Source organism: Panthera uncia, chromosome C2 (assembly GCF_023721935.1).
Source record: "Panthera uncia isolate 11264 chromosome C2, Puncia_PCG_1.0, whole genome shotgun sequence".
NCBI classification, from domain to species: domain Eukaryota; kingdom Metazoa; phylum Chordata; class Mammalia; order Carnivora; family Felidae; genus Panthera; species Panthera uncia.
Window position 1 is genome coordinate 107,036,854 of NC_064810.1, and position 288,358 is coordinate 107,325,211.

A 288,358-nucleotide genomic window follows, 5' to 3' on the forward strand; every position below is an offset into this window, starting at 1 on the left:
CAGAGAAAGCATTTGACAAAATACAGCATCCTTTCTTGATAAAAACGCTCAAGAAAGTAGGGATAGAAGGAGCATACCTCGAGATCATAAAAGCCATATATGAAAGACCCAATGCTAATATCCCCAGTGGGGAAAAACTGAGAGCTTTCCCCCTAAGGTCAGGAACAAGACAGGGATGTCCACTCTTGCCACTGTTATTAAACATAGGATTGGAAGTCTTAGCCTCTGCAATCAGACAACACAAAGAAATAAAAGCCATCCAGATTGGCCAGGAGGAGGTCAAGCTTTCACTCTTCGCAGATGACATGATACTGTATATGGAAAACCCAAAAGATTCCACCAAAAAACTGCTAGAATTGATTCATGAATCAGCAAATTACAGGATATAAAATCAATGTACAGAAATCGGTTGCGTTCTTATACACCAACAATGAAGCAACAGAAAGAGAAATCAAGGAATCAATCCCATTTACAGCTGCACAAAAACCCATAAAATACCTAGGAATAAATCTTAGCAAAGAGGTGAAAAATCTATATGCTGAAGACTATAGAAAGCTTATGAAAGAAACTGAAGAAGACACAAAAAAAATGGAAAAAGATTCCATGCTCCTGGATAGGCAGAACAAATATTGTTAAAATGTCGATTCTACCCAAAGCAATTTACATATTCAATGCAGTCCCTATCAAAATAACACCAGCATTCTTCACAGAGCTAGAACAAATAATCCTAAAATTTGTATGGAACCAGAAAAGACCCCGAATAGCCAAAGCAATCTTGAAAAAGAAAACCAAAGCAGGAGGCATCACAATCCCAGACTTCAAGCTATACTACAAAGCTGTAATCGTTAAGACAGTATGGTACTGGCACAAGAACAGACACTCAGATCAATGGAACAGAATAAAGAACCCAGAAATGGACCCACAAACGTATGGGCAGCTAACCTTTGACAAAGCAGGAAAGAATATCCAATGGAATAAAGACAGTCTCTTCAGCAAGTGGTGCTGGGAAAACTGGACAGTGACATGCAGAAGAATGAACCTGGACCACCTTCTTACACCATACACAAAAATAAACTCAAAATGGATGGAAAGACCTCAATGTAAGACAGGAAGCCATCAAAATCCTCGAGGAGAAAGCAGGCAAAAACCTCTTTGATCTTGCCCACAGCAACTTCTTACTCAACACGTCTCCAGAGGCAAGGGAAACAAAAAAAAAAAAAAAAAAAAAATGAACTACTGGGACCTCATCAAAATAAAAAGCTTCTGCACAGTGAAGGAAACAATCAGCAAAACCAAAAGGCAACCGACAGAATGGGAGAATATATTTGCAAACGACATATCAGATAAAGTGTTAGTATCCAAAATCTATAAAGAGCTTATCAAACTCAACACCCAAAAAACAAATAATCCAGTGAAGAAATGAGCAAAAGACATGAATAGATACTTCTCCAAAGAAGACAATCAGATGGCCAATCAACACATGAAAAAATGCTCAACATCACTCATCATCAGGGAAATACAAATCAAAACCACAATGAGATACCACCTCACACCAGTCAGAATGGCTAACATTAACAACTCAGGCAATAACAGATGTTGGCAAGGATGCAGAGAAAGAGGATCTCTTTTCCATTGTTGGTGGCAATGCAAGCTGGTGCAGCCACTCTGGAAAACAGTAAGGAGGTTCCTCAAAAAACTAAAAATAAAACTACCCTATGGCCCAACAATGGCACTACTAGGTATTTATTCAAGGGATACAGGTGTGCTGTTTTGAAGGGACACATGCACCCCCCATGTTTATAGCAGCACTATCAACAATAACCAAAGTATGGAAAGAGCCCAAATGTCCATCGATGGATGAATGGATAAAGAAAAGGTGGTATATATATACAATGGAGTATTACTTGGCTATCAAAAAGAATGAAATCTTGCCATTTGCAACTACGTGGATGGAACTGGAGGGTATTATGCTAAGTGAAGTTAGTCAGAGAAAGACAAAAATCATATGACTTCACTCATATGAGAACTGTAAGAGACAAAACAGATGAATGTAAGGGAAGGGAAACAAAAATAATATAAAAACAGGGAGGGGGACAAAACAGAAGAGACTCATAAATATGGAGAACAAACTGAGGGTTCTGGGAGGGGTTCTGGGAGGGGGGATGGGCTAAATGGGTAAGGGGCATTAAGGAATCTACTCCTGAAATCATTGTTGCACTATGTGCTAACTAATTTCAATGTAAATTTTAAAAAATAAAATAAAATAAATAAATCACTGAGTTTATGCAAAAAAAAGAGAAGCTAGAAATGTATATTTTTTATGGTATTAACTAATTCAAATCTTTAACACTTTTGGAACCAAACAAAACATGTTTGTGGGCTGGCTGTCAGTTTGAAATTTCTGATTTACAACTCTGATTTTAGGCCTTACCTGAGTATCTTCTTCATTGACCGGGGTTATTGTCTTTTTATATTCATTCCATATAACTGAGATTGCAACAGAAGTCGAGTTGAGCGATAAATAATATGGAGATTCAAATGCAAACACCACAATATAAGATGCACTAGTTATAATAATAGTAACATTAAATAATGTGCATGATATTACATTCGTTAATGATGAGTTCAGTCCCTCACTATATCACCTTTGGTAAGTGACTAACCTCTATTTCAATTTCCTCATTTGTAAAATAGGGATATATTAGTATTTACCTCAAAAAATTGTGAGGACTAAATGAGATAATGCATATAAAATAACTTGATGAATTAATGACATATGAGGTTATGAGCGGGATCTAAAACAGCACCCCTCTTCACTCTCTGAGATTTAAACCAGTTGAAATATAATAAAGCTATTCCATGGAGAACTAAATATCATCACTATCAATGGTAAAGGCTAGGTTGCAAGTCACATTAATTGGACTAACGAAATGGGCTTGCTAACTATGTCCCATTCCTGGCCTTGAAACAATCTATCTGAGAGAAATTTTGCTTTCAGAGGAACAGACATTTAACCCAGAGTACTAACTGCCCTTGGTCCAGATGCAAAGGAAAAAGAGGCTTAGTGTCTTTGTTCACTCCCACTTTTGGTATTAGGTCTGTCTAACTGAGAAACAGTAACCAATGGCTGTCAACTAATGGTAAATGCTCCCCTCCAAGAAGAGTCAAGGGTAAAACAAGAAGCCTGGGATATTGAGGGGAAATCCTCCTCAAGGAAAAAAGGAAAGGAATAGGGAAGAAGCAATTTCCCTAAGAATTAGTAAGTTCTCAATAAGTGGCATCTATCATAATCACCATTAATTTTCAGTGTGATAGCCTTTTAGATAAATTACAAGATAAGCCTTGCCAAAATGTAATCAATGTATCCCCAAGCAGGAATTCTGCAAACTTCGTTCTTTAGAATCTAAAAGAAAAGCTGGGAAAAATGGATCCAGGATCAAATAATTTTGGAAAAATGTGCATTAAAGAAGAAATGGATTTCTCCATCACAGGACATCTTAGAGTTTTTAATATGCTAATTAGCACTTGACATGATGATAAATACATATAATGAATGCCTCTATCTCATACTTATTTGTATTAGGACACTTTTCTTCTAGCATGTTCATCAACATCCTAGGAACAATGCTCTGTGGATGATGGTTAGGGAAATGCTAATTTGGATTAATTTTAGGGGTGCCTGGGTGGCTCAGTCGGTTAAGCGTCCAACTTCAGCCCAAGGTCATGATCTTGTGGTTCGTGAGTTCGAGCCTAGTATCGGGTTCTGTGCTGACAGCTCAGAGCCTGGAGCCTGCTTCAGATTCTGTGTCTCCTCTCTCTACCCACCCCCGACTTGTGCCCTCTCTCTCTCTCTCAAAAATAAATAAACGTTAAAAAAATATATTAATTTAAATCAACCAATTTTCCAAATACTTAGGAAAAACACTATTACATATCATATACATCAACTTACTACAAACTTACACCAACCCCCCCCCAAAAAAACAAAAAAAACCCTGAAAACAAAAATAAACACATGGAAATCAAAGTACACTTTATTAAATTCTCCTGCCTTTAAAAATGTGTGTGTGTGTGTGTGTGTGTGTGTTTTGACCCAGAAATTCAAATAAAAGCAGTTAATTCTCTCTTAGACAAAGGCAAAGATTTATTTTTTTGTTCAATTTGGGTACCAGTAGCCTTTGTCATTACCAGCTAGGCTCTCCTTACTGGACAGAGCTGGTTTCTGCATAGGGGGCATGATGTACAATGTTGGGAAGAAGGGAGGATTTCAATTTAGGGTCCCATTAAATTTAGGTTTCTAATTAAAGCAAAAGATTCTTTAAAAACAAACAAAAAACAAACAACAAAACTAGTTTGAGCTGCCAATTTATTGCTTTCTTCCTAACGTTTTCTTTATAATAACTAAACAAAATGGAAGCCATATGCTTTCAATTCCTTTATAATTCTTCTTCCAAATGCAGTGTAAAAATTATCCGTTCAAACATTAACTTCTAAATGGTCCTGGTTTTATTTAACCAGTTTATTCCAGCTTTGAACTTGGCAGGTATAGAGGTCTAACCAGTTTTTAAAACTATGGACGAACTGTTCTTGCAGTTTCTTTGTATGACACCATGTTTCATTCAGCCTTGGTGTTCTCTTTAATAAGAAATACAGCAACTAATATTTACAGAGTGTGTGCCAAGAACATTATTTCATGTGATGTTCACAAACATCTTCTAAAGTAGATGCGATTATTTTGCCCATTTCACAGATGGGGACTGGGGTTTATAGAGAGGCTTAACAGTTCCCGAGGCCACCTAGTTTATACAAAGCAGTGGTTTGATGGGAACTCAGGCTGTGTGCGCTTCGTTCTGTCCCTGAACCACATGTCCAGTCTAAGAGTACTTGGAGATACAGTTCTTAAAACCCATCTGGTTCTTCAAGATCTTTACAGAGTCATAAATTTGTATGAATCCAAACATGCTTTGTTTACTGTTTACATGAATGAGTCTATATTTGGTAACTCCCAGGGCGCTCTCAATAATTTAAAAACCACAATGTTCAAACTGTTCTGGGAGGAAGAGATTAATAGGAACAAAGAGTTAGCTGATGCCGTTTAATTGGGCAAGCATGAGAGGCTGAATAAAAAAGAGAAAGACTGGTTCAATTATGGATGGGATGCTACATGGATGAGAATGTAGTTGTATTCTTGAAGCTTTAAGCGGAAATGGATGGGTTGCATGGCAAAAATCCATGCCATCTAGGAACATCAAAGGATTGTAAAAGTTGCAAAGGATACTTTACAACTGAGGCCATGGTGAAATAAAAGCAGCAGAGAAGCTAAAGGCTCAGGTATCTGAAAACTGTTTTCAAAATATCTACCACAGATTAAGGTATATTGTACATGGGCACCTTTGCAGATGTGCCAGGATTTATACTTTATCTGATTTGAATTCTGAGAGGGTACATGATCATGGATGAGGATAAATCACCTCATCAAATGCAGAAAGGTTCCTTCTTTCATTTAGATAGGTTGGAGTTTTGTTTTTTCTTCTCTTTGTTGTTGCAGCTTGAGAAATGTTCTGTCATGTGAAACAGATTATGCTCTGTGAAATCATCTGAAAGAATATTAAAGCCACATTGTGGCTTTGCATGGCATGCTACTTCCTTTGGGGTATGGGAGGGAAGTGTAGTTCATGGTCTTACTAATCAAATACTCCAAGGTGAGCACCAAATTTGATCTTTCAGGAAGAAGATCCTTGAACCTTTACCAAAGCTACTATATGAGATACATACATGCCTGAAATGGAGTTCCTTCCTCCACAGACACACAGTCGCATGGAGTATCCCACATACACATCAAGTATCTATCATATGAAAGAGGACTGTGGCAAAAGCTCCAATGGGGAAATGACACTTGGTAGAACCCGGAGTAGGCAGGTTGACCTGAGGATATTAGAGAAGATGTCGCAGAGGAAGAGTCATTTGAGTTTGTGTGAAAGGATAAGCAAGATTTTGACTAGAGACAAGTAGGAGGCAGCAATTTCAAGCTTAAAAGTAGCTTCAATCAACAAGGAGGAGTGGGATTTGCAGGTAGTTAAAGGTTGCATCTTCAGTTAAAGGGTGCAGATCTAATTGAAAGACAAAACAGAAAACAGACACATTTATTTCAGATTCAGTCTGTGGATTGCCAGTTTTCAACCTTTGGGTTAAAAGATCAAAGGGCTCACAGTCAACAAACCCCATCCACCACTCAGAGCTTCAACTCAGCTTTTTTATTGTCTTTTTCTTAAAAGGTGAACAGATAATCAGGTACCTGAGAAAACTTAGCATAAAAGACAAAGGCTAAAAAACACACACAAAATGGACAATTTGAGGAAACCCAAAACTATGCATAAACATGAGAACATCGAAAGGAGAATTACCATTACTCTTCTTAGAGAGGTAAGAAAACATATTGCATCTCTGAACCATGAGCAAGATGCTATTATAATTAAAAAACCCAACTCTTAGAAATCACAAAATACTATAGCCAGACATAAGAAAAAAAATAAGAGTAAAGTTATAAAGTAGAGAAAAGATCCTATAAAGCAGACTGTATTCATTTCCTAGGGCTGCTATAACAAAATATCAGAGTCTGGGTGGCTTAAACAAAGGAAATTTATTTTCTCACACTTCTGGAGTCTGGAGGTTGAAGATCAAGATGTCACTAGGATTGGTTTCTTCTGAGGCTTCCTTCTTCTCCTTGTAGATAACCATTTTCATGTTCACATGGCATTCTCTCCCTGGGTGTGCCTGTATCCAAATTTCCTTTTCTTAAAAGTACCAGTCACATTGGATTAAAGCCCACTCTAATGACCTCATTTTAACTTAATTATCTCTTTAAAGACTCTGTATCTAAATACAGTCACATTCTGAGGTACTGGCAGATAGAACTTCAACATTTTAATGTTTGGGAAACACGATCCAGCATATAACATAGACCAAAAAGGATTAGAAATGGAAAACTGGGAGAAAAAGTAAAGAATGGTAGAAAACTAGGAGAAAAGATCCAATATCTGAAAAATATGAGCTCCAGAGTAAGAGAACAGATAAACAAAGAGGAGAATAAGTCATTAATGAAGAAATTTAACAAAAATTTCCAGAATTTTAAGACCCAAGTTGCAAGATTAAAAAGCACTTTATAGGGGAGCCTGGATGGCTCAGTTGGTTAAGTGTCTGACTTTGGATCAGGTCATGATCTCATGGTTCATGGGTTCGAGCCCCATGTGGGGTCTGTGCTGGCAGCCCAGAGCCTGAAGCCTGCTCTTGATTCTGTGTCTTCCTCTCTTTCTGCCCTTCCTCCGCTCACACTCTGTCTCTCTCTCTCTCTCAAAAATAAACATTAAAAATTTTTTTAAAGTGCTTTATAGCAAGAAAATGGATGAAAATAGGCCCGCATCAAGACAATTATAAAAAAATTTTCAAATACCGAAGGCAAAGGGAAGTCCCTATAAAAATGTAGTGGGAAAAGCACAGGTAATATATGAAAGACTAGGAATCAGAACACTTTCAGACTTCTCAAAAGCCAACACTGAGAGCTAGAAGATAGTGGATCAGTGCCTTCAACAATTTGGAGAAAAACAATATTTTCCAGTATGAATTCTATATTCGGCAAGTTATAAATTGAATGGATGGCAGAATATAAGTATGTTCAGAAAAGTAGTCTCAAAATTCTTCTTTTAAATACTCTTTCTCAGAGCTTCTGGAGGATGTGTGCCACCAAAATTGGAAAGCAAACAAAGAAAACTACAGATAGAGTAGTTGTTCTCATTCTTGGCTACTCACTGAAATCAACTGGAATGCTTTAAGAAATACTGCTTTTTGGGTCCCACCTCCAAAAGTTCTGTGTAATTGGCCTTGGATGAGGCCCAGGCATCAGGATTTCTTAAAGTTCCCCCAGATTATTTTTATGTATATTCAAGGTAGACATAGAAGAAACGAGACAGGAAGGGAATCCCCATGGTGATACAGAAGGAATTCTGAAACAAAAGGTCTATAATGAGAATAGAGTGCAAGTCATTTATGATGGAGCAAGTAGGAAAACCTCAAAAGAAATTTCTTCAAATAGACAAAATTGAAATAAGACAGACTGCAAAGTATAGAGAAGAGACTTGGACAACTGATGGAGAGTTTTGTGTTGAGCCAACACTAAGTACATAGGAAACCAAACAAATATAAAAACTAGAAAATTATTAATCCCGCCAACACTCACACAAAAATTCAGGTAAGGAAAACTTATCAGAGCCTACTACATGGCTTGGTCATGGAAAGAACCTACATGAACGCTGAATATTGGGAAGGAAGGGCAGAGGAAGTCTACAGGTGTGCAATGGTATGTGTGTGTGTGTGTGTGTGTGTGTGTGCATGCACAAGAGTTGTGTTTACCTTTTCTATGGTAAGAAATCAAGATTTAATGGTTAAAAATAAAATATCAATGAACAGCCATACAAGTGTGGTATTTAGAAAGCCAAAATCTTGAAAGTTTTGCTTCTGGAGAGTGTGAAGTAGGTTGGAAGGCTAGGGGATTGTTTTTTCTCATAAAAAGTTTTGTAAAACTGGGGCGCCTGGGTGGCTCAGTCAGTTAAGCGTCCGACTTCGGCTCAGGTCATGATCTCACAGTCTGTGGGTTCAAGCCCTGCATCGGGCTCTGTGCTGACAGCTCAGAGCCTGGAGCCTGTTTCAGATTCTGTGTCTCCCTCTTTCTCTGACCTTCCCCTGTTCACGCTCTCTCTCTGTCTCAAAAATAAATAAATGTTAAAAAAATTTTTTTTTAAAAGTTTTGTAAAACTATTTCACTCCTTAAACCATTTACATTTTTAATTTTATTAAAGTAAAAATTAAAATATACAAACAGTATAAGAACAAAAAAAGATGAGATATACTACTGAGGGATGACAGAGACAAACATGAGAACAGACAGGCTAGATCATGCCTTGACTTAATCATTGGTGTTAGGAATATCAACCAGATCCTTCTACAGAGACCTCTTGGAGTTGAGATACCAATATGGAAGACTTATTTTAGGATGAAAGAGGGGAATCTTTCAGGGAATAGATATGTTCTAGATTTCCTTTTAAGGTCAGAGGATTTTATCAGAGAATATAGCTATCTAAGGACACTAAAGAACTCAGCATTTAATCACCCAACTATTTATTCAACAAACATTTATGGACCAATGGCACTACCCTGGATATTAGATATAATTGGGAAAGGTGAATAATCCCCCTTTGGACATCAATTTAGCAGAGGAATAAAGTGATAAAAAAAACAGGGTAGTAGATTCTGTGATGGAAGATATGGTGCTATGGACATATTTAAGAAGTTCATATAAAGACAGCTAAAAAGGAAATTATTCAGAGGGGTAGGTCAAGTAGCAGCTTATGAACTCTGATAAGAATTGCGTACTTTTTTTTTTAATCCTCAGACCTTATTCATCTTATAGCTGAAAGTGTGTACCTTTTTGATTGATTGATTGATTTTTTAAATCAATCTCTTCCCTTTTCTCCCCACCCATAGCTCCTGGCAACCACTTTTCTATACTCCGTTTCTATGAATTTGACTTTTAATTTATATTCCATATATAAGGGAAACCATGGAGTATTTTCTTTTTCTGCCTGACTTATTTCATGTAGCATAATACCTTCAAGACCTATCCACATTGCCAGAAGCCTCAGGATTTCCTTCGTCCTTGTGACTAAATAATATCCAATTGTATATGTGTACCACATTTTTATTCATTCATCCATTGATGGGCACTTAGGTTGTTTTTGTTTCTTATAGACTTTATCCAAAGAGAAGCATGGAGAAATTAAGAGTTATACACAGAACTGCTATTTATAGAATAGATTAGAAAGGACAAGGATGAATAAAGAAAGGCTCTTGCTGCAACCATGTAACAAAGTCTTAAACTAGGGAAGAGTAAGAGGAATGGTGAGCAGATAAAGGACATATTGGAAGACAAAATCCATGGAACTTAGGACTTCATGACTGATTGAATGTGGGCAGTAAGGGAAAGGAGGAAAGGTACAATGTGGTACAATGTGGGTACAGCAATATGAACGACAGCACCATTCTCAAAGATATGAAGAGGGGCAGATTCCAAGGGAAAGTCTTTAGTTCCATTTTGAGCATACTGAGTTTCATATATAATAGCCAAGCGAAAATGTATGCTTCAGTTTATGTGATTAGACCTTTAGAGAGAGAACTGTACAGGTGATATAAAGCTGAGAGTCTTAGATGATAATTGGAAGCATGTATGCAGGAAAGGTTGTGAAAGGAAGGTATAGAGAGTAAGAAGAAAAGACACTGGTAGAACCATGAGGATCACTACTATTTGAAAAATAGAAGATTAGGTGGCTGGAAAAAAAAAACTGGAAAGAAGTAGCCCAATAGATAAGAAGAAAACTAGAAGACCAAGTATTAAGAAGGAAGGATCCAATTAGGAAGGATGAAGAAAATACAGAAGAATGGGAATAATTAATAGAACAATGTACTTGAGGGAATGAGAAGTGAGCTTCAGATAGAAGAGGAGGCAAGCTAGCTTCCCCAATTCAATGGGAGAGAAGAAGAAAAGGATAGATGCAAATACATGTAAGCTTTCATTTAAGATGGCAGTAAGTAGACTTGAGTCCAAATCTGCTTGATCCTTTCTCATCTTGGAAGTAGGAACCAGGGCATTTGCTGAGAGTGAAAGGGAATAGTAAGTTTGGAAATCTGAGGAAAATAGGGAATGCTTGACGTTCCCTTTGTGGAAAATGAGAAATAAAGCCTATTAAGAAAATGTCAGAGAATTCCAGGTACCTATGATGGCTCCAGTGCTGTTGGGAACTATGTCATATCTGTGTTGCATGATTTTCTCCAGCAGCCTAAATCTAGCATTTAAATCTACCAGACCTCACAACATGCTGCCTTTAATTTCTTTGGTGTTCTCAACCCACACGGTTACTTCAGAAGCATTCATCATTTCTATCCCTCGCCTTGCTGTAAAAATTCCTGTCCCCTTCCGCAGCCAAGCTGGGGCAGAGGTGGGCATGTTTACCCAGTATTCACCTGAGGGATTTCTTATTATAGATGGATAGGGAAGCTCTGATAACTCTAAAAATAATGAGTGGCTACATTTCATTCTAGTTGATGAGTATACATAGAAGAAAGTTTTGAAATTTGGTAATGATAACTGAGACCATCTATGACAATAAGACTATAGACAACCTAAGTCAACATGATTTTGTTGTTTACTCCAGAAAAGCTTTGCCTTGCAAACAAATAAACCAATAATAGAAACCAATATATAACTTTACTATTTGCTTCAGAAAATTCCTACAAATTATTAATTGGAGATAGCCCTATCTGCTCAGTGGGGCAAACTTACTTACAAACAGCTGTTTATATATCAAGGCTTACTTCAAGACCCTTGCCTTGTTGGGTTCACTGATTCTAAACCACTGTGTCACAAAATTTGCTGAATCCTAGTCTGTTCCCTATCTTGAAAGATATGTCTTAAACCATTTGACCTCAGACCCCAAAAGCCCTATATGTATCCCATTTCTTACTTCCCATTATTAAGATTCTGTTCATATTTTGGGGTGTTCAAATAGGGAAAATTTAGAGATATAGCAGAAAACAAATAATTGAAATTTAGAACTTTTCAGCACTTCTTAGCTATAAAATCTGTCCCCCAAGGACCGGGTCAAACTATTTTCAATTCTCCAAACTTGCATCTACTCCTCTTTTGTGGATGTCTCATTACAGAAGTTCCCCCCATGTAAACAATCTTCCAGCTGAATCCATTGTTGCCCATCTTCACCTCCCACAAAAACTCGATTACCAACACCTGTTAATTCTACCTCATAAATAGCTCCCAAGTTCATGTGCTCTTTACCATCACCACAGCCACACTCTCATTCAGCTCACTTTGGCCTCTGCAACAGTGTCCTGGTCCTCTTCTAGTGCTTCCTGCCATTTCTACAGGATGGGACCCACAGTACTCTGATATCAAGGGAGAAGTTTGCTTACGGTTTGAGAAAATTGGGTAGAGATTCTGACTATCTCAGTTTCCTCCTACATGCTCCCAAGACTGAAAAGATTAATATTTTGCTTTGGACAGAACAATTCTGAGCAATGAAACTGAATCATTAATAAAAAAAACCTCCTGACAAACAAAACTCCAGGATGAGATGGCTTCCCAGGGGAATTCTACCAAACATTTAAAGAACAGTTAATACCTATTCTTCTCAAACTATTCAAAAAAATAGAAGAGAAAGGAAAACTTCCAAATTAATTCTATGAGGCCAGCATTACCCTGATACCAAACCCAGAGACGGACATGACAAAAAAAGCGAACTACAGGTCTATATCTCTGATGAATATAGATGCAAAAATTCTCAACAAACTACTAGCAAGCTGAATCCAACAACACATTAAGAAAATAATTCAACCATTATCAAGTGGGATTTATTTCTAGCATGCAGGGGTGGTTCAATATTTGCAAACCAATCAAAATGTTATATCCTATAAGAGAAAAGATTAAAACTATTTGATCAACAGATGCAGAAAAAGCATTTGGCAAAATACAACATCCATTCATGCTAAAAAAAAAGTCAACAAAGCAGAGTCAGAGGGGACATACCTCAACATAATAAAGGCAATATATGAAAAACCCACAGCTAACATCATACTCAATTGTGAAGAACAGAACTTTTTGTTTAAGGTCAGGAACAAGACAAGGATGTCCACTGTCACCACTTTTATTCAATATAGTACTGGAAGTCCTAGTCATGGCAATCAGACAAGAAAAAGGAATAAAAGGCATCCAAATTGGTAGGGAAGAAGTAAAACTCTCACTATTTGCAGATGATATGACATTATATATAGAAAACCCTAAAGACTCCACCAAGAAACTACTAGAAATGATACATGAATTCAGTAAGGTCACAGGATACAAAATCAATATACAGAAATCTGTAGCATTTCTATACACTAATAATGAAGTAGCAGAAAGAAATTAAGATAACAATCCCATTTACAATTGCACTAAAAATAATAAAATAGCTAGGAATACACTTAACCAAGAAAGAGAAAGACTTGTACTCTGAAAACTATAAAACATCAATGAAAGAAATTGAAGATGACACAAATGGAAAGATATTCTGTACTCATGAATTAGAAAAATTAATATTGTTGAAAATATCCACACTTTAACAAAGCCATCTACAGATTTAATGCAATCCCTATCTACATACCAATAGCATTTTTCCCATAGAACTGGAATTAATAATTCTAAAATTTGTCTGGAACCACAAAAGTCCCCAAATAGTCAAAGCAATCTCGAAAAAGAACAAAACTGGAGGTGTCACAAACCCAGATTTCAAAAATATACTACAGAGCTGTAAGAACCAAAACAGTATGGTACTGGCACATAGATCAATGAAACAAAATATCAAGCCCAGAAATGAACCCATGATTATATGGTCAATTAATCTTTGACAAAGGAGGAAGGAATATTCAATGGGAAAAAAAGATATTCTCTTCAAGTGGTGGGAAAACTGGACAGCTACATACTAAAGAATTAAACTGGACCACTTTCTTACACCATACACAAAAATAAATTCAAAATAGATTTAGGACCTAACTGTGAGAGCTGAAACCATAAAAATCCTAGAAAAGAACACAGGCAGTAATTTCTCTGATATTGGCTGTAGTAACATTTTTCTAGATGTATCTCCTAAGGCAAAGGAAACAAAAGCAAAAATAAACTATTGGGATTAAATCAAAATAAAAAGCTTCTGCACAGCAAAGTAAACAATCAACAAAACTATAACAATAAACAATATACTGAATGGAAGAAGATATTTACAAACAACATACCCAATAAAGAGTTAGCATCCAAAATACATAAAGAACTTATACAACTCAAGACTGAAGAAACCAAATAATCCAATTAAAAAATGGACCGAAGATATGAACAGACATTTCTTTAAAGAAGACATCCAGATAGCCAACTGACACATGAAAAGATGCTCAACATCAATCATCATTAGGGAAATGCAAATCAAAACTACCATGAGATACCCCTGCACAGCTATCAGAATAACTAAAATCAAAAACACAAAAAACAACAAGTGTTGGTGAGATTGTGGAGAATAAAGGAACACTGTGGGTAGGAATGCAAACTGATGCAGCCACAGTAGTAGACAGTATGGAAGTTCCTCAAAAAATTGCAAGTAAAACTACCATATGATCCAGTAATTCTACCATTGGGTGTTAACCCAAAGAACACAAAAACACTAATTCAAAAGGATACAAGCACCCCTATGTTTATTGCAGCATTATTTACAATAGCCAAATTATGGAAACAGCTCAAATGTCCATTGATAGATGAATAGATAACGAAGATGTGGCATATATACACAATGGAATATTACTCAGCCATAGAAAAGGATGAAATCTTGCCATTTACAACAACATGGATGGAGCTAGAGAGTATAATGAAAAGTGAAATGAGCCAGTCAGAAAAAGCCAAATACCATATGATTTCACTTACATGTGTAATTTAAGAAACAAAAACAAACAAGCAAAGGAAAAAAGAGACAAACGACAAAGCAGACTCTTAACTGTGTAACAGAACAAACTGATGGTTAGTTACCAGGAGGGGAGATGGATGTGGGGGATGGGCAAAATAGGTGAAGGAGATTAAGACTAAACTCATCATGATGAGCACTGGGTAATGTATGGAATTACTGAATTACTATTGTACACCTGAAACTAATATAACACTGTATGTTAACTAACCGGAATTAAAATTTTAAAAAGCTCAATATTTTGATGCATGCACAGATGTGGATGGTGTGTCTGTTCTAACACACTGCATAGGAATCTTGGCACTAAATTCTTCTCAGTATATTAGCATTTGAAGCATTTATTCATCTTGTATCACCAATTTTTAGTCATCTGTCTCTCACATAGTGAATACCTAACATGTGTTGTCGAATTGGCACAAACTAATTTCTGGAGCTGACATCTTGAAACACAGATTACTGGGGGCGCCTGGGTGGCTCAGTCGGTTAAGCGTCTGACTTCGGCTCAGGTCATGATCGTGCAATCTGTGGGTTTGAGCCCCGCGTCGGGCTCTGTGCTGACAGCTCAGAGCCTGGAGCCTGTTTCAGATTCTGTGTCTCCCTCTCTCTGACCCTCCCCCGTTCATGCTCTGTCTCTCTCTGTCTCAAAAATAAATAAAATGTTAAAAAAAAAATTAAAAAAAAAAAAGAAACACAGATTACTCATGTCATGAAGAGCAAAACCTTTTGGGGAGCCAAGATAAAGCCTTACTTCCACAAACCGTCTTTCAAGATCCTCTCTCTCCCTCACAAGGCACCTTTGCAATCTGACCTGGAATTCTACTAGTGAGTTACATGGGATTTCATTTCAGGCTTCTGGACTCTACTCTGCATTCTTACATTTTTGTATCCTTTCTCGTGTAATACCCTCAACTCAGCATGCCCTTCATCTCATTTTTGGCTTGAGGAAATTTGCTGATTCTTTAAAACCCAACTAAATGTCACCTCCTCATGTAAGTCTTCTCTAAATGACTGTGTCCTTTTTATGTTTTTCGAAAGTACTTCATTAATAGTCTGTAGTGGAGATTTAAAAAAAATCCAGTTAACAGCTGACAGTATTCTTCTTAGGGAAGAAGATGCCTTTGTGTAGGATAAGGTCTTGACAATGCCCAAATAGGTAAAAGGAGAGCAAAAGATCTGGAAAAAAAAATAAATAAGTAGCCCAACCTCTGTGTGTGAGAAACGGGTAGGAAATGGCTGAGTAACATGGTGGAGTAATCTAAAGGGTTAGGATAGGGACTTTGGTATTCTATTTTAGGTTGTTATATCACTATATGGTATTTCTAAAGATTTCAGTGAAGTATGCCACATGTTTAAAAGCCTCATGAATGTTGGTTTTATTTTATTTTATTTATTTTGGGGAGGCACAATTGGTTTGAAAGTGGTAGAAATAAAGGTACACTCACAAGATAGAGTAAAAAATAAGACAGCAGAGCAGAATGTGGAAATTGAAGGTGTTACGAGTTACAGGACAAAAATGGGGATTTAAGTCAGTCTTCTCTGTATCTCAAGGGACAGCAAAGCCTTGGCTGGGTTTCACCTCAATTATAGCAGTTATCATAGTGCATTTTAGATTATAGATGATTATAGGTGGTAGGTATTTTCCCTGGGGGGCAGGATCCCATTGAAACATGGATGCCTCGGCTGCAATCATGGATACGAAATGGGACTGAGACAATTCATAGAAGAAGGGGAGTTCTAGGCAGAAAAGCAATGTGTGTCTGTGACAAGCAATAATTTTCTTCATGTAACTCAGCATAATTGTTAATTTCACCTACTGGACTCTTAATCCTGTGTTGTACATTGTACTGCTGTTTGAGAGATCTTACTAGGTAGAGTAAATTTCTTGTGGTAACTACATTTCTATGCACTCCCTTTGCACCAAATGCAAGTTTAGAATCAAGCTGAAGTGTGCATTTTATGAGGGCAGAGATTGTATCTGTTCTGTTTACCACTGAATCCAAGCACAGTGCCTGGCTCACTCTGTAAGCAGAATAAATATTTGTTAAAATAATGAAAAAATTAATAGTTGCTCTGTAAACTTTTAACCAGTTTCTTGAATGATGCATTCTAATGATCTGGAAGTGGAAGAAATGTGGTGACTGGCAGCTGAAGAGAAATAAGGCATAGAAAAATACAGAATGTGCTGATCTATATAACCTATTTTTAAGGTTGCTTTTTCTTTTCTTGGTGCCAATTAACCTCATATGATACACAATTGAAGCATGGTTATCTAAAATCTGTGTTTGATGATTTTCCAATTAATTCGCAAATGAATTTCCATGTTTGCCAGCAAATTGAATTGGGTCCACTAAAATGCAATCTTGCTTTCTGGGTTTTTTGAATTCTATTCCCTTTTCACTTTAAAGCAAACTAGAAATGCATATGAAAGTATGGCCTGAGTTGGGTTGCTGGAGACTACTCCGAAATGTTCTAGGAAAAGGTAACTATGAAGTGTATCCTTGCCTGTTGCTGTTCATTCCCCAGGTTTTCAAAATCCTAACCTGCCTGCTACTTAGCTGAAATTTGTGACTGAGTTTCAATGGTTAAATATCCTCCAGTTTCTGGGCACTATCAATTTCCTCTGGGAATTGAAAACACGTTTGTCAATTTCACATGCACGAATCTTGCAGAAATACAGTTCTAGGAGGCACTGAAATTACTTACCAGACTAAAAGCTTTTTTTTTTTTTTTTTTTTTTTTGTGAGCAATTAACGTAATTAAAATACTTGGTTACATCTGATGGCCTCATTTTCTGAATACTGTAAGGATCAGAGTAGAATAAATACATTTGATACATATCGATCAAATATTGCAGTACTTTTGCCCTCTGAATTTTTATTTGATTTTTTTGAATAATTGTGTGTTATATAATTTGCAGCTGTTCTCTTGTTGCCCTATATACTCTTAGTGATTACTGTCTTAGTTTCCTGGGACATGCATAAAAAGTACCACAGTAGTGTAGCTTAAGCAACAGAAATTTATTCTTTCACAGTTTTGGAGGCTAGAAGTCCAAAATCAAGATTAAGCTTAGTTACTTCTGAGAATGCGCTCCATGCCTCTCTCCTGGCTTCTGGTGGATTACTGACAAATGTTGGTGTTCCTGCCTCATAGGGGCCTCACCAGCATCTCTGCCTTCATCTTCGTGTGGCTTTCTCCTTGTGTGTGTGTTTGCTCTTGGTGTCCAAATTTCCCTTCTAAGGACACCATCCATATTGGATTAGGGCCCACCCTAATAAACCCATCTTAACTTGATCATCAGCAAAGGCCCTATTTCCAAATGAGGTCCCATTCACAGGCACTATGGGTTAGGGCTTCAATATCTTTGGGAGACACAGTTCGGCCCATCATGGTGGCATAACACTGTCAGTGATGGCTGTAAGGGAGGATGAATAAGAAACTGAAATTTCTTTGAAGCATTGAGCTGGGCCCTGAAGGGGCCAAGTGCAAGGCTTGGTGGGGAGAGACAGAACACTTCACAAGCTATGAGAATAGAGATTCACTGTGATTCCTTTGATTACTGTCTAATACCTGAACCAAACACAAATGGAAGGGTTTTTTGGAAAGAGATAAATAGTCAAAAAAAAGGGCTGGATTTCAGTCCTGGCTCTGCCATTTTTCCAGCTCAGTAATCCCGTATAAGCAAACCAACTTCTGCAAGCCTCTCTTTCCTTGTTTGTAGATGGAAGATCTAATAGCTTGAGGGTTAAGTGAGACACTCTATGTAAAGTACCCAGAACTGTACCTAAAATTTAGCAGAGCTCAAAAATAGGTCTTTCCTTCTCCTTACTCCTTTTTCAATGCTCTTTTCCTCTATCCTTGAGGTCCTAAAATTGCTCATACTAGTGGCTTTCAATAAGTGAAAATTTTGGAGCATCATATTGCAACTTTTTAAGAAAAGTGAACGAAGGATGAAGCGGCATATGCATTGCAAAAACTGAAGGATTTTGAACTCTTCTGTCTCCCATTCTGACTCATGGGTTAAGCATTAGGGTTAAGACATATAGTTTCAGCAGTTCTTTTAAAATGCTTTCCTTGGGGTGCCTAGGTGGCTCAGTTGGTTGAGTTTACAAACTTGATTTTAGCTCAGGTCATGATCTCACGATCATGTTGGACTCGGAGCAGAGTGTGGAGCCTGCATAAGATTCTCTCTCTCTCTCTCTCTCTCTCTCTGTCTCTCCCGCTGCCCCTCTCCCTCACTCAAGTTCTTTCTCTCTCTCTCTCTCTCTCTCAAATTGAAAAAAAAATAACTTTTCTGTCTACTGGGAGATTGTCATACGAACACATTAGCATCTAATAACTCTTGAGGGGGCTATTTATCAGATGAGCCAGCAGGGGCTTGAGGGAATGGGATAAGATCAGGTGGGTTTGTTATATCTAAAAGGATGAGAGCCATTTACCTGGTATTTACTAAGTTCCTCCCCGGTGCCAGGAATTGTGACTGAGCCAGGTGTCTGCCTTCAGAAAACTTGCCTTTTTCTCCCATGGGAAGCCTGTGTTTCTGGAAGCGTCTGCCATGCATGGTCTGTATGTGAGGGCTGGCTGTAGGGAGGGTACTGAGGAAAGTTATGGGTGAGAAGGGTAAGCCTCCAAGAATTTAACTTATGCCTCAGAACATTCCTGATGGAAGGGAAACAAAGACCCAAGAAACAATGTCTTATCAAGGAAATGAGTAGAGAACTTTGAATCTAGTTACAATGGGCCTCATTCAACAATAAGAAAGAAAGCATGGGCTTCCCTTGGGCTCTGTTTCTTATTGTTCACAGTTAGGTACCATTCCCCTTATTTAGTCACGTGGAGACTTCTCAAGTTTCAATGACATGCAATGTTAGATTTTAGACATCATCTATCCAACTCCCTCAATTTAGAAGAAAAATTGAAGTGGGGTGCCTGGGTGGCTCAGTTGATTGAGCATCTGACTCTTGATTTCAGCTCAGGTCATGATCTCATGGTTTGTGAGTTCAAGCCCTGCATCGGGCTTCTCACTGGCAGTGTGGAGCCTGCTTGGGATTCTCTCTCTTTCCCTCTCTCCTATTTCTCTCTCTCTCTCTCTCTCAAAATAAATAAACTTTAAAAAAAATAGAGGAGAAATTGAAGCATTTAGAGACTAGGTCGCTTGCCCAAGGTCACAGCCTCCTTCGTGACTGGTTTCCTTACCTCCAGTTCTGCTCCCTTTCCTTTTGGAGTTGTTAACAAGACACAGCAATAATTTTAATTTGTATTCATTTTGAAGTTCTAATTGTCAATTTCTCTTTTGATATGCATAAATGGGACACGGATTTTCTGCTTTGTTTTCCCTCACTTCTATCAAAATTGAGTTGTTGGTTGGTGCCCAGATGCTCTGTTGTTTAAGCTTGGATTATTTGAAATAGAATTCATTACCTTGGGAAACTAGAATTTTTTTCATCTCCTTGCAGTGATCCTTCTTTTTTTTCTGTAAAGAGTCATCTTGACATGGTTTATTACCATGTCTTCCAACCATTCCTCTAGCTATTCTTACCATTTGATTTTGATTTTCATTAATGACCAGGTGTTAGGCAGCTGCTCTGCTCATTTTGGGTTCATCCTAATTTTCGAGTTCCTTCTTTATTAGCCTGGACTGTTTTGTATAGGCTATCTTTAATGGCTTGGCCCAGTTTCAAATTACAAAATAGGTTTTAATTAGTTAGATTCCTGCCAAAGCCAGTTGATTTCAGAATGAGGCATGGTTTTAAAATATTTTTCACTATTTTTCACTACTGGCCTTACATGACAACTTTATTTGTAATCTTGGATTTAAAAAGAAGTTATCTCATAATGATCAAGGCTGGGAATGCCAAATAATTCTAAATTTGTTTTTCGTGGTGCATAAGACACAGACATTTAAACAAAAGAATTATTATGTTAGTTTTATATTTCCTAATGAAGCTAGTATCTTACAGGAATTTATTGCAGACAGATCTAGTTTTATTAGTTCCAAGAAAGAAATAGTCTCTGTCTTTCCTCAGTAGAACCAAGTAATAAATAACCTTATTAGCTACCAGGTCAACCTATGGTGATAGACATTTTGGAAATCTATGTTGCCACAAATGTTGTTTTATTTTGACTGTTGCATAACATATTGGCAAGTCTATTAAAAATTTCTTGGGTTGACAAAGTCTTCACTGGCCCAGTTTATCTGCACTGACCCCTACATGACTTATCAAGGAAGACCTGGAATCCTAAGACGTGAGAAGTATAGGTTGGTACTTGCCTGGCTGGGCTGAGTCTGGCTTAATGGGCCAGGTGTTTTCCTCCTCTCTACTCAGGGTCAAAGGAACTTTGGGCATAAAGTCCTTTGGAAGAAGTGCTGTTCTTTTCACAAATACCTCAGTAGTGTCTATGTCTGGATTGCCCTTCTGGGTAATAGAGCAGATACATATACTTTAGCAACAATTCTCTGTAGGGAGCTAATGGAAGACAGTGTGATATACTGATTGAGTGATCTCCCTAACTTTTTGTAGAAAGGGTTCAACCCACTGAATTTCTTTGGATCAGAGACCAATTAGTTTGGCAACCCATGTAATTTTTAAGGTATTGAATTCCCATTTACTTGTACCTCAACTAGTGTAAATAGTGTTTCCACATAAAACTAAATCTCTAGACCCATTTAAATATGCCTAACTTGTTCCCACAATCACATTCTGAGAACACTAAAGAACCATCAAGTCTGCTGACCAATGTTGCTTGAATAGCTCTTGGCCTCCTCATCATGTTAGGTTACCCTTATCTACCAATCCTATTCCAGCTTCTTTGGTTTCCCAAGTGAGTGTAGTGACATGTATGGTCACTATGTTTAAACAATAGAGTGTTTTAATATATGTTCCATTCCATAGGATCTTTGTACGATGGAACTCACAGAGCCACACTGAAATTTCTTTTGTGAGAATTTGGAGAATGATTCTTTGGAAGACCAATACTCTATCAATACAACGTTAAGGTCAATAAAATATTTTAGGCTTGAAAAATGTTTTTGGGTCCAAAATATGAAACTCATGTAAACTCACATAAATTATATTTCATGTGAAATCTAAGTATATTTCAATATGTTTGATATGAAGTAGGGTAGAGCTTCTAAAAGTAAGAATATTCAAAGTCTAGGAAGCTTTTAAAATGCCTTGGTTTTGTCCCTGCATGGCTCCCACAGCCCAGTGGAAGCTAATGGGCCAGTGCCCCATCCCCGGCCATTCCCACAGTCTCACCAAAGCCAGTGGGTGTGTGCAGCTTACACAGGAAGATGCCCCTTGTGTGCCTGACTCTGGTGGCTGGTAGAATGGTGTTTCTGGGCCTCATGTGTCTGAAATAATCAGAGATACAGTTCTGGGCAGGCTACCATCTCCAGAGCACTGGGTAGACAGCAAATGGAAACACACCTCAGTTTTCCTGTGAAAAAGGCCTACTTACTTGTCCCGGAGCTTGAGCCTGAGAGGCAGACATCAGGTTTGTCACACATATGGAGCTCTGGAGGTATTCCTAAGGAACATAGGCCAGGAGACATCGTCTTTGCTGTCCCTTGGCCTCACTGCAGTTTGTCAGTACTTCTCAGAAAGGAGAGGAACCCGAATTTTTGCAACTGTGTCCAAGGGGCCACCTTCAGATCACCTGGTCTGGAGGCCAGCAGGATTTATGATCAATTAATGTGATAAACTACATTAACAAAATGAAGATTAAAATCATATGATCATTTCAACAGATGTAGAGAAATTACTTGACAAGATTCAACATTCATTTATGATAAAAACTCACAACAAAGTGGGTGTTGATAGAAAGTACCTCAACATATTACAAAGGCCATATGTGATAAACCCACTACTAACATCATACTCAACAGTGAAAACCTGAAAGCTTTTCCTTTATGATCAGGAATAAGACAAGAATGCTCACTCTTTCCACTTCTGTTTGACACAGTGTGGAAGTCCTAGCCACAGAAATGAAGCAGGAAAAGGAAATAAAAGCCATCAAAATTGGAAAGGAGGAAATAAAAGTCACTATTTGCAGATGATATGATTTTATATTTAGAAAACTCGGGATCTGAATGGACATTTTTTTCAGAAAAGACATACAAATAGCCAATAAGTACATGAAAAGACACTCAACATCACTAATCATCAGGGAAATGCAAATCAAAACCATATTGAGATATTACCTCACACCTGTTAGAATGGCTATTGTAAAAAAAAAACACAAGAAATTACAAGTGTTGATGTGTGGAGAAAAGGGAACCCTCATGCATTGTTGGTGAGAATGTAAATTGCTGCAGCCCTGTGGAAAACAGTATGGGGGTTCCTCAAAACAATTAAAAAGAAAAACAAAACAAAACAAAAAAAAAACCCAAAACAATTAAAAAGAGAACTAGCATATGATCTAGCAATTCCACCTCCGTGTATTTATAAAAAAAGAAAAGAAAGAAGGGAAGAAAGAAAGAAAGAAAGAAAGAAATATTAATTCAAAAAAATATATATGCACCCCTATATTTATTGCAGGTCTTATTTACAATAGCCAAGCTATGGAAACAACCTAAATGTCCATCAACGGATGAGTGGATAAAGAAGATGTGGTATATGTGTATAAAACAGAATACTATTCAGCCATAAAAAGAATGAAATCTTGCCATTTGAGACAAAATGGTGGTATTCTGCCGAGGGAAATAATATTCTACAGAGAAAGACGAATACCATGTGATTTCACTTAAATATGGAACAAATAAAAAATAAACAAATAAAATAAATAAAAATAACAAATAAAAATAAATAAATAAAAATAAGTAATAAATCAATAACAAATAATAAACAAATAAAAAATAAAACTCATAGATGTAGAGAACTGGTGGTTTCCAGAGGGGAATGGGGTGGAGGGATGGGCAAAATGGGTGAAAGGGAGCAAGAGAAAATATATTTTAACCTCTTAACATTTTTTTTGGAGAGAGAGAGGACAGAGAGAGAGAAGAGAGAGAGGGAGAGAACAAGCTAGGAAGGGGCAGAGAGAGAGGGAGAGAGAGAATCTTAAGCAGGCTCCATGCCCAGTGTGGAGCCCGATGCTGGGCTCGATCTCACGACAATGAGATCATGACCTGAGCCAAATTAAGAGTTGGATGCTTAACTGAGCCACCCAGGTGCCCCTAACCTCTTACCTTTTATAAAATTAGGGCCAATATTGTAGAATAGGGACCATTCTGAGTCCTTTATACTTCATGGCATATTTCACAGAACTGTGGAAGATTGGGAGTTTCAGGGGACAACAGATCATAACTGATACATTTAGGGCTGTTGCTTTCCAAAGCAGTCAAAATGGCTGCTGCAGAAGTGACTGTGAATGCCATGACTCATGAATGACAATGAGTCTTTTTCAGACTCCTTTCTCAGTCTTGTGACTAGTTCTGGTCAACAAAGTGTGAGTGAAAATTGTGGCTCTCACTTTTACGCCTGGGTGTTCTGTGTGATTTCTCCAAGATCTCTGTGTTCTCCCCAATCCATCTGGTGGGAAGTGAAGAATTCCAATATGGTGCGTAAAAATGCTAGAAGGAGCCAGATAACAGTGATGGGTCAAAGAACACCTAGGGAAACTGTCCAGCTCTATTGGATTATTTTACTATAATTCCCTTTTGTCATATAAATTCTGAATAGGATTGGCTTCCATACTATCATATGGTTTGTAGCATATACAATCTAAAGTTTAAGTCCACAGTTATTCTTCTCGATAGTAATTAATCTCACATTGGCTGTGTGATCCTGAGATTGTATCATATAGTTTCTCTGGTCATTCATATATGATATTTAAGCTTTTGTTTCTTCCTTCCAGAGACGGATGACTTTATAATGACTCCTTGTATTTGTTAGCACACAGATTGAGCTGCTGTAACAGTCTCCCGTCCTCCTCATAAAACAAGCTCAGACTCAAACAAGATAGAAGTTTATTTCTTTCTCATTCAGTAGTTCAGAATAGGCCCAGAGTGAGCTTTCCCAGGGACCCAGAGTCTATCTATCTTGTAACTTTACCATCCCACATCGAAACTAGCTCCTCAGCACATTTGTATGCTCCGGGATGTACTATGGAATGCAAGTAATATCCTTAAATAATATGATCCAGAAGTTGTACCCTCTGCTTCTGTTCACATTCTATTTGCTGAAACTTAATTATGTGTCCAACCACCCCTGGTTGGAAAATATAGTTTCTAGCTGAGTAGCCATGTGCTCACAAAACTCAAGAAATTCTGTTATAAAAAGGAAAAAAAAAAAGGACAGTGGCCACAGGGGCACAGCTGTTTTTACCTGACTAACCACTTTGGGACATTTGGCTACATTTCAGTATCAGAAGGGATCTATTTGGCATATCCTATACTAGTCGATAGTAAACCTCCTTGCAGAGGAAAAGCATTGCCTCCCCTTGAAATAATAATGAATACATTTATTATCATACAGCAATCTTACATTTTTCTATTAAGGAACTAATCCATGGAAAATGCACTTTCCTGCAATATATTTAAAGTGCCATTTTGTGAGCCTGTATTTACACTAGGATTTAGGAAGTCCAAAATAATTTCTACCAACCAATTAGAATGGGTGCCAGTTGGGAACACAGGGCACACTCATATAGGTGCCTACCAGCTGAGTATCAGCCCTGTCTAGGGGTGGGTTATGCTCAACAAGAATTTGTTTACAGTGAACTGAGGAACCTAATGGAAGATAATTATCCTAAGGGAAGTGAGAATTGAGATTTAAGTTTGGTTCAGCAAAAACTAAACAAAACAAACGAGCAAAGGAAGAAAAAAGAGAGAGAAAGAAAAAAGAAACAGACTCTTCACTATAGAAAACAAATTGGTTATCAGAGGGGAGGGGGGCGGGGATGGGTGAAATAGTTGATGGGGATTGAGGATCACATTTGTGAAAAGTACAAGTGATAATTATGGAAATGTTGAATTACTATATTGTACACCTGAAACTAATATAACACTGTATGTTATAGTATAGTACACTGGAATTTTTTTTTAAAAAGTTTGGGTTAGGAGAAAGGAGATTCTGAGCTCAGTACATTGTCACCGAGAATGTGGCCACTTGTCTTTTTTTTTTTTTTTTAAATCTTAACACTTTTTTATTTTTGAGAGAGAGAGAGAGTGAGTGGGGGAGGTGCAGAGAGAGAGGGAGACACAGAATCTGAAGCAGGTTCCAGGCTCCACACTGTCAACACAGAGCCCAGTGTGGGGCTTGAACTCACAAACTGTGAGATCATGTGAGATCATCACCTGAGCTGAGGTCAGACACTTAACTGACTGAGCCACCCAGGAGCCCCAGCCACTAGTACTAATTTGAACTTAGGTCAAGAGGTATGCAATAACAAGGCACATAAAAGCAATACACACACACACACACACACACACACACACATGTATTCTATATTATATAGCACCATATATTCTATAATTATAGCATGCGATATATATATTATATATTACATATTATATTAGAATATTATTATATATTAGATAATCATAGCATGTTTTATATATATATATATATATATATATATATCCCCTCTTTAAAAATAAAAATCTTTGTGGGATATGGAACACAAGGTGTCAATAACATGGTAGCTGATGCAATGGAAAGATTCTACACTGGAATCTTTGGCAGTAATAAGAGACAGAGCCCACAGGTCAGATGACAGCGTCCTCAGTGTCTGGCATTGGCACTCTGAGAGCTGTGTCACGGGGCATAGGTGGCTGCGGCTCTCCCTTTCGTGGGGATTAGCAGCGGTAGCGCCCTTTGTGAGCGCTGGAGCACAGCTACCGCATTCGGAATTGGCACTAATAAGGAACATCTTTGCAGAAAACTGGAGCCAAAGAGGAATGAATTCTTGAGTGGTCAAGAGTACTGAACTTGGTGTGACATGGGACATGTATGTGGTCCCCAAAGGACTCTCAGAAATATCTGGGAGGAAGTTGAGAAGGTCGGGAATTTGTTCCTACATAATGAATGGCAGTTAAGACAAAGTGAAACTGTTTGGTGACGTTTATTGTGACGCTTTCTCTACCATCTCTCCCTGCTTTATGAATAGTTTAATGTTCTTGATCTACTGTATCTACTGCTTGTGGCCTTATCTAATAGAGCTAGCTCCAGGCCTTCCTGCCTCACTGCCCTTGGACTTTGTCATTGATTTGCCCTGATTTCCATAGGAAGGAGCAGCTCCAACACAGCACACTTTCTTTTTTTTAACTTTTATTGTTAAAATACTTTTTTATTATTAAATTTTAATTCCAAGTTAGTTACCATATAGTGTAATAATGATTTCAGGGGTAGAATTTGGTGATCATCACTTTTCATTTTTACTTTAGAGAGAGAGAGCATGTGAGTAGGGGAGAGGGGTAAGGGGAGAGAGAGAATCTAAAGTAGGCTTTACACTTAGCGTGGAGCCTGATGTGGGGCTCCATCCCATGATCTTGGGACCATCACCTGAGCTGAAATCAAGAGTTGGACACTCAACTGACTGAGCCACCCCGGTACCCTGCATATTCTATTCAGGGAACAGGTGATCCTGAGGCTAAAATTACGTAAAATATCCTTTCCCCTCTTCTATTCAACTGTTTCTTTTGTGTTGCCTTGACCTCCTTCTGAGTACCATTTGCAGCTTCTGATTCAAGGCTCGACAACAGAATCAGAACCACACTTCTAAAAAAGTCTCCCTTGTTTTTGCCTTTTGCCACAATTTTCTATTCTAATTATGTCTGCTTATCATTAGTCTTGCCTCTGAACTTTAACCTGTTAATTTTAATCTAGCAAAATGTCTTACCAGAGGAAAGGATATAAAAGTCACTTTATTAAATGACTCAAAAAAAATGGTTGGAGACTATCTTAGTTGGAATATATTGAAAATATTTTGACAGGTGTGTTTGGTGGTAGAATTAAATACAATGACATAAACTCGGCTCATGGTCTCCAAACAGAAAAAGAATTGGAGTGCTACAAAGTACCAGATGCTGTACCCAGCCCAAAAGGTACAGTAGTGAAGAAAACAGGCATGAATTCTTGTGCTGTTTACTAGCTGTCTGGTTTCATGTTAGTACAATCCCCTCTCTCGGCAAAAAATCAGGCTTTAAATTTCAAAGGCACTTAGAGCATTTAAACTTTTTGAATTGGAATTCTAGATTCCCATAATTTTGGCCCCAAACTACTTTGAGAAGTGAACTTGCTTCTGGTTAATTTTAGACAACTCCACTGGCTCTGTGAAGAACTGTCCCAGCTACCAACTTTGACTCAGGTCGTTCTCTTGTCTTGAAATTCCTGTCTTGTTATTTTTCCTTTAAAAATCTTTAAACCTAGTCAGTCCATATTTAAAACCTAGCTTAATAATGCATCTTACTAAAGTCTTTGCAAATGATTGCAACTGGATGTAGTCCTCTCATTTGAACTCCCTTATCATTTCCATAACTAAATCCCATATCATAATTATTCTGACTTAACTCCCTTGAATTGGCATTAACTCACGTGTTGCCATTGTGTGAATTGGAGAAAGGCATCCCTTTCTCAAGACACTTTACATTCATCTATTGGAAAATTGTGAGTTTGTAGAATAAGAAAATTATAGCCATCTGTGGGAAAAGTTACAAATACACAAATCAGTTATATCTAAGACATACAAGAAGCCCCCTAGATTGTGTCACTTTTGATGGCCACCCTGGTTTCACTTATTAGGTTGCGAGTTGCCCTTGGTTATGCCAGTGGTGTGCTGGTAAATGTTGAACAGTTGGCTCTCTGGGAAAAAGCAATCAACCAAGCCATCAGCCAACCAGCCAACCCTGATGCGTAGTGTTGGTTGATCTCAAGCTTCCAAAATGACATCAACTAGCTCACAAAACTCATAAAAATTTAAAAATCAGCTCTCATCAGCTGTCAATAGCTGGCTCCAGCATATCACAGGCTGGGCTTTGTTCACTCATTTTTCCATCTATAGAGCTCAGTAAGAGTTGAAGAAGTCCTGAACGATGTACGTATGGAGCTTACAGGTGTTATACATTGAAAAATCAGGAATATTCTTGGTGTTGCACCAAGGACAGCATGCACTTGCCAGTGTGACTATCTCCTCTTTATTTCTAATGTTGCAGGGCAATATGTCTTTTTTATGACATACTCTTGAGGCTGAAGTGCAGAAGTTCCTGAGAACACAGCAATTTATTAGCTTGCCCTAAGGTAAAAATAATACCTATAAATAACTTTTCAGTAAAATGCAATATGCCAAGTGCAGTAAAATCTCAAGGCTGCTTTATGATTAGTATTTCCATGGTCCTGGGTTTCTATTTTCTCACAGCTTTGCTTAAACAATTTATATTTTAGCTACTTTAGTGGATAAAGCCATAAATATTTTCCTGACATATTAGTGCTTAGACAGGGAAGGCCCTGTTGCTGGTTAATTAGTTTGCATGCTGAGATGAAAGGTGGGTGATCGGTAAGGCTTGTTAAGTGTCACATACCTAACCTTGGCTAAGATGAATTATGTTTATTTTATAAAGACCAATGTTTTAGTCTTCGTGTGAGTGAGTCAGTTACAACTTTGTATTAGTTGAGAATAATGAAAATTCATATCTAGTTATCTCAAATTGATGTCATACCATATACTTCACTACCTAATAACAGGTAAGTGAAGAAGAGTAAATATTCTTTGATATTAAAACAGTTGCATATATTTTGCCATCAGAATATCTGAACTTAGCATAATTTTCAAAACGTTTAAATAATTCTGAAGTATTGTGCAATGACTATTAATATCACGTATATTCTATAGCTTCCTTAGCAAATTACCACAAACTTAGTGGTTTAAAAGAGCATGAATCTATTATTTTACAATTTGGTAGGTCAGAAATCTGATAGAGGTCGCCTTGGGCCAAAAAAAAAAAAAAAAAAAAAAAGGTATCAGCAGGACTGTGTTCCTTCTGGAAGCTCTAGGGGAGAATCTGTCCTCCTTTGGTTTTCCCAGCTTCTAGAAGCCAGCTGCATCCCTTGGTTTGTTACCCTCCTCCTCTGCCCTCAAAGTCAGCCACAGCTGACTCTCACATGGAACTCTCATACGGTTTCACTCTCTGCTGTCCCCGTTTTCATTTTTAAGAACCTTTGTGGTTATGTTGAGCCTGCCTGGATAACCCAGGATAATTTCACCTTCTGAAGGTCAGGTCAGCAGCAACCTTAATTCCTCTTGCAACTTTTTTTTTTTTTTTAAATTTTTTTTTTCAACGTTTCTTATTTATTTTTGGGACAGAGAGAGACAGAGCATGAACGGGGGAGGGGCAGAGAGAGAGGGAGACACAGAATCGGAAACAGGCTCCAGGCTCCGAGCCATCAGCCCAGAGCCTGACGCGGGGCTCGAACTCACGGACCGCGAGACCGTGACCTGGCCGAAGTCGGACGCTCAACCGACTGCGCCACCCAGGCGCCCCTCCTCTTGCAACTTTTAATTCCCCTTTGCCCAAAACCCTAATATATTCACAGGTTCTGGGAATTAGTATGTGGACATACATAAAAATTTATATTTTTATACTTACTTCTGAGCAAACTATGTTTCAAAGGAGTTAAATAGCTTCCCCAAGGTGTCTGGGTTGATGCCATTTTCTAAGCAAAGTGAAGATAACTTGCCTAAATTGTTTCCCCACAAATTATGGTCTCATTCAAATCTTCAATTTTGTTTAGAGTGTTCTTGCTTTTGCTCTTTACTTTTGAAGTAATCCTCTGCTACTTAAAGGATCGCAGGTTTTGTGCCTTTTCTGTTTCAAGAATGTCTAGTGCAGAAAGTGATTTAAAAAGGGATCAAGTAAACGATTCACCTAGAGCAACATGAAAGACAACACGGTAAAAAGAAAAAACGAAATTCTAGTCTTTTAGCCAAAACCCCTCATGTTTTTAAAGACCCACAGGCTTAATTAGTGTCAAGGAAAAGTCAGAGGTAAGCATCAAAGTATTTAAATATCAACTCCGTTGAAAATACAATTTGCTGGCGACTGGTACAGTATCCTTCCCTGAGAGGTGCTTGTGATTATGACCATTTTGAAGAGGAGGAAATTGAGGCTTAGAGGAGCCAAATGCTTCCCATGTAGCCATTTGGCTGGTCTTTGCTTTGACCCTGTGTATCCCTGGGTCTATCTGGCTCTCTCTCGATTCAGATTTTTTCCATAACACTGTGCCCTAGTTCCTCTGCACGATGATATCTTTCGTCATCTCCAAGGAGTTTGGTTTGCAAAATATTCCATCTGCCTGCCTTCTGGTTTTGAAAACGCTTTGATCTTAACTCTGATTTTAATTCTCAGACAATGGAAATGCAAAGAAATAGTCATTTGTTAAGAGTAGTGATTTAGCAACAGGACTGGAATAAGAGCAGAATTCAAAATTCCCAGGAGATCTAGGATGAGTAACATCCTCATCATACAACTTCTAGCAAATGCAAGAAATAAACAGGACGTCTTTCTATGTGGAATGATGATGAACAAACTTCGAGGATAGCGTCAGATATCTGGACAAATAAGGGAAGGTTTTCTTCCAAAAAATGTTTACGAAACATGTCAAAAAGCCAACAGTGAATAATGAAGGACTGTGTCAGTTTTAGAGTGCAGACTCCCCTTTGCTGTGTCTTCCATTGCTACATAGAGTAACTGTGGACTTCTTACTCTTTTGTTGACTAATTTTAACCTTCTCCAATATATTTCCTTGCCTCCTTCTGCAATTGTCAAGATCCTAACCATACGATCAAGTGCAACTTCAGTGTTGGTTCTTCCAGAATGCCTGGCATCCTGGGAGGGAAAAGTTTTCTGAGTTCTCAAATTTTGCTTTCTCGTATCTCTTGGCACATCACACATTCAGCTGCATTTATTTGTGTGCATTTTGATGTCTTTACTATATTAAAAGGCCAGCTGTCTTCATTTATTTTTATCTTCTAGTGGGCCCAGTAAAAGACTGTCTTCTAATAGGCCTTTTTATGTGTGATACAGTGCATCACACATAAAAGGTGCCTGATGTTTCATCAATGAATAAGCGAATGGATGTAGTGGACAAGTGTAGTGTCAGCCAAAGACTGTTACTTTGTCTCATTTTTCTTTTCTAGCTCCTTTGATTGTTGCTTCTAATACAGTACCTTCAGCATAGCAGATGTTCTATAAGTGTCTACGGACATGACTTCAAAATACTTAATGTTCTCTTAAAAATCACAATGGCTTATATAAAGTCATAAAAGTAATTGGAAAAGATATTATTTTCATTAATTTTCCTTAAAGGAGTATTTTGGGAATTATTAGCTACAAATGAGTTTATCTTGATAGATTAAAATGAATTTTACAGTGATGTAGAGAGTTTTGATAGTAAATTTATGTAGATTTTGGACTTCAGCATACCTTGGCCTTATCATTTACTACATGTGTGAATTTGGGCAAATTAGTTAACCTTTGTGAAACTCAAATTCACCATCTATAAAACAGGACTAGAACATTACCTCACAGGTTAGTTATATTAAGTGGAAACTGTATACAAACAGCCTATATTATATGTCTGGCTCACAATAAATAATAGGTATTGTTTCTCTTCCTCACCCTCTTTTATTATTTTCACTTTTCTTAAATATTAAATCTAACTAATATGCATGCATGTCTTCATTTTGATTACACAAAATTAAAGTCAACATATTCAAAATTTAATATGCATAATATAATACAAACCTAGATGTTTTATAAAGCATTTAAGAAGCATCTTGTATTACTAGTGTTTTGGACATGTTTATTTTTCTTTCTCTCTTAGGAATGGTCCTTTTTTTCTTTTGGAAAGCTATCCTTCTCTGAGGGTAGGGTTAGGGGATCAATGATGATAATTTCTACAACCACACCATTTCCCCATGCCCTATCCACTGGGATAGACATGTTTCCAAAATAGGCTTTTTCTCTAGGATTTTCATTGGGTTTTCTCTAAGATGTTAAGTGTGGACTGTAGTTAGATGTTGTCCTTCCCCTGGGAAGGAAGCAGAGGATCTTTGAGCCTGGGCAGAGTTGACCATCACGCTTTCTTCTGGAGAAAGGCAGTCTGCAACAATGAGGTAGACACATGGAAAGAAGGCCTAGTCATTCATGTCCCACATTTGGTACTGTGGATCAATAAAGTCTCTAGTTTTGGCTAAACTAGCATGAGTGTGATCTTCACATTTACAACCAAAGTCATAAGTAAACACGTATGAGCAGGGAGTTACCTGGATTCATTGTATCCTTTTGCCTCCTCCCTGTTCTACAGCTAAATTCTAGTATCTGAGCCCCCAGGTACACCATGGTGCCTACCTGGTGGAGTATTTAGGTCTGATCACTGTATAATTTACAAACTACTGTTTCAGTCAAATGTTGTAACCTTAACCTTGGCCAGGATTTGGCAAATGTTAGGATTTTGTATGAGCGGAGACCAGGTGGGAGAGAGTGGCAAGATCAGTCAACCCTTAGTATTTTTAGGGAGAAAAAAGAACAAAAAAACCTCTCAAACACATGCGCTGTTCTCACTGAATCACCTTGAACACAGTCAGTGGAAGGTCCTTTAAATTCCCCTGCTCTGTGTGAAGCAGTGTGTGTCAAAACCACCTAGGGAAGCAGATCTGGCCCGTGGTGGGAGAAGGGGGCTCCTGACCAAAATCCATTTCACTGGATTCCTTGGGTCTAAGTGGTATGAGCTACTAAACTGAATAGCTTCTTAAGTAAATGAACACAGCTTAAATTCATAGGGGTTATTAGGTTTCTTTTGGGGGATCAATTTTCTCCTCATTCCTCTTCCTTCCATCTTTTCTCCCTTACTTACTTCCCCCTCTCTTCCAAATAACATTTTTTAGATGGCTTTAAAGTGTAATGTTGTCACCTTTTAGAGACATTTAAAATGCAGAGGGCAAAAGGAAGTAAGAATCACCTGTAATACTACCACTCAGAGATATTCCCTCTTAATTTGGGGCATACATTCTTCCAACTCCTTTTCTATGCAACGATATTTTAACATAATTGAAATCATGATACATACTTAATTCCATCCTCTTCTGATTTTCTTTGAACAAATCTAAACATTTTCTGCTATTTCTTTTTTTCTCCCTATTGCTTTGATTCTAAAGGTAAAGCTGCCATGAACACCTTAGCATTGCATCTTTGATGCCATATTTCAGGAGACATAGAGCATTGATAGCATGCATGTTGGAAGACTTACACCAAGGTAATTGACAATCCAGATATTGTACTTGACCCCATTTTTGTCTTCCTGCATACAGAGTGGACTTTTAGGATGCATTATAATTGGAAATGACCAGATCAGAGATGACACCAAGTGCATTTATAGGAGTAGAATCAGATGTTAACATGCCTGATACCTGAAAAAATTGTTGTTAGTTTCTGGGTGGAAAGGAAATTCAGAAATATAAAACTTAGTCACAATTGCTAGACTTCCAGTCTTCCTACGCTGTTCAAGCCGAGAGCCCATCATTATTTCTGGCAAAAGTCAGTGCTCATTTGTCTGTCAGGCTTCTCTTGCACAACCTAGAGGTTCTGCTTTGTCAAACAACAAAACAGAAGCACAGTAGTTTGGCTATAAAGTTGAAAATAACAGTAGTATTTCTCACTGTTTTAGAGGAAATTCCAAATACAAAGGAGTTAAAATTAAGACAACACTGTTAAAGAAAAGAATAGAATGCAATACACATGTGCCATGTGTATTGACACTCGTCCCATGTGGCTCCTCTCTTCACCTGATTAACCAAAAGTCAAATCCTTCAATCCAGGGATGGTGCACAAAGACACTTTTGGTTTCTGCCTAAGTCAATTCCTATGCCATCTGGAAACCTTTGCACTGAATATGTGGAAAGAAATCAGATCAGAAAATGATAGTATCTTTGGAAGAATGGGGTGATATAAATAAGAAGATATTGGTGAAATAGTTTATATCATTCATTGTTAAAAGATCCATTTTGAAGCTGGCAGGAAGTATAAGATTACAGAGATAAAAGCTCTAACATTGGCTTTAACATTTTTCAAGACATAAACGCTGTGGGGGCTTACGTGGGCGTTAGGGAAGACTGGACTAAGAGTAAGAGCAATACTATGAAAAATGTTTATTTTGTATTTTTGACACTGGAACCCATAAAACCTTCTGATTTTCCATCTTTTCCAGGATGGAGTCTCATTTCCAAACTAGCAGTTATCTTCTACTTTGAGAACTCCACCTGTGACAACAGGAATAATAAAGGCTTTCAAGAAAACTACTAAAAGCAGTGTAGACCCTAACTAGATAAAACTTTGGTCTGTGTCCTTTGAACTATAACGTTGTTGACTTGGACTCAGGCATTTACACAAGAGTTTTGAAATTATTTCACCCAGTGGTTCTTAACTGGGGGGATAAATTACAAGCAAAGAAGTACTGGATACATTCTCCTTCTCTTGTTGAGAACTACTGGTAGAATCGAATTTTCTTTTATTTCAGGGGGGAAAAGCAAAGACCCAAGAGAATGGATCAAATGTCCAAAGTCACCTTGTCATTTATGGAAGAATAGGACTAGAAGACTCTTCTCCCAGGATAGCATCCTTTCCACCTTAGAGCCAGAATCCACATGGACACTGAAGCATGAAGGCAGACTCCTTACCAAGGGTGGCTGCTGAGTAATTCTTTGTCCTCATCCCTGAGTTACATTGCCTCCCGACCCTTAATGTCTCAGCTTCTAAACTCTTTCCTTGACCAGGATTCATCCATGGTGAAATTGGATTTACGTTTGAGCTTACCTGATGGAACAACTCCAAGTGATTGGGATTGGTTGACAGAGATCCATACAACTCAACAACAGTGCCATGCAAGATTAAGAACATCCTCATGTGTGAGGGAGGGGAAAGTTTTGGCCTTCTCACTTTGGTGTATCCCTTAGTCCCAGGAAATCTGGTATTTCTAGACACAGGACATCCAGACACTAGAGAGTTGTTCCCCCCTGCCCCATCCGCCCATAAAATTTCACTCAAGTCCTTCCATAGGGATGGGAGTCTGACATTTTAAAGAGTGGGGAATCTAGTGTCTTTTTATAATTTGTACTAGTTACTTTTTGGCTAAGATAGATACTAAGTGATTCAAAGATAGTTGTTCTCTTCAGAACTGGAACCTCCTATTGCTCCAATTACCAATATTACTTAAAAGTGTTTTCAGTTTAGTTTAAAGAAAGATACCCATAAGTATACTTTTAATTGTCCATGATAACAGTGGTAGTGATACAAGAAGAAAAGATAAGGATATCCATGGCTAGTATAAAACTGTATTTTCAATATTTATAATAACTTTAGGAAATATTTGTGGAAATGAGCCCATTAAAATCTCAAGTTAAAAAAGATGGCACCATTGTAACAACCCCAAACTGGAAACTTCTCAAGTGCCTATCAACAATGGAATGGGTGAACTGTAGTATAATCACACAATAGAATATTATTGAGCAATGAGAATGAAAGATCCACAGTCAAATGCAACAATATGGATGAATCTCAAATGTAATGCTGAGTGAAAGAAGCCAGATGCAAAAGAACACATACTAATTAATTAAAACTAATGTATGATATTAAAAGTCAGGACAGTAGCTGTCCTTGGAGGAGCAAAGTGGTGGTTGGAAGAAGGGGCTTCTAAGGCACTAGTAATGTTCTGTTTCTTAAAGGTGCTGGTTACAGGGCTGTCTATGGTAGGAGAAAGTTCACTGAGCTGGGTACACTTAACGTTTTATGAAACTGTTGTGTGTTATATTTCAATAACTTTTTTTTCTTTAAAAAAAGGCCAATGGGCATCTTTCAAGAAGCAAGAAAACCAACACTCATATTTTGAACAGAAATTCCCTCATTTTCATTTTGTTAGGAAAAATAAGGATGTTGGAAGTGTGCCTCTTTTGTAAAATATTAATCAAGTAATGAAATGAACCAAACTAGCCAAAAGGACAGGGAAAGAGAACATGAAAGCCTCAAGAGATGAGTTCCTATCAGGGACGCAACAGTCCCCTCCCAGAACTCTTATGTGAGTTAGGATTTTAGAAGCAGGTCTGTCTGAGGTGGGGAAGCCTCTCATTTATATTCAGAAATGCACTTTCCAAAGCTAGACAGCTAGCACAATAGGCTTAGTGAGTAATGGGCTCACAATTTCAATTTATTATCAAAATATTTCCATCAGACAACAAACCTGAAAAGATAAAGAGATGCAGAGCTATATAGATGCCCTTTTATCAGAGCCACCTCAGGGACAGATTTTATTCTGAAAATCCTGATTGTAAACCACAGGTCTTATGTATCTTTAGACAACTGTCCAATGGCCATTTTTCACCTAGTTTGTGCTTAAAGTTTTTTATCAATATGATTTATAAGTGTAAAAATCTCAAATCTTCATCTGTACATCACTTTACAGATCTTGGTTCGGAACTATCTGTCTGAAACTTCGATATTCAGTGATTACCTATAATAATAATTACTTAGTCATAAATGTAATAATTAAATATAAAAATTATTATTTATACATTACTACAAATATCTTAAAAAGATCAAGTTTTGAGAGGGAGAGAGAACAAGAAATTGCTTAGAAAATTGCAGGGAGCCTTGAGAATTTCAATATCAGTGAAAGCAGGTATAATGAAAAATAGTTTCAGACATTCATTTTCGCCCTAAGAGTAGCTTAAAATACAATGATTTCAGGATGAATAACTGATGATTGGCAAAACTGGTTTAAAATTACATTAAGTCCCACGGCCCCAACATGTATAAGAATTCTTTGGAAGATTTTTGCAGGAGCATAAATGTTACAAATAAAAATAAAAATAAGTAATTAGGCAATGTGTGTTTTAACTCTCATGCCACTGCTGTGCTTTTGGAGCCAACTGTATTCTCCAATCTCTTCTTTCTCCCTTTGATTAGAAATCCCAGTCTACATCAAGTGGTTAACACTGTTTTCAAGAGGTGACATCAAACTGGCAGATCGTATGAGAAACAGAAATGAATGGTAATATCTTTAGACATAAAGTGTTATTTACACAGTGAGAAGTGATTGATTTGATAGACACCAGACCCCACCCCTCCTCTCCATACCTTTTCCAGAATAACCTAACTTCATTTCTAAATGATGCTCTCTCATCTCTGTTAACTACCCCCATGTAATTACAGTGACTTCGGTGGCCCATTTTCTCATGGACAGAGTTTCCCATTTTCATGGTGTTGGTAAGGCTAACCAAAGGCTACGTCGCTTTTTCTGAAGATCACCAAACTCGGCATTTCTTTTCTGGATTCATGTATGAGTTCTTGCGGCAATGATAGGCCTCTGAAAACTCAGGGGAGTTCTGCAAAGTCCCAATAATTCTGTGAAACAAAACAAAGTCACCATCAGCATTTGATACTTATGTCCATACCATATAGGAGAAGCTCTACAGAATTTCTATAGGTGTAGGCCTATTGAGGGAATTTGAAATTTACAGTTTAAGAGAATAATAATTATCATAAAAAAGAAACAGGTAGAATAAACTTGTTATTTGTTAATAGAATTTTTAAGTGAGCAGGTAACAAAGCACAGGAATTAAGAGCACAGATTTGAAGATGGCATGGCTTGAATCCTGGTTATAAGTTGAATCTATTTCGCTTCTCTGTGCTTCACTTTCCTTTTCTATAAATGCATATAATAATAGTACCTGCATCTTAAGGTTGTCAGTAAAGTAAGTAAGATATACACGTTGTAAAATAAATGAATAATACATATTTGGAATTGCAGTTATTATAATAAGAGTTTGGTCAAAAATAAAATCATGAGTGTTCATTATCTTTTGGAAGGGCTCACACAATAACAAGTATAACAGACTAAATAGATATTTGTTGATTTAATAAGGAAGAGAATTATTTTCTTTCTTTCCAAAAGAACTCCATAGATATCAGAAACTGGATTCAGCCTGAGTAACTGGAAAAGCCTGGCAGAAAGTCAATTTCTTCTTATCTCTGACCCCAATGGGCAAAAACAACACTGTCCAACCCACTTTCGGCACCAAGCAACATTTGAGGAGACAGATAGGTCAGTACAGTGATGCAGAGGTGATGTTTTCACGTCAACCCCAAACCAGCTCCTTCCCTTCTCTTCCCACTGGGACCACCCCACCACACCCACCTTGGATTGGGAGGAAGGGCAGGGAGGCAAACAGACTAGGGTGATGGGAAGACCTCAAGCAAGTGACAGGAGAGTATGTTCTAATTACTGAGATTTCCTTACATGGCAGATGTGCTAAGTGTAAATCTTTGCACTCTTATCTCTTCTAACCCATTCTCTAAATCAAATCCCCTAATTCCCTTATTTAAAATCTTCCAGGGGCTTGAATGAAAGTCAACTTCCTTTCTGTGGCTTCCAGTGTTTTGAGGGCTCCAGCTGACCTTCCCGGCTTCCTCATAGTATGTTCGTTCTTCATCCCATTTCTCTCAAACTACACCGACCTACTTTCCATTCATCAAACCAGCCAATTTCTTTCCCTCTTCAGAGCTTTCTGCTCCCACTGACCATAGTCCCTGGAAAGTTTACTCCCCAGTGACTACATGACTCACTCCTTCTCAGCCTTCATGCCTCCACTTAAACACCCCTCCTCAGAGGCTTTCTTCAAATAATGTCCAGATTAGTTCCTTCCACCTGCAGTAGCCCTCTTGATTCACAGTGATTTGTTCTTCTTTACTTCCTGACATAACCCTACACTGTAATGTGAGGGCAAAATACTGTGTATCTCTTGCTCCCTGCTGCCCTCCCCCCAAGCCTAGCACAGTGCTTTGTATATTGTAGGACTCAGGACATACATACCGAATAAATGAGTCTGTTGGCTGGTCACGGTGATTACATGTATACGAGGAATAGGGCATTATAAAGAAAATGTCCTGCTTGGCATTTTTGTTGTTTATTTGCTACAACCAACTAGAGAGAAAGCAAGCATTTGCTTTCCTTATTCCCATTCCAGGAAAGATAACTGAATTTCTGAAAATCTGACTCCCTAATGTGTCAACTATTACCACATCAACTATCTCTCATCCCCAACATCACAACTCCTTTATCCCTTCAGGGAGAATGTAAATCTTTTTGGTTATGTGTGTATTTTTAGTACTCCTAGAAAAGTCCTAAAGATTAATAGGAATCTTCCTGGTATTTGGGGGAGGGCGGGTGGTGATTGAAATGGGGTGGGGGCCAGAGCTGGGGCATTTACATCTATTAGTCCATTTGATATGGAAAAGACTGGCTTCCCAGTGCTGAGAAGGGGCCCAGTAATGTGCCCTCTCCTTTGTGTGAATGGCACAGACATGCCTCTCACTATGAGCAGGGTCCTGAGAGAACCTCTGATAGGATGGGGTGTAATGGGCCCTTGCCCATGACCACCTGAAGGAAATGGAGCCACCTGACTTCAGAGGGAGCCCTTGAACTGCAGGGATATCAGCAGTGACCACAGCAGGCTGGAGATGGAGGCTAATTCCCTAATTTCTAGGTCTTCGGGTTCCTGAACAATCTTAAAAAGGAGTACACTGAAAACTACTGAAATTAAACTTCTTACTTCCTTGCTTAGGGTGGGAGCTTGCGATTGAGTTAATTTGCTATTATAGTAATAATAATAATAATAATAATAATAGTAATAAATGTGTCACTTCTTACATCTAAAAGTTTAAGAACAAATTCACTTGATACTTGGTCAAAAGTGATTATATGCAGGAATAAAAAGATTTTATTTTATTTTTAGTAATCTCTATTCCCAATGTGGGGCTCGAACTCATGACCCCATGATCAAGAGTCACATGTTCTACCGACTGAGCCAGCCAGGTGCTCCAAAGAATAAAAGGATTTTACACATCAGGAATTTGTATTGGTCTTTAGTCTTTTAAGTTTCTGGGCTCATGGACTCTGAGACAGAAAGATGCTTTGATTCATTTAATTCAATCCCGTTTCCACTTTAGGAAGCCCTATATGCTGGCTGAATGACAGTCATCATGGTGGCCCGATTGTTCCTCAAACTGGGGAGGAAGCTCCCTGATGGGCAAGGAAATCATCTGAGAGTCACTGAATGGAAGAGGTGCTCTTTTTTGTTTTCATTTTAGTAAACTTTTTTAATAAAAGGATTGTGTCTTAGATATAATCATATGGGGACAAGTACTTCAGTAAAATGTCCAAACCCATGACTTAATTCTACATTTGTCATAAAAATATTAAGGAAATTAAACACACACACACACACACACACACACACACACACACACCTCAAAAAAGGGAAGTCTTCACAAAGCACCAATGGGAGTTAGCAATGTGGCAACACTCAACCTCAGGCACACTTAGCTCTTCATTTCAATTCCAGCTCTTCTCTTTCCATCCAAAGGCTTCGCTTAGACAATTTGATTCTGAATAATTAGGTCAACAACGTTCCAGGTCTTCACTTACCTTCCTAGCACTCTAATTAATGTCTTATTGTTTACATTAAATCTTTGGATGGAGGACATAAATAATCTATTTCAAAAAGTGGATACATTATTAATCAAATGAATCCTTTCTCTTAAGAGTGGGGTCCTATTTCATTAATATTACATAAAATACTTACCTGAATTTCATGCTACATGAAAACTGTGTGGCATATGTGTTTATAATAACAAAGATAAATGGCTTTTATTAATTATTTCTTAAAGTGATTTACTTGAAAGTTTTATTTTATTATATAAAATATTTTATTGTACTATTGTTGTTTATTGCCTTGGCAAATAATCACTTCTTTTAAAAACATTTAAGATATAGAGAGTTGAACATCAGGTGATCAAGAAGACTACCTCTGCCTGCACTTAACTGGATTTTTGAATTACTGAATGAGCTTTTTGCAATTAATTGGTCTTCTGACAACCCTTTGTTCCTTCTTTTAAATGAATGACTTGGTTACCAGGTTAACTAGCTTCATTCATAAGTAAACTATCCAATCTTTATCATTAACTGTTGTTGATGATTTTGTTAAAGTAAGGTCACCTTGATCAGCTTATGCTCCACTATGGATTGACAAAGAAATAAATGCCAGAATAGATTCCCAGATCCAGTCTGAAGATTAACAAGTGCTAACAGGAATTCTACAAGGTTCACCAAAATCCAAACTAACACTTACAAAATATCAAAACCAATGCTAATATTTAAGGTAAATGGAGGAAACATTAGTATTTCAAAGACGATTTAGCATATGCATACTATATCATAGAATAATAGGGAATAAAATCACCATATTACTTGGAAATGTCTACATAAAACACTAGAAAGACTCTCTTACAAAAAGTGCTAGAAATTAATCTGTGGGGAAAATTTCTTGCTTTATTAGTAGTGTTAGTTCTATAAAGTGCCCTTATATTCTGACTGGAAGACAATTATCCACCAATTTAAGCATCTATTTTAAAATTTTTTCTTAAGTGTTTGTTTTTCAGAGAGAGACAGAGAGACAGAGCATGAGCAGGGGAGTGGCAGGAGGAGAGGGAGACACAGAATCTGAAGCAGGTTCAAGGCTCTGAGCTGTCAGCACAGAGCCCGATGCAGGGCTCAAACTCACAGACTGCAAGATCATGACCTGAGCCAAAGTCGGATGCTTAACTGACTGAGCCACAAAGGGGACCCTAGCAACTTAAGCATCTAAATTAGCACTTTTGCTATTTAAGTAGCATATACATTGGTATCACTTTGTCCCTTTGGACTTCCTTTAAAAAAAGTATCAGACCCTTTTATATTGTTTAGAAGTATTACATCTGAATAACTTTAGAAACACATGTGTATTTTATATAGTAAATATTAGCATAACAACCATTCTGAGTGACTGCAGATGGCTAAGAAAAACTGAATTTCCAAAGAAGTCATTTAAATTTTGAGTTCAATTTCTAGAACCTCATGGGGAAATGTTTTTGTTTTAAATACTAAAGTTTTTAGAAGTTTATGTAAAGTACATAAGACTTTGGTTAGGAAGAATAAGACAATTACAGCTCAGACCTAACAAATTGTTTTATAGATTCAGCTTTATATCAAGTATATTTTGTCTTTTGTTGTTAATACTCTGAATATTTAAGCGTAAGCTTACAAAATCTCCCTCTATTTCAGAAATGTTTCTACACAGCCCACTATGCACAATTTTTCACTAGCAATTCAATTTCTATTAGTTTTTAAGGCTCTTTAAAAAATATGTTTTACTTTGTAGAGCCAGGAAGCAGCTTGTTTCCAAAACTAAATGTAACCTCAACCTTTTGCCAAGGAAATCCCTTTACCTCCAGAGAAAATAATAGTTTCCTTGACAAAGGGTTGGCATTCCATTTACCCTTTTAAAAAAAACAACACATACTTTTCTTGCTATAAATGAAAAATAGTCAAGGAGGCATCTTTTGCACCAGGATAGAGAAAATGAAAGTTACAAATAATTTTACATATTTTATAATAAAATAGTATGTACTTTTATAGAGAGAAAATTTTACATATTTATAATAAAATCCTTTCAGTTTAAAATTGAAGGTAGAACAGTTACATATTTACCTACATATCATTTAACCGGTGATCAGTTACTGACATTCTGAACTATACAGACATAAGAAATGAGCAACAAAGAGCCCTTGACTTTAGTTAATAAAAACTGTTTCAAATTACTCATGGAAATTCTTATTCTGTTTATACCTTTCGTGTCTAAAAATAATTCTAGTACTAATTTTCACACACATATATGTAACAGACACTTCTATATTAACATTAATCTTCAATGGCTCTTATGAGAACTTAATCCTCATTTTATATATTAAGAAATTGATTAAGTAACAGCTTGCAAATGGCAGAATCATGGGTGGAACTCAAGTGTTTCTTACTTCAAAGCTTGCATTTTTTTTTTTTTACCATACAAGTATAAAGATATGCTTTCTGACCTAATCAGAATAAAGGAATGAGATGGCAAAAGGCAGGCAATGTAGTAACAGAAAAGAGAACTAGGAAAGAAACAAACAGAAAAACCCTAATAAAAAGCCAAAATTAAAAGTCAAAAAAAGCACTACTGTATCCCCATCAGTGGCTCCGTATTGTAGGAATAAGTTGCTCCCCACACTAGCTTTTGAGGATTTCAGGAGACTAATAAGCACTAAAATGCCAACTAGTAGTCATAACAATAGTCTGTGTCATTTAAAAACAAAGGCTAGGTTTTGTTGAGGATACTGTGTTAATAAGGCAACAGGGTAGAAAATATTTTAAACAGAGAAATTTTCATCCAGTGGTTAAGATGAAAACAACACTCAAGGGACAAATTGTAGCTATCAAAAGCTTTCAATTTGCAAGCCTCATTCTCTGAGGATGCCAGGTGTATCACGTACTACAATAATACTACTTAAATTCACTTAGGTTTCTACGGACATATGCTTTAGTTCATCGGGATATGGAGGGAAGAACTTTGACCAATTAGATTGTTATCATGGTTAATGTGAGCGTATGAATTGCATTCGTTGTCTTCAGAATTAGATTCCTGTACCTTCACTTCTGAAGACTTCAGTAAGGAAAAAGCAAATTCTAGAAACGAAACAGTTACTTGGGTAAACCATAATGGGAATTAACCTAGTGACTTTTGCTGCTCATTACCTAAAAAAGAAGTTAATTTGAATATTCTACCAAGACTGAATTTACCTTGGATTATAAACATATTGGGCATACAATAAACAGTTGCTGAATGAATGAATTTTGAAAGAACTGTTAAGGCAAATACTAAATGATGGTGATTACAATGATGATACTAGAACAAGCTGAGTAAATTCTTTAATTTGTAAATGTGCTATTTTATTGTTTCATAACTGAATGTAGTTTTTCCCCAGGAGTGAATGATCCGGGCAGTATACTTATGGCTATTTTAGGAAGGGCTTTTAAAACTCAGCCCCTTAATTCTCTCTTTTTCTCAAACTTTTTCTAACCACTCTACAAAATTTTAATTTGTTTTTCAGAGTTCCTGCTTGAGAAGTGTTGTTTATCATTTAGCAGCGATGAAGTGGTATAGTATGTTGGAAGGGGGAGCATTAATAATTTAGTGCTAAACTAGATACACAGGGATCCAGGATTTAACACTGAAACACTGGTTCGAGTGATTCTCTTTCACTGTTGTGATTTCTCTGAGATTTTCTGGTCTCGGAAGGACTTTAGATTTCTTCTAACTCAACCCTCCACTCTACAGCGCATTTTTCTCCAGCATCCTTAATGAGCTGTTCTCTGACTTCCGCTTCAAGGTATCCTCTCCTGGAGCTCTGGGGCTAACTTTATGTTGGACAGCCACTGATTACATCTAATTAAGCCTCTAATTCTAATCAACCTCTAATTAAAGAACATTTCTCTTTATGTTGAATGCAAATCTTTCTTTGGAATGGCTACTCATTGGTGTTACGCTTAAACTTTTCATAGCCTCTTAAAAATGTCTATGCTAGCTTTAAATAGAGCTACTATTCTCAGGCAGCATCTTTGTTGGAATCCATCAAGCACTGAGCATTGGTCATGTATATTCTGAGGATAACAGCAGTCAAGGCTATGCTCATGTAAACATGACATTTATCCTGTTTTGTTCTGGTGATCGTTTGTTCCATGACCCTCAAAAGAAAAAAACAACAACAACTGTATTTCAAAATTTTATAGTCACAGTTAGAAAAAAAAAATTTCCAAATTTAGAAGTAATGGAGTCAATATTGGAGCACCTGACTGCTGTTCAAACCCACGTACCTGAAATTCCCTGGGCTGTGAACATCTGTTTTAATGGAGTTGACAGCATACTCTGGCCTGTAGGTCCCACACCACACCTAGGGATAGGGATAGAAAAAGGAAAGTAGTGTGCTTAGGTTCAGTCAAAGATTATTTGTTTGAGCAGGCCAACTTCCTATTGCAAAAATTAAATTGGAATTCTGCATTCCCCAACCATTTACTCTTCAAATAATTGTTCAGTGATAGGCAACCAGAAACATAATTACCATTAATATGATATGATAGTCTGTTATAAACAATGAAAGTCAGTCAAGTCAAATGCTCTGCCATAACTGATTAAAACAAGAAAACTCAGCATGCAATATCTAACTTACTATGAAATTATAACTCAAAATGATTTTCATATCTATCAATCAAAAAAGATACACTACCTGGGCAAAGTTCAAGAAGAATAGTTGTTTGTGATTTAGGTCAAGTCCAGGAAGTAGTTTTTCTTCACCATTCTTTTTAACATAATTTTGATAGGCCTAGGCAGTTAATGAAATAGAAACATGATGTTTATAATTTTGAAATTTATGTATAAATCTATGCAAAAGACCATGTAACCAAGTAACCAAGTAATTAACCTTTTATATCAGGATCGCCATAATAATATATTTACATATAGAAACTTAACAACTATTTCATGGATTAGAAAGAAAACCAGAATTTATTTACAAATGGTCTGAAAATATCAATGATCAATAAATGTCAGTTGAATGAATGGATGACTTAAATAAATGATGAAAAACTTATCTAAATATTGTTCTATAGAGAGATGGATAAGTCCAGTTGTTGGAAGAATGGATTGCCAAGGGAGTTTGTGATGGTTATATTTAGCACAGTTATTACTCTTAGCAAAAAGACTTTCATCAGACTTCGTTTGAATGATTCAGGCCCAAAGTCAAGGCATTCCTTAAGATCTCTTAAAAATTAGTATCCTGTGATTCTAAGCATAAAGATGAGCAGTTATTATGGCCCCCTGGAAGACAAGGGAAAATAGACTGAACCTCAGTTACATTAGGAAGAAGGAATTTAGGTTACTTGAATGTCAGAAAGTGTTCTTAATCCGTAAGGCTTTATGAACACTATTAAAAAATGTAGTTTTTCTCTACTAAATATACTTAAGAGATTTACAACAAACTTTCTGAGATGTGTTACTTCCAATTTAATACAAAGGAAAGTGATCACTCAGATAAGCAGAAGATATATTTGATTTCTTCCTCCTTGCCATTGATATAGATTTACTGAGTATCTCCTTTGAAAAGATGCTAGGAGCATGGGGAAGACTTGATCCTGCTCCCTCCTAGGAAGCTCACAATATAGCAAGGGGACAAGGTACTAGATGCTATGATTTCACATATAATAAAATATTTGCACACTTGTAATTTGCTTCATTATAATAATTCTGTAGTTGTTTTAGGTGAGGATCTTCATGGAAGTACCATCAACCCAGATTTTGACTAGAGTTTTACAGGAATGATTTTTAATCTGTCTGAATATTAGAATAACTGTCGGGGTTTGGGAGTATTAAGAGTGCCAATTCCGTCCACTTCCAGGCAAAATGAAGTGACAAGAACTGGATTTACCTTCCTGCTGAAACAACCAAATGATGGACAAAATATATGGAACAATGGTGCACATTACACTGGACATCAGGCAAAAAGGAGAGTGACCTCTCTGAGATGGTAAACATATAGGATAAGCCCTATAATTGCCCCAGTGTATTGCCTTAAGCATTTGCAGTTTACAACATAGAGAAGAGAAACTCAATCAGAGCTTAAGGGACTGCTTGAGTTGAGAAGGAGCTGAGAGTTCAAGGACACCAAGGACAGAGTCCTGAAGAGGAGAAAGCCACACAGAAGAGGATCTCTAGAGATCAAGTATTCAGCTGAGTATGTGAGTATGCATATGAGCAAACTACCAGAAACTAGGGAAGGAACCATGAAAAAGGATTAGAGATAAAAATGCCTAGTATTCACACAGGACAAAAATGGAAGACCTTGAGTTTCACACAGTAGGGTCTTGCCTCAGCAGTGGAGAATAACTGTCCCTGGACTGAACACTATTTGGTGGGAACCCTAGTCCCACCAAACAAGTTGTAAAAGCAAGATCCAAAAGGATCAAACCATTTCTAAGGAATTTAACTGTGTCCAAGTATAAAGCTCAAAAATATTTGTGCGAAAACAAAATACCTAGTATCCTAAGAGGTAAAATGCACATTGACTGGCATCCAGTCAAAATATTACCAAGCATTCAAAGAAGCAGCAACGTACCACCCCCCACCCACCCCAGATTCTATTGGGATTCATTCTTTTGGAAACTTTGCAGGCAGCTCAATCTCTCAAGTCTCACACTTTGATCATCCATGGTCACTGCCAAGTCACAGGTTCTACCAGTCATCTTTCCCTCACTGCTTACCCTTTCCTGGCCCAACCACTAAGGCCCTCCTACTCCCCTTTAACCCATACATTTCTATAGTGGGAAAATAACCCTACATCTTCATCCATTGCATAGGACATTCCATCTGTGTTGGTTTTAGAGAAGCCTGGTTCTGTCCTGAGGCACCTTGACCCTTGTACCTTCTCAAGTAGACACTGCTCATTGTCTCACATGTGAGCTACCTCAGGGTTAGAAGAGGCATTTAAAACTACCCTCTCTCTTTCTCCTTGTTGATTCCAAGACCAGTATCCCTCTACTCTTTTGTGAAAATCCCTACTTTTTCTTGTGCGCATGGCATCGACTAGATCATCCTTCAACCCATCAAATAATGACATCTTGCATGGAAGGTTTGCAGTTACATCTCCAGCGCTGAGAATAGTAAGGTCCTCAACAAGTATTTGTTGAACGCAAGAATGAATGGAAGGCTAAACGAAGATTCTCAGGGATGCTCCATGGATATACCCCTCTGGATATAATAGTTTGGATGACTACAAGGCCACATGCCACAAGGCCATATCACTTCAGTCCCTCACTGTATCATTGTAACTGGACTGTGGTTGATGCTGATTATGGTTCCTAACTGCTTCACCTGCTGTGAAACGGGGGGTCCCATTTAGTACACTGATCAATGACTGAAATAACCCTTTTTATGAGATACCTTTTCTAAAAAATTATTTCAGAGATTATTTCTTAGAAAAATGTTGCTTCCTCTATGGAACGTGCATGTCTCCTCATTTCTGCTCATATAACATTCCATGTTTCTTCTCCTCAGCTTCTCAGGAGCTTAGACTGGTGTTCAGCTCAATCATAACTGTACTGCCCAATCCCCCTTTTCCCCATGTATTTTCTACTTTCTATTCATTGCTTACTCCCTACATTATATGCACCTTTTGCTAAAGGCTTTACATCAGTGATTAAATATGATAAATATATACGCCAAACATTAAAATGGGAAACAATATTATTACTCACTCTGTATGCTTGGCCAATGCCTCCATTATCAGCAATATTTTCTCCCAGTGTATTAATTCCATTGAGCTGTTAAAAAACAAAAGATGCTTAAAGATTCTTACCTGTATTTGGATTGTTAAGAAGGCATCAATAATGCACTTAAGATGGACTATATCTATTCCTCAAAAAATTGAAAATAGAAATACCATATGATTCAATAATTTCACTATTGGGTATTTACCCAGGGAAAACAAAAACACTAACTTGAAAAGATATATTTATTTACTGTAGCATGACCACAGCCAGGGCACAGAAACAACCGAAGTGTCTATGGATAGGCAAACAGGTAAGGAAGAAGAGACACACACACATGCCCACACACACAGGAATATTACACAGCCATAAAAAAGTATGAGATCATGCCATTTGAGGCAACATGGATGGACCTAGAAGGTATTATGTTGTCGGGCTGAGAAAGACAAATATCATATGACTCCACGCATAAATGGAATCTAAAAAGGATGAATTAAAAAACCAGAACTATAAATACAGAGAACTGATAGTTGCCAGAGGGGAAGGGGACAGGGAGATGGACCAAATGGGTGAAGACCAGAGGGATATTCAGGCTTCCAGTTATAGAATGAGGAAGGCACAGGAATAAAAGGCAGAGCATAAGGAATACAGTCAGTGATACTGTAATAACAATGTCAAGAGACAGATGGTAGCTACACTCGTGGTTAAAGCACAGTGTATAAAATTGTAAAGTCACAAAGTTATATACCTGAAACTAATGTAACATTACATGTCATCTATATTCAAAAAAATAAAACATCATCGTCGTCAACAACAACAACAATAAAAAAGATTGAATATATCTAAAACTTTTCAAGAGAGTGCTGATGACATACATGTTGTCCACCAGCTAGGTCCCAGGAGAAGTTTCCATACTGGTACACCATGCATTGGGATTGGTCTTTAAAATTATTTGCAGACTGTTGAGTCCACCAGTCAACAAGGTCTCCATCCTTATTAAAATTCCTGCCTGTAATATAATGATTTAAGTAAAATGGGAACTCATTACATCAAGAATTACAATAAGGTATGTTTAATCTGAAAGGCAAGGAACAAAATACCACTGTGTGAGAGAACACTACACTGTACAGGTAATGAGAGGAACTGCTCCCTTCCTCATCCTGTGTTGATGAAACCTGGGCTGCCAGGGCCTGCTTTGCTGATGTGCCTTAGTATTAATCCAGGCCTTGCGTCCACTTGGTTCCTGATATCTCAGCCGAGGCCACCAGGTAAGCCAGTCCTGAAATCGTGCCTTGTTTCTCTTGGAGAGTTTTCATGTTGACCAAGACTGTTTAATTTGATATTTTGAAACTTAAAAAGACCATTATTTTTATTCTGCATTCATTTCATATCTCAGACCCTTCATGAGACACACCGTGGACTCAGTTTCCCTCAACTTCAAGCACACAGAAAGAAGTGCCTTCCTCCTGGGGCTTTCCCACTAAATCTAAACACATTGATCTTTCCCTTTTTTGAGCTACAGTGGCATTTATTACATGTCATGTTTTAAGACTTCATTTTATCATCCTTTTAAATAGTTACTTATGATGTAGTGAATAAGAAAAGGGCTACAAAGACAAATTACTTGAACTCACATCCTGATTCCACTAATTCCTAGCAATTCTTTCATGTGCCTTTACTTTTTTCCATTAAAAAAACTGAAATGGTATTAGTACCTACCTGTGAAAATTACTGTATAGTTGAATTAATAGACACTTTCATGAAATAAGACCAAACATTTATCATTGACAAATATCAGTGTCTTCTCAATGTAAATATTTGTGTTATTCAGTCAAGAGTGGAAAGCACACATTGCTTACCTCACTACTAGAAATTTCTGATCTTCCTAAGAACAATTTAAAAGGAATACTAAAAGTATGATTATTAGCCAGTGGTACACGGATGAATAAATATGTTCTTGTATTGATCAAGTATAATAACTCTTAATCAGGTTTATTAGGATCTGTCTCAGCCAAAGGAAAGTGTCCACGGCACTTTACCATTGTCATCGAAGCCATGGGTGATTTCATGTCCTATGACCATGCCGATACCCCCATAGTTCAATGAGTTAGACTGCTGAGCACTGAAGAAGGGGGGCTGCAGGATGCCAGCTGGGAAGACTACAAAGAAAGAAGATGGTTAAAGATTATTGGCATTATTCTGTGATGGCAGGCCTGGGGCTGGCTTTCTGCCTGGTAAGCTATTTTCCAGTATGTCAGTTTCACTTAATTGTATATAAAAATCTTCTGTGATAAAACAAATGTAGGTCTTTTATTATTGATGACAACAGAGAGTTCATCCCAAAGCGGTACTGTAATCTATGATTTATAATCACAATTTACTTTACAAACTCTGCTAAGATTGTTTTTTGCTATAAAGAGTTTAGAGCAAGGGAAAATTATCATCTTCATTCAGAAAGTCTTTTCCCTGCTGCAAATATTTGGGATAAACAGTTATTTAATAACACAAGTATTTCTTTTAATGTCATCTCTAACATTTTATTCATCTACAATAGCTTGTTAAATAAACAGAACTACTCAATGAAAGGCATCCTCCAATCACATTGCCCAATTTTACTTTTAACAAGGTACCTGTGGCTGTTTATTTCCTTATTTTTGGTTGTTGTCCTTCCTTTTCTTATTGCCCTCACCTGCTCTAGACCCTCGACTATCAGTCCTTTGAGAGCATAGATTTGTGGGCCCAGAGATACATTTGTTTATTTGTTGAGTCCATTTGTTTTTTGAGTTCATTATCTTTAGCATCTAAAACTAGCAAGGTGCCTGGAACATAATGGGTGCTTAAGAAATAGGTTGAATAGGTGAATGATCAATGATAAATGAACAAATGAATTTACTAAAGACTTTATTAAATAAATAAATATTTTTTATGTCTACCCTGACATCTGCATTAACTTGCTAGCTTTTTACACTTAGATGTCTCACAAACTTTAAATTTCATGTGTCAAACATCAAACTCATCATTTTCCCTTTTTTTTTTTTTTCAACGTTTTTTATTTATTTTTGGGACAGAGAGAGACAGAGCATGAACGGGGGAGGGGCAGAGAGAGAGGGAGACACAGAATCGGAAACAGGCTCCAGGCTCCGAGCCATCAGCCCAGAGCCTGACGCGGGGCTCGAACTCACTCACGGTCCGCGAGATCGTGACCTGGCTGAAGTCGGACGCTTAACCGACTGCGCCACCCAGGCGCCCCTCATCATTTTCCCTTCTAAACCATCACTCTCTTGACTTTATTTCTGATAATGGCATCTGAAGGGTCCCAATCATCCAACATGAACATTTTATATTTATCTTACATGCTTATTTTATTGTTTAAATATTGGTTTATTTGTTTGTTTGTTTTTACAAAGTCTTATATAGTCTACTTAGGAAAAGACCAGGTCATATACCTTCCTTCCAGAAGCATTTCTTCTGTTTATCTCCTCCTATCAGTCTTATCGCCACCATCCTACTTCATATTATCATTCCTTGTCTTAAGAATTACTTAATTTACATGTGGCACCTGGGTGGCTCAGTTGGCTAAGCATCCAACTTTGGCTCAGGTCATGATCTCATGGTTCGTGAGTCCGAGCCCTGAGTCGGGCTCTGGGCCGACAGCTTAGAGCCTGTAGCCTGCTTGGATGCTGTCTGTCTGTCTGTCTCTCTCTCTGTCCCTCCCCTGATAGTGCTCTGTCTCTCAAAAATAAATAACCATTAAAAAATTTTTAAAAAATTATTTAATTTCCTATGTGATCTTTCCACTTCCTGTCTCACCCAACTATACTCTATCCTAGATCTACTCCACCCTGCAGCCAGACTAAAATGCACCTCTTTGATGGGGGGTGGGGGAAAGGGGAAAGTGGGTGATGGACAGTGAGGAGGGCACTTGCTGGGATGAGCCCTGGGTATTATATGGAAAGCAATCTGACAATAAATCATATTAAAAAAAAAAATCACGCAACTCTGGTCATTATCACTCCCCTGCGAAAAATCCTTGGATGGCTTTGATACTTTCTAACTAAATATAGCATCTTTTTCCTAGCCTTTGCCTCCATGGTCCTCTCCTACTTCATCTTCCTCATGCCCACCCCCTTCCTCATAGTACTCATAACTTAGCAATTTCATCTTACATGTTTTAAAATTCTAGTATCTACTGAGTTACATCCTGTAATAATAATAATAATAATAATAATAGTAATAATAATAAAATCTTTGGTAGCAACACCTATTGCATGCAAAACCCTAGGCGACTGCTATGTGGGATTCTAAGAAAAGTCAAGAGAAGGTCCCGACCTTAAGAAATCTAAGATCTAGTTATACAGAGTAGCAAATGTTGTTTCTTTGTCTTTTGGGTGGGGCAATATGGCATAGCCTTGAATGGATTTCAAGGATAAATATTGGATATTTACAGAGGAGACTTCAAAAATATGCTGGACAATTTAAATGCTCTCCAGATCTTAAAAAAATCTGGAAAGTTGCCATAACATCCAAAATGACAAAATAATTAGAAAATAAATACTTCTGTCCTTGGAGAATTTTGATGAAAGTTATACCTCACATGTAGCTGCCTGAGTTATCAACAGTGCCAAGAAATTATTTTTAGCTTAAAATATTAAAATTATGTGCAGTACGTTATTCACTTAAAGTGAATACTATCTCCCACACTATGTACTTTGATTAAAATCCACCCGTTATATAAAATGCTCTTATGAAATGTGCTATCAAGACTAAACATTAACTGTAAAGATCCTGCTGCTTTAATTGTACCCTGATATGTCATTCTTCAGGCAAGTGATAATATTTTTATGGCTCATATTAAATACTAGTCTTCAAGCTCAGCTTTGCAAATTATGATTTCTTGTTTTACACTATCAGCTAAATCTCAATGATGAGGATTTTCCCCATTAGCCTATCACTATTACCAGTAGACTTCACAACTGTTGATAATAACTAATTGCTTAGTTGTACATTTTTTACATTCATGATTGTCAATTAGTCAATTACATAAGTCACTGGTCCATGAAACAAAAAACTGTGTTTCTCCCTAACTCCCATGCCCTTGCTTCCCTGGTTTATTTTTTTAAGCCTGCGAGCAATTCAATTTTAGAATCTTGTATAAAGCTTGATGACATCAGGTGAAATAAATTTGGGGTGGAAAAAAGCTAAAGATTATTTTTTATGTTAAATGGAATATCAATATGTTTGGAAACATTTGTTCTTAATTTTCAAGCCTGAAAATGAGATTCCTAAGAACAAGTAATATAACTTTAGAAAATTTATTATTTCAATGTCATCATACATTACCCAGGTTGAATACACTAGATAATCCATGGGAGGTTTCTGGAGCTCTATGGAGCAAATGTGTGGGGAATAAGAACCAGTGAATTAAACACTTTCAGTATGCCTTCCTGTCTGGGAAGCTGATTTCTTTTTAAATTGATGGAAACTGGCAGGGGTACATAAGGCAGAATATAGTCTTCCTGTGAGTTAGAACAAAAAGTGTTTGGAATTGAATTAAAAAGAAGAAATTATTAATATGATAACTCCCTAAGTGATAATAAAACAAGTTCTTTTTTACCATAACATAAAAAGGCCAATCCCATGAGAAATTATATGTGATCTAATTTAAGGTATTTGTGTGAGGGTAGGAGGGTCATTTATGAGACACATGCTATTCTATAGCTATTCTAATTCTGTAATGCACAATTCCAAAATCAAAAGTTGTATATCTATGTATGTATACAGATAGACAGACAGACAGACAGACAGACACACACACACACACACACACACACACATTGTATCTAGAAGAAAGATGAAGATCTGGATCTTCAATTATTTTTAGTTAAGACAATCCCCACGTTGAAGATTTAAATGAATTGTCAAAGAAAAAACATACACATGTCAAAGATTTCTTCTTGCATGACACTTTCCTTTCCTCTGAATTGCTGTTATTGTAACACAAGCATATGAAAAGATGTTAACAATTTTTCAGATACTGAATTTCTATCTGATGAATTTATCTTCAGAATCTTTAAAAGGTTTTTTTTATTAAGAATGCTTATTGTAGCCAATTCTTGATTATTCAGAGGATAACTACTTTGTGAAATGTTAGGCCACTTTTGCCTTCTTTTTCCTTTTGCTGTGTGCTTCTTTGGTTAGAGGGTATTAAATTCAAATTGAGAACATTCTCTGGTCTTCTCTGATCAGGGAATCTCTGAAGTAAACCAATTTTGAGCCAGCTCCAGGGATATGAGGTAATTCAGAGCCTAACAAGATCCTGCCTTGACCTAAACTGTAGATCTGCTCTAGAGAGGGGCTGAAGGGATTATCATACCAGAGTGGTTCTACAAAAGGTCTGTATGGGTCTTCTTGTTGGAATGAATCAGCACCAGGTCTGATAGGATCCAGGGTCCTTCCTCAGCTGGATTAAAATAAAGCTGTATCTTTTAGTCTGCTCAAATACAGACTGAAGTCCAGGCTGCCTCATTTTGCCTTGGAATTCCATAAGAGCTCATTATCCTGTTTAAGTCCAAGTCTGTAATGAACTAGATATTATACTGACAGAACTAGTCAATATCAAAAAGAGATCTTCAAAGTGAAGGCTCTCCAGAGAGAAAGGCACTTTTAAGAAAGGACTGAATGGTTTCTAGGAATATATTGAAAAGGGTAGACTGCATGCATTCTTAGTTGATCATTAAACAGACTCTGGTCTGGGTTTAGGTAATCATTGCACTAGCTAGGAAATGTACTAGACTAGACTTTGAACTAATTGATTTTAACCAACTGCATATGACTTACTTATTATTGATATGTTATAAAAAACAAGTCTTGGGGCACCTGGGTGGCTGTTGGTTAAGCATCCGACTTAATTTTACCTCAGGTCATGATCTCATGGTTGTGAGAATGAGCCCTGCATTGGGCTCTACACTGAGCATACAGCCTGCTTGGGATTCTCTCTCTCCCTCTCTCTCTGCCCCTCCCCCACTGGCTCCACTTGCTCCTACAGTCTCTCTCTCTAAATGAATAAATTAATTTAAAAAAACATGCCAAAAAACCCCCCAAAACACACACAACTTTTCTGATTATTTTATATAATTAATTTTCATGTCATATACCAAAATAAATTCCAGATGGCTAATGATTTACTTCAAAAAATAAAGACCATAAACATACCAGAAGAAAATATAGATAATTTCTTAATTTAACTTTTCCTTGGTTTAAAAGCAAGGGGGAAAGGTATAATCGAACAAAATCAGAGTTATAGTTTCTTTTAAATTTTGTTTTTTAACCAATGGTGAAAAATATTGCAGGATTTTCCACATATCTAATCTAATTTGTAACAGAATTCAAGAAAAATGAGGTTTAGGGCATGAGATTTTATTTGAGAATAATGCTGAAAATATTTCCCCTCTTGATTCTCGACCACACTTTGAAATGAAGGGCTAGACTAAGTACACCTGGAGACACTGGCTGTACTGTTTGTTTAGTATACCTCTGATAGTAGTCAATCTGTTGGGTGCCTTTCTACATATTTAAAACCCTTGGGGAAAAAATGGGTCCATTTATGTAATACCTAAGAAAAAGTTTAAAGATCTCAAAGTCTTCCCAGGGAAAAAAATTATATATCTTTGTTCTATTAAGTCATTTAGTTATTCATTATATCTCTCACTCATGTATTCATTTCTACACATATTCCTATAACATTACTATTCATGAACATATTAGTTTTTTTTCTTTTTTGATTAAAAGTAGTTAAGCAAATATAATTTCATATGGTTCAACCTAATATAATTGACTTTTCAACTTTCTGAGACCTTTGGAATCTTCCAGAAAAATGGGTGATAGAGATCAGGACCATCCCCACCAGAGCTAACATACATAATTGCCTGGAGGATGGGATTTCTGCAAAGCTGGTTCATGGAACCTTAAACTTATGCTGATGCTTAGAAAGTCCTAAAGTCAATATAACTTGATGGAGACATGAGAGACATTTAAAAAGCATTCAGAAATAAAATAAAAGTACTTAGACATAAGATAAACCATTTAGCCACAGATGAGAACACTGCAAAAGAAAGAAAACCACTTAATGTAATTTGTACTAACTTAAAATTTGCTATTACAGTGAAAAGAGGTACATGGATGCATTTACTTTTAAGGAGTATATTCAATAAATCAATAACTCGGCCTCTGCTGTGCTTTTATGGGGAGTACTTTAAATTGGTCATGCAATTCACTACAAGTTGGTAACAACAGAGAAATATTAAAGAATTGTTTAGGAATAGACCTTACCTATCTGATTTCTGCCTGAAGAATAAAATGCATTGACTACGGCTGCTCCACTTATCCACCTATGGAAAACATAAGAACTCATTACAAATTATACTATTATCATCTGATTCAATCTACTCAACGCAATAAAAGCATTATTACTATTCCAAGAGGAATCTTAACTTTCTGTTTGAAATATGACCAACAAGTTAAAATTAGTTCACTAGGTAAGACAGCTCATTTGAAAATATTTCTACTTTTTGAAAAATCAGAATATATCCCCGTCTGCAAATCTGTTATTTCACCTGTGTGAATTCATATGTACCTATTCATATGTACCTTTTTGGAAATTGCAATGGATTAACATTATATTGAAATATGCTTACCTTTAGGTTCCTGATACTTGGTAACTATACCAACAATTCTGGAGCAATTGGCAGGATATTGAAGTTTAAGTTGTTAAAACTTCATATTCAAATATATTTACATCTTTTAAATGTTCTAGTTTATTTTGAAACTAAGATATCCCCTTCTCAGGTAGTTAGTTTCAGGTAGTCTGCCTCTGATTACTGCCATTTAAAATTACCTTTTTTAAATGAAGCAATCCAGCTAATTGAGCAAAGGCATATTTTGGTATAATGACTGCAAAGTGAAATCCAGGTGGATCTTAAGTGGATTTGTCTGTCTGTCTATGTATACCATGACTTAGTCTCCATGCAGCATTCAGAGATTTCATAAAGTACAGTTCCTGACTTCAGTTTAGTTGAAGAGATGAAAAAGCAGCATAAATTACCATAAGACTAAATGAGAAAATGGAAAAAAAAAATAGCTCGCAGAATATAATTTGAGGGCAGTATTAAGCTAAAGAACAGGTGACAATGTTCCCATGTCTTTCTGCTCAGATGTTATGAAAATTGCATACCAGTAATCATTGTTGGGGGTGTCTGGGTGGCTCACTCAGTTAAGGGTCCAACTCTTGGTTTTGGCTCAGGTCATGATCTTACAGTTTGTGAGACAGAGCTCCACGCTGGGCTCTGCACTGACAGCACTGAGCCTGCTTGGGGTTCTTTCTCTCTCTCTCTCTCTCTCTCTCTCTTTCTGTGTGTGTGTGTGTGTGTGTGTGTGTGTGTGCGCGCGCGCGCGCGTGTCTCCTTGCCCCTCCCCTGCTTGTGTACGTGCTCTCTCTCTCTCTCTCAAAATAAATAAATAAATAAATAAACATTAAAAAAAAAAACCCCAATAATCATTGTTAGAATACTACTCAGGCTTAAAAAGGAATGAAATCATGCCATTTGTGGCAATATGGATGAACTTAGAGGGTATTATGCTAAGTGAAAGATGTTAGGCAGAGAAAGACAAATACCACATGATTTCACTTATATGTGGAATCTAAAAAAACAAAACAAATGAACAAACAAAAATCGAAAACAGACCCCATAAATACAGAGAATGAACTGCTGATTTCCAGAGGGGAGGGGTGTGGGGGGATGGGCAAAATGGGTGAAGGAGAGTGGGAGGTACAGGCTCCTAGTTATGGAATAAATGTCCCAGGAGGAAAGGTACAGCACAGGGAATATAATCAATGGTATTATAATAGCATTGTATGGTGACAGATAGTAGCTACACTTGTAGTGAGCATAGCATAATACAGAGTTGTTGAATCACTATATTGTACCCTTGAAACTCATGTAACATTGTATGTCAACTATACTTCAGTAAAATAAAAAATAAAATTATTGTTCAGCACTTTTTTGCAACAGGAGTAATATTCTAATCTTAATAAGACTTTTATATATATACATTGTATTTATATATATTATATATACTAGTATATATATGTGTGTATACACACACACACACACACACACACACACACACACACAGTCATTGAATAATAGATAATGCTTAATTTCAGATAACCCCTTAAATGTCAACACACATGTATACACTTAAGACAATCATATATTATTAGCTAACGGTTTCACTGTAGTTATGCCACTTTCAGGGCAATAATTAGCGTGCCAATTATTATCCTACTCATGGAAGGAGTTTACAGTAATTAGTACAATGAGGTTAAATCAGAACTGTTTCCAGACCCTGCTTTGCAAGGTAAGCAGTACAAAGTCAGCTGTCCAAATCAACATTTTAGCTACAATTTCAGTAACTATTGTGGGATGTCAGATGTGAGTTCCTATTTTGATCTCTTAAAAAGAACTGAGCAAAAGCCATATATAACAACTGTCTGATAAATTCTAATTAAGTATGAGTTTTATCTCCAATAACACGACTCAGACATTCATAGAAAACATCGGGAAATTAAAAAAAAATCCAGATAACACTTCTCTGAATTTTTCTTTAGAAAGAAAATAAATTTGAAGATGGAGTGTGTGTGTGGGAGGGGATGGTTGAACAATATTTTTGTAGTTTGATGCCATTTTAAATAGATAAAAACATTTTCAAACAGGATGGTGTGACTGATAGATCAGTTTTTCCTAATTTCATCATAGGTGAGTCATCAGTATTTAAATTTCTTGCAGGTTGAGGATTACAAGCAAATAATTACATTTATTTTAATTAAACTCCACTTGATTCCCACATGATTCTCACATGACTCACAGCAAAAACATTAAATCCAGGGGTGTTAAGACTAAAATCAAGAGATCAGGAACCATACAGAGCAAGTCGATTTTGTTTGTGTGACCAAAAAGGCATTACAAAAGACAATTCTTATGTAAGTAAAAACCATGATCAGGAAAAATGATTTATCAGGATTATGTTTACATATATTCACATAGTTATTCACATAGTTATTACGACTTAGGTTCAAGTGTGGCTCTGAGTTGTGTGGCAGGAGGGGCAAAATGGACAGTGTGCTCTCGCTACTCCTGAGGAGAAACACCATTCCTTATAGTGACTCTTCAGAAAGGTATTTTTCATGTGGTCTCAACATTTTGATAGCACCTATGGCAGTAGACTTTATGCCCAAATAGTTTAAAATTATTCATTTTAATTGTTATAAAATTGATGTAACATGTTTCCAGGTCTCAGTTGTTTTAAGGTTCAGTTTCTCAATTATGAACCGATTTAGTGACGGTATACTCCTCATGGACTTTTATGGGTAATCACAAATCATATGCCAATTTTTTGGTTCTGGACTCAGGCACATGCTACAAATGACAGACCAAAGGTACCAATCCAAAATGTTTTCTTAAAATAAGTAAAGCACAGAGGAAAGGAGCTGGATGTATGCAAATGTTTCAGAGAGCAACAGGTCTCAGAAGGAGGACATAGATGAATGAAGTTTATAGACCCTTCTCATGTTTACTGCTTTGGTAAAAATAAATGTCATACCTTTGTTTTAGTGCTTTCCTGCTGTTCTGTTACATGACTTTGAGGGGTTTATGATTGCATTTTGATTCATGTCTGTAACTTTCCAGGAGGGAGTGCTTTACATATTAAAACGTCCATGGTGAATTATACTTTCAGGAAAATATGGAGCTATTTATGACCACAAAACTCCCAAATAAAATTGGAATTACACACTACAGAGCAGTAGTGTGTAGCGTTTGCCTTTTCTTCCCTGAGAACCTGCACAATGCATCCTTAGACTACCCCTGGGTGATTCAAGATTGAAAAGCACAGGGCATACTGTCCCTGGGAACAACAGGAACTTGAAATACTGAGATTGAATCGTTACACCTTAAATAAAATGATGATAACAGCTACAGGTTCAGCGTCTAACATGTGTGGTCAGTCATGAAATATCTCAGTACGCTGGATGTAAAAAGCTAAATTAGGGCAAAGAAAATATTTTTCAAGTTAAAGGTGACGCAATGGAAACCATAAGTTCATTTGATTTGGACGCAGCCTCAAAGTTTCAGGAAAAGCTTCCATTTATGGAACAGAGACACATTTGATGCTGAATAGCAGCACAGAAAAGAGAAAATGCACAACAGAAGAGAAAAACAAATGGTGGTGATTCTTGCCCTAAAATAATGGATAGTGCAGGTTGACGGTACCTTTAACGTCCAGACGGGAGACCAGATACTAGCAGCTGCCTGGAACAGGTATCAGACCTGAGTGATGAAATCACACCCATTCTTTGATTTTTCTTCCTGCCTCCAATGGTCTGAGTGGGTAGGAGTTTGGGTGTGTGTGGTATTAGCCAAGAATGGGAAAGCAAGAAGGAGGAAAACTTTATTTTTAATTTTGGAGCCATGACTTTGTCAGGTGAACGGATTTTGGTTTGGGGGCATTTGACAGTAGAACAAAGACGGGCCACTCTAAGCCGCACAGACCTCAAAGCTGAACTAACAGTGTGGATGGGAAATATGACTGAAATACCCTTGAGATGGGGACCAGGTGTTTCTCTTCTATCTCTTATTACCCTGAAGAACCCAGGCAGTGATGAAATTAAAGCACAAAGACATCAGTTTTATAGCAGAGACGAAAGGCAGAAGTTGACAGCCTGATCCCGCAGCCTTTGGGATGTAATAAACCCACTGGATTGCAAAAGCACCTGGAATTTAACTCCTCTTTCACCCTCTCATGTGTAACTTTAAAACTTAAAACAACAAAACTGTTAATGCCCCTTTCCCTGAAAGTGTTCCATTTCCCAGCATCTAGTGGTCCCAAAGCAACTCCTTTAAGATCAGCAGTACGAAACAATGGTTTTCTCTATCTTCCTCAAGTCCTTGTGGAAAGGAGAATTCTCATTTTGTAATCCCAATAACCACTGTAACCTTTTACATTTATTAATATTCTTTCATCAAGACTTCAGAGTTTCCTATAGACCTATAGACCTTCATTCAGCCAAACCAATCATACAAGATAGATGACACGTCCAGTTTTCAGGTGTAGAAACTAAGGCACAGCATGCTTTTCTGACCTTCGAATGTACTTAAAAACTAAGCAATACAACAGGGACACGGATATGTAAACTACGGAGAAAGAGGACCCTCTCATCTTCCATCCAAATCCTCTACTTCTGAGCTGTCGATCTGTATTATATAACACATTTCAGTACAAGGATGAATGCCATTTCCTTGCTAAACTCTTTAAAAATGAAAGTGCTCATTTTTATTTACTTATCTTCAATATACAAAACTCAGTTTTATTTACATACACTGGCAATGTCAATCCAAAATGAATTAAGAAAACAATGCCATCTACAATACTACTAAGAACAATAAAACATTTAGGCACAAATTTAACAAAAGAAGGGCAAGATGTGTACGTTGAAAACTCCAAAACACTACTGAAAGAAATTAAAGAGGACTTAAAAACCTAGAAGAGATATGCCACTTTCATGAATCAGAAAACTTAATTTTTTATTGAGGTATAATTAACATATAACATATTAGTTTCAGGTGTACAATATAATGCTTTGATATTTGTATACACTGCAAAATGATCATCACAATGAATCTAATTGCCATCTGTCACAATACAAAGTTATGAAAAACATGTTTTTGTTTTCTCTTTTGGCAGCTTTCAAGTATGCACTACATATTATTGACTGTAATCACCATGTTATATACATTACATCCCCACAATTATTTTATACCTAGAAGTCTGCATCTCTTGATCCCCTTTATATATATCACCCAGCCCCAAACCATCCTCTGCCCTGACAACCACCATTCTGTTCTATGTATCTATGAGTTTTGTTTTTTCATTTGTTTTCTAGATATCACATATAAGGGAAATCATACAGTATTTGTTTTTCTCTGCCTCGTTTCTCTTAGCATTTACCATCAAATTCCATCCATGTTGTCACAAATGGCAATATTTCACCCTTTTTATGGCTGAATAGTATTCCCGTGTGTGTGTGCATGTATGTGTATATGATGTATATGTATAAATATACACACACGTACACACACACACACATGCATACATACATACTGCATCTTCTATCTATTCACTCATCAATGAACACTTAGGTTGTTCCCACATCTTGGCTATTGTAAATAATGCTGCAATAAATATAAGGGTGCATATATCTTTCTAAATTAGTGTTATTATTTTCTTCAAATAAATACCAGGAAGTGGAATTGCTGGGTCATATGGTATACTTCTATTTGTATCTTTAGGAAACTCCATACTGTTTTCCATCGTGGCTGCACCAATTTATATTCCCACCAATAGTGTACAACAGGTCCCCTGCTAAACTTGCCATTTTTTTCTTTTTGGTAATAAACATTCTAACATTGTGAGGTGATATCTCATTGTGATTGCTTTGCATTTCCCTGGTTAGTAACATTGAGCATCATATCATGTGCCTCTTAGTCATCTTTTGTGTCTTCTTTGGAAAAATGATTATTGAGATCCTCTGCTCATTTTTTAATTGGACTGTTTTTTCTTTTTTTTTTTTTTTGCTGATGAGTTGTAGGATACACACACACATATCTATATCTATATATCTATATCTATATCTATATCTGTATCTATAAAGTCTCCAGCTTTTATCTTCTCTCTCAATATTGCTTTGGCTATTTGGGATGTCTTGTGTTTCAATACAAATTTTAGGATTGTTTGTTCTTTTTCTGTGAAAAATGCTACTGGAATTTTGATAGAGATAGCATTAAACCTATAGATTGATTTGGTAATATGGAATATATGGTTTTAATGCTCTTTCATTGGGAACATATTTGTCTGCTTTCTCATTTTGCTTGACTCTTTTCACTTGTTTCTATGTACTAGGCAAAACAACTACCTTTCGAAGTATTGAAGGAGTGCCCTTGTGTAGGAAACTTATCTCTCAACCTTGCCCTAGGTCTTTGCTGTCTCTCAACCTTTGTAGGTATCAAAGCAACCTGATTCATTCTTCATAGATCCCAGTTGTTGAGGGTGTGGCAAGACTTGTCAGTGTTCCAAAGGGAGGAATCTCATTTAGCACCCAGTTTGAGGTTGATTGGAAGCCCCTGAGACAGCAGTTTCTAAAGTACGCAAATACATAGTTTTGAGGGACTGCAATTGTAAACCCTGCTGGCCTCCAGACCACTTGATCTGCAGGTGTCCCTGGTGTATAGTTACAAAAATTGGGGCTTCTGAAGAGTGTATAAGCTCCTTTTTGGGAGGTACTGGGGAGGTGTAGTGACACGCAAAGATGGTATCCCCAGCCTACATTTCCTGAGAGCACCTCCATAGCCTCTAGATCTGTAGCACACCTGAAGTCTGCCCCTTAGACTGAAGCTCCTGGACAAATAAATAGGGCTTTCACACAGAAATACTGGAGGTATGTTTTAGTCTACAGTCTGTGTAGTACTCTGGGGGTGGTTGCCTGCCAAAAACTATCTCTCAGATTGTTACAGTCCTTGGGATCTGGTGGCCTCTTAACACAAGCCCCCTGGCCACCAGAGCCAGGTAATTAAGGAGCATCCCCTGTGTGTCCTGCATATGCTCGTTCACTTCAGCAAGGCAGCAGAATAGCACAGAGCTGAGGCACTCCTACCTATGTTATCAAGGTAGAGAGAGAGAGAGCAAAGTTGGTGTCCACCCATTCCTCTCTCCCCATGGAGTCCCAACAGGCCCATGCCCTTTCGGCAGATGAGTTAGGATTAGCAAATAAATCTCCTTCACATATAACCTAGGCCCTTTTCAAACTGCTGCTTTTGTTCTGGTCCCTGGAGTGACTGGAGGCTGCATGCAAGCCCTTTAAGATAATTATCTCAGTTCTCTCTGTCCTTTTGGGTCTCTTGGATTTGAGTCCCACTGGTTTTCACATGTCTCCATTGCAGGTCCCACAGGTTGCTGTGATGTGGGGAACAAACACCTCAGTCCTCAGAAAGAAGCTCTGGATTTGTGAAATCCCCCCTTCCCAGTTGTGGGTCACTGCACCAGGGATAGTGTTTTTGGCAAGGCCACCAAACTGCCTCTCCCACCCATCTCAATTTAGCCCTTTTACTGTTTGTCATGAAGAAGCTGTTCAGCTAGTTTTCAGGTCTTTATCAGAGGGAATAATTGTTCCATATGTAGCTATAGATTCAGTCCATGGAATGAGGTGAGTTCAGGATCTTCCCAGGCTGCCATTTGGGACTGCCCCTTAGAAAGTGCTCCTTTTAAAATTGTTTCATACTTAGGTCTCCCCCTTACCCTAATACACTTTAGGATGCTGGCCTCTACACTACAACGAAGTCATTTTAGAAGACCGATCGTGACCAGACTATAACAAAAACAGCTACTATTTAATAAGCACCTAAGTTATACGACAGGCACATATACAATATATAACACAACAACCCCATAAGGCAAAAGTAGATGTTATTTTCCTCAGTTTATAAAGGAATCACTGATACTCATATTATGGAGGTTGTCTAAGTTTACACAGTAAGTGGCAGAACAAGAACCTTAACTCAGGGCTGCCCATTCTGTCTAAGTCCCACTTTCCACTGTCCCACCGTCCCTCCCTGACTGCAAATTCTTTCCACTGTTCCATAAAGTGCAATGTTTTTTACCCAAAGATAAAAGCACAGCAGGATAAAAGAGCCTCTTTAAACTATTCATTGATGTTGCAGAAGAGTTGTTAACATAACTGAAGTACTCTGATTACCTGAGAGGTGAGAACCAAGACACCCATTGTGACCTGAAATTGGGAGAATCCACTTCTTCAACAAAATGCAACAGAAATCACTGATGTGATTGATGTGATTTTCTTCCTAGGAGTCATCAGTTGGTGGCATGTCGTTCTAAGTTTGGCAACAAGGCACATTCTTTTTAGTCTTTGAGAAGTTTCTATGTGTATACGCACAAATGTGTGCCCCTTCATTTGTGTGATGTGCCAAATTCAGAGAAATTCCCAAATTGGAAAATATATGGGTGGGTGAATCAGTTCTGTCAGAATTTTCTTTTGATGACTTTTTTCCTGATTTAGAATAATCTTGGGATCTCTCAAGAACTGAAACTTCTTCTATCCTATATAACCCTTAGCAATAACATAACTTACATTATGTCTATTGTCAATCTCATTAGACAGTAACTCCATGGAATCAATGATAGTTCTTTTTTTTAATTATAGTAAGAACATCTGCCAGAAGCTATATCCTCTTAATACACTGTAACACATTGAAAACTGTGTGTACAAAGTTGCACAGAAGATCTCTAGAGGTTATTGATCTTGCTTAATTTAAACTTTACGTCTTTTGACTAATAACTCCCCATCTACTCCTCTCCTCCAGCCCCTGGTAATCACAATTCCATTCTTTGGTTTTATGAATTTGACTATTTTAGAAAAACTCACCTAAGTGGAATCATGCAGTATTTGTCTTTCTCTATCTGGCTTATTTCACTTAGCATAATGTTTTCATGTTCATCCATGTTGTATATTGCAGAATCTCCTACTCTTTAAAAGCTGAATGTATTCCATTGTATGTATGTACCACATTTTCTTTATCCATTTATCGGTCAGTGGAAACAGGTTGTTTCCACATCTATCTGTTCTGAATGGTGCTGCAATGAACAAGGGAGTGCAAATATTCCCTGAAGATATCGATTTCAACTCTTTGGAATATATTTAGAAATGGGTTTCCTGGGTCATATGGTAGTTCTATTTCTAATTTTTTGAGGAACTGCCATACTGTTTTCCATAGCAGCTGCACCATTTTGCATTCCCACCAATGGTGTGCAAGCTCTCCAATTTCTCCACATCCTTTACCAATACTTCTCTCTCTCTCTCTCTCTTTTTTTATAACAGTCATCCTGACAGCAGTGATGTGTTATCTCATTGTGGTTTTTGACTTGCATTTCCCTGACGATTACTAACGCTGAGCATCTTTTCACGTGTCTGTCAGCCATTTGTAAGTCTTCTTTGGAGAAATGTCTATTCAAGCCCTTAACCCATTTTTAAATTGGCTTATTACTTTTTTTGTTACTGAGTTTTAGAGGTCTCTTATATATCTTGTAGATTATCACCTTATCAGAAATATGATTTAACCAACGTTTTCTCCCACTTCATACATTGCTTTTTTATTCTGTTGGTCATTTCCTTTGCTGTGCAGAAGGTTTTTAGTTTAATACTGTCTCACTTGTTTATTTTATGCTTTGTTCTTAATTGTATCTCTAAGACTTAGGGAACATGATAGGTGCTCAATATGTATTTGGGCCTTGGCATATGAATGAGTCCTCCAACCTCCAAGAGAGATGACTCCCCTCCTTGGACTCTGGGAAGGGGGAAGGCACTAGGCCTAGGTGAGGCACTCCTATGCAGGCTATAGAGAGCCATGGCCACCAAGAGCTATGCACCAACTGAAATATCATCCCCTCAAGATGGTAGAGTAGTAGGGGCACCTGGGTGGCTCAGTTGGTTAAGCCTCCGGCTTCGGTTCAGGTCATGTTCTTGCGGTTTGTGAGTTTGAGCCCCGTGTCAGGCTCTGTGCTGACAGCTTGGAGCCTGGAGCCTGTTTCAGATTCTGTGTCTCCCTCTGCCCCTCTCCTGCTCACACTCTCTCAATAATAAATAAACGTTAAAAAAATTAAAAAAAAAATAAAAAGATGGTACACTAGTGTAAAAGTTCTAGAATTCTTTTGCAAAATTCTCTTAGTTTAAAACTTCAACCTTTAAACCATTTAATTCCCTTCTCTACTTCCCATCCCCTCTAAAAAAGCCAAAAACCAAAACCAAACAAACACACAAAAAAAACCCAAAGCCTTCCTTGGGTGCTAATTAAAAAGCAGAAATGTTTTTATCCTTATCATGAAGAGCACTGAGTAATGTATAGAATTGTTGAATCACTAATCTAATGCTGTATGTTAATCATACCAGGAATTGCAATAAAAACTTAATTTTAAAAAAGCAGAAATGTTTTTACTGATCAAATATGTTTTGCTTATAGCCTCCAAAACACAGCGGAAAACCACAAAGCCTGGCAGTTTAATGGGAGCCTAAAAGATGGAAATCTCAAATTTTCAACTCTTACAACAAATGTAGAACACAAGAATTCCATGGCAGTATGTGGGAACCAGAATGATTTGTCCAAATTTAGTCTATCTGTTATTCCATGTTCCTGGCTCAGTAGTGCTTGATGAGCCAAATAATCTTTTTTGTAAATCCTCCCCATACATCTATGCTCATGGAGACTCATTTGTGTCTCAAGTCTCCAGCACTCCACACACACACCCTGGACAGTTCCTACCAACACCACCTCTATACCGTCTCATTTACCCACATTATATTATATTATATTATATTATATTATATTATATTATATTATATATTAGTGGATATATTATATGATATATAATATAATAGCCCTGCATACTATTTTTCTTTTGATAACCAAGCTCACTGATATACGACTTCATTAGAAAGAAGACTGGCTCTAGAAATATCAGTGAAGGGGAAAAATAGAAGGGTTATTTTAGAAAGAAGTGAGCTACTTCCCTACCTCTCTGGAGAGCATGTTCTTTTTCTCTTGAGTCACCTGATGTGTAGAAGCCAAGGAGGAAAACTTCTTGGCTTTTATCAAAACTTCACAGTTAGGCCCACAGAATTTGAATGCTGGAATCTTAAAGATGTTATATAGTCTAAATCAACCTGCTCATTTTATAAATAAGAAAACTACATGACTTTTAAAGGGCCAGGTAGTAAGTGACAGAACTGGGACACTGAAAGAGAGTTAGTGACTCATTGCAGTGGCAAATCCATGGTGTCACTTCACAGGGTACTAACGTCCCTGCTGTTTTTGGTGGTGTTGGCCTTTCAGGAAAAAACACACAGAGCCACAGCTGCTGGCTGCCAGGGATTGCCACCATCCAATGAGCCCAGATTAGAAAAAACAGCAGGCTTGAAGCAATGACAGGGAAGACAGATGAACCAACCATTTTGTTCTGTTTTGTTTCTAGTGAATCTTCTGTTCATGTCAATATTAATTTAAATGCTGACATGTTGCTTCTAGAGAATGTTCTACTAATAAGTAAAGGTTTAATGGTGGTTTTAAAAAAGTGCTGTTCTAGCACTTGTAACAGAACCAAGCAAACTCTGCCTTTTATCAGATTTAACTGTTACTTACTTGCTTCTTTCTTTAGATTGTGAGCTCCTGGGTCCAGGGCCACATTTTATTCATCTATATCCTTTACAGTGTTTATTTAGCACAATGATTTGCACGTTGCAGCTGCTCAATAAAATGCTTATTGAACTGGCTCTTGTCAATATGCCTGTGTTTTTATTTTGAAACACAACAGCAGGAAAGATGAAGCAATGAAATGAATCTTTGTAGTTTTTGATAAGTAACGCCGTGGCTCAGTGGTCATGATTTACAAACAGGGCCACATCACAGTTATATCACAGGAAGTTGTGTCCTGAGAAACTAACAAAATAACATCAAATCTAAAACACAAGAAAAGGAATGTTTTCTGTTGTTATTCTTGTACATTTTTCTTTCTCTTTAGAGGTTTATGTTCTATTGACTCTAAGTGAATAATCATGTTACTGGAAATAAGATCATTACAGATATATATCTAAGTAATTTTGCCAAAGGATATTACATTCTAAGTTTATCACTCTTACTATCTGATAATATGACATATTTGAAATTCTTTACAAACTGGTACCAAAGACCCAGAGAACACAATGTTTGGGATAATTTTGGAAACACTAGGCACTCAGAAACCCCATGAACCAAGCTTTTCAAATTTAAATCCCTGTCCTTTGCAGTAGCTGCCTGCTCAAATGGGCAGAAGGCTCTTTTAGTGAAATGATTAAATCAGGTAGATCACATACAGACTTCCAGGACTTTCTCAATGTTTTGAATCTGTTAAACAGAGAGAGCAGCGGAGAGCTGTTATATAACTTCACTGACCATGATGGTGAAACGCTTGGATGTGACACTCTCTACCTTGGCAGTTGAGTTCACTTCATCAGCATGATCACAAACCACTATTGTATCATTTATTAACCCCAGAAACATTGAGGAAGGGTCTACATTCTGTTCATCAGTGTTCAGGCTCTGGTGACACAAACATCTGGTTTCGGCTTTCAACAAGGACTAGGGCAGGCACAAGGTGAAGAGAAAAATGCAGTGGGGTGCTATGAATAAGGAAGTAATGTTCTAGTTGAGTCCAACAATATATAGGCTTCTGTTAGATGAACAAGGACAGAAAGGGTGATCCACGGTAAGGGATAAGGAGGAAGAAAAGATGGAAGAATGACCTAGAGTTATTCCTATAGCTGGAGGTTTGGGCAATGCTGGGAGGGTGGGCAGGGTGAATCTAAAAGAATTCTGGAGAGCTAATGGGAGGAATGCAGAGCCTTGTACCATGAGATAGGCAATAGGGATATATTGAAAGGTTTTCATCAGGAAATAACACAACTCATTCTGTGTCTTTAAAAAATCTCTAGGGTATTAGTAAGGAGAATGAGCTGAAGGAAAGATGATTGGTGATAAGATGATTGGTGATAAGATTAGGAAAAAATTAGTAACAACTCTGGTGAACAATGAGACATGCCTGAATTTACTCAGTGACCATGGAGATAGTAAGATGGAGATCCCCTAGAAATACCTATATAATCTTTAATTAGCAGCTGGTAGATGTAAACTTTTGGTTTTGAATGGGGATCTGGAGTAGATATTACTATAGATGTCAGAGATGAGAGAAAGAGATCAGTCTAGAATGGTGAGTCCCTGATTTCTGTATTGATAACAATAAGATGAAAGTTGCTGGAAAATATAGGGCAATATGAGGATATGGGGAGAAAGATGATCAAATTTTGTCCCAAATGGAAAATTCTGTGTTTGTAGGGTCTGTGGAACACCTATGTAGAGATGTTTCATGGGTAGCTAGACATGTGGGTTGAAAACAAATCTGGGCCAGGTACAAATATTCAGTGGTCATAATGATGGTAGAAGATGCCAAGAAGCATAGGAGTTTGCCCAGTGAGGGGAAAAACAAACAAACAAACAAACAAACAAACAAACACAGGTCCAGAAGCTTATTACTTGGTTAATTGACTGAATTAATTAAAATTGATTGTTGTCTTGAAAATATAATGCATCTACAATACCCTACAATATAAACCCTACATAATCCATAGTTTTTCCCATCCCTGTCCCATCAATTGTGGGCATGGGCACCCATTTCTCCTGCAAGACCTTAGGAGTGAGGACTTGAGCATCTGAAAATGTAGTTCTCTGAGAGGTAACTACAAACTATGTGAACAAAGCAGAAGCAGTAGATGTGTCTGCCTGAACACACACAGTGAGGATTTGAATTTGGTATACATAAAAAAGGAAGGAGAACATAGTGACTTTATTACTACTACACAATTACAAAATAGGTCTGAAACTTTCACTCCAAGAAACCTCAAAAAAATATAAGGAACTGTCATGACATTGTATCCCACAGTCCTAATGGTTTGACATGATCACTGTCAAAGGTGCTTCCAATATTTTGGAAAACAAAAAATAAATTTTAAACCTAAACTGCCAAATTAAAAGCATCACCCTGTAAAAAGAAAATGACACAAAACTAAACACGAAGAGTATCATTAACCAAAAGGAACTAACACTAACTCAGAGGTTCTCACTTGAAGTTGGGGGGTAGTACTTAAAAAGAATCCAATACCTGGGTCCCCACCCACAGGCAAGTACATCACAGGCAAGGGTAGTGAGATTGGGGCCTCAGTACTATTTCTAGGGCTCCCCAGGTGACTCTCCTGTACAGCCAGAATTTAGAACCCTCGGACTCAGTACACAGGCAGAAGAAGAGAAAGGAAAAGAAACTAGTCTGACATGGCAGAGAAGACCTTAGAAGCCATATTGCACTTATGATGACTATCAGAAGCTCATGGGAAGGACCCAAAATGTTCTGTTGACCTATGCGTGCTACTGAGCAAACATTCATTAAAACAGTGTACACAGCTTTCACTTGTGATTATTGTAAGGGAAAAGGACTCAAGAGAAAAGCAACATATATGATGAAAGGGAATGAAAAATGCAAACTATATTACGAAATAATTGTAGAACTTTGGACTACATTAAGTTCAAAAGAAAACATGAAGCCATAACTCAACAACTATTTTTAAAATTATGAAAAAGTCTTCTGGTGTCATATGGATGCAGGTTATATTAGCTATTTTCAGAAACACTATTTGACAATATTTGTAGATATTTGTAGATATTTCACACAGTACTGACAATTATTAAATGTAAGTATATGCATCTTAAAGAAAAAAATTCAGACTTACAAGAAACTTCTCAGTTTATAAGTTTACCCACTGAATATTCTTTTTGATGACTTTTTTGTGGGTTTCTTGAAATAGGGTTTCACAACCAATTACAACACAAACCATATGCACCCACTCTTCTTCCTTCTTTGCCAGCTAGGACACTAAACGTTCTCTGACATTTGCAGCCCTGTTTTTAGCACCAGACAATACATTTACTGCAGTATAAACCCAGAGGTCAGCAAAGGAAATCAATCTCTCTTTCATGGCACCTGACAGGTTCAAAATGGTGTACAGAGATCGAACGTATTGGCATTTTCACTTAGGAATTTTGTCCAACCTGTACTTAGTTAACTGAGAACAGAACAGCCTGTCATCAAACAGTCTCACATCACTTTGTACACTTCCTGGCACATTTCCCTCCTAGTGGTAGAGTTTATTATATATGTCTTTCTTACCTTCTGCTGTTGTAATGTAATATAATATAATATAATATAATATAATATAATATAATCAAAGTTCACTTGTGATTCTCCCAGTTCCCAATGACACCTGGACTTAGTCAGTGTTCTACAATATTAGTTTAGTAAATGAATAAATGAAAGAATAAATGAATACATGAATAATAAACCAAGCACCTCACTGTCATGTTATTTTGTCGGCTACCACACGGATCAAGTTAGTACATTTCTTTTTTATTCGCTCACTCACTCTTTAACTCAGTTTTAACTGAAAACCTTCCATGTGTTCAGCATGCTGCTGAGCAGTCAAAACGAATAGCCCCTGTTCTCTAGAAGTTAAGAGCCCAGCAAGAAAAAGTCAACATAAGCAGCTCTAGGGCTCTATGTGCACAAACACACAAGTTGATGCATGTTAATATGTTAGACATACTGAGTTAGACACACCCATTTAGTTGAAAAATAAACACTAAGCTGATGTTAACATAAGCACCAATGCCACTGATAAGCAGGGATTAAGAGCATTTGAAGGCAACTCCCATTATCTCTTATTCGGCTGCCACAAGTTTCAGGGGCGTGTCACACAGAGCAGTCTAGAAGGGGATGGAGTTGTGGGATGACTGACCCATAGAAAACAGGTGGGGCTGTGGGCAGGAGATAATTCCGAGTTCCACAAGTGTGGCCTCAGAGAAAACTGGCAGGAGCTCTGGGTTACCTAGGTCAAGGTGTTCTTGAGAAACTTGTCCACAAAGTAGAGGAAAGAGGTAATAATATGAGAGGAAACCAAAGAAATGAGGTAGCCTGAGGCCACCATAATAAAACAAATTTTAATTTTGCTTAAATCTTTGACCCACCTTTAGTATGATATTCTTGGATGCTCGTAGAGGTATTCACTCCATTGAAGGAGAATATGGTACTTTTTTAACATTAACATTGAGTCAGGTTCTTTTTCTTAACCCAACAATGAGAGGGGAAAAGCCCCTTTTCTGAATGAACATATAGGAAACTGGAATATACATACTCATCCTTGTCCACCTTTTCTCGGAGCTTCTTTAGTTGTTTATTCTGGCCAAACTTCAAGTTTTGAATTATGTTCTCAAAGTATTCATCTTCCTTGTAGTTCAACTATATTACATAAAAGGTTTTGGGAAAAATAGTCAAAATTTCTGCTAAAAAACCATAGGGGACATTTTCTTAAATTGTATTAGTTAATAAAGTTAACGGAGAGCATTAAAACTTACCAAAGAAGGATTTAATTCCATTTAGCCTAGTTCTATATAATAGGTCACTGTCGCTCTAACTAAATCGCTACTTTAGTCTATTCTTCTGTAACTAATCGAATGAACCGAGTGTCAGACAAGCTTTCCTATATTGATAGTAACCCTTACATGACAGATAAGAGCACATTCCATTTTAGCACCTACAATGTACCAGGCACTGTTCTCAGCACTTTATATATTACATGTTTTTAATCCTTATAATAATCTTATGAAGATGGGTTGTTATTGCCATTTTAAAGCTGAGGAAACCAAGGCAATTAAGTCACTTGCCCAAGTTAGTGAATGGTGGAGCTGGGATTTGAACCCAAGAAATTCCCTGTGGGTCTATGTTCTTAGCCATCAGACTCCTGCCACAAAGGCCCCCAGGACTCAGATGCTGCAGCCAGCTCATTTACAAGAAATAGTCAAGCTTTTCTACAAATGTAAAGAGAGAAGAGGACACTGTGGCTTGCAAACTCCCATGTTAGACTGGTAATCAATGGATTAGGAATCACTGACATCCCCACTTCTGGACAAGGATCACCTTGTTGTCACCAGGGTCTCAAGGAGTTGCGGGGACCACAAGATTAGCAACAGGATCCTCAGCTGGGTCTTAAATCAATAGTGTAGTGACTTGAATCAATTCTGTTCTCTTTTCATTGTTACATTACCAGAGGGGAATAAAACCGATTCTGGTTTTCAAATGGTAGGTTTTGTTTTGTTTTATTTTTTTTTGAATACAGAGGCATAACCTGGTTTTTATCCAGTGGAGGAATAATAGGAAAGTGAAGGGGAACTGAAGACGTGACTTTCCAGGCCTGGACCAGAGGAGATAAGGAGCCTGAGTGCGGCCTGTTGTTCATCACTTTGATGTCTACCCCTTGATGCTCTTTAAAGGACACCAGATTTTTCCAGTACTGTTCAATGGAATATATGGAGACCAAGATCACAAAAACCAAATATGAACCAGGCCAATGAAACAAAAGGCTAAAACTAAAACACAAGTTCTGGCTTCGGTGGAAAAGGCTTTTATATAACAAGACCTTTGGCCTTAGGCTACTTCACATCATTTCGGGCACCCCACAGCTGCAAATGACATCATCACCAGCCCCAGGTATCATTAGCACAGTCTGCATAGAGACTTACCTCGAGGTATTCATTATTCAGTTTGTTGTCATTTGAAATAATGTCATCAGGATAGCCAATTCTTTCTTTAATTGCTAAGGCCTATGAAAATTAAAATATTGAATATAAGGATAATTCTATAGCTTTCAAATGCAAACATTATATATATATTTTTAAATGCAAACATTATAATTTGCCCATGACTGCCAATTGAATAACCTGTTCCATACTGTTTACAAAAATAGTATCTGACAACACTTAAATAGAGATCTTTGCAATGGCTTCTCCCTGGGGTTGAAAATAAACAAAAACCGGTTCTGAAATTTAGCTTCTAATACCCTATTCTTATAGGCTCCAGCTTTCCCAAGAAAACCAAAATGAAAACTGACAAGTCATTGTTCCTCATGTATTGTACTTCTATGAAATTTTTCTCTGAAAGGCTTTTTTCTTCCATTTCTTAGGAGGGGTAAGTAATAGTGCTTCCATTCTACCAGCTTATAATTGTCTTTCCATTTCACTGATTTGGCTGAGAAAACAGATATGGGCTTATAAGTTTAGTGCTAATGTTCTGAGTATGGAGTCCTGGAGTTTATATGTTCTCTTTTGGTCTCCAAGGCCAGTGTACCTATCTTCCCACAGTTAAATGAATGGCATTATTTAAATGAGTAGAAGACAGGACTTGCCTTGTTGTACTAGCTCATGTTTACCACTTGCTTACTACCCTTGCTAATTTTTATTTTTATTATTTTAAAATTGTTTACTTATTTTTTTATTATTTTATTACTAGTTTACTATTGCAATATCTTTCCATTTTTTATTTCTCTCATTTTTTCAAAGATATTTGACTTTTGATTCTATCATATTACATTGCTCTTAAATATTTTAATTATGCAGGGCGCCTGGGTGGCTCAGTCAGTTGAACGTCCGACTCTTGGTTTCGGCTCAGGTCATGATCTCACAGTTTGTGAGTTTGAGCCCCGCTTCGGGTTCTGTGCTGATGGTGTGGAGCCTGCTTGGGATCCTCTCTCTCCCTCTTTCTGCCCCTCCCCTGCTCACTTTCTCTCTCTTTCAAAATAAATAAATAAAAACCTAAAAAAGTAATTTAATTACACTACAAATCTGTTTCATAAGCACAGGAGTTCTGCAGTGGATCAGACAGGATATGCGTAAGTCTGTTTTAGGCCAAGCCCATTTTCTTGTAGGTTTCCACACCACTGCCCATTACCATCAGCCCCTTCTCAGAGGTTTTTTATTTTCTAGAAGACACTTCCCCAAAGAGTGTCCTAAGGGACACAAACTCTACAGAATTAGGTCTACATAAAAAGGATTTATTGTCAAATACTTTGGGTAAATACTGTGACAAAAACATTAAGCAGGCTTCTTTACTGCAGCTTAAAATTCGGTAATTGTAAGTGTCCAATTGTAAGCATAAGGAATTAATTTGTCTATTTTCTCATTCAATACATATTCAAGCATCTATGATGAGTCAGGTACTTTGTAAGGGGCTAAGAATACAATGCTAGGAAAAACTTTCTCCCCCCAGAGAGCTTACCATAAAGTTCAGTGACAGGCAATGTAATGAGTGTTAGGTATGGTACCTTAAAATCATCTCCTAGAAGCATGTAACCTAGTCTAGCGTGGGATCAGGAAAGTCTTCCTACAGGAAATGTTCCCTAAATTCTTTGACCGTGAGAGTCTTCTTCAGGGAACTACTTGTGGGTTCAGTGGCTTATGATACTGCCTTGGGAAATGATGATCTAGCATAATCCAGCTGTGCTACATCAAATAGACCCAGGTCAAGATAGCTAGAACATGAAAGGAGCAGAGCTGGCCTGAATTTCTGAGGAATTTCTGAGTCAGTGATGAAAAGACAGATATACTTTGGTGCCTAAATTCTAGACCTAACCTATCTCCAGCTTTGAGAAGACTGAAAAAGATAGTCCTTCCACATGATTTAATCCTGGAAAGAACTAGACTGTATCTTGGTTTTTTATTATAGTAGGTTCATAAACTCTTTCTGTATCAGTTTGAAGAATGGTCTGTTCTTCTTGCCATCCCAACTACAGAGGAATTATCAGGTTGCATGTGAATTTTGCTGCCAAAGTATATAGAATTTCCACTGGACATATTCCTTCTAGTTTTATATAGTTATCAAGACAAATGATCGTAGTAAGTTTAAACCTAAGATTTCCTTAGGCATCTGACACCTTTATTCTTTACAAAAATTTTTTTTAACATTTATTCATTTTTTGAGAGAGACAGAGCATGAGTCGGGGAGGACAGAGGGAGACACAGAATCTGAAGCAGGTTCCAGGCTCTGAGCTGTCAGTGCAGAGCCTGACGCCAGGCTTAAACCCATGAACCATGAGATCGTGACCTGAGCCAAAGTCGGACACTTAACCGACTAAGCCACCCAGAAGCCCTGACACCTTTGTTCTTATGCAAGATATGAGAAGTCCCAGTAACAGGTGCACAATGGGGTAGATAAGAATAGCTATAACAAGGCTCCTTCAACATCCCTTTAACTGTAGATCACCATGTAATACTCAAATAATGCATCACCTTACACTTACAGAAGTGTACACTTTTCTCCCTAGGCCATATAAAAGTCTAAATAAGGCATGTTTTCTAAAACTTGAGCTGGAAATCTGCATTAAACATTAAGGGATATTTTTTAGGCTTTAGTAGAGTCCTTTTGCATAAGCTTTATGAAAAGAGGAGAAGTATGAACCATTGATAGTATCTTTCGGTTCTTTACTCGTTCATCTAAGATTTTTCCTTGTTTTCTGAAGACTCCTTAAAAAAAAAAAAAAAGGAAAATTGGAGATCTTTCAAAGGTTTGAACTGAACATGGACAGTAGGAGCTGGATGCAAAGAGATAATAAAAGGTGAAAAATCATAGAAACAAATCTTTATCCACGAAAACTGTTCCTGGAAACATGACATCTTGAAGGAGCTTGCTTAATTTTATGCAATCCTTGAACTTCTTTCTTCTGAACTTCAAGTTGATCTTTGCTTGTAAAGCAATTGTTAGCTAATAGTTAGCTTTGTGTTTCTTTTTACCTTTTCCTCAGCTTTCTTTTTCGTCTCAGCATCCATCCAAGTGAGGTCATCTAAAGTCTGGATAAAAACCTCTCGGATCTGTGTAATCAAATCCTCAACCTAAAATGAAAGGAACAGAAGACAAATTTAGGCCATGAGTTAATTTTCTGTAACACAAATTTTAACAAACAGGGCTTTGAGCTGCCTTTATAGGACTCAATAATATGTTAATGCATGTAAATTTATAGACAAACCATGACCTAAACAAATGGATACATGTGGATAATTATGTTTTCAAAGGAATCTTGCTACTGTTGACCCTAATGGTGAAATAGGTCTTATATATGCATTAATGAAAAAATTATCTTTAGAATGTAATGGCTTCAGGACGCCTGGGTGGCTCAATCTAACTTTGGCTCAGGTCATGATCTCACCATTAGTGAGTTCGAGCCCTGTGTAGAGCTCTGTGCTGACAGCTCGGATTCTGTGTCTCCCTCTCTTTCTGCCCTCCCCCACCCATGCTCTGTCTCTCTTTCTCTCAAAAATAAACATTAAAAAAAAAAGAACATAATGGTTTCCATTATCATAAAAAAACACATAAAATAGTAGCTGTCATCACTGTTAGTAGTTCAATTAAGCATAAAGTAGCATTTTAATAGTTTCTTTCACTTAGCCTTTAAGTTCCATGGTCTTCATTTCAATAACAATGAAAAATGGAGTACTTTTTTAGGTATTTCAAATAAACCCTAAAACCTTACTTTCAAAGTTTTTCAGAAAACTCTAATTCTTGGTCAGTCTTGCCAATAGGAGAATTTACAATTAACTGTATCAACAGAACATGTGAGTGAGTGGGTACTCTGAATACATTGTTTCGGGAAGGGGGACGATTGGTTTTGGACTAGACAACTTTAAGATCAGAAACAGAAGCAGACCTTTTGGGAGAGGGAGGAGGAGAGTGGTTGAGAAATAACCACAAATTGTGATACAGAGATTCTCTGCCAATTAATAAACTTTAGCCCAATTATGAACTATTGTAATTGCCCATTGATGGAAACAATCAACTGATAAGAGTATTGTGCTGAAAACATTACCACATGTTTACTCTCTCCAGCGAATGCAGCTTCCACGTACAGCCTTCCCACAGCATTTTCCATATTCCCATTGACATAGTTTGCACAACGTCTCCACGTTGCTGTTTCTGATGTTGTGCCATAAAGGGCCTAAGGGCGAGAGAAAGGAAATGACATCTGACCACGAGAAGATGGCCAGAGCAAGGTAGAACACATATTTCACAGGGACTCTGTTATTTATGTCCTCTAAATTCTGCTTCTCCTCACAAGGCATGTTGTCCTTGCCCAAGACAAAAACGTAATCCAACTGGAGCATTTACTTACAAATAATCTGAAAACAAGGTATATTTTCGGCAGCACATCCCAGTGGAACTTTGGGCCGTTACAGGTGAATACCCTTGTAGACAGTTTAGAAAACAACAACAAAATGGCCCCCCTTCCACCAAAACCAAAAATATATATATAACAGTTACAACTGCATAAACGTAAACACGAAGTAATGTTCAATTTATGTAACAAGGGAGGTATCTGGTATACAAGAAAACACATTTCAGTTTTTTAATAATTTAGCTGAATTTCCAGTACTTAGAAGAACTGTATGTGAATAAATTTAAGTACTAACGAGGGAATTAACTGAGGTAAGGGAAATCGAGCAAAAGACCATTTTTGCAGGCTTTAATTTCAAAACTTTGTCTACATTTTCTTTCAAAGGGTAAATGCTAGAAATGTCAAATAAACAGTTGTTTCCTTTCCATAACACCAATCAATACGTTTGCCAGAGTTTTTCCTCTTCAATCCCTCCTGCCCTCTCCCCTCACCACAGCACTAATAGGACGATTGTTTAAATAATGCAGGTACAGCCTAGTAAAAAGCCTTAAGGTTGTCTCCAGGTAGCTGTACTCTCAGTGGATTGTCCACATCAATGTAGTCCACCTGTCTGTATGTCTAGTGTGCTACAGGCACCTGAAAATGAAATTTATTCAGATAGATCCCCTTGCAGTTACGTTTAACACAACAAAAAACCAAGCCAGTATTCTCTCACGAACTGCTCAAATAACCAAATGCACCTCCTTCCAGGGCAATTCAATCATGCTGCCAGAGTAGACAATCATGGGATGGCAAAGCCCTTGAAAGCTGGCTTTCCTAGGCAACAGAGCCAAAATATGGGCAAAATAACCCACATTTGGCATTTTGACTCTTGGCAAAGTTCACCACATTCTAGCACATGGCAAGCCTTCATAACCATGTATCTCTTTATGCGTTAAGTCTTAAGAAAAGAGAGATTTTTTCTTCACCTTGCGGAAAGCATTTCTGGACTCCTTGTAGGTTCGGCTGAGGCTGCTTACAAGATCCATTATGAATCGCCAGGACATTAAATTTTGAAGATCTCTGTATAAAAAAACCCACCACCCAGCAACAGAAAAGATGAGGCTGCAAAGCTTCTAAAGAGTGATATTAAATGTAAATTTTGAGGACATAGGCACTCTGACATACCTACCTGGCAGAATATTTGGTAAGAGTGAGCTTAAGTTTGGTTAAATATTCTGGAGCATAAACAACCACCTCTTCTTCATTTGGAATATTAATATTCACAGTTGACATGATTTCATTTGTGAAATTTGACCAGCTGAATGGCTGGAAAAAAGCAAGCATAAAACATTCAGTTTTATTTATTTATGGAGTCAGACATGGTTAGGGTGTCATTTGCATCACTATAGAATTACCACAATGTCCAGTTTATTTGCGTGGGATTTTTCCTCCATTGTTTCAATCAGTTCCTGAATAGAAATTAGTTCTGTAGCATGATTATTTAAAGAGCAGCATTCAACCAACCATTTAAGAGCAAAAGCAAAGCCCTTAAGCATAGAGAATATACAGCTAGAAATTAAGCTCGATGTCATCTTCTTGGTCTAACTCACATTAAAAAAAAAATGAAAAAGAAATTTAGCTTTATAAAATAAAGCTTCCTACATTTATGCAAAAATTTAAATGGGTATAAAGTGTTTATCTTTTAAAGGTGGATATTAAACAATCCATTCAAACACAGTGATACATCTCAGTGGAGATCCTGCTATAAATGAAAGCATACTATTGTAGGAGAGGTACAGTAATGTCACAGATACAACACAAATGGTCCAATGAAGCCAAACAACACATCTGAAACTATCAATATTGGGTCTATAGGCATATGCAATTTTTACACTTTGGAGCTGCTAAGAGATGAAATCTTATCTGTTATTCTCTGAATGGTTATTCAACCACCAGTAGATATAAGAAAAAAACACAGATGTGGAAGTACATAAAAATAAAGATCACTAAGTATGTAGTACTATATACTTTTCTTAATTTCGTTTGGTAGTTCGGACCACTGTTTCAAAACATACTTATTAAAACCCTTAACACTTATTATTTTAAGCAGCTTCATGTGAGAAATTCCTAACAATAGGTCATGCCTTTACAAAGTATCCCCCCTCCCTTTTTTTCCTGTAATTAGTGCCAAAGAGAATTCTATCAGTGAATGTGATGGTTTGTAGATTTTCCCATGGATCTTGCTACTTTTCACAATCATGTGTATGAACTTATACACAAGGATACATGCATAGTCCCCAAAAGAGATTATTATGTACTGGCTAATGAATTACAACTGTTTATAAATGGAATCTATGAGACAGATTTTTCTTCTTATTTCTTGTGTTCTATTTCTCCACTATTGCTCGGAACATCTTGATACATGGCCTTGATGAGAATATGGCAAGTTCCATAAATAAATTATCATTTTTAAGAGTTAAAAAAGAAATCTAGTGGCTTTATTATTTGACTGGCCAAGTCCAATGGCTATACAGTTGTATTTCAGAAGGATTTTCCAGTTTAATGTTTTCCAAACTTTTTGTTACAATAGTCTAATATCATTGCATAGCTGCCTTGAAAGGAATTTTAATTTGAAATTCACTCTAACTAAATATAATACAATGATTTCACATGTTTTTTTTTCCCCCAGTCTTGTCATCAAGTCAAATGGTTGGTGTCCTCTAAATTCATTTTGACATTCAATTTATTTCAAAAAGTAAATAATCACTGAATTTTAACCAACTATATTTCAATGTTATAATTTTAGAAATGGCACAATAACAGAGCACATAAAACTTGGTACTTACCTTCCCATTGATCTCTAGTGAAAAGTTATTTTGGAGCTGGGCTAATGTCATTTTGTTATAAAGAAGCATTGGATCATTCCGATCTTCAGATTTAGTTGTAGCCTATGGATTTAATTTTTGATCATTGTTTTAGAACTAAGAATGATTTAGAAAAATATAACTCTATATGAAGGAAAAAGAAGTATGGAATAGGTACAACATAATTCAAGCTCTATTTTGTATACTTGTTTAATGGTTAAAATAAATTGATATCAAAAAGAGAAGTGAAATTTAGGAGATTTTAAGTATATTTAGTAATAATCATCACTATTTGGCTGCCATGTCGAATATAAAATTCTTCAAAATCTTTTTATACTTTGACAACTGCTGAACCACACAGACAGTGTCCACAGGCCTCTTTCTTTTTAAGGGTCATGGCCAGCTCAGTTGTTGCTGTGGTTGTTTTATATGATAACTTTCTCAAATACAGTCTTCTCCAATGCAGCTCTCAAATACTCTCTCCCACCTCCTCATTGCCACTATCCAGCGTCCCAGGTAAAATCCAGACAGGAAAAACAAAAACAAAAACAAACCAAAAACCATAATGACTTCTGCAAGAATTTAAAGCCAGTAAGAGAGAAAATTCCTAGTGCACACCACAGTCATATGAGGAGAGTGCCAGCACCTTCTATTTTTGTGACTCCTATCCGACCTAATTAGTTTAACACACTATACTCAACAGCATCCAGTTTTATTTACTTGTTTATTTATTTTTCACTCAACCAAAAAAGAAAATCGTAGTAGCAACTCCTCAACTAGTGGTTGAAATTAGCAAAGTCAATTTTAAGTGAGGAGAGACGAAAGGTAGAAGTTTAATATGGGAATTATTTCTCGGTGACAATGGCTCCAATTTCCCCTTTAGGTACTTATTTATTCACTACTTAAAAAATTATTTATTGAACATCTCCTGAATGCAATACATAGCCGGATTCTGTTAGAGATACACAGGTGATTCAAACAAGACTAAGACCTCACCCCAACCTGAATTTAAGAGAGAAGGAAAAACAAAGACACAAATAATTTTGAGGTAAGATACAACTATCACAGAGCTAAGGCTGATCAAAGGACGACATGGTCTGGGAATGGCCAAGTGGTAAAAACCCAGTGCAATAAACTATTCTCCTCTCACCATTCTGTGTCCAGCACAGAATCACATGTAACCCATCCAAATGCCATTCATCCAGCTGCAGCTCCAAGCAAAGTCTGGCTCTGATTAGAGATTTTTGGTCGCATGTAGCTCCAGGAAAGGCTAAAATAGCCCTCAAAGATCTTTAGTCTTCAAGATGCTGAGGGCAGTGGCAAGCACATGGGGATTTAGGAACACGGGTTGTTGTTTGCAATGTCAGACAGAGGTCTGTAGATTCTAGACTGAACCTGACCATGTGTTTAATCAATAACCTTGATACTGCTTAGACAGAATTCACTCCGTGAGACTGCAGACTCTTGTCAGAGCAAAGTCAGACAAGAAAGTGCCAATTCACGCCTGGGTGGCTCAGTCCGTTAAGCGTCCGACTTCAGCTCAGGTCATGATCTCACGGTCCGTGAGTTCGAGCCCTGCGTCGGGCTCTGGGCTGACGGCCCAGAGCCTGGAGCCTGCTTCTGATTCTGTGTCTCCCTCTCTCTCTGACCCTCCCCCGTTCGTGCTCTCTCTCTGTCTCAAAAATAAATAAACATTAAAAAAAAAAATAAAAAAAAAAAGAAAGTGCCAATTCAGACTCCAAGGGTTCATCTGAAACTAGAGGAAACTCAGGAAAACACCCTGTGGACTTTGTTGCTAAACCTTGCCTGTCAGACCCTTTGAGCCAACCTGGTGGTCTGAACTCAGTAACATCACACTGTCATGTGGTCATATTCAGGGACTAGTATTTCTAAGCAAAAGGATAGTCAATCTCTGTGATCACCTTAAACTTTAAAATAAAGCAAAGGAAAACTATACATAGCAATTGCATGTGCCCTGAATCTCAAGGACATTTCAACAAATGACTGCAAATAGGCTTTTGGTATAATCCACTTATAATAAGTAATTAAGTGTATCTAGTTTAATATTTGCCAAACTTAGTATGCCTCCTGGCTATCAGGAACCCAGTTTACTACAAAATTCTACAGTTTCAAAGGTCCTCATAAAGTCAATGATTCATTACTGAGCTATGCATTCTTACCAGTTGGTTACAAAGTTGCACATTTTACCTTTAAAATATGATAGAGAGGAGAAAAGAAAAAAAGAGTGGTGAAAATTTAGTGTATTAAAGAAAATGTGTTTTACATTGGCAATTTCTTTTTCCAATTCCATAACTCTCTTCATTTCCAAAGAAAGTTGGTTTTCATCGATGGGCAGTCCTTTCTCCTTACGGATCAATCTGGCCACAGAAATCATAAAATCCACGTATGCTATACAAGCCTGCAAGAAATAAATAACAATGAACTGTCGGAGAACATTCTAAATATTTAGCATGATGATTTAACTTAAAATTTATTAATTTTTGGTAACACATAAAGCGCAGTAAAACAGATATCATTTTCTAAATCCTAAAAGAAATGACCTGCCCAGGGGCGCCTGGGTGGCTCTGTTGGTGAAGTGTCTGACTTCGGCTCAGGTCATGATCTCAAGGTTCATGAGTTTAAGCCCCACATCAGGCTCTGTGCTGACAGCTTGGAGCCTGGAGCCTGCTTCAGATTCTGTGTTTCCCTTTCTCTCTGCCCCTTCCCCACTTGCGCTCTGTCTCTCAAAAATAAATAAACATTAAAAAAAATTAAAAAAAAAAAAAAAGAAAAAGAAAAAGAAATGACCTGCACAAATTCTTAGAAAGTCATCATGTGTTTGAATTAGAGCAGAACAAAAAAAGTATCATTTGAAGGTACCAAGTAATTTATCACTATTTGATTTGGGAATTCTATAATTTTCTATTCATTATCAAGTTATTTTAAATTGCCTTACTAAGAATGCAGTTGCAAAAACACTTGATAAGCAATAACCTAGCATTTTTTCCTGAATAATAATAAATTCTTTTACTGAATTCCATTCTCAGATTTTCTATGCTTATGTATGTCCTTTTCAAATGTTCTTGAAGAGATGGCCACAAACTCATATAACATTATCAGGACATCTTTAGATCTTTTCTTTGGCCAAGCATTTGTTTTTTGTTTATTTTTGTTGTTTTTGCTGCTGTTGTTGTCTAAGCAGCAAATGAGACTGTGTGCTCATAATTTGGCTCACAATGTAAAATTTCTATATCTGGATATTTGCGCTTTTCTAAGGACTTAAATTCTTTCCATTTTATCTTCACATGCATTTTAACTTTGAGAAGGTAAGCCATAAACTAGTTATATTATCAACCTTTTACAGAATATATAATGCCTTACTCAAATTCAGAGTGGCATCAACACCAGGAAACTGAATACCACTTATGTAGATTTCAACCCATTGCTATTCAGCCATTATTATCCATCAGCAATTAAAATAAATTATGATCCCACCCCATAAAATTTACTCAAAATTCAAGTTCCTAGCACCAGCTTAATGACAAACAGACAACCATGATTAGGGAAGTCATGCCACACAAGTCTGCGGTTAATGGGCACTTCTGTGCTTCTAATACTCATTTGAAGTATTCGAAGGGTAAATACGAAGGGAGGTTATACAGTGCTAAACACTTTGTAGTTTCAAGAGGGTTTAATATCCTTACTTATTGATTATCAGTGAAAGGAGCACACTTATATTCACTGTGAGTACAAAAGGCGCATATGAATTTGTAGTGACTCATTAAGAGGATCAAACATAAAACCTACAGGCAAATAAAAAAATATTTTATCAAGCAAGATGTACAGGTATTATCAATTTGAAAATCAAGAGGACCACTTAAAGTAAGGTTTAGATACTGGCATTCTATGACCTTCACTAAATGCTAAGTAAACAGTTCCCCAGGGAGAGGGTTTCTCTTTTCATGGATACCCCGTGATGCTGGGGTATCCAGCTAGCATCTCTTTTCTTGGAACTGCTACTCAATAGAACAAACTATTTTTTCAGCTGTGAGCCTGTATTAAAAACCTAATCACTAAGGCAACAGGGATAAAAGGATGTTTTTATGTATATTCTCACCAAGTCATTCTTTTCCTATTAAAAGGTAATCAGAATTCTTGTTTCTCTTTGAAGTAAACAAATATGTCTGATTTCACATCTCACGGGACCAACTATTCCAAAGTATAAGCATGCAGCGTTTTGAATTAACCATATTTCTAATCATATAAATTCATCTGCATTCAGCAGGGAATTACTACTGACTATGAAGGAAATGGTAATTTGAATTTTCCAGTATCAGTCTGCTGAGATTCCTTTTGATTTTGTAGGATGCTTTTTTTGGTAATGAGGTAAGAAAGCAGTAACAAGAACACTCTCCTGCCCTTCACTGATGCTGCAAACTGGTTCTACTCCAGTATCTTTATCTTTACAGGTTCATTTAAAGACTCTAGAACTTGGCATAAGGCAAGCACAAGAACTCTGGATGGTGCTTCCAGTCTGCTGAGCTGGTAAGGTTTCCCAGAAAACTGGAAGCATATGATATCACCAATCTCTGGGATTCTTGAATATTTAATACAGCTACATGGAATACACTACCTCCTTTAATGAGCTCCATTACCTGGCAACTACTCCAATGTGACTGATTAAAATGTGTGTCTTAGTATCTTGATTATCTTTCCTGGCTTCCAAATTTATCTAGTAGCTGTCAGAACCCAAGCTTACTCCTGCTGTTAAATCCTTTTTACAAGATGTGATTCTACTCTAAGGTTTTAATATTCTTCCCTGAGATACTTACAGATATGTAATATGCCAAATGATAGTAATTGTCATGATTTGGGGAGAAAGTAATCAACGTATATTTTAACATTTAAATAGTACATTGGCCAGGATATTTTTAAAATTGAAATTCAATTTTTCTTTTTTGTTACTGAAAGAGCAATTAGTTACTAGGACAAGGGTCACAGCCAGTGGTCATAAGGTGGCCTTGTTTAAGCCTTCACACAGTGAATCCTTTATGTGAAAAAGAATCAGGGCGCCTGGGTGGCTCATTCTGTTGAGCATCTGACCTTGGCTCAGGTCTGATCTCACTGTTTGTGAGTTCGAGCCCCACATCAGGCTCTGTGCTGATAGCTCAGAGCCTGGAGCCTGCTTTGGATTCTGTGTCTCCCTCTCTGTCTCTGATCCTCTCCCACTCACACTCTGTGTGTGTCTCTCTCTCAAAAATAAATAAACATCAAAAAACTTTTTTTTTAAAAAAAAGAATCCACCTAAATATCTACAGAGCCCTCCTTTTAAAAATAAAACTTTGTACATCCCAATTCCTATAATAGCAGGTTCAGAGATGATCATTGGTTTCACATGGTTTTATGGTAAAATTCGTAATAATAGCTTTGTGAATTTTTAAATTACATATTATCAATGGGACGATATTTACTAACATCCAAGACCATGAATTGTCACTCTAATTAGAACTATCTTCATTTTGCAGGGCCAAAAAATGGTACTTATAAATTGGCTCTGTTCAGAAATTGGGCTTCTCCTGCTTAGAACAAAGCTGGTATTTGTTGGTTGCCAAAGAGAAAAAGAGCATGACATGCTACTATTGTCCTTCAAAATTTAGCATCTTTGTTTATGAACAACAGCAAGACCCAGGGAGGAACAGATAGCTTTCTAGTTAGATTGGCTGATATTTGGGTACCTGAGGGCAACAACAACCTAAGGATCAGGGTTTCACTTCCAAAGATTCTGTCCTGGGACACCCAGCTCTTACCAATTTTCTGCGTTCCCTTTTCTAGAGGAGTCATGTGGAGATGACTGAGAAGTCATCGAACTGTGCTATTCTTATCTACTGATGCCCAGGGATTTTTTTTTTTTTGAAGTTTTCCTCACTTTTTTTTTTAATTTTATTTTTTATTTTTTAAAATTTACATCCAAATTAGTTAGCATATAGTGAAACATTGATTTCAGGAGTAGATTCCTTAATGCCCCTTACCCATTTAGCCCATCCCCCCTCCCACAAACCCTCCTGTAACCCTCAGTTTGTTCTCCATATTTATGAGTCTCTTCTGTTTTGTCCCCCTCCCTGTTTTTATATTATTTTTGTTTCCCTTCCCTTAGGTTCATCTGTTTTGTCTCTTAAAGTCCTCATATGAGTGAAGTCATATGATATTTGTCTTTCTCTGACTGACTGATTTCACTTAGCATAATACCCTCCAGTTCCATCCACGTAGTTGCAAATGGCAAGATTTCATTCTTTTTGATTACCGAGTAATACTCTATTGTATATATATACCACATCTTCTTTATCCATTCACCCATCAATGGACATTTGGATGCCCAGAGATTTTTAATAATGCTCCACAGAAAGTTTCCTGAAGGAACACACAGGGGACACACCAAGTGGGAAAGACAGGTTTCCCATCAAAAAGGCTTGTTATTTTTTTGACCGCTTAAACATCATTGTCAGGGAGCACGCACCTGTTGCACTAGAGACCTGCTCCCCTGCAGGGGCTGCAGACAGAATTGAGAAAGAGCACCCAGTCTGAGAAGGAGAAACACCAGACTCGAGAGGATCCACTGTAGACCAGCATGGGGACTCTTTGGGGGTTTTCATCAGATTATGAATGAGGAGAACCTAGAGACTGATGTGAGCACTTATTGTGTAACTTCTAAGGCTTATTGCAGATGTTTGAGAAGCTGTATGTAGTTCCTTTTATAAACCACGTTCAATCCATCTCAAAAAATTCTCTTGTCAGTGCCACACATGCCAAGACAAGTCTTGTCATATTCACATATTCTTGTCATATTCACTAAGTCTCAAGTTTAAAAGCTCCTTTACATTTTGTTAAATACAGATGCCTGGACTGGGTACAATCTCCTGACTGTTAGTCACCTGGTGCCCAGAAAGGACAAAATGAGGTCAGCAGTTTCCCTTGCAGAATCTGTTTTATCAAGTCAGCCAAGCAGCGGCCAGAGTGATCTTTTTAAAAACCAAACCAAATTACATCTAAATTCTCCACCGACCCCTATCCCCAGTCACTCACCTTGTATCACCGTTTTGTTTCCTTTATAACACTACTGTCTGCATTTATCTTATTTCCTTATATTATTTACTTGTTTCTTTGCTTTCTATCTCTTGACATCAGAACATGGGTTCTAGGTGAACAGGAACTTTTCTGCCTTGTTTCCTTGGTATATCTGCCACCTAGAAAAATATCTGTCACATAGTAGAAGCTCAATAAATATCTACTGATTTTAAAAAATGAATTTTGGGGCACCTGGTGGCTCAGTCACTTAAGCATCATGATCCACTCAGGTCATGATCTCACAGTTCATGGGTTTGAGCCCCACATCAGGCTCTGCGCTGATGGTGTGGAGCCTGCTTGGGATTCTTTCTTTCTCCCTCTCTCTCTGCCCCTCCCCTGCTCGTGTGCACTCTCTCTCTTGCTCTCTCAAAATAGATAAATAAACTTAAAAAATTAAAAAATAAATTAAAAAATGAAGCTAAATTTTAAGTACATTAAGTAAGTTTCCCTCACTTCCTATGTCATCAGACTTCCATTCTCAGCCCAAGTCTGGAACAGTTTCTCTCTGCTTGTATTTTGGGTAAGTGAGCAAACAAAATCCTCTGTAGGTTTAACTCAATTCCAGCTTGCGCCTGCTCATTGAAAGGATTGCAAACCTCAGCTTTTGTTCCTTCCTTCTTTCCCGGTCTGCATTTTCTCTTATTCAGACACACAGACCCTGGGTCATCTCTTTTTGGCTTCCAACCGTCCTGGCCATGTTCCAAGTCCTCTATCCTCATCCCTCAAACATCTCCATTTTCATGAGCCCTCAGTTTTTCTAAGAGGATTGAATTTGTTCATGATTCTGGACTCCTTCTTCCCTCCTGTGCCCCTATAGCACTATATCCTGTGGCTTCTAATTTCCAATTTCTGCCCCACCTCCTCTGGTTCTCATCTGCTAGACCAGTGGTTTGCTCACTTTTCTTTTAGCCCTGAAATGCTCTGTTCAAATAAATATTTTGTTGATGTGTAAGCAAGTAAAATGAATCATGATGGATTGTCTTGAAGCATGTAGGCAAGAAGGTGTGGCTACACAGAGCCCTGCTATTGACACACACAAAGAGGTCTTAGGTTTGGAAACTGCTACTCTGGCTTATTCTACTTTCTCAGACAAACACGGAGCATAAATAAACATATCTATAACCCAATTATGTTCAAATATTTGGGGTGGCTAACCTACAGATTTCTTTACAAAACAGGACAAGGTAACAATTAGCCTTGATAATCTAGAGGTAATTAAAGGGAAGCTTTGAAAACTGTTCCAATTTATCCTCAAATACAGAGTTGGGAGACTCTTCTGAAGGTGAGTGGCTTCTTAAGAAAATTCATGCCATCATTCCTTTCAGTGACTCAATCAATATACAAGAGCTTTCTCACATAAGGCTGGTTCCAATGAAAAATTATGGATAGGATGATTATCTTTTATGGGTAATGTGTATCTTTCCTATTGTTTTCCTTGCATAGAAACTACACCCTTAGAATGGACAGAATTATTTCAAATCTCAACTTCTGTCCTGTGAGGTAGTAGTGTGTCATTCAAATTAATCAGAGTAGGTTTTATTACTTACAATTAATGTTCTCTTTTCTTTCTTTCTTTCACATTTATTTATTTTTGAGAGACAGAGAGCGACAGAGTGTGAGCAGGGGAGAGGCAGAGAGAGAGGGAGACACAGAATCCAAAGCAGGCTCCAGGCTCCGAGCTGTCCGCACAGAGACCGACACAGGGCTTGAACCCATGAACTGTGAGATCATGACCTGAGCCAAAGTCGGACGCTCAACCGACTGAGCCACCCAGGCGCCCCTACAATTAATGTTCTTAACTGACACATGGATCTTTTAATCTGTGAGTTTAAGCAAGTCATTTTACTTCTTTGGGTCTCTGTTTCCTCATTTGTAAGAGAAGAGTTTGGACTAAATCCTCTAATGTCCCATTTAGCTCTTAAAGTCTGTGCATGAGTAACCTTAATTGTTAAGAAAACATATGAATGTGTCATGTACGAAATATTAGAATATATATCTTTGGTTTCTATTATCATAGGGCATGTTCTCTTCTTTAAGTGAGACAGAAAGTACAGAAAATGAAAAGGAACAGAGGTATTTAAGTTCAGAAAGATAACCAGATGAATATCATATGCATTTCTCAAAATATAACATTTAAAACTGCCAGAATAAAAGCACATAATAAGTTTGAAAAGGAGGAAGGCCTTTTAACAAGAGAAAAATAGGTTTTGTCTTTGAGGAAGGAGGTGAGAGATAGTTCTTGGGAAAAAAAATGCATCATCTATTTTCATTACTTAGTAGTGTAATGACACAAAGCATTTTACTGTTTTGAATGCCATACAATTATCACAACACAAAAATTCCATTTGGAGGGTATCAAAAGCAAACACACATACACACACACACACACACACACACACACACCACAAACACATTTCTATGAAGCAGAATGAGCTTTCATAGTAGGTGCTGTTTCCATTGTTCGTGATAAGTTTAGCTTAGGATTATGAGGAAGACTTCTTGAATGAGCTGGATATCCTCAAAGAGGAGCCAAGAAGGATCTGGGGAAATGGGCTTAGGTAATGATCTGATCAAGATATATGTTTAGGGTCCTTATGATCAAAGAGGGGATGTGACCCTCCCTCATTACCCTGCCCCTGAGGCATAACTGCAGAATCAGACTCCACACTATAGTTTGAAAATCATTGGTTAGAGTGACTGGCAAGGAAGCCAGGCTTCTCTAGTCAAAGATGGAGCCCCTTTCCTGGTAAAATTTGGTGACCTCATGCCAATCCTCAAAATTTCTCTTGGTTATTTCCAATAAAATAATGTGGAATGCAAAAGTATGGGGCCCACTGACTATGTGAATATATCTCAGACAAACTGAAAGTGTAGCAGAGAAAGAAATAGACATTAAAAAGAGGAAGAGGGATACATCGTTTATAGGATGTTTGTAAGATACTTAGGAAATATAGTCCATTAGCCACTGATATTCTAGAGTTCACACTTGCCCCAAAATCAAGGTGAGGAACTAGGAGGGAGCTCTAAGAGATTGGGTGTTTCTACCTTCCTTTTCTTTCCTCTCTTCCCTGCCATCTTCCCCCTCAACTGTTCATCTACTGATTCCATTCATCCCCTGATTCACTTAGTATTCATTTGATAACTAATAAGGGTCAGGAACCAAGCTGGACACTAGAAATGAAGCAAAGAATAAGTGAGACATGCCACTGTTGCCACTAATTCTACACTTTCCTAGGGGGGGAAAGTGACATTAAATAAAAAAGTATCCAGAAATCCATGCGCTATGGGAACATAAAGGTATTTTTGTCTAGTTACAAGTTCCAGGGAAGGCCTTCATGAGGAAATAAAATTTAAACTTAGATTGAAAGGGTGAGGAGAAAAGGAAGAGAGAGAGGGCTGGGCAGGTGGTAGGTATGTGAACAGTACTCCAGGCAAGGGAACAGATATATAAAAGCCTATAAGTGAGAAAATCAATGAAGACCAGTGTTACACTGATACAATGATATTAAGATTTCTTCTAGTTTTATAACTTTTCCACTAGATGTTATTTCATTACTCTATCCTTTTCATCATTTGTTTTTCATGAAACAATACAACACCAAGGAAAAAGTATTGACAGGGGTTAACTTTTTTCAGAGATAGCAAGGTAGTGGGAAAACTAGAATTAACTTTTACTTGAGAGCTGGCTAGGGATACAGAATAGACACTAAGTGAGGGATTACAGGTAGGTGTGGCTGGGAGAGAGTAGCATATATCATGAGGGCAATAAGGAAAAAAATGGAATTTCTTCTGTGTTCACACATATTCTTTGTTCTCCCCCTGACATCCCCCCGCCCCATGCAGTTAATGGATTTGAAAAGAGGGGGAGGGTCCACAAATATTCTAGTAATTATCCATTTCCAGGATGAAAATTAGATTTTATCCCATATGCCAACCCCCCTTCGACTGGTTGCTTGGAGCTGGAGCACTGAGTTGAGAAGTATTCTGGGGCCTGATGTTAGCAGGAAAGGGTACAATTACCAATAGCCCTATTTATGGAAGCGGGGCAAGGCAGCAAGCACGCTGTGTGTTTCCTTGTCTAATCCAGATCACTGAGGAGCACCTAATTTGAACCGGTAACTTCCTGGCTGTAAATGCCAATGCTGCTGGATTTTCCCTATCATTTGCTCATTTAAAGAACCTTCCTAGTATAAAGTCCTACTCTTATGTCTTTGGCATCCAAAATTCCCTTCTTCTGTTTAGTAATAGAGCTTTCCTCCCTGTCAACCACATGTTAAAAGGCACACACATGGCCACCCAGCTTAAGACTACATTTCCCAGAATACTTAGAATTTAGCTGTGGCCACATGGCAATGTTCTAACCAACGGAATGTATATAACTTCTGCATCACTTACACAAAAAGAAATCTTTTTTTTTTTCTTTCCTCGTGGCAGGAAATGTGAACAGAGCATTGGCGAACCAACTCTGACCAAACAGACTAATATAAAACATGAGAAGACTTAATGTTAGAGCAATAAGGTGGTCAAAGAAGCTGTGGTCTCAGCCACTCCCATGGAGCAGTGTTTCCTTCCTCCCCTGACTGCCCGCCTCCTTCTGTATTACAACAGGAGATAGAAATAAGCCTCTCTCTGGTTGGAGCTTCAGTATTTTTAGGTCTCTGTTACCGTAGCTTAGCCAGAACCCAACTGATTTACAAACTCAAGGGCACACAGGGACCAGGAAGTCCATATAACCCAGTAATCATCTAAATGACTGCTCAAGGCTGAAGAACAAGTGCACTATGGAAAGCAGCAGCCACCACGGCCCTGCTCAAAAGCTGCCACCTGGGAACGCAGGCCTAGGGCTTCCAACCCTACTAATTTATCAAGAAATCTAGGTTCGCAGATCTTACAATATCGTTATCTTACAATATTGTTAACAATATTGGCAACTAATCCAAACTTAAAAAACAAAACTGCGGGTTAAACAAAAATGCCTCTGTGTCAGACTCAAGTCTATGATGGCCAGTGTGTGACCTGTTCTAGATTACAAGACAACATTGAATCCAAAACACACAAATACACCATCATCCTAAGAACTGCTTTTTTTGGGGGGGGGGAATAAATTTCCCCCCAAATACACTGACTGCCAGGTAGTCCCTGATATCAGAGACATTAGAGGTCAAAAAAAACCTGACATATTTTTAGGATTGGAAAAATTTAATGTTTTTTAGGACACAATCCTGAATATGAGAAACATTCCAGTTCATGATGATGACAGTGTAACATAATGAGCCAAAATTCCTCAATCACCCTCAACTCTGCAGCAGGAAGTAGCTCATAAAGCCTGTAATAGCTACAGCCCACACAGTTACTAGATGATAATGAACCCAAATATCCCACCTCCATTTGACTGTCTGTGCTACTAGTAGTCGCCTTTTATAACGTATCTTTTTCTTCATTTCAATGTTGTGTAGCTGCTCAAAAAGGCACTTTACAGTGGATTGATTCCATGTTATCTGAACTTAATAATTAGGCAAAATAAATGCTTGGCACAAACATATTTAGCTAATAATTTTCGCTATGAAGTCATTTCAGCCATATCACTACCTTATAACCCATCAGGATCATCAAACATAAACTTACTTCTGAGTTACCCATTGCTGGGTTTGTCTTGTGTTGTGTTTTACATCAATAAGCATAGGCACACAAACATCAGTGTGAGGGCAGTAAGGCTCTGACATAATACAAAGCATTCTAGAATACCCCCCAGTTCTGTGGCGTATGATGCTCCCTGGCTCCCTGACCAATGTTAGAGTCAGAAAGTGGCTGCAAAGCTTTGTCTGAACCCGATGTTCCTTCCTAGGTAGTCCTCTGAAAGTCACATCTGGTGACTGGTTCTGAAAGGGCACTATAGAGTATGATGTGTCTCATTCTCATACTGGACCATTCCCTGAACCTCACTGGCACTGCCCTAGACCGTGATTATCTGTTTTTGTTTGTTTGTTTGTTTGTTTGTTTAAGTAGTCTCCATGCTGGGCGTGTAGCCCAGGATGGGACTTGAAATCACCACCCTGAACTGAGATCAAGACCTGAGCTGAGATCAAGAGTCGGGTGCTTAACCAACTGAGCCACCCGGGCAGTTCCATTTACTTTTTAAATGACTCAATTTATAGAGGAAATGAAACACTTATAATTCACTTTTCAAAATGGGTCATATGACTTAAATAGTAAGAATCAAGACACAAATAAGGAATTTCAAGTTTCCTTATTCCTTAAAAGACTTTCATGGAATGTCTGGGTGGATCAGTCAGTTAAGCATCCAGCTTTGGCTCAGGGCATGATCTTGCAGTTTGTGAGTTCAAGCCCAGCGTTGGGCTCTGTGCTGACACCTTGGAGCCTGGAGCCTGCTTTGGATTCTGTGTCTTCCTCTCTCTCTGCCCCTCCCCCACTCACATTCTTGTCTCTCTCTCAAAAATAAACATTTTAAAAAAAAAGGACTTTTGGGCGCCTGGGTGGCTCAGTAGGTTGAGCGTCCCACTTCAGCTCAGGTCATGATCTCACGGCTTGTGGGTTCAAGCCCCATGTCGGGCTCTGTGCTGACAGCTCGGAGCCTGGAGCCTGCTTCAGATTCTGTGTCTCCCTCTCTCTCTGCCCCTACCCCTCTCACGCTCTGTCTCTGTCTCTGTCTCTCTCTCTCAAAAATAAATAAATGTCAAAAAAAAAATTTTTTTTTAAAAATTAAAAAATAAAAAAAAAGGACTTTGATTCATTCTGCTGAGAGTATGCATTCAGTCCAAGGAAGCTCACTAGTATGTATATTAAGTTTAAATTTGGCCTTAATCTTTTTCAGTATTTATAAGTTTACATCAATTGTTTCTGTAGCTTTCTGTTGTTGTTTGTTTGTTTACCTCTTCGTATATTCCAGTGCATTCATAGTAGTCTCTGGAAGGGAGGCCAAGTCGAGGCTGATCAATCTGTAAAAAATATACCAAGAAGAAAATAAACCATTCAGTTGATGTGGGACAGTTGGAAAAAATACAAGCATGTCTATGTATGAGCAAGAGCCTAGTGTTCTTGCTGTTTATAAGGGTAACAACAGTCAGACAATGAGTGAATACAAATTAGGCACTGGTTTCCATACTACTTGGCAGTTTTACAGTGATGGGTAGTTAGGTAATCTGGAAGAGTATGCTGCAGGTATTTGAGGAAAACCAAAGAAACTTGAATGAAATACACCAGGAAGAATTTTTTAATGCGAAACCAAAGGTGCAGGTGGACAAAAACATGTTAGAATCTAGGACTTGGAAGTTTCTAAATTACACATTTACAGGACATTTGGCTTCCTGAGATTCTAATATGCTCTCCTGGAAGACATTCTCTTCTCCCACCCTTAATGGGGATGAGAAAAAACCAAAAAAGTGGAAACCTCTGTGGTAACTCTACAACTGTTTCTCTAGTGGAAATCTTGCCAGAGATTTTTTTGAGATTCCCTTCCCTGGGGGTGGGGGGTAGGGGAGACTCCTCCTCGGTTCTCTCCTGCTCTGCTCAACACTTGAGCAGACCCAGCTGACAGCAGAGTGTGTGAAAGAGGAAACTAGTCTCTGCTTGAGTGTGTCTGGTCCACTGGACCACCTGGAGAGCCACCTGGACACAGTGCAGCTTTGCGAGATTGCTTCCTATGCACCGCATGATTTGATGGGTATGGGGCAAACTAGGGCATGTATGGGTTAAAGTGAGAAACCCAGCAGCTGTAAAGAGGCCAGGACAATACAAAAGAAACAGAACCCAGAGGATTAGTATGGAAAGAGCCAGAAGGTGTCACCACAGATAGGGCTCTGCCCCCTTTCCAACCTCTCCACTCTCCCTAGGAAATCTCTTCATGGTGATCATGCAGGATGCTGGTACTGAAGAGCCAAAGGAGTGAATTCCAGAAGGGAGAAGGGGGCCCACTGTAGAAGACAGCTGGGTTCAATTCCTTTCATGATTTTAATAAAAATGGCCATAAAGATTTATACAATAGTGACATAAATATGAATCTGTGTCTTGCAACTTTTGGGGTACTTTCTTTTACAAGGAGACCAAAAACAAAGCTCTGTAAATATTTTAGTCCATTCCAAACATACTCATTAAGTATTAATTTCACCTTAGGTGACACCTTAAGTAAACCTAAATGAATGGCTTACATGAGGGGAAAAAAATCTAAAACACTGATTTTAAAAGAACGGTATTTTATTTACCTTCACTGAGAAAAAAGTTCAGATATTCTTTAGTAACAGCCAAAACTGTATTCAAAATCCTTTTCTCAAAAAACAAACAAAAAACCAAAAAAAACCCACTCCCCCACCCCAAAATCCCCCAAATCCCTTTTCTGTGTTCTTTTGGGAAGCAATTGGAAATTTCTGGTTTCCAGATTTGCATTACTAATGTAAACCAAACTATGCTCCTTTCATGAGCATATGGAGAAATCAGGTGCTGTTTCAAATTAGGGGGCCCTTTCATTTCTTTAATTTATTTTATGAAGAAAGCAGTATCAAACCTAAGGTAGCAGAAGGGAGACACGACCACAGCATTAAGAGAATACTTTCAAAATTGGGAATCCAGGTTTCAGGGACAGAGCACAAATTTATTACTATCTTGCTCATGCAATTCAAATGAGAATATGCATTATTTCTAAATACCAACAACAATGTATGCAGAAATTTTATTAACAATTTAAAGCTAACTTGGTTGTCAGCCCACAAACTTACATGAATTATATGGTTCACAGAGTTCTTATCATCAGTGCCAACAAAAAAATTAAGAATGACTTTTTTCCCAAATTTAGAATTCAGCTGTGCAATAGATTTCTCAGCTGTCCAAGAAGGACCTAAAGCAAAGAAAGGTGAAGAATACTTTTAGAAGTTTCGGTGCATTAATGTGATACTATAATAATATAGATTCTATATGGAAATTATATTTTTAAAAAAGAATGAAAATCACCTTACCATAGGTCTGCTCCCAGTTTTCTGTTGCTACGGGCCAATCATATATATCTGGTAGTAGACTGAGTAGAGGTTTTCCGCCTCTGCTATCAATAGCGGCTTTTGGAAACAATGAAAATAAATTCCTTATGAAGTCTTTGCATATTTTGGCACAGTCTTAATGAAATACAAGGAAGAGCACTTACATTCATTTATACAAGATCGGTACAGTGTTTTTGCTTTCTGCACTGCTATTATATCTTCAGTTTTGGGTTCCTGAAGAACATCTGAAATAGAGCATTGAGTACAACCCATCAATACAATTGCTCATTTGCAGCTGTAATTAACATTTGCAGTGCAGGTTCAGAAAAAAAGCTTGCTTTTGTGTATGTATGTTCACTGCCTCCCCATGCTAAAACCCTCCAGGAAAAACTAAACCCCCTACCAGATCATTATTCCTAGTGCAGAACTGGGAGTTGATTTCATTAGCCAAGTTAGATGAAAGTCTTTTTGACTAGATTCTCTTTTTTTGTGAACAACGACATGTACTGCTCTGCCATACATAAGTTCCTGTTTTTTTTAAAATTAAGATTAAAAAGAAATAATAATGCAGAGGAATATGGAATTTAATATGATAGTCTTCTTGATAGCTGGAAATAATTATCTTTGTGTGATTGTACTGTTCATGCTCCAGATGAATTGAATGAATTATTCTACTTGTTTGGATGTTCTAAAATAGCAAAAATTGTTTTTCTACAAAGTAACTTCTAGAAGTGGGGAACAGAAGACGGAAGATAGCAGAAGACTAGACAAGACTTCCTCAACTTCCCAGGAAGAGTATCTTAGCTGGGTTAGAATAAATACCCACCCAGGGATATAAACATCAGTAACATCTTCAACACAGTAATGGCTCAATATCGACATCAACCCAGGGCCAGGGTGGGAAAATATAATGGAGGTGGTGTTTGGTGGCAATCAATTAACTCATTTAAAATTTTTTTTAATGTTTATTTTTGAGAGAGAGAGACAGAGAGTCAGAGCCAGGGGGACAGAGGATCCCAAGCAGATCTGTGCTGACAGCAGTGAGCTGATGTGGGGCTTGAACTCTTGGACCACGAGATCATGACCTGAACTAAAGTCGGAAGCTTAACTAACTAAGCCACCCAGGCACCCCAATTAATTTCTTATTGTGTGAAATGGCATAAAGATGCCATCCTGTAGAGAGGACAGATTTTGTTGGATGTGTACCCACAAATGAAAGCAGGAATGCTGAGATGCCAACATATCCATTTCAGCCTTACCACCCTCAGAGAGACTTGGTGGTGAGCCACAAAACTTGGAGGGATTATCGACTTTAATCTTCTGTGACATTCTCTGTAATGGCTAAGAGTTGTATCTTTAAAAAATGGATATATTAAGAGAGAAATCTTTGATGCATAGACACAAACTCCACTAACCTTTCAAAATGACTTCTAGTTCATCTCTTAAAATGTCAAAGTTACTGTAACGGGAGCTGGTCTCAGGAATGACGTTGCGTTTCAACCAGCCTCCACAGGCATATTTAAAAAAGTCTGTACAAGGCTCAGCAGTGGCATCCATGTTCTGGATCAGTCGAGCAGCTGAAAGACCAGAGAATGAACGAGATCAAATGAAGGGTGTATTTCTTAAGTAGTTTGGAAGGGGGGGAAAGAGGCATGTTATTTCTCCTTTATGATCCAGTCAACTGCACTGATGCTCCTTTTTCTTACTTCTCTAATGGTCAATTGAGGAGGAATGATGACTCTTATCTACGTGTAGTCCTCCCTTCCTTTGTTAGAGTTGGTTAGGTTTATTCCTGACAGGTCTCGGTCTTCCCATCCTACATCCCACCCCCACCTCCAAATAACTGAGGTTCTTGCTAGCTCCTATCTCAGATGACAACAAAGAACACAGGTCTGCCTTACCAGGCCTGAACCTGGGGCTGACACAGGCGGCTCTTCACTCTATTAATTTTAGCGGCTGACTCTACTTTTCAAATTTCTGTGACTTTTGAATGTCTCTGAGATTCTAAGGGAAGTGGGATTGTTCTTTGTTTTTTTAAAGTAATCTCTAAACCTAATGTGAGGCTCAAACTCACGACCCTGAGATCAAGCGTCTCATGCTCCACCGAGGGGAGCCAGCCAGGTGCCCCTGTGGGACTGTTAATGCATTTTATCATTCTACTATTATTACTTCTTGGACCTCGCTCACAATTTTTTTGCAATTCAAATTTGACATCCAATTTGCACTTGTTTATGTAGAGTCTGTCATTACAAAATCGGCTGTAAGCTCATTAGCTTTTCTTATGTCCACTCTTTTATCTTTGAAAAACTACGATGAAAATACAAATGAGCCAACACCGAGTATTTACAACGTGCAAAACCCTGACTGTGCTAGGTGCTGCAGTTGATAGAAGGATGTATAAAATATGAATTACTGCCATTGAGGAGAAGGATATTATGCACAGGAGGCCCAACACCCACAATTCCTACACCTGGAAGAGTGAGAAAACCCTCCCACTGTCCTCCCCACGTTCTTTCTCATCCAAGTTGAACTGTTTTGCAGTAAAAACAAAAGACCAATTGAGAATTCATCTGTATCAAGAGAGTATAAGTTCTCAAATGAGCTTTTGAAAAGACTTCACTTTCTGAGTTAATTAATTAATTTAAAAACTTCAAACAATTGCTGAGCTGTGTGGATTCTTCCAACCTGGAATGGTTAAGTCTGTTTTCCAGCTGAATCTCAAGCCTCCGCCTCTTACCACCCTCTGGATGTGTTTGCCTGGCTGCCACTTCAGGCTCCAAGTCTTTAATGGTGAACTACGGGTCGTCTCCAGACCATAGTCTGGACTCACGCACCTTGGTACACAGCACAACCATCATCATGGCCTCCCGGGTTTGAACTTTGGGTAACGCTCTGTATTTCCCCCTCCCGCTTAGGTTATTGGTAACTCCTTTGCCTCTTTCCTATACTCGCCGTGATGAGTTTACATTTTCACTCCCTTTTGGCTAGAAGTCACCCAACTATTCATCTTGCTAATACCATCTCTCTACTTGTATATATTCCACATATCTTTCACAGATTAAACTTCCCCAAATACACTTTTGCGAGCCACTCTCTCACTGGAATATGGCAGTAGCTTGCCACTGCCCAGGTTAAATTACAAAATTCTTTAATTTGGCCTCTAAATCTTTACTAATCAAAAAAAGTCTCTACCTTCTCTTTCTTTCCTCTCTGTGTTTTTACTCAAACTCTCTGCCCCAACCAGACAGCCTCGCTACATGTGCCACAAACGTTCCTGTGTTTCTCTGCTGGGTGCTGGTGCTTCTCAATTCCTCATCCTACCCTTCTAACTTCTCTTCCTTTTCTTCCCAAATGCTGCTCACCATTCAAGGTTCAGCATGTGGCCCATCTCTTCCCTGAGGCTCCCATGACTCCATACTTTCAGGGAATATTTCTCTCCCTGAACTTTTGAGAGCTCATTGCCTCACTCAGTCCTTAATGCTCATTGTGGACACCTACACCATCTTCCTAACCATTCTGTTGATGAACTTAGCCTCTTTGCATTCCCATCACCTAGCACCTCATAAAAGACAGGCACAAATGGCTGTGTGTGATGACATTACTGAGTTATCTGTGAGTCCTCTTACTCCTTCCTCTGACACACCCCCTCCCCCGCTCCTGCACGTCAGACCAGTTCTCATCTCCTGGCCTCCAGGCCATCCCTTCCTTTCAATGCCCACTGTTTCTGCTCTCTTTCGGGCCCTCCTTCTTTTAGGATCTATCCATGCCCTTTTGCCCAAGTTGTGGCCCCAGGCCTGTGCCCACTGCAATCCACCCTGTGGGTCAACTAGATTAATGTTGCCATAACATTTCAGCATGCCATTTCCATTCCGAGGTTTTCAAAATACTCCATCTGCATTTATAATAAAATCTAGAAAAAATATATAAATATATAGCAACATATCATAAAATCCCCACCTGAAACTAATGTTAACACTTTATGTTAATTTTACATGAGTAAAAAGAAAACAAACAAAATCATAGATGGAATAAATGACTCTGGGAGAAATTTTAAAATAAATACAGACTCCACAGCATATTCTCATTCTGATGCGTCTAGTGAAGCTTCTCTCTCACTACTTCCTCACACATGCCTTCTGCCCCAGTAAAATGGCTGCGTCAGTTTGTGCTGTGAACACCTTACAGTTTTCTGCTTTTGTAACCTTGACTGTGTTGCATCAAGCCCTACTAAAATATCCTTTTTAATATTTTCATATTTAGAGATTTCAGGCATTTTCAAGGCCTCAGTTCAAATCATCCTTCTTCATGAAGGACTGTCCTCGCAAAATCTATATCAGCTGCCATCGTACTCATTTTTTTGTTGTTGGAAAAAACATTACCTCCTCACCTGGACTGTGTAGTTCTGGTAAAGAAGGGAATGTGTTTTCCAGGTCTCTTACAGAGCCCAATGTTGCAGTGAATCAAAATTGGTCAGTAAAAACTCTTAATTTAAAACCTCAGGTAAAGATTAGGAAATTGATTTTAAAAAGATAGAAAAACTAACTCCCTTAAATGCTGAGGGAAATGAAAATATGATGACAGGGGAGGTGAAAATAAAGACCCTAAAACTTGGAGAATTATCACATTTAAAGTGAAAAACCAGAAAACTGGGAGCCTGAAAGAAGAGCTAACCAAAGATGGTCTAAGCACATATTTTTAGCAATTTTATGTACCTTTTGTCTTTTAAAATACTTTTAAGTATTTAAAATGAGCATTGTAAAGGCAACTGGCATTTTGGGAGCACTTCTAGCTTCTTCCCTCCCTGGGGAAATGGAAGGTTTATGCCCCTAACATCACAAGGAGCAAGCAATAAACTCCGAGGGGGAAGAGCAGCGAGCCAGTAATGAGTCAGTAGAATGAACAAGTTTTACTGCCTATTTGGAAACAGCACATACCCTTTTAAACACCTTGAACAAAAAGGAGGAGCAGTGAAGCGGCTCTATGCTCATGAGCACAAATCCACTGCCATGTGAATGCCTCTATACGTCTCACTTCTCCCACAAACAAAAAAGGAGGATCCTTCCCATCTAGGTGGAATTCATCACCTGACACCCGGTTCAACTACCTACATCTGGAAAACAAACCAAAGAAGCAGGATTCAAACAATTTGTGAGGGCTTAGCAGGCAAGAGACAGGAAGAGACAACTTTGCAAACTCTTTCCTGTGCCACTTTTCAAATTTCCTTTGACCAGAGCTCATCTGAGCATGGGCGCTTCCAATCACTTCAAAGAGAGCTTGCTGTCCTGGTGAATATTTTGGGGCCATGGGCCAAGGCAAGTCATGGGCTAGCACTTTTATGCCGGGTCTTTGATCAAGCTTCCTTTAATCTCTTATCGTGGGTTTGATTCTCGTTTTGCACCTTACCATCCGGACCTCTGTGCTGACTTTTCTTTGAAGTCAGCAGTAGACCTGTGGGTAGAAGGCCTGTAGGAAACAGACGCTCAGCTGTCAAACTGGTCGTAATTGTTTTTATATTTTGCGCTTTGTTTTGAATTACTCAACCTCTCCACACAGCCACACCTGGGCTCTTCAGATGTTTCCTTATCTGTGTGTTTCTGACTCCTGAGTAAACAAATGTGGTTTAAAAACAAATAAAATTATTCACCTTAATAAGTAGACATAAAGAATGATGTAGTAAAGGCAAAAGTATTGACACAGAATGATGCTGACCACATGTTCTTAAAGTGAAAGAAACAGTATTTATGCTATTTTTAAAAATCTACATAAAGCACAGAAAGTCTAAAAGACATAGCAGTTACATCTGGTTGGAGGATTATGAGTGTGTTTAATTTTGTATTAGTTGCTTATCTTTATTTTCCAATTTGTATTAGATGAACATGCACTGCTTTTGCAATAAGAAAAAAAGCATTTTTAATTTAAGAAAATAGTCACATAAAGACAAGAAAAGTAATCTTCTATTAATAATGAGCTTATTTCTTATGAATGACAATTCCAAATGTTCGAGGCTGATAATATATGACACACCATTTTTTTTCCTAACTAATCTTCTTGTAACATTCTCCTAACTTGCTTGACTATAGGAAATTTAAAACAAGCTCAACTACCATCCGGGAAGTTATTAATTACTGTATTCATTACCAAGGGTCTATTGTGTGGGAATGGATTAGAAGATGCTGTAGAAGCTGGGAAAATGTTTGGGGTCCTTAAATCAGGCAGACCGGTTTTGAATCCCTGAGCTTCACCACTTTTTACTTGTACAAGATTAAGTAATGTCCCCAAGATCAAGCAGCTAGTAAATGATGGAGCCACAGGCCTTGCACTTAGGCTCCCAGGGTCCCAGGTTCACCACCCTCTTCCCTCGGTATTTTGGATAGACGAGGTGGGGGTATGTGAGAAGCAGCGACTTGCATTCTTTCCCTTTCTTCTTCTTTTTTCCACTTCTTCTCAGTTACCCTCTATTTTGCCCTTGCCCTCTCCCCTCTCTGCCACTCTGTAACCACAGCTTCCCAACTTTATCACCAGCAACAAGTCTCAGGTCAAAGGTAGGAGAAAGTATCAGGGCTTGGAAGGTCTGTGGTGGCCAGGAAGAAGGAAAAAGGTTAACCCCCCCCCCCCCAACAAACAAACAAAACAGATGAATTCCTCACGGCAGGGTAAGTGGACAGGCAAGTGGCATAGAGCCCATTTGTATTCAAGAAGGGCTTTTTTTTTTTTTTTTTAACTTTTTAAACGTTTATTTATTTTTGAGAGAGAGAGGCAGAGTACAAGCTAGGGAGGGGCAGAGAGAGAGGGAGACATAGAATCCAAAGCAGGCTCTAAGCTATGAGCTGTTAGCACAGAGCCCGATGTGGGGCTTGAACCCACGAACCGTGAGATCATGACCTGAGCCAAAGTCAGATGCTTAACTGACTGAGCCATCCAGATGCCCCAACAACCTATACTTCTAAGTGCACTTCAGTCCCTTATAAACCCCTGGCCCCATATTGCAGGAAGCCACACATATATCTCCTGTGTACAGGCCCACTCCTTCCAGGCCTCCTCTCTACTATATTGCCTTTGGCCTCCATAACCTTTTGCCCCATCCATGACCCAGTTCGGTCTGGTGCAGGACCTGTGTGAAAATGCCTTTCTTTCATCTGTCATCGTCTTGGAGGAGTCTCAAAGAGGCTCCTCGTGTCTCCAGGTAAATAGCTGTCTGACATTTTAGCTCCATGCCTCCCTCTCCCAAGAACCACAAGGACTGATAGGCCTGGTTTGGGGGAGACAATAATAGCAAAACCTGCACTCTGTTCTGAATTATTTCTCTCCTCTGATGGGCAAGGCTTTGTTTAAGGGACATTTTTGTTGAGCTTGACTTTCTATTCCTCCAAGAGGAGCTCTCTCTAATCTCAGGAGCCTCTTGGGCCTCTCAGGCAATAGACTGGGGGCATAACTACACCAGTTTTCAGATAGGATTGGACATGAGGAAGCTCCAGCTACACTGGAATTCCACTTCATGTCACCAATGGCTTCCATGCCACACGATCCCCTGCTTTCCAACAATATCAATAGTTTGCTACCTGAAAATAGGACTTTTGGCACTATGCCCAAGAAATATTTCAATGTTTATACATATACATTCCCTAGAGACTAGTCTGGGTGTGTGTGTGCGTGTGTGTATGTGTGTGTGTGTGTGTGTGTGTGTTTTAAAAAGATTTCTGAATGTGTCAAGTGCTCTTGGGGAAATTTTCAGGAAAATAAGGGAAACCTGAAATAAATAGGATTGCCACAAGCAGCAAATCAATAAACTGGATAGCATAAAGCTTTGTGCTGTGGCACTTTTTTGTGGACTTAACATTAGTTAATACTGGTCCCTACTCAGTAGTTCACTGATGCTTTCCCATCAGAATGAATTCATGGGAATTATGAGCATGGTCCATTTTTTTTATTTGATGGAGTTCTAATGTCACAACTAACACTGAATTAGCAAGTACACAGTCATTGACTATTGGGGAAATACAGAGTTAGGTTCTTATTAGCTTCTGACCACAGAGCATTTTCATCAACCGATCAATACATAATCTTGTTTTATATGTTTCTATTTGATTGAAAGACATTTTATTTAATATATATCATTGAGTCATTAATACCGAACTCACAGCCAATAGTGCTACAACTCATGAGGGAACAAAGCTTATCTAACACAGGTGTTTTCTTTGTAAGGCACGATACAGCTTTCTGGTGCTTAGAAATACTAACAGCATTTCAGCACGTTTGGAACCCTTTTTAAATAGGGAAATAACCAACAAAAAAAAAAAACACAAAAAATACGACAAATTTGACACTAAATAGACCAAGGACCCTTGCTTACAGTCCTTGTTAGACCTCAGCCGGACACACATGTGTCGGGTGACTCAGATCTTTCACCAATCTGCTCAGGTCTGCAAATGACCTCAAAAGCACCACATGCATTGATTTTGGGGGTTACAAATAAATTTTGGCCAGCCAGGTGAGTTGGCAAACGGGGAACTCTCAAAGAATTTGGATCAACTATATACTTTCGTCTGTTTTTTCTTTGAGGCTTTTTAACTATCCAGAAGATGTACAAACCAGGCAACAATATTTAGTGGCAATGAATTCAAATAATTTCATCCTCAATTACCAAACTTATATTCTAGTGTCAAAGATTTTGAATAGGTTAGGCATCTATTTACAACATAAGTGCCACACATCTGATTCTGTGAAAAAATTTCTTCCCTGACCGTTCTTACTCTGCACGTAACTAAGTCTTAGGAAATGGTATATAAGCAAAACTGTTTTCAGCCTGTTCTCTCCAAATCAGCCTAAGTCATTGGCTTTTTGACCCCAACCACACAACATTTTCATTTCATTATCTTAAAATCACTATAATCAGCCTAGCTTATGACTGTTCTGGAAGTGTGCAGAAGAGGTCAGAGAAATGTTGGGGTACCTATAAATGCTCTTGTAAAGACCTTAGGACACCCATTTCTGACCCAACCTTCTTTCCTAAATGTGTGCTTTATTAATACCTGATATTACTTACTGGGAAAATTTGACAATTTAAAAATCTCTTTTGACAACATTCTGAAAGTATTGCTGACCTTATTCCCCTGCTGCTACCCTCCTCCCACCATCCCCCAACCAAAATTAAGGCAAAGTCAGAACGTTTTGAAAGAACACAAGGAAAATGCAATGTAATCACAACGGGTCACAAAGGACTCCATTCAAAAGGCAGTAATGTAGAAACTGGATTCTAGAGGACCATTCCTGAAGGGAAAATGACTGAAAATTAGCAAGCACACAGACTAATGCTAATAAAAACCAAATGGTTTTCATTGCAAACATTCTGGATTCTTCCACTTTTAAATGAAATCCTTGTCCCCAAATTGCTTTTGTAATACCTTGGTGAAGGAAAGGTTGCAGGAGTGGGATGGGGAAATATCTGATGCTGAATTTAATCCAGACTGCTAGTTTATCATTTAATCAACCACTCCCTGTCAACCTCTGGTGAAGTTCCAGCTAAGCCAAGGTCAAGTCTTAACACTAGTCTAATTGATCAGCATCAGGAAAAGCCGTCACTATACATTTGTTCAGAAACTGTGGATTTATACAAGTAGGTCTGAGGAAAGCACAGTGGCTTTACTCTATAGAGCTGCAACTCTCCGGAAGGGAGACCTATTATTTCATGTCTTAACTTGAGATGTAGTTAGTATATAAGTATATTTTAGATATGCATGTGATCAATTTACCTTAAATGTATAGACAGAAACACATGTCTGCATGCACGTGCTACAGTTAACCTGGTATCCATTTGCTATCAAATTTACAGATAAACTCACTACCAGATTCACATATAGAATGTAAACTATAGGATTTCACTTGGGTTGAGCCAAAGATGCTTATGTAATAATAATAATAATAATAATAATAATAATAAATAATAATAGCAGCCAATGGTGGACATGTGTCAGGCACGAAGCCCTTACTGTGTGAAAAGTACTGTTTTAAGTTCTTCAAAATTTGTTTTCATTAAACTGTATATGGTAACTACATTTTTGTCCCCATTTTAGAGCTAGAGAAATTGAGGATGGTTGGTAAGCAACAAAGCCAAGGTTTGACTCAAGCAGTGGTGGCCAGAGTCTGAGCTCTTCTGTGATGCTAAGTTGCCTCTTTGCTTTAAATGTTTTTTTCTTATAATTGCTCAACAGAGTAATACATATTACCTCTATTTTAAGGAAATCTAAGCACAGAGTCGTCACATGTCCAAGATGACCAAGATAACTTTAGATAGAGCATTGGCTTAATTTTAGGCTGTTGTTTTTAATACAGTATCATTCTGCCATGACCAAATAACATTAAAGAAATTTTAGAAGCTACACAGAAAGGGGAAGAAAATCCAAATTAAATTAAACAGCAACCAGTTTTTGGGGGGGAGGGCGGTTTTGATGCCAAATTAAGGTTTTGATTGTTCTATAATGTGAGTATAGCTACATGAATTTTTTTTTTTTTATCTCATTTGGCCCTGAATTTTAGAATTTGTTGAGATAATCACAGAAATCTCAAGTCTAATAGACACACAATAATAATTCTCTTTTGGCTCTCCCCAAATTGGTGAAATTCTTATTAGTGAAATTCATTATCTTATAGTCCATTTAAATGAATGGCTCACAGCCAAGAGAGGACAGTCAATAATTTTCCAATAGGGATTCCTCCAAAAATCAAAACCCAAAACATATTCTTTTAATAACCCAAAGCCTTGACACTGTGTTACAGTTAAGTTAAAGTGCCATATGTCTAAAAATAATTTTTCTTTCCAGGTCCAATTTGCATTTTGAATCCTAAAAGATTCTTTGCTAGCAAAAAGCTATTAGAGATTATACTGCAATTTAAATACAATATATCACTTAAAATAAGTTATCAGGGCTGCAGGTTCATTATAATGTTAATGAATAATAATGCTCCTTTTTGAGGAAAGATAGAGAAGGTTACTGAAAGGCTAGGTTGTTCTCTCAGTAACTTCTGTCAGGTAGATTCCAAGATCCCTGGACACTGGTGGATGTCTCTAAAGAGAAAGCAGTGAACTTACATACCCCTGTTTCTCCCACTGAAACATTTTGTTAATTTGGACCACGGTACTGAGCAAGAATGACCAGACACCTTCACTAATATGCAATTACTGAGAATAACTCAAAACATTCTGCCTTTGCATCAATTTTGGTTACGGGGTGGTGCAAAAAGATCACAGCAGGAAGATGAGCTGGGTCATCAGTGCTTTTATAAAACTGATGTTGGAATCATAAGACAGCTCTTTTCTAGTGAGCACTATTCAATCCAGTATGTATAACAAACTAAGCAATTAGTGGACACGAGGTCGTGTTTGGCTCCAAATGTTTATATTTTTTGATGAATAGCTCTTTTATAGTATCAAAAACACAGAGGATTATGCTAAGTCATTTGCCTTTTCCAAAAAAATGTTCTCCTTGTGGGCATGAAAAGACTCCAAAACTTTTCAACTCATTTTGACAAGTATTTTTGAGTATCCCCATGATATTGGACAGTACTCAGAACTGAACACACCAGGCTGAATAAACAGGTATCATCTCTGCTATCGGAGAGCTTGCAGGTTTTCCTCTGAAACGAGACTATTTCTTTCGTAATGCACATAAACTCCTATAATGTCACTGTATCTAGACATGCATGGTTCTCATTTTCAATCACTAAATTTAGCCAGTATTCAGTTGATAAGTAAAGCTCTTATTTTATATGCAACCTGAGATAAGGAGGCACATGCGGTGTTTCCATGTGCCTGTGATTGCACGTGTGAGCTGAGCAGGAATCTGAACGGTCACGTTGTGAATGAAATGACCAGGGATAGGGAACCTGAGGAGATGATGGTTGAAAACCAGCAACACTTAGCTAATTTGGGGCATCCAAGAGAAGGAAAGCACAGGGGCTTCATTAAACAAGAGTGGAAATGGATTATGGAGAAGAGAGAAGCTGGAGTCGAACAAGAAGGGCCAGACTAGTGGTGATTTGGGTCCTAGAGAGCTGGTTATGCTTACCTGAGTAGGAAATTCATTGAAAATTCTCCCTGAAATACCTCCAGAAACGGTTTCCTTGTTGACCTAATTCTAGCTTAGGAGGGTAGAATTAGCAAGGTAAATTAAACAATTGAGAAGACAGTCATTGGCTTTGCCGCTAGCAAAGGAGATGAATCAGACAGAAAAGGGCTCAACTTAGGTTGCTTGACAGAGAAACATAGAACTGAGAAACCTGACTTACGTAAGCAGGACAAAGCCAGAATGAAAACACTTCTTTGCTGCCATATTTGTGGATCAGGTGCCCTGACAAATCACTTTGCCTGAACAACAGTGGTTTTGTGACATCAAGATAAGGACATTGAGGATAAACATAAAACATAAGTGAAAACTTTATTTACTCAACCAATATGTATGGACAATTTACTATGTGCCATGCACCTTGCTAGGTGGTGAAGACAGAAGGATAAATAAGATAGAAAGAGTTGAAACTTTCACTATAGTGGGAAAAACTAGACATTGGACAACTAACTACAAGTGAGATGTAAGTTATGGGTATGTAGGGAATGAAGGAAGAATTAGCTAGGCAAAGGTGGAGAGAAGACCATTTCATTCATTCATTCATTCATTCATTCATTGTTCCACAAATATTTGAGTCAGGTACCAAGCTGTGTTCCAGGTGGAGAAGGTGGGTGATGGCCTTGACAAAAGAGGACTGGAGTGTAAGGGTCTATGGGTGTGAAAACGTAGGCTAACCTCTGAAGAAGGGATGCAGGATGGATAAAGGATGAAAAGCTACGTTCCCAAAGCTTCAGCACCTACATTCCCAAAGCTTTTCCTATCTTTGATTGGTGGAAGCAGACTTGTGGGAACTAATAAGCAGGGGCTTGGCCCTTATCACTCTGTCCAGTGAAGGGGAGGGATATGATCATGGGAAAGAGGATTTACTCCTGCTGAGGCTGCAAGAAACAGCCAGCCTTGTCCTGTAAGTTCTCATCATGAGCATCTCATGGAGACAGCTTTCCCTTTATTTTCTACCTTGATGGCTGGTCACAAAGTTCTCAAGAATCTCTTGGACACATGCCCTGCCAAATGGACTTATGCTTTCACGAGCCCTAGCTTAGATGAGTCTTCTCCATGAATCCAGAGTTCTTGTGGACTACAGATGTTAAGCTGTGGGCTGACCTCCTCTGTAAGTTTCATATATTGTAGCATCATTTGTATGATGATATGGTTAGATGAGAGATGGGGCCTCGGATCATCAATGATGATATATCAGTATGAGACATGCAATTACTGAGAAATAACTCAAAGCATATTTCCAGGTAACCCACAGAATACAGAAGCAATAATAATTATAGGTACACTCTTTACCCAGAACAAGGGATCTACTCTGCACAACCAAGGCCATAATGGTCATTCCAAAAGAATTCTTCCTTCTCAATTAAGTATGTCTTCTCATAGTAAATTATCACCATCTGTTATTTAAAAGCTTTGAAAATCACACATGTGCTCTATCAGCATCTTAAAATATTTTGACACTGGGTTCTTTTTCCTGTTACTATGCTTGAATTAAAAATGACTTTTTGGGGATGCAAACTGTTGCAGTCACTCTGGAAAACAGCATGGAAGGTCCTCAAAAAATTAAAAAAAATTAAAAATAGAACTACCCTACGACCCAGCAATTGCACCACTAGGTATTTATCCAAGGGATACAGGTATGCTATTTTGAAGGGACACATGTACCCCCATGTTTATAGCAGCGCTATCGACAAGAGCCAAAGCATGGAAAGAGCCCAAACGTCCACAGATGGAGAATGGATAAAGAAGATGTGGTATATGCAGTATTACTCGGCAATCAAAAAAGAATGAAATCTTGTCATTTGAAACTACGTGGATGGAACTAGAGGGTATTATGCTAAGCAAAATTAGTCAGAGAAAGACAAATATCATGTGACTTCACTCATATGAGGACTTTAAGATACAAAACAGATGAACATAAGGGAAGGGAAGCAAAAATAATATAAAAACAAGGAGGGGGACAAAACATAAAAGACTCTTAAATATAGAGAACAAACAGAGGGCTGCTGGAGGGGTTGCGGGAGGGGGGATGGGCTAAATGGCTAAGGGGCATTAAGGAATCTACTCCAGAAATCATTGTTGCACTTAATTAAAAAATTAATTAATTTTTAAAACTGACTTTTATGGGCCCTTAACTGAACATGGAAGCTGCTTGAGATTCTCTCACTCTCTTCCTCTGCCCTGCTCCCCTGTTCTCTCTCTCCCTCCTTTTCTGTCTCTAAAATAAAATTAAAAATTAAAAAAAAAAAAGGACTTTTATTGTTCATTTAAAGTCAGGTAGGCAATATCCGAAAAAAAAAATTAACTTTCCACACATAATTAGATTTTCTTGTATTAAATAAACAGGACAAAAAATGGATTCCTCCCTCTTAAGTTTTTAAAATTAACAGGTATGGTAGCTGATGTATGAGAGAAAAAGCAGGATCCTTGGCTTTCTGTGTTGACGTACAAAATTAGTGGCCTGTCCCTCCCTCAGTAAAGGAAGAAACATTTTTGTTCCACGTAAGATGTTTGTCATGTACATAACCTGGGCTCAGGTAAAAGCAGTACGAGCCAGTCCAGTGAGACTGAATCCTATTTTAGATGGACTACAAGTGTCAGCAACAGAGGAAGCTTCCAGCTAAGAGCAATGTCGGGATTGGAACCCACAGGCAGTTCCAACGAAGGAGATGTAACCAGCAGTGTGCTGATCCAAGAAAGTTCTGCAAGGTCTGGCAAAAGGTAATGAGGTTAGGAGCTAAGCTAGGTTTCAGTCCCAGAAGACAGGAAAGGAAAAGTGGAAAGAGTCAGACTCCAGAAGCGGGGAATGAGCCAGAAGTGAGGTCCCAAGGGACAAGGTAGGACCCCACGCAACTGGAGCTGAGGTCAGAGGCAGCTCACCCGTGAGACTCACCAGATTTGGAGCCAGGGCCACTGACCATGACCTTAGTGAGTGCCTGGGCCTGAAATGGGTCTGACTGTACAACAGGGACCCTGTGTGGAACCCAACTAGTTTGTAAACTTTTTAAATCTTCTCATCTCTTTTCTCAGTTTTAATTTTATTATCGCAGTTAAAATACATCATGTCAAGTTTCATAGCAATAATTGCTACTATCTTATATTCTCTTTTAAAAGATTCATATTGGGGCGCCTGGGTGGCTCAGTCGGTTAAGCATCCTACTTGGGCTCAGGTCATGATCTCACAGTCCGTGAGTTCAAGCCCCGCGTCGGGCTCTGTGCTGACCGCTCAGAGCCTGGAGCCTGCTTCGGATTCTGTGTCTCCCTTTCTCTAACCCTCCCCCGTTCATGCTCTATCTCTCTCTGTCTCAAAAATAAATAAACATTAAAAAAATTTTTAAAGATTCATATTTGCATGGATAGGGGTTTAAGAGGACTTTCAAGGCTTCACTTGTGCCATTTCTTCTCAACATGCTTCTCAACATGTATTCTTGCTACAGAATAGTGTATACAGGGCTTTGAGAAATTTTCTGTTCAGTTAATGACTTTTTATATATTGCTTCTTTCACTCGATCCACTCAAATATAATTAAGTTATTTCTCTGAACAAATACAATTATTAATATTTTGCTCCTTGGCAATATCTAAGTTAGTGAAATCATTAATTGTTATATACATATGTTTGGGGATAATGAATTCATCTGGCATCAGACTAGCAGACGTATCAAAACATCCTAATTTCACTCAGCTAATTTCATTATACCAGAAAATTAAGCCCATGGATTTAACAAAAGCTTTCTTTTCTGGGAGTATTTTTAAGTAACTACTGGATCCTCAAGCACATCTTATTATAAGTCTTTAATGATTTGGGAGTCCTTTCAATAAGAATTTCTTTGAAGTTCAGGAAAGCCTTGATTAACAAAAGAAACTTTTTAAAGAGATGGCCTGGGCCATATCCCCCATGTTATAGTTGGCTTGCTTCTTTCTGCTTTAAGCATCAAGCGCTGAGGAACAAACGCACTGAGGGCTATTGGTTGCCTGCTAACTGATTTCAATTTGAGTTCCCAATCATCTGGTCTGTGCTGTGGACCAAATCCCTTTTTTCAGGTTCACAGCTAAGGTCCTACTACTTGTTAGACTCCTGCCGACTGAAGTTTCTAAAAAAGATATTTTGGGGTGCCTGGCTGGCTCAGTCGGTAGAGCATGCTACTCTTGACCTCAGGGTTGTAAGTTTGAGTGTAGAAATCACTTAAGAACAAAATCTTTAAAGAAAATAAATAAAAATAAAAAAATTAATTAATTAAAATTCAAAAAGATATTTTTATTTCTAAAATGTGACAATTCCAAGGCGTCTGGGTGGCTCAGTCAGGTTAGCATCTGACTCTCGATCTTGGCTCAGGTCATGAGCTCATGGTTCGTGAGTTCAAGTCCTATATGTGGCTCTGCGCTGACAGCATGGAGCCTGCTTGGAATTATCTTTCTCCTCTCTCTCTGCCCCTCTCCTGTTCTCTCTCTCTGTCTCTGTCTCTCAAAATAAATAAACTTAAAAAAATAAAAATAAATAAATAAAATGTGACAATTCCACTTTGTTTTTTTTTTTTTTTTTTAATTTTGAAGGAAGATCGTGTCTCTGAGAAACATTTAAACAAACATTTTGTTTTAAGGTAAGAACTCACTGATTCACTATGACTCTTCTACCTAGGCTAGTGAAAAGATAAATAGAATGAATTCATTAGTGATTCCGTCAAATGGAGTTCAACAACAACATGCCAGACGGGTGGTCCTCCACCATTACCTCTTGCTGGTTGCTGTTTACCCACTTGAATTATATAATTACATATGACAGCACGTGAGCCAAAAGCCCTAACCGGCGTGAACTAATTTCTAGCTCTGGTGGCACATCCTAAGACTCTAGAATCTCACTGCTGTCAGCATTTACTTCCATTCGGAAGGGTATCCCCCGCAAACTTTTCTCTGGAGAAGGAATGATAAGGGTGTGGGATGTGAAACAGGAGAGCATTTTAAGTATTTAAGTATTAAATTAAGTATTTCAGTATTAAGCTCTAAGCCTTATAGAGTGCAGCCACCAGCTCTCTGCTTTAATCAGAAAGCCTTCCCCTGAAGCTCCCTGGCCTTCTGGCACTCTGAGACACTGAGAGACAAAACTAGCCTTCTATTATCACTACAGGTAGCATCCAAATCATTTCTCTTCACACTGCTTGTTTAGGCTTCTGCCAGTTGATCATTCCAGCATCAACTACCTTACCTCTTTAACTGTCTGGACATTCTTCACCGTTTATTAAATATTAACGCCTTGCTCAGTCTTCCCTTCCATGAAAGTTCTGCCATCTTCCCAGGTAACATCAGGGACTTTAGGGACCACCTCTGCTACTCTCCAGCTCTAGAATTTCTGAACTTTCTGAACTGTCATGACCTTCACCTCCACTCCACATCAGTACATGCATTTTGATGGTAACATCCTGAGGTTGCCATTACCCAGAACAGTTCTACCTTTGAAATCTTAGACTTGACTAACCTATGTACCGACCTTCTGATCCTTAGAAGGTTTTTCATTTGTTTATTCCCTCTATACCTGCTTTTGAACTTCACTGAGAACTCACCTCACACCTACTCTATTTTCCCTTTGTGTTTATCTTCTATCCAGCCTACATTCTTAGTGCCATCATTTAAACCAACATCTCATCACAGTATTTCATTCCCTTGCTCCCTGCAAATAAGCCTACCCTGAATCTATCCAGCTGCCTTCTTTTCCCCTCCAACTATAGGCTAAGATATTTAGTAGTATATTTTAGGCCCACCTGGGTGGCTCAGTCAGTTAAGAGCCTGACTTTGGCTCAGGTCATGATCTCACAGTTCGTGAGTTCAAGCCCCACATCGGGCCCTCTGCTGTCAGTGCACAGCCTACTTTAGATCCTCTGTACCCTCCCCTCTCTCTGCCCCTGCCCCATTTGTGCTCTCCCTCAAAAATAAACATCAAAAAGTAATATATTTTACACATTGATTCATTGACCGTCTCCTTTTTTATTGTGAGCTTCTTGTGAGCCTGGACTTTGTGTTAAACACTTCTACATCCTCAGCAACCAGTGTAGTGCTCAATATCTGTTGAAGATATTATCAGTGGTGCTGGAAAATCCCAAAACTACCTGGGTTAATGCCATTTCAAATAATGGTCTTAAGCTCCAACAGGGTTATCAATCCTGTGCACAGTCTTTCTGCATACATGGCCCTGGCTGGCCTTCCCTTCCCCTCTATACACTGCCCCTTTCTAGCCTCTGATACTCTCACTTTCTCTGCCAGCTCAGGCCCAGCAGCAGACTTTGCTTCTTACTTCACAGGGGAAACTGAAGTAACTGGATGATAACCAACACATCTTCCTATCCTTCCCAGCTTCCAAACATACTTGTATTCAAGCCATCGTTGCCTCCTCGCCCGGTAAGAGAGGAAGAGGGGGCTCTCCTCTGTCTCGGGAGTCCTACCACCTTTTCCCTGGATATATCCTCTCTTATGTCCCCAGGAACTAGACTTAGCAATTTTCCTACTTTCCACCTGAAACTTCAACTTCTTCCTCTGTGCTCCCATTTCTTATCAACCTCTCAGCTGCAGTAAACTCCAACAATCTTACTTTTTAACATACTCTCTTCCTTATGGTTTGGTGATTTTACACTTCCCTGGTTTTCCATTTACCTCCCTGACTCCTCCCCTTCTATCCCTTTTGGAAGTCTTCATTTCCTTCCTGGGAAATCTCAACCACACCCTCTGTATGCTGACGGTTCCTGAATCCTTTTATCCAACCCTGACTTTGCCACATGGAAGACTTAAGAGTATCTCCAATCTACACTGTCTCGAAAGAGACTTTTCACTGCATGTTAAAATCTATCCATTCTCTCCAACCTGTTACCAGTCAAACCCAGGCAACCATTAGCTCTCATCCCAGATAAGTGGGCAGTAGCCTAGTTTCCTGCCCACAGCCATTCTTTAGTTACAGTTCTGATCAAGTCATGCTTCATTTGAAACTCTTCCTTCCATAACTTCTCTGGGCTATTAGTTAAAAGTAACATCCTGATAACATCCAGGTAACTTTACCATGGTCCACATGATCCAGTGTCTTAGCCCTATAGCTATTCCTTCAGTTCCTCAATATTGTCAAGCTATCCCTCACACTTGGGATGCAGAAATGTTATTCCCTTGTATGTATGGGTAAATCTCTTCCTCCACCTCACCAGGTGTGAGCTACATAGCAGGCAAACCTCTGCTTAAAATCCTTCAGATCCTCCCTATAACGTATTTATTTATTTTCCATAAACGTTAGGAGGAATTACAACCCATGTAGTATATGAACTACCCCAATTAATTTTTCCAATATCATGTCTTGCTAGCCTGGTGCATTTTTCCAGTCATCATGAATCATGTGCAGGTCCTAAACTCAACTCAGCCTTTGCTTGCATGCTGCATCTAGCCTATGCACATGCTGTTCTCTGCTCCACTGGTCTGGCAGTCTCTGACTATTCTTCAGAACTTAGTGGGTGACATTTCCTCTTGATAATGAGTTCCTGGCTCCATCACAGTCACTCGAGCTGCCCATTCCCATGACTTATCTGGTTCAGGTGTTCCTTTCTCAGAGTGCCTACAGCACAGTCTGCTTACTTCTGTCATAGCACTTACCCACACCATATGGTTATTTAGTTTATTGGTCTGTCATGCTGACTGGACTACCACTTTCCTGACGACAGGGGTTATCTGAGTTCATGGTCCTGAGTGTCTAGGACAAGGCTCAGCATTTAGATGGTGCCCACTTAATGTTTTTGGAAAAAAATCAATAAACGAACAGAGGCATGGATAAACAAATGAATGGATGGATGAGGAAAGATGTTGTCTTGTTCTCTGTGAAGACATCCCTGTCCACATTTTTCCAGGGAAATTCAGGAGGACATTCCAGGTTCAACTTCTCCATTACTAGCAGATAAAAAGGCCAGTGCCTCACCCACTCTAACTGAGTTTTCAGTGGGTAGCACAGCCTGAAACTGCAGCTGTTAAAGCAATTATTTGGTTAACATTTATACTTCTTTTTAAAAATGCAAACATCCAGGTAATTCCTATATACCTTAATGTCAACTGATACACTTAAAATGCTTTTCTTCTGACCCCTAACAGAGACCACTCCATTGAAGGAACAAGAACTTTATGTGTCAGGGAGGAGAGATGGTTTGGCATGGGTATATTTTAAAAGCTTCCCAAATTATCCCAATAAGCAGCCATAGCTGAGAATCACTATTCTTCAGCACTTCTCAGACTTTATTGTGCACACTATTCTCCTGGGGACTACACTAAAAATGCAGCTGCAGATTCAATAGGTCTGAGGTGGGGCCTGAGAATTTGCACTTTTGCAAGTTTCCCAGCTGATGCCAATGCTGATGCTGCCAGTCTGTGGGCCACACTTTGAACAGCAAGGATCTAGTTATTCTTATTGCCACAGGTCTCTGGTTTATTTACTTTTGGGGTCAGTGAGTGGCGAGGGAAGGGATAACAGAGAGAGTGTGCGGGCAAGCATGGAGTAACTATGGATTCAAATCAGTGTGCCTGACGGTAAGTTTTGTTCTATAGGAAATGTGGATCTAAGTGCCCATTTCTGATTGTGCAGACTTTAACTTATTTACAGGCGGACCTGTCATACCTTGTGCTATGAAAGAGCACAGAAGTCAAGGAAAATATTAATAAGGGATGACAAATTATAGACTATATAGACTATATTGAACTATATAGAATATATAGACTATATAGAACATTCTCTCTCTCTCTCTCTCCTTCCCTCTCTTTTGACCACGCTTTCATCTTTAAAAATATGTTGACTGCTTTTTGGTTCTCAATAAATAGGCTAAACAGGGCATCTGCAACTTGCATGAAAAAAACACATTAAATGGAATATATCCGTGCATTATACCTACGGTGCATCTCCATGAAGGATGTGTCATGTGAAATGGGCTATCATTATTAGTCTTTGCTGTTTCTCTGTAAAATGAGACACTGTAATTCCAATTTTGTAGATAAGGAAAATAAAATGCAGAAAGCTAAACTGACTTAATTAAGATCACATGCTAACAACACAGGATGTGGCCAAAACTTGTATCTTTGCTCTCCCATGCTAAGTTGGCTTAGTGGAAAAAGGAGCAGTAATCTTTCAAAAGATTGTGCCTTAATTATTCATAACACTTGTATCTCTTTGAAATAAAGCTTACTATTTAACAGTCTTTCTTCTACACATATCTACTGCTGGAATTTGTCTATGTTCTATTCATCCAATTATTAACCTATTGAAATGAATTCAAATTGGCCTTACAGGGATACATAAATTAACTCATATACACTGGATGAGAAAGAAAAAAGAGGATAGGAATAATGCTAATGAATCAAATGGTATACAAAGAGGTCTTATAATTACAAGGTGAAAACAAATTTGACTCTTGACTTACTAGCAGTCAAGGTGAAACAGGACACATTTCACAGAACCCATATGTGAAACCAACACATTTTTTCCAAGAGCAGGATTATTTCCAAAAGCAAACTGCTCTGCGGTAGACCCCATATTCTGACTTTGTTTCAGAAATGGCTGGCCTACCTTGCCCTATGATATCACATGCATCTCTGACACCCTCTGAAAGCTAAACTCCCGGTGCATACAAACAATGTTTCCAATGTCCAATTTTGAATTTTAACTTCCTACTTGATTTTCTGTTTCCATAGACTTTCATCAATATTAGCCTAACACAATCCAATAATCGATACTCAAACTGAGAAGCTTGAGTTATTTAGTGAAGATTTGGTAGACACTTAAAAGGAAATGTAATCATTTTTAATTGCAAAAATGGGATTTAACACTTAATAGCAAGCAGAAGATCAAAATATAATTACTTAGAGGCACCTGGGTGGCTCGGTAGGTTAAGCGTCTGACTTTGGGTCAGGTCATGATCTCACAGTTCGTGGTTTCAAGCCCCGCGTTGGGCTCTGTGCTGACAGCTCAGAGCCTGGAGCCTGCTTCAGATTCTGTGTCTCCCTCTCTCTCTGCCCCTCCCCTGCTCGTGCTCTGTCTCTCTCTCTCTCTCAAAAATAAATAAATTAAAAGCAATGTTAAAAAATATAATGATTTATAGATGGACACTGGAGAGATAAAAAAAGGGATGAGGGTGGTTTTGTTTTGTCTGTCGATGGCTTTATTAAGTTACAATTTGCATACCATAAAATTCAACCAACACTTTTTAATAAATTATCCAGTTGCACAAAACCATCACTGTAATCCAACTTTAGAATGTGTCCATTACCCAAAAGCCTCCCTAGGGCCCATGTGCTGCAATTCCTGCCCCACTCCCAGCCCCAGGCAATAGCTGTTCTGCCTTCTGCCTCTTTAATTTTGCCTTCTCTGAAAATTTCATGTAAGTGGAATTGTATAATATGCACGTTTTCGTGTCTGGTTTATTTCGCTTAACAATGTCTGAGGTTCATGCATACCGTTGCATGTGTCATAGTTTGTTCCTTTTTATTGCTGTGTTGTATTCCCGTTTACAGCTATACCTTATTTTGTTCATTTACCTGTTGATAGACATTTGGGTTGTTTCCATGTTTTGGCTATTATGAATAATACCATAATGAACAACCACAGAGAAATTCTTGTGAGGACATGTGCTTTCATGTCTTTTAGGGAAATACCTAGGTATGAAATTGCTGGTCATATGCAAAGAGTATGTTTAACTTTTTATGAAAATTGCCAAATGCTTTCCCAATTGGTTTTTAGATATTCACCTGGGAAGTACTGAGGTATTTTTCCATTCCCACCAACAATGTTTGATGTCTCCAGTCTCTATATCCTAACACTTGATACTCTTTTTTTTTTTTTTTAGTGTTTATTTATTTATTTTGAGAGAGAGAGAGAGAGAGAGAGAGCCCATGCAAGCAAGTATGAGTGAGCGGGAAAGGGGCAGAGAGTGAGGGAAGAGAATCCCAAACAGGTTCCATGCTGTTAGCATTGAGCCCAATGCGGGGCTCAATCCCACAAACTGTGAGATCATGACCTGAGCTGGTACCAAGAGTTGGATGCCTAATCAACTGAACCACCTGGGCTTGCTTATTTATTTATTTATTTATTTATTTATTACAGCCTTTCTGATGGTCATAAGGTGAGGGTATGTTGAATAGAGAGAATATATCCTGGTTTTCAGTCAGTCAGTCATAGGATAAAAACTAGTTCCTTCCCCCCCCCCCCAACTCTACTGTATCTCCTTTTCTGAACAACCGGAGAGAATGAAATCTTTCAGGATTCAAGGGTTTGGGAACTGTCCCCTTATGAATTTTTAATTCTCTATTTTTCAATTTCCCTTAAATAATCTACTATCAACTTGATCTTCATATTATATCAAAGGCTTATTGGAAAGCACTTGCCACCCCACAGTTTGCTGAGGAACAGAACAAAGCAAGACCCTTGAACTACAGCCATACCTCTCACTCTGCAATGTTAAGTGAGTGTAAAGCCAGAGGCCTCGTCCTAACCAAAGCAGAGTTTATATCCACTCTCCTTTATATATAGGTGATGTTCACAGCTGTGAAACAAACCTTAGGATTCCAAATAAGCTTACCAGGCATTGCTAAATTTCCTTCCCTTTAACCATTTCATTCAACTTATCTATGTTTTCCATACCTTGGCCATGCATTAAGGAAAAAAAATAAAATAATGGTGTACCACTGCTTAAATTCTACCCAGAAGGTAAGAAAAATATGTTACATATGTTTGTTTTTATCACATAATTGATTCCCTTCTTGGAAAGGATTTGATTGACAGATGCTAATTCTGACCGGGGAAATTTTCAAGGAAGTATTGCTACACAATAGTCGGGAGAGGGAGAATGGTGTCGGGAAAGCTGCCCAAAGCAAACTGCCACATGCCACATTTACATGAACAAAGGTGTGTCTCAGCCAGCTTTCTACTAAGATACCTGCTAGCCCGAAGGATTTTTCTCAAACTTAATTACATAATAAAATAGCCTCATCTCCTACTCTGAAAGGTTGCTACACACCCGGTAGCCCTGAAGAGTCAGTCTGCAGTCTTTCTTGTACTTATCTAGTTGTGCCATTTTTCTTCATGGAGGCTTCATGGGGTGTTAACAGGCAAGAAAGGAGAGACCGTGGCCAACAGTGAGAGACCTTTTCCTGTTGCTGCCAGGAAAAGGCCAGTTGGTGCCAAGATACTTCACCTAGGGCATTACCAGAATCTGACCCTTACAAAAATGAGCAGAAATTTGAAGGTTCATACTCTGAATATGAATACATTATCTCATCATGCTGAATATATCTTTCAAGTAAACAGAATGCCTCCTTTCCTTCTATTAATAATTAAGTACTTATCAAAAGTTTGCTTGGTAGGAAAAAAAAAGTTTGCTTGGTGAGTAGAGATTTAAAGGAAAGGAAATGAATAGTTCTGAGAGATTTTATCCAAGGCTTGATGCTCCATGAACCTGTCTCTCGGTGTCTCTCGGGCTACCATGATTATGCAGTATACAACCTGCACAATTGTACAGACAGTCTTTCTCTCTCTCTTGTGCATTGTATTGCTCATGTATCTTAACTTGGCTTCTCCATCCCCCAAAGAGTCTAAGACAACACTGTTAATATTTGCTTCTTTAAGACCACTCAATTGCAGTTGTATTTGATGTACTAAAATCACTGATGAAGCTGCTCACTGTTCTCAGTAAAATAGCTGTTTTCTGGAGTGGAGAGATATTTGTTCTCTTCCTTCTCAGTCTGGATTTAATTATTTCAACTCTCCGAGAGTCATCTTATGCCTCTTAGCATTAGGTTCTAGCAGGAGGGGAGGCAATCTGCTTTCATACAATGTAAAGACATTGGGTATTAAAAGTTTGATAGACTCCTAGTCTCCTTCAAGGCAACACGGAGGAATGGTCACCATTACGAGCTCCAGAATCAGGCTACCTGGGCTGGCATCCCAGGCCAAGTTTGTTCATTTATAAAAATAAGATATAATGGTACCTACCTCACAGGGTCATTGTAAGAATCAAACGTATCGATACATATAAACTGCTTATAATAGTGTCAGACAAATAACTCTTCAGTGTTAACTATTATTACTTTATTTTATTATCGTCTCTTTCTATTCTATTCTATTCTATTCTATTCTATTCTAATTCTCCTATATTCTATTATTATACTCCCCTGTAAATCTATTTAATATTCCTTCCCCATACTCTATATCACACACCTCCATTTAGTAATAAAGCAGCAGCTTGGTGGAAAACGCTTGTGCATGTATGTATGTGCATATTTTAATTCCTTACCAATAGTCTGAAAATAAAGGAATGATGGAGGGTGTATTAGAAGTTCCCTCTCACTGCTATAACAAATTACCACAAACGTAATGGCTTAAAGCAGCACAAATTTCCTGTCATACAGTCCCAAGAAGGGTTGCCAGCACTGTACTCTGTCTGGATGCTGTAAGAGAGAACCGTTCCTTTCCCCTCCCAGCTTCTCGAGGCAGCACATATTTCTTGGCTTGGGGCTGTATCATTCCAACCTCTGCTTTCTGCACTGCTTTGGTCATATCCCTTTCTCTGATTCTACCCTTCTGCTCCCTTCCCCTTATAAGCATGCTTATGATTACATAAATCCATCCAAATAATTCAGGATAATCTCCCCATTTCAAGATTCTTAAGTTAAATTTGCAAAGTCCTTCCCCCCCCACCACCATATAAGGTAATATATTCGCAGGATCCAGGGATAGGAAGTGGATATCTTTAGGGAGGGATTATTCTACCTACCACAATGGGAAAAGCACTGGATGATCTCTTGAGATCATTCAAGCCAGTGGTACCTACTTGGAGGTGGCTCTGATGTCCCAAGGGGACAGTGGCAGTATCTGGAGACACTTTTTGTTTGTCACAAGTTGGGAAGGGAATGGTACTAGACATCTAGTGGGTAAGAGGTCAGGGATGTTGCTAAACATCTTATAATGCACAGGATGGCCTCCTCACCCCGACAAAGAATTATCCAGGCCAAAATGGCAACAGTGATGAAGCTGAGAAACCCTGATTTAAAGCATGTGATTCCTTGAAATCTTCAGAGCTAGTAAGGTTACAATACAATGGAAACCAGTTTCAGGACTTAGATGTATATGGAGAAGTTTGAGAAATCACAAGCAAGCTCTATAACTCCATGTTTTGACAATCTTATATAGTAAATAAGAGATGAATAACATTACTCATGCTTTAATAGTAGGGTTTTGAACACTACCTTAACTTGTTATTTGTTAAGTAGTGTTTCTTTTATTTTAGGTTGGTATAATCTTTCATACTGGTGCATTTCATATACATGTAAATTATCTTTAAGTATGTATTATAAACATAATTTATGTATGTTATAAATATTAAAACTCATAGATTCTCAGATTTAAAGTACCTAACACCAAACAGATTTCAAGATGATCTACATTTTTGCCTTCGTATGACCTGATATCTATCCCTTGACTTGAAAGGATCAGAGAAGTACACTTGCTATGACATCCTCATCTATCAAGAGAAAGACATAAGTTAGAATCAACTTTTACTTAAAGTAAGCACCTTGGCTCTCAATACCTACTTTTCCAATTCTTATCAATCTCTGTGCTCAGGGTTGAATTCTCCCAGTCTTTGTATGTATCTATTTTAATGCTTATTTATTTATTTTGAGAGAAAGAGAGATTTCAAGCAGGGGGAGGGGCAGAGAGAGAGAGGGAGAGAGAGAATCCCAAGAAGGCTCCATGTTATCAACACAGATCCCGACGCTGGACTCAAGGTCATGAACCATGAAATCATGATCTAAGCCAAAATCAAAGAGTCAGACATTTAACCGACTGAGCCACCCAGGAGCCCCTCTCCCAGTCATTTTTTAAAAAATTTTTTCAATGTTTATTTATTTTTGAGAGAGAGAGAGAGACACAGAGTGTGAGTGGGGGAGGAGCAGAGAGAGAGACACACACAGAATCTAAAGCAGGCTACACGCTCTGAGCTGTCAGAACAAAGCCTGACATGGGGCTCAAACCCATGAACCGTGAGATCATGACCTGAACTGAAGTTGGACGTTTAACCAACTGAGTCACCCAGGCACCCCTCTCCTAGTCTTTTTAAAGCAATCTAGAAATTGTTGGTAGGAGACCTTATATTCTTTTCAACATCTTTTTTTCCCCATGTTTCTTTTCCTTTCCATTCACTGCTCATTCATTTTTCTTTAATACTTTTTTCTGCCTAAGAATTCCACTAGAATTTTGTTAATTTGCAGCAACTTTTTTTAAGTTTATTTATTTTGAGACAGACAAAGAGTGCGAGTGGGGGAGGGGTAGAGAAAGAGAGAGAATCTCAAGCAGGCTCCATGCTGTCAGCACAGAACCCACATGGGGCTCCAGCTCACGAAACCGTGAGCCGAAATCAAGAGTCAGATGCTTAACCAACTGAGCCACCCAGGCGCCCCAATTTGAGCTGCTAAAAACAGTAGTTGTATCTTTTATGGCAGAAAAGGTTGACTAACAAGCAGGGAACTGTGGGTGTGTAAGTGGGCACGAGTGTGAATACTGTACCCATAAGGGTGAGTTTCATCTTCATTTTTCCCCCAGGAAGAACAGTAACTAGCAATATGAAAGTATTTTAACAGCTTGTAAACAAACACAGCCAAATAAAGAAGATCACAGTTATTCAGCAACTTTGTTTACCACTGACACTATTTCCATTGTATATATTTCCCTGCCAAGGTACAATTCTATAAGGTGTTTTACATTTGGTATGATTTCTAAGCTACAATGAAAGGATACATGTTAAATATGTCTTAATGAATTGAGATTTCCCAAACACCACTTTAAGAAAAAAAAAGCCAAAGTCCAATCCCTAAGCAGTAAATCACACCTAAGATTCCAGATTCCAGATATCACATTGCTAATTGGGGTAGGTACCACTAGATGAGCCTGCCCAGCCTCTCTATGTCTGCCTCGTTAAAAAATTCCATTTCTTCACGGTACCCAGGTAGCTCAGCCAGTTAAGCATCTGACTTCAGCTCAGGTCATGATCTTGCGGTTCATGGGTTTGAGCCCCATGTCAGGCTCTATGCTGACAGCTCAGAGCCTGGAGCCTGCTTTGGATTCTGTGTCTCCCTCTCTCTGCCCCTCTCCCACTCGAGTCTATCTGTCTCTCAAAAACCAACATTAAAACATTTTTTTTAATTCCATTTCTTTGTATTAAATTAAAATTAAAGAGAAAGAGAATGAGAGACTAAGTGTGAAAGAGAACCTAGAGATTAAGAGACTTAGAAGACATGTCAAGTGTATTAAGGACAGAGAAACTTGGAGACAATTAGAGGTCAATACATAAGTGGGAGTTTCTCAAAACAAGATAAGAATGAGCATATAATAAAAGAAAAGTGGGGGATGAGCAAATGATAACTTTGACAACTTGGGCACATACCAACTCTGGCACAGTGCCCCTGGACATCTCCCAGCCAAGGGATCTGTGCAGCCATTTTCTGGGGAATAAAGAAACTTCTTTTGTTTCTGGAAAGCCCTTGGGTGGGCAAGTGACTGTTAGTATGTTGAGCAACCAGTGGCTAATGTCCCAATCAGGCCTCCCTCCAGTCACCTACATCATATCTCAGGTGTCCTGTCAGTGCACATGAGATCCAGAGCAACTACAGCAATAAAAACATCAAAAAGTAATATACAGAAGAGCAAAGGGCAAACATTCAGAACATTAAACTATCACCTAAAATCCCAAGATATTTTCTCATCATTATTTTGCAAAGGTCAATGCATAACAAAAACCCAGATAAAACCATCTAATAGGAAATGGTTCAAAATCATTTGGGACAGGTTATTTCTTAGAAGACATGTGAACATTAGAAAAGAGGTCTAGAATCTCCTGACAAAGGAGATAGGAGGTAAATAGTGTTCATATCCCAGGCTGTTGCACCCAGCTACCACCTTCTTCTTGTCAAATGCTCTCCTCTTTTTCACCACTCTCTAATTGATGTGACAGCTTATAACTCCACACACTTCCTCGGTTCCCTTCTCTGACTTTTCTTTTCCTTGTACTCTAACTCTTGATGTCCTCTTAAGTTCAGCCCTTGTAGCTCATCTCCTTTTAAGAACCCAAATACTCAACAAGGCTTCACCTATCGCTCCTGGACAGATCCCAAATGACCCACATGAGAGATCTTCCTACACTCCATCTCTACCCTCTTGCCGTCTATACCCACTTGTGCATAACCCCTGGCTTAGACCCAACCTGTCCAAATCCATATTAATCACATCACTCCCTTAAACAAATTTACCTCCAAACCTCTCTATTTCTGTGCACATGGTTACCATTTTCCTGAGTCCCATAGATTTTAAAACTTGGGATCAGATCATTTTCTTTTTTTCTTTTTTTAAAGTTTATTTATTTATTTACAGGGCAAGGGAGGGGCAGAGAGAGAGAGAATCCCAAGTAGGCTCCGTACCATCAGTGCAGAGCTGATGCGGGGCTCAAACTTACAAACCGTGAGATCATGACCCAAGCCAAAACCAAGAGTCAGACGCTTACCTGACTGAGCCACCCAGGTGCCCCAAAACTTGGCATTATTTTCAGATCATTCATATTCTTCATTTAGCAATACTGTTACACTGAGTCATCCAATTCTCCATTCATGTGGTCACAGGGCTCTCTCATACCACTCTAAGCTGCTCCTCAAGGCACCCCTCCATTACAGCAGCAGTCCCTACCTGCCCACCCTCTCTGGCTCATCACTTTTCACTGAACCTACCCAACCCCGCACTCCCAGAATCATCTTTCGGCTTTGCCTTACTGAGTGATCTGTCCTGGAAAATATCCGTTTCTCCTTCATTACAACATCAAAGCTAACACATACATTTCCAAAGCTCTCCATCACGTGGCCCTATCTATCAAGCCTATATATTCACTGTTTCTCAACAACATGATTGATTCCTATTCTCTGTCCTTACTTGGAATTCCCTCTTCTATACCTGTACTTCTAACCCTTAGCCCATATCAAGGCCCCTCCCAAATCTCTCTTCTCCAACTGGCTTTACGGACCACACAACACTCCCTTCTTAGTTCATGCCCCTCTGATCACCTGCATCGAGAAGTCAACATGATGATATGATGCTCTCGCCATTTCAGTGTGTTGTCTTTCTCCAACTACCTGGCAAACTCCAGGAAGCTAGAGATACAGTCCTCTATCGCCCTTACCACACACTCCAGAGCTGGAAAGAGCAAATTCTTTTTTAGAATAAACTAGCTAATCAATCTAGTACTTAAGTACTTTTGGATTTTCCTTGACTATAAATAAATGATCTATAATAAATAAAAGTATACACGAAGGAAATACAGAGATATTTGTCTATTAGCATTTGATTTTTAAATGTTAATACGTTACTTGCAAAACTATTCCATTTGAAAACCATCTTCTTACCTGATTTTATGCAGTCTGACGACTTGCAAATGCCATCTAGAAAAAGAAGGGAATATGCATAAATATCTGCAATGCGGGTTTGTAATTTCTCCCTATATTCTGTTCTTTTAAAAACTGCCAATTAAATAATAAATTCCTTAAAGCAAGAACTAAAACCTGAGTATTGTATGTCATTGCCAATAGTTAGAACATAGAGAAATAAAATAGGTAAATCCTAAATTTAAACACTTTATTATGAAAAAAACCAATTTATTGTATCATCGCTACTCACTAAGCCCTAGATCTACTAAATTGAAATAATCAGTTGTTTTAGTACGGTAATCTTTTTTTTCCCCCTATTAAGGAACCAATCTTTTCTAATCCTTATTGTGAAAACTGCTAAGACTCAAATTAGACCTCTTAGATTCCTGTGAAGCCCTTTAGAATTTCAATGACACAACAAATTTCACTAATTGAAGCTGGCCACAAAATGGTGTATACTTTAATCAAATAAAATTATACACTAGAATCCTTATAAAATAAGCATGAGTGCACTAAATATACTTGGCAATTAATAACTTAGCTCAAACATAAAAGACATTGTACTTTAGTCAGAGTTAACTGTTTCGACATATTGATGTTACATTTTATGACGAAATCTTTATACCACCATCCTTAAGTATCTCTCTCCATAACACATTCGCTTGGTAGACAAAAAAGGCATAAGATGAAGATTTCACTCTCTTGTGCATTTTTGTGTGCACAGGTGTGGGAGTCACTCACCATCATAGGTTGCATAGAGTGCGATCATCGTCACGGCGATGATGGTAAGGAGCAGGACAAGGACGGAGAGACTGATCTCCAGTGAGGTCCATCGTTGTTTCTTTGGCCTTGGAGTGTTGATATCAGTTATATCCATCTGACTTTCTGATTTGCCCATCACCTAAAATCTGGAAAAAAATTTTTGTTAAGTCTTTAAATACTACCAACAACAAACTAATATATAGATAAAAAGAAGAGAAAATGTATGTACAACTTTCCAAATGCTAATGTGGCTAGATAAAAGTAAATGACTAATTCATTTTAAGTAAGAAATCAAGTTCTGCTGTTGTTGAAAGTCAGAATTTTGATTCTGAAAACAGAGTATAGAGCCAATGAATTTGACATGATCAGTCACAATTTTTTTTTTAAATAACAGTAAAGATCCAAACAAAATTAGACAAGAAGACTTAGCTAAATACTCACATAAGATTCCTATGGCAGTTCATAAGCAAATAATTGCTGTAGCATCATAAAGCAAAGTTTTAAACTCACCCTTCTGAACTTTGGACAACGTCAAAGGTGAATTTTATATCTTGCTCCAATGGTTTCCTTCATAAGCATGGAAATCAATGACTAATACTTTGAGGTTTTGACTAAGCAGTAATTTGAAACATGAATACAGATACAAACAAAAAGGAACAAACACTTGTGATAGCTTATTTTTAGTCTTTTTTTTTTAATGTTTTATTTATTTTTGAGACAGACAGGGACAGAGCATGAGCAGGGGAGGGGCAGAGAGAGAGGGAGACACGGAATCTGAAGCAGGCTGTCAGCACAGCTCAGAGCCTGACACGGGGCTCGAACTCAGGAACTGCGAGATCATGACCTGAACCGCAGTCGGACGCTTAACCGACTGAGCCACCCAGGCACCCCTTATTTTTAGTCTTAAAAACAACTTTTATTTTTACAAGCTCAAAATTACAGCTACTGCTGATGTGGGTATCTATTAACTGGTTAGACAACATTCTGATGGTCACTCAGTGAACCAAAAGTCAGTGGTTTACACCCAGAGATAGCTGTTAATCACTGTTTCTTCGTGCGACTGAAGAAGAAAAAAATATATGCATTAAAAACTCTCCTTGCAGGTCAGGGTAACAATTGTTAAGATACTTACTTAACTTATATTTAAATTAATATTAATACTTCTAATAATAGCTGACATTTATTGAGTGCTTCCTGTATGTCAGTCACTAGTTCTTAGTGCTTTACCTGTGCGGATTATTTTAATCTTTGTAAGGTGGGTATTAATATTCTAATTCTATACGTTAGGAAACCGAGGCACATAAAACTCAGGGAACTTTCCCCACTACAAAGCTAGTAAATGTTCTTTACAGAGAACGCATTTGGTCACTGTTTGAAATAAAAATATATCATATCATCACACAATAAAAGCTATTTTAGATCTTATTGCAGAAGTTTTTGGAAGGGGGAGGGAAGTTAAGGGGATGAAAGCCTAAATATTAAATTTCATTAGGTTTCTTTTAGAGCCCTCGTGGTTCTTTATTGACCATCCACCAAAGCTCCAACTTCAATTTTTCTGCATGACTGTAGAAAAGGGCATCATAAACTAACAGATTAGCTGTTTATAACTTTATACAAATTAAGCATATAACTTAGTTCCTAGATGAAGTGACTCCTCAGAAATACTCTTAAAGATCTTTGTGGAACACCCACAATTTGCCTGATGGTATGTTTTGTGGAAACTGAGGCACAGGATAAAGTAGAAAATGGATTCTACATTTGAAGTGTGGACTGGGAGATCCCACTGATAGCTAGGAATTTAATCTCCCCAGTGAGTTATTAATAAGTGAACCACAGCTGGACTTTAGAGTTCTGGATACAAAGTCTTAAGCACGCTGTCCTCTTGATTACAGGAGGCTATAACCAAGGACAGACTATCAAATAAAAATATTTTATTAGACCATGAAAACTGTGTCTGCTCAATAAAAGTGGGATGTAATGTACCTGAATGTTAAAATGTCTTACTTAATGGTTATGTAACTCATGTTGGCTTAGTCTCACAGACCCTGGGGTTATGATATGGAATTGCATTGATCGTGGCCCTTGGAGTTTTAATACGGATGGTGATTAGGGAAAGAAAAGATGGGACCAAATTTAATACTTGGACACCATTCAGAGAGGTAAACAATAAAAAGAATAATTTTCCCAGTTTCCCCAGAAGAATTCAAGAGTGGCGTAAACAGCATCTGAATATTAATCACATTTGCCTTTCATGAGCATTTGTCTTCCTGCTCTAATATTTCAGAAGACAATCTAGCCAAGTTGCCCTGAAATAATACGATCCACTTCTCATTAAAAAAATTTTTTTTTAACATTTATTTATTATTGAGAGACCGAGAGACAGGGAGCATGAGCAGGGGAGGAGCAGAGAGAGGGGGAGACACAAAATCTGAAATAAGCTCCAGGCACTGAGCTGTCAGCACAGAGCCCAACATGGGGCTCGAACCCACAAACTGTGAGATCATGACCTGAGCCGAAGTCGGTCGCCCAACCAACTGAGCCACCCAGGCACCCTGATCCACTTCTCATTTTAGTTCTCTCTGAGAAACAACAATCAGTTTCTGTAGTAAAACTTAGGGCCAGGAACCAGGGTAGCCACAGGGTTAAATTAAAGGTGCTCTTTGGCTCCACCAGGCTTCCAACTTCAGAAAACTGGTAGGCAGGCATGTCTTTCTCCCGTCTAGGTTACTTTTCCCTCACTTCTTCTCCTTACCCTTGAGACTGGGGTACAGAGGCAGCTGGGCTTTTAATGGTTCTGCACCTAAGACTGCAGAAATTGTTACAGGGAAATAAAGGCAGTGACTACAGCTGTTAGCCCTTTTACCTGCATCAAAAGAATATCATCTTTGAATCACCTGCAAACCCTCCATCTGCCCCTCTTGTAAACACGCTGATTTTTTTTTTTTTTTTTTTTTTTTTTTTTTTGTCTTTTGCTCCTAAGTAGCAATTTTGAACAGCACTGAGCAAAAGGAGAAATGATACAAGTTTAACTTCCTGGTTAACTTTGCCATTCATTTCCAGACACTTCTGGTGGATTCACTATGTTCCTATAAGAAAACAGGAGCCAGAATCTTGAACACCAAGATGAATCACCAACCCCCTAGATACGGAATATTCAAGTCAACTACACCCAACCCCATTTTAGAGAAGGGAGGGAAGAGGGCAAAAGGATACAAAAAAAATTATAAAGTTGATACTTATAGTTCCATATAAAGCAGGATATGCCCCCCACCCCAAAATACCTACATGTTTAAAATAGTACATCTCAATTGGAGATACGGTCAGAAAGTTTCAACCAAAAAGGAGACACTTCCAGAGGAGAGAACAGAGAATTAGGAGATCTAACACAACAAGAAATCTGCCAACTTCAGCTAAATAACATTACCAAAAGAATGATTATTTTGCTTAAGTAGAAACAGCATTCCAAAGCAATATAAAGCAGCAATTCTTAACCAGTTGAGAATAGAGTCAAATCAACCTACAGGATAACTGCTTTGTTAAAGGGAAGTCTATAAACCAAAGCGATTTTCATCTTCACAGCACTTTCCCACATTAGCATTTCTGCAAGTCCCTGAGGGTACACTATTAAAACAATCTTGTGTTATGGAAACTGAGGCACAGGAAGCAGGAGAGACAGGTTGCATATTTAGGCTGTAGCTGCGGAGGCTGAAGAGACAGGTCAAGAGAGAAACCATCTCCTTTTTTCCCAGGACATTACTGTATAGGTGTTCCCGGGGTCTGGACACAAAGTAACAACCACATCACTCCCATATGCCGTGCAGCTATTCAACAGAAGTCACAGCAGCGAGTTCAAGAAAGTACCGGACAAATTTTTGTAAGTGCTGGGGCCCAGAAATAATGCAAGAGTGAAGACTCTGCAAGCCTCCAAAGCCGGCCTGCCGATTGGCAGCTCCCCAATGCTGACACTGCACGTCAGGTACTACTTTCCGATTTAATAAAATTACCATTTGCATCACCTATGGGGGAGGAACAGACTCAATCAAGTGGCTAAAGAGGAACGTTTGGTTGCAATTACCCTTATTTTCGAATAATACAAATACACTGAGGCCAAAGAGGTAAGAAAACTTTCACCTACCCAGGAACTCCCCCCTGCTCCCGCCAACCAACCCTCTGTGATTTAAGCACGCTATCAGCATAAATTATATAATAGCAAGCTAAGGTTAAGGCAAGATGAAGAGCTAGGGTAATGAAAGGATCTTCAGGTTAGGAAAAGTAAAAACAGAAAAGTGAGTTACAAATGAGAAAATCCGATAGAAACCAAAATGAAAACAAACCTTGCTTAAAAAAAAAAAAAAAAAAATCCGTGTCTGTACAGCGGAATGGCAAATTCCCAGCCCCCAGATCAGACCCCCTGCAATTTGGTAGCGCTGATCCCGGCAACCAAACATAACTCCCCAAGGCAGAGGCTGCAGGGAGCTGTGGAAATGAACCCGAAGACTCGACCCCACATCACTCGCAGACCCCTCCTCCAGGTCACCTTCTTCGCCCCTTCCCTCACTCTTCGAGTCCCAGATGCGGCACCTTCCCAGGGCACGCCTCCCTCGCCCACGGCCGCGGGGTCCCGGGCGCTCGATTGCGCCGGAGCCGAGCCGCTGCCCCTGCTCCGTGCGCCTCCCGGGCGGCCGCTGCCCTCGGTCGGCTGTGCCCGCCCCGTGCCTGTCCCACCGGCTCCCACCGCCCGTGCTCTCGCGCCGTTCGGACCCTTCTCCCCAGCTCCCAGGTGCGGGCTCGCTCTCCCAGGACTCACCAGTGGGATTCGGGAGAAGTTGGAGGCTGCTGAGCAGACACATCCCGACCAATGAGCGCGCGGGGCCGGGCGTGGGGAGCCCCGCCGAGCGCCGGTCGGTCCGTGCGTCCGCCCCAGCGCGCCCCGAGCGGCGCGGGCTCCGGGCGGCGGGCGGCGGCTGCGCCGAGCGAGGCCGGACTCGGGGGAGGTTCCGGCCCCGCGGCGGCCCGGGCCGGAGGAGCGAGAGGGAACCGGGCATCCCTCGGACCCGCACCCGGAGGGACTCACCGTGGCCTCTCAGCGGATCCCGCGCCGGGAGTTGGGCGGCTGCTCCCGCCTGCGCGCGGTCAAGCTTCGCCACTTGCACATCTCCGCGCCCCGCGCGTCTCGGCGCTCTCACCCCCCCCCCGTCCCCCCCGCCGCAGGACGAGCGAGAGGAGCAGTTCCCTGGGTGACCTGAAGGTTTCCGCTAGGTCTCCCGAACCCTGTCACATCGTGTGTGGGGGCCGGGTGTGCGTGCGTGCGAGAAAGCCCCCCCACCTCACCCTTCCCAAAAGGGCTTTGCCAAACATTCTTGGAATTGCTTAGCGTCGGGGCTTTCAAGAAAACAATGCATCGCCTCTTCGAGAATGTGTAGTGCTGATGAAGGTTCTGTTGCTCTCCCTGGTCAACCTGAGACCAAAATGATTCTCTTCTCACATTCTTCTTTCGCTCTCCTTCTCCTCCCTCCATCCCAGCTTCCTTCCTTTCCTATTTGTTTTGTTCTGTCCCTTCCCTTTTTTGTTTCCTTTCTTTCTTGACCCCTCTTCCTTTTCCTTCTTCCCGTCTTTCTCCTCCTCTCTCCTCTTTCTTCTCTTCCTTTCTTTTTCTTGGTCAGACCAAAATGATGTCAAGAGCTATATTCTGTATTGAAAGTCCCCACTCCCACCTCCTGACTCTTGGGAATCTAGTGATGTGTATATCCAAAGGCTTGGGGACCGGGAGCGAGAGAGTCACAGAAAAATAAGCGAAGGTGTGTCTGCTCTGCCTTCTAAAATTGGCTATAATGTGTCTGGACCCTTCTCGTTTTCATGGAGCCAGGTAGCAGCACAGCATTCTCATGTAAGACATGCGATTCCCCCCCTCAAGGAAGTTTAAAAAAAATACTTTTTGCACAAAGGCGATTTCTTTATAAAAGCTACCTACAGTAGCTCTAAGTGTCAAGGAGCTTAGAAGAACTAGACCTCCCATATTGGTGTGGTTTGGGGGTTTTGGGGTTTTGTTTTGCTTACATGATTTTTAGTTCAATTATTCAATGCCATAGCTTCAACAGTGTCCTTTTCCTTTTTCAAATCATGTCTCATTGCAAACACAGACACACACACACACCCTGAGGAAGTCATACTGAAATACAGGTGACTTTTCCTGAACTCGCAATTACCTGTTTTTGACATCAAGTAACTGACAGATTTTACATTCTTTATGTGGTAGACCTGAAAGTCAAGGAGAAATAGTAATACTTGCTAGTGAAATAGTAAGTGGGATACAATGTAGAGACATTTTTTAAGAAGTTAAAATAATTATTAAATAACTAGATTAATATACATCAATCTAATATATAGGCTTCAAAAGAATTCTCTCCATATCTCTATGCTTTACTCTTGTCTGGTTCACGTGTTACACACCACTTAATCCTCATGACAACCCTAAAATATGGATGTAATTGCCCCATAAATGAGCATAAGGAGCTTGGCCAAGTTAAAACTACTGGGAACTGTTTCAACTGGAATATGAACCCAGTTCATTTTTTTTAGGATCTGATTTTTAAGTAATCTCTGCACCCAATGTGGGGATTGGGGATTGAATTTACAAACCCCAAGATCAGTTCTACCAACTGAGCCAGCCAGGAGCCCCTGAGTCTAGTTCATTTTTGATTCAAATGCTGAGTTACAGTTCTCCTCATTTTACAGAAAGGACTGAAGCATAGGTACATGATTTACTAAAATTCATTGTGTGAGAAATCTTGTTCTTCTAACACTCTAGTGCTTAATTTTTATTACTTTTCAGCTAAATTACCAAAATGTTATTTCAACCTTACATAATCAACAATGAACTACAAGCAGTTAGAAAAGTCTTTTTTTTTTTTTCCCCCCATGTAGCCAGGCCTCAGTTTCTTCACAGGGAGCCCCATGTATTAAAAATGTAATATGTTTCTTCTGATTAACATAATAATGAATATGGGGGGGGGTGCCTGGCCAGAATAATCCCCAAATTTGCATACCAACAGAAAATGCAACTTAAATTCATGCCTGATCTTAACATTTCCATTTAAACTTTTCAAGCTACATTTTGTTTTCCAACTTGCACAAAAATTTTAAACAGAAAAAGGTTCTTTTTGGAAGGTAATAGAATACCCTCGCAGTTCAGGAATATCTAATTACCAGTAGAAAATAAGACAATCTGGTTTGTGTATAGTGCCTCTAAACTTATAGCTGGAAGTTAAAAATAAAGGTAATTCATTTAAATTCTTTTAAAAATTAAAGATTTGTTAATGAGAACTTTTCGGACTATTCAGTGATAAGCATATATCATAGTTTTAGTTCTGTCTTGTTGCAAGAGGAAAACATTGCAGGAAGCCAATTCAAAGATCCACTCTTAGTGGTAGGGGTATTTTAGAGGGGAAGAAAAATGAAAAGAGAATATACAGAAAAAGAAAAAAGGTATAGTTAAAGTTGTTTTTAGACTGTCTTTCAGCTGATAGTCAAGAAGGTGTGTTTCCCACAAGTCTTAATCTCATTAAAGTTTACCAAAATTTAAGGGTTTCATCAGGAATGCTAAATCTCTTCCTAGAAGGAGGTTAAACAAGTTTAAGAAGATTTCTCCTTTAAAGGATCTAATAAAGAAAGAGTCCCCAGGTTAGGAAACTCAGAAAACCTGAGACTTATAGAGGTTGTACAAGGTCATGCAATTTAGTGGGTTATAGAGATGGACCAGAAAGTAGTCCTCCTGGCTACCATGCATAAGTTATTAACAGTGGAATGATGCATTGGTTCCGACAAGTTACAGAGTAGATCCTTAAAAGCTGTCCCTGTACACAACACTTACAAACGCTTGATACAGTATTTTTTAAAGGCCCTTTAAATGCACCACTGAGCCAGCAAGAAAGTGAAGGAAACGCCAAGATTAAAGTCATGAATTCAGAAAGTCTTCTAAGTGTTAAAGATGGTGCTGTCCTGGGGTGGCTACCCGTCTGCAGCCTCACCAAACCTACATTTGTAACAGGACTTGTAAGTGCCAGGGACTTCTTAGACAGCAAGGGGAAAAGTCAAGTCAGAGATTTCTACCTAAAACTGAGGCCACTGAAAAGAAACATCTGCAGTGCAAAGGTGAACTAGAAAAAGAAAAAAACAAAACTCAAACCCCATTCACATTCCCCCCCTTCCCTCCCTACCCCAAACCTAAATATGTTTGCTTTTTTCAGCCTTGACTCTGGCAGGTAAATTTACACCAAAAAGCTACTGGTGAATCATAATCAGATGGACAGTAGGGCTAGCTAGGATGTAAACGAATTCTGTGGCCTGAAAATTCCCAAGTTAAAAGTTTGTAGTAAAGTGGTTCCAGCTAGACTATACCAAACAAAAATTGAAAGAATTATTATCACTTAGCTCTCACTAAAGGAACTTACTGAGAATACATGTATAAAACAAAATGATACTGAAGTAGGAAAGCTGAAAGGACTCCATTTTATTTATTTATTTTCAAATTTTTATTTTATTATTTTTTTTAAATACAATTTTTATTGTCAAGTTAGCTAACATACAGTGTATATAGTATGCTCTTGATTTCAGGAGTAGATTCCCATGATTCCTCACTTACCATTTTAGAAAGGCTCCATCTTTACTGTTTTTTTGCTAGGCTCCATTTATTCATATTCCATATTTACCTCTGAATAAGCCAAAGAAGCTATGTTCCCACTTCAAGGGGGAAAAAGAAAGTTAATTGTTCTCTGAATTTTGTCCTAGGCCTCAAACACCTGATAATGCCTAAGAAGAACCAGATCCCAAATATGTTCCAGAACATTAGCTTCAAACAAACCTCAGCTGATATTGGCATCAATACCCCTACCTTCAGTAATTCATGGAATAACACCTATTGTTCACCTGACACTCACCTCTGATTGGACCCAACCATAGATTCCTGAAGATATACATCCCCTACACCCTTGTCCAAGATAAACCCCAAGCCCCAAGCAATGATGAGACTCATTCTCCTTTTCTTTGGGGGGTCGCCCAGTTATTCTGTCTACTATTCTCTGTCACTCACCCTATTCAATAAACTCTGTTTTCATTTTCTCCAGCTTGCATTTGATTTGTATCCTGCGTGAAGCCAAGGACCCTCTTGACTGGGTTCTTGGACTCAGCCTGCCTGCATCAATACTAGATAGATAAGTTATTTAAAGGAGTGATAAGCAAAGAATATAGTAACAATGTAAGAAAATCTAAGTAAACATTGACTTAAAAAAAAATGTTTGGGTATACAGATGGCCAAGAGACACATGAAAAGGTGTTCAGCATCACTCATCATCAGGAAAATGCAAATCAAAACTACAATGAGATATCATCTCACACCAATCAGAATGGCTAAAATCAGCAACACAAGAAATGACAGGTGTTGGCAAGGATGTGGAGAAAAGGTTGGAACACTTATGCACTGTTGGTGGGAATGCAAACTGGTGCAGCTACTCTGGAAAGTAGTATGGAGTTTACTCAAAAAGTTAAAAATAGGGGCACCTGGGTGGCTCAGTCGGTTAAGCGTCCTACTCTTGATCTCCGCTCAGGTCATGATCTCTCAGTTCATGGGATGGAGCCCTACATTGAGCTCTGTCCTGACAGTGTGGAGCCTGCTTAGGATTCTCTCTCTCCCTCTCTCTTTGCCCCTCCCTGTCTCAAAATAGATAAATAAGTTTTGTTTTGTTTTGTTTTTTTTTTTAAAGCTAAAAGTAGAACGACTCTATAATCCAGCAATTGCACTACTAGGTATTTACCCAAAAACTACAAAAATACTAATTCAAAGGGATACATGCATCCCAGTGTTTTTTTTTTAATTTTTTTTTAATGTTTATTTATTTGTGAAGGAGAGAGAGACAGAGTGTGAATGGGGGAGGGGCAAAGAGAGAGGGAGACACAGAATCCGAAGCAGGCTCCAGGCTCTGAGCTGTCAGCACAGAGCCTGATGCAGGGCTTGACCTCACAAACTGTGAGATCATGACCTGAGCCAAAGTTGGACACTCAACCAACTGAGCCACCCAGGCACCCCCATGCATCCCAAAGTTTATAGCAGCATTATCTACAATAGACAAACTATGGAAAAAGCCCAAAAGTCCATTGGCTGGAATATTACTCAGTGATAAAAAGGAATGACATCTTGCCATTTGTAACAACATGGATGGATCTAGAGAGTATGCTAAGTGAAATAAGTCAGTCAAAAAAGACAAATACCATATGATTTCACTCATATGTGGAATTAAGCAACAAAACAAAGGAGCATAGGGAAAACATAGAGAGAAGCAAACCAAGAAACAGACTCTTAACTGTAGATAACAAACTGATGGTTACCAGAGAGGAGGGGGGGTGGAGGGATGGATGAAATAGGTGATGGGGATTAAGGAGTACACTTGTGATGAGCACCAGATGTTGTATGGACATGCTGAATCACTAAATTGTACACCTGAAACTAATATTACACTGTATGCTAACTAAATGGAATTTGAATTTAAAGAAAAGTCTGGGGATAAAAAAGATCGACTAAAATATTAGACAATAATGGTGTATAACTTGATAGTTTGATTAGAGCCAAAGCACTCTAACAGTGCTTATTTATGTTGTCGGAAAGGAAGATAATGATAATGATTTTAGACTTTATTAAATTAATTATACATGTAAAAATTACTAGTGTAAGTATTCAATGAGGAGAAATTGAGTGCATGAGGTCAAATGTGGCAGAGAGGTAAAAAAACTAGAATTAATAAAAGGAAATCTAAAGGAAAATAAGGAAAGAGAAAAAGGAAACATTAGAAAAGACATACGGTACAAAATTAACATGGTAGAAATAAATCTAAATATATCAATTACAATAAATATAATTGGACTTAATTCTCCAGTTACAGAACAAAGATTGTAATGCAATAAATAGACAAAATTCAGCTCTCTTCTATTTAGGAAACAAATCTAAAATATAAGAACATAGGATGGTTGAAAGCAAAATGATGGATAAACATATGTCAAATATTAACCAAAAGACAACTGGTACAGAAATACTGTAATCAGATAAAACAGACTTCAATTTACCAAAAAAAAAACCAAATAAAGTCATCAGTTCAGCAGGATAATACAATTCTAAATGTGATTACATCCAGTAGCATAAATTTTAAATATATATTGCAAAAAATAACAGAACTATAAAAAGAAATTGATAATTCACCGTGATAAGGATGATTTTATTTTTTATTAAAAATATTTTTTAATGTTTATTTATTTTTGAGAGAGAGAGAGAGACAAAGAGGGGTAGAAAGAGAAAGAGACAGAATCTGAAGCAGGTTCCAGGCTCTGAGCTATCAGCACAGAGCCTGACATGGAGCTCGAACTCACAAACCACAAAATCATAACCTGAGACTAAGTTGGAAGCTCAACCCACTGCCACCCAGGCACCCCCATGATAAGGATTATTTGAATACACTTTTCTCGATATTTGATAAATCATGTGAACAAATTAGTAACAACCCAGAAGATCTGAATAACAATACTAACATTCTTCCAGAAGTATATTGAACATTTCATCCAAGGATTGGAGAACACACACTTGTCCTTAACAAGAAATCTTATGGAAGCTGTGGGCTAGATTTTGGGCAAGGGAGCTTCTATAGCAGTTTGTATTTTAAAGCCTCTTTCTCTTTCTTTTCTTTCTTTCTTTTTTTTTTCTGTAAAGGATTACCTCCCTGAAGTTTGCATTTCAAGGAGATGGCCCAGATAAGAAGGTAAGAGTTAGTTTTATTTTAGCTTAGGGGAGAAGACCTTAAAAAAAAAAAAATCCTATCAGGTTCTGAGTATCAGCTTCCCGTTTGGCCAACAATTAAAAAAAAAAAATCCTTTTAAATATCTTTCAATTTCTGCTGGGAAAACAGTAAATATTTCTGGCAATACTGAACACCCCCTTGGACTTAAGAGGCATTCACGAATTGAGTGCGAAAGCTATTTTATTTTTCTCTGTTTATCAGGTACTACAGAGATCTGGAAGAGCTGACTCTGGTGAGTATCCTCACCCTTAGCTGGCTTCTGCCAGTTTTCCATCCACAGGCTATGCGTGGGGGTTAAAGCAGAGGGTATAGCTCCGGTATCTACCAGAATTTGCCAAGGGTTTTCTTTAACTGTAATTTTAGTTTCCCTTAGCTGTTTAAGGGAATAATATAGCAGTTTACCAGAAAATTCCTGAGTGTCATCAACTCTGGGAGGGGCCCGTAAGGAGGTTCTCCGTTGACGGTAGATTCAGGGTTATCTGTAAGGCCACTGACTTGGTGGACTTGCGCTCATGGTCTTGTAATCTCTTTAGAGTGGAAAGACAATGTAGAGAGAGGATAAATGATAGAATGAATGCTATAAAGGAGGAAGGAGAGGAGAAGTAGGAATTGCATCCATCTTTCATTTCAGGTGCCTCTTGTAGTGTGTGTGTGATTTTTTTTTGCAATGAAGCTATTTTAGAATCTTGAAGCGTTTTTGAAGCCTTCAGCTTACCTATTAAAATAGGTATCTCATTCTGTTTGTTTAATTTGGGAACACAATTTTTAAGTGCACTTCTTAAATGATCTCAGCTAATTGGAACATTCCTCAGAATGGCCATTGTAATTTCCCTCCCTGAGGGCTGGCAGCAGTTTTGTAGGACCCTCAACCACAAATGGAGTTCAACCCACATTTCTGTCCAGCCATATTTTAAGAACCCCAACCTGACAGTTACTAAGTTCTCAGGACACAAAACAATGATCTTGTCTAATTCTAGGGGGTTTGAGGGTAAGATTTTTTCATTTTTGTAAATATTTATAAGTTCCAGGACCATAGCAATTACATGTCAAATAAGCAGATTTAAGTATCCCATTCTTTTTCAGCTAAGCCTTTGGATCTCTTGGAGCCAAACTAATACCTAAGGAAGATATGCCACTGGAGTGGAGATTGTGTGATGTTTTAGAGTGAACGTCATCGCATAGAGATTTTCTTGAGGTTGGCAGGTGACCTAGAGTCAATCTAACCTGTTCTGAGACCAACTTATCCTAACCCAGGAGTCTTCTTAGAGTTAGGTGGCAAACACTCTAACAGCTTTTAAGTGCTCAACCCATGCCCACCACGTTTTGTGGCCTTTTATCTTCCAAGATTCCCAGAAGCAATATAGCCTTTACTTAGTGGACCCAGTTCAGCGTAACCTCGACCCAGTCTGATCCCATATCCAGTCCAGTTCTTAAGTCTGACCTGTCTCATCTTGGACCTGGTCCAGTTTTTAAATTGAATCCAATCCATTCCAAACCAATCAGCATTTCCCAATGTGAAACCTAGGGACTGGGGAGAGGACTGAACTGGTGGACCCCAAAGAATGGGGATTGCAGACTGATTGCAAACAAATTGGGAAATACAGCTGCCACCAGCGCTTCCCAACATGGAATCTCAGGAAGAATTCCAAACAAATGTGGAACTGCAGACTAAACTACCAGCAGTTCCCAAAGTAGAATCTGGGGGCAGAATTAAGGCCTGGGGTTTCTAATCAAATAGGGAACTGACTAGAAATTCAATTAGATCAGGAGCTTCACAAAGAGAGTGGAGCCTAGAATCCAGAGAAACTTACCCACAGCCCTCTGAAATGGCCGAATGGCGGAAATGGCGAGCAAGACTGAACTCAAAGGGTTCTCAGGTTACCACTCCTGTTTTTCTTTTCCTCTCTGAAGCTATCAGAAGTTTGCTTCTTATGTTCGCCACCGCCGCCACCAAAACTGCTTTTAAAAATTCAGCTGAGTAAATATGAAGATCTAATTGGCTTTATTCAATGATTCATGAATCAGGCAGCATCCCATCTGGCAAATGGAAAGGAGTTTCAAAGAGCTATACAAACAAAATGGGAGACTTTTATAGGCAAAGGGGTGGGAACAATGGAGGAGTTGATTATCTCATCTTCCTTTGGGGACAGAAAGGGGTCTATCAGGTGGATTACTTCACCATCCCTTAAACCAGATTGACTGGTTTAAGATTACATTCCTGGGAGAGGTTGAAACTGCAGTTACATTAGGTACTAAGTCTTGGTTTGCTGAAGTGGGGCTTAGCACAAGTGACTCAATTTGGGGCCTATTTTTTCTTTTTTTATCAGTATATATTAGAGAATGTCTTTATGACCTTGCAATAAGGAATTGTTTCAAAGCCCAAAAAGTTCAAAATATAAAGAGATTGCTAAATTTAATTTACAAATTAAATTCTATTTGTTGGCCAAAAACCTTTGTAAAGAAAATAAAAAGCAAAGCACTGGGAAAAGATCTACAACATATTAAAGTGGAAATTATTAGAATATATAAAGAACTGCAAATGAAAGCCAGACAATCCCTCCAAATCGATAAAAGACAGCCATTAAAACAAAGGCTAAATAAAAATGACCATAGCATATAAGAAGATACACAATCTTATTAATAGGTAACTGCCAATTAAAACTCCAATGTAAACCCAAGTTTTACTCAATGTGACTTCTTACACATCGCTGGGAAGAGTATTAATTTGTATAATCTTCCAGGAGGAAAAAAATAGTTGTCCTTGTAAAGGGCAAATGATATTATTGGCTGTCTTTTCAATAGAGTTTGGGGCATTGGCTAGCATAAGAGTAGGAAAACTTGCTCTGCAAGGGGCCAGATAGTTAATGTTTTAGACTGTTCACATATATTTCTGTTGCATATCTTCTTTTTTTCTTTTTTACAACCCCTTAAAAAGTATCTTAGCTTGTGGGCTCCATAAAAGCAGGCTACTGACCACTACTGGATTTGTCCAGTCAGCTATAGTTTGCAGATCCCTGGCTAGCAGATCTCTCAGGATTATCTGACTTTATTGGGGTGTATACCTCAGGTTGACTTTCTATTGACCATACTATTTTGCAACTGTGAAAAAGTAGCCTTTATTGGAAACTGATAGCAATGCAAATGTACTTGTGTGGGAATTTATGGGAAAATGACAGCAATGGAAATGATTCTTGTTGAAAATAATGCAAATAAATCTTTTCTGGCAAAGACACTAATGATTTCCATTGAAAAGATAACCCCAAACATTACATTTCGTTGGCCTAGGCCAATAAAAGTTTGACAGGCCAATATAGTGTTGGAAAAAAACTACACTTTAGCAAACCATTTTGGAAAACATTTGCATTATCTGGAAAGTTGAAAAGGCACACAATTTACAATCCAGCAATTCTCCCTTCAGATACATATTCTAGAAGAAAGCCTGCACATGTGCACCTGGAGATATGAGCAAGACTTCATCACAGCATTATCTATAAGAATCCTGAAAAATAACTAGAAACAACACAAAATTCCATTGATGGCAGAATGGGAAAATATTGTAATGCATCCATAAAATGGAATACTAGTAGAACACTACACAGAATGCAAAATAAGCAACTGCAGCTAAACAAATCAATATGGATGATTCAGAAAAATGATGTTGAGTGAAAAAGCAAGCAAATCCTGTGCAGGATTGCATAGATTCAAAGAAAACAAAAGATATGATGCTTATGTAATCAAGGAAGCCATAGTTTAGTGGGTAAGAGAAACACGAACAAGCATGGACACTAGAACATGGTAATTTTCATAACTGAGTTATATATAAAGTTCATTTGCTATGTGATAGGCAACTTTTTACCACTGGGCATATCAGAATACTTCATCACATAACACATCTTTTATTTGGTTTGAGGAATTTGTTAGGTAGAGGAGAGGATGAAAACATTCAAGACAGAGAGAACACAGAGAACATTCTCTGTGTCTTGAATATTGTATGACATACATTGTAATATTTTAATGACTTCAAACGGTTTAGCATTGCTGAAGGCTAAAAGGCATGGGGAGGAAGAACAGATGGGGAGCAGTTTCTTGCGAAAAGACTGAAGAGGTAGGGACCAGATAATGAAGGAATTTGTACCTGATGCAAACTGTTTACAATTTGTTGCATGCAATAGAAAATCATGGTGGAATTCATGCGAGGGAGCAATAAGGTCAGCGTTGTACATGAGAATGCCCAGCCTGCATTGATGGTCATGGAAATCACGGACAACAGGGCAAAAAGGTAGGCAGACATCTGCTAGAAAGCTACTACAATGAAGGGTGCCTGGGTGGCTCAGTTGGTTAAGCATCCGGCTTTGGGTCAGGTCATGACCTCATGGTCCATGGTTCAAGCCCTGTGTCAGGCTCTGCAGTGGCAGCTCAGAGACTGGAGCCTGCTTCGGAGTCGGTGTCTCCCTCTCTCTCTGCCCTTCCTCGCTCACACTCTCTCTCTGGAAAATAAATAAACATTAAAAAAAAGGCTAGTTCAATGATTTTTTAAGTTTACTTTTTATTTTGAGAGACAAAGAGAGCAACAGGAGAGGGGCAGAGAGAGAGGGAGGGAGAGAATTTCAAACAGGCTTCACACTGTCAGTGCTGAGCCTGACGCAGGGTCCATCTCATGAATCGTGAGATCACAATCTGAGAAGAAATCAAAAGTCAGACACAAGTGACTGAGCCACCCAGGCACGCCAGCTAGTACAATGATTCTTATAAGAGGTGTTTTTAAAATAACTGAATGATCTTAGGCAATTAAAGATTAAAGAATCCATAGGATTTAGTGATTTTTTAATATTGAGGGTAGCAAAGAAGCAGGAATCTAGAGGGACTCCCGCATTTGGGCAGCCAGGTGGGTCTGTCACTTCACAGAGCGAGGGATCATTTAGTGGTGAGCTGTGGATAGGATGTTGGACATCTCGTTGAAATTGTAGCATTTCTGTCATGTGATAGAATGTAACAGTGGGGTGTTTGTTGCTTCCAACAGTCCAGCAAAACATCTAAATATCTGTTATGTGACACATGCAATAATTATCTGCTATGATGGGACAAATGAGACTCAGAAACATTGTAACTTCAGGTTTCACTCCCCAAGCAGTTTTTTGATTGACCATAACTGACGGACTGAAAATTAAATTTCAAAACGTGGAATTGAGCCTATTCTCTGGCTAAACTGTTCCATGTGCTCTGATATTGCAGGGCAGGAAAGTCCCTACGGGGACACGCTGCACTTTCCCCTCACATGAGGACGTGACTAAGCTCAATTACAGAACCATGCTCATCCCCCAGCCACATTCCCAAGCAGCTCTGAAATTCCCGCATTGACAACGTATAAAGAAAGGGGAAGAGTGGAGATTCTATGGCACAGCTTGTGTGGACACTGGGCATTCACAAACCTGGAACTAATTTTAGCTTGGAGGGAGGGCTGTCTGTGGCAGGCACGTCGAGGCTGCCCATCACCACATACTAAGGAACATGTGCATCTGATTCACTGCCATTAGACCTCTCTGATGCATTTCCTGTGGACATCTGTGGCAAGAGCAGGGAGTTGAGTACTACATCACAGCAGCGACAGGAAGAACCCAGATTGGGGACAGCTGTTCAGCCTTGGCACAGTTTACCTTTAAATCTCTGGTTCTTTCTGATTCTGACCTTGAATGGGGTTGCTGATTACAAACAGTCAAAACTAGGACAAACAAGATAAAGAAAAGAAGTGTGGCTTCTAAGCAACCTGTGAGTGGGAAACTTTGCATCTTACCTTGATATAATCATATTGTAAATGTAATCAATTCCCAGCTTCTCTTGGATCCATAGTTTCCCAGAAAAATCGCCAAATGAAATAGAAATATCTTGATTTTAGACTCGTGTTTTCTGCTTTATGCCTTAGCAATTCATTTGCAAAGATAAAGTTTATCTTTAACCCCATCATTCTTAATCCTTTCCACCAGATAGACATTCTTACCAGTTCAGATTATTGCATTTCCTTACATTCTTTAAGTCCAAATGAAGTCTTTAAAATTCACCCTGATCTGTACGTGCAGATGTATGCACATAGAGGCTTTTAGTGTATATTTTTATTATAATGTTTACAATTTCTGAAAGCCAAATCCTAAGGAAAACTCACTGCTGTAACTAATTGTTATGACCCTTTTCAATGTTAAAAAAAAATCCCTTCAAGTACAGTGACTTGGGAATACTTCACAATAGTTTGCTCCATGCACATTAATATGCTATAACTTTCTAAGTTAGGCCAGAAAAATTAAAGAAATGAAAGTAGGATCCATTTGACAAGGGCAAAATTTGTGTAATTGAAAGCTCCAAAAATATTAAATAATGTGGTCTGTCTTGTTTTTGCTCCTATCAGACTAATTGTATTATTATAGATGAGTTGTTTGTTCCCCTAGCCCACCTGTGATATCTAATGGCTATCGGTAGAGGGTAGAGGCTGCAGTTATATTCCCAAGGGAAACTAATCTCTTCCTGTTCCCTCTGATTATGCCCATTTCCTGCTGCTTCTGGAGCTGGGTAGGGAGGCAGATCCCAATAAGGTATTTCTGCTGGGATCGTCTGACATCACAAAGATAAGGGATAGGTTTAGTCACATTCTTGCTAAATTAAGCCAGTATCAGGGTATTAAAATAGCTGAAGGTAATGGAGCCTATCCCTAGTCTGTTAAACTGACAGTATTGCTTTTTACTCATTTGAAACTCAATGAGTTTCTTTCTGCTAAGGAATTCGGGGTCAGATTAATTTCTCTAGTAACTCTTTGAAGTAGGTGCTAATAAAATTAAAAAAAAAAAAAAAGGTTTCCCCATAAAGTACAATTTTTCTCCTCCTCTAATATCTCCAATAAATTGCTAAGGCACAATTTCACATTCTAGCAGGGAGTGATTAATATTTCTCTAAAGTCTCAAAGAAAAAGGGTCAGGTTAGTACTCTTCAATCACAAGGATGCTCTTCTTCCCCCCAAATCAATCATTTGTGGGTTCACCCTTTTCCTGGGCCCGGAAAAACCTCTCTTAATGCTGAGCTGTCCCCCTCTCATTAATCCTCTCAACTGGTTACTGAAAACCTTCTTTAATTCTCTCCATTATTTCTAGCCCTGTGACCTTTTAAAGACTTTCATATATTTCGTGAACTTTCACTTCTCAGTTCCACAACACTGTGCTAACACTGGCCTCTCCCATCCTCTTTTTCCTGTGTCTACTGAACAAAGCATCTTTGCTTCTCCTTTCATCTCTTTACCATTTCTTCCTTGCTTTTATCCATCCTTCTTTACGTTTCCATGAGGCCCATGGTCTTGTGGCCCACAACTAACAAACCTTCACCAATTAGTCCCGTGTGTTTCCTGAGTGGCAGACTCATGTTTCCTTCCATTTGCAGGACACTGCACATACGTGTGCTTCTGGGACCCGGCAAATTTTACACAACCAGCATTGCCCAAGTTCATCTAGGCTTCATACGTCCAAGTGGTCTTTCATGACTTCTTTAATACTGTCCATATAGTTAAGTTCCCAAGTCCTAGCCATTTTTATCTCTACAGGATCTCTTGACTCCTTTCTTTACATTCCATTCCCAAAGCCAACATTAGCCAGCATGAATTCTCTTCTCTTATTTTTCCTGGATTATTATATTAATATTTTAACTGTTATCCTTACAAAAAATATAATTTCACCTTTTTTTGATCCCATTTCATTGTTCACTTTAGTCCGTGGTTGATTGGTAGATGAGGCAAGGAAGAATTGTCCCCAGTAAGTTTGAGAAGAAACATAGCCTTGCTGATACCTTGCTTTTGGATTTCTAGCCTTGAGCTGGGAGAAAATACATTTCTGTTGTTTTAAGGACCAGTGGTGGTACTTTGTTAAAGCAGCCGTAGGCAACTAATACTGACATCTAGGAGATCATTACATAGATTAAGGGAGAAAATCTTCCAGGTATAGGTAACAGTATGTTCAAAGGTGTAGAAAAGTAGAAGAGTGCCAAGAGGAATCCCATCAAACAAGTGAGTTGTTTAAAGTCTTTGACTTGTGTAGTTCAATGAATAATAAATACACAAACAAACAGTGTGTGGTGTTTCTTATTATTTCACACAATGAGTATGTGCCTCAGAATGAACAAAAGAAATGAGACACAAACCTTAGCCTCTTTTTTTCTTTTCCTTAGCCTATCTCTTAGGCCTCTCATCATTGAGTATTTTGCCAATTGGAGGATTAACATAGTTGTGCCATATACTTTAAAAAAATAAATAACATGGTTCCTAAACATGAGCCAAACACTATATTTGGTTCTCAACCAAAGAAACAGGTACCTATTCCAATATGGACAAAACACTGGATATATTTTAATTCCTGGCAGGTCTTTTACAGGTTTCTAATTTGGCACCTTCTTGATGTGTTTTCATGGATAATTTTGGTTCTAAATACTTTTTGTCTGCCTGCTGATTTCAGGCTCTAGAGCTCCTTAGTAAGATTCAGCTTTACTGTAAAAGGTTATATGATGCCCAATTTTCTGTTTCTGAAAGACCTCAAAGTTGGTCACTCATGATTGGGGAAATGCAAGTCAAAACGACATTGAGATATCACCTCACATCTGTCAAAATGGCTAAAATAAAAAAAATATAAGAAACAACAAGTGTTGGTGAGGATGTGGAGAAAAAGGCACCCTTTTGCACTATTGGTAATAATGCAAATTGGTGCAGCCACAGTTAAAAGCAGTATGGAGGTTCCCCAAAAAATTAAAAAATAGAACCACCCTACAATCCAGTAATCACATTACTGGGTATTTACCCCCAAAACACAAAAACACTAATTCAAAGGAATACATGCACCCTGCTGTTTATAGCAACATTATTTACAATAGCCAAATTATAGAAGCAGCCCGTCGACTGATGGATAAAGAAGATGTGGTATATATAAATAATGGAATATTATTCAGCCATAAAAAAGAATGAAATCTTGCCATTTGCAACAACATGGATGGAGCTAGAGAGTGTAATGCTAAGTGAAATGTCAGTCAAAGAAAAACAAATACCAAATGACCTCACTCATATGTGGAATTTAGTGAACAAAACAGGTGAGCAAAGGGAAAAAAAAGAGAGGGAGAGACAAACCAAGAAACAGACTCTTAACTATAGAAAACAAACTGATAGTTACTAGAGGAGAGGTGGTAGGAGGATGGGTAAAGTAGGCCATGGGGGTGACGTATGGAATTAAAAAAAAAATCTCAAAGTTAAAGGGTAGGGTGTAATTCATCATCAGATGGGCAATTTTTATTTTCTTTACCAAGCCAGTGAAATTCTGAGACAGTTTAACAAATCTTTCTTTTTCTTTACCAGCATAAAAAGAATTGCCACATATATTGGATAACTACATATATTCATCCACATTATATAATATATGCACGTGCATGTGTTGTGTGTGTGTGTGTGTATGTGTGTGCATGCATACATACAGTGGGGAAACAGATGAAGAGAAATCAAGGAATTCTTTGAAGTTATAGAACTAATAAAGGGAAATTGTAGGATATTAATTTATATATTCTAACTTCAAGTTTAATATTTTTCCGACTTGAGTATGATGACTATTCTATATATATGTGATTTTCCAGCACAGAGGTCCTCAATGGGGAAAATTTTGCTTTTCGGGCAATATTTGGCAATGTCTGAAGACATTTCTCTTGTTCCACTGTGGGTCGGACATTGGGGGTGCTGGTGGCAGCTGGTGGGCAGAGGCCCAGATCTGAACATCTTACAATATACAGCACATCCCCTCAGAAATAGAGTTATCTAGTCCAAAATGTCAGTAGAACCAGGATTAGAAAATTGTGATCAAGCATAATGGCTAATAATGAATATTACTACCATATGCTAAGAAATAAATTATTCCTAAGCAACTTTTCTTTACCCTTGAAATATCCCTGATTAATTACATAGTATTCTCACTTTACAAATGGGGAAACTAAAATGGAGAGGTTAATTTGCCTCAGCAGGTGATGGGGCTAAAACTCAAACACAGATATTATTGTTGCTGAGGACTTTACTTTTTTAAATTTTTTTTTAACGTTTATTTATTTTGAGACAGAGAGAGACAGAGCATGAACAGGGGAGGGGCAGAGAGAGAGGGAGACACAGAACTGGAAGCAGGCTCCAGGCTCTGAGCCATCAACCCAGAGCCCGACGCGGGGCTCGAACTCATGGAACGTGAGATCGTGACCTGAGCTGAAGTCGGACGCTCAACCGACTGAGCCACCCAGGTGCCCCGGACTTTACTTTTAACACTACATTCTAACCAGCTCACTGTCAGGAAGGTCATCATATGATAAAACGTGATTCCAAATAACTTTCAGTTAAGGATTATTTTATGCTTTGGTTGCCTTTGCCTGACAACAACTATTGTATTGTATTGTATTGTATTGTATTATATAAGACAATGATGTGGTGTAAAATTTGCTGAAATCAATTTTCGTTGGCAGAACAAAATCAGTCATACAATGAACACAGGATCATGTTATCCTGTCTGAAAAATAAATGTTTGTGCCTGATTTATACCTCGGAGAAGTAGAAATGTAATTTTAAAATCCTTTTACCTCCTTTAAGATAAAATTTATAAGGTACTTCTGTGATCACCTAGCAACTTTTATCCAGCTATATTATTGTTGAGAATGTTTTTTTGAGAAAAAGAATTTTTTTAATGACCAAGAGACCTTAGGAATTTGAATTAAAAAGTGGTCATCAATAATAGCGGGCTGCCTAATTCAGAACAACATTCCCACTGTGAACAACAGAAAAACAAAGGAAGATAACATGATGAAATAGTGAAAAAGCAGGGGTCAAGATCTGGAGAAAGAGGTAACCTAGAAAGTGAGTCCTCAATTCAGGGCCCTAGAGGAAAACTCTAGGGAAAAGGATCAATTCTTGATGAGGTCTGAGAGCCTGAGACGGCAGTGCTTTGACAATTTTGTACAGCAAGAAAGACACAGTGGAGGCTAGAGCCTGCCAAAAGAAGGAAACCAGTGAACCCCTCAGTGCTTTGGATTTAGACTCCAAAGGATATACCTTAAAGAGGAGGATGTACTGAAAACAATCTGTCCCTTCTAAGATACTTTTTACTTACATACTGTTTTCACCTTGGGACATCTTTTTTCACATAGGCTATATGCAAAGTTATCCTTTGATAAGGCATATCTCAGACAAAGTTGTGAAAGATTCAGAGTGAAAGATTCACACACACCTCCCCCCCCAACCCACTTATTGTCATCAGGACCTTTGGACTTCCCCTCCAGTACAGCCATTAGTTCTGGCTCTCTGGGAGGGACCTGAGGGCTCTAGAATCATGGAACGTTACAGCTGGAAAAAAAATCTTAGATTATTTGTTCAGACCCCCTCATTTTACAAATGAGTAAACTAAGGATCAGAGAGGCCAGCATACTTGCCCTAAATTACTGCACTAAGGAATAAATACCTGTTGTAAAACTTAGTAAACCATCATAACCATAAGTATTTCACCTAACACATTAAGAAAGCTTCTAGCAAAAGAAAAGGACTTTAATAATGGGGTTTTAGCTTGCAGCCGGCCCAAAGGGACATCTGCAGATCACAGAGACTGTCTCACATATATGAAATTATATGATTTTGCTGCAACTTGTCAGAACATCATTTTTGTCCCCAGCCTCTCAAAGGGCAGGTATAAAGGTCTATTCTTGAAGTCAGTAACCTATGATCTAGTGGCCCAATGTAATTTTAGGTGGCACACATAGTATTTGTGACCACATTCTTCTACGCTTATCCTTATAATTCAAGAGAGCCGTAAACAGATTATCAGCTCCTGCTTGGACACTCTGGGTCTAGTCTCATAGGCCCAAATCTATTCAACAACATTTTTACTCAATTCTTATATTGTTAAAATTTTTTTTCATTTTATTTTCTTGTGTTTACTATACTAGGTGTGAATAATGATAATTTTTGCTTCTTTTTTGTTGAATTTTGTTCTTTTTTATTGAATTTGTTACATATAAATGTTCATTTACCTAGAATTTCAGAATTATAGAAATAGCTTTTACCATTGATATATCTTTGATTTTCTTGGATAAAACCTACATTGGTCATTGGTTTTATATATATGTATCTATATATATCTATATATATATAAATCCCAAGATTCTGGGATCATGAGTCAGACACTCAACTGACTGAGCCACCCAGGCACCTCTATATTTTTCTTTTTTAATCATTTAATATACTATTGATTTAAAGTTGCTAGCAATTTATCACAGATGGTGGCATCTTCATTCATAAAAGACATATGCCTTTAGCTTCTGTTCTCTATGGGAGGTAGGCAAGGTAATAGTTAATAGCTTGTCTTCTAGAACCAAGTTACTTGAGTTCCATCTCAAGCCCACCATTTATTAATTGTGGGATCTTAACCTCTCTGTGTATAAGTTTTCTAATCTGTAAAAGGTGATAATAGTATCTATTTCATAAGCATTTTGTGAGAGTTAAATGAATTTATATTCTTGGAACACTTACAGTAGTCCTTTTTATGCAAAAAGCTCTTTATAAGCATTAACGTCTTTCTGGCCATGTCTTAACGTCATTCTGGCCAGGTTTTGCTATCAATATGCTAACCTCATAAAACACACTTGGAAGTGATCCTTCTTTTTCTATGATCTGGAAACACTTAAAAGGCAGAATAATTATCTATTCCTTGGGGATTTGAAATAACTCAGTTATGAAATCACCCAAAACCTGTGCCCTTTGGCAGGGGGTGGGGATAGCATATTGACAAATTCACATTTTCTTTATCTTCTTGGTGTAGTTTTTTAGATATGGGTAGTTTACTGGAAAATTACACTTGCTATTTGAAAATATTAAGATTTTTCAAATGTATCAATATATGGGTTTTGTTTTTAATCTTTTCTTAATGAAACTTAAAATATATGTATTCATTTGTGGCATTTTCAGAGTCAGGTTATGGTTTGGTTATCAACTTATTCTTTATTTGTTCCTTTTTTCCATTTAATTCTGATGTCATCTTTTAATATTATTTTCGTTTTTTGGGTTTTTCTAACTTATGTTAAATGCTTTAGTTTGTTCTTTGGTACAATGTTGGCAAACTGCTTTAAAAGTGCGAAGAAATAGTTAAGAGATGTTTCTTCTCTTTTTCTTTTTTCTTTAATTTTCTTTTAATGTTTATTTATTTACTTATGTTTTATTTTTTAATGTTGATTTTTGAGAGAGAGAGAGAGAGAGACAGAGTAGGAGTGGGGGAGGGGTGCAAGGAGAGAGAGAGGAAGATGCAGAATCCTTAACAGGCTCCAGGCTCTGAGCTGTCAGCACAGAGCCTGATGCGGGGCTCAAACTCGTGAACTGCGAGATCATGACCTGAGTCAAAGTCAGGCGCTCAACCATCTAAGCCATCCAGGTGCCCCTGATCTTATTTATTTATTTATTTATAAATATAATTTATTGTCAAATTGGCTAACATACAGTGTGTAAAGTGTGCTCTTGGTTTTTGGGATAGATTCCTAAGATTCATTGTTTACACATGAAAACAGTGCTCATCCCAACAAGTGCCCTCCTCAATGCCCATCACCCATTTTCCCCTCTCCCCCACCCCCCCATCAGCCCGTAGTTTGTCCTCTGTATTTAAGAGTCTCTTATGATTTGCCTCCCTCCCTCTCTGTAGCTATTTTTTTTCCCCTTCCCTTCCCCCATGGTCTTCTGTTAATCTTCTCAAGATCCACATATGAGTGAAAACATATGATATCTGTCTTTCTCTGACTTATTTCACTCAGCGTAATACCTTCCAGTTCCATCCATGGTGCTGAAAATGGAATGATTTCATTCTTTCACATTGCCAAGTAGTATTCCATTGTATACCTAAACCACATCTTCTTTATCCATTCATCAGTTGATGGACATTTGGGCTCTTTCCATAATTTGACTAATGTTGAAAGTGCTGCTATAAAACATCGGGGTACATGTGCCCCTATGAATCAGCACTCCTGTATCCTTTAGATAAGTTCCTAGTAGTGCTATTGTGGGGTTGTAGGGTAGTTTTATTTTTATTTTTATTATTATTTTTTTAAAGTTTATTTATTTTAAGAGAGAGACAGAATGTGAGCTGGGGAGGGGCAGAGAGAGAGGGGGACACAGAATCTGAAGCAGGCTCCAGGTTCTGAGCCATCAGCACAGAGCCCAATGCAGGGCTTGAACCCACAAACTGCGAGATCATGACCTGAGCTGAAGTCAGACACTCAACCAACCGAGCCACCCAGGCGCCCCGGGTAGTTCTATTTTTAATTTTTTGAGGAACCTCTAAAACTGTTTTCCAGAGTGGCTGCACCAGTGCACATTCCCACCAACAGTGTAAGAAGGTTCCCATTTCTCCACATCCTTGCCAGCATTTGTTGTTTCCTGGGTTGTTAATACTAGCCACTCTGACAGGTGTGAGGTGCTATCTCATTGTGGTTTTGATTTGTATTTTCCTGATAATGAGTGACATTGAGCATCTTTTCATGTGTCTGTTGGCCTTCTGGATGTCTTCTTTGGAAAAATGTCTATTCATGTCTTCTGCCTATTTCTTCACTGGAATATTTGTTTTTCAGGTATTGAATTTGGTAAGTTCTTTATAGATTTTGGATACTAACTCTTTATCTGATAAGCCATTTGCTGGCAAATATCTTCTCCCATTCCTTTGGTTGCCTTTTAGTTTTGTTGATTGTTTCCTTTGCAGTGCAGAAACTTTTATCTTGATGAGCTCCCAATAGTTCATTTTTGCTTTTAATTCCCTTGCCTTTGGAGATTTGTCGAGTAAGAAATTGCTGCAGCTGAGGTCAAAGAGGTTGTTGCCTGTTTTCTCCTCTAGGGTTTTGATGGTTTCCTGTCTCATATTTAGGTTTCATATTTCATCCATTTTGAGTTTATTTTTGTGCATGGTGTAAGAAAGTGGTTTAGTTTCATTCTTCTGCATGTTGCTGTCCAGTTTTCACAGCACCATTTGCTAAAGAGACTCTCTTTTTTCTATTGGATACTCTTTCCTGCTTTGTCAAAGATTAGTTGGCCATTAATGTTTATTTATTTTTGAGAGAGAGACAGAGAGTGAGTGGGAGAGGGGCAGAGAGTGAGGGAGACACAGAATCCGAAGCAGGATCCAGGTTCTGAGCAAGCTTTGAGTACAGAGCCCAATGTGGGACCCAAACCCATGAACCGTGAGATCATAACCTGGGTCGAAGTCAGACACTTAACCGACTGAGCCACCTGGGCACCTTCTTTCTCTTTTTCTAACACAAGCACACTATATTTATATGTTATTTGTTATGATTACATTCTCACTAATTAGTTAATTGATTCATTCACAAATATTTATTTAGAACTAGACATTGTCCAGGGTGCTGGAAGTGAGTGTAGGGCAGTGAACAGTAAACAAAATGGGCATTGCCTTCAACAAGAATAAATGCAGTGATTAAATGTGCTCTGAGGACAGGGGGATGCTTTTCCTCTTTCTTGGGTTTGAACTGATAGAATTCTACTGCCTAACCCTTGAGGTCAATTATGATCAGGAGTCTTTATTTAAAATTTTGACAATTTTAGCTTAACTGTACACATGTATTATTATTATTATTACTTATAAGGATTTATACAAGTTTTTTTTAAATCAACTTCCTATTGATACATCTTAGAATATATGATAGCTAAGTAAGTTGGTATCCTCTGTTGTTCAGTATGTTTGCCATGGGCTTTCCAGAGCAAGATGGTAAAAAAAAAAAAAAAAAAAAGTTATATCATAGACCCCTCTTTCTCTAAAAATTAAAAAATTGAAAATAAGTTTAAAACAGCAATTGCAAACATGCATGAAAGAAAATATTAGTGTAGTAGTAGGAGTCAAACAAATAAATACATAACCAAGCCAGGGAAAGAGAGGTAGAATATAACAGGCATTGTGAAGATTCCTTCCCTCATCCCTCCTGTAAGCCATTGGGGGAAAGATGAATTATATCCTAAAAAGTATCATTGATCCTTACCCTTTCACTGTTCCCTTCCCCTCTCACACAGTCATTACAGTTCAAAGACAAAGGAATGAATAAAGACGTCAGCTTGGGAAGAACTCTCAAACCCTTTGAGAGTATGAAATATAAACAGCTATCTATCAGCACACCAGAGGCAGGCAAGTCCACTAGGGCTTACCCAGCGAGAGGTGAGCTGAGTAGAGAAGTCTGAAAAGGTATAATAATCAGCCAGATTAATTGGCCTTTTATTTTTTTTTAAGTTTATTTATTTTGGGGGGTGTATGTGGGAGGGGCAGAGGGAGAGAGAAAGAATCCCAAGAGGGCTCCATGCTGTCAGCACAAAGCCTAATGTAGGGCTTGAACTCACATACCACGAGATCGTGACCTGAGCCAAAACCAAGAGTCTGATGCTCAACTGCCAGAGCCACCCCTAATTGGTCTTTTAAAACAGTTTAGGGATCTAGTAAAAAGGATGCCAAATGATAAAATAAAATCATCTTAGGGGAGAGGCACTTGGAGAACTGCAGGTGAAAGCCCATCAATTTTATTTTCTACAAACCAATGTCTTATAGTTAAAAACAAAAAAATACCTGAGTGGGAGGAGACTGAATTCAGCTAAAAAAATATGGTAAGGGAATTGAAGATCTGGGATTACTATCTGAAGTTGCTGAATGGAGAAAAATGAGCTATATCCTAAGAGTAGTTCCATTTAAAAAATTCTTAAAAAAGAAATAAAGCAACAAAAACCAAAACCCCCCAAATCTGTGGCCTGACTACAACGAGTAAACTAAGGCCCTGAACTCTTTTAAAAAAAGGCAAACCAATTTTTTATTATACTTTTTGTATAACATACATTTAGAAAAACACATAAATCACAAGTATACATCTCTGAATTTTCACAGTTAAGACACCCGCACAATTGCACCAAAAAGTGAAACCTTGCTAGTGCCTCCGAGATCCCCCTTGACCCATTACTAGTCATTCCCTATTTGTCCCAGAAGTACCCATTATTCAAACTTCTCATCCCACAGGTTAGTTTTTTAACTGTTTATAAATGGAGAATTCATGCAATAGACTTTGTATTACTTTGGGCTGTCAGGGAAAAAAAAAAACGGCAAGACTTAGTGGCTAAACAACAGAAATGTACTTTCTCATTTCTGGAGGCTGGGAGTCCCAGATCAAGTTTCAGTCAATTCAGTTTCATGGCAGGGAGCTCTCTTCCTGGCTTGCAGACATTTTTCTTTTTGCTGTGCCTTCACATAGCGGAGAGAAAGCAAGTTCTCTGGTGTGTCCTCTTAGAAGGCACTGATCCTATCAGATTGTGGCCCCATACTCATAACCTCTTTAATCTTCATTTTCTCCTAAGGCCCGAATGCAGTCACAACGGGGGTTAGGGCTTCAATTTATGTTTTGAGTGGACACATTTAATCCGTAACAGATTCTCTCTTTTTTGCTCAACATTGTTTGTAATTTCTGTGTATTCATTCTTATTACTATATGGTATTTCATTGTGTGAGCATATCACATTTCCCCCCATTTTACAGTTGAGATATTTGAACAGTTTCTTGTTTGGAAATGCTATGAGCATATTTTATATGTCTTTTAGTGAACGTATGAATACATTTGGCAAACACATGAATATAATACTCATGTTCATTATATATTTAAGAGTTGAATTGCTGGGTAATGGAGTATACATATGACTCAGGTTTAGTAGATGGATACTGCCAAACAATTTTGCAAGATAGTTGAAGTAGTTTATGTTAGCAATTTATGAGATTTCTGTTTACTTTAGATCCTTGCCAATTCATTCATTGTCATTTTAGCCATATGTTTGTTTATTGGCCAAAAGATACTCATTGAAGTCTTTAGCCCATTCTCAAGTATAGTGAATTTCTAACAATGATATGAGAGAGCACATAGGCAAGATCATCTGTCTGTGATTTGTCATAGCTGGACTTAATTCTTTCTATTCATGCACAATTAGGGAAATGATAGTATTCATACCAAAACTCCATGGAATAAAAAATAGGGTCTCAGTTACATGGAAGGAAGATAAGAAGAATGTACCCAAATTATTTACCACCAAAAGAAGGTTTTGGCAAAAAACTCAAATGAATAACAATGAAGGCAAAAAGAAATTGCATGAAAGCTACATAAAATCACTATAATAAAAATTATTAAAAAAAGAATTAGTATAAAAAAATTCTAGTAGGTGAAATACATGATATGGCAAAAAAAAAAAAAAAAAAAAAAAACAAAACCAAAAAACAAGGCCAAAGAAATAAAAGTAAATTGCACACTGCATTAGTGTCCTACATCTGCCATAACATATTACCACAAACTAGGTGACTTGAAACAACAGAAATTTATTCTCTCACAGTTCTGGAGGATAGCTTCTGTTGATTGCTGGCAATCCTTGGCCATCTTCTCTCTCTGTGGACCTGTGAAACTAGAAAACAAGCTATCTGCTTTCAAAATATAATGGTAGGTCAGGCACAGGATAAACATTACCATTCCCAAGGGAGAAATCAGAAGGAATAAAGCAAGTCTCAAGCAAGTCTAAAACCCAGCAGGGAAAATTCCATTAGATAGATGCAAGGCCTGGGAATCATCATCTAAGGTGTGATGCTGTGTCCTCTGGGCCTGTGGCAATGACCTTACCCTCTGGCCTCTGCCTGTGCATCTGTAGCTCTGCCTTTGGAACCACTCTGTGTCCTTGAAGGCCAAGGCCAAGCCCATATTTGCAGCCAAGAAATTTATCAGCTTTTTTTTTCCCCCTTGTAGAATCTCAGAAGTGTGACAGCTTTCCTTCATTTTGTCCCATCTCTGTCTCTTTTTAGTCCAGGCTGGTAGTGTGTCTGCTCATATAACATTCTCAGAAGACTTGTTAGTCTCCCATGTAATTCACAGTGGTCTATGCCATCTTACAAGAAAGTCCTCCACAGATCTTCCCCAGCTTTGGTTGGGAAGGTTGATCGATCCATGATTTCCGTACTTAATCTATTCAACAAAAGTTGCCCAGAATCCTTGATCCTGCCTCTAGAGCATGTTATCTACATTAGGCTGATAATTTTCCAAATCATCAGATTTGGTGCCATCTCTTTCCTTTCACATTTTACTATCAGCTTCAGCAAGAAGCAACTAGGTTGAACCCATCACACTTTGCTTGGAAGTATCCTTAGCTGAATATCCAAGTTCATCATTTATAAATTCTGCTTTTCACCAAACTATAGAATGCAACTCAGCCAAAGGTTCTGGCACTTCATAACATGAATCATCTTTCCTCTATTTGACGATAACATATCCCTTGTTTCCTCCTGAGACCTCACCAGGAGCACCTTGGATGTTCATATTTCTCACCAACATTCAGTTCATGACAACACATGTGTTTTCTAAGGTGGTGGAAGCTGCGTCTACCATGCTCCTCACTTCCATCTGAGCCCTCAGCTGACGTGCCTTTAACATTCATATTTCTCTCAACCATCTCTTTAAGGCATCTAGACTTTTTCTATGAAAATTCTTCCAGCCTCTACTCATTTCCCAATTCCAAAGCCACTTCCACAGTTTTAGGTATTTGGTACTGCAGCCTCTCACTTTCCAGTAACAAAATTGGCATTTTTGGTACTTTGCTGGGGCTGCCATAACAAATTACTATAAACAGGTAGCTTTAAAAACCAGATTTATTCTTTCGCACTTCACAAGGCCAGGAGTTCAAAATCAAGTGTCAGCAGGGTTGGTTTGAAGGAGAAACTCTCCCATGTCTCTCTCCTGGCTTCTCGTGGTTGGTTGCCAGCAACCCTTGGCATTCCTAGCTCATAGAACTACTACTCGAACCTCTTCATCCATCTTTACGTGGCCTTTTTCTCCTGTGTCTCTTTGTTTTTTTTCTGTTTCAAATAAAGGCAGTGTCATGGGATTCAGGGCACCCTCTAATCCAGCATTACCTCATCTCAATTCTTGGCTTAATTATATCTTCAAACACCCTATTTCCAAATAAGGTCATATTCTGAGGTTCTGGGTGGACATGAATTTTGGGAGGGCACAGTTCAACCCATTGCACACACCATGAGAAGTCTGACTGCAAAAGAATTAGGAAGAACATGATTTGGGTTAGAAAAAAGACATACAAAATAAAATAGTGAAGTTTCAGAAAGATGAAATGGGAGATTTCAGGGCCAAGGGAACAAAGAGGGTGCTTAATACAGAAGTAATGAACAAATTAGAATTAGTAAGGATTAGAATAGACATGTCACAGACAGAGTTTCTGAAATGGAGGAAAGGTTTGGGATAATCACAGTGATTTGACATAAAAGCAACAAAGATTAAAGCAGCTAGAGGGCAGGTAATAAATGTGGAGAGCAAAAGTCAATGCCACATAAAGATCTTCAGTATCTGTGAATAAGATAAACTAAACACTAGAGTAGAAAAAAGTATTCTGATACAGAATAATGAGTATTTTTATAGGAAAAAGGAAAAACTGAAACTACGGATTAAAAGGCCCACGATGTTCGAGGAAAAATTGATGCAGGCTGTTCATTAGCAAGGGATGTTCTGAAGAATTTACTGAACTCCAAGGACAAAAAAATCTGCAAAAATATAGTGATAGAAAGGCTATATTCAGGAAATTTCAGACTTCCTCAGATTTTACAGTGAGGCAATCTCTACTAAATTCTGAGGAAAAAGTTAATAAAAATTTTTATGCAAGCCTTGTTATGTAAGCACCAAGGCAAAGCTATCTTTTTTTTTCCTTAAGTAAGCTTTTACATCCAACATGGGGTTTGAACCAGGACCCTGAGATCAAGAGTCATATGCTCTACCAACTGCCCCTAAGGCAAAGCTATCTTTAAACAAATGCAAACATCTCAAGAAATATCTCACTCTAGCCCATCTCTCCCACTGATCACAATGAAACAAACTCTGAACAACAAATAAACAAGAATGTTCTGAATTGCTCAAGGACTCTGAAAAGAAACAAAACCAGATAGGTGGTAGAAGAGCAAAAACTGAGAAAATGTTCCACGTAGGGTGACTTTCTCATTTACTTATGAATTTATCTTTCCTCTGTGGCCTTGCTCTAAGGGTAGACCCCACAGAAATCAGGGGAAGGGGTCGTCACCAGCTGAAGAGTGTGCCTTAAGGGAAGTCCTGGAAAGGAGAGAGGGAAAGAAGGGGATTTCTGATTTGAGGCAGGATCCTACACCTAGATCCTAGATCAGGCCCAGCTCATGATCTCTGGGTGCATAGGTCAACGAGCACATGGCAAGGCCTTCAAACATGGAGCTGAGCTTTGAGCCATATGCACAAGTCTCAGCTTCACCCAGGAATAATGTTATCCTGGAACAATATCTATACGGGAAAGACCCAAACAGAGGCCTAAAAAGACCTGACCCGAAAACTGGACTACTCCAAAAATTCTCATACTAATCCATGAACGCATGGGCCAGGGATTTGCAAAGCCTCAAAAAACTGAACTGATATTTGAATTCCCACTCATAGAAATAAGACCAATTCTACTGTTTCTTTAAAATTTGTTTTTAAGGTTTATTTATTTTTGAGAGAGAGAGAGAGAGAGAGCACGAGCAGGGGAGGGGCAGAGAGAGGGAGACACAGAATCCGAAGCAGGCTGCAGGCTCTGAGCTGTCAGCACAGTGTCTGACGTAGGGCTCCAACTCGTGAACCTTGAGATCATGACCTGAGTCGAAGTCATTCGCTTAACCAACTGAGCCACCCAGGTGCCCCATCAATCCTAATGTGTAAGTCATATTAGTTTCTCCAGAGGATTAAAACAAGCCCTATCATCTATACAACACAACTTTCACAATATCCAGGATACAATAGAAAACTACTCTGTATACACAGAACCAAGAAGAGACTTTAATGCAGCTATTATATATTAAAACTATGCAACGTGATGCGGAGGAAACACTCCTAAAAAGAATGGAATGAGAGAAAGCCTCATAAGATAAGTAGAGTCTATAAAAAGGAAATTTTGAAATGATAAATGTAATAAATAAATTACAAAAACCTACTGGTAGATAGACCTACAAGTTGAATTGAGATGACAGAGGAACAAGTCAGTAAATGTGAAATAAGTCAATAGAAATTACCCAACCTGAAGAATAGAGGAAAAAAAGATTGGGGAAGAAAAAAAACAACAACAAACCACCTCAGCTCTTAGGGACTAATGTGACAATACCAAAAGGTCTAGCACATGAGCAGAGTTCCAGAGAGACTGTGTAAGAGACATAGAAGCACAAAAAATGGCTGAAGAAAAAAGCGGCTGAAACTTCTCAAATTTGTTGAAAGTCATAAATTTATAGATTCAAGATCAACAAACTCCAAACAGTATAAACTCAAAGAATACCATGGAAAATAAGGAAAATAAGACAATACTTTGGACTGAATTATACTTAAAAGACAACATATCCACAGTTATGAGATAAAGCTGTTCTAAGAGTAAAACTTAAAACACTAAATGCTTTAAAGAAGAAATCTTGGGGCACCTGAGTGTCTCAGTCGGTTAAGCGTCTGATTTTGATTTGGGCTTATATCATGATCTCAAGTTTGTGGAAATGAGATCCCACAGGCTCTACTCTGAGTATGGAGCCTGTTTAAGATTATTTCTTTCCTCCTTCCTCTGCCCCTCTCCTCCACTAGTGTGCTCTCTCTCCCTAAAATAAGATTAAAAAAAAAAAGAAAGAAAAGAAGAAATATAAAATCAATGCCTAACATTCCATATTAAGAAGCTAAAGAAAGAGTGAAATAGGTCCAAAGTCAGTAGAATAAAGGAAATAATAAAGATTAGAAATCAACAAAATAGAAAACAAACAATAAAGAAAATCAACAAAGTCAAAAGTTGGTCCATTGAAAAAACCAACGAAATCAACACAGACCAACACATTCTTAGGTAAAGTGATTAAGAAAAAACAAAAAGAAGATAAATTGTCATGATCAGGAATGAAAAAGATATTAGAGAAGAGCCTACACATATTAAAATGATGATTAATTTTTAAAAACCTCAAACCATAACTTCCTGAAAATTTACACTTTTCCTAAAGAGACCTTTTGGTAAACAAAATATCAAACTAAATGTATGCAAAATATAGCAGTGGTATACTGTAAAACATCAGTTCAAATAGTTTCATAGATAATTACAACCTGATTTAAAAGTATTTCAGGGAGGGACACCTGGCTGGGTCAGTTGGTAGAGCATGCAACTCTTCATCTCAGGGTTGTGAGTTCAAGCCCCACACTGGGTGTAGAGCTTACTCAAATTACTCTCTCTCTCTCTCTCTATATATATATATATATTTTTTTTTTCAGTGAATAGTGAAAGGAAAACTAGTGACTAGTTCCACTAGTTCTCCTAAATCATGACTAGTTCAGGAGAAAAATGATACCAAAACGTGCTCCCCACCCCACTCTAAAATTACCTAGTCTCACTCATAATATTAATGCAAGTATCTTTTAAATTTTTGTAAATAGCGTTAAGTAGTCAATTAAGGAATACTATTTCTTGGCTTGGTGAGGTTCATCCCAAGAATGAAAAGATGTTTACACCTTGGAAAATGAAGTAATTTAATTACTCATAATATTGGCCTAAAAGAGGAAAACTGATTATTCTTATCCTATTCAAATGAAGATATTTGACAAACACCTATCATAATCAAAACATTTAGTGGAGAAACAGTATAAACATTCAAATTAAAATCAGGATAAAGGCAAGGATTCCCAGTGTTAATAATATTATTAATATTGTTCAGGAAGTAATAGTGAATACAAATTAAACAAGACAAAGAAATTAGAAGGATAAATACTGGAAGGAGAAAAGAAAAGGGAAAACAAAGAAAAACTTATTTGCAGGTGAGATGATTGTCTACTTTGAAAATTTAAAAGAACCACACACAAAACAACCCTCTTACAATTAAAATAAATTTTAAAATAAATTTAAGTTAATTGAAATCAAATAAAACTAAAAGAAATTTTAGCAAGATGGCTGGTTTCAAAATTAATGTACAAAAGTCAGAACCTTCTCTAACAACAAACTATAACATGTCAGATGAAAAAAAGAAAAGGTGCCATTCACAATGGTTCTAAAAAGATACGCACTTAATTTATAAGACTTTTTTGACTACATTTTTAAAACTATTGAGATTGGTAAAGGAAATGATACTTCGTTTATGGGTAGGTAAGAAAAATGATCAATTAATGCTAACTTAATTTATTAATTTAAGTCATTCAATCTCATTGAAACACGGAAAGGTTGGGGGGAAATTAGACAAAGTGTTACCAGAGTAAATTTGTGGAAGTAAACATATGAGGATAGGAAGGACAATTCTGGAAAAGCGATGAAAAAAAACAAACAAACTAGTCTACTAGATAATAAAATGTGTAATCGAGTTAAAACACCTAAAAGAGTTTAGTATACCAAAGAAATACACCTAGGAAACATAGTAAATGATCCTGTGGTTGGTGCAACTATTTATGGGAAATTAGGATATTATGAAGGTGCCATATGAAATCAGTGGGGAAAAAAAAGATTAATTAATAGCATTGGAAAAACTTGCTAACAGTTTAGAAAAAATAAATTTATCCCTTACTTAAAATGAATCTCAAAATAGTTTCTAGGTACATTAAAAATCTAAAAATAAAATTATAAAATTACTAAGAGAAAAGTGGGTAAACTTATACGTAATCTTGTTATTGGGAGGCTTTCTAGGCAGGACACGAAACACCAAAGCCATAAAAGAAAAGTTAAAAGAAATGTATTTGCAAGAAGAAAAAGAAAAAAAGATGAACTTGGAAAAAAATTTATAACAGATAAAGCTTACAAATGGTGATTTTTCTAAATTTACAGATGGTTTATATGAATCCCCACGTAAAAGACAATGAGTGTAGAAAAACACGCAAAGGTGATAAATGCTTAATGGAGAAAGAAATGTAAATGGCCAAAACCATGAAAAGATACTCACTTTCACTCATAATTAAAGTCGACAAAAGCAAAAAATGGTGATCTTTTTCACCTTTTACATTAACAAAGTTAAGGAGGTTTGATATTCAATGTCGGGGAGGGTATGAAGAAACATATGCATTCATATATCACTGGTAGGAAAACAAAATATACAACTTCTTTGAAAGATAATTCAGCAACAGTTATTCAAATTGAAAAATGAGAAGATTCAAATTCTCTTTGGTATATGATGCAATTTGTGTAAAACATTAAACACGTGTGTGTGTGTGTGTGTGTGTGTGTGTGTGTGTGTGTGTGTCTTTCCCCTTCTCCCTGAAGGATCCGTAAGAAACTCTTCCCATTAGTTACCTTTGGAGAGAAGGCCTCTTCATGAAATGGGAAGAGAGACATTTTCTTTTTATATCATGAATGTTTTTGTTTACAGGGTTTTCCTTTTTTTTTCCCTAACCATAATTCTGTACCTCAAAATAAAAAGAAACTAGCCAGACGCCTACCTCTCACATTCTCACAAAAGATGACCAGGCTGATGGAAGGAATTCCATTGCAGAGATTCTCAGCAGATAGTTTGTATCTTTTCTTCTGAACTTACCTGACAGGAGGATTTAAAAGAGCAGTTGGGAAAAGCTCTCAGTACCTGAGTGTCTGTGCACATTATCTCAGAGAAGATGAAAGCCAGCATGGTCATTAAGACAGCCAACTCCATTTGACTAATTTCTCTAAACTCCTAAATTGAAATACTCCTTTGTTGAAAACATTTTTGAGAGCTAAGTAGAGTTCTTACAAGATGACAAAGTTCAATTTCAAAAAGATTAAAAGGAGTGGTTCATAAAAGTTTAGAAACATTTAGAGTGTTTATCTCTCTGATTGAGACAGTATGATGCTGCTGACAATCTTCTTTCCTCTCTGACTCTAAATGGTCATACCTTTTAGTAACTTGATACACAGCCTTTGGGTCTTTGGCATTTAAGACGTGGTACTTGAGGATTTAAGTTTTTCCATTTTCCTTTCCTATCTTTTCATCTCTAGCTCTTTGTTTTCTATTAAAATTGAACTCCCTCTTCCTTCTTTTCATTCATTTCTCTAAGATACCACCCTGTGCACTTCTATTTAAATAGAGATTCTGGAGTATGAAGACAATTTCCAAAAGGTCTTTGGGTGGATTAATAGGCCTTAAATACCCTGCAGGATGATTTGAACCATCATTTCAAAGATAAAAGTAATGGTTGCTTGTCTTACTTTTTCTTATTAGTTTTATTTATCTCATGACAAAATCCTTCTTTTCTCTTAAAACTAAATTTATGGATCTTTTTAAAGCTATAAAATGGTTTTGTGTAATAATAAGTGCAACATAGCCTTCTGCTACCCTTCCATGAAATCCCTTCTGAAAATTTGCTGCGATAGAAATAGTCAAGAAACCAAAGAAGTTGTGACCTTTCTAGGTGTGTGGCTTTTTTATCTGTACTCTGGAATCAAGTTTAAGGTCTTTGCTGCCACCATATTTAATACTACCTGCCCATGCATTTTGTATCACATTGCCTGCCCACTTTTATATTTTTATCGTACTTCTCACTCTCTGAAAATATTTTTTTGGTATAATTGTATGTTATCTGTGTTGTTCATAGATTGGAGGCCAATTTCCCATGAAGTCAATGAAGCTAAACTTCAGAGCCCCTGTTTCACCTGGGGCCCGTGTGAGTGCTGGGAGTTTCTGGAAGCTGTGGAGTATTCAGGGTAAAGAGAGGAAGGCAGTCTGCCACTGAGAGGCCTTAGCATGTAGGCATGTCTAGTAATTTGCTTACAGGTATCTCAGAAGAAAGGGGCCTGAACCTCCAATGCCCCGAAAGTGGTTGGATTTTTTTTCTCTTATTCCTAATAAGTAGTCACTACTATATCTAATTTGATACCTATAATTTGTAGGTTGCTTTGTCTTAGAGAGGGCCTGCCAAATTATGTTCATTTAAGGCTCTACAAATCCTTACCGTGTCACTGATTAGAATGTAAACCCCGTGAAAAGGCCGTGTCAGCTGCTTTCATCATCGTAATCTTAAAGCCTACAGCACATAGGAGATACTTCACAAATCTTTGCTGAAAAAAATATTGAGATGAGGGAGATCAAGGAGAAGAGCATTCCAAGACTACTGATCTGAGAACAGATATGGCTTATTTCAGGAGCCGCAGAAAGGTTAGTGTGGTCGGAACATGCGAACGATGGAGAGGAGAGATATGGGCATACGCAAGGCCCAGAAAATTCTAGGTGCATTGGAATATTTTAAACATTGAGACATGACTGGCTTTATTTTATTTTATTTTTACGACATGAACTTTTTTTTTTCCTTTTCAGTTCTAGAGTAGTTAACATACAGCACTGTATTTATTCAGACATGACTGTCTAAATATAAAAGATGACTTTGGTTGCTCCATAGAAAATGGATTGGAGGGAGAAACAATAGTGAGGGCAGATCTGCAGGGGAGTGATGGTGTGGACGTGGACCAGTGACAATTAGAGAGAGACTGAAGTAAGGGATTCAGGATGGATATGAAAGATCAAAACGACAGCATTTTCTGTTGCACTAAGTGTGGAAAGGGAGTGAGAGGCTGCAGGAAGGGTTCATGGAATTTTGTGGAAATTTTGTGGTCTGATGCTCTTTGTTATGTTGCACCGTCCTAGGGAAAATGCAAATAGAGAGGGTCTAGATACCACCTAGTAGAGCCATGTTCTTTCTTTGTAACAGAAATTGACATTTCAATGGCAGGTTTCCCTAATGCTTTGAGACACAGATTCAGAATCACTAGCATCAGTCTCACCTTGACTTTTTCCTCAAATATAAATTTTAAATAGTTACTTAAAATTTCTAAATCGTAACATTATAAGGCTATATGGAGGAATCCAGATAATTTTTAAAAATTTTAGTTTTTTCAAATGTATTCCATTTTAAATATAGGTCTGAAATATTGTTGACCAGTCTCCTTTTTTCTTTTCTTTCTTTTTTTTTTTTTTTTTTTTAGATACTTTTGAACTTACAGGAAAGTTGCAAGAATACTATAAACAGGGGCATCTGAGTGGCTCAGTCAGTTGAGTGCCCAACTCTTCATTCTGGCTCAGGTCATGATCTCACAATTCATGAGGCCCAGCACTGTGTCAGGCTCTGTGCTGACAGCACAGAGTCTGCTTGAGATTCTCTGTCTCCCTCTCTCTCTCTCCCTTCCTCTCTCTCTCTCGTGCTTGTGCACGCGCACTCTCTCTCTACAAAATAAATATTAAAAAAAAGAGAATGCTATAAAGAAATATTATATATTTTTACCCAGATTCCTCCAAATATGAACATTTGCTGTATTTGCTCTATTCTCTCTCTACACAATACACAATATATATCACATATATGTGTGTACATATGTGTATATTTAACCTTATACTTACACATTATTCTTTTTCTGAACCACTTGAGAGTAAGTTGCAGACATGATGTCCCTTTTCCCCCAAATATGCCGCTGTGGATTTTCTAAAAACAAGCAATTCTCTTGCACAATCACTCTAAAATGCTCAAAATCAGGAAATTATCTTTAATACAATACTATAATCAGCCAATTTTATGGAGATTGTTTTGGCCATTATTTTTAAATGCAAAGATCTAGCTTAATATCTTTTCCCAGCAATGTTATTGGAATGAAAGTGGGCATTTTATTTTTTTATTTATATACATATACATATATATATACATATACATATACATATATATATATATTTAATATGAAATTTACTGTCAAATTGGTTTCTATACAACACCGAGTGCTCATCCCAACAGGTGCCCTCCTCAATGCCCATCACCCACTTTCCCCTCCCTCCCACCCCCCCATCAACCCTCAGTTTATTCTCAGTTTTCAAGAGTCTCTTATAGTTTGGCTCCCTCCCTCTCTAACTTTTTTTTTCCTTCCCCTCCCCCATGATCTTCTGTTAAGTTTCTCAGGATCCACATAAGAGTGAAAACATTTGGTATCTGTCTTTCTCTGTATGACTTATTTCACTTAGCATAACACTTTCCCATTTTATTTTTTTTAAGTTTATTTATTTGAGAGAGACAGAGAGAGAGAGAGAGCACAAGAGACAGTGGGGGAAGGACAGAGAGAGAGGAAGAGGGAAAATCCCAGGCAGGTTCTGTACAGTTAGTGCAGGACCCAACATGGGACTCCATCTCAGTGACCTCGAAATCACGACCTGAGCCTAAATCAGGAGTCGGACACTTAACCGAGTCACCCAGGTGCCTTAAAAGTGGGCATTTTAAAATTATGGAAAGAGCCTAAATGTCCATCAACTGATGAATGGATAAAGAAATTGTGGCTTATATACACAATGGAATACTACGTGGCAATGAGAAAGAATGAAATATGGCCTTTTATAGCAACGTGGATGGAACTGGAGAGTGTGATGCTAAGTGAAATAAGCCATACAGAGAAAGACAGATACCATATGGTTTCACTCTTATGTGGATCCTGAGAAACTTAACAGAAACTCATGGGGGAGGGGAAGGAAAAAAAAAAAAAAGAGGTTAGAGTGGGAGAGAGCCAAAGCATAAGAGACTGTTAAAAACAGAATAAACTGAGGGTTGATGGGGGATGGGAGGGAGGGGAGGGTGGGTGATGGGTATTGAGGAGGGCACTTTTGGGATGAGCACTGGGTGTTGTATGGAAACCAATTTGACAATAAATTTCATATATTAAAAAAAAAAGTGGGCATTTTAAAAACGAGAGGTATTTGTTCAGTACCAACTGACTGAATCTCATTTTAAATTTATGATCCTTACCCTCAAATCCTTACCGCCTGGCAATTCTACTATCTCTCCCTGATCTATTTAATTCTCACTTTCCTAACTGACACACCTTTTCCATTTTTGTCAAATTCTTACAACTCTCTTGCCTCTTTTCACTCTCAGCTGATGATCTTTTTACTTCACTGAGGAAAGAGTAGCCAACAAAAGAGGACTTCCATACATTCTCACCACAAAGCCTGTCAAACCGTCTTGTACCCAATCCTCTGTCTTATTTTCCTGCCACTATAAAGGGGTTATTTTTCCTCCTACCTATAGTCCACCCTTCCTCTTGGCACTGGGTCTGGTCCGCAGCCAGCATTTGTGGGCCTCAACGGCCTCCTCCAGCATTTGTGTTCTGTGGTTTTCTCTCCCCACTTTTGAGTCATCAATATCTTCTTCATTAGATCATCCACTTGATGACCCAAAGCTGACTTCATCACTCCCTACCACCATCACTCCCCCTACTACCCATTCCCCTTACAATAAACACAGAGTTGTGTACACTCATTATCTCCACTTCCTCTCCAGTTAGGCCAATTCTCCCCTACAATTCCATTACGATTGTTCTCACCAAGATCATCGGTGACCTATGTTTTCAGATTCAATGATCATTTCCCAATGCTCACTTCATTTGACTTACCAGCAGCATTTGACACAATTGGGCATTCCCTCCTTCTTGAGATACTTTCTTCACTTGGCTTGTAGGTTACTCCATGGTTTTCCTCCCTCACTCATTCCTTCTTTTCTGTTTCCTTTGTTGGTTCTTCCTCAACTGTTTGAGCTCTAAAGGCTGGAGTTCTCTTGGGCTCACTCCTCTGAGCACTTCTCTTCCTATTCCCATTTTGCGCCATTTCACTCAGTTTCAATGTTTTAATATCCTGTATACAATGATGTCTGCCAGCTGCTGAGCAGACTGTTAAGGTCACAAACTCTGGAGCTAACTACCTGGCTTTGAACGTGCCCCCTCCAGTTACTAGCCCTTTAAACATAGGAAATTATTTCTCTGTGCCTCAATTTCCTTAGCTGTGAAGCGGGGATAATTACAGTACTTACTTACCAATTTGGGGAGAATTGATACTAGTCAAATTTAAGTTGGAAAACATAAGCCACTTTAAGCATTTACAACAAAGGGAATTTAATGCATTCTAATAGTAGTGTAAGTGATTAGAAGAGTTGAAAAGCCAACCAAGGGATGCTGAGGAAATCCAGACATTATTAGTAATGACAATAAGCCACTACCACTACCTGGAGAGACAAAGAAAGACTTACTAGAAAGCTATAATACTCAAGAGAGTATGGAACTGTCATTAGAATACACATATCAATCAATTCAACAGAACAGAGAGTCCAAAAATAGTATAATTAATTGAATTTTGAAAAAGGTGCCAGCATAATTCAATGGATAAAGTAAATTATTTTCAAAAAATAGTACTGGGAAAACAGTATATCCATTTGGGAAAAAAAAATAAACTGCATACTGTATGTAAAAATTAACGAGATAAACCACTGAGCTAACCCTGAAAGTTAAAACTATAAAACTTCTAGAAAAAAAAAAAAAAACAACATAGGATAAAGTAGTTGCAAACAAGGTAAGCCAAAATTTTTTTGGAAATAGAAACCACAAACCATACACAATTTTTGATGAATTAGACTTTAACAAAATTAAAAGTTCTGCTCTTCAATATACACTACTCTTCAAAAAAAGAGGCAAGCCACAGACCAGAAGAAATTATTTTCTATGCATATAGTTGACAAAAGAGTGATACCCAGAATGTAGCAGGAACTCTTACAGCCCAATAGTAAAAAAGCAAACAACACTCAGTCATAAAAAGAAATAAACTACTGATGCACACAGCATGTATGAAACCAGGAAAATACTACTTTGAGTGAAAGAAGTTAACCAAAAGATTACATACTATATGACCACGTGTATATAAAACTCTGAAGGAGGCAAATCTAAGGTACAGGGACAGAAAACAGATCAGTTGTTACCCAGGACCTGTGGTATTGGGGAATGGATTAGGACAGGGTACAAGGGAAATTTGGGGGATGATGGAAAACATTCTACTTATTGATTGCAATGGTAGCTATACAAATGTATGCATTTGTCAAAACCCATTGAACAGAACACTTTAACTTGGTGCATTTTGTTTATGAATTTTACTTCAATTAAATTAATTTTATTAAAAAGTTAAAAAGAATGTAATATGCCCAAACATGAATTATTGACTTTTCCTGAAAACCTTCTGTTCTCCCAATTCTGCCCATTTCAATATATGAAAAATTTATTTCTCCAACTGCTCAGGCCATCAATCAGAGTCTTTCTTCACTCTTCTCTTTCTCTCATGTTTCACCTCTAACCCACTGGCAAATTCCATCAGCTTTACCTTCAAAATACATTTGATTGATGGGAATGTAAATTGGCAAAACCACAATGGAAAACTAGTATGGAGGTTCCTCAAAAAATTAAAAATAAAAATACCATATTATCCAGCAATTCCAGTTCTAAGTATTTATCCAAAGAAAATGAAAATTAACTTGAAGTATATCTGTTGCTCCCATTTTCATTGCAGCATTATTTATAACAGCCAAGATATAGAAACAACCTAAGTGTCCACTGATGGATGAATGGGTAAAGAAGATGTGGTGTGGGGGCGCCTGGGTGACTCAGTCAGTGAAGCATCCAACTCTTGATTTCAGCTCAGATTATGATCTCAGGGTTCCTGGGATAGGAACCACAGGGACCCTGCTTGGGATTCTCTCTTCTCCCTCTCTCTCTGCCCCTCCCTTGCTCATGTGCATGTGCATGTGTTTGAGCTCTCTTTCTCTCTCTCTCAAAATAAATAAATAAACACTAAAAAAAAAAAAAAAAGTGGTGTCTACACCCCCCCCCCCCCCCCCCCCACACGGGAGTATTATCCAGCAGTAAAAAATAATGAAATCTTGCCATGTGTGACAACATGGATGGACCTTGAGGGCATTATGCTAAGTGAAATAAACCAGGCAGAGAAAGAAAAATACATATGTTCTCTTTTGTATGTGGAATCTTAAAAAGAAAATAAAGAAAACAAACTCAAAGATAGAGAGAACAGATTAGTGGTTGCAAGAGGCAGGGGTAGGGTGGGAGAAATGGGTGAACTGTTTTTTTTTTTTTTAATTTAAATACTTTGAGTTAAAAAATGTTGAATGTTAAAAAAATACATCTTGAATATGATCACTTCTCGTCACCTTCACCACGACTGCACTGGTTCAAGCTACCATCATTTTTGCCTGGATTACTGAAGCCACCTCCCTGAGGAAGTTTTTCTTAGCAGCTCCAGCTCATTTACGGTATGTGTTCTACTGCTCTCCACTGGTAACTTGTCTCATTCCGAGTCAGAGACAACTTTCTTACACTGGCCTGCTGGGCTGGACCCCATCATCTGCCCCATATTACCTCTCTCACTGCATCCCCTCCCCTCTCCCCAAATTCCACTGAAATCCTTGCTGTTGCTCAAACGTGTCAAAGACAGTTCCAGTCAAGGTCTTCATGTGCTCGCTCCTCCCTGAAGGAGAGCAGGCCAGCTCGTCTGCAAAGCTCAGCTGTCACTTGTTTCTGTCTCCTGTCACAAGCTACCCCCAACCCCAACAGAGATCACCAAGTGATCTCTGTTCCTTTTCCTTGCTGCATTTTTACTCTCGGTCCTTATAATTCCCAGACGTATATTTATTTGTTTAATTGCTTTTGTTAGGTCTTTTCCTCACATAGAATATAAGAGAGTGGGAAGTTTGTTTTGTTTTCTCTATCTCTAGCACCTGGAATGGTGCAGTCAATAAATTTTTATTATTTTACTAGTCATACATAACATATAATTTACATTGGTTTTACATTTATATATGTTTAGTACATAAATATTTTAAATATAAAATACATATTATATGTAATATATAAATTATAATATATTAATATTAATAAGCATGCAAATATTTATTGAATAAATGAATGAATTGATTTAGTCTTGAGGCATTATACACACATATGCATTTTATATTTTCTCCCTTCTTACTATGGAAGTTTTGTTTTCTTTTAATGTTTTCATTTACTTTTGAGAGAGAGAGACAGTGTGAGCGGGGGAGGGGCAGAGAGAAAGGGAGACACAGAATACAAAGCAGACCTCAGGCTCTGAGGTGTCAGCACAGAGCCCAACGTGGGACTTGAACCCACAAACCATGAGATCATGACCTGAGCCGAAGTCAGAGGCTTAACATACTGAGCCACCCAGGCGCCCCTTGCTATGGAAGCTTTATTTTTACTCCATCATAATTCCCTAAAACAATCATCTGTCTCCACTGTTGCGTGAACATCTTTCATCACAGCCTACAAATGCTTGGAAGTGCTGTCATATGTCCTCTCGGAGTCTACTATAAACATAAATAATTCATTCTGGCTTCTTCAGCACTCAGCCAGTGTGCTCTGCCATTCTGCTCAACTGCAGAACTCCAGGCAGCCACCTTTAATTGATTGGATTTGGCAGGGAATATGAAACCTGTTTGTTGTCCTAGATGTAAATTCAAACTTTCTTTGGTAGTTGTTTTAGGCTTGATTTCCAAACTGACCAAGAGACATGGACCCATGGGGTAAAATGGAAATTACACGCTCTTTAAAGCTTTTCCAGCCTTGCTGGGATGGACCAAAGAGGCAGACAGTACATTAAATAATGATTACTGCATATTTTATTAAGACTCTAGGGGTTTAGCTTAAAAATAAGACTCCCAGTTCTCCTTCATCTGTGCCTTGACAAGATCTCAATTTAGTTGAGTCCTATTCTTTCGTAGCCTCCTAAAGTCTAATCAATCACAGATCTCAAAGGCAAGTACAGAAAACCCTTCAAATTGTTTGCTTCCTTGTTAATGAGAGCCCTTTATGAACATGCTCTGTACCTTTTCTAAGCGAGATGAAGTCCACAAGGCCAGGGAAACATCATTTCCACTCTCTTGCTCCTAAAATCGAACTGATAAGTCTGGTCCTTATTTCTAATGAGGTTTTTGAATGTAAAGTAAGATGCTTATTATTACCAGGGGATTCCCGCGGGGACAGGAAAAACAGATATAAAAGAAAAAGTAAATCTTCTGCCATGTGTTTGGAACTCAGGAATTTACTGGTGACGGTTGGGGAACATACCGTCCCAAATCCTTATCTTCCTCTCTGTTGTAACCCTCTGGTACTTGCTAGACAGGTAAACTGTCCCTATGTTACCCCCTCCCCAAAGACCAATTCCTCAAAACTTGAGTCTTACTTGTTAAGCTGAGAGGAAGATGTGTTTCTTAGACAGGATTTAGATGTCATCTCTTTCCTTGTGTACATTCTAAAAATCTGCAGCCTAATTCTTTAAAGCAACTGGCCAAGTTTTCTATATACATTAATTGAGATACTTCTCTAATTTTGAATCTGTTGATATCTTTGGTTTAAGGAATTTCTTCTGATGTAGTTGTAATTAAATTGCATATCATCTCGAATTTATTCTGGCCCAAGGGAAGAAAGTTGCCTGGGATTTTCATTAACTTTTTAATTAGCCTTTTGGTGGTTACCTCCGATAGATTATTTTATTTTTAATAGAACACAGCTACATCTGTTCATTATATTCACTACAAACTAAATCTTATTTTTGAAGTGCCCATAGTTGCTTCATGGCAACATTTTCTTATTTGTTTAATCTGCTATTTCAGCCTTCAACTATGGATAGAATGTTTTAACATCAATAGGAAACAACGCTGGGCAGATAAATGTTGCCTTTTAACATTGAAATTGTCTGTTATTTTATTTTAAACTTTAGAAAATGGGGGCACCTGGATGGCTCAGTTGGTTAAGTGGCCCACTTCGGCTCAGGTCATGATCTCATGGTTGGTGGTTTCGATGCCCCACGTTGGGCTCTGTGCTGACAGCTCAGAGCCTGGAGCCTGCTTTGGATTCTGTGTCTCCCTCTCTCTCTGCTCCTCTCCTGCTCGTGCTCGTCTCTCTTTCCCTCTCTCAAAAATAAATAAACACTAAAAAAATTTGTTTAATAAAATAAACTTTAGAAAATGGTTCAAATAGTCTATATCCTCATCTAACTATGAGTTTTAATTTTATTGGTATTTATATCAATAAGTTTTTAGTTTTATCTATTAGAATTCTTTTGTAATGAAGCTGGTTTCTACCACAGTTTGAATGAATAAACATTTTTTTTGAAATACATTAACTTGCAAATAAGGAAAAGCTTAATATAATACACTTAGCCTCGATGGTGGACGGCATTGTTTATTCTGACAACAATATGTTAAGAATTTTTTTCCATAATTGCTTCTTATTGTGTTCACAGTGGTTTAGTAATAAAACAGTAAAAAGGTAGTGAAACCTAAAGGTGTTTTACCTAAGGTTGACTTTTGATCCTGAACTTTGAAGACAGTCAGTTCATTAAGAATAACTGTACCTTCCACTTCTAACATATGAGACTTTGAGAAAGTTCTTTCATGCCCTGACACTTATTGCCCCTTCTATAAAACATGGATTGCAGGAGTGCCTGGGTGGCTCAGTCAGTTAGATGTCCAACTCTTAATTTTGGCTCAGGTCATGATCTCAGGGTTGTGAGATCGAGCCCCATGTCAAGCTCTGTGCTGAGTATGGAGCTTGCCTAAGATTCTCTCTCCTATTCTTTCTCTCTGTCTCTCCCACCTTCAAAAAAAAAAAAAAAAAAAAAAGCCTTTTTCTTTTTCCAGTATGTAATCAGTATTACATGTATTAGTTGGAAATATAGAAAGCAGATAGGACAGTGTCTGGTCCCCTGTACAGTCCCCTTGTTAATAATGTGCCAGCCACATGTGTTTCCTTTCTTCTCCTGATCCCTGTCTTTAGACTGTGCCCTCCTAGCCCCTCTACCTCCAGATGTTTACATGGCTAGCTCCTTTTCTACATTCTCACCTCATCAGGGAAGTAACCACCCAATCTAACCACCATCCTTAATTAGTTACGATATTACACATCACTCCATTTTATGGTCCTCATAACCCTTATCAATAGATACAATTACCTTTCTTTTCTGTTTACTTGTTTATTTTCTTTATACCATTCAAGCTCTTGGAGAGTAAGGATATTATTGTCTTTCTTTTCACTGAATCCCCAGAGCCTAGAATAGAGAGTGATATATAACAATCGAGTGAATAAATGGCAGTTGTCACCCTTTTCCAGTGAATTCACTGGCATTCCAAAAGAATCATCTTTTTTTAGAGTGGCATTTACCTATGCATAAACAGATTGCTAGAAATTAGTAAATAGATAACTAAAAACAAGGCAAGGGTGTACCTCTGCCTTTATTTGATTATGCTGATGAGAAATAAAAATATACTGTAGGTAAAAGATTTATTCATTCACTAAATAAACCTACCATGTGAGCACGTAGTATGAACTAAGGATTGGGCCAGTCATTGCAGTTAAAATGCATGAGAGACTTCAGGGGGTCCTGGGTGGCTCAGCCGGTTAAGCATTGGACTTCAGCTCAGGTCATGATCTCGGGGTTTGTGGGTTTAAGCTCTGCGTCAGGCTCTATGCTGACAGCTCGGAGCCTGAAGCCTGCTTAGGATTCTGTGTCTCCCTCTTTCTCTGCCCCTCCCCTCGTCGTGCTCTGTCTCTCTCTCTCGGGAATAAATAAACATTAGAAGAAGAAGAAGAAGAAAAAGAAGAAGAAGAAGAAGCAGCAGAAGGGGAAGGGAAAGGGGAAGGAGAAGGAGAAGAAGAAGAGAGCTCATATTTTAAAAGCACCTAAATCTAATTTGTACAGTAAACCATGTATTCACTTAAATTGTTGCCTTTCAGTTAGCTATGCCTTTATGCTATGAAAATGCTAAAATGCTAGATAAGCCCAGGCCAAGGGATTTTTGTGGAAGATAGCCCAAGGCTAAGAAATCTTTACAGCAGTGACATTTGAGCTGGACCTTAAAGACTGAGTGGAGGATTTCAGGGTAGAGAAAGAAGGAAGGGCATTTAGAGAATACAGCTAGCATGAACAAAAGCCCAGAAGAGTCCTTGTCCTCCTGTGTGTTGGGGACAGGGAGGTGTTGGGGAGGAATCAGCCAATAGCCTAAAAGGCTGAACAAACATAGGAGGGAGTGGCAAGAATGGAAAGGTAATTGAAACCTTAAAGAATCATAAATACCTTGCCCGGGGCTTAGATTTTAAACTGTAGGTGATAGAAAGTGTAAGCTGGATTAGATCTGCATTTTAGAAAGGTCATCGCTATGACTATGCTGAAGAGGAGAGGGTTTCTAGAAGACAGGAAAGAGACCTGAGGCAGTGAGCAGTTAGAGTTGGAATGCTGTCTAGTAGTCCAGGCAGGAAGCCCTGAATCAGGAAGTTCAGAAGTAAGCTTCAAAGAAAGAGACGGGTTTGAGGGAAATTCAGTAAGGTAGTACTGCTAAACCAAAGATAATTCTGGAAATGGCCAAGAGTATTGACAAATATTAGAAATATGATGAGAAAAGCTGGACTTCAATTTTGGAGATGTGGAAAGTGAGGTGCCTGCAAGGGGTCTAGGCTTACAGATCTACTGGGAGGCTTAGTCTTTGAATGAATGTTTGTTAAAGTTCAAATCATTGTCTGAGTGGTCAAATGGACAGAATAAAGTAGTGAGTCTGTTGTAAACTTGTTTCATTTGGAGACATAAGGGAGGAAAGAGGTAGGAAACATCATCAATGTGCTCCTAGACATATGTGCTTCTATAACTTTGCCAAGAATCGTGGATACTGAGTAACTAATTAGGTTGTTACTTAAGAGGCTTATTTTTCTTATAGGGAAGCAAGAGTCTGATTCTGCCTTTGCCCTTGAGCACAGTGATAATAATAGTTTGACACTCAAATAATAATCATTTATTAATTGCCGACTACAGTCAGGCAGTGAGATGAGCTCTTTCCATGAATCAGCTCATTGAATCCTCATTTTATGAAGCAGGTACTATCATTGTTCTCTCCACTTTACAGAAGAGGAAACAAAGGCAGCAGGAATTTTCCCAAGTCACAAAGCCAAGCAGCGGTAGAAGTGGGATTTAAATCCTGGCACCCTGGCTTACGACAACCTTTCACCTCTGGGATACATCCTGTAGCATGTTTCTCATGTCAGTCGGACCCTGTGGTGTGCCCTTGAGCCTCTGTACATGCTGTATTTTGGACTGACACGTTCTTAACCTCTTCAATTCTTCTTTCTTTTTTTTTTTTTTTTTAACTCTTCAAATAAGTTTTATCTTCACTTTGCAGAAGGCAGTCTTATTGAACTTATCTTTGGTTTTATCTCCCTTTATATTATTTCTTTGTGAAGTTTATTTATTTATTTTAGAGAGAGCATGAATGGGGGAAGGGCAGAGAGAGAGAGAGAGAGAGAGAGAGAGACAGAGAGAGAGAGAGAGAGAGAGAGAGAGAGAGAATCCCAAGCAGGCTCCATGCTGTCAGCACATAGCCTGATGCAGGGCTTTGTCTCATGAACCGTGAAATCATGACCTGAGCTAAAATCAAAAGTTGGATGCTTAACCTGTGAAACCACACAGGTGTCCCAAACTCTTCAATTCTTTTAACCACTTGGTTCTTCTGACAGATGAGTGACAGGAGCCTCCCTAAACAGACATTGGTCTGGGATACTGGGATACCCTTTTTAAAGACAAAAACAAACAAACACCCCGAAACCCTAGGCACTCAAATCCTTATAGTAACAATTTCCCCAGAGAAAAGCATAGGGCACGTACACAGTAGACCAAATTTAGCAGGTGCTGCTAAAAGAAATGTCCAGGACCACACCGGCCAGAGGGACAGAACCTGTACTTTGTCCTCACTAGGCTTTTCTCTGGGATAGCCGTTCTCTCTGTGGATTGCGAAAATCTGATACCTGGTGTCCGTTAATCTCTACACAAATCTGACACCGCCTGGTACCTACTTTGCCTCTCCTTTTACCTATACACTTCCCCCAATTCCTGATTTACTGTGCACCCTGGGGTCGGCTTTCAGAAGAACAAATCACACACTCGCTACAGTTTATTAGCTAAGCAGAGGCTTTCTGTCAATACTTCTCTGTTTTATTTGCCCTGTCTGTTGGGAGGCATGTGATGGCTGTGGCTGGGTTGCACACCGGGGTGCTGTATTTCCTCCGAGAGCCAGGAGCAGAGACAGGAGTGTCACAGACATTCTGCTCCATTTTTTTTCAGGAAGCTGCATCATTGACTGCCCCTCAGACCACATCTAAGCAGCTCCATCTTCTTTCTGCCAGACAGCCTTCAAATATGTAGAGACAGCTATTATATTCAGTGGGTCTAGTTTCTCCAAGTTGGGAAATCCCACCTGGTCAGCTATTTTTCTTGTGGCATGGTTCTGAGTGGCTTAACAGTCCTTCCTGGGGGCTTCCAGAGATACTTACTGCAATTCCCCTCTACTTCCTATAGCATTATTTCTATATAAGGTGGTCCTTTCTAAAAAAATTTTTTTTGTTTAGAAAGAGAGCATGAGTGTGCACAAGTGCCGGGTGGGGGGGGGGGAGGAGAAAAGGGAGGGGGGAGAGAGAGAATCTTAAGGAGGCTCTACACCCAGCACAGAGCCAGATGCAGGGCTCGATCCCACAACCCTGGGATCATGACCTGAGCAGGAACCAAGAGTCGGATGCTCAGCAGATTGAGCCACCCACCTGCCCCAAGTTGGGCCATTTTTATTTATTATATAACATTTTCCGCATTTATGGTTTATATACATATCAATATGCAACTTTATAGGAAATGTACCCTTATGACAAATATCCCTGTTTCTATGTCACACTGAAATTCCTAAATTCCTTAACTCAAATCCCCAAATCAGGGCAATATCGGTGCATAAACTATCAGTAAAAGAGCCACATGTAAATAATACCAGTTACAACAGAAAAAAGTAAAATAACATCAATACGTAAAAGTAAGACTGTGTTAAAGAATGAAATTCAACTAAGTATGAAGTTTTCATTGGCCTCAGTAAGTGCTTCAGGAATACCATCCAGCAAGTAGAGGAGAGCACTGAAAAGTTGTACGAAATGAAAGGTTTTTATAGGAAAGAGTATGAGGCAAGAAAGTTATTAGCAAGAGAAAAGAAAGAATTCTTCCAGGCAAGGTCATACTCCTTTAGGTGGTAGAGCAATGGGTCTTATTAGGTAGATTAGCTCATCTTCCTTTAAGGGATAGAGAGAGCTCACATAACAGATTACCTCATAGGTGCTCTTCAGAGAATTCCTGGCTCCTGGCTGACCTGTTATGACTACGTTTCTGGGGGAGGTTGGAAGTGCAATGAGGTTAGGCATTAAGCCCCGGTTTGGTGACTTGACCTAAGTAGGTCCATTTTGGGTCCCCTGGTTTTCTTTTTAGCAACTGAATAACATTAATATTGTCCTTCCTGTACAACTTGCTTGTCTTCTCTCAAACTACCAGCCTTATTTATCATTCTTGTGCAAACAATGTGAATCATTACACACACCAAATTAAGCATGGTGGAAGTGGCGGGGGGTGGGGGGAGCAGATTAGAAACAGCACAAAGTGAAACACTCACAGCACATGATATATCAGTGTAGGGTAGATAAGATTCCAAAGCTCCAAGTAAACTTAAACAGTTAATAATAATTAAAAAAAAAAAAATAAAATAAAACTGAACTACTCACAGTCAAGAACCTGGGTGGTATATACTCCTTCAAATTCCCATATAGTGTATCCTTGTATATGGTTGTGTTTATAACAGGTCACAAAATCCTCAGTGTATCTCTGGCCAGGCCAGTGCAGGCACAAATTCCTGTTGTACAAAGAATCCCACTCCTCAATTTCCAGCCATGACAATTAACAACCCCAATTCATGCTCAGTGTGGGGGCCACACCATTGTTCTTAACATTAAAAACCACACGGCTTTTATATTCCCACCACATTCCACAGAGCTCCAGCTCTTGTTTGCTGGGTAATTTCTAAGAATGCCTTTGTGTTCTTATCTCAGTGTCCTCTGGAGTTGTAAATTCAGTGCCCTGCACACTTATCCTCCGCATGAACAAGGAGCTGAACTGTCTTTGCAGCAGAGTTTTACTTTCTTGGTGCTCTCTGCCCCTGCTCACCATCTCTGAGTTCAGTTGTGCGATTCCCTGAAACGAGCATGTTCCTTTCCTTTGCTGTAGCCCTGCTCTCTGGCCTGGGCATCTTCAGAACTCGAAACCTGGTTGCTGAGAGAGGGATTCTCCAGAGTCCCCTTCCCATGATTCTGACCTTTCCCCCAGGAGGCGTTAGCAAATATGTCTCAGAAGTTGCCCTGTGTCATGCACTTTATGAAATATGTTTACTCTTTATCGTCATTTACTTTATGAAATACGTTTACTCTTTATCGTCATTTTTAATCTAAAGCATTTTTTTTCCAAAGCAAAATCTTATTGAGAGACTCAAAAAATTAAAGATATAATATTGAGGGGTAGGTTTGGATGCTGGAGACTGAAGTCCTTATTCTCCCCCTCCTCTGACCAGTAATGCTCTACAGAAGGGACCCTAAAAAAACTCTGAAGGGGCACCTGGTGGCTCAGTTTGTTCAGGGTCAAACTTTGGCTCAGGTCATGAACTCACAATTTGTGAGTTAGAGCCCCATGTCATCAGGCTCTGTGCTACTAACAGCTCAGAACCTGGAGACTGCTTTGGATTCAGTGTCTCCCTTTCTCTCTGCCCCTCCCCTGCTCTCTCTCTCTCTCTCTCTCAAAAATAAATAAATTAATTAAAAAAAAATAAGATGTTTGCTAAGCTGTCCTTTAGAGTGTTTTCAAAAAAATTTTTTTTAAGTTTATTTATTTATTTTGAGGGACACAGAGACAGTGTGAGCAGAGGAGGGACAGAGAGAGAGAGAGAGAGAGAGAGAGAGAGAATCCCAAGCAGGCTTTGAGCTGCCACGGCAGAGTCCAATGTGGGGCTTGAACTCACAAACTGTGAGATCATGACCTGAGCTGCAACCAAGAGTTGGACACCTAACCAACTGAGCCACCCAGGCACCCTGTAAACACCTTATTAAATCAACATAAATCTCAGGGCACCTGGGTGGCTCAGTGGGTTAAACGTCTGACTTTGGCTCAGGTCATGATCTCGCTGTTGATGAGTTCGAGCCCCGCGTCGGGCTCTGTGCTGACAGCTCAGAGCCTGGAGCCTGCCTCAGATTCTGTATCTCCCTCTCTCTCTGCTCCTCCTCTGTTTGCACTCTGTCTCTCTCTCTCAAAAGTAAATAAACATTAAAAAAAATTTAAATCAACATAAATCTCCTTTCTTCCTTCTTTCCTCCTTTCCTCCCTCCCCTCTCTCTTTCCTTTCTCCTCTCTTGTCCATAAGACTCTACTTCCAGTTTACAGTCTTAAAACTTCCTCTCTGATTCATTCTGAAAACATTTTTTCATGTCTTTTCTTTGTTAATGTTAACTTTTCCTTTGTCTATAAAAACACTGATTTTACTGAATTCAGAACATTTCTCTGTACTAATTTTACTTTTTCAGTAAGTGTTTGCTGAACAATTTTTATATTCTTAGTCCTAGAAAAGCAAACATCCTTGTCCTCATGGATTTCCCATTTGGGTGGTACAAAATAGATGGTAAGCACAATGCATAAGTAAATTATTTATTAGAAATTCATACATAGGAGAAAGAAAAGTCATTCGGGAGATGAATAGGGAGTAGTGGGGAGAGTTGTTCCCATTTTAAATCTTGCACCTTGAAGGATGTGAGCAGTGGCAAAATCTGGGATAACAGCCTTTCAGGTCAGAAGTGCTCACAGGCAAAGGCTTCGGAGGGCAACACATTTCACATGTTGGACAAACAGTTAGGAAGGCAGTGTGAATGGAGGGGTGTGAACAAAGCTGAAAGCAGGAGATGAGCTCAGACATAGGGGCCAATCTCACAGAGCCTTATAAGCCATTACAAAGACCTTGGCTTCTGCTCCTAGTGAGGATGGAAGTCGCTGGAGATTCTGATGACTATATGCTCTGGCTTATACTTTTCAAGGGTCACTTGGCTGCTGGAGGTGAAGAAATTGTAGTAGGACAAAGGTGGAAGCAGGAAAGCCAGTTAAGAGGCTATTACTTTAGAAAGTTCTTGACTCTTCGATTTATCTCAACTAATACTCTGTTGACCTCTTACTGTATGTATTCCAGGCACTGAGTTAGGTGAGGGTCTGCGGGTGAGGGGGGAAGAGAGGATGGTGGTTAACAAAGCTTTCTAATTTTTTTGATTGGTCTCCTTCCACATCCAGACTCTCTACTGACTATACGTTCGGCAGCTTTGTAATTCTTTTTTTTTAAGTCTGTTTTTTTTTAAGTTTATTTACTTATTTTGAGAGAGACCGAGACAGCGCAAGTGGGAGAGGGGCAGAGAAAGAGGGAGAAAGAGAGAATCCCCAGCAGGCTCCACGCTGCCAGTGCAGAGCCCAAACCCACGAAGCCAGGAGATCACGACCTGAGCCTAAGCCAAGAGTCAGGACTCAACCGACTGAGCCACCCAGGAGCCCCAGCAACTCTGTAATTCTTTAACTCTGTGTTCCCTCTACACGACAGAGATGCAAGAGATAAATCTGCTGGCTGGGCCCTAATCCAACCTGATGGGTGTCCTTCTAAAAACAGGAAATTAGAACACACAGAGAGACACCAGTGTGCACAGAGGGATGGCCATGCGAGAGACAGCAAGACAGCAGCTCTCTGTAAGCCAAGGAGAGACACCTCAAGCGAAAACAGCCCTGTGGGCACTTTGATCTTGGACTTCCATCCAGAACTGTGAGAAAACAGATTTCTGTTTTAAGTCACTCTGACTGTGGTATTTTGTTATGGCAGCCCTAGCAAACTAGTACAATATAGTAAGAAAAAGCAGCCACTGGAATAATAGAAAATTAAGAGGACTTTAGGAATATTGAAGGTAACAAATAAATTGTACACACACACACACATAGAGAGAGAGAGAGAAAATGAAATTAAAACAATGTCTTGATTACTGCCCTTTAAAAATGGCTACATGGGACAATGACGATTATTAAGTGTAACTCTACAATTTCACAAACAGTTTTTCTCAGGAAAGTCAAGCAACTTGCACAGGGTCACTAGCAAGAAAATGGCAAGAGCCAGATGGCCTCCCCTCCTCACTTCGAGTTCGATCCTGCTTCTCTCCTAGCCTAAACTTGCACCACAGGTTTGTTCCAATTAACGCAATAGACTACACTACTGTTTACTGTGGGGTTGTATTTAGTTTATGCCCATCGTTTGGAGTAGTTTTCCAGAAACAACCACAAAGGAAGCAGTGAAGCCTATCAAAGCAGTTTTACTCAGTGTGGGTGGCTTTCTGAAGGGCTTTGTCTGTTCATACTGTAAGGAAGTGTGACTTAAAGGCCAGATGATAGGAATAATTTTCACCTATAGAAATCTGCTTAACCATTCATATTAAGGGGCTTTTTAACTTGTGGCAGAAACAAACACAGCTAACCCTCACTTGTACCCTCGGCCTTCCTCCCTTACAAAGTAATGATTGTGAACTTTGAAACAATTACTTAAATATATGTGTGTGGGGGTGGAAGATTTGCAAATCAAATCACATAGTTCAGCTAAATATAGCCTTTGTCAGAAGTAATTTGTGAGCAAATAAAAATTAAGAACCAGAATCCGCTGTGGACCATGACATGGAAATAATGCCTATTGTTCTCAGAGAATTTTCAGACTGTGACCATTTTCTATGAATCCAGACTGACCCAGAGGTGCACAACTTTTGAAAGACATCACCACTGCATCTCAAGTGGAGGTGTCATTCTACTTTACAATGTGGTTTCTACAAGGGTGAAAACAATCTAATAGAGCTGGAATGATTTGGGGGGGGGGGGGATAATCTAGAAACAAGAGAGTTTAGTGTTTTGTGAGGGACTCATCCACACTTGCCTACAAAGAAGTGACTGACATTGTCTTTCTGGTCACAGATAACATTATTTGTTATATTAGTATCTGTGTACATAAGTGCACATGAAATATCTAATATGCGTCCGTTTACTTTTTACCTTATTGGCATTTCCGGGCAGTGGTGAATCCCCATTTTGTAAATCATGTTCCTCATTACGACCATACTTTTTTCTTCTGAATCTCAGTATCTTGTCTGAAGTCGAACCTGTTACTCAACATTTTGAATTTAATTCAAATGTAATTTTCCCTCAGTTTTACGTGCATGTCAACATGCGCTTGTACACGGGACCTTAGCATTCCTTAATACTTGTCCTGCCATGTGTTTAATTTGGCCCCTATAGGTCTTTTTGGACTTTTTATTGTCAGATATACAAAATAATGGCAGATAAATGCATAATCAAAACTCTGATAACATCTTCCTGTTTGAAAATAAATGTGCTCAGTTTGTGCAGTACAGTGTCCTAGGTCACATGTCATACAGGTTACCCTGACTGGGTGACACCACACACACACTTGTGCATCTTCTCATTAACAACATTAACTATGCCACCAATAATGACAGCAGACTAATAAATACAGCAAAACTTAAAAAAAAATTTTTTTAATGTTTATTCATTTTTGAGAGACAGAGGAAGACAGAACGTGAGTGGGAGAGGGGCAGAGAGAGAGGGAGTCACAGAATCTGAAGCAGGCTCCAGCCTCCGAGCTATTAGCACAGAACCCTATGCGGGGCTCAAACGCACGAACCGTGAGATCATGACCTGAGCTGAAGTTGGACATTTAACCGACTGAGCCACCCAGGCGCCCCTTGAATTCAAATGTAGTAGGTGCTTTCTGCCTAAACATAGCATTCTAAACTATTTCCTCCATCAGGAAATGTTTACGGAGCCTCCCTACTATGAATAGTAGAAGTTCTGGGTGTTCAATGGTGACTAAAGCATGTTTCTTTCCCTCATGTATTCATATTTTAGTGGGGGAACTAAACAAACAGATACGAAGGAAATCAAAATAAATAAAATAATTTCAATTTGTAATGAGCTCTATGAAGCAAAGAGAAGCAGGCAGGGTTTGGATTTTATGTTCTATGAAAGGCTTTTATGCCAAAGAGTAACAGGATACACTTTACATCTAAAGAAACTCCCTCGCTGGTTCCCTACAGTAGTGAGAATAGTTTAGACACAAGAGTGGGAGCAGGACAGAGTTGGAAGGTTGTGTAGTAATTTGGACACAAGACAAAGGTGACTTGATACCTAGGTGATGGAAAGATGACTGAATATGGTGGCAAGGGGACGAGAGACAGGCAGACACCCAAGATGGCTTCTGGGGATCTGGTGTGAGGACCCACGTGGATGGGGAAGCCATACATTGAGGTGAGAGAGAATATGGGGCATGATATGATTGCATTAAACATGTTAGAATTGAAGTCTCTATGATATGTGATGTTGAGCCGGTAGTTGGGTCTGTGAGCATAGAGTTCACGGGAAATGTCATGGTGGGAGGTACAGGGTAGCATTCCTCAGCACATCCCTGGGAATGAGGATCTCACCAAGGAGAGGAATAGGGTAGCGAGAAGGAGAGGCCAAACAGTAAGAAGAAAACTAGCTTGGAAGAATGTTGTTTTGGGGAGGAGGGGCGTCCATTGCTGCCAAGTGTTCAGTGAGATGAAAACAGAGAGATATCTTTGAATGTGAGGGGTGCCTCTGATTCCTGACTTAAAATGTGGATAGCAATAGTCTTTATCTCTGCAGAATTTTGTAAGGATTTAATGACTTTATACAGATAAAGCCCTTAGAGGTGTGCCTGAAACATTTCCTTCAACAAACCTTTCTTGAGTACTCACTGTGTGACAGTCACAGGACTAGGTCCAAAGGTCTCAGAGTGAACACCTCTGTCCGAATGGACAGAAAGAGGAGGCAGACAATAAACAATGAGATGATGAGGATTATAAAGAAAAAATGAAGCACCATAGGGGAGATGAGAAAAGCACAGGGTGGGCGACTCATTTTATTTTATTTTATTTTATTTTATTTTATTTTATTTTATTTTATTCTATTCTATTCTATTCTATTTTAGAGAAAGAGAGGGAGCGTGAGTGGGGGAGAGGGGCAGAGGTAGAGAGAGAGAGAATCTCAAGCAGGCTCCACACTCAGCATACAGCCTGACACAGGGCTTGTTTCCATGACCCTGGGATCATGTTTTGAGCCAAAATCAAGAGTTGGATGCTCAACTGACTGAGTGACCCAGGGCCCCACAGGGTGAATCATTTTAAAAGGGGTGGTCAAAGGAGCAACACCTGCAGATACCTGGGATGATGGGCAGCCCTGGAAGAGGGAAAAAGCAGGAGATTCCTGCTGTGTTCAAAGGACAGGAGCAGCCTGGGTCAGGGGGAGAGGAAATATGATCAAAATCATAGATTCATTATGACCATTATTTGCATTGGCAACAACGGCATCTAAAATGACTTTGACCAGGTTCAGTGAGGTCCTGAGTGTGTCATCAGACTGAAGGAAGGAAGAGGAAACAGAACGAGGTGAGAAACAGAAGGAAAGTTCAGCTATGAAGGAGAGCAGAGAAAGGCAATGGAGTCATCATGCTTATCATCTTCTAATTTCTTATCAGCAACTGAGAGCGAGAGGAGAGAACAGGAATGAAGAGCTTGAAACAAAGCTAAGAATGTGTTCTGTTTTGCTCCTTTGAGTGAGGGATACTAGGACATGTTCCTATGCTGATGAGAAGAAGCTGCTAGGAGAGGCTTGTGAAGGGAGGGAAGGGTGGGTAAGTGAGGGGGGCAGCACCATGAGAAGGTGGGGGACAGAACTGGGCACAAGTGGACAGAACCTTTCACAAGAGGCAGGATGGGAGGGGAGAAGCAGACCATGCAGGGAGTCAGTCTGAAAGTGAGGTGCTGGGGAGAGTGGGGGTGCTTAGCCCAGAGGGCTTCTGTGGATAACATATGAGCTGCTAGCGGCAGCTGTCAGGAGAGGATGAGGACGATTTGAAGAGAAAAGGAAGGTCTGAAATGGTGGGAGATGGGAGACAACATGCTAGCAAAAACGTGGAAGAAATTGCAGAGTCCTATTGAATACCCTTTTGAGGTTTCAGATCAGGAGTTTAAAAGGGGAACCTGGGGGGCTCAGTTGGTCAAGCGTCCAACTTCAGTTTAGGTCATGGTCTTACGGCTTGTGAGTTCGAGCCCCGTGTCAGGCTCTATGCTGACAGCTCAGAGCCTGGAGCCAGCTTCGGATTCTGTGTCTCCCTCTCTCTCTGCCCCTCCTCCACTCATGTTCTGTCTGTCTCTCTCAAAAATAAATAAAAACATTAAAAAAAATAAAATGGAACAAGTCTATATAGTCTGCTTTGATCTTCTTTGACCACTGCCGCTCCCCCGCCCCCAGCTTCTACCTACAGTTATTCATGTATCTTTTCTGAAAGAAATCATAAAGGGGCAGGGGTGGGGGGCAGTGTGTGGCTTAGGAGTAGGGGGTAAGAATTTAGCCCATAGGAAAAATAAACAAAAATAGAAAAAAAAAGAAAAACCTCTTTTAAGTTGTTTATTTTGTTTTTGTAGAAAATGGTATGTATATAGCTTATCCATACTTCCCATGAGTATTAATTAAAAGGAACTTTGGTATTTAATCAGCAGCAGGCTTTGTTCTCTTTGGGCAGCTTGAGGAGCATTACCGTATGCCTTGTGAAGATAATGACATTCTCCTTTTCAAAAAAAGCACAAGCAAAACTACAATATAGCTGTTGTTTTTTTGGCATCCAGCATTGAGTCTTCTTGGTCAACTGATACACGCACTTGCCAATAGCACAGTGGTGATGCAGACATCGAATAGCTATTCTAGTGCTTTGGGGGATTTTACAGGGCTATGGGGATAACAGGAAGTGCAAGGGATGTCAGGCTGGATTTGTCTTCTCCATCTACATATAGGAAACCCTTATTGATGCTTGGATTAACCAGCCCATTTAGTTTCCACATACTGCCACAGAGCAAATAGTTGACAGCATTTTCTCGTCATTTTCAAAGCAGATACATGAGAATCAGGTTGAATGGGCAAGCTCAGAATATGGTGAGACTGTTTCTCCTGGCTGCAAAGAGAAAGGACATTGAACCCATAAATTAGCAACAATTATGCCTTTGTACTATGTCACTAGATTCCATTAGATGTGTGTCTTTGTTATTCCCTCACAGGCTCATTCCTCCCTGCTGGCAAATTTATTAGACATATTACTCAGAGTTGTAAAGAATGGCACTTTTTTCATTACTGTGTTTAAAGGGTGAAAATTCCCTTTCTTCCCCTTGTACCACATGGAGCAAATCCAGGTGAATAACGTAAGTTAATCCAAAGGGGGGTTTAAGCACAGTTCAGAACTGAGGAGCGAGAATAAAGATGAGAAGTAGGTTTGCACTTCACCTATTGATTCAAAATAGCCTTTTTGTTTTCTCCCCTAAAAATCCTAAGCACAACCCACTCTTGCCTTCACTCTCACATGCCCTACAGCAAAGTGTCTGAATTCTCACCTCAACTCTGCAAGAGTCAGTCAACTTTAGGCTTAGAATTATAAGAAAATTTGAAGTAAAGCTACTAAGGATTCTGATTATGTATTCTGGAGCTTTGTTTTTAAGATTGGCTTTTCAATGGAGAGATAGGAAGGAAGCAGGAGCTAGGAAGCAGGAGCTAGGATGGACCCAGGGACAGAACTGGTATCAGACGTAGAGTTAAGGCATTCTAAGCCTGGCATTCTAAGGATGTGGTGAGCTTGTCCGTGATTGAGGCCACACTCCTTCCAGGGGATTCCACCAGGAGGTTGGAGTCCAGTGGAGATAGCAGGCTGCCGTTAGAACTTGGTTGTCAGGTCATTTGGATGATCCTTCTGGGGGTACCTAGAATGATCAGGCCCTCAGAGGAGAAGGAAAAGTGGGATAGTTGCTCCCCTGTCATTGAGGGTGAGAGTGGAGGCTGACACCAGGACTCCAGGTCAGAAAAATTTAAGCAAACAAAGGAGAGGACAAGATGAGTAGTGAGGAAGACTGTAACTCAAGGGCCACGTGGACATCAAAGTTTAGCTCTGTCAGCCTGAGCTTCTTGTCAGAAGGGCATACAAGGAAACACAAGAAGGAAAGTAGAACCCAGGAAAGCTTCTACATTATTACACTGCTCTTATATCAAATCACGAAGATTATAAGGGTAAAGGCAAAACAATCCCCTTTCTGTTTCTTCACTGTATTTATTGCTATGGTTTAATTTTATAGACAGATACTAACATATATTAAGGACCTAATATAATCCTGAAACTTTAAGTAGCATGATTTCTCTAAATCCTAAGTGTGTTACTTTGGTTTTACAGAAGAAACTGAAGTTCATAGAAGTTAAATGAGCTGCCTAAGGTGACAAGTCAAATTGTGGAGCCTGGACTCAGAGTCTTGGCAAATGGCTGTGAGTTTTCCACCAAGCCATGTGGACCCTTTTATTTGCTGGTTTAATTTTTTCATGCACCGAGGTGCCTGTTAATCTAGTTCATCCGATTTGTAAGACTGTCCGTTCTACTGTTTTGATATTCTGTGGACTGCAATGACAACTAGGACATCCTTGAACAGAAGTGTCCTCTTCTGTGCTCAGCCTCACGGAAACCAGTGCCCAAGCCACGTGGCCGAGACCCAAGGGTTGACTCCGCCACACTTCAGAGCAGTTGACAAATTGCTCACAGCTGTCTGGGGTTAAAGAACTCATCTCCGAGAAGTGACACTTTCTCATTCTTTTTTTAAAGAGACAAGCACGCCTCCTTTTCCTCTTCACAAACTCATGATTGCTCTACTTTGAAATGGCCCCTGTGGTTGCTGTTTTGTCTGATTCGGTCTCTACCCTTGCATTTTTCTCAGACTTCACTTCCATTTGTTAACCATGACAGAACGTCTTCTCATCCCATCCAACCTGTTTCAAATGACACAAAAAAGAGATTTCGTGATATCTCTGTTGAAGCAAGATGCCCTACCACTTGAAAATGCCTCTGGATTTTTGCATTTAATTGGGATGGGTGGCCTGTTAGCACCAAAGGTGGAAGTAAATGACTTCTGCACCCAATGTGAAAATGTGTTGTGAACTCTTTAATGTGGATGGCTTATCCAATGACTGGGGTTAACTGAGGCCAGTGGTTTTCAGAGTGTTAATATCAGGAATCACAAAGAGAGCTAACTAATATATGGAAACACAATTAATAAATAGATAAAAGAGAGTTTTGAAGGTTGCCAGCTCAATGACAAATAAACAAGGTCCTAATTTTATTCTCACCCAAGTGCTTGCAGCAACCTTGAAATGCCATTGATGTGGATGTCAGTTTACTAAAACATTATTTAAAAGCTGGCTAAATAAAGATGATTTATTTATGACACTATTTTTTTAATTCCTCAAAACTACTGCTGCCACAGGAGCCCAAATTTCTTTTTTCTTAGAGCTGGTTGTTATGAAGTATCTAGTTTTTAATTTACTCGTGCTGTATAAAGGCCACAAAACCACAACAATTTATAATTTATCTGGCCCACAACTGAGTACAGTTTAAGGAACAAATTGTCAAGAAGCTACATGACAGTAATTGGACTATTCCACGTCACACTGTGAATTTCCAAAGTATTCAACCACTTGTCTTAAATAGGTGCTACAGAAATAAATACATTGTTTGGACCACATCAGGCATTTCCACCTCTTTTTTTTTTTCCCCCTCTCTGTCTCTAAATAAGCTTTTAAAAGGCCAACATTCCTACATAAATAAAGTTGTAAAACTTTCAGCAGATCATAGTAATTGTAACTGTGCTTTGTATAGTATAATTCTAGGCAGAGTAACCTAACCTGTATCAGTGAAGAGGTCACATCACTTCTGTACTCTGAAAAGATAATGCAGCCTCTTAGAAGATTTAAGATTTTTCTGCTCATCCTATTAAAAAAGGCAAATGAAACACAAAAAATTGATTTTAATAATGTTTCACTTAATCCAGTATGTCAAAGATATTATCGTTTCAACATATGATCAATATTTTAAAATGCAAATAAAATATTTTACTTTATTTGCACTAAATCCTTGAAATCCAGTGAATGTTTTATTTATTTTTTTAATATGAAATTTCTTGTCAAATTGGTTTCCATATTCAGTGGATGTTTTTTACTTACAGCACCTCCCTCTCAGTTTGGAGTGGCCATAGTTCAAGGACTAAACACCCATATGTTGCCCGTGGCTACTGTATTGGACAGCACAGGGTTATGCTGAGAGCAGAGGTAATCTGTTAAAATGAAGTGAGAAGTTATTCAGAGCTCATCCTATATTGAACAACATTTCTAATACATTCATTTCTGTTTTATTCTATTCTATAAATATTTCTTGAACAACTGCTAAATTCAAGACAACATTATGCAGCAACAGGGTCTACATATATTAAGGAAAATATGCTAGTTCCTGCCCTTAAGGGACCTGCTAACCAGTGGTGTGCAGAATTACTATAAACTGTACTAACATCTGCTATGTGATGAACCTGTGCCAGTAATAGTGCTGGGCAATTGGAATTTAATTCTTTCTTCCCTGTGAAAAACATAATTTTTGAGGATATTTACTTACACAAATTCTGTATAATGTAGAACCAGAAGAAAAATATTTCTGAGCCATAAATTTGCTCATGTGTATGGCAAGAGTGTGATAAACTTTTAAAAAAATTTTATTAATGTTTTGATTTAATTTATTTATTTGTTTGTTTGCTTATTTATTTATTTATTTGAGAGACAGAGAGAAACAGAGCACAGGCAGGGCATGGCAGAGAGAGAGAGAGAGAGAGAGAGAGAGAGAGACAGAAGCCAAAGCAGGCTCCAGGCTCTGAGCTGTCAGCACAGAGCCCAATGGGGGCCTCAAACCCACAAATGCAAGATCATAACCTGAGCCAAAGTTGGATGTTCAACCGAATGAGCCACCTAGGCACCCCAATACTTACTTTCTTAATAAGAAACACGAAATAGGTAAACAACGAAGTATTGCCACGTAGGAGGTGGTCAGTGTTATGCAAGACAGAAGGTGCTATACATGTTCATTGGTAAGAAAGAAAGCAAATGAGAAATAAGTGTTGTGTTTTGAATTTCTAAAAACTATCTTGATCTTTCGTTTGAAAAGGTGCAAAAAGTAAATATGTTATTTGAACGACTTCAGATATGTATCATCCCATTTTTCTCCCCTAGATGAGCCTTTTCCTCCCCTGCTCCTCCTGCAAAGACTATATCTAAATAAAGGGGGATGAAAGCAACTTATGTGTCTTCGCAGTGATGAGTAAAAGTAGGACTGTTGTGGACTGAATTGTCTCCCATCCCCAATGTTGAATTCAAATGTTGAACTTCAAATTATGGACTTCCAGCCTCTGGAACCGGGAGAAAATAGATCTCTGTTGTTTCAGCTACCAGTCTGGTATTTCGTTATGGCAGCCCTAGCAAATTAATACAAAGGCCTGTGGAAGTAGGTGTTAATGTTGGCTCATGATGACAGTTTACATGGTTTTCCTTTCCTGGAGTGATAGTAGGGTATGGTGATGGTGAGGGCAAAATGTTTGATTCCTGGAAACACTGATGGGCATAGTCTGAAACTCACTTCATCTAGACTTCTTTTCTCTATAGATTTTCTTTCAATAGTAGCAGGTGTAGAATTTTCAGAATGGCTCTCCCAGGAAGGGGAAGATAAAAAGGAAAGCAAAGAAAGTAAGAAGCAAAAGGAAAGCTAGTAAAAACTTGATTCTTGATAAATAGTGACTTATACAAAAGCTGTAGGATAGCACAGATATATGTCTACTATATATAACAGGCATGCTAAATACTGAATGACTGAAGGCCTAGAGTCTTGATAAATACCCAGCCAACTCAAACTACATTTAATGGAAAGCATTTGTATGTACGAAATCTCTGTTTAATAGTGAATTACTGAGAATTTACTATATGCCAGCACTTGGGCCAAAGACTCTACATATTTTTGTTCATTAAGTCCTTACAAGATGCTCATAAGTGAGTCACCATTAGCATTCCATTTTGCAGATGAGGGTTTGAGATGTGTAGAAATCTGCACAGTATCAAAGTATCCCATGATAGAGCTAGTACTTAAATCCAGATCTTTCTGACTTGAAGTCTGAAGTCTTAGCCACTACAAAATAGGTTCTTCAAGAAACAAATGAAGAAATGAAGAATATGCTTTTAATATAAGGCTTCTCCAAATAAGGTGTCAACATTTGGCATCTTACCTACCTAAAACTGAGTACTTTTGATTTGTTATTTGGATAATAATAATATTTAGTAGTTGATATTGAATTTTCTTTTAGAAGTATATTCTTAAAAATTCACAGTCAAAGTTTAGTGATAGCAAAATGTTTGGTAAGTTTGGGGGCCATAGAACAAAGGAAAAAGAATAAACCTGACAAAAAGAAATCTTCTCCTGGGATCTTTTTCAGATTTAGCTGTTTTGTCAGATAACATGTAGAACATTATTTTAAAACTCCAAGGCAGAGTGAAATAACTTACCCACTTATCAAAAGAGTTTCATGTTTAAATTATGTCTTTTTCAGAAATCACACTCTGGGAGACAATGTTTCTAAATTTCCATTTTTTAAAATTGTCTTTAATGGCTGGTCCTGAAATTTTTATTGGATCCTTTCAAATTCATTTTTTTCCAAAAAGATATGTAGTTTCTAAGTTTACATGTACTTTATCTGAGTTTTGTTTGAGGATTTATCTCAATAACGTTGCCAGGATTTATATTTCATATCCTGATTGTCTTATCAAATGAAGAGAGAGTATGGCCTGTCTCCTGATTACCGAGAAAAGAAACATTCAGGTTGGTTTCAGTCCATTTACAATATGTTGTAAAAGGGAAAGAGGAAGCTGGCTATTAAAGACTGTTTGAGTGGAGGGCTATAAATTCTTTAGACTTTCAGAGATAGCGTATGGAATTGGAGAAATTCCTACCCATAAACACACTATATCAATGATTTTTATAATCCTCCAAGTCTTAATGCTACACTTATATATCTGCTCAAACCTAATTATTACAACACCAAGGGGCCGAAGTAAATTGACAAAGGAAGTAATTATCCTCAACTTAGCCTAAACCACCACTTTAGGGAGGCAAATACTGAAGCACTAACTATGGAAACAAGCAAAGTAACTCACAAATAAAACTCTTGGCCCATTTAATGGAGATGAAGTATATATTTTTCTCTTTTTTTCAATGTTTATTGGGGCTCCTGGGTGTCTCAGTCAGTTAAGCATCTGACTTCGGCTCAGGTCATGATCTCATCGTTCGTGAGTTCGAGCTCTGTATCAGGCTCTGTGCTGACAGTGCAGAGTCTGCTTGGGATTCTCTCTCTTCCTCTCTCTCTCTCTCCCTCTCTCTGCCCCTCCCCTGCTTGCTCTCTGTCTCTCAAAATAAATAAATAAACTTAAAAAATGTTTATTTATTTTGAGAGAGAAAGAGAGTATGCATGTGAACAGGGGGTGGGGCAGAGAGAGAGGAGAGAGAGAATCCCAAGCAGGCTCAGCACTGTCAGCAAAGCCTGACATGGGGCCCAATGTGGGGCTGGATCTCAGGAACCGTGAGACCATGACCTGAGCCAAAATCAAGAGTTGGACGTTTAACCAACTAAGTCACCCAGGCACCCTTAATTTTTTTCTTGACCAGCATTTCCTAAAAAGTCTTCCATGGAACAGAAGAAACATCAATCTCCTTTTTGGACTCTTCTAAATTGGGGAAATACAACTGAACCTCACCCTTCCCTTTGAGATACACAATTAATGGTTCTGAGAAGGCCTGCATTGAGGAGACTACTGCAGTGTATTTAACCTGAATCTTCTTGGGTACAGAATTATTTTTTAGAATCTTACTAGCAATATTCTCCAGAACATGCCTAGGGGAATGCTACCCGTGTGGCTGGAGATTGGTGTGTGTGTGTGTGTGTGTGTGTGTGTGCTGTATTGATCTTTAATTAAGTACAGAGACTTCCAATCACCTTACTTAGGGACCATTATAACCACTGCTCTGTTTGACCATCAGTCTCTTGTCTCTCTCCAGCAATGGTGAGGCATATGCCCTTTCTGTGGGGAAGAGAAATCCATGGTTTGTCACCTTTTCTAATAATAAAAATGTTGGAGAGGCGGTGGCAAAATGTTGCTATTGACATCTTTCACGTGAGCTACATCAAAGGAACAAAAGTGTCTCTCTCTGTTGGTGACCATACCAATTCTTCAAAAATATGGAATGCTTCATGAATTTGTGTGTCATCCTTGAACAGGGGACTTGCTAATCTTCTCTGTAACATTCCAATTTTAATATATGTGCTGCCGTAGTGAGCATTAGGCGAATGCTTTCACATTATCTTTCTTTCTTTTAGAAATATTGGATCAAAATACTAAATTAATGTAACCAAATATTTTCCTTTTGAACTTGGGTGAGTGGCTTTTGGTTAAAAGAAAAAAAAATGAAAAAAGTGATGTACTGGAAGTAGCTGTCAGAATTTGACTTTCCAAAGAAGAGCTTTGTTCAATTCCAAAATTATTAAATCAGCAAAGAAATGTGTTCAAACAAATAGTATTAAAAATATATATAACAGAAAGAGGAAGCTGAGCACCTAGCCAGAGGCCAAATCGCTCAGAGCCTTATAAATATGACCATTCATCTGGAGCAGGATTACACCCATTGTTCCTGTGTAATTATTAGTAATGTTCTCTTCCACTCACAAAAATATCTTGGTACAGACAGTAAATTATATGACCACCCTACCTGCACGCCACTCTAAAAAATTTAATGAGTCTGTCATATGCACAGGATTCTGATTGTCTCTCTCTGGGGAGGTACAGAGAGGCCAGGGTAAAAATTGACCTAAAATGTTAGGGCCTCAAATGAAAATTTGTAGGAAAATTACCGATATGTTTTTAGATTTGGTCCACTGTCAAAACTATGAGTAGCCAAGTGATAATTAAGAGAATGAAGTGGAAACTTAGTTAAATTAAACTTTTAAACATTTTTAAAGGTGATTTATTTATTTTGAGGGGTGGAGAGGGGCAAAGACAGAGAGAGAATCCGAAGCAAGCTCCATGCTGTCAGCACAGAGCGCCACAAGTGGCTCCATCTCATGAACTGGAGATCATGACCTGAGCCAAAATCAACAGTCCGGACACTTTTGTGACTGAGCCACCCAGGTGCCCCAAATTGAGAAGTCTGTAGTTAAAGAACTAACAAATGGGGGAGGGGAGGATTTGAAGCTAAGACTGTGTTTGTCAGTATAGTTTGAAACATGTCCATCTTAACACAAATTTTGAACAAATGAACTCTCATTTGTATTTATTAATTTTTATAAAAAGTAAGTGATTTAACTTTCCCCTTCTGATTCCTAAGACTCAGCATTTATTCAGGCAGGCTGGAGATTGGTATGATCCAGGCATGGCAGAGACTTTGTTCTTGGAAGTTCTGGATTCCAGTGTCCTGGTTACCAAAACAAAGCCATGAGATAATTTCTTTGCCAAAAGTCATCACGCATGTGATTATGTACCTTGAGCCATTTAGAGGGTCATTTCATCTCTACTCAACATTGTCAAAAATCAAACTCTTCTCTAAAAGACCTCAGATCTGCCTGTTGGTTTAATTAAAACTACACCAAAAAGAAATAGATATAAGAGGAACTTTCATACTTTGGTTATTTTCCTTTATTGTGCCATAATCAAGGAGGGTCATAAAAATGTCTAGGGCTATGGAAGCTTTGCAGAATTAAATTTGTGGAAGGTTTACTATGAACACATTGTACTTCTTTTTCAGTCCATGTATGGGCCAATCAAGAGACTTATTTAATGTCAGAAAGTCAAGAATGATGAAGACCATGGCTTTGATTCTCTCTCTCTCTCTTTCTCTCTCTGTCTTTGACCATGGCTTTACTTCTTCAAATAAATACAGAATGGTCCTGGGGATGACACAAATGTTCCAGAACTTCTCCTAGTATTTTGGGGGCAGGGATTATCACCTGGGAAATTTGAGCTGTCAGCTCAGCTGGTTTTCTAGATAAGTGGCTTTATGTATCAGATTCTCAGCATTAGCGATCAGTCACCCTCAAGGTCATGGAGACTATGTGGATGGACCAACATGACTTCTCTTATAAAATGGAGGTCTAAAAAGCCTGTTCACACAGCCAAAGGTAGAAGGACATTTGTTTCCTTTTCTGACAGCATGGCTGTCAAGATTGTGCCCCTACATCAGAACTTTGATTTTAATGAGTAAGAAATGCAGACAACAGTAAAACCAAAACCAAATAAGCAACACAACAAAAATATAAAAGAAGTTACCTCTAACATCTTCTTCCTGATCAGACTACATTCAAATCAAGAGTACCTTTAAATGAATCTTGATTCTTTTGAATTCCTGCTGCCACTGCCGTAGTTCGTAGCCCATCTTTTCTTGTCTATATTAATAGAATAGCTTCTAGCTTTGTCCCTGGACACCACTCTTCCCCTCCTAGATACATCCTTTAGCATTTCACTTGAGATATTTTTTAAGAACAGTTTTGATCATGTCACTTTCCTGTTTAAGCACTTAACATTGTAGCTAGTACCTATTTAAAACAAAAATTATCAAATTTTTGTTTGGTGATACGTAAATATACAAACATACTCTGAGATAATTATTTCTTATCATTTAGGCTTTTTTCTTTTTGTACTCATAGGCTCTTTTAGATTATTTTTCCAGATTTTTATTATATGTCACTCCTGTAAATGCATGAGAAGGGAAACATAAGCTGTAGGTATGCTCAATGACAATTATGTCATAACTCCTGTTGTGAGACACTATCTGTTGAAAGATATAGTGTAATGCCAGAATTGTAAAAAAGTGAAAATTGTGTATCTTAAAATCAATAAAATATGGTGAATGCTTACCATATAATATAGCAATTTCAGTTTTTGGTATTTACTCAAAAGAGTTAAAATCTTATGTCCAGGGGCATCTGGGTGGCTCAGTCAGTTGAGTGTCTGACTTTAGCTTAGGTCATGATCTCACAGTTTGTGGGATCGAGCCCTGCATCTGGCTCTGTGCTGGTAGAACGGAGCCTGCTTGGGATTCTCTCTCTCTCTCCCTCTCTCTGCCCTCCTACACTCAGGCTTTCTCTCTCAAAAATGAATAAACACTAAAAAAGCTTATGTCTACACAAAAACCTGCACATGGGCGTTTGTAGCAGGTTTATTCATAACTGCTAACATTTGAAAGCAACCAAGTTATCCTTCAGTAGGTGAATGGGCAAAAAAAGTACCATACATTCAGACAATGGAATATTAGTCATTAATAAAAAGAAATGAGCTACCATGCCATGAGAAGATATGGAGGAAACGTAAATGTATATTACTAACTGAGAGAACCAATCTGACAAGACTACATACAGTGTGATTCTGACTACATGACATTCTGGAAAAGGCAAAACTATGGAGGCAGTAAAAAAAATCAGTGGTTGCTGTGGGGTTGGGAAGGATGAATAGGTGGGGCACAAAGGATTTTTAGGGCCATGAAAATACTCTGTATGATACCATAATGATGAATACATTTGCCCAAACCCCAAAGTGAACTATAATGTAAACTATGGACTTTGGGGGATGATGTGTCAATGTGGGTTCATCAATTGTCACAAATGCACCATTCTCTGTGGGAGATATCAACAATGGATGAAGCTATGCATGTGGTGGGGAAAGGGTATATGGGAAATGTCTGTACCTTCTTATCAATTTTGTTGTGAACCTTAAAATGCTCACTAAAATATTAAAGTTTAGGGGTGCCTGGGTGGCTCAGTCGTTAAGCACCCCAACTCGATTTCTACTCAGGTTGTGGTCTCATGGTTTGTGAAATCGAGACCCACATTGGGCTCTATGCTGACAGTGTGGAGCCTGCTTGGGATTCTCTCCCTCTCAAAATAAATAATAAATAAAAACATTTTTAAATTAAAGGTTAAATTAAAAAATGGTGAATGTTAGTTTCATGCATTCCTCCCCTGTTCCCAGTTCCCCCATCTTTGACTATGGGTAAAAAAAAGTCTAAATCTCTCAGCTTGAGATTCAAGGATTTTCATTTCATAATCTGGCCAAAGCTGTTTTTTTTTTTTTTTTTTTTAATCTAGCTTCTTTCCATTTGCTAGTGTGTCAACACACTTGTACTTTCATTTTCTTCTGTTCTATGCCCCTTTCCTTCCTTCCCTGAAATCCTGGATTTGATGCCTCCTCCTTTGTCTTCCCTCTCCACCCTAACACTATTGGCTCCTCCCTGTGGTCCTCACAAAGCATTATCTGCATACTAACAGAGAGGGCTTTGAACTCCTTGCTCTGTAGTTAGTAGAATATATGTTAGTGGCCAAGTCTTTTTATGGTGCCTGGAGCATGGAGATGCTTCATAAATACATTTGGACTAAATTGTTCTAAAACAAAATAGTAGGAAATCCATTCAAGAATAAAATAGTAAAATATGTGCCAGGAATTCTGCTATCATCATCATCACCATTATCATCAACCAAACGAAGTCATCTAGCTGTATTACTTGTGATAAAAACTGATTAAAAATAGGCCTTCCAGGTGTGGGTGGCAAGCTTGGTTTTTAATGTTTTCCCCTTTTCCTCTAGAGCAAATCTGCTGGGAATCCAGGAGTGATGCTCAAATTTCTAGATGAAGGGCAGCAGCAAAGCGTCCTTGGGCTGCTCAAGGTCATGGCATTTGTTGGACAGAGACCTTCTCCAGTAGATGAGGAACTGGGTCTTCCATGGGACCGAAGTCAACTATATGTGAAAGCCTGAGCAAAGAGACAAATAATGCCTCCATTCCTTACTCCTTTAAGGTTATTGCTCCAGAATAATTGAGAAATGTCATGTCTCCTGCTCTTACCATGTTTACTCCAAGTGTTTTCTCTTCTGCTTATTTAATACTTTTCATTGTGTTCATGAAACAATGGGCAAAAATATTTCCCACAGCAGCTCACCCCCCTTCTCTCTGTGCATAAGGAGGATTTATGTAGTTGTAGTCTTTGTTTTGTTTTAACCCTTGAAAAATTGTGTCTCCTCCAAATTTAGAAGTACGTAAATCAGTATCACAGAACTGAAGTTAGACATGAGTAACATTAAAGCTGGCATGACATATTTAAGAAAAAGATGTTTTTTGATGAAGCAAGCTGAAATATACACGCCATACACCCAATTGCATGTTTTTGTGATTTACAGAGAATTATTTGAGGTGTTTCCTGGAAATTTGTACTAATTTGTTCATTATTTATAGTACCAATTATTGCCTTTTCCAGATACAATTTCACTCCTAGTGGCATGGAAAACATGTTTTGAATAAATCTTGGCAAGAATAAAGGCATAAATACTTGAACTTTGTTCATTCAAAACATAGCTGCATGCTTCATTTGGAAACTAGTGCAGTAGAGCAGCTTTGTTATTTTTCATACTACTCTGTCGATTTTATAGTAGGGCTTCTTAACAATAACGTATCTCCTGAAGTTTGAAGACCTGGCTGGATGTGCTCACAAAGATGGAGGAGCAAGGTGATGAAGGTTGGTCAGGCAGTTACTCTTCCACATTCACGATGTTGGTCCTTGACCCGCCCAAGTGTGAAGTCTTTCTACTGAAACACGTTCATATTTGAGTATTCAAGGTAGAAAGATCCAGGAGTTAAGTGTTTATATTGTTTTCAAATATAATTATTTGGGAAACTTTTTCCAAAATGATATTTGTGCTTAACTGAGGTGTATATACCCAGTCAAAATTTGTTAAGATAAACAAACCACAACAGCAACATGCTGGATCGGCTGCTCCAATTGTGTCAAGGGTAATCAGTGACAGAGCTAATTTTAGAACTCAAATGTCTGAAACTGCAGTTCACTTGATCCTGTGTTCTATCATGCTAAAGCCAGAAAACTTGTGGAAAATTGCTATTGCCACTCAATTTTCAACGTGACATTGGCCCCGTTGCCAGGTGATGAAATGGCTCTCTGTGTGTGATGGTTCTGGGCCCAATCCTATTGGTCACAAGTAACAGTCATCATCCAATTCTGTGCCAGGAAAAGACCGTGATCGCTTCTTTAAGAAAATAGAATCTTCTAATAATTGTTTAAATAGGCAAGATACTTTTGAAGCACACTTCTGATTTATTTCTCCTTTAGGTAATCTGTGACTTCCAGTTGATGTGACATATTAAAAGAACTTCTTTTCTCCTAGCTTAATGAATATTCGTCGATTTGTTGAACGGATGTATTTCATTTACCTCTGTAGCCTCCTAAGTACCTCATGCGGGTCCTTGCACACCATACTGGTAAATAGGGGTGGTTGAATGAAATTGGTGTAGGGCTCATGCCTGCTGCCCCTCTTTCCCTTTCCCATCACCCCTCTCTGTCTTCCCACATCTCTTTTTTCATCTTTTCACTTCTTTCTCTCTTTTTTAAAATAATATATTATTTTTCCAAAGCCATACTGCTAATTACTCTAAAATTTGGTTTCTTATGGTTTTCTCAGCAGTTTCTCAGTATATGTCATGTTGAGCAATTTTTAAGAAAATGTCATTTAGCCCTAGTAAAGCTCAACTTCATGCCAATCTTTATAGAAATTATATAAATATTTATATACATCATAATATAAATTTTAAAGTTAAACTGTGGAGGATAAGCTTAGGAATCCCCTGGGCTTACACCAATGGGTTAACAAGGCACAAAGAAATACAAAGTCATAAAATGCTCATGCCTGAGTTTGGGTTAACCAGATTGGCACCCCAAGAATGGGGGTGCAAAGGCACCCAGAGAATAGGGAGGTAGGTGCAAAGGTGCCAGGAATAGGGAGGTGCAAACACACCCCAAAACAGAGAGGGGGTGCAGAGCCCCCAGAATAGAGAGGGAGGGGCAAAGGCCTAAAATAGGAATGGCACAAAGGTGCCCAATACATAGGTGTATGGAATAAACAAGATTAGATGTTCAGGGTGGAAGTACCCCCAATTTAGCACTATAGCAGAAAAGCTGCTTTCATAGGATAGGGCCAGGTTAGGTAAATTGGTGAATTGGACTACGGACCGCTCTGCTGCAGGCAAAGCAGCCCAGAGCAGACATGGTTAACAAAAGAAAAGGTGCCTTGTCAACCCTGAGGTTACTCCCCCATCTGCCTCACCCCTAGGTTAGCTAAGATAAACAGAGGTGCTGCCTCATGTCCGCTGTAAACATTTACCTTCCTCCCGACTGCCTGGCGCCCGGATTTTGTTTTGTATTAACCCAAACCCCTAATCACGAATATCTACAAGACCCCCTTTCCCTCACATCCACAAGTTAATGTTCACAGATTCATTGTCTCTTTGTGCACGTCCATCGCCATGTTTGTAAGCCTTCTGATCCTAATAAAAATGGGCAAGGACCCTTATTCGGGGCTGCTATCTTTTCCCAGACATTAGCCATCTCTCACTTTCAATCCTGAGTCCCGCTCTTTTGCTAGACAAGAGAGAGCTTTAGACCCAGAGTCTACAACATTATACAATGCATTTATATAAAGTAAGATTAGACTAGTTAGAATTAAGATTTTGATTCAGGAACCTTATTAGTGTTATTGATAGAACAGCTATCATGACCAATTTTCAGCTCATTTGGCTATTTCATGCTGTCAACTAAGTAAACAGTTCTGTTGACCAGGCCAGTTACATCTGTTCTCCCTCTACATATCCAGAGGTCCAGTGAGGAGTGTGTAGAAAACTATTTTCTACTTAGCTAGTGGACAGGTTGGTGCAGGCGTTCGTTCATATCACATAACACTGACTGATGACAACATGAGGGGCTAGATATGCTCTACTTGTATTCTTAGATAGGTTTAGAGACAGGTGACTTGTGGAAACCTCAGAGTGAAGCAGGGATTCGTATCTGTAGAAACTCATGGTCAAGATACAAAATAATTCAACAAATAGTTGTGGGTTGAGTGATTGACCAGGGATTTAAAAGGCATGTTCACTAGATAGTTCAGAAGAAATATAAATGTTTTGGACTACACTCTTAATGTCTATTGTTTGCAATTATTTTTCTTTTGATCAACTATGGCCTTGAGGACTCTGCAGACAATACTACTTTGTATATTCACAGTGCTTTATACTTTATATATCACATCTCCATTTATTTTCTTCTTTAATTTTCACATTATTCATATATGAGGAAAGGTGCTATTTTCACATAAGGAGCATACAGATATGAGGTTTATGTGTTTTAGTAAAAGTCTTCTAGGAATTTTGCCTACTTGGTATCACAGGATCTTAAGAATTTGGGGGTCACTGAGCACATACATGTATTATCTTTTATAGTCAAAGACATTCTTATTCATCTAACATAAAAAGGTTTGTTCCCTCCCATCAGGCATGGTGTTAAAGGGGAGAGATATGAATTTGCAGTCTTGAATCCTGGTTCCATAGCATGTTAACAATGTGATCTTGGGTTACTTATTAATCTCACCAAGTCTTATTTCTCATTTAATAATCATAGGAATTATTCTGTATACTGTTGGGATTAGATGAAATAATGTAGATGAGGAGCTTGGATTGCAATAGGCATGATTTGAGTCAATTTCCTATCAGAATTACTCTGTACCAATGTATCTAGACTATCTTCCCCAATATCAGTATTAATGAATGACACTCTTTGAGAGATAACTCATTAACAATTCCAACTGAGGCCTTTGAAAAATAGAAAAGTAACTACCCATGATTTGGTCCCTGACAAAATCAAATCAGGAGCGTTGACCTCATGAGCAAGCAGTAAAGAAGGCTAATCAATTGCAAACTTGGTATGGCTCATTGGACCACTGAAGGAAGTCTTGGGACTTCATGCATGTACACCCCTCTCAACATTCAGATCTAGCCCTATTCTGGCATAATTGTGCTACAGTTCACTCACCTGGTGCAAATGGCACAAATTTAAGCCATTAAACAAGTTAAACAATTATGGAACACATTAGATTCTACCTTGAGTATTGTCTTGATGATTAAAAACTTTCACACTGACAGAGGGATCTGATTGTAGAAAGAATTGACATAAAGTTTAAAATTTTTTAAAAAATTGTTTATGTTAATTTGTTTTTGAGAGAGAGAGAGAGAGAGAGAGAGAGAGAGTGGGGGAGGGGCAGAGAGAGAGAGGGAGATACAGAATCTGAAGCAGGCTCCAGGCTCTGAGCTGTCAGCACAGAGCCTGACATAGGGCTCGAACACACGGACAGTGAGAGCATGACTTGAGCTGAAGTTGGACACCCAATGGACTGAGCCACCCAGGCGCCCCAGAATAAATAAATAAATATCCTCTCCCATATTTTATTGATGACTATGAGGAGTCATTGGTAAAGTTTCAACCATCAGTGGCAATATAACAGTGGTTTCACTGAGTGGATTATGAGTGATTTTTCATCTTTGCTTCTTTGTGCTTCTCTATTTTCTTCAGAATATAATGAGGTGGGAGCAATCAATCAGCCAACTGATCAATCAGTACACATGGGAAAGAAATTTTGAGAATGTAGGTGGGGGGCGGGGATAGAATAAAAATACCTTCACTTAACTCCTAGGAATTGCTTTTCATCAAGAGCAAGTAGTTTTGTCCATCTATGTTCTGAGTCTTTTCTGCTCAGAAGTTAGATTTTCTTTTCCTGAAGCAGCTCTTTCTGCCCATCCATGGGTCTCATCAGCACAATCTGTAGGCTTTATATGCAGCTGGCTTTCCCTGTTTTTACTTTTGAATGGGTAGATTATTTCTTTCCAGCAGTTCTGTTTTTTTTTTTTTTTTCTGATTGACCCAAAATGGGTGCAGATGTGGTAAGCACATGCTAAAAGTTGTTGAATATTATTTTCACCCTGAAGAAAGGCCTGACATAAGCAGTTTCAGATTGTGTGAATTCTTGATTTCACAGTGGCCTTCCAACACTGGTTCTGTTGCCAGTGATAACAGAAACCAGGGAGAGACCTTGGGAGGTAAACCACAGATTTACTTAGTTTCCAAGAATTGATGACCTCATGTGTTCCTTAGTGGGTGATTTCGTGAAATGCAGAGGTATAAAATGAAGTTTTGATTTTCGAAATTGGTACTAGGGGCTAAATCATGATGTATGGTATTTTCCCTATATTTTTTCCTTCACTTTTCAGTGTATACTTACAGATGTCAACTTCTCTTATTTGCCTATTTACACCAAAGATCATCTCTTTGTGCCAATTTTAAATTCTGAATTTTTCTTCGTTTCTTTCTAATACCTTTTTGTTAGCTGCATGGTGTACTGAAGAGCCATTAAACTGGGAATCAAAAATCTACATTTTTCTCTTGTGTGTGAAATGATTATATATACCATGAATATGTAATTGCTGGAAACCAGGATAATGTACAATTGCTAATCATATTGATCCTAAATTGTTTTTCAATACTTACAGAAACACTAAATAGCGTTAATGTGACTATATTTTTTTTTCCTGGAGCTTAAAATTACACATTCCAGAGGTTCTCAGAGACAAAGTTATCATGTTCCCACAGATAATTTTTTTTTTTTTACCTGGGGTAATTCATAACTTCCTTCTTGATAGAAAATAGTCAAGGAATTGGTTGAATTAGTATATTTCCTTATATCTCTAAACATCCAAGACTTAGATTAATTCACTCAATCACTCACTTATTTAACTAAAATGCATTGAGTGCTGACCACATACCAGGTACTTTGCCCGAAATCAGGGATACGGTGACAATCAGCGAACCAGTTCCTGCTGTCATATTGTCTGCTGGCTAGTCTAGAGATGGACAAATGAGCAATTGCCATAAGAGCACGTTGGAGGAACACCTGCGCCTAGATCTGGGGGTCAGGAAAGGGATTTTGAGAGGAAGGGAGATATAGAAAGCAAGGAGGTGTTATCCAGGCTTTGCATTGTTGAGAAAGGGAAAGTGACAGGGTGGGCATGTGTTTGTATGTGAAGGAAGAGAAGAAAAGCGGGAAACAGGGAGCATTAGATAGCTAATTGCTTAAGTCTACAGTTGGAATAGATTAAAATAACAATAAAAGCGGGTGGAAACTTACTCCATGATTATCACTAGGTTCTTGCAAGCTCACTGGCTAGTTCCAAGGTTTGCTTTCTTGGAACACAGAAAGAGAATTTAATAAATTTCCCCTTAGGGCGAGGAGAAAGTTAATAGACCACTAAAAGGGCCTAATTTACCACCCAGGATTAGATTACTCAGAGTTAAAATAGGGCAATTAAGATGCAGATGCCATGTTTAGAAGCTAGAAAGTATAGTCAGTGCAATTCTAAAAGACCAAAGTCCTTCAGAAAACACTATGGTTTGTTCAATGCACTGAAGCTTTAATTTCTCAAGGACCTCATACCTTGGTTTCAGCCGAAAGGAAAATGAAGCAAATCACTCTGATTCTGTTTTTCATGGTCAGACACGGGCTTCACTGTACTAGATTATTTGGTTTGGCTGTGTGCAAGGATCAAATTCATGCTGTAAGAGGAAAATCATGATCTCTCTGAAATATGTCTTAAACTTCTTTGCCAGCTCCAAACGAAGGAGTCATATTGATTCTATATTATGGAGCCGTGTTCTAAGCTCAATTCCTAACCCTTAAATGATCCTTCCAGATTATTTGGCCTGTTTTCATAATTTTTTATTTGGACTGTCACGCAGTGTCATTTCTCACCCATCTCAGAATCCAGGTGGACTTCCTGGTGGAGCTGGTTCTGAATGCCATGATGCTCCCTTAGCATTTTGTAGAAAGACCCAACTCAGCTCCTAAACACACCTGGTTTGGGAGAAGTTTGAAGTTCTGCAAGACCTTTAAGATGCTTAAATTTCAGTTCAAGGACTGAGGCACAGATTAATTTAAATTATTTAAAAGACAGCAGATGCTTCAAGTGGCCCTTCAAACTTGGGATTTATTCATTCATTCAAGACATATTTACTGAACATCTATTATGCACCAAGCACTGTTTTAGGTATTCTATAGTGTGGCTGAAAGTCTAAATGTACTGAGTCAGAATTCCAGTATCATGACCCAAATTCTATCTTCCAACCGTGGCTGAGATAATAATAATCCTGGCTCTGCCACTCAGTAGCTTTGTGGCCCTTGACAGACCTCTCCTTTACTGAACTTTAGGTGTCACACTCTTCAACTGTGCCCAACAATGTCTACATTCACCAGTGGATTGGAAAAGAATGGATGTGACCAGCTAAGCAGAGGGGGAGCCGCTTTGTGAGCGCTGGTCTCTCACTGTTCCCCTGCCAGGTACTACCTTCCAGGGCCAGCCAAACCAGTAGGCAGCCACAAATATTTCCCTTCAGGAACTCCTACTCTTACATCAGTTCTGAGCTTTAACAGGACTTCCTCCAGAAGCCATCCTTGACATCGCCTGTGACTATATACTCCTGATACGCTTTTCTGTGGTGTTCTGCACTACCTCTACTATAGCCCTTACTATGATAATCATAACAGATGTTTAATCTGTTATCTACCTCTCTGCAAGAGTCTAAGCTTTAGGAAAACAGGTCATGTATCTGCTCTGCTTTATGGTATAACCCCAATGTTTCACGTAGTCCATTTATAATCGTTGAATGAATGAATGAATGAATGAATATATCTTTACAGGCCTGCTGAAGAGTTTACAAAGGAGACCAGAAAGGAGCACACTTTGTCCATAGTGGTTGCTGTGTACTTGGACACCTGCAATTTCATTTTAAGCCTCAAGACCACATTACATGGCAAGTGTTACAGGTATTTTGACTCCTGTCTGCTGACGACATCGAGGTTCAGAGAGTAGTCATTTGTATTATGTATGGCTAGAAAGTAGGAGACCTTGAATTGGAAGCCAGCTCAGTTTGATGCCAAACGCTTTGTTCTGCCCATTAAATCACAGCATTTCTTAGCACTGAGAAACCCTTCTGGGACTTACAACAATGGCAACTGGGATGAGAGCCACCTGGAATTTGATCTTTGTGGGTGCCCGCTCCCATAGTTTATTTTTCATTTCTATCTGCTGCTTTGCTCTTATCAGATAAAGAAAAACAGCAGCTGCTACTGGTGCTGTTGATTGGGATTTCTATCTGGAAATGAAATCTTGGGCATCTGTTCTTTCCTGTTACATTTTACCATGAAAAAAAAATCGATTTTGTTTTTCTAATCATTTTTTTTCAAAAGGTAATGCATGGATGTAGTAAAAATGTAAACAACGCAAAAAGGTATTTCTTTTTTTAAAAGAATGCTAGCATACTGCACTTATCTCTCTGTACTTTGTGTCAGTGAATAATATATCTTCAAGATTATTCCATATTGGCACATAAGAATGCATATTTCATGGGGTGCCTGCGTGGCTCAGTCGGGTAAGCCTCTGACTTCATCTCGGGTCATGATCTCATGATTTGTGAGTTCAAGCCCCACATCAGGCTCTGTGCTGTCAGTGCAGAACCTGCTTTGGATCCACTGTCTCCCTCTCTCTCCACCCCTCCCCTGCTAACGCTCTTTCAAAAAAATTTTTTTTAAATAAAAAGTACATATTTCATCATTTTCATGATTACATATAATTTCATTTTATTTTTAACACATAAATGGTAGGTTTAATAATATGATAACCACACAAAAAGGAAGATAACATCAAAAGTTATACTATTTACCTGATGAGCACAAGACTAAGTGTTATTTTAATGAACATAGATTAAGTCAAGCAATATGACTGCAAAAATAGAATTTTCATAGAGTAGGAAAGTACAGTTTATTTTTATATTGAAAGAAATAAAAATTCTTAAAAGTTCCATTCCTTTCATTGTTAATCACTGTGGCCAAGTATCACTTAGAATCACAGAGTTTCAGAACTGAGAATTACCCTAGGGATGATTTAATAGTGTGGTTTTAAAGAAGGGTGTGTGTGTGTGTGTGTGTGTGCACGTTTTTCTTGGAAAATAAGGTTATACAGAGGCAAAGTAATGTCTTATTTGCTGAGCACATACTTTGGGCCTGAATTATCATAAGTATCATTGGCAACTTATCACTTTAACAACCTTACAGACAGGTATGGTTATATTTATTTTATAGGTGGGAGACAGAAATGCAAACGTTGTCTGATTCTCAACCCCATGCTTATAATTGTAGCACACCATTTTGTCTACCAGGTTTAAAATGACTAAATTCCAGAAATGGTCTCAGTACCCACACACTTACCCCTAATCTTCAACCCTGAAGATTCCAGAAGAGGCTTCTCCAAACCTTTAGGATTTTTCAGAACATGTTTTTAAAATCTCTATAGAGTCCATTCCCATGGTTAATAATCAGCCACTACTCACTGGTATAGCTATATCAGTTTTTAAAATATTAATATTTTTCATATAATATTAATATTAATATTTCTGAATGTTCAAGAAATAGTCCTGGGGGACCCAACTATTCTTTGAGACATGCTGGTTGTTATGTGTCCTCCCCAAAATTTATATGGACCCACTCAGGACTTCAGAATGTAAACGTATTTGGAGATATGGTCTTTGAAAAGGTGATTAAGCTAAAATGAGGCCCTTAGCGTAGGACCCTAATCCCATCTGACTGAAATCTTCATAAGAAGAGAAAGAGACACCAACGCTCTTTCTTTTCACCCACGTATGCGCAAAGAAAAGGCCATGTAAGGACACAGAAGACTTGCCATCTGTAAGCCAGGGAGAGAAGCCTCAGAAGAAACCTAATGTGTTGACACCTTGGTGTTGGTCTTCCAGGCTTCCAGAACTGTAAGAAAATAACCAGCTCTTGTTTTAGCCACCTAGTCTGTGGTATTTTGTCAATGGCAGCGTGAGCAGACTAATATATTGGTCCTCCTCGTAATCTGGAAACTAAAGAGTCAACGCCTGGCGAACAGCAGAGGGCCTCCCTGAGGGAACTTGCTCTGGTGGGTGAGTCCCTGTAACTGTGCCCTCCCTAGCAATGGACATTTTGCTTGTTTCCAACAAACAATGCTGCAATAAATTATCTTATACAGATGTTTATATGTTCATTTGGGGATATATTTTAGGATGCATTTCTAGAAATGAAATTGCTGGGTTTGTTAATTTCAAAAATAACTGCATGTAGCTTAATATTCTTCAGAAAGTATTTTTAAAAAATTACTCTGGGCAAAGCTGCATTGTGCAAGACACTAGTATATATTAGTCGAGCTCATTCTGGCTTATTGACATTAACAGTTACCTTGCCTTTGAAGAAAATTTTCAAAGTAGGAAGTATTTCAGATGCATTAGGGAGAAGAGGTTTTGATATATTCCACCACCTGATAAATGAAACCCGAAGCCACAAAGGGAGGAAATGTCTAAGCAGCTCTGACAATGGCTTTGGGTATGATCAAGGCCACAGAGTACCACTGCTGAGAACAGAGGCTTAAAATGATGTCTTTTCCCTTGGACATCCATTGCCTACAAAACTTACACATGATGACAGTTTACATTATGTTCATTCCTTCAGGAATAATTACTGTGCCTCCATGTGGAAGTTTTCTCATTCCAAAGAAGCAGGATCATCCATCATATAAATGTGATATGGTTTTGCCAGATGCCAGATGAATTAGCAAATGGTATTCAATACACACATTCATCAATTCTGACTAGTGCTTAAATAAAATCATAAGGATGGATATGGCTTTAGAAAGTACTAGTGGGCTTTCAACATATTTTAAAAATTGTCCAGACAGATATATGGTTCTTTTAGTCACTTAAAAAAATTTTAGAATTAAAATAGCTTTTGTCAAAAACTAGCTGTTCTTGAATTTAAATTGAAAAAGGCCAGAGGCAGAAATTCTCAAACTTGCCTGTACATCAGAATCACCTGGGGGTTTTGTTAAAACACAGATTACTGGGCCACACCCCAAAATAGTACATGGTTCTGCATTTTTAACAGGTTTTCAGATGATGCTGATGCGCCTGGTCACAGGCTTGCTATTCTTGATAAGTCTTTTACAAAAGTTAAGTCATGTATAAATCACCTAGGGATCTTTTTAAAATGCAGATTTGGATCCAGCAGGGGCTCAAAATTCTGCATTTTGACAAGCTCCCAGATAATGCTGAGACAGCTGGTTTATCGACCACACTTTGAGCATCAAGTTTCTATACAATGTATAGCACGCATTCATTGTTTGACATTTTGGGAGGTTCCTGATTAAAAGATAAAGGTAATTAAAGAAATGTTTGCATTCTACCCACTCCTCCCCAGTTTCTCTGTCAGATATCGAAGAATGTCTTGAAACTGATTGCCAGGCCTTTTATGGTAACTTGGCTTCTCTCACCCATGAAAGGTATGACCAATAGACCCATTCTTGCCACTTGCCAGTTTTGCCGAGGCCCCACTTTGATAGATTTTTCAACCACATGTCAACAAATAGAAATTGGGCATGGAACATTTTTGGTCCTTGAGACCACATAGAGTGTGGTCAGAAGCTGAGGTTTAGAGTAGGAAAGTAAGTTTCCTAAGACACAAAGCCCAGGGCAAGTATACTACTTCCTCTCTCAAGATGGATGTAAAGGTAGTGAGAGGGAGGAAAGGGTATCCCTTGATGATCTGGTGATGGTGACTGTGTTCTAGAAACAGGGCACAGCCTTGCTGGAAACTAGTGGTCCAGAGCAGGGCAATTACCCATATACCTAACGTCTCCCGCTCAGGACTTTGAATTAAGAGAGTAGAGGTCTCAGGGTGCCTAGGTGGCTTAGTCGGTTAAACGTCCAACTCTTGATTTTGGCTCAGGTCTTGATCTCACAGTCGTGAGCTGGAGCCCTGCATTGGGCTCTGCACTGGGCATGCAGCCTGCTTAAGATTCTCTCTCTTTCTCTCTCTTTCTCTCTCTCTCTGTCCCTCTGCCCCTGTCCCCCACTTGAGCGTGCACACACACACTCTCTCCTTCTCTGTCTCTCTCAAAAAAAAATTAAACAAATTTTAAAGAAAGTAGAGGTCTCTCAGTTTCCATGTCTCGAAGCAAAGCCTCCAGGAGGGACTTTGGACTTTAGTCATTAGGTTCCAGGACCCATCCTCTGTCCTACACTTCATATACTAGTTTATATCCATTCATATTGGGGACATTCCATTCTGGGGAACTGAATCACAGAACCACAGACTCTTAGAGTTGAGAAGAACTTTAAGAGTTAGCTGAGGCTTTTCCTCCTCTGAGACTGATTCATCACTAATAAAACTAGCAAGTGATAAGTGTATAATCATCTATCTCTAAAATAACATTTGCTAGATATCAGAACACTTACTTCCAAAATTCGAGGATACTCTGACTAGTATTAACACACCTCAGAAACAGAAGGGGACATTTGATGAGCATGGAGTCAATTAGAGCTGGGGGAACTGAGAAGTTTCGTGAGGCATTTCACCTAAATATGGAAGAATCTGAGAACTAACTTGTTCCACTGTTAATATTGTAGCCCTTAGCTCTGGATTCTCTGAGCTCACCTTAGATTCAAGCATTCTGTGTATGACAGCCAGGTCTCATTCTCAGACTGCATGTCACAAAGTTTGGTTTGGAAAATATAGTACATAACTAGAGAGCTCATCTTCCCTGGGGCTGGCATCTCTTTGTCCCTGTAGAGTCTCTCTCTGTCTCCTGGAGAGGACAGAAGGCCCTGATGGATTCTGTCTGCCCTGCTCTCCTGGCTCCTGTTTCTGTGCTGATGGCCCCACTCTCCTTGAGGCCCTCAAGCCTCAGAATCAAACATTTGGTAAGTTTTCTCAGCCTCATGCATGTATGAGCCTCAGGTTTTGTGGGTTCGTGAAGGTTAGCCTGTAAGTCACAAGGAATGAAATACAGACTTGGTTTTTTTAAAAAAAATTATTACTGTTAAGCATCATCAGTAAATCACTTAAGCTCTTATGACGTACAACAGACCATTAAGACTTAAAAGTTTACAGCCATTTCCAAATCTGAGTTCCTGCAGGTCTCCTGTCTTTGTTATCTTTTCTAAAAGTATATAATCAAGCTGTGTAACCAACTGTGTAACTAAACTCTAAGCAGGTCTTAATATATTCAAGCTTAATATTTTCCAATGTATATAATAAAAGTATAATGAATCATTGTTTAAGAATTCATTAATGGATCATTTATATAGTGAGCATTTATGTTATTCTGTACCCACAATGTTAGATGCAAAGGGACACAAAAACCAATGAGGCGTGGCCTCTTCCCTGAAGGAACTCACTGTCTGTGTGGGACATAGGCATTCATTTTTTCATTCACTCATTCCAAGAGTATTATTGAATTCTTGTCATGCTCCGGCCATTGTTCTAAGCGCTGAGGAGCTTATATATTAATGGTAGTACCTGGGTGGTGAGGGAGAGGAAGGAGACAGACAAGTGGACCAAAGAAATCACCTTGGTCAAAAAAGAAGGTAAAAAACAAAACAAGAGAACAAACAGAAAGACATTAAAGCAAGGTAATGGGAGGTCGGAGAAAGCATTTCTTACTGTGTGATGATAGTAAGGAGACTTGAAAGATCAGGTCATGTGATGATCTGGAGGAAGAGCATTCCAGGGGAAAAGGAATCAAAGGTCCTAAGTCCAGAAGAAACCCTATATATTCCTGAAAGAGAAGTCCAGGGAACCTGAAAGTAATGACACAAGACGGCAGTGGGAAGAGATAAGACAGTATAAACAGTTTTGGAAAGATGAGAAGGGCAGGGAGTGTGGGGTTCTGTCAGGGGAGTGTTCACGAATGAGATGGCTTTTGCAGTCTTTAAGAGTGGGAGCCTTCGGTGATTCATCCAGGGTGCGCTCAAAACTCTTGCCTGAGGAGGCTAAACTAAGGCAAGGAGTGGGGAGGGAGCTGGGTGGGAGAGGGGAGGTGATGGTTGGGGCAACACAGCCCAAAGGCTGCTTATAATTTTATAAATTCCCATAAATGAAAATGTCCAAAAACAACTTACATGCCTAGAGATACAACTTTTTAAAAAATGTTTGTTTATTTATTTTTTGAGAAAGACAGAACACGAGTGGGGGTGGGGCAGAGAGAGAGGGAGACAGAATCCAAGCAACCTCCAGGCTCTGAGCTGTCAGCACAAAGCCTGATGGGGGTGGGGGGTGGGGGGAGGCCCAACTCACAAATCCAGAGATCATGACCTGAACTGAAGTTGGATGTTTAACCAACTGAGCCACCCAGGCACCCCTAGAGATACAACTTTCCAATGATTTTCATAGATCTACTTTGGCTCAGTTCTCTTCTGAGTGATCATGAATTCCAACTTAGTGAAGTCTGCATTAATGAGCTTTTCATATAGTCATACCTTTTCTTCAACGAAATTGAAATCTATGCCAAAAAAGCTTTTTTCCTTATCAAGCCTATCTTTTTCAAAAACGGATTTATGTGTGTGTGTGTGTGTGTGTGTGTGTGTGTTGTGTATTTTTTCTTTTTAATGGAGATGTTTAGGGATTAGGAAAAATAGTGAATTTAGTCATCTTGATTAGTCCTTCTTGATAAAAACTGTGGGTTCTCTAAAAATGTTACCCACTTTGTGTCTGGAAATACTTCAATGATATTAACACTTAAAAAGGGATTTAATACATTACAGGCTTAAATATATACCAGAAGTATTCTTTTGGATGTGTGTGTGTGTGTGTGTGTGTGAGAGAGAGAGAGAGAGAGAGCAAGTGATTTTGATATTTTAAGACAACAGATGATCCAGGTGTGTTGAAGTACCACCATTGGCTCAGGGTGTTAATGTTCCTCTCTTTTAGATCCTCAGCACATCTAGAGTTTTATGGACAAAAATGACATGTAATGGAGCTCATTTACTATCATCCTAAACCATCTGATATATTCAAACTTCTCTTTCATATTCTGGAAACAATGTGTTTCTGGATTTGACAATTCTGCTTGGGTCTGGCCTTGCATGTGTCAGTGGAACCGACCACAAAGCCAGTGTTTTCTGCTGCTTAGCTCTGACAAACACAGGTGGGGGCATGGTGAAATTGGTTTTACAGTTACTCCAAAATACATTGATCTACACTTAACTTGCATTCCTGGGCAGTCTTGTCACAAACTTTATTTTTAACTAAGAGGATTTCAAAGCTTGGTATTTTCGAGAATTGCAGTAGTGTTTGTGTTCTTTAAAACATAAATTACATTCTTATGCATAAGCTAAGGTTAGGAAAGCATATAATATTTTCTCTCATGCTTTATCTTTTAATAGAAAGATTAGAATAATAGCACTTTAAATTCAACTCAGATAGTATTTTTTTTAACCAGTTTTTTAGCAACCGTATTTCTCATTCTATCTTTTCAGTACACATTTGAATTACTTTTAAACTTCTAAACGCACCACATTCCCCAGAGGTTGCCTTCGTGGAGGATGGAGCATTTTCCAGTTAACCCTGCTTAGTGGCTGAAATTGTTCAATTTGTCTAAGATTGCACCTGAATTAATGCAGGGAGTGAATTATGTATTATATTACTTTTTAAAATTCAAGACACAGTGCAACCTTTCCAGGTACTCAGGGCCATCATGAAAGAATAAGTGCAGTAAATGATGTGACATACGATTTGAAGAGAGAGGCTAAGAGACACTCCTTTCCATTCCCTTCCCTTTTCTCTCTCCTCAGGGCCTAAAATGTCTCTATTAGAAAGACTTTGTGCCTGGAAGTATGAGAATAGAATGCAAATGGCTCTATAAAGGGTTAAATGCAAAACAATGATTAATCTATGACTTCTCCATGGAAATGTATTCCTTAGATTACTTAGCAAGAACTTGGGAGTGAGGGATAGTATTGGCAAGTGTTTTCTCTACGGGAATAGTAGAGAACAGATAAGTTCTAATTTTCTTGCCCCAGTTTTTAAAAAATTCAGAATGTGTGTGATGAGTTGGGGAGCTTTAAAGGGAATAAAGGATTGTTTAAATAACTGGTAGACAGACGAGGGCTCCTGATGTGTCTATTTGACTAGATTCTTCCCGAGACTTTCCATCTCTGCAAATTCATTCCATTTTTCAGGTTGCCCTGTCGGACCTCCACCCAGACTCTTAATGGAATTCTTCCTGTCTTCAAGTCTCAGTTCAATTGCTGTTTGTTTCCATAATTCTTCTCTCACCCTGATTTCCTTCCTACTCTCTTGATTAGTTAAGTGCTTCCCCTTCTACCTCTGGAGCACAATGTGCACCTCTCTTGCAGTTAGCTTTCCTTACAAGGGTTTGTTTGGTTCTCTCTCCTACCAGAATGTGAGCTCTTCAATGGCTGGGACCAAGGGTCCTTTATTCTTTGGAGGACCTGGCATAGTTAGTCAATAAATGTGGAATAAATGCATTTCAGTGCTGATCTAGTGTGTTTCCCTACTTGTTTATCTCCTCTATTTGAAGATAAACATTGCTAGATCATCTTCCATTTCAAGGCCTGTAATTTTTTTGTAGATTTTCTAGTCATCACTATTTTTTTTTTCCACTCTGAGTTCCTCGCAATCTTTATAAAATGGAAGCTACATGTGTAACGTCTAATATTATATGCGTCACTGTCCTCCTGCTCTCTAACAACACCACCCTTCCCCGACTCATTCGGAACAGGTAGCTGAAGGGCTGTTCCCTGCTTGCCAGAGGAAGGGCAGCTATCAGTTTGAAGACCTCCAACTCTTGACCTCTTTCATTTGCTGGGTTCTGCTTCCCTCTTCGACAAGAGACTCCTTCTTCAACATGCAGTTCTGCAGTTCATTTGTTCTGTGTCCTTTGAGAGATCATTCCATGCTGCCTCTCTTCTGTATGTTCAACCACTCCAGTGACTCCTCCCCTCGGCATGCACATATACACAAATAAATAAAAAATAAATAAATAAAAATATTTATATCTAATATATCTAGATATTTATATATATATAAAATATATATAAAAATACAATATATATATAAATATATCTAGATATTTTTATATCTAAAAATATTTATATCTAAATAAAAAACTCTCATAATCACAAGTTCCTTTATCTCTGTTCGTCCTTCATCTTTATTCAATAAAATGGTAATTATTACTTGCAACCCTAATCTCGATTTTCATTTACTCCTAAATACTGAGTCATCCACGATCATTGCCAAAGCAAATGTTAGCTTCAGTCTTTAATCTAACTTTCATCCTCACTGCATTTGACTATTGGCCACAGCCAAATTTTTGAAACTTTCTGATTTTTTTTTTACAACTCTCTGTTCCTTCCTGATTTTCACTTACATCTCCAGCCAGCCTACTGAACCTGCTCTATGAGTCTCTCTTTTTCCATTTGCTGCTTAAATGCTGATATTTTCCAAGGGTCTGCTCTTGGCTTGTTTTGCACCCTCTCCAAGGGTAATTTCTTCAAACACACAGCATCCAATACCAGCTATGTTGAAGGATTCTCAAATATCTACGTCCAATCCAGATTAAATTTAGCATTCCCAGGTGCTCAGTCTGGAATTTGGGAGTCATCTTAAGTTTTTCTTTCCTCTTTGTCCTGTATCTAATGGTTTATGACCAGTTAGCAGGTAGAAGCTGAAGCTGAAGATTCCTTCTCCCTGTTTTCCCCAAAGGAGTGGATCAGGTTGGAGAGCCGTTTCTTTCTTGTAGGAGAAGCATTGTCAGAGATTGCTCAGACTCAGGATCATCGTGTTTGACCTTGCCCTGGTGAGGATAGTGTACATGCGTGAGGTCTTTTCAGGAAGTGTCCTTCCTCTCAAGAGCTTTGTGAAGGTTCCCAGGGAGCCACCATACAGCCATATGTCTCCTCTCCTGCCTCCTCACTCCCCCTCCCACATCTTCTCCCTAAGTTCCCTTTCCTTCCTTTGCCTCTTTCCCTCTGCATAGGTGTGACTTTTCTCCACGTTGGAGAATGCGTTACATTTTTGAATGGACTAGCCATGGAAGGGCTTTCATCCTGCTTTTATTCTAGATTTTTGAGATTGAACTTGCTTAGCAAAAGGAATTCCTCTGTGAAACAGATAGTTTACAAAACTTCTCTATTGGCTTTTGGGTCAACATCCCCAGATAGAAATAAAGGGGTACTTTTTTATCTTGCTTTGTTCTCTGTGTATATATATTTTCTTCTGGAAATCATAGGGGAAGGTTGGTAGCCAAAAACAAGATTCAATTATTCATGGACCTCTCGTCAATATAATTTTAATGTCAGTTACTCTCTCTTTTCACCAGCAGCCACCAATTGCTTTGATTCTACCTCCTAACTATTCCAAGAATCTGTCTCTGTGGTAGAATGCACAAATGATCACAGTTCTTTTATAGCCCTCATATCAACAGGCACAATCTTTCTCTATTCCTGGAATCGGGCTGAACTTGTGACTTGCTTCTTCTCATAGATTGGGGCTGAGAGTGTGTGGGTTTTGAGACAGGGCCTCGAGAGGCCTTGCACATTTCTTCTTGGTCTCTTGGAGCCCTGCCTCCCCCATATGCACAATTCTAGCCAGCCTGCTAGAGGATAAGACAGAGAAGAGGTCACCAGAGCCACCTTAGATCAGCCAGCTCTCAGCTGACAGCTAGCTGAACACAAGTACATGAATTAGCTTGTTGAGATGGGAGCACGGCCCCAGTCAGCAGAATCCCAGCTAAGATCAGACCAAAGGGACGGCTTGCAGAATCATACTAATTTCTCAATCTCGACACCATTGACGTTTTGGACTGGAGGATTCTTGGCAGGCTGTCCTGTAAACTGTTGGATGTTTAGCAGCCACCCTGGCCTCTACTCACTGATGCCAGTAGCACTGCTTCTCACTGTGATAATCAAAAATATCTCCAGACACTGCCAACCGTCCCCTGATGGTGCTGGTGGGGGACATAGCTCCCCCTACCCCACACACACACCACAGTTGAGAAACAATGAGCTAAATCAATGGTTGTGGCTTTAAGCCTCCAAGCTTTGGGGAGTAGTTTGTTACATAGAAAGAGCAAATTAATGCAGTTCCTATCTTTCTACCTCTACTGTCATTGTCTTAGGTGAGGTCCCTATAACTTTGTTTTGCCTAAATCACTGCCAGTTGCCTAATCAGGGCTCCTACTTCCTGTGGTTTCCTTTAATCCATCCTACACATTTCCACCAATGGTTAAACAAATAAGTATACAAACACAGATCTGATCATATCATGTCATGCTTAAATAAACTTTACTGGTGCCTCATTGCCTACATGGTACAATTCCAAACTCCCAGCATATAAGTGCTTCATCATCTGGTCTCTCTGCTGCAAACCTGATTTGCTGCCTCTCCCATACACCTTGTTTTCAATGTCGTAACACTAATTGCTGTTCTGGAATGTGTCTTATCTTCTCATGCTTTTGTGTCTGAAATTTAAATTCAAATAATTCAGATCCTGCTTTCTACCACCTTTATTCTGAAGGATTTTATAGCTTACAGCTAATTGCTTCACAAGTATAGACATATACATGTATAATTACACACACATGAACTTACATAGAGAGAGAATCTGATGAGATTGAAACTCAAATTTCAATGTTTCAGTTTTGTGGAAGTTTGTGGGCACTCCTAAGAAGTATTTTACTAACCACAAGATCTTCACAATATATCCTAGTATAGTACATATTTGTTTTAATAGGCATTCGTTGTGTCATTTTATCTTGATTTGGTAAAAGTAACCTAAATTCTTTTTAGAAAATTACCTTTTCCCCTTGGTGTACAAGAATAATAGAATAATCACTCAGGGTATCTTGCCCCTCTCTAGTTAAGAGGTGGGAGTGTGACTTAAGCTTAGGCCAATCCATATCTCCTCCAGGCTACTGGCTGTTGAGCAGAATGATGTAAAATCCTAAAATTTGATTAGAGCTTCCTCATCTTGTGGTGGCTGATTGACTCCTGCATTCTGGTCTAGTTCTTGATTCCTTAATTCCAATTGTATTTCAAACCTGGTGCATGCTTCTCTTTGGTTTTGTAAGCTACCTTTGATCTTTTCAATACATTATTTTTCTCCTTTTCTTACTCAGAATTGTTTTCTGTTACTTGCAGCCAAACAACGATATCCCAGGTCACCTAATTTATTATTCTTGCAGTAGAAAATCAGTAATTAAAACATAAGTAAACCAAGAATGAATAACCATAGTCAATGTGTCTTCTATGACCTTAGATACATTAACAAAGTTCCCGTTGCTTTTCAAACGAAAGTTAGTTTTTATCTCTTTGAAGTATATTCCAAACACAAATTTATTGTGAAACTTCAAGCCAAGTTATTTGAATCCTTTCTTGGTCTAAGGAAAAGTTGGACTGCCATGAAACTAAAAATTCTATAGTACAGACATCCACAGATCTAGAAGTCCCTGACTTTGACATGCTAGATATTTGGGATATATTATATTCTGCTTATTTAAGATCAATACCTCCAAGCTAAAACTGATTATTTGGCATTTGGTATGAAGTATTTTCTCTTGAGTTTTTTTGGAATAGTGACAGTAATACCTTCTGAAGGACTTGGAAAAATAGCACTGACATTCATTCAGAAGAATAAAGACCTGGTATTAGTTTTTCCTGTGACCAACTGTTGTACAGTTGACCTCTCTGTGACTTTTTGAGAGAGGAAATTGTAACTTATTCATCTTTTTAATACATGAACTTGGCCCCTAACACTTTCTTTTTTTTTTTTTTTCCTTTTTCTATTGGAGGAAGTTCCTTGAAAGTCTATTCCCAATGATATGTAATTGCTCTAACTAGTTCTTATTTTTATTTCAAAATAATAATATTGAACTAATTTGCAGATACTTCATGATATATACCTTTGACTAAATCAATGTGGATTTACATGTTCCAAGAATTATAAACTTTATTTTAAACGTGTCAACAGTGGGCAAGCACCGAAGTTTAGAGGGTTTTTTTTTTTTTATGTTGTATGTTACTTCTGTTTTAAACTCCCCACATACAAGTAGAAACAATGTTATGAGTTTAATTCCTCTGGCCTACAATGGGACTCCACTGCCTTGCTTAGGTTTCTGAGAGACACAAGAATGACCTCTTGAGGTAGTTATTAATGCTGTTTTCCTAATATTTCCTGTTATCCCTGTTCTGCATGCATGGGTTTATTACCTCTCATCCCCATGGTGGCTCAGTGGGGCTATGTGATTGGTTTGGGTTAATAAGTTTTATACAGAAGTAATGTATGTTACAGGAAAATCACTTGCTAGACAGTGTGAGAACTTTTAGTATTCTCTTTTTCTCTCTAGCACATTGGAGATGGTAGAATGCTCCATCAGTGAGTGTGAAATGGGGGTGCCCTGTGAATGAATGCTATGAGCAGAATCAGCAGACATGTATGTAGATTGAATAAGAAACAAAACTTGATTGTTTCAAACCAGTAAGATTTTGTTGTTTGGGCAGCATCACGTGGCTTTTTCTGTCTGATATACCTCTCCATTTCTGAAGAGTAGTTGTACTTGAATCTCTACTTTTCTTCTAAAGATAAACTGTGTTGGAGAAGCAAGAAGAAAAGCTGAAGTTCTGTCTCTCTGGACAATATCTCGAGTTTCCATCATGGCCTTCCATAGATTTTTTGAAAGCACAGACCAACATTCCTGTCTCTTTTTCTGTCCACCTCCAAAAACCCATAAATCTCCTGAAAGGTTAAAAATGTCTTAGGTAAATTTCCATCGCACAAAACTCCATTCTTTAATTTTTTTTCTTAATGTTTATTCATTTTTGAGAGACAGAGAGAGACAGAGCATGAGTCGGGGAGGGGCAGAGAGAGAGGGAGACACAGAATCTGAAGCAGGCTCCAGGCTCCAAGCTGTCAGCACAGAGCCTGATGTGGGACTCAAACTCATGGACCATGAGATCATGACCTGAGCTGAACCTGGACACGTGACCAACTGAGCCACCCAGATGCCCCACAAAACTCCATTCTTAAAAAGTAGAATGGAAAAAAAAAAATCTGCCTCCTCCCTGCCCTCACCAAATTTCTTGTTATCCGTTAAAATTCCTTCTTTTTCCCTAACAAAGTTTCTAACACTCCAACCTGTTGTGTATCTTCTTGCAAAAAGAGAAGAGGGAATAGTATTTCCCAACTTTTCTGACTCCCAACTTAGTAAGTACTCTTGCTCTTTCCTTCAGTCTTTACATTTCTCCCCATCACTGTTTACTTGGTCTTGCTGCCCGCCATGTCCTCATCCTGGAGAGGGCTTAAGTAAAACAGGGATGAGGATACAACAGTGCTTTCCTGAACATTTTCTTCTTCCAGCATAAAATATGCCCTGCTTTTGAAAAGCTTGCTCTTAGAATTGGTAGTCACACTGACACTGCTTTGACTGCATTTATGAGATTTGGAGAGCAATAACCTCCAGATTTTGTGATTCTGGAAGGGTTATACATCTGCAAGTTGACAAGAGGGCTCAAGAAAGCTTCTTTCTTCTATTCATTCTATTTAGCTTGAGGTAAGTGGCCCAACAGAGACCAGAGAAAACATGGGAGCAAAAGGAGAAGATAGGGTCTTGGGTCACAGGTAGTGAATGAAGGAGAAAATAGTACTCAATCTGAAGTTGCATACTTTCCACTGGCCACAGTGGGAAAACTGAGATGATTTTATTTTGAAAATTCAGGTTGAAGCCTTTAAAAAAAATGCTTTGATTCTGGGGAAAAGTAAATTTCTTCAGGATGTGTTATTTTTTCCCTCCGAGTATTTTTTAAAATTATTCTATTGCTTTTACAGAAAACCAGTGTTCTAAATGTGTGTTTTTTTTTTTTATGGAAAAGAATGGTATATAAATAAAATGAAATAGTCCACTTATCTCTGATTGATTTGTTGAACTGCTGGAGTGTTCTGTTGGAAAACATTCTAAGACTCTGGTTTGATCCAGTGGTGACGGAATAGCCATGACAGCCAAGGCTTTGGGTGCTCTAAATTTGTCATCCTCATTCTAGAAAGTATCTGAGGGATACTCTCTTACATTCATGTACATCGAGGAAGGAAAGGGACTGTGTTGTTCTCAAAATATAATTGTCTATTTTCCGCTTTAACACCTCTAGAGAAAGAGTTAAATTTGACATTTTTGTCTCCCACAGGTTTTTTGTTTGTTTGTTTGTTTGTTTGTTTGTTTTTCAGCCTAGAACTTCTGAAAGCTGACCTAGAGGTAGCACTATGTAGTAGAGTATCTTTGAAGCTTTCTCGGGAGGCTTTTTGTTTGCCTGTTTGTTTTTACTGCAATCTCACACAGATCTCTAGTACAAAACAAGCAACAGTGGAACTATTTTGTTTAAAGAGGAAACAGTGATCTAAGACCCAAATTCCCTAGACCTCTTCCCCTTGCCCTTTGGCACACTTAAGGATCTACGGACTTTATCCAATGCAGTCGGAAGCTCCAAAAGTGACCTGTGAGCCAGACAGACTGTATTAGAATCTATTGCTTGCTTTCAGGCTATATAAAACCTTGGATAAGTTAGCCCATCCAAGACCATTTTTTTTTTTTAAATCAGATAAATAAAATAGCAGTCTTTGGTTTGCAAAGTTCTTGTCAGATTGAATTGAGAAGGCAGAACATAATAAATGAGTGACAACAATGATTCTTATTTTCACTCCTGCTTGAAGCTAAATCCAACATATTGCATCAAATTCTTTAAGTAATTTCTTGCCATTGTCTTTCAAAATTTGTAGGTTGCTGTGGATTTTTCTTTAGTTTTTCTTTGTTGCCTCAATCAGCCCCAATATTGTGCTTTTTTTCATTGTTGTTTTTGTTTTTCATTCATCTAGTCAAACAATGGATAAAATGTCTTCTCCTTTATTTTGTATTTGTCACATTCTCATCAATGGTAATATCTTACTTTTACTAATTCAAATAACCAACCCCACCAATAACCAATAACAGTTTTAGATATAATTTAGCTTGCTTATCCATTTAATGAATGGTGTCCAACATATCTTCTACAATTGCCTAATGTGTGTTTTGGTAATTTTCCTCTTTATAGATTTTTTGCTTAGAACTCTTATATATACACTACTTTCATGAGTTTCAAGGTTATACATTGTTATATCATGTGTACATATGTTCTTTATGTAAGGAAAGAATCAGTGAAAATATAAAATTTTACCTTAGAGCACTTTCTATATGCAAAACTAGCCCAATGAACAATAGGATGCTATTTGTGAAGCCTGTCAGTTTGCTTTTCCCTCTATTCCTTAGACTTAACTGTTGCAAGATGCTTTTTCATTTTTCATCTTTCCTTCTTTTATCTTAGCTCATTCTTGGCACCTTTGTCATAGTCATTAACTGTTGCAGGTTTTTAAATATTAGACATTATCACCTCTTTGCAATATTTGTTTCAAGTCTATACCTACCTCCTGATTTCTGGTAGACTTACTTCTCTCTCTCTCTCTCTTGCTCTCTTTCTTTTAATTTAATTTTTTTATTTTTATTTATTTTTTTATTCTCAAGTTAGTTAACATACAGTATAGTCTTGGCTTCAGGAGTAGAACCCAGTGATCCATGACTTACATATAACACCCAGTGCTCATCCCAGCAAGTGCCCTCCTTAATGCCTATCACCCATTTACCTGACCCCAATCAACACTTAGTCTGTTCTCTGTATTTAAGAGTCCCTTGTGGTTTGCCTCCCTCTCTCTTTTTATCTTATTTTTCCTTTCTTCCCCTATGGTCATCTGTTAAGTTTCTCAAATTCCACATATGAGTGAAATCATATGATATTTATCTTTTTCTGACTGACTTATTTCACTTAGCATAATACCCTCCAGTTCCATCCATGTTGTTGCAAATTGCAACATTTCATTCATTTTCATTGCTGAGTAGTATTCCAGTGTGTGTGTGTGTGTGTGTGTGTGTGTGTATGTGTGTATGCGTGTGTGTGTGTGTGTGTGTACATAACTTCTTAATTCTTTCATCAGTTGCTGGACATTTGGGCTCTTTCCATAATTTGCCTATTGTTGATAGTGCTGCTATAAACTTTGGGGTGCATGTGCCCTTTCGAATCAGCATTTTTGTATCCTTTGGATAAATTCCTAATAGTGCCATTGCTGGGTCATAGGGTAGTTCTATTTTTAATGTTTTGAGGAACCTCCACATTGTTTTCCTGAGTAGACTCACTTCTCTTAATGTTGTTGCTTAAATGTTAAGAAATATGGGAAATAGATTCAGTGAAGAAAGTTAACAGTTCCTAGAAGGACTTTTAAAAAATCATTGTCCGGGGTGCCTGGGTAGCTCACTCAGTTGAGCACTGACTTTGACCCTGGTCATAATCTCGCAGTTCATGAGTTGGAGCCCCACATCGGGCTCTGTGTTGACAGCTCAGAGCCTGGAGCCTGCTTCAGATTCTGTGTCTCCCTCTCTTCCTTCCCCTCCCCCTCTCTCACACACTCTCTCTCTCTCTCAAAATAAATAAACATTAAAATAAATAAATAAAATAAAATAAAATAAAATATCATTGTCCTATTAATTTGTAGTCTTACCAAATTCTGGTATTCATGGGATTATCCCTTGAAGAAGTCCCATCTATATAAAAATGGGACAGACTAAAACAGAATTTTCTGTAAATAACTAAAAAAATATTACTTCTATCTTTTTCATCAAGTAATAGATCGTTTTAATCTGAATTCCCTGTTCAATGAAATCTTTGATGTTTTTATTTTGTTATAATTTCTCATTAAAAAGGAGTACATAAATGAGAGAGATTTGGAGTGACTTTGTTGGTCAAGGTGATTACCATGTGAGATAAAATACCTTCTATACATAATGCAGAAACAGGAAGACTTTAACAAAAATGCATCTTCTAAAATGGCCAGGGAAAATAGGATGAGAAGAAAAAACTTAGCTTAGAATGAAATTATGAGATTGGAAAGATCTACAATGAAAAATTTTTAGCAGCCAAAGTCAAGTTTACATTCCTGACCCATTAGCTAAATGTAGAAAAGAACTTCACATTCTAATATGAGGAGCTTCTTGAAGAGTTTAGACAACCAACTTTCTTTGAGTAGATATTTAGATAAAAGCAAATTAATGAGCATGTTCTATTAAACAATTTTTTTTCTCTGTGACAAAGATTTTAATGGAAAAAATGTATTCTCTAGAAATATAGACTAAAGAAAGACAGCTAGAATTCTTGTAGGTTATACATGAGGTGCCTAAAGGTAGCTTTCATATGGTTTGCTAACTGTTGCCAAAGAGTTACCAACAGGTCTTCACATCTTTGAACTAAAATACACTGAGTTTATTAAGGAAACTCAAAGTAAGATCCAAGCTGGCACAGCATTTCCGGGCCATGTGATCCAATGAATTAAACTTCAATCATCACTTCCTAAACAAAGTAGAGCTGAGGTTCTCATGTGGGCAAAGTTTCCCCCTCTCAAGGGTCACGACTGCTTTTGAAAGGCCCTGTGATGGGCCCCAAGGGAGTTTTGATTTGAGAATCACAGGAAATGTTTTTTCCACCTTCCAATGAAATTCAAAGTTTTAATAATATGACCATTCAGGCTTTCTATAATTGTTTTGCTTTAACAACTTATTAAATAATGCACCGCATAGAACAAAAAAGAAATGTGTGTATACGTTGTGTGTGCGTGTAAAACTATTTGCAAGGAACTTGTATTAGTAATTATAGCCTTTTTTCAATCCCTCTGCAATGTAGTAGAGATGAGTCACTTAGCTGAGCATTTTGATGTTGCCTAATTGAGGACCGAGCTGTTTACAAAATTATCCTGAAAGGAAAAAAAGTCTTGTGATTGAGGCCCTTTTGCTTGGCAAAATACACATTGTCATTTTGCTACCAGATTGGAAAACATCTGAGAAAGTCTCTCTCTGTAGTTTTAAAGTTACTATCTTTATTTTTATTTTTCTAAAGGTAAGATACTTAACAGATTTTTTTTAGTTATTTTATTTATTTATTTATTTATTATTTTTATTTTTTATTTTTTTAATATATGAAATGTATTGTCAAATTGGTTTCCATACAACACCCAGTGCTCATCCCAAAAGATGCCCTCTTCAACGTCCATCATACTATCTTTATTTCATAAGTTAAAAAATTTTAATTTTCTATATATGTGTATTAATATTTCATATTTAATAGTTCATATATTTTCAAACATGCATATGCATTAATATGCAATATCTCATATATATGCAAATAGTATGCAATATTTCATATATATGCAAATATGCATACTTTGTATAAATATGCAATATTTAAATATTTCTTAAGAACTCTTGGTCTTGGAATCAGGAGACCAGTTTGACCAAAGAAACCAAAAAACAAAAAAACACACAAACAAAAAAAAAAAAATCCCTTTAAGCTTGTGGCTTTCACTAGTACTTTTAGTATTTAGAAACTTCAACTCATTTATGAATTTTAAAAGTCAATATATGAGACCATTTGATAAATGAGTTGCAGATTTTTTAGATTAGAAAAATTAAATCAATTTTACATTAAGAACCTGTGGAATGTCACAAATGCCAGAAAGATAATGGACTTCTACAAAACCTTGATCCCAGGCCCATTAATAAAAAATTTTGAGCTCAGAGATTAACATACTTTTATTTATTTATGTAAATTATAAAATATACATATAAAATAAGGCAAAAATGTGATATAAAAATAAAACAGCGTTTTCTTATACTTAAAGGAGTGAATGCAATCACCACCGATTGGAAAGATTAAGATAAATCTAATGTAGCAATCTCTGTTCCAGCTCTGGAGAGCCTCTCTGAGGCAGGGAGGGTACACACTGACTAGCTTTTGTGGTTTCACTGGTGAAGCATGGGAGGGGAGAGGTCAGTGTTCCCCCACCCACTGGGGGACTCTAAACACCCACTTGAATCAGAATCACTTGCGTGTTTTTAAAAAATATTGATGCCTGCGTTCTAACCCCAGGGATGTGACTTCAATTGGTCTGATGGGGGAAGGGATTAGGCACTGATATTTTAAAATCTTCCCAGGAGCAGAGCATAATGGATAGAGTTGTTGAATCACTATTCAGTACACCTGAAACTACTGTAACATTGTACGTCAACTATATTTCTTTTTCTTAATTTAAAAGTTTTTTTTTTAATATGTATTTTTTAAAGAGAGAGAGAGAGAAAGACAGAGAAAGAGTGGGGGAAGGACAGAGAGAGAGGGAGACACAGAATCCAAAGCAGGCTCCTGGTTCTGAGCTGTCAGCACAGAGCCCAATGTGGGGTTTGAACCCACGAACCATGAGATCATGACCTGAGCCAAAGTCTGAAGCTTAAACGACTGAGCCACCCAGGCGCCCCTCAACTATATTGCAATAAAGAAAAAAGAAGACAGGATGTCCTTGTTCTTTTATGGTTAAGATGGTAATTGAAACATAGTTTGCGCAAAGTATATGGGAAAGAACTGGCTTAAGAAAGAGAGAAACAAACAAAAAAACAAGAAATAGAGAAACAAGCCACTGTCCAATAAATAATAAAAAAAAAAAAATAAAATAAAATAAAGTAAAGCAAAAAACCAAATAAAATCTTCCCAGGAGAAGTCAGTATGTAGCTGGGGCTGAGAATCACCACCCAAGTCCCAGAGTAGCTCCTCTCTCTTTGTGTGGTTTTCAGTGGACATTCCCAGCAGGAAGTGACTGCAGTTCCTAGCCGCAGTGCCCGGTGGGACGTTGAAGTGGCTGAAAGGACCCGGAGGAAGCACTGATGTGTCCAGTCGCATGTGACTGCACAGTCCTGGGAAAGTGTTTATTTGAATGGGGAGAAGCGATAGCTGTGCCCTCCAAGATGGTGCCCAGCAGAAGTGGTGCGGTTGAGGTGAGGGCCAGACTGGCGAGTGCGCTGGTGCGTCCTCAGGAGAGTGTTTTAGGGGCTGAGATCCTGGGTGAGCAGGCGGGAACAAGGACTACGTTTGCAGCTTAAATTAATGCCATTCCTATGTCATTAAACCTTCCACCGCCCGAGGACGCTTAGGGAAACTCAGGTTACAGCATGAATATTGAAACAATAACCAACTTTTACAGAGAGCTTCATAATTTACAAAGCTCTTTTGTATATATTATGTTACTTGATCCACACTGCATCCCTGGGAGGTACTAGGGTAAATGCTATTAGTTCCATTTTATAAAGGAGAATAATGAAGTTCAGAAAAGTTAAATATTTGCCTGAGGTCATACATTATTAAAGGGCAGAGCCAGAATGCCAGCTTAGGCCTCTCAGCTCCCAACCTTCTTTTTCTTTCTTTCTACCATAACTTTAACTGGTAGAAAATGCTTGGTGAAGTACAGATGAGGATTCCTATGAATTTGTGTGGTTATTGATCTATTCAGAAATGGGGTAAATCTCTCTTGGGGCTTGCCTGCTCTGCTACATTTGCTTGTCACCATAGCCAAAGCTAATATTTAGCTGTACCAGTTGTTAAAATGCTGAAAGGCCTCTTGCTTGCTTAGTAAATAGTTACTGTCCTGGGCCCCTAAGCCCTCTGCCACCAGAATCCTTGCAACCCCAGTTCTTCCCCTGGGATCTCCTGGATCTCGCAGCGATCCAACAACTTAGGGGTTAGTACCTGGCACAGCAAAGATACTCCTGTCTCTGGTTCAGTGTTAAAAACCAAAATGAGTGCCTGGGCTGTTGAATCCGCAGTTGTTAAAAATGAGAAATATTGCCCTTCCCCATAGGCGTTCACATGCAAATTCGGCTGTTTCACAAATTAATTTCATTGATAATAATAGGGTACAGGGAATGGATCAGCGAAACATTGATCCATGCCTCCATCCAATGATGCATTTAGCCTTTGATCAAGTTCTTTGGATTTGCCTCCTTAAAATCTCTCTGTGCTTCTCCCCTACTCCCACCATTACTACTGAATTCGGATTTTCACCACCTTTCACTTAGACTTGCTAGATAGTCCCTGTCCTTCATCTAAACCCCCACAGTTTTTTTTTTTCACACTGTCTCCAGACAGTTGGGTGTAAAATTCAAATCTGATGGTGTCCCTATCCTTTTGGACATTATCAAAGGCTGCCCTTTATCAATTGAATTTTCCCCACTTTATTGTCATAATGAACATATAACACTGCAAATACAAGGTGTACAATGTGATGATTTGATACACCTATATATTGCACAATGATTACTAGAGGGAGAGTTAGTTAACATCTCTGTCACCTTACCTGATTACCATTTTTTGTAATGTTTGATGATAACATTTAAGGTCTGTTCTCTTAGCAACTTTCAAGTATCTAATACAGAATTGTCAACTATAGTCACCATGCTAGACGTTAGATCCCCAGAACTGATTCATCTTGTAACTGGAAGTTTGTACTCCTTGGGCAACATTTCCCTATTTCCCCCATCCTCCAACCCCTGGCAACCACTATTTTACTCTGAGTTCATAAAAATCTGTTTAATATAAGACCCTCTACTCTGGTTCGTGCTCTCTTTTTCAGCTTCACAGCTCACTGGACACAATTCTTGTGCTCACATCACAGTGAAATACCCCGAGTTCTCCAACTGATATACCTATAAATGTCAGCGGACAGACACTGCTAAATGTTTTTCAAAGCAGTAGGAATTCTGAATCTAGATATGTATGACAACTACCAAACTCTAAATATATGTCTGCATACTGCAATTAACAGCTTATTTGGATCTGGATAATGTGCAAGAATGGAAAGACATCATTTTCAGGAAAGGACTAACACCAAGTGAGTCCTGGCAAGTTTCTCTTTATGTAGAGAGGGATTTTAAGCATCACTTTGATATTTAAATAGTTAGAAACACATTAATTATCAAACACATTATTTGATAATAAGTCTGTGTTATAACTGGCATAATCTTTTTTTTTCTTTCCCAGAATCTGGTCTGTAAACACAGTTGCCGAATGGAATTTGAAAAGGGGCTCCATTCACCAAGATTCTGTGAAAAGCGATACAATAAGAGGAACAAAGAGAGAGAGGGAGAAAAAAGAAACATTTTCCCATCTTTTAAATGATGTGAAGAATTCCTATTTTAGAAAAAAAGAAAAAAGAAAAAAGACCCTCAGTTTGTAAGTGCTTGGCTAAACATGTAAATCATAAGCATTTTACACTTTGTTTTTTATACTCCTTAATTGCTAAGCTGTAAACTAAGACTTTTCAATAATAGTCTCTTCATTATTTATCCTATCTTATAACCTTGAAACAGGTTGTCCCAAAGCATTTTTCATTGAGCTAATATGTGTGGAATCTTTGGGGTGCCTGGGTGGCTCAGTCGGTTAAGCCTCTGCTTTCAGCTCAGGACGTGATCTCACAGTTTGTGAGTTTGAGCCCTGTGTCGGGCTCAGTGCTGACAGTGCAGACCCTGCAGTCTGCTTCGAGTTCTGTGTCTCCCTCTCTCTCTGTGCCTCCCCTGCTCACACTCTGTCTCTTCTCTCTCTCTCTCTCTCTCTCTCTCTCTCTCTCTCAAGAATAAACATTAAAAATATATATATATGTGTGTGGAATCTTTTCCTTAATGGATTTCAGGGTTAAGAGCACTGCTCCAGATCTCTTTTGAAGAATATGGAATATGCATTTCTAGTATCTTATCCACAGTTCAGGGAATCAAGAAGTGTTCAGTTCCCTACCTTCTATTCTTTGCACTGAAATGACCATTTAACCTCTCTTACTCTCAAAGCGCAAACAAGGAATTAAATGCCAAGTGATGTATAGGCCATGTGAAGTAATACATGTATGAAGAAGTATGCACATTGAAACATACCTGAAGTTTGGCAGTTCGTACCACATGGCTTTTAATGCCTAGTCAGAACAAGAATGAAGAAACACTGAATAAGAATAAAGAAAACTATATGTGTATTTACTTTCTAAATTAAAAAGCATGACCATATTTTGTCTAAGTTCTCACATAATTTCAGGGAATTTAGAATATTAAAATCCTTTCCTGTAGTGTGTTTCTTGGTGTACAAGGAAATTTGATGACAGAAGGAAGACCAGAGGACCAAAACTTATATTATTTGCCAGTAGGCGAATGCTGGGGGTAAGGTTCAAAGGGAATTTTCTTAGAAACTTAGGCAAGATGAGAGTAGCTTTAGATTATGGGATTCTATGTTTGTGTTTCCTGTGCTGACTCCTGTATATGCTCAAGGCTGATGCGCAAACCACGTTTACTTAGTACTTTGGTTTCAGAAACTCTCCCTCAATATAGCCTAGGCCTTCTAAATTAAAAAAAAAAAGAATCAGGTTAAACTATCTGACAGAAAGTGTGCTTGTGTGTGTGTGTGTGTGTGTGTGTGTGAGAGAGAGAGAGAGACTTGATTTATACAGAGCACTGGAATTAAATCGCATTTATTCATAATCTGGTGAGCAATGTTAATTAGAAGAATGAAAGAATTAGAAGAATGTTAGGTGTTATTCTAATTAATGTTAATTAGAAGAATGAAATTGGGACTACTTTGAAAATTCCAGGGTGTATGCAGGCATATATTTTTCAAACAATATCTCAACACTTTGAAAATTCTTGTCCAGGCTTTAGATCCTGTTGTTGTGGTTTCTGTCCACCTAATGGTATATGAAGATCTTCTCTTCCCTTTTTTGAAGGTCCCTTCTCTCCTCTTAGAGTTTGATAATACCAAACAGGAACCAATATAGTAAATTATAAGAGGCAAAAGTTTATCCATCCCTTCTATTGATGCTTTATCAAAAATACTGACATCCTTTGGTATGAGAGAGAAATATATCCCCAAACCACAAATTATATAATACCTGTTCAATTCTAGTCTAAAAACACTTGAATTTTTAAAGAAAGAACACTTTCTACTAGCAATTCCAACTCTAGACTATCCATCCCACATCGTGTTTTCCAGATGCACCGTAGATTGGATATAGCGCACAGGTAGGAGTCCTGATTCTGGTGTTTGCTTGCGTGTTGCATGACCCTAAGTAACTTCTCTGAGCCTCAGTGTTCTTGTTTGTCAAATAGGAGTAATAACATGCAGGGCAGTTGAGAGGATCACGTGAGTGGATATACATAAAGCACTTCCATAGCTGAAGATACTACAGTTCTACTTGGGAACCAGCAGGAAGCATGGTCCAGAGCCTGGTAGGAACATAGTGTCTTTGCACCCTTGCCTCCTCACACAGTTTCTTGCAGAATTTGAGTCTGAGCCATTTTTGTTCACCTCCTTTCACGAGGGCAGGAGCCTCATCCCAGTTTCTGTCCTCAAAGAGCGAGTGTTTCTGTCGCCTTCTTGCCTGGAATGTTCTTGGGCCCCCTTTCTCAGTGTCCACTAAACTCCTGACCACTGTTGCCTGCTGGCTTTGGCTCTGGTTTTTGCTTTCTGTTTCTGTCCAACAAAAATGCTTTTGTGTTTGAGACGAGCTATGTTATTTTTTTGTTGCTGTCTCTATTACCAACATATGTATGTGTTTAGAGTAGAGAGTGTGTATCAAAGCCTGAACTTAACGCAGCCAACTTGACTTGAATGAAGTCTTCATTGGTGCAAGCGTTCTATAAACTGTACATAAATTCAGTAAGATATAAGACATCATATTGGTGGGCTTAAAAAAGAAAACCTAAAGTTCATCTTTTTCTGAACTCTCATCTGGCATCACTGAGAATACTTGACAGTTCAATGACTAAATCACTTGTAGACTACGAAAGGTCGATAGCATTCAAAGCATGGTTTATGAACTCTGCTGATCCCTCCCTGAACTACTACTGGTCCAGGGCAAGATAAGTTCAGAAAGTGACAGTAAGCACTTAGTGCAACTTACTTAGTTGCTTAAGCAACTTAGAGCAGTTGACAAAGTAATTTTGTATTTGTTGTAATAGAATTATCTTATATTTTTATCTTCTTTTTAAAATTATTTTAGGGAGAGAGATAGTGAGCAGGGTAAAGGGGAATTGAGAATCTCAAGCAGGCTCCATACTCAGCACAGAGCCTGATGTGAGGCTCGATCCCACGATCCTGGGATCAAGACCTGAGCCAAAATCAAGAGTCAGTCACTCAACTGAGTGAGTCACCCAAGTGCCCCTATTTTTATGTCTTTTTAATTTCTTTTTTGGGTACTTTACAAATTATTTGTAACAGATTAGAAATGAATACAATTAGGCCCTTTACTACAAATAGTTTACGCTGTTTACACTGTTACTAATGCTTATTATATTTCATCATATATGTTTCATCAGTTTAATTCATGCTGTTAATCTAGATAACACAAAAGAAGAAAGCAACGTAGCCAATTAAGCTATACAAAAAGTCTACAAATCACCTATATTATTTATTTATCTGAAAGAACTCTTTCAGACGTCTAACTTAATTTAAAAAGAATCATAGATCACCCTCATTTAAGTATAAAAAGGAAAATATTAACACAATAAATTAATGAAGATATTTTTCAAACTTCTTCACATTCAGACTCCAATGTTTCTGACTCAGTCTTCAACTTAGAGGTATTGATGTCTGTGTTTTTCTACACAATATTGTCCTCTGGGTTATCAAAAGTGTTGAGGGCATGAAATTTCTTTGGAGACTTTTCGAATATAATTTGTAGGTTTTCTCTAAATTCCCAAACTACTATACTCTGGTTTCTCTTCAGATCGCGTAAATCTTTCACCTTTTTAAATTCCCAAACTACTGGTTTTATTAGAAAGTATCAACAGACAGTTGTATGTATTTCAGGAACAAACCTATCATAAGGTTATGTACTTGTATCATCCTTTCTTAGGTTTTATGAAGCATTTGATTATTGTATTGTAAGGAAAGATGGAATTGTATCTCTTCAAAGAGGAACATCTTCCTCTTTAATACCAAATGTATACTCAACCACTTTGTTTTCATACCTTCCTGCAGACACAGTAACCTTTGTGTTTTAATGGTGAGTTATACTGTGATCTTCTAAAAGACATTCAAAAATGGAGCACCTGGGTGTCTCAGTTAAGTGTCTGACTCTTGGTTTTGGCTCAGATCATAATCTTACAGTTCGTGGGTTGGAACCCCACATCAGGCTCTGCACTAACAGTACGGAGCCTGCTTGGGATTGTCTCTTCCTCTTTGCCTGCACCTCCCTTCTCAAAATAAATAAACTTAAAAGAAGATATTCAAAAAAGCAGTTAAAGTCAACACCACATGGTATCAACTGGGCATTTATCTCAAATGAAGTGATAAGAATATGAAAGCTAAGACTGAACCCTAGATGCTTAGGCAAGTCCTGGCTGATGTGATTGTTGTGGTTTACAGCCACAGATCCTAATATCACAAAAGATAAACTGAGAGCAAGTGTGTTTTCAAATTGATGAAATATGGTAATTTGGAATTAATAACTTTTAAGAGTGACCTGTCATTTCACCTACCTTAGAGACATGTAGGTTCCTCGTTAATATTTATTCCTAGGGGAAGCACTAAGCTTATTTAATTCATCTAAATAGAATGCCTTCAATTTAAAGGAGTATCTGTATGGAGACTGCAACATCCCATTGACAAATTCAACTGGCTGACAACAGAGTTCACTAAATATTTAAATGATTTAATTTACCGAACTACTTACTCCAAAGACAGGGTGTATCTAGCACTCCGTAACAAACCCTCAGCACTTACTATGTGTAAGGTATTATTCATAGCAACCTTTTAAGTTAGGTGACTGTTAGCTTCCCCAGCTGTAAGACTAGGCAACAAGGGTACAGAGAGGTTAGTATGTTGTGGGGCCATGACTCAAACCAGAGTATATTGGCCCAAGAGCTCAAAGTCTGAGCTTTTTTTAACTTATGCTATACTGAGTCTCAACAAGTAAAGTTATTTCAGTTACATATGTGGTTCTCAAAAGAGCCCGTAGTTGATTAAATAATACAATCCCCTAAAACCTTCCAGATCTTGAAAGCACATAACAGCTCCTACGTTAAACAAACAAACCAACTGGGCTAGTCAAGGTCTTGAAAATGAGCAGAACCAGCTGAAGAAAATGTAGTTCATTTACAGCCTTTATCAAGTCTTAATAAATGCCTTTGGCAAACAAACACAGTCAGAACAAAAATTACTTTCTAGTACCACAGAAAAGAAAAAATGTTGGCAGGGACTATGGAAATGTGGCGACTAGCAGTTATTCAGTTGAAAGGGAATAGAAACTGAGACTTACATAGAATTTTGATGCCAAACAAAAGTATTACAATGAGATTATAGGAGACCCACTTGTCCAGGCTATCGTGTTTCCCCACTATTGATACACAATGGTGAAATTGAATCACCAAGGAAGACAAAGCAAGTAATGACCCCAGCTATTTGTCAGAATGATATCCTGGTACAAATGAAACTGAGTTTGTTAAAACTCAATTTTCTGAAGTAGACCCATTTCCTCTTGTTAAAGGATTTAAATAGTAAATTTTTCCTTACCCAAAATACAGCTCATAAAAATATCCATTGGTCAAATATGAATGAATCTTAGAATTCTCTGAAGGCTTTTATTTAAGAAATGCAATGTATAAAATAATTGAACAACAGGGAATTTTACATGTTATAAAAGGATGCAGTTATATTTCACAGAGAATTTAGTTTCCCATGAATTAAGCGGCTTTCCAGATCATTGTTTGATTAAGAGATTGGGTTCCAAGAAACTTAAAAGTGTATTTAATGGTCAAGTATAGATGAATCAAATAAATGAATAAAAGAAATTTGGAATGATGACATCAATTAGCACCAAAGATTTTATTGCACTTATATCAGTACTGCTTTTTAAAAAATTCCTGCATCATTTAGGGAAAAAAAGACAGTGGGATATTAAAAAAACTATCCACTTTGGCTAAGAGATCATATTACAACTTTTATTTTTATTTAAAAGATATTCATATTATATTTATATGTACACGTTATATATCATACTTATATTAAAATTAAGACATTATACTGTATTGATTTTTGAAACCTGAATTGGCCCAGGAGCCCTCACTTGGTCAAGTGTATTAGGGTTGGGGGAGGTCTTCCTGCCAGAAGGATGAGTTTCCCCCAATGATGGTTCATTTTACGTGTCTTTTTTTTGCTAGTCCAGCATGTCAGGTATTTACACATGTGCACACACTGTCACACATGCACCCATGCACACACGCACACACATCTATATCCTTTGGTTCTGTTTTTCTGGAGAACCCTGACTAATATGCATCCCATAAAGGAATTGAGAGTGAGACTGTCATTTATCTGCTCTCTTCCAAAAAATTAAGATATATTTTAATTTATGTGTACTCAGCTGAACGAACTTATAGAATATATTGATTATTTTAAACTAAAATCACCTTCGCAAAATGGACAATGAGCCAAAAGAGTTTCCCTCTCATATAGAAAACTCAAATCGAGATTATATTAAAATCAAGCACAAATAAATGTTGATGCTTCATAACTATATCTTAAGGAAAAAAACAGTCATGATTCGATTAGATACAAGCAGCCTGTTGTAGAAGTTCAAATATCAGGAAGTGTATTTGAAAAATGGATTTACATTAACGATGAGCTTTGCCCTAAGTATATATTATGCTGGGAAAGAATAATGCATGATTTTTAAAAACTACTTGTATGTTTATAAATAAGTAGTGGGGGATACATACAAAATGTATTTTAATGAAATGGATGGTTATTCAAAAAAGTCTGGAGATTAATTCCAGTGACTGTCTAGTGGAATAATGTTTTAAAAAATTGACTGGTAAGACCAGCTGTGTTAAAACTAATCTTTGCTATTTGATATCAAAATAGTGGTTACTCTTAGACAGGGTAAGTAGAGACCTGTGCATGAAGGGGCTCCTGGTGCTAGTGATATTGTTTTCTTGGTCTGGATTTGGTTACATGGATTTTTTTGGTGCATGAAAGTTCGTTGAGCCCTTGAGCAGGCAGTTTTCTCTATGTTTGCCAAACTTCATAAAAAATTTAACAAAAAGTAGCCTCAAACCGGAAAATGTATCCCTTTACAAGTTCTAAAAGCAGAATGAGGCTAATTGGTGTATGAACCAGTTGTGACTATAAAAGTGAGAACATAGAGAGCAACTACTTTATAACCATCTGGGAAATAGGCTAGGACTTCAGATTGCTTGGAAATTTTGCATGTCTGTTCATGAGGGATACCAGTATGCAGTTTTCCTGTAGTGTCTTTTCAGGATTGGATTGAGGGTTGTGCTGGCATTATAGAATAAATTGGGAAGTGTTTCTTTCTTTCCTCTTTTTTTTTTTTTAAGATTTTGTTGTTGTTGTTAATATTTATTTATTTTTGAGAGAGACAGAGAGGTGAGCAGGGGAGGGGAGAGAAAGAGGGAGACACAGAATCCGAAGCAGGCTCCAGGCTCCGAGCTGTCAGCACAGAGCCTGACATGGGGCTCCAACCCATGAACTGTGACATCATGACCTGAGTTCGAGTCTGTCGCTTCTGACACTTAACCAGCTGAGCCATCCAGGCACCCTGGGAAGTGTTTTTTCCTTTCAACTTTCTCAAAGACTTTGTTTACTATTGGTAACATTTCTTCCTTCGATATTTGGTAGCATTCCCTTTTGTGGGAAAGTTTATAATTATGAATTTAATTTTTTTATTTATTTTATTTTTTTTTATTTATTTTTTTTTATTTTTTAATATATGAAATTTACTGTCAAATTGGTTTCCATACAACACCCAGTGCTCATCCCAAAAGGTGCCCTCCTCAATACCCATCCCCCACCCTCCCCTCCCTCCCACCCCCCATCAACCCTCAGTTTGTTCTCAGTTTTTAACAGTCTCTTATGCTTTGGCTGTCTCCCACTCTAACCTCTTTTTTTTTTTTTTTTCCTTCCCCTCCCCCATGGGTTTCTGTTACGTTTCTCAGGATCCACATAAGAGTGAAACCATATGGTATCTTTCTTTCTCTGTATGGCTTATTTCACTTAGCATCACACTCTCCAGTTCCATCCACGTTGCTACAAAGGCCATATTTCATTCTTTCTCATTGCCACGTAGTACTCCATTGTGTATACAAACCACAATTTCTTTATCCATTCATCAGTTGATGGACATTTAGGCTCTTTCCATAATTTGGCTATTGTTGAGAGTGCTGCTATAAACATTGGGGTACAAGTGCCCCTATGCATCAGTACTCCTGTATCCCTTGGGTAAATTCCTAGCAGTGCTATTGCTGGGTCATAGGGTAGGTCTATTTTTAATTTTCTGAGGAACCTCCACACTGCTTTCCAGAGCGGCTGCACCAATTTGCATTCCCACCAACAGTGCAAGAGGGTTCCCGTTTCTCCACATCCTCGCCTCGCCAGCATCTATAGTCTCCTGATTTGTTCATTTTGGCCACTCTGACTGGCGTGAGGTGATATCTGAGTGTGGTTTTGATTTGTATTTCCCTGATAAGGAGCGACGTTGAACATCTTTTCATGTGCCTGTTGGCCATCCGGATGTCTTCTTTAGAGAAGTGTCTATTCATGTTTTCTGCCCATTTCTTCACTGGGTTATTTGTTTTTCGGGTGTGGAGTTTGGTGAGCTCTTTATAGATTTTGGATACTAGCCCTTTGTCCGATATGTCATTTGCAAATATCTTTTCCCATTCCGTTGGTTGCCTTTTAGTTTTGTTGGTTGTTTCCTTTGCTGTGCAGAAGCTTTTTATCTTCATAAGGTCCCAGTAATTCACTTTTGCTTTTAATTCCCTTGCCTTTGGGGATGTGCCGAGTAAGAGATTGCTACGGCTGAGGTCAGAGAGGTCTTTTCCTGCTTTCTCCTCTAAGGTTTTGATGGTTTCCTGTCTCACATTCAGGTCCTTTATCCATTTTGAGTTTATTTTTGTGAATGGTGTGAGAAAGTGGTCTAGTTTCAACCTTCTGCATGTTGCTGTCCAGTTCTCCCAGCACCATTTGTTAAAGAGACTGTCTTTTTTCCATTGGATGTTTTTTCCTGCTTTCTCAAAGATGAGTTGGCCATACGTTTGTGGGTCTAGTTCTGGGGTTTCTATTCTATTCCATTGGTCTATGTGTCTGTTTTTGTGCCAATACCATGCTGTCTTGATGATGACAGCTTTGTAGTAGAGGCTAAAGTCTGGGATTGTGATGCCTCCTGCTTTGGTCTTCTTCTTCAAAATTACTTTGGCTATTTGGGGCCTTTTGTGGTTCCATATGAATTTTAGGATTGCTTGTTCTAGTTTCGAGAAGAATGCTGGTGCAATTTTGATTGGGATTGCACTGAATGTGTAGATAGCTTTGGGTAGTATTGACATTTTGACAATATTTATTCTTCCAATCCATGAGCAGGGAATGTCTTTCCATTTCTTTATATCTTCTTCAACTACCTTCATAAGCTTTCTATAGTTTTCAGCATACAGATCTTGTACATCTTTGGTTAGATTTTTTCCTAGGTATTTTATGCTTCTTGGTGCAATTGTGAATGGGATCAGTTTCTTTATTTGTCTTTCTGTTGCTTCATTGTTAGTGTATAAGAATGCAACTGATTTCTGCACATTGATTTTGTATCCTGCAACTTTGCTGAATTCATGTATCAGTTCTAGCAGACTTTCGGTGGAGTCTGTCGGATTTTCCATGTATCATGTCATCTGCAAAAAGCGAAAGCTTGACTTCATCTTTGCCAATTTTGATGCCTTTGATTTCCTTTTGTTGTCTGATTGCTGATGCTAGAACTTCCAGCACTATGTTAAACAACAGCGGTGAGAGTGGGCATCCTTGTCGTGTTCCTGATCTCAGGGAAAAAGCTCTCAGTTTTTCCCCGTTGAGGATGATGTTAGCTGTGGGCTTTTCATAAATGGCTTTTATGATCTTTAAGTATGTTCCTTCTATCCCGACTTTCTCAAGGGTTTTTATTAAGAAAGGGTGCTGGATTTTGTCGAAGGCCTTTTCTGCATCGATTGACAGGATCATATGGTTCTTCTCTTTTTTTTTGTTAATGTGATGTATCACGTTGATTGATTTGTGAATGTTGAACCAGCCCTGCATCCCAGGAATGAATCCCACTTGATCATGGTGAATAATTCTTTTTATATGCCGTTGAATTCGATTTGCTAGTATCTTATTGAGAATTTTTGCATCCGTATTCATCAGGGATGTTGGCCTGTAGTTCTCTTTTTTTACTGGGTCTCTGTCTGGTTTAGGAATCAAAGTAATACTGGCTTCATAGAATGAGTCTGGAAGTTTTCCTTCCCTTTCTATTTCTTGGAATAGCTTGAGAAGGATAGGTATTATCTCTGCTTTAAACGTCTGGTAGAACTCCCCTGGGAAGCCATCTGGTCCTGGACTCTTATTTGTTGGGAGATTTTTGATAACCAATTCAATTTCTTCGCTGGTGATGGGTCTGTTCAAGCTTTCTATTTCCTCCTGATTGAATTTTGGAAGAGTGTGGGTGTTTAGGAATTTGTCCATTTCTTCCAGGTTGTCCAATTTGTTGGCATATAATTTTTCATAGTATTCCCTGATAATTGTTTGTATCTCTGAGGGATTGGTTGTAATCATTCCATTTTCATTCATGATTTTATCTATTTGGGTCATCTCCCTTTTCTTTTTGAGAAGCCTGGCTAGAGGTTTGTCAATTTTGTTTATTTTTTCAAAAAACCAACTCTTTGTTTCGTTGATCTGCTCTACAGTTTTTTTAGATTCTATATTGTTTATTTCTGCTCTGATCTTTATTATTTCTCTTCTTCTGCTGGGTTTAGGCTGCCTTTGCTGTTCTGCTTCTATTTCCTTTAGGTGTGCTGTTAGATTTTGTATTTGGGATTTTTCTTGTTTCTGGAGATAGGCCTGGATTGCAATGTATTTTCCTCTCAGGACTGCCTTCGCTGCATCCCAAAGCATTTGGATTGTTGTATTTTCATTTTCGTTTGTTTCCATATATTTTTTAATTTCTTCTCTAATTGCCTGGTTGACCCACTCATTCGTTAGTAGGGTGTTCTTTAACTTCCATGCTTTGGGAGGTTTTCCAGACTTTTTCCTGTGGTTGATTTCAAGCTTCATAGCATTGTGGTCTGAAAGTATGCATGGTATAATTTCAATTCTTGTAAACTTATGAAGGGCTGTTTTGTGACCCAGTATATGATCTTGGAGAATGTTCCATGTGCACTCGAGAAGAAAGTATATTCTGTTGCTTTGGGATGCAGAGTTCTAAATATATCTGTCAAGTCCATCTGATCCAATGTATCGTTCAGGGCCCTTGTTTCTTTATTGACCGTGTGTCTAGATGATCTATCCATTTCTGTAAGTGGGGTGTTAAAGTCCCCTGCAATGACCACATTCTTATCAATAAGGTTGCTTATGTTTATGAGTAATTGTTTTATATATCTGGGGGCTCCAGTATTCGGCGCATAGACATTTATATTGTTAGCTCTTCCTGATGGATAGACCCTGTAATTATCATATAATGCCCTTCTTCATCTCTTGTTACAGCCTTTAATTTAAAGTCTAGTTTGTCTGATATAAGTATGGCTACTCCAGCTTTCTTTTGGCTTCCAGTAGCATGATAAATAGTTCTCCATCCCCTCACTCTCAATCTAAAGGTGTCCTCAGATCTAAAATGAGTCTCTTGTAGACAGCAAATAGATGGGTCTTGTTTTTTTATCCATTCTGATACCCTATATCTTTTGGTTGGCGCATTTAATCCATTTACATTCAGTGTTATTATAGAAAGATACGGGTTTAGAGTCATTGTGATGTCTGTATGTTTTATGCTTGTAGCGATGTCTCTGGTACTTTGTCTCACAGGATCCCCCTTAGGATCTCTTGTAGGGATGGTTTAGTGGTGACAAATTCCTTCAGTTTTTGTTTGTTTGGGAAGACCTTTATCTCTCCTTCTATTCTAAATGACAGACTTGCTGGATAAAGGATTCTCGGCTGCATATTTTTTCTGTTTAGCACACTGAAGATATCGTGCCAAGCCTTTCTGGCCTGCCAAGTTTCAAAAGAGAGATCAGTCACGAGTCTTATAGGTCTCCCTTTATATGTGAGGGCACGTTTATCCCTTGCTGCTTTCAGAATTTTCTCTTTATCCTTGTATTTTGCCAGTTTCACTATGATATGTCGTGCAGAAGATCGATTCAAGTTACGTCTGAAGGGAGTTCTCTGTGCCTCTTGGATTTCAATGCCTTTTTCCTTCCCCAGTTCAGGGAAGTTCTCAGCTATAATTTCTTCAAGTACCCCTTCAGCACCTTTCCCTCTCTCTTCCTCCTCTGGGATACCAATTATGCGTATATTATTTCTTTTTAGTGTATCACTTAGTTCTCTAATTTTCCCCTCATACTCCTGGATTTTTTTATCTTTCCCTCAGCTTCCTCTTTTTCCATAACTTTATCTTCTAGTTCACCTATTCTCTCCTCTGCCTCTTCAATCCGAGCTGTCGTCGTTTCCATTTTGTTTTGCATTTCGTTTAAAGCGCTTTTCAGCTCTTCGTGACTGTTCCTTAGTCCCTTGATCTCTGTAGTAAGAGATTCTCTGCTGTCCTCTATACTGTTTTCAAGCCCAGCGATTAATTTTATGACTATTATTCTAAATTCACTTTGTGTTATATTATTTAAATCCTTTTTGATCAGTTCATTAGCTGTTGTTATTTCCTGGAGATTCTTCTGAGGGGAATTCTTCCGTTTGGTCATTTTGGATAGTCCCTGGAGTGGTGAGGACCTGCAGGGCACTTCCCCTGTGCTGTGGTGTATAACTGGAGTTGGTGGGCGGGGCCGCAGTCCACCCTGATGTCTGCCCCCAGCCCACCACTGGGGCCACAGTCAGACTGGTGTGTGCCTTCTCTTCCCCTCTCCTAGGGGCGGGATTCACTGTGGGGTGGCGTGGCCGTCTGGGCTACTTGCACACTGCCAGGCTTGTGGTGCTGGGGATCTGGCGTATTAGCTGGGGTGGGTAGGCAAGGTGCACGGGGGCAGGAGGGGCAGGCTTAGCTCGCTTCTCCTTCAGTGATCCACTTCAGGAGGGGCCCTGTGGCAGCGAGGGAGTCAGATCTGCTGCCGGAGGTTTGGCTCCGCAGGAGCACAGAGTTGGGTGTTTGGGCAGAGCGAGCAAGTTCCCTGGCAGGAACTGGTTCCCTTTGGGATTTTGGCTGGGGGATGGGCGGGGGAGATGGCGCTGGCGAGCGCCTTTGTTCCCCACCAAACTGAGCTCTGTCCTCAGGGAGCTCAGCAGCTCTCCCTCCCTTTGTCCTCCAGGCTTCCCGCTTTCTGAGCAGAGCTGTTAACTTATGACCTCCCAGACGCTAAGTCGCGCTTGCTGTCGGAACACAGTCCGTCCGGCCCCTCCGCTTTTGCCAGCCAGACTCAGGGGCTCTGCTTGGCCAGCGAGCCGCCCCTCCCCCCCGGCTCCCTCCTGCCAGTCCTTGGAGCGCGCACCGCCTCGCCGACCTTCCTACCCTCTTCTGTGGGCCTCTCGTCTGCGCTTGGCTCCGGAGACTCCGTTCTGCTAATCCTCTGGCGGTTTTCTGGGTTATTTAGGCAGGTGTAGGTGGAATCTAAGTGATCAGCAGGACGCGCGGTGAGCCCAGCGTCCTCCTACGCCGCCATCTTCCCAGCATTCCCCTTTATTATCCTTTTGGAGGCTGTAGGATGTGTAATGATGCCACCTCTCTTTTCTGATGTTGACAACTTATCTCTTCACTATGTTTTTCCTGATGAGTCAGTCTCGCTGGAGTTTGTTGGTCTTCATAAAAAATCAGCTTTTGATTTCATTGATTTTCTCTTTTTCTGTAGTTTATTTTATTAACTACAGAAATTGCTTTGATCATTTCCTTTCTTCTGCTTAAGTTGAGTTTAATTTGATTTTTTTCTAGTTTTTTAATTTGTTTCTTAATGTATAAATTGAAGTTTTTAATTTGAGGCCTTTTTTCTTTTCAAAGATAGTCATTGCTGCTATATTTTTACTGATTTCTTTCAGATTAAGTGTTTTTTATCATTTCATTTAACCTTTTTTATTGGTTTATAAGTTAAAACCATAGTGTGTGTGTGTGTGTGTGTGTGTCCATGTGTGTGCCCATGTGTGTGTTTAGGGTTGCTTTAAGGTTCACAGTATACATGTTAACTGATCACAGTGCCCTAAATGGTATACTACTTTATGTACAGTATAACAACCTCACAACAGTATGCTTCCCTATCTCCCTTCCTGGCCTTTGTAATATTGTTGTCATTTTCCTTCTACATGTATTATAGATCCCATAATACACTGCTATCATTTTTTTCTTTAAACACTCTATTATCTTTTAATGACATTTAAATAATAATATAATATAATAATATATATATAATAATATAATAACTTTTTTTAGTTTTACTCTTTCCAGTGTTTTTCATTCCTTTGCAAGGACTTATAGTTTCATCTGGTGTCATTTTTTTCTGCTTAAAAGACTTCCTTTAATATGGTCTTAGAGTAAAAAGTCTCCTAGCAATGAATTCTTAAATATATATATATTTATATTTATGTCTGAAGAAGTCTTTATTTTACTTTTGTTCTGAAAGATAATTTTCCTGGGTAAAAAAATTCTAAGTTGACAGGTTTTTAAAACTTCAATTTCTGCTCTATAGTCTTCTTAATTCATACCACACCAAATCTAATTTTCCATGCATAAATGTTAAGGCTCATCTTATGAATTTAATTGATTGTCCTGCTACTCTTTAAAAATAATCTTCAAATCCAGGCATGCTATTTCCCTTCTTTGTCCCTCTCTCTGTAACATTACCTCCATTTTAAGTTCCTGTCTTCTCATTTTTCAAGTTCTATTAAAAGTTTAAAGTTTATCTTTGCCTTACCTTCTCTAAAAGGCCTTTCTTTTTTTCATTATTTTGGTTTCTTTTTCTCACAATCTTTTTTTTATAGCATTTGGACTATCAGAATTTTTGTTCTTAATTATATAGTACAGCTTTTTTTTGTTTCTGGTCTTATCTTGTATATTTGATGAAAGCTCTTAGGGAAAAATGAGTAATTTATACTGTGTAAGCCCTCTGCACCAATCCCTTCCTATCCCTCCTGCTCTTCTCAGTTTTATAGGTGCTTTTTAAAGCTTTGATTAATAAGGTACTAAATAATCCTCTGAACTGCACATACATTACGTCTGGGAAACTGAAAGTAATTTATTAACAGAGTTAGAAGTTGTACCAGAAAGTCCAATTTCCCCAACTTTAACCCCAGCAAAAGATTTGCATTCTAAACAGAAATATTGAGCTTTTGGGGGAAAAATTGCGATTTCAAAAATTGTGGTCTAGTTTTGGTTTTGTGATTTTTAAAATGGTTAAAACGATCAAGTGATGAGACTCATTTTCCAGCAGAGATTGTGGCACTCATTTGGGCAGAACATTCTTTATATGCAGATTAAGGAGGGTTAATAGTAACATATTGAGCTATATTAGATTCCCTTGGGTATCCTACCAGGTTAGTTTCATGAGAGAAGACAGAGACTGAAATATTGACACTCATATTATGTTCTCAATCTCCAGGCTTAGAAATAGTATCCCTTTCTAACTGTGGAATTTTATGTGCAAATTAATTTTATGCACACTCATATCAAGGCTTGTCATATATATATACAAACACATATATGTCTCAAATCGAATAGATAAAAATAGAATTAGAATAGCATGACCATTTTGGGTTTTCAGGGCATCATCTTAGTTTTCTAGTTAAAATGTCTTCAAAGTCCTCCTAGTTATAATAAAAATATTTATGAATATGTTAAAATTTATCATTAACATCAGTTGGCAGATATAGACATTTTTTGCTCCCAATTTAGCATCAGCCATCCGTTCTTCTGCATTTGTGTGAATAGTTTTCTGATTCAACTCATGTATCTACTGAACTACTGCATTACAAATCCTAACAGAATGACTCATTTTGTTTAAAAACCTGGGTTTACACCAATTTATTTGAGCTATATTTAATGTAGAAATACCACACCATATTATAATATGAGACATGCATTTCCCCCTCTGCATGAGGCTAGCGGTGTGAAAAATAGAACAAGGTAAGAACCCAGCCCATTTATGTCAAAATAACAGGATTTTATTTGAAGTTGTCCGGGGAGTTATATAATTATATTCAGATTTTATGTGGAATATTTCTCTGCAGATACAGCATATAGTTACTGTTCATATAGCCTGAGTTACTCCATTGGAAAATGGTTAAACATATCTGGGAAATCTTGCATATCAAGTCCCTTTCTTGGAGATTCTTAGTGAGCATTTATACATCAAGAATCTTAGATATTCTCAGGGCCCCTGGGAGGCTCAGTTGGGTACACGTCCCACCTCAGCTCAGGTCATGATCTCACTGTTCCTGGGTTCAAGCCCCACATCGGGCTCTGTGCTGACAGCTCAGAGCCTGGAGCCTGTTTTGGTTCTTTGTCTCCCTCAGTCTCTGCCCCTCGTTTGCTCATGCTCTCTCTCTCTGTGTGTCAAAAATAAATTAAAAAGTAAAAAAAAAAACAAAACAATCTTAGATATTTGCATAAAAGGAAGCTTTTTTTAAAAATTTATTTGAGAGAAAGAGAGTAAGTGGGGGAGGGACAGAGAGAGAAGGAGAGAGAGAAATCCCAAGCAGGGTCCTCATTGTCATCCATGAACCGTGAGATCATGACCTGAGCTGAAATCAAGAGTTGGATGCTTAACTGACTGAGCCACCCAGGTGCCCCAAAGGAAGCTTGTTTTTATAACCTGTTTTACAGTATTTAACTTGGCATTTTCCAAATATCTCAGTGAGTACAGACTACAACTCTATGTGCCCTAGGTTCAGTGTTTTATAGGACAAGCTTTGGGAAACCCTGAGCTAGCATACTTATCTGGATATTTGTTTCTTATCAAATGAATATAAGGAATTAATTCCCTTTTATCCTGACCTGAACACATGCAAAATATGCAGATAAATACAGGGTTTTACAGTCTATGGCATTTGCTTTACCTGTGTCCTGTCTGTTGGAATAGTCATCCTGTTCAATATGTCAAATTACTCACTCTACTACACCTCTTGAAGTTTCTGCCTAATTTCTTTTTTCTCAGAGCTCATGTTCAAAACTGCAGCATGTACCCACTAATTTCATTTGTCTTATATGACTATAATTCCTAGCAGAGTTGATGAGATCAGGAGGAGGCATCTGACACAACGTGGCCTTGTCCATTTCTTTCTTTCTTTGTGTTTTAAAGTGGACTTCATGTCTAGCGCAGAGACCAACGTGGGGCTTGCATTCACAACCTAGAGATCAAGACTTGAGCTGAGATCAAGAGGCAGATGCTCAACCCACTGAGCCTGGCAGGTGCCCCTGGACCTGTCCATTTCTTATGAGAGTTGGGAATGGGGCTCTAGGAGGGACAGTTAGTCTCTGTGTGGGATTGGAACTGTACCATGGCAACAGTATGCTATGTGAATGAAGCAGAGAAAGCCAGTTTTGAAAGGGAAGGTTGAGAGAAGGACTTCCTAAAAGTTTGGGGTTTTTTTTGTTTGTTTTTTTTTTTTTAATGGTCTCTGATCCTTTCTGTTTTCTAGGTACATTGCTGCCCTTAGGTTTTAAAAGACAGTAGCTACGTGTCCATGTATCTATCTATGTATCTAAAGATCTATTATCTGGGGCGCCTGGGTGGCTCAGTCGGTTAGGCCTCCGACTTCAGCTCAGGTCATGATCTCGCGGTCTGTGAGTTGGAGCCCCGCGTCAGGCTCTGTGCTGACAGCTCAGAGCCTGGAGCCTGTTTCAGATTCTGTGTCTCCCTCTCTTTCTGACCCTCCCCCGTTCATGCTGTCTCTCCCTGTCTCAAAAATAAATAAACATTTAAAAAAAACTTTAAATAAATAAATAAAGATCTATTGTCTATCAAACTTCTCCCTTTCTATCTATCTAGAAATGCCAACATATAAATAAATGATTCATTAATTCATACATTTTTTGATTTTTTTGCTTAAGCTAACTCAAGTTGTTTACTATTCCTTACTTCTCCCAAACTCTGACATCACATAAGTCACACCCCATTCCTTTTAATCTCAGTTTAGAAATTCAAATCAATCCAACATTTCCAATCATTTTCACATTTACTCAGTTCTCAGTAAATTTTCTGAGTGTTTTCTGTGCCAGTCTTTAGGGAAGATCCTTTACTTTTAGCTTCCTGATGTGACCAACATTTCCAATCATTTTCACATTTACTCAATTCTCACTAAATTTTCTGAGTGTTTTCTGTGCCAGTCTTTAGGGAAAATCCTTAACTACTTTTAGCTTCCTGATGTGACCAGAGTAAATGCACCTGAGACCACATTCCTATTTGTTCTTGAGGTGGAACGTAGGACTAGAATAGCTATAATGCTTTGCTAGAAATCTTTTTGTTAAGGCAGGTACAAGAAGACTAAGGTGTAAAGAGCAATGAAGGGTCAGAGATTTTACCCTCCCTGCAAACTAAAAAAATTCGTCTGTTACAATTTCATTAAGGGCTAGTAGGAGACGCAAGACTCCTAGGTCTGAGAGAAAAGATTTTATTACAGTAGTATCAGAAGCCAGAGTATCAAAATTATTTTGTGTCAGTTCTCTGAGCCCCAATTCCCACAAGATAACATGAAAAAGGTCAGGTGATACTGCACATGTAGTGGGTTACATTGTCAGGGAAAAATCTTGAGATTAGAGAAGCCTTATATAATAGGCAATGTGCTGGGAAATACTATCCTTATCTTCCAAGGTTATTTGCTATACAAGTATCCATGATACTCCAGAGCCAAGGCAATCTGCATACAGGAGTGCAGAGTCAGGAGAGATCATGAATTGTCTTCCACAGGGAGAATATTGATTTGGAATTCCTTCTCTGAAATAAAGTCTTTGTTGTTGTTGTTGTTTCATTATTTAATCATTTTATTTTATTTTATTTTCATCACAGAAAGTTTACTCTGTAATCCTTATCCCCTATTTCACCCAACTCCCACCACCTCTCCTCTGGTAACCATCAGTTTGTTCTCTATAGTTAAGAGTCTATTTCTTCATTTGTCTTTCTCTCTTCTTTACCTTTGCTCATTTGCTTTGCTTCTTAAATTCCACCGATGAGTGACATGATGTGATATCTGTCTTTCTCTGACTTATTTCACTTAGCATAATACTCTCTAGCTCAATTCATATTGTTGCAAATGGCAAGATGTTGTTCCTTTTTACAGCTGAATAATATTCTATTGTACGTATATACCACATTTTTTTTTTTCATTCTCAAGTTAGTTAACATACAGTGTAGTCTTGGCTTCAGGAGTAGAACCCAGTGATTCATCACTTACATATAACACCCAGTGTGGAATAAAATCTTTTAGAATAACCAGGCAGATCAATGGGACAATAATAGATTCTTCCCTATATAAGGATAGAGTTGATTTTTGCTGTCTGAACTGAAAATTTTATTTTGCTATTGTTTTTGCAATTCGATTCTGACACTGGCTACCCAGAGTTGGTATGGACTTCCAAGGTTAAGGACATAGTTCTCCAGTTCTCTCCTCACTTCACATGCCAGGCACAGGCTCCCGGGTTCTCAGGTTACCCACACTTCTGGGTAACCAAATTTGTGAGTTCCTTCAACCGCCACCCCTCCCTCCCCCCAGTTTCAATAATTCAACAGAATGACTCACAGAACTCAGTCAAGCACCATACTTATGATTACAGTTTTATAAAGGATACAAATGAGGATCAGCCAAAGGGAGCAGTGCATTGGGCAAGGTCTGGGAGGGTCCTAAATGTGAAGCTTCCATGTCTTTAGAACATGTCACTCTCTTGACACATCAATGTATGATAACCAACTAGGGAAGTTTCCCCAAGCTTCAGATGTCCAGAGTTTTTACTGGGTTTTCATTTGGTAGGAATGGTTGATTGGATCATTGACCACTCCTCTCTTTCTCAGAGGTCAGCAGATGGAGTTGGTATCAGGTGGCTCGAAGCCTCAACTCTCTAATCATGTGGCTGGTCTTCCCTTCAAGACCAGCTCCCATCCTGATGTTAACTAGGGACCCTCCATGAGTCACCTCATTTGCATAACTCAGGTGTAGTCATGGGTCCACCATGAATAACAAAGACATTTTTATCACTCAGGAAATTCCAAGGGATTTACAGCTCCTTCCTAGGAACCAGAGACAAAGATCAGATAAATTCAAATTCTTCATTGTAGAACAGTTTTCTACCTATTTTCCCAGCTGTGTACAGCAATAATTTTGTAGAGTAGATGAAGGAGAAGGAGAAGGAGAAGGAGAAGGAGAAGGAGAAAAGAAAGAAAGGAAGGAAATAAGGCAGAAAGAAAGGAAGAAAAGACTATAGATTGGAACTGCAATAAACCAATAAATTATTTGATAAAGAACACATGACTTTCCAGTTGTTTATTTTTCCAACCTGAACAATGATGTCTCCTATCATTTAAATTTTCTCTTTGATATCTTCTTCAAATCCTACTTTTCTAATCAAGGCTATACACAAGCATTTTATATTTTTATTATTATTGTAAATTATATTGCCATTTGATTTTCCTATTATTATGAGTGTATGGGGCTATTATTAGCTGAGTATATATTCTGTATTAAGGCATTTTAATAGGTTAATTATTTCTAACAATTTTTAAGGAATTTGTTTGTTTCCTATCATTGGGCATAGTCAGAATTTCAGGAACAACATTAAATAAAAATGGGTGATAGTGGGGGCGCCTGGGTGGCTTGGTCGGTTAAGCGTCTGACTTCGGCTCAGGTCATGATCTCACGGTCTGTGAGTTCGAGCCCCGTGTCGGGCTCTGTGCTGACAGCTCAGAGCCTGGAGCCTGTTTCGGATTCTGTGTCTCCCTCTCTCTCTGCCCCTCCCCGACTCATGCTCTGTCTCTCTCTGTCTCAAAAATAAATAAACATTAAAAAAAAATTAAAAAAAAATGGGTGATAGTGAACCTCCTGTTTTCTTTGGGATTTTTATGGACATTCCACCAAAATGTTATCATTTCATTGTCATGTGATTTTGTTCTTATCCATTTTACATTTTTATCCTTTGTGTAACATTTCAATTAATGACTTATGCTCCATGGTCTAGTCTCAACTGAAGCACTATTGGCATCTTGGGTAGATTATTTTTCATTATACTGGGCTGTTTCACACACAGCAGAACATTTAGCTTAAAATAACAATAGTGTCCCTCAGGTAATGGTGACAACCTCAAAAGTTCCCACACATCCCCATTCGTCTTGCACTAGCCAGCTGCCCACCACTCTGGGCGTCCAGAACATACTCTGTCCTCTGGCTTCTACCCTCTCTTCTCTGCCTTGCTTTACTCTCCACTATAGGAGGAAGGTCTGTGACCCCAGTCCATTGAAGGTACAATTCCAGTGCCCCATGATTTCAGAAACAAAAAGATATTTGAGAAATAGAGTTTTCTTTTCTTTCTTTCTTCTTTCTTTCTTTCTTTCTTTCTTCTATATTTATTTATTTATTTTGAGAGAGAGAGAGAAAGAGAGAGAGAATCCCAGTGCAGGCTCAATCTCACAGACCATGAGACACATGATCTGAGCTGAAATCAAGAGTTGGACACTTAATCGACTAAGATACCCAGGTGTCCCAGGAATAGAGTTTTCAACAGTTCTAATTTATCTCCTCCCCTGAATCAATGTGCTTTCATTGCTTCTGAGTTGAGCACAATTTGAGGGGTCTTAGCCTGGTTCAAGAGGTTGAGTGTCAGCAATAGCAACTCATTATGTGTTTTTATCAACTCAATTTCTTAACTGAGTAAGAAACACTGATTTCTTATAAATGATTGGTCTTTTTAATTGAATTTTATTTTATTATGGTTTATTTTATGGTCCTGATGTGATTTCTGCCCTGTGTTTTTATACCTCACTTTACCAATATAGGAAAGAAAAACTTTTTTCCTTTTACCTATCTTAGATTCATTGGCCAAGGCCCAGCAAATAAAACTGATAGAAGACAGATTAACAAGAGAAAAACAAACAGAAGATGATGAACATGTACATGACAAGGAGAGGGCACCTCTACAAATTTCTTTTCTGGTTTTAGGCAGATGGGGAAGGACAGAGAGCTTTTCTTATATCTGCTTCTTCTCAACTGCCTTCAGCTCAAAATAATCTTTATGACAGAGTGGCATATTTTGGGGTGACATATTCTGCTACCCTTAAATAGCAAGTTGAAAGAGAAACTCAAGTTTCTATGTCATCATATTCAAAGAAACACACTCTGCTTTTTTGCTTATGTGGCAAGATGCATATATTTATTCATTCATGTAAGAAATATTGGTCAAATACCTACTGTGTTCATTGGCCGTTTTGGAGGAGCTGGATTCGTGACTTTGAAGCTATTCTCATGTGTATTGATTAGACAAGAATCAATCTACCAAGATAGAGTGAGATGGTCTTCATATGTTGATTTTTAAAAATATATTCGTTCAACATTTTGACTTAAAGCAATGTTCAGTAGAATACCTCATGCTACATGAATAAAAGCAAGTTATTATAATGAGCTTTGCAGCTGAAAATGACAGCACTGGACATAGAGATACACCGAGTAGACATGAGAATTATTATGCTTGTATCATTGCCAACCTAATATATTTAAAAGCATATTATTGTTAGAATGTATTTCATGTGCTAGAAAATCATGTCTTTGCTAGGACACACATATCTGTAATGACCAAATGATATTGAGTCTGTGTGATGAAGACCTGAGTCAAATATTTAAATTTTATCTTTAAACAGAGCACATCAGTTGTCATTCTGGTAAATTTATTTTCTGCATGCAGCATAAGGACTCTGACTTCAAGGCCTTCATCAGAAAGCTAAAGCCATTTTTTTTCCTCCAGCGATATTTTCCCCCTAAGAATTACATTTTAATATTTTGCTGGGTATTGTTTTTCTGTTCTGTTTAGATATTTAGTTCCTAATCACACGTTTCAGATCATATTTTGATTTTATTTGGCATCTTTTCATTTTGATAGTACGGCATCTTTGTTTGCTGTCTTCTTTCCCATCCCAACACTGCCTGCTAGTTCTCCTTGTTCTTATTGGTAGATCTAGTGAAATCAGTATTGATACAAGAAATGTCTTGTTCTAGCTCCAAGTGGAGATCTGTGAGGTAATTAAGAGACACTGTAGCTTAGTGCTTACAAGAGCAGCTATGGAACCAGATTCCCTGGGATGAAATAATTGTTCTCTGTGACTGTAAGCTGATTTCTGCATTTGGGTTTCTACATCTGAAAAATGGAATTTATGGTACATCTCACAGTCTTCTTGGGAAGATTAAACATGCTAAAATATACGAAGTGTCGAGAGCAGTGGCTGACTCATAGTAAATGCTATGCAAATCTGTATTATATAGCTTTACATTCAGTTTTATACTTTCTTAACGTACTTTGAATTAATTCCTTGTAGCTTGACTTAAATTTTGTATACTCATTCTATGTGCCAGGACAGTTAGTTAAAAAAAAAAAAAATCATAGTTTTGTTAAGAAAGAGCAGCATCTATGGAGCTACTAGAATACATTTTAAAACTCTGCAATGTTAGGGGGTGCCTGGGTGGCTCAGTCAAACATCTGACTCTTGATTCTGGCTCAGGTCATGATCTCATGGATCAGTTCGCGAGATTGAGACTCATGTCAGGCTGTTGGGCTCTGCACTAACAGTGCAGAGCCTGCTGGGGATTCTCTCTCTCCCTCTCTCTCTGCCCTTTCCCTGCTCACACTCTCTTCTCTCAAAATAAATAAATAGCATTAATAAAATAAAATAAAATTCTGCAATGTCAGGATATACTAGAGAGACTCTCTTTAAATATCACATTTTTTTCTCATACAAGTTCAGGAATGAAAACTCTAGTTATAGAAATATTAGGTTCTTTACAAAGAGGTTGTGTTTTTTCCTCAAACTGTTTCTTGGGAGTGACCGTTATGGGATTCTACCTTTTCTCACCTCTGAATCAGGTCAGCACCTAGTTTATGGCTCGATGTCCAATGCATCCTGTTGATAGACTGTAAATTTCTCCAACATTATGTATTCTAGTGATTTCTATAGGGTCATCCTACTGGGGAACATTAGCTGATGGGGGTTTTTCGGTGAGACCCTTAAATATCTCTGCCACACCAATGAATATCTTGAAATACATTTGTACTATGAAAGCATTTTTTGGTGCATCTCTGACAGGATATAGGCAAGAATGGGCTTTTGAACTAAGAAGCAAAAATCTAAGGAAGAAGGTTTTCAGGACAAAAAAAGTTCTTAAGGAATACTTGGGGAGAGGTCAATTCCATTACTTTATTATGTTTTCTGAAGGGCATACCGCTGCCAAGATATGAAATAACCAGGAGGAATATTACTGAGGTGATGACAAACTTTTCCAGTAATAGCTACAAATGATATCATTTTCTTCCAAACCAAACTATGCAATATTTTTAAAGGGAGGCCAGTAACATTATAATATCTAGAGGAAAAATAAAAAGGTAGGGAGGCTCCTCCCTACTGACTGATTACATCCCGGAGACTGTAGAAGATTGAAAGCTATCTAGATAAGTAGTTTAGGGTGAGCTGTTTCAGATGTGGAAAGAATGTTGAGGTGTCTGATAAAGAAAACATATTAAAATAGTGATATGTAATTAGAGCTTTACAAGTTAAAGTATCTCTTCATGTTCATTCAGTTAAAAATATGAAACATTTAAAATTATAAAAGAATGCAAAAAGACATTAAATCAAAACAATAATTTGGGATTAGAGTTATAATGTAATGAGACATTTTCAAGGTGAAGAATATGAATACACAGTTGATTTTATAATAAAACTACAAATACTTACAATATAATATTACACTAGAGCTGTTTTTAACCAATGATAATATTGATATTTTTACATTAATTAATGAGCTATTTGATGCTAATTCTGACTTCCAAAGTACAGTTAAAAGAACCATATCTAATCGGCTTTCAACATTTTAAGTCTGATCATCAGTAACTGACAGGTAAACATTTTCCAAAGGCTTTGCATCCTCATTATTTGGGGGAAAATATAGCTTTGACTATGATCAGGCAGGAAAGGTTTGGCCAAATCACGTGAAATAGAATCTGGATAATGAATTTCCTTATCAATGTAATGACTGACTTCTGCCAAAATGGTGTAAAATCAATCACACCTCATAATATACTGGTCCCTACTGGGTGGGGCTGAAGCAATGGAAAATTTTTTTTAAGTTTTTATTTAAATTCCAGCTAGTTAACATGAAATGTAGTATTAGTTTCAGATGTAGAATTTAGTGACTCAACAGTTCCTTGCAATATCCCGTGTTCCTTACAAGTGTGCTCCTTAATCCCCATCACCTATTTAACCCATCCCCCACCCACTTCCCCTCTGGTGACCATCAGTGTGTTCTCTATAGTTAAGAGTTTGTTTCTTGGTTTTCCTCCTTTTTTCCCCCTTGTGTTTATTTGTTTTGTTTCTTAAATTCCACAAGTGAGTGAAATCATATGGTATTTATCTTTCTCTGGCTGGCTTATTTCGCTTAGCATAATACTTTCTAGTATCATGCATGCTATGAAACAATGGAATTCTTGGCTCCACACTCACTGAGAAGTGTTTTCCCCTGATGAAGGTGTCTCTTGGTCAGGACAACAGTGACAGGGGACAGTTAAGGGAAGCACAGAGGAGCAGCCTGGGTGTCCTCTGGCAGCCCCTCAGTTCTTTGGCCACGGGGCCGATGGGCCATCGGACCCATGAAATAATTCCATCCACAGAAGGGTAAAAAAGAGGCAAAATGCTGAACTTCGTGGCCTTTTCACTTTGAGAACAGTAACTTAATATGACTGCAATAGCTTTTGAATTGGTATCATTTTAATGTAACAAACATAAAATACACAGACACACAGACACACACCCCTGTTTGGTTCATGTTCTCCTAATACCTATTCTATTAAATTCCTGATTATATCTTAACACCATTTTTATTTACATCCTTTACCCCTTCAGTTTATTCATTCAAATATATTTTGTCTTTTCTTATTAATTTATACAATTTTTAAAATCTAGTTCTTTTTTTTTAATGTTTACGTATTTTTGAGAAAGGGAGATAGAGCGTGAGTGGCGGAGGAGCAGAGAGAGAGGGAAACACAGAATCTGAAGCAGGCTCAGCGCTCTGAGCTGTCAGCACAGAGCCCAATGTGGAATTTGAACTCACAGACCTCAAGATCATGACCTGAGCCAAAAATGGAAGTTTAACTGACCGAGCCACCCAGGTGCCCCAATCTATTTTTTTTTTTTATTAACGTACGCATTGCCTTTAGTTTTCTTTCATAACTTTGTTTTCACTCCATCTTGTTTATTTTATTCTGGTTTCTTATTTCATCTTTGTATCTGGTAGTATCTTCTTTGAGTTTACTTAATTTTAAAAAACTACTAGCTAATGTATTATAGCTCTTCCCTTTAACTATTTTTTTATTACTATCCTAGTTTATTAAATTACAGGTAAGAAATAAGGCCCATGCTATAAAGTTAATGTGTGCTTCAAGAAAGGAGGTTGATGGCTTTTGTCTATGTCTCTTGGCTTTTTTTTTTTTTAACATAGCTAACCTCTTGACTATTAAAAAAATTTTTTTTAAATGTTTATTTATTTTTGAGACAGACAGAGACAGAATGCGAGTATGTTAGGGGCAGAGAGAGAGGGAGACACAGAGTCCAGAGCAAGCTCCAGGCTCTGAGCTCAGTACAGAGTCCGATGTGGGGCTCGAACTCACGAGCTGTGAGATCATGACCTGAGCTGAAGTTGGACGCTCAACTGACTGAACCACCCAGGTGCCCCACCTCTTGCCTATTTCAAATCGACAAAAGTATTTTGGTAAATTAATTCCATTGTACAACTGTGAGTTTCACTTATAAAAAGTATTCACCTCAACCTTAGGCTTCAAATTATCACATGTGTAAACGCAGGCCTTGTTTTTTTATTAACTAGTAGTGAAATTTTCCCACAAATTCTTCCCATTGGCTTCATGCACATTATCATATCCCATACTGAGGGCCTGTTGGAGCAAGTTTTATATATTTGGATTTTCTTTAATGTGTTAATTTTACTTATTTTTAATTCATTTTTATTAAGTTTTTTAAACATTTTATTTATTTCTGAGAGTCAAAAAGAGACAGAGTATAAGCGGGGGAGGGGTAGAGAGAGAGGGAGACACAGAATCCAAAGCAGTCTCCAGGCTCTGAGCTGTCTGCACAGAGCCTGACACAGGGCTTGAACCCACAAACCATGAGATCATGACCTGAGCTGAAGTCAGACGCTTAACCAACTGGGCTACCCAGGTGCCCCAATTTATTTTTAAAATTGAGATATACTTGACATGTAACATATATTAGTTTCAGGTGTACAACAAAATAACTTGATATTTGTATATATTGTAAAATGGTCACAGTAAGTGTAGTTAACATCCGTTTCCATACATAGTTACAATTTTTTTTCTTGTAATGAGAATCATGTGTTTATTTTAGAACTGAAGGAACAATGTACAGGAATGTACAGGGTATCCTTTCCAGCTTTCAAAACCCAAGTAATCACAAACAAATAGGAAAACGGAGAATTCACTACTGGGCCACACATTTCCTTTTACCTGTAAAGTCATACAATGGCTTTTCCTAATTGAAGTTCTATTTTTCCTTTCATAATCAAGTCTTCATCCTCAAGTTTGCTCATGAGGCCACAGGGAACTCATTGACGTAAACAGAAGAACTGAAGAAAGCCTGAAGCAAAAGGACAAAATAAATGCAAAAACTACACACCAGGAGCTGAAATATGGTTGAGACCCAATGAGAATGGACATGAAATTTTCACCCATTCATATATAATGATTTTTGCAGATGCTAGTTAATGGTTTTCACTTCTGCATTTTTCGCAAGCCCTGGAATTCATCAGATCTGGAAGCAAATGTTTCAACAGTTCCCAGAGAATTTCTGGCCTACCCATATCCAGGAAGTTATGGGAGTCTCATGAGGAATCCTGTTCTTGTAATAGTTATGGTCCATTTTGCAAATCCTGAAGAGTTGAATTAGGGTCAGCAACAGCTACTATTTATTTGTTGCTCACCAAGTACCAGACACCGTGCTAAATTCTTCATATATATATCATGCCATTTATGTCTTACAACAGCCCTATTAAATAGACATTATTTTCTCCATTTTCTAGTGAGAACTCTGAAGCTCAATTAACTTAACTCCAGGTCACACAACCAGTAATTGGCAGAGATGGGACTGGAATCCAGGTCTTAAAGGTTATATTCTTTACCAGCTAACACTGCCCCTAATAAATACAGCAAGATTCTGAATACTTACTTAAACTCTGGGAAGAATCTTTAATAGGGAAAAACAGAATTTTTCCTCTAAGGTCAGAAACAAGACAATGATGTCCACTCTTATCACTTCTATTCAGCATAGTACTGGAAATCCTAGCCATAGCAATCAGACAACAAAAAGGAATAAAAGGAATAAATTGGCAAGGAAAAAGGAAAACTTCACTATTAGCAGATGACATGATGCTATAGAAATCCGAAAACACTCACCCAAAAAACTGCTAGAACTGATGAATAAATTCAGTAAAGTTGCAGGATACAGGGTCAATGTACAGAAATTGGTTGAATTTCTATACACCAATAACGGAGCAGCAGAAAGAGAGATCAAGCAATCGATTCTATTTACATTTGCACCAAAAATAATAAGATACCTAGGAATAAACCCAACCAAAGAGGTGAAAGATCTACACTCAGAAAGCTATAAAACACTGATGAAAGAAATTGAAGACAACACAAAGAGATGGAAAGACATTCCATGCTCATTGATTAGAGGAACAAATATTATTAAAATACCTATACTACCCAAAGCAATCTACACATTTAATGAAATTCCTATCAAAATGCCACAGCACTTTTCACAGAACTAGAACAAACAATCCTAAAATTTGTACAGAATTACAAAAGACTCCACATAGCCCAAGCTATCTTGAAAAACAAACTCAAAGCTGGAGGCATCGCAAGTCTGAATTTCAATCCATATCACAAAGTTATCACTATCAAGACAGTATGGTACCGGCACAAAAACAGACACATAGATCAATGGAACAGAATAGAAAACCCAGAAATAAATCCACAACAATGTGGACAATTAATTTCAATGAAGCAGGAAAAAATATCCAGTAGGAAAAAGACAGTCTTTTTAACAAATGATGCTGGGAAAACTGGATAGCAACATGCAAAAGAAAGAAACTAGACCACTTTCTTACACCATACACAAAAATAAAGCCAAAATGGATTAAAGACCTAAATGTGAGACCTGAAACCATAAAACTTCTAGGACGGAACATAGGCAATAACTTCTTTGACATGAGCTATAATAACTTTTTTTATGGATATGTCTTCTAAGGCAAGAGAAACAAAAGCAAAAATAAACTATTGGGGCTACATTAAAATAAAAAAAAAAAAAACAACCTCTACACAGAGAAGGAAACAATCAACAAAACTAAAAGGCAACATATGGAATTAGAAAAGATATTTGCAAATGACATATCTGATAATGGGTTTGTATCCAAAATATATAAAGAACTTATAAAACTCAAAACCCCAAAACCAAATAATCCAACAAAAATGGGTAAAGACATGAACAGACATTCCTCCACAGAATACACACAGATGGCCCATAGACACATGAAAAGTTGTTCATCATCACTTACCATCAGGGAAAGGAAATCAAAACTACAATGAGATATCACCACATACCTGTCAGAATGGTTAAAATTAACAACAACACAAGAAGTAACAGGTGTTAGTAATGATGTGGAGAAAAAGGAACACTAGTGCACTGTTGGTAGGAATGCAAACTGGTGAAGCCACTGTGAAAAACAGTATGGAGATTCTTCAAAAAGTTAAAAATAGAACTACCCTATGATCCAGTAATTGTGATACTGGATATTTATCCAAAGAATACAAAAATTCTAATTCATAGGGATACATGAACCCCTATGTTTATAGCAACATTACTTATGATAGCCAAGATATGGGAGCATCCTAAATGTCCATTGATTGATGAATGGATAAAGAAGAAGAGGTGTATTTACACAACGGAACATTATACAGCCATGAAAAAGCATGAAATCTTGTCATTTGCAACGACATGGATAGAGCTAGAGAGTATAATGATATGTGAAATAAATAATTCAAAGAAAGACAAATATCACATGATCTCACTCATATGTGGAATTTAAAAGAACAAATGAGCAAAGGAAAACAGAGAGTGAGAGATCAAGAAACAGACTTTTAATTATAGAGAACAAATTGATAGTTACCAGAAGGGAGGGGGGGTGGGGAAATAGATGAAGTAGGTGAAGGGGATTAAGGAGTGCACTTAATTTTTTTTTAATTTATTTTAAGTAAACTCTATGCCACACATCGTCGTGATAAGCACAGGGTAATGTATGGAATGGTTGAATCACTATATTTTATACCTGAAACCAACATAACACCATATGTTAGCTAAATGGAATTAAAATAAAAACTTAAGAAGCAAAACAAAACAAAACAAAAATTAAAAAAGCAAAATAACCTCTGAGAAGAACAGGCATATAAAATTGTCAAATGTTTGCAAGTGAACTTTGAATCAATTGTGAGATAAGCAGATGGATATGGAAAAAGGTCTCCATCATCATTGTGATCTTATCAGCATCATTTAAAAGTTAGTGACTTACGGTCCCATATTAAGATTTATGGGTCAAAGCAGCATAAAAGCCATAGTCACCAACTGTAAATGATATATCAAATGATAAAGTCAAAAATTCCAATCTGTAAAAATTACATCTAGTGTAATATATTAAAATTGCATAAATCACAAGAAGTTAAATAACTACATGAATAACTTTTCTTTAGAACTCCAGGCCTGCCTTGGCTTAAGCATTCTCAGGGTTCTGTCTCCCTTACCTTGGCCTTTCCCTTACCCTCTTGCTGTCATTTCCTTGCCTTCTATTTTAATGACAATCTGCTCAAGAAACTTTTCTTAAATAAAAACGTTAAATGTTGACATAGTTCTGCTTAAAACATCTGAATTCATAAACAGAACCAAAACATCTTCCTGTGTTAAAGTCTTCAATTCAAGGGCAGGGTAGAAATTCTGTTAGCCTCCGGTTTTCATGTAATGATTTACTAAATTCTAATGCATTTTTTCTTACATCTCTAAAATAGGAAATTGTCTCTTTTATTTAGGCCTTTGTTTCTTCAATCTGGGCACGACTTTACCTTTCACTCACTCATCCTATAGGTAAAATATCTTTCTACAAACCCAGTCCTTTGATCTCATACTGGTCATATCTAAGCAGGACTGTTTCCCTTGTCTTCCATTGGAGGGTTGACCTCAGTGTCTCTCTGGTAAGCAGCATAGTGTATTTTCATTCAGCCATGGAGGGCTTCTAAATTCCAGGAAGTGTGCTGAGTGCTGGCTGGGGTATAAATATAGGAAAAGACACATGTCCTTTCCTAGGGCATTTACAGTCAATAGATGAGCTTTTCCTACCTAGCTCTTACTTTATGGTTCCCACACTCCATCCAAACCAAATTTGTCTCTTTGTCGCCTGTGTATTGAGTTGATACATTAGCGACAGCAATGTCTGAATATCTGAATGGAGTTTCTACCACACCCCTCTGTGGTTTTCACTGGAAATTTCCTTCTCAGAACATCCACTGCTTTCAGCAACATCCTAACTCAGCCTCTCTGGCCAGTGTGCCCTGCGATGGCTTTTATTCTACCCTGCCGGCACCCAATTTAGATCATTCTCTTTAGTGGAAGGAAAGAGAAAATGAACAATAAGATAACATTCTATAGAAGGAAGTTTTTGCTACTTTTCTTTTCTGTCCTAGGAGCTAAAGAATTTCTATCTTATTAGTGGGCCGGTAGTAGTGAAGCATCAAGGTCCTGGAGTCAGGTTGCATGGGTTCAAATGCTGAATCTGACCATCCCTACCTGTGACCTTGGGCCACTTATTTAAACTCTGTGGGCCTCTATCATATTCTGTTAAATAGTATTTTAAATAGAGTCTACCTGTCAGGGTTGTTGGGAGCATTAAATGAGATACAGTGTAAAATAGATTTAGAAGAGCTCAGGTAAAATGCTAAATACATTATTATTACTAAAAAGAATTCATTTTCTTTCATGACTTCAATGAAGACTGATGTGAAATTGGCTTAGGATTTAAAATTTGCTATAGCCCCCTGTATCAAGATCCCAAAATAACTATAACACACAAAAAAAGTTCTAATGATTTGATCTAATATTTCCACTTGGGAAATATATCCTAAGGAAATAATCCAAGATGCAGACAAACTTAGGTATAGAAATATTCACTACATCAATTATTTCAAAGAACATAAAGGCACGTCTACATGAACCTTTCACTTATATATTAATATATATCAATGTACTAGTAAATATAATATTAAATACATATGAAATATATATAGTTAATGTATAAAATATATAGGAAAGATGTATATATCTTTATACATTAAATTTATGTTTATACATTTATACATTAAAATACATTAAATATATTAACATATAAAGTATATATTTAAATATATAATTAATTAGAAAATTTTTCTTAAATAGAATTTTAATGAATGTCTATTGTTTCATTTACTAAGGTACCATTGGTTATTTTTTATTTTTTATTTTTATTTATTTTTGTAAAGTTTAGTTATTTATTTTGAGAAAGGAGGGGAGGGGCAGAGAGCTAGGGAGAGAGAGAATCCCCAGCAGGTTCCATGTTACCAGCACAGAGCCCGACAAGGAGCTCAAACTCACAAACCATGAGATAATGATCTGGGCTGAAACCAAGAGCAGGCCAATTAACTGACTGAGCCACCCAGGTGCCCTGGTTACTTTTTTATTTAATAGACATTTATTAAAACTCTCTATATAAATGTTTCCTGATGAATGCAAATGCTCATAAATGAAAAAATGGACTAGAAAACTGTATACATAATATAGGCACACCTCTGAAAAATAATATGCATAGGAGAGAAATAGAGCAAATTTATTTGAGCAGTTAACTTTTGGTGGTAAGACTATGGATGATCTCTGTGTTTATCTGTATTTAAACCTTTTTTTTTTTTTTTCGGCACTGAGCTTGTCAATTTATAATCTTAATGAAAAATATTTTTAAAAATTGACATGGACAGCACAGTAGTTTTATAAAATACCCTTTGCAAATTGAAATCTAGTGGGAGTTTTAATTATTGTAAGTACTTTAGGGATTCTAAAATGTTTGGCAGAGGGGACTGACTGTTTTCAATAATGATTCTCATTTAGTAGAATGCTTTGTACTCTGTGAACATTTGTTTTGTGATTATTGACATACCAATAGACTGGTTGACAAAATCTTTAAAGGTTTAAGTTTTAGTAATTAAGCAGAGCAAATGGAAAAATTACAAGAGTTCTTTATTATACATATGAATCGTTTTCTGATTCCTTCTTTCTTTTTCTTTTTCTTTCTTTTTCTTTCTTTCTTTCTTTCTTTTTTTTTTTTTTATGAGGCTACTGGGTCTGCTAAAAAATCAGCACACTACGGGTTGTGCATTTTCACAGACCTAGCAGCAGATGTAAGGGGACAAAGAGAGAGAAACCTTGGAGGACCAAGGAAGAAAAATTTGAAGAAAAGGCCATCAGAAGCCATAGCAAAAGTCCTGAGAGTGATCATTGGCAGCTCCTGGGACAGGTGGGGGTTATGCAATTTCTAAGGCCGCAAAATATTTCCTTCAAGAGTGAGAGGGGCTAGATTTCTGTTGCTGGACCTAGAAAAGAGGGTTAAGCTTCCTTGACCTACCCCTACAACAGCTGCTCAATAATAAACTCATCGGACTTGTCCTCACATTTGCTGAGATGAGGCTCTAAGATGGCACCTGAATATTCTGGAACAGACCCAAATAAGTAGAGTCAGAAGACAGTTAAGAAGCTGCAAAGCCATTGCTGGCTACAATTTTACCAGGAGCCCAGAGCCTGACTTCAGTTTCTCCCTTTCCTACTAGGAGTAGAGACTGTCATGTTCAGAGGGCTGTTTTCCTGGGACCACCCCAATTGTGATGTGAAACCATAGCACTCTCAAAGTTCTTGCATCCACGACTCTCATTTCTGTGCTTGAACTTCAAGCCATCACCTAGAAGTTATGAGAACTGTTGTTCAAAGAAAAACAGAACAGGAGCAGAAAACCTCCAATTTTGGCAGAGAAAAATACAACGAAGATTCTCAGCAAAGATGGCAGAATTCTCTAGAGACTTTGGCGTGGTTTGAATCATTTGCCCTATTTGCGAACATCTTTTTCTTTACTGCTTTTTATCATCATCAACATCATCTCCTATATAGTGCCTTACAGTAGGCAAAAAATTTATTCAATTTAATCTTCACAGGAACCCTACAAAAATTATTGTTATCTTTTTATAGATGAAGAAATCAAAACTCAGGGATCAAATGATTTTTTCAGCTGGTAAGCTACTCAAACTCATATTTTCTGAATCTTGTTCATCCATTTGGTCCTGGAATTGACATGAACTATCATGTCACTTGTCCCAAATGACAAAACCTTGGAACTGACTTTATTCACACTCAAGTGTGTCCCAAATTGTTGAAAGCTTCCTTTGGGCACCTTGATATTCTAGTTGTTGATGCTTACAATGTGCAGGAGTCTGAGTGGGATAGGAAGGATTCTGCCCGACAGTTGTTGCTTGGGTTTGGGACATTAGTTTAATCTATTTGCACTATCCTAAAGTGGCAGATTGTTGGCAATATTCTACCCTTAAGACTTTCTTGATATATTATTCATAAATACACAGTTTTTCCAATGCTTACCTTTGGCAGTAAAAAAAAAAAAAAGAAAAAATGTTATTTTAGGCCCAGAAGCAAAGACTAAGAAGGTTATGGGCAAAAAATACATTGTCACAGGTCTTCAAATCTTAAATAGACCTGGTAAACATTTCCAGTTCCCAGAGCTCATGTTGGCTCTCTTCAAAGAACTCCAAGCCCTGTTTATAACTTAAAAAGACCTCCTTTACCCTGATAACACCTTGGTGTCAGACTCTGAAAAAACAGAGCTGTCAAGTGTCAACATTTTGTGGAGAGAGGTCAAATTAGCATTTCCTCCTGAGAATTTTCTCCAGCTTTTCCTGTTTCTGGCTCTGGCACTTAAAGAAAGGCAGGGCTGTTTATTATTCCTTAGGCCTGGATGAGAAAAGACCCCGCTCTGTTGCTCTCAGAGGATGGTAAAATTACTCGATGGCAAAAGTGAAAGGGGACATGAAAGTTCCCAACTTTGGCAGGCTCTCATTTTTTCCTGTCTATGTTGGCTTATTTAGTACAGTATGACAAAACTTAGGTTATAAAAAAGGGCTAGCAAAATTATATCAGTTTGGGTTTCACTGAAATACATTTTTTATAGGATTTCATGTTTTTAATTCAAATATTTATTGAGCACCTTCTCTGCATAAGGCACTATGGGAGGTAAAAAGATGACTTATTCAATCATGTTCTTCCTTTCCTATGCCTATCCCAACACCAGGTGATCATTCTATATGCTTCAGTGGTAGTCAACATGGACCTTAATCACAGCAGTCATTCAAAAAAATATTTATTGAAGATCACTTCAGTGCCAGCCAATGTGCTAGGTCTTGAGAAATAGCAGCCCCCCCTACTAAGCTGTATAACCTGAGGGCTGAGATTTAAATAGAAAATACGTGAACTAAAATGATATTGGATACCTCTATTGAACAAAAGGGAAGGTGGAAACTCAAGGAAATACAGGAAAGAGGCGTCCAGGTGGCAGGAAAAGGTGGGTGGTCTCTTTCATCCTAAAATTAAATACCTCCACAGATTTTAGGTGTTTGCATTTTGACTCACGATTTAAAGTCCTTCAAAAGGGAACCCAATTGGCTGAGCTTTTGTCATGGGCCTACCACTTGACCACAGTCACTTGCATAGATGATCCCAGCACACACATCAACGAAGTGGGAATTCATTGCAAAGGATGAGAATGTGTCACTAAATCAAGAGGAACAAATGCAGACAACCAAAACCCTACAAATACACACTATGCACAGCAATACACAAAAACCTTTTATATCTAGGTTCTGGAACTTAAAAGGGAAATGCATACTTTAGGTTTTCTCCAGAAGGATTAACTCTCTTCTGCTCTGACTCCTCTCAATTTGCTGCAGTCTTCATTCAGAAGGAATCTGAAAATAATTACTCATAAACCCATTGCTGATATGTAGTACTAAATTAGGCAGACTAAGAATGGGTAAGCCACAGAATTCTTAAATAATTAACTCTTTTGCCTTAATGTTCATCTAAGGACTAGTTTGCTTTTTATCTGTGCATCTGTGCTGAATTATGTAGTTTTTCTAAGTAAATCCTCTCTTTTTCCTTGTAATTCAGAAAAGGGAATTCTCTAACCTCAGAGTCCTCATTCTTTTTGGGCACTACAATAGCTACATTTCTCAACATCTTTAAGCTTCCGTTTTCCCACTTATCAAATGGGAGCTAGGCCAATCTAAGTAAAATGATCTTTTCTGTTCTATATACTTACACAGACATAGAAGTCCTTATTTTCCTTCATAAACCTTAACTTTCAGTCAGATTGGCCCAATGGGGAAAAAAATTTGAAAATAGGTCAAGTTGAACTCTGGTGCTTACTCTGTTTTCTTTTTGTTGTTCTGGGTTTTTTTCTCCTGTTCTTTATGCCCATTTCCACATTTCCCTCTCGCCCTTAGTGAGATCAATCGTGTAGAAAGTGAACAGACACATATTTTAGGAGAGTAAGTTTTAGGAATAACAGACATTGTATCCTGAATCCCACTTTTCTACAGATTGCTCAAATCTCACTGTAAATGTGGCCACATATTCCAAGGCCCATAACTGCGGTTTGGCTTTATGAGAAAAATGGACTCTTCGACACAGGCTGTGAATCAATGGTTTCAAGATCGGTACAGCTTGCCTCTTCCATGTTCTGGAAATTCAGTCACTTATTCCTTAGTCATAAAGGGGATTTCAAACCAGTTCACATCACGTAGCACAAACTGCATCTGATTATGTGACACATCATGAATTCCTTTGACTTCCTAGGCAAATCAAGATTCCATATAGTATTACGTTCATTTTTTTATGACTCATAGAAATTTTTTTCCCTTGTAAATTTAAAGATAAGATTTTTAAAAAATCTCTAAGTAAGTTCTGGTGGCCCCTAGACATTTTCTTTTCCTTGCCCTTCTGTCTTGAGAATGGCTGACCCCTGCTCTTTTACCCTTAGAATGTCCCTCTAGATCCTTATTGTTCTCTTACTCTCCTATTGCCTGTGTGGCTGATTAGGTTTCTCCACATACTACCAAAAGCCTCACTTTAAAAAAAATTTTTTTAACGTTTATTTTATTTTTGAGAGAGAGAGAACCAGAGTACGAGTGGGGGAGGGGCAGAGAAAGAGGGAGACCCAGAATCCAAAGCAGGATCCAGGCTCTGAGCTGTCAGCACAGAGATGGACACAAGGCTCAAACCCACAAACTATGAGATCATGACCTGAGCCAAAGTTGGATGCTTAACCCACTGACCCACCCAGGCGCCCCCAAAGGCTTCACTTTTGGAATGAAAACATTTTTCCAAGGGACTCTGGGTTCTCTGGTGATGAACAATTTCTCCAGATTGGTACTTTATATTACTTATGATGATTGATAACAAATTATGAATGTGACAGTATTTCTAGCTTCACCTAGCTTCAGTGAATCTTAAAATACTGTTTGTTTAAATAGTTTAGCACCCAACATCTGTGTTAAGTTGATTTTGTTAGTAGTGTAAGATTCTAACACACTTTGGAGGACTAAAAGCAAAATCTCTTATAAAGATTTCATAACCATGAATATTGATGAGCTAGGCTTGGGAGAAATATTAACAATAACTTCTGAGAAACTACTCTTTAAAAAAACTTTTTACATTGAAATAATTTCAAATTTTAAAAAGTATAATAGAAATAGTAAAAGGAACACCAGTGTTACCCTTTTACCCACATTCACCTATTGTTATTTTATCTCATTTACTTGATCTTTGTCATTTGTTCTGTCATTGAGTACCTACTCTTTTGCCTTGGTCTTTACCTGCTTGCAATTTCTAATCCTCACCCTAAGCTTATGCACTATCATCCACATTTTAGATATAAGAGAACTAGGCTTGAAGAGATAAAGTCGACCTCTTTTATTTCTTGACTCTTCTCCTTATAAGTATGTTTTAATTTCCTTTTGGAGAACTCTTATTCTCCATCCTTATAGTTTAGATGGTGGGCTCTTCCCCCAGCGATTATGGGTGGATTCTTGTTCAAGGCTCAGCAAATGAGGGCAGTTCATACTCTTTTGCTACAGCAACTGGTTCAGAGATCAGCATGTGACCCAATTCAGGTAAATTAGAATCAATCAGCATTAGCCTCAGGGCATTTTTTTCTGGAACAAATAGGGAAGCAATTCTTTTCACCTTGGAGTTGTTAAGCTGAAGAATGTGAGTTTGGAGTTGTTAGGCATATTTTGTTTTTCTACCTCGAAGAGAGTTACTGTGAGACTGAGAATAAAGCCAACAGAGGACTGGTGGAGAGAGCTGTAGATTCCTGGAATCAGTATTTACAAGCTACTGACTCAGTCCTGGAAGCCAACAGTTTCCCTTTTTGCTCTATCCAGGTTGATGTGGGATTGTGTCACTTGCCACTGAAAACATTCTGACTGATCAAGAAGCTATGTCCTTCTCCAAGATTATATGACTATTAAGTGTCAGGAGCTAGGATTTGAACTAAATTCTTAAGTCAAACCCTTCCATCTTTTAAGTAGAGAATAAGCCTTTCCATTGCCACAGAGAGCTGGAGAACAAGGAGGAGAGAATTGCACACATACAACTTTTCAAGAAGTATTATCTCAGTAAACCAGTTTGTTTTCCAACATGTCTGGCACATGTGTCCTTGCAGAATACCATGCTTATGTTAAAATTCACTGGAGAAGGAAGTAGAAATCAGAATAGCTTCCTGTGTTCTCATTATAAATTAATGGAGGGAGGAGACATAAAAGTCATAAAAAGTAAAACGGGAAAAAAGGCAAATTAAGAAGTTTGATCATTTTAAAATGAATGAAAAATTGCTGAACAATTTCTGTCTGAAGCAAAAAGTTAAAGGCATCATACCCTTAAAATACTAATCTGGTGTTTCCAACACTATCCAAAGAGTGACTGGCTTCAGATCCTTTAGGAACATAACACTAGAGTTACCTTAGCTCTCTCTTTCTTGCCTCCATTAAAATGTCCCTAAATAAGTCCTGATGATTCTTTTATTTTGTCTTTTATATAGCCATGGCCCTGGCATTTAAAGTCAAACCAGGACTGCTAAAATAATGTATTTGCTAGACTTTTGCTTTCAGGCAGGGGGACTTTGTCACCTAAGAATGTACTAAACTCGTGTTTTTTAAGTCACAGGTACATCATAGAATTAATTTAGTAGGACATGGCCAGTATTTACTTTTAAACAGAATGGAATAGAATGAAACAGAACAAGATAGAACAGGAGTGTTGCAAGGATAGGTGTTGCAGCAGAACAATTTTATATAGATATGGGGAGTCCTGATACAGGTACAGGTATTGAAATAGATCTCGGTAATGATGTGAATGTATATGTGTGCATGTGTGTGCTGAGTTGTCCTTCAGAATATATTTCCTTCTGTGGGTTATGAACAAAAAAGTTGGAAAACCAATGAATGGACAAAGCAGTAATCAATCAAATCAATCAAAGAGAATATAGCAAAGTATCTAGTTTGTGCAACCATTGCTATAGGAATCATCATTATAAAATATAAGTTTGCTTTTGAACAATTCATGCTAGGAAAATTACAGTGAACACAAATTTCCATAAATTCTAAGAACCTTCAAATGTGCTTCAAGGCTGGCCACCAGATGATACTTTCTGCGAGATAATCCTTATCTGTCATTACTCTCTGAGCATTGCTCCTCTCCTCTTCTCTGCCAAGTGACATTCATCCAGCATCTTGTTCAAAACACGTCTTCTCCACAAAATGGTGGGAAATTTTGTCCTCGGAGAAAGTTAGCTTATTCCTCATTTGATCAAAATATTTTGTACTTATTACTAAAACAGGACATGCTCCTTGTAGAAAATTTGGAAAACAAAGAGAAAAAAAGGTATAAAGAGAGAAAGGGAAAATCATCCATACTAATCTAGAAGTATCCATTATTATCATTTTGGCTAGCTAGAAATTGTCTCTAGATGGTGGCAGAAAAATTTTTATTTTGACATGTTGAAGAGGAATCACAATAATTCCCCTCAATTTTTCCCATTTAAAGCTCAAATAAAATATAGCCAATGTGGGCACAAATCTTTGATAATTAAACGATTAATAATTATCACTCTTCAGTCTTTTTTAAAAAATTTTTTTGATGTTTATTTTTGAGAGAGAGACAGAGACAGAGCATGAATGGGGGGAGGGGCAGAGAGAAAGAGGGAGACACAGAATCCAAAGCAGACTCCAGGCTCTGAACAGGCTGTCAGCACAGAGCCCAACAGGGGGCTCACAATCACAAACTGTGAGATCAAGACCTGAGCCGAAGGCGGATGCTTAGCTGACTGAGCCACCCAGGTGCCCTCACTCTTGAGTCTTAACTACAAGAAGAATAGGGATTTAACCAAGATTATCCGTGATTAAAGGATATTTACAAGAATTGATGTAACTAGGGGTACCTGGGTAGCTCAGTCAGTTAAACGTCTGACTCTTGAATTCAGCTCAGGTCATGAGTTCTTGAGTTGGAGCCCCACATGGGGCTCTGAGCTGACAGCATGGAACCTGCTTGAGATTCTCCCTCTTTCTTTGCCCCTCCCCACTTCTGAAAATAAACTTATAAATAGTTGATGCAACTTATTAGTTTCATTAATTGAGCCGATTTTGCTTTAATTCAGAAAAGCTGATTTTTAGAGTGTCACAATAATGTTTTGGCTTGGCAAGAATATGATCTACACAATGGCTAAACTGGTGATGGGTTGCAAAATTCATGAAAACAAAACATGTGGGAAATGCTACATGTTTAGAGGAGAACAGGATTGGACTTGTAACTCCAGTTTACGTTTCTGCAGTCTTCCCCCTCAACTACCCTTCCAAATAAATTAATGATAAAGCTAGCAAGAATAACAAGGGTTTTTGCTGAAATGTGGATATATTTTCATTCCTCCTACTTGAATATCATGGGAACTAAATCTGAGGTTATGAATATTAAATGTCAAGGTCTGGTTTACCATCTCATCCCTGTGTCTTGTCCCCACATTTTGGGCCACATTCGAGCTCCCATTCACATCAAAGGGCGCTTTGCCCCAAGGCAGGGAGCTGATGGGTTTTAGGAACAGAATGAGGGTTTGCCCCACTGGGAATAAGTAAAGGAAAAGAAGGTTAGCTTTTGTTGAAGAAAGCAAAAAAGTCTGTCTAGAAGTTGGAATAAAAAATAAAACTTTTTCAGAAATCTTTGTTATTTGATGTAGAAACCAAGGCAATGTTTGAAGTTAACAATTTAGCAGTTTTTATTCAATGCCTTCCAGAAACAGTAGTATCTGTAAGCAGCAGTGTCCTAAGGTCTCTGTGGTCTTCTCTCAAAGTCTTTTCTTATCACAGGTCACGAAAACTTGTGATGGGAATTTAACAAAACACCCAGTGTTTAAGAAATTAAGATTTCATCTTAGGCTTTCCTAGTAGGGGAAAGAAAAAAAATTAATGTGTACTTCAGCAAATATGACCCTTAGGAAATTGGAAAATGACCAAAGAAATGGAAAGAAAATCCTTTTACTATATCCCACTGGAAAAGTTCTGTAAAGCTAGGGCAGAGCCAGCTTTTGATTGATTTTTCTACCAAAACTAACAAAAGCAAAAAAATCAACCACCTTAGATGGGGACAGAAGTTAGTGTCTTACACTTATGGTCCACCTTGTTTTCTATGGACTTTGCATGAGATACATTGCATTTCCTCTCAGGGAAGTCCATTGCCCTATAAGTCCCTGCCTGACTAGCCTCTTCCCAGGAGGATGGAAGGCAGCATCTGTTGAGCCGAACTGTTTGAAATTGCTAGTAATCAGTAGTAGGCACTTTAGATATGTTATTGCTTTAATCCCTACAGTTCTGCTTTGAGGTAGGCACTACTATCCACAAGAAGCTGATAAGAAAGGAGGTCAGAGGGTAATGTAATTTGCCTACATGAGGGTCACTTGGCTTGTCTGTGTTGGACCTGGGATTCAAATAAGGTCTGACTCTGACAACAGTGATGAGTTCATCAGAGAACAAAAGTTATAAAGACATTTCTGAAACATTTTCTTGGAGGTTCCAAATTAAAAGCAATTCACTAAGTGTGTTAAGGTGGAAAGTGGGAATCCATTCTTTCTAGACGAAAGGGGGAGAATGGGGAAGGCTAAATATAGAAGATCAAAATTCATTACTCATTGAAGGACAGAGTCAACTGTGTACAACATGCCACATATCTGGGACAAAATAAAGGCATTAATTTGCCTCTTAATGAAGAATGGCAAGAGGTAGTGTATAAATGCAATGGTATTTCGAATAAAAAAGGAAATTTAGAAACTCAAGGGAAACACAGACTCTGGATTTTTAAAAAGTCTTAGTACTCTTTATCATAAACAGTGTTAGAATACTTTAGTAGTGTCTAACAAAGCAGACCCAAATTATGATTCTAGGACTTTATTTTTGGTTAGGAAATGAATGATAATGAGTTTTCTAGGCACATTTACTGGCATGCAGGTGTACAGGTGTACTTTTTTGCAACCTCAAATGTTTGCTCTATTCTCTAAAAGACTTGGAGGAATTCATTCCTCTAATTTATTATGGATAGTTCCTTCTCTGTGAGATTTAGAAAAAAGGCACTGAAGAAATACGTTTTTCTGTCTTTGAGCTGATTATGTATGTAAATAATCAGCATTCTTTTGTTTGTTTGTTTGTTTGTTTTAAGAAACATTCACTGAAAAGCAAACCTTCACTATATTCCTGCATAATGGATTCAAGCCACTTAGTTGAGTAAAATGTGTTCAGTTAGTCACTCCAATAATCTAGAGGTGAGGTTAACCAGGGTCCTTGCATTTCTTGTCAGCTCTGCATGTACAGTGACAAAAAGTCACAGAAAAACTATTACTCTTCTAATTTTTAAAAGCTCAAAATTTTTTCTTTTAAAAATTTTAGTTCCCTTAAATCTACACTAGGGATATAATACACACAGCTGTGCTTTGACCAGTATAATGGTTCAAAAAGTATCTCTGAAAATATGAAAGAGTTATAACCCACTAAATAGCAAATTCTTAAATGTTGATCAAAGTAAGATTAAACCATTCTCAATGCCACAAGTGAAAAAGTGCTAGGCAAATACTGTTAACCCTCAAATATTAGTACATTGCTCTTTTGTTGTTTTGATTTGCATTATTCATCTTCATTTTTAAAATTCCTTTCCCAGCCATTGTCTGACTTTTTAATCACCAAAAAAAGGTACTGGAGTCTTGGCTCAATGAACAAGGTGGACAGGAAAGAAACTTTGAAACTTAAATCAATCTTAGATAAGTTACAATAATGGACAGGGATGGGCTGGGATAAATGTCACTTGCCTTGGAGCAAAATTTAAGGGGGCATGAAAAGAACTCAATAATTAAAATAATATTTTGAAAACAAACAAAAATTAACACAAAAACCCATGATGAAAAAAATTAAAATTAGAAATAAAGATGGGTTATTATTTATTTGTTTTTCCATCCTATATTTTTGCATAACTGGAACAGTTATTTCTAACCAGCCCATAGTTTTTAGCCAATGTGGCCCTCATGGTGTGTGCCAGGTGGTTTATGAGGACTGACAATGGTGTGTGAACACTGTTTTGATTGTAGAACTTTTATTAACTCTTTCCACTTGGTTTAAACTATGAGAGGATATTTTGATAAATATAGAGATGCACACATAGTTTTTCTTTTGCCTCACCTCCAACATGGCTCTGCCTAGCACTGATAATGGAGTGAGTTCCAAGCAGCTGACAATTCTGAATGCATCTATTAACATTTAGGTTTGAAGATGAGTGTGTTTAATGTTCTGGGAATTTGTTTCACACAAAGTTAGAGGTTATTTAATTAATTCCTAAAGAAATTAAAATGTATCCTACTTTTCCTATCAACATTTTGGAATGCCAAGGTCCGTCTTACCACTGCTCTAAGCAAAGAGATGTATGCCTCATCTCTAGTATAGTGCTTGACATGAATTAGCTACCAAATACATGTTAGTTCTCTGATCTTGCAAAGTCCTACAGGTAGAAAAAGACACTGGGGTCTTAACTGTTAAGGAAGAGTAGTAATAAATAGTAATCATTCAAGTTTATTACACTTGATAACCTCAAAAAGTCCTCTCCTTCTCCTTCTTCTCCTTCCTCTTCCTGGTCATTTATATTTCTTTTCAAGGCTAGGAAGACCTAGGTCCCATCTCTCAAAGCCAAAATTAAGTATAACCAAATATCTTTTCCCAGCTTCTTTCCCCTACAGGCAAAAACTAAAAAAAAACATGGCATCTAAGTTCCTGTGAGTTTCTACTTTATCTCAATGTGTGAAACTCCTTGAGGTCATGTTCAGTGCCTTGAATATCATACATTTTTTTGATAAATGCATGTTGAATTAAGTGCCATGAATCTGAATTGTAGCAACAGTCTGACTACCAACTTTTGGCTTGTTTTTGCCTGGGTTACAGTGGCTGGTGGCTTTCATGTGCCTGGCTAATATCAGTCTGGAGCAGCACAATGCTTTGTATGGGGATTATCAAAAGTACCTGGAGAGAGCCAAGTCCTTAGGAAATTCAACCCATATCATGCTGTGTTGGTTCCCAGGGAGAATTTTAAAAGATTTCTAGGCAAAATAACCTTGTTGTTTGATTAGAAGGGATCGAGTTAGCCTGAATCTCTCACCTACAGGGGGAAGATCTTTGCCTTACATACAGTACCAAAATTAGAGGGGAAAAAATGAAAACTTGTATATTACAAAAACACCCAAAAATACAGGGTAAGAGCAAGCTGTAATGCAATTTTTTTTTTGAGTGGAAGGTTAGAGAGAAACTTACCATGCAGGTAGTTTGAAAATCTCCTACAAATCCATTCTAAGTTTCTGGTATATCCCATTTTCTCCAGTTTGCAAATTTACCCACGCTGTGAAAAAAATAACATAAATCAAAAGAATAATAATGATGGTGAAAATTTTAATCTCATTTCAGGCGGGTAGGCCACAGATTAGGGGATGGGGACTCTCAAGGCTCATAAACAACAACCTTAAGTATGCATAGCCTTAGAAACAAGTCAAGGAATAATAGCTAGATCCAGTCATATAGAATGTTTTCATATAGTGTATTTACCTTCTAGTTTTAAGGGCAGCACAAGGAAATATGTCTAAAGGTACTCATTGAAGATACTGTACTCATTGAAGAACTAATTGTTGATTATTTCTACACAGCCCTCCAAATACGCATCTAGCCTCTAAGAAAACAAAAGTCACCCATATGATGCTGCTTAAAACCTAATGAGATGTTATGCAGAGAGTAGATATTTAATACATTTGAAGTTAGATTTTGAGATTGGCTATGCTTATATGTAAACCTCTTATAAGCAATGTTATGTGATTTTGAGTTTTGCTCAGTAGAGAAATGTATATATATATATATATATATATATTTCCTAGATCAAAATAATTTTTTTCTTTTTACTATGTGGTCATTAATAATCCCACTAAATATAAAATGATTTCATCAATTCACTATGTACAATATAAATAATGAATCTTTTACCATTGTTTTCTCAAGATACCTAAAATCTGAAATGAAATATTATCCTGTCTACTCGCCAAAAAACAAACAAAAACAATAACAACAACAACAACAAAACCCCCAAAACCAACCAACCAAACAACCAAACAAACAAAAACCCAAAATAAAACAAAAACCAACCTACATTATAAAATAGTGTTAGTTATATAGGATAAAAATTTGGCCATGTATTATTGATCTTACGGAGGTAATCTTGCAGATGTAAAGCTAGCTTAGAGTGTCCTAAAGCATAGAGTTATTAGAGGAAATATTTTTGATACCTTTAGTGCAGAACAATTTGACCTGGATCTTGAAAGCCAGACAGCCTAGTTTAAAAGTGATAGGTAGTGGTGTAGCTGGTATTACTGCTGCTCTAAAGGGAAAGTTTAGTAGCACTTTTCACTTGAAGTCTATTGACTGAAATGGAAGGAGGGTCTGAGAGAGAAACTGTGATAGCTAAGAATTAGTTACATTTTCTTTCAGTCTGGGTGTCTGGCAAAATAATAGTTCTAACACCTTAATGTACAGCATTTGAAAATAGAAACTTCTAGGACTTCCTGACCCTTTTAGTGTATTCACAATAGAGATGTCCATGTTGTGATTCCAGTGGACAAGAGGCGGTCAGCGTACTCTGGCCAGTGAGCTGCTTAATGAGAGAAGATAAATCTCTGGCTTTCACATGTTATTAAAGAAGTCTCTGAAAATACTGATGTTTAGTTTGGTTTTCAGCTGGACACTCAGAGGTGGTTAACCTCCCAGACCAATTGGAGTCATGTTAAAAATACTCTGGAATGTGTGGTTGGTTAACTGCAGGTGTTTGGCTGTGAAAGTTGAAGAAGCGCAAACATGAAGTTAGAACATTGTGACGATATGACTGGTTCTTAATGACTTGAATGGAAGCTGAGAGAAAACAACATTTATTACCAATTTATTTCCTTTTCAGAAGTGTCTCTATGATGCCAAACATCTGGATGAAAAGCAAGAAGGCTTAGAGAATCCTTTGCAAAGATTTTGTCCTCATCCATCTAGTCATTCACTTGTTCAATAAACATTTATCAGGTGTTTATTGTACACTCACCAAAGAGCTTAGCAGGGGAGGAAGTTATGTACACATACTAATATTATTATAGAACTTAGAAATTGGAGAGTGCTACAAGAGACATGTAAATAAACTATTACACCTGAGCAGATTACTCATCTATAGGAGACTCAGGGACACCTTCTGGATGAGATAGCCTTGAGCAGAACTTTAAACTGGATGTTTTTATTCTAACTTGGAGTTTAGGCTATGTAACAAACACTCTTTCAATTGCAAAGTGTAGAAAACACAAGTAAAACATGACTTCAGGTACTGGGGAGGGTAAAATCCATTAGAGCATGATGGTTCTCATTCAAGCCACATGGCTGCAATACAGCGGGAACATTTTCTATAACGTTGAGAACAGAAGTGGAGTGGTGTGCTCAGTCCAGAACGTGAGAAGAGATTGGCTTAGAAAGAGATTGGCTGGTATTTATTAAACAATAGTCTACGATGTGATGTTGTAAAGGTAAATGCAGCTGTAAAAGTCAGATGAGGACTTCAACAGCATACAGAAGTAGAAGAAGCAGGGAAGATAAAAAGGGCTTAGATTATGATCGTGACAGCGAAGTTAGAGGGGTGGATATATATTCTATTAATTAATAAATTTTTATTTTAGAGATAGAAAGTGTGAGCAGGGGAGGGAGGGCAGAGAGAGAGAGAGAGAGAGAGAGAGAGAGAGAGAGAATCTTAAGCAGGTTCCATGCTCACCGCAAAGACCGACGAGGGGGCTTGATCCCACAACTCTGGGAACATGACCTGAGCTGAAATCAAAAGCAAAGGAGCTAAAACAAAATACATATTTTATGGGAATTTTAATTCTATGCTTTTGGATTACCAACAATTCCTCATGTATACACATCGTTCTGTAAAAACTCAAAAGAACTCTGCGCCTTTTGTCTTAAGAACAGTAAGTTCTATTTTGCCAAGTATAAGGAAGTGTAGATGCCAAGAGTTTCAAGCTTTACTTAATATTAAGTTACAACTCATATTTGAGGAAACTTGCAAAAACCTGGCACAATGTCATCACTGGAAAACAAAAGCAGCTTATAACCAATGGATTCCTTGGTACCTAACAAAATAATCCAAAGGATAACGCAGTAAATGCAGATGGAGACCAGATTCTTCAAGATTGGCAGCTGGTCCATCATGGATGTTTGGGAAAAAAAAAACTTACAAATTAGGGGAAATTAATTTTTTAATGGAACATTTCATCACAACTATATAATCATAACCACATAGATTACATTTCTTAAATGCCAGGTGCTTTGATAAGGGCTTTGTAAACAATTCAATTTAATCCTCTCAACAGCAGTAGGAGGTAGGTGTATTGTTACAATCATTTCACTGATGAGAACTGAGCAAGAGAGATGTTAGGTAACTTCTTCCAGTTTATACAGCCAGCAAGAAGTGGGTCTGGGATTTGAACTTCAGGATCTGATGTCAGGGCCAGGTTTACATCGGTTATTATGATACATTCCATTAGGATACAAATGTGTATTTTCTAAGGAAAGAGCATGAATAGTAATGACCAGTTAACCCCTCTCTGGTGAAAAGGATTTTTGGTATCCCTTTAGTTCAGTGTAGAAAGTTCAGTAGATTGAATTATGGAAATTTTCTTAATTCTAACTTATTGCCTTTATACCTGTACCACTTAATCTTTTCTAGTGTCCTGACTTCTTCAATGAAACAAAAGCTAAGGATATTCTTTCCATTAAAAAAAAAAAAAACCCAAACACATGCATAGAAACCATTGCTTAAAGCTTCATAAAATGCATGGGCTCCAAGTAATTTAGGTTAAAGCCTCATCTTCCCCTTCCCTTGTAGCATCTTCTTAGAAAGTTAAATTTTGGTTAATTAGCAGGATGGAGGAGTCCCCTGACCCTGCCACAAACTTCACTTATTTATTAGATGTGTTACTTATTAGATCAACAAAACTGTAGTGCTTAATTAGTCTTGCTCTTTTCTGGATATAAAGAGAATTCGTTGACTTGAGCAGGTATTCATGGTAGAAGGTAGATATTTGAACTGAATTGGGTAATTTCATATGCCACTTGAATTTCAATGTTGCATTAAAAATTTCACTGTATAAATGTCTGAGCCCAAGTAGCCAAGAGCTCTCAAACACTCCAAAGGACATTAAATGAATGACTTGAAAAAGATTAAATCTACTTTGTGTCAGTCAGTCCTTGCTTACCATAGTCCTGTCCCTGCAAGTTGTAGATGCATTCTAGCACTCCCTAAGCTGTGATGCCAAACCCCAGAATTGAGGAGCTGTCAACTTGACAAGATATTGGTAATTTTTCTTCCTCCATCAAATTGGGGTAGTGAAGCCTGACTTCAATACATAGAATTGTGACTTTTCTAAATTGCTATTGTCATCTTTATGACATCAGATCTGACCCCAGAAAAACCCAGCCTTGTTTCTGATTTTTCTCACTGCAGTCCAGGACAATTACCAGCTCCTGCATCTAGCGCACTAATTCACCCTTCACTCTTGGTCACCCCTCATATATGGGCGACTTCTAAGTAATAATGAATCATAATCCTTGTGACTTGGTAATTAACAGCCGGGTCTTCCTTAATAAGACTTTGCCTTCACATTTCCCTTATTCATATCTTTCTATGCCTCAGTTTCAGCTTCTACAAAGTTAGGATCATAATAATAGTTATCCATGGGATTATTAGTGAGGACCAAATGAGTTAATGTGCATGAAAAACATGGAACAGGGTCTGGCACTATCAGAATGTTGGCAGTGGCTGTTGTTAACAGGGTTGATAGTAGTTTTATTGCCCTGGCTTGAGCTCAGCCAAGAATGACATGCGGCCAGTTCCAGCTACAGTCCATGGTAGCTTACAGTTACTAATAGCCAGTTTGAGAGGAAAAAATCAAATATATTTATTCAATAATTTTTGTGATAGCCACTATGTGCCAGGCACAGTGTTATTTGCTGACAACTCCCATGACCTAATAAAATCAGAGATGCTGTGCTAAAATAATAACTGAAAGTGTCACAAAGATATATTCAGAATATAATGTGACGCATGCCTAGAAACTTGGTCAGTGGAGTGAATGGTATTTTCTGGTCTACCATGGTTGAAGCAAAGATCCCTTTCCCAGCAGGGCTCCTGCCCTGGTAACTGACAAAGCTTAGTTTCTGTTCTCTTCTCTGCTCTTCTTATTTCTGTGGGCTTCCCATGGACAACCACAGTGCCTCACCTGTTGAGAGGGGTTTAGTCATTGCTCAGACATGGTAAACAGTTATGCTAGGCTCTTCTGATCTTATTTATCACAGTTTTTGACTCTCATATTGGTTCTGTAAGTTGATTCAGCCTAATGGATTTGTTTGGTGCTTAAGTTGTGTTAGGTATTGAGGGAAAAAGGTGAATGAATATTAAGCCTTTCTTGTCCTTTGAGGAGCATTATTATTCCATGTGGAGGAGACAGACTGCAAAGTAGGGCATCTCAATATGTTAAGGAGAGTCTGAGTTCACAGGGCACCATGGCACCCATTGATGTTAGAGCTTTCCCTCCACCTCCCGCTTCTCATTACAGCGCGTACCGCCCATTATGTGAAAACATGGTGTTCCTGACTCACAGTCTGTAGGAGTTGTACTCTGAGTTTTACATTCTGTTTTTTTCCAGTACTGGTAATGGGGCTGTACTGAATCATTTATTTACACTTTCTTGGCCAGTTTATTTTGACATATGACATGTATTTGCTGATGGAGAAAACACATGCAGCTTGTAAGTATGGTGCAATGTTTTTCCTTTGGAAATAGAAACAAGAGAGACCTCATTGAAGTTTTACTAGCTAAATAGTTTTCTGATGTTCCTAAATGGGTCCAAAGTAGTCCTGCAGTATCTCTTCTGTGTGTATATACATGTGTACATATGCATGTTGTGAGAGATGGTAAGGATATAATAACACCTATACAATGCACTGTTTGGATAGTATTTGGGGTGAAGGAAAACAAGTGGCACATTGCTAATTTGGACCCTTTTACATGTTTCTTGCCAGACTGATTTGTCTGGACTAAGCATCTATACTTTCCTTAATCTTTAGTGTTTGCTATAAAATAATTTCTTGTTCCACGCATTTTTAAATCGGTCTGGATCTAGACTCAGTCAATATTCCACATAGTGCAGGAATTGCTCTCACTTTATTGATTGGACACTGCTTGTCTAATTGTGGAGTAACTTACTTCCTCAGACTTACTGTGCCTGTGACTCTGGCTGAGCCAGCAGCCTCACCGGTGAGCTCAGGACTCCCCGCACGCGGTTCTCCTGACAGGTCCTTCACCTTTCCCCAAACGGTCTCTGCCCTTATATTCTTCTGGATTTTGTCCACGCTGTTTATTCCGTGTGGAATAGCCTCTCTCTTCCCTTGACTCTACCTAGAGAACACGTCCTCACCTTTCAAGACCCATCTCAGATTCCGCCTGCCTGAGATGCCTCCTCCACCTTTCTGGCACAGTGTGGGGGCTCCCTGCACTGTGTTTCCGCTGCACTCTATACCCACCATGGATGCGTGTAACACCCATGACTCAGTACTGTAATGACTCATTTCTGTTTTGTTCTTTTTTTTTTTAATCAACAAAACTTTGAGCTCCATTTGGATAGGAAACTTCAAGTCGTCTGACACTTCCTGATTACCCAACACAGTGCCTGCCATATACAAGAATTTCAACTGTGAACCAGATGAGTAAACTTTATAGTAATATTTAAAGAAACATCAAGAAGAGTATTATGTGGCTCTTTTCTCTTACCCATACTCAACTGTGTCAATCATCGATTAGTCCCTCTTTGGGCTTCCTTATTCTTCTTTAATATTGATTGTCATCTTTCTTTCATGTATTTGCTTTTAGTACTGCAAAGCATTAGCACTTGATGTGTTTATAGTTGCCTGGTGGTTTGATGTATTAATATTTTAAGTACTGTTGGGTTTAATAGCCTCTCTTTCTCTAAACTAGACCCACCAGTGAGATAATGCTGAATGCCTTCTCACTGCTCCTGTCTCTGAGATGCTCTAGCCGTTCAATCCTGAGTGGAACCATTTTCAAGGCAGAAGTGGCTTTTTGCTATTCTGTCTAGTAATTTAAGGAATGATTTTGAATCATATTTTCCTGCCTTAGTGGTTCATATCTTCATTTTTTTGTGACCAAAATTTATGAATAAAGATCAGGACACTTAGTTTTTCTCAATCATCTTAAACTGTCATGATCCCCGTTTCCCAGTCAGAGCAAGATTTTCTTGCAAGTTGTGATGCTCACTCCACCAACTCATTCTTGTGATGGAAGAACGTTCTACACACTGAAGGGGCTTCATGCTTTCTGTTATTGTTTTTAAAGCTAGATCTTGTCAGATACCTGCCTTTTGTTCAGAGAGAAGCACTGCCATTTTCTTCCAGATATAATGGGAATGAAAAATGCCTCTCCAAAGAAAAACATAAAATACTTTTTTTTTACATATGCTGACAAAGAATGTAGTCTCAGAAAAGATTTCCTTTTGTGATAAATTAAACTCCAATTCATGAATCTTTAAAATTATTCCTTCCTTCCTGCTGTGGACATGAATTTCTAAAGTGTGTGTGTGTGTGTGTGTGTGTGTGTAGACATTAATTATTGACAGAGTGAAAAGTCGAACAAACCATGGCAAAAAATTCATCTTCATAGTAATTTATATATCCACGTCTCCTTGCTTTTCCTAATCCTGTTTCCTTATTATTTTAATGGTTTCTACCTTTACTACTAATGCATGAATGTGCCTTTGCCAACTCATCTTTTTAGTTGAAAAGTAAAAGCTATGAAATACAAACACACTTTCAAGTTAATAATAATAAGCTAGTATTTATTGAACACTTGCATGTAACCAGCACTCTAGTAAGGATTACCTCATTTTGGTCATGAATTATAATCAAAATGGAAACACTAAATGAAATCCTTAAAAGCAAAGTAGAAGCAGTACATTTATAAACCATAGAAATACCCTGATAATTTCTTTTGTTCTTACATAAGCGCAGCCCTCAGTCTGTATTTGATCTTCAGTTACCACAGACAAATTCATCTCACTCTCTTTTCTTGCTTTCATTTTAGTCAGAGAACATTAAAGAAATAGTATTTCTGGGGTACTGTGTCATTCGGGCATTCTTAGTGTATCAGTGCGTCACATACACTCAGGGGAGTTGTGAATAGTTACAGGAAATGAGACCTACAGAAATAAGGACCCATTTATGTAACTTACTGTTAACTATTTTAACTCTGAAAATAGGCAGTATTTTTTTAGAGGTTTTTAAGTTTCCAGTATAATTAACATACAGTGTTAAATTAGTTTCAGGTGTACGATATAGTGATTCAACAATTCCATACATTACTGAGTGCTCATCACAGTAAGAGTAGTCTTAATCCCCTTCACCTATTTCACCCATCCCCCCACCCACCTCCCTTCTCTTAACAACAAAACAAAATCAGTTTGTTCTCTATAGTTGAGCTCATTTTTTTGTTTGTCTCTTTTTTTCTTGTTCATCTGTTTTGTTTCTTAAATTCCACATATGCGTGAGATCATATGGTATTTGTCTTTCTCTGATTGACTTACTGCACTTAGCATAATACACTCAGTTCCATCCATGTTGTTGCAAATGGCAAGATTTCATTCTTTTTTATGGCTGAGTAATATTCCATTGTATGTAAATACCAGTTCTTTATCCATTCATCTATCGATGGGACACTGGGGTTGCTTCCATACTCTGGCTATTGTAAATAATGCTGCAATAAACATAGGGGTGAATATATCTTTTTGTATTAGTGTTTTCGTATTCTTTGGGTAAATACCCAGTAGTGTGATTATTGGATCATAGGGGTACTTCTATGTTTAATTTTTTTGAGGAAACTCCACACTTTTTTCCATAATAGCTGCACAATATGCATTCTCACCAACAGTGCACGAGTGTTCCTTTCACTCCACATCGTCACCAACACTTTTTGTTTCTTATGTCTTTGATGTTAGCCATTCTGACAGGTGTGAGATGATATCTAATTCTAGTTTTGATTTGCGTTTCCCTGATGATGAGTGATGTTGAGAATCTTTTCATGTGTCAAAACAGGCAGTATTAAATTCG

The 288,358-nt window shown here is 38.2% G+C and overlaps 1 protein-coding gene, 1 long non-coding RNA gene and 1 other non-coding gene across 5 annotated transcripts; all 3 read right to left on the reverse strand.

Annotated features, from left to right (window-relative positions):
- Nucleotides 1-30,160: 30,160 nt before the first annotated feature.
- Nucleotides 30,161-143,720, reverse strand: MME (membrane metalloendopeptidase). 3 transcript variants are annotated; one of them, XM_049628677.1, is made up of 23 exons: nt 143,499-143,720; nt 129,830-129,996; nt 129,068-129,103; nt 99,924-100,085; nt 98,673-98,753; nt 98,491-98,586; nt 98,254-98,372; nt 96,415-96,480; nt 84,687-84,821; nt 82,385-82,486; nt 80,728-80,864; nt 80,525-80,618; nt 79,251-79,379; nt 78,181-78,279; nt 75,139-75,219; nt 73,755-73,858; nt 57,137-57,195; nt 50,848-50,967; nt 49,684-49,817; nt 48,797-48,862; nt 45,775-45,870; nt 45,365-45,441; nt 30,161-37,983 (listed from the first exon to the last, which is right to left on the reverse strand). In XM_049628677.1, exons 2-23 carry the CDS (start codon nt 129,984-129,986, stop codon nt 37,884-37,886), a joined length of 2,250 nt encoding a protein of 749 aa, XP_049484634.1. In that variant the 5' UTR covers nt 129,987-129,996; nt 143,499-143,720; the 3' UTR covers nt 30,161-37,883. The 3 variants fall into 3 exon arrangements, with proteins under 3 accessions (XP_049484634.1, XP_049484632.1, XP_049484635.1); XM_049628675.1 differs by lacking the exon at nt 143,499-143,720 and adding an exon at nt 134,925-135,009; XM_049628678.1 differs by lacking the exon at nt 143,499-143,720 and adding an exon at nt 134,658-134,730.
- A 54,980-nt stretch (nt 143,721-198,700) lies between these two features.
- On the reverse strand, nt 198,701-198,807 carry LOC125922161 (U6 spliceosomal RNA). Its single transcript, XR_007457598.1, has one exon. It is a non-coding gene; the product is annotated as a U6 spliceosomal RNA (small nuclear RNA).
- Nucleotides 198,808-275,896: 77,089 nt separating this feature from the next.
- Nucleotides 275,897-282,397, reverse strand: LOC125922135 (uncharacterized). Its single transcript, XR_007457584.1, has 4 exons — nt 282,313-282,397; nt 281,952-282,004; nt 279,428-279,512; nt 275,897-276,030 (listed from the first exon to the last, which is right to left on the reverse strand). It is a non-coding gene; the product is annotated as an uncharacterized LOC125922135 (long non-coding RNA).
- Between the last annotated feature and the right edge of the window lie 5,961 nt (nt 282,398-288,358).

What these genes read in the sequence shown, in the direction of transcription:
- MME (XM_049628677.1), bottom strand. Translation starts at nt 129,986, where the DNA reads ATGGGCAAATCAGAAAGTCAGATGGATATAACTGATATCAACACTCCA. An exon ending in CACTAGAGATCAATGGGAAG is followed by an intron (nt 80,865 to 82,384) that starts GTAAGTACCAAG and finishes GCTTTTTTCCAG; the next exon opens with CCATTCAGCTGGTCAAATTT. An exon ending in AAAAGAAAGCTGAGGAAAAG is followed by an intron (nt 75,220 to 78,180) that starts GTAAAAAGAAAC and finishes TAATTTTCATAG; the next exon opens with GCCTTAGCAATTAAAGAAAG.